This window comes from Schistocerca nitens, chromosome 7 (assembly GCF_023898315.1).
Source record: "Schistocerca nitens isolate TAMUIC-IGC-003100 chromosome 7, iqSchNite1.1, whole genome shotgun sequence".
Lineage (NCBI taxonomy): Eukaryota > Metazoa > Arthropoda > Insecta > Orthoptera > Acrididae > Schistocerca > Schistocerca nitens.
The window spans coordinates 274,476,334-274,764,691 of record NC_064620.1 but is presented as its reverse complement, the minus strand read 5'-3'; the positions used below and the strand labels follow the sequence as shown (position 1 = coordinate 274,764,691).

Genomic DNA, 288,358 nt, shown 5'->3' with positions numbered 1-288,358 from the left:
ACAATACACTTTCTTACCACCTGTAGTACTCTTTGTCTAAGGTTGGGAAACTAACAATCATTACCTATTTTGTCAGTGCACTTTGCAGTGCTATAATGGCTCCAAGTGTTGTGTGTCTATAAGATAAAAGCATCCACATATTCCTCTGGCAAACACATGCGCCATTGTTCTTGTTCGGGTTGATTCCTATGGAACAGAACACCTTTGTGAAAGGGGAAAAACTTTTTTAACTTTTCAACACCATTTTGCATAAGTTTCATGCTTACTTTACTCCAACATGTGTCTTCCTGCTGTAGTTACTCCATGTGTTTATAGATGTGGTCATAGCATGGTCGGAGCGTTTTGTCTTCCATCGACATAGCTCTTATTTCATCTTCCTGCTCTAAAAGATCATTAAATTCCTCTAAGCCTTGTGATAATCAAGAAAGAGCATGTCAGCTATTATGTTCTGGTTTCCTTTTATGTACACCATTTCAAAACCAAATTCTTGAAGGTAGATACACCACCTGGCTATTCGTCGGTGTAGCAATTTGCAAGTTAACAAAAACAAAAAGGACTGATGGTCACAGTACCCTTTTTTTGTTTACCCCAAAGGAAATATTCAAACATTTTAAAGGACCAAATAACAGCCAAACCCTCCAACTCACCCAGACCTTGAGAAGAAGCGTTGGTGCATAAACAAAAATCCTTCTTCATGTCTGGTTGAGATCAAATACACTATGTGATCAAAAGTATCTGGATACCCCGAAAAACATATGTTTTTCATATTAGATGCATTGTGCTGCCACCTGCTGCCAGGTACTCCATATCAGTGATCTCAGTAGTCATTAGACATTTTGAGAGAGAGGAATGGGGTGCTCCGCGGATCTCACAGACTTCGAACATGGTCAAGTGATTGGGTGGCAATTCTGTCATACAGCTGTATGCAAGATTTCCACACTCCTAAACATCCCTAGATCCACTGTGTTTCCAATGTGATAGTGAAGTGGACTTCCCCCATGAACCATGGACCTTGCCGTTGGTGGGGAGGCTTGCGTGCCTCAGCGATACAGATGGCCGTACCGTAGGTGCAACCTCAACAGAGGGGTATCTGTTGAGAGGCCAGACAAACATGTGGTTCCTGAAGATGGGCAGCAGCCTTTTCAATAGTTGCAGGGGCAACAGTCTGGATGATTGACTGATCTGGCCTTGTAACATTAACCAAACCGGCCTTGCTGTGCTGGTACTGCGAACGGCTGAAAGCAAGGGGAAACTACAGCCGTAATTTTTCCCGCGAACATGCAGCTTTACTATATGATTAAATGATGATGGCGTCCTCTTGGGTAAAATATTCCGGAGGTAAAATAGTCCCTCATTCGGATCTCCGGGCGGGGACTACTCAAGAGGACGTCGTTATCAGGAGAAAGAAAACTGGCATTCTACGGATCGGAGCGTGGAATGTCAGAGCCCTTAATCGGGCAGGTAGGTTAGAAAATTTAAAAAGGGAAATGGATAGGGTAAAGTTAGATATAGTGGGAATTAGTGAAGTTCGGTGGCAGGAGGAACAAGACTTTTGGTCAGGTGATTACAGGGTTATAAATACAAAATCAAATAGGGGTATTGCAGGAGTAGGTTTACTAATGAATAAAAAAATAGGAGTGTGGGTTAGCTACTACAAACAGCATAGTGAACGCATTATTGTGGCCAAGATAGACACAAAGCCCATGCCTACTACAGTAGTACAAGTTTATATGCCAACTAGCTCTGCAGATGATGAAGAAATTGATGAAATGTATGACGAGATAAAAGAAATTATTCAGGTAGTGAAGGGAGACGAAAATTTAATAGTCATGGGTGACTGGAATTCGTCAGTAGGAAAAGGGAGAGAAGGAAACATAGTAGGTGAATATGGATTGGGGGGAAGAAATGAAAGAGGAAGCCGCCTTGTAGAATTTTGCACAGAGCATAACTTAATCATAGCTAACACTTGGTTCAAGAACCATAAAAGAAGGTTGTATACCTGGAAGAATCCTGGAGATACTAATAGGCATCAGATATATTATATAATGTATTTATATTGTAGGATAGATTATAATGTATTTATATTGTAGGATATGTCAGTAATTATTTCTTGTTTTAGTTGTTTACCTAGCTCTGTCAGCTTCCTGGATAGTTCGTCAGATAATGCAGTGCGTATAGTTGTGCTCATCTCACTGAACTCTTGAGTAACATTATTCTTGAAATCATTAAGTGCCCGATTTTGCTGTGCAAACTGTTGTCCTATAACATTAAGTTGTGTTACACTACTTGAAATTCCTGTTGTTTTGTAAACTGTTGTGTTATTTGTTGCATGAGTTGTATCAAATTGTGTGTCTCACTTGTATTTACATTGTTTTTATGAACTGTTCCCTGTTCTTGTGTTTGCAATGTTGTGATCAAGTAATCAAAGGAATTTTCGCTGTCATGTCCTTCAGTTACACTATTTGAAAAAACGTTTCTCAGTGAGAACTGAGAAATTATCTGATCAAGCATCATAAAAGAGACACCATGGTTAGTTATATTACCAGTGTCATCATTTATTGATAGCAGGATGCCAACCTCGTTGTTTTGGTTTCCATTGGCAAATCACGAGTTGGCGTGTTACCTTCAACTGTTGCCAAGCTCGGATTTCTGACATCTTCACATATTGCATTTTGTAATGAGTTTTCAACAATAGCCATTTTCTTTGACTCCATTGTGAATAGTTTTTAACAAAATTATGAATAATTTTTTTTTTCAAAAATGAAATTTTGTCTGTATCAGTACTTTTCAATGGAAGCAGATGTAGATGCGTATTCACTTATGAACCTGATCATTATCTGACACAATCTTACAGGATTTGAATGACTTATCTTGCACATTAGTGATGACCTTGTACAAATTTTTATCTTTTCTGTAGAAATACGCTTTCCATAAATGATATTAATTGGAAGGAAAAGAGATTATCTGCTGCCAGAGAAATGGCACCAAGCACAGCCATATAAGCATACAGCTTAGCAGCTTCCTACCTTTACTGCTGAAATCAGCATTACGGCTCAGCTCATTTGTAGGCAAAATTTAATTTTAATTTGCTCCTTCAATGTTTTTGTCATTTCCCAACTCATGGACATGAACAAATGCAATGAAAGTTTCATTAATTTCTTGTAACAATAATATGAATCATTTATCTGAAATTTTTTTTGTCTCAGTAACTGAAAGGTCTGTTCATATTTCACTTGGCACTATCCTTTAAACTGTCACCATTGAATAATGATGTGGCATGATGGAAATTGATTAATAATTGCTTGAATAATTGGAAAATTGATTGGAAGGAATAGTTGAAAGAAATTTGTAGGTAATTTATGAATCTGTGCACAATCCTGGGTGAACTTTAACTGATACCAATATCAACAGATCTTTAATATCAATACATCCAAGGTCAATAAACATAGCTTGCATTACGTACTGCTTCACGTTAATTCCATTGTGCTTAGTCTTGATTGTGACACTGTCGATGCAGGATGCTCCTCTGTCTACCACATAAATTCTTCTTGTCTGCACCGAACCTCTTGATGCAGGATCTTGAAGGTGAGTGAAATGACGAACAGATAGGAGTTGACCTCTTAACTGTGCAAATAAATATTGCTTTTTGAATTACTTTTTATAACACTTTTAAAGAACAGTTGAAATACACATTTTTAACAATGCTGGTATGACGGTTCCAAGCATAAGTCCGTATGCTAACGTTTCTCAAAGCAAAAGGGTGAGGATACATTAATTAATAAACTGAAGAATGTATTGAAACATTATCCTTGCCACAAAACAGCTCCCTAATTTACCTATGGCGGTATCTATATCTCATTCAATTAACATATAGCTTATATATAAGAAAAGAAAAGAATGAAAAAATAATATGATTCAATACATGGACTAGCAGAGAGTGAAGACAATTTTTCATCCTTACTACAAGTTATGCAAATCCTGGGATCTTACTACAAATTATGCAAATCCTGGGATCCATAAGAAATTGGATAGGATGACAAACATCCGGTGTGGATGGCATCATATGTTAGTATGGACGAAAATATGTTGGCTAAACACAATGCTATGTTTTGCAGGATGCATGGAGCATGTAAAACACATGCACTTAGGATACATGGAAAAACTGGCAGTGGTAGTGCACAGCATCAAAGAAAGCCTTACATTTGCCCTTGACGACACCTAGGCATTGTCATGGCAGGGGAGACTGGGACTTTGTAACCAAGGAGGTAATAAGTTTAGAGTGACATGTGTTGTTTTTTCTGTGGACCATCCCCCCCCCCCCCCCCCCATTTAAATAAATAAATAAATACACCTGCCTGAGATAGGCAGTCAGACAGCTAGGTACATGCACCAGAGTTCTTGAGAACAGTAATGGATGGTATTTGACTGGATAACAATTCAGTTTTCACACTATATTTATTTCTCACTTGTTGTCATTGGAGTCCAAGACAGCAGAGGAAATGGTGATCCACCCTGTAGCAAGAGACTAATCAACAAAGGGAAGATACTTTCTCCTACATTAGCAACTGAAGGAATATCCTGATGTATTTTTAGTATTATCAAATGCCACTTAATGCAATCAAACAGTTGTTATGTACAATGATAAGTGACATTTCTAAAACAAGTACAGTGATCAGGGATTGCATGTTTCGGTTGCAGGTGTGGCAGATAGCAATTACTGTTTCAGCTACATTGACGTGGAAGGCTGTGGCCATGAAGGAGATTCATTTTTGTTCAAAGTACCTGAACTAGAGAAGAAAAAATTACATACAGACATTAAACTTGGCTTAGTCGAAACATCTTAGAAATGATCTGTAATGGAACTGATCAGCTGGCTATTTTCATAATGTTTTTTGCAAACAACCAGTGCACCAAATATATTGCATTGTAATATACATAACAAATCCATTTCTGTAATGTACATTACCAGATAATACACGAATGCCCCTGAATACAAACTGGATGTAATTACAAAAAATATGAATATGATAAATATCACACTTTGCTATGTATATTACAATGAATTGCACTGTAAGTACCCAAAATATAACAACCTCTCCATTTCATAGATTCTTCAGTACTGATAACTAAATTTCCTTCATTTTTGCCAGTAACACCACCACAGCATCTAGCTACATTTCTTTTGTGATATAACATTCCTGTAATATCTCCATCTGATGATGATGAGCCTGCAATGGCTTGAAAACTAGTTAAAGTCTCACAAATTTGCATCATACCAGTGCTGTGCTAATAACTGGAAGATTAACTGTTTTTGAATGCCAGTGCCAGTAGATGCTGATTCTTCATGAACCTATCAATGGTTCTGACAAGTGCTGCATTCTCCTGAGTGTTCAGACTACCTCTCAAGAACCACGATTTTTGCTTTTTATCTTTCATCTAGAAATTTATTCAGGCAGTAAAGGGTTAATGGTATAATAAATCATGACAATAATCCAAAAAACAACTGGTTGCACATTTATATCCAAATAAATTGCCTATTACATGTGAAATGAAGGAAATAAACCAACAGATGGATTCAACTTAACCACTTGGCACTCACATCTAAATAATCAAACCTGAAGCATACTTCCAAGATGTACAATAAGCCATGTCTTCCAGTGAGCGAAATTTTTGCCAAGTAGCTACAAGAAACAGATGAATAATATAATGCAATGTTGCACAATATTCCTTCTCAGACATTTATTAGCTACACTATAGCAGCATTCCCATTGCTAAAAAAGTGCACTTGATTTGATGATTTTTAGATTTGAACATTTTAATGGTTTTCTGGGTAAGACAGAGATTTAGAAACTAGGTTTTAAATTGTAAGACATTTCCAGGGGCAGATGTGGATTCTGACCACAATCTATTGGTTATGAACTGCAGATTGAAACTGAAGAAACTGCAAAAAGGTGGGAATTTAAGGAGATGGGACCTGGATAAACTGAAAGAACCAGAGGTTGTAGAGAGTTTCAGGGAGAGCATAAGGGAACAATTGACAGGAATGGGGGAAAGAAATACAGTAGATGAAGAATGGGTAGCTCTGAGGGATGATGTAGTGAAGGCAGCAGACGATCAAGTAGGTAAAAAGACGAGGGCTAATAGAAATCCCTGGGTAACAGAAGAAATATTGAATTTAATTGATGAAAGGAGAAAATATAAAAATGCAGTAAATGAAGCAGGCAAAAGGGAATACAAACGTCTCAAAAATGAGATCGACAGAAAGTGCAAAATGGCTAAGCAGGGATGGCTAGACGACAAATGTAAGGATGTAGAGGCTTGTCTAACTAGGGGTAAGATAGATACTGCCTACAGGAAAATTAAAGAGACCTTTGGAGAGAAGAGAACCACTTGTATGAATATCAAGAGCTCAGATGGCAACCCAGTTCTAAGCAAAGAAGGGAAGGCAGAAAGGTGGAAGGAGTATATAGAGGGTTTATACAAGGGCGATGTACTTGAGGACAGTATTATGGAAATGGAAGAGGATGTAGATGAAGATGAAATGGGAGATAAGATACTGCGTGAAGAGTTTGACAGAGCACTGAAAGACCTGAGTCGAAACAAGGCCCCGGGAGTAGACAACATTCCATTAGAAATACTGATGGCCTTGGGAGAGCCGGTCGTGACAAAACTATACCATCTGGTGAGCAAGATGTATGAGACAGGCGAAATACCCTCAGACTTCAAGAAGAATATAATAATTCCAACCCCAAAGAAAGCAGGTGCTGACAGATGTGAAAATTACCGAACTATCAGTTTAATAAGTCACAGCTGCAAAATACTAACGCGAATTCTTTACAGACGAATGGAAAAACTGGTAGAAGCGGACCTCGGGGAAGATCAGTTTTGATTCCGTAGAAATGTTGGAACACGTGAGGCAATACTAACCTTACGACTTATCTTAGAAGAAAGATTAAGAAAAGGCAAACCTACGTTTCTAGCATTTGTAGACTTAGAGAAAGCTTTTGACAACGTTAACTGGAATACTCTCTTTCAAATTCTGAAGGTGGCAGGGGTAAAATACAGGGAGCGAAAGGCTATTTACAATTTGTACAGAAACCAGATGGCAGTTATAAGAGTCGAGGGGCATGAAAGGGAAGCAGTGGTTGGGAAAGGAGTGAGACAGGGTTGTAACCTCTCCCCGATGTTATTCAATCTGTATATTGAGCAAGCAGTAAAGGAAACAAAAGAAAAATTCGGAGTAGGTATTAAAATTCATGGAGAAGAAGTAAAAACTTTGAGGTTCACCGATGGCATTGTAATTCTGTCAGACACAGCAAAGGACTTGGAAGAGCAGTTGAACGGAATGGACAGTGTCTTGAAAGGAGGATATAAGATGAACATCAACAAAAGCAAAACGAGGATAATGGAATGTAGTCAAATTAAATCGGGTGATGCTGAGGGGATTAGATTAGGAAATGAGACACTTAAAGTAGTAAAGGAGTTTTGCTATTTAGGGAGTAAAATAACTGATGATGGTCAAAGTAGAGAGGATATAAAATGTAGACTGGCAATGGCAAGGAAATCGTTTCTGAAGAAGAGAAATTTGTTAGCATCGAGTATAGATTTAAGTGCCAGGAAGTCGTTTCTGAAAGTATTTGTATGGAGTGTAGCCATTTATGGAAGTGAAACATGGACGATAACCAGTTTGGACAAGAAGAGAATAGAAGCTTTCGAAATGTGGTGCTACAGAAGAATGCTGAAGATAAGGTGGGTAGATCACGTAACTAATGAGGAGGTATTGAATAGGATTGGGGAGAAGAGAAGTTTGTGGCACAACTTGACTAGAAGAAGGGATCGGTTGGTAGGACATGTTTTGAGGCATCAAGGGATCACAAATTTAGCATTGGAGGGTAGCGTGGAGGGTAAAAATCATAGAGGGAGACCAAGAGATCAATACACTAAGCAGATTCAAAAGGATGTAGGTTGCAGTAGGTACTGGGAGATGAAGAAGCTTGCACAGGATAGAGTAGCATGGAGAGCTGCATCAAACCAGTCTCAGGACTGAAGACCACAACAACAACAATGGTTTTCTGCAATAATAGAGGGGAGGGTCATCACATGTCTTCCCATGTACCTCTTACATTTGTTTTTTGGCTGATGAGGCATTTAATGCTCATAGGTGTTTTTTTAAATGTGCATTTGGCATTTTAGCAAGTAATGGCAGATTTTACACTAGCTGACAGATATGAGTGTTGAATGTGTTAACATTATAGTTATAACATGTTATGTACTTCATAATTATGTGAGGATTGTTGAAAGTTATAACTTTTATGACACTCTGACTTGTCCATGACAAGCATGTCTGCATGAAGAACTAGGGACAACACTACCAGAAAATTTGTTGGAGACAATTTAACAGACTATTTCTGCTCTAGTCATGAATCAGTGTCACAGCAAAATTTCTTTAAGAATTAAATCTTAAATGGTTGGCCTAACTGGAATATGGAGGACAACATGCTTTAAATACTTGTGAAGTAAAAAATAAAACTTTTTATTGTTTTCCTAACTATCAATTTTATTTCTATCTTCCAATTCTATTTTCACCCACTCTCCCCCATAAGTGCTATGGTAGCAACAACTCTGTCTTCACACTCCTGTGTTTATATTTTTGTACCTCCAAATGACCCTTGCTGCATGTCAACACTGAAACATTCTGGTCAGCAGCATGCAGTAGGCTAAACACTGCATGAAAAGCTGCTCATGTGGCCACTGAGGAAGCTGAAATTGCTAAAAAATATAGGCCAAGGCATATTTTGCTGCATGCAGTCTTGAATATGCACACCCCACCTGTGCAGCAGCAGCATGAATGTCAGTGGTATATGGCCATATTCACTTAGACGTTGCAGCTGTATTTCTGCTGCATTTTTTCCGGTTTGAATCCTGTTGAAAAAACTGCACATATGGCCACAGCTTAAAAGTGAGACTCCACAAAGACTTTTCAACTTTCATCTTAGCCCCCCAATGGTGTTCTCCAGGTAGTACCTAATGACTGGCAAGAGGCTTGACATGCCACTGCCACCCACCAAAATGTTTGTATAGTTTAAGAGAGGGATCAGAAACACAGATAGTTAATTGTGAAAATGCTAGCATTCCAGATGTAAACCCACTTGGGTAAAGGAAAAAGGTAAGGAGAAGATGGTGTTTTAAAATAAATTCTTAAAGCTGGACACAAAACAATATAAAAGGAACTTGGTAAATTATTTACAGCATGCTTGTGAAAGATTTACCAAAAAAAGATACTGAATGGTGGATTACAATGATTCTTACTGTTACATAACAGACTTAAGGAGTTACACTTATCTGTGCATCCACTTAAAAACTGATCTGCTTAAATTTGTTTGTCACGAGATGGTTAGACCATCACATCCATGATGATCCATCAGTGAGCATAAGTCACTGTTCTACCTCTTCTTCTTGATTAGTACTTGCTTTCTGCCAAACAAGTGGTTATTCATTTTTATGTCCCCCCCCCCACTCTCTACTCTCTCTCCCTCCCCCCCCCCCCTCTCTCTCTCTCTCTATTATACTTGTGCTGCTTATTATACTTTGTTATGATAGATCCAGTAAATCTCAGTCTAACATACTTTTTCTGTGCTGCCTATTTATGTACAATGTGTTTCATTCGTTTATCTTTGCAACTTCTCTATATCAGCATCATTTGCAAATTGCCTTACAGAGCTTTTGCCATTATCCACTAGATCATTTATATATACTGCGAAAAAAAAAGAAAAGAAAGAGATCATCCCTTGGGGTGCACTCTAGGCTACTTTTTGCAACTAAAGATTTCTCTCCAGTAAAAGTAATGTTATATGTTATATTTGCTAGGAATTCTTCAACCCAATCACACAGATGGTCTGGTATTTTGTATGCTTGTAGTTTGTTCATTAGATGACTGTGTGAAACTGTGTCAGTGCCTTCTGGAAGTCAAAGAACATGGAATCATGGTGGACAATGGTATCTACAGCCTTCTGAGTCTTATGAATGAACAGAGTGAGCTGGGTTTCACACAAGTGTTGTTTGCTGAATCAAAGTTAATTCCTCTAGAGGAGATGTACAGTCTCCTGAAAGGTACTAATATGTAAACTTAAAATGTGTTTTCAAAAGCAACAATAGACTAATGTCAACATTATGGTCCTATAATTGTGTTTGTTTGATGCCCCTTCTTGAAAACAACAATTATGACCTATGAATTTTTCTATCACTTGGAACCATATGTTCCTTCACCGTCATATGATAATCTACTGCTTGAAGAGGATCAAGTTCTTTCACATACTCTATGTAGAATCCTATCAGTTACAGTTGTCTTTAATTTGTTGAGCAATTTTAGTTGATTTTTTCATCTTTCGGTCACTTATTTTAACAACAGTCATTTTGGTGTTTGTGTGATGATATAAAGGATATAAAGGAGTTTATTTATTTCTTTACTAGTTTTTCCTTCGGGTTTTGCCCAACTCCTCCAACCCCTCACTACAAACATATCTTCTTTCCTCTTCCGCTATCCATATAATGCTCCCCTACTCTCTGTCCATCTCCCCCTCACCCTCTTGTTCTTCCATCTGCCCACTACCCCTCTACACCTCAAGTGCCTCCAGCATTTCTCCCTCCTGTTCCCCTCTCTGCCCATTTCCTCCTCCTCTCTCTCTCTGTCCATATCATCCTCCCATCTCTGTCCATCTGCTCCTCCTCCCTATCTCTTTCTGTCCATTTCCTCTTCCCCCATCTCTCTCTGCCAATATCTTCTTCTTCCTCCTCCTCTCTCTCTGTCCTTCACCTTTCCACTCTCACCATGCCCATCTCCTCCAACCCCATCCCTCTTTTCCTTTCCTCCTGCTCACCTCTGCCTAGCCATCTCCTTCTGCCCACCTCTCTCCTCTCCTTATTCACCCACTCCTCCACACTTCTCCCTATTCATCTTCCCCTGCCCCTTTCTCCCGATCCATCCCCTTCTCTACTCATCTCAGCCTTACCCTAGCTATGCCCATCTGCACATGTAGCACCTGTAAAACAGGTCAATAAAGCACCCCAATACTATTCCAACACAACATGCCTGCACACAGAGGCAGCCTAAATGTTGGGCGTTGGAAAACCGTTACTTTCCCCTAACGTATTGGCTACCAACAATGCACTTTGATAACATGGGCTGATGCTATTCCCAAACAATGCACCTGTCATGCAGGGCAGCCTATGTGGCAGGGGCTGAAAAAAAAACAGGCATTTTTGCTCATATTTCTGCTTCTATGGAAGCTAGGAGATTGTAAGCCCCACTCATGATGAGTATGACATATGGAAGTTTGAGTTAGTCCTGGCAGCTGCTTGGATAGCTGAAGTGTTTAAGGTGATCATTCATGACCAGTGTGAAATCTGTGTTCAAGTCCCTGTCCAGCACAAATTTTCATGTGTCACCATTAGATAATATCTTAATACCTAATGGAGCTGATGTCAGAAAAATTCTGCAGTTGCAAATAAATTTCAGAAAGATGCTCATGAAGTTTGCTGTTTGTGTATCAGATTTTGTTTAAATTGATCCAGGAATTTGGGAGGAAATCCTGGACGTGGTTCTTTCCTTTCTTCTGCAGCTTTGTCCATGTATGCAGTTGACACATGTACTGCACACATCTCCACTCCTCTCTCTATGTCCATCTCTTCCTGCCCCCGTCCCTTCATCCACTTCATTCTCCCCATCTTCCTTTTCCGTCTGCCCACTAACCCTCTACACCTCCCACCTGTGCTCTATTTCTCTTCCTCCTCCCTCCTCTTTGCCCATTTCCTCCTTCCCCTCTCTTCCTCCCCCCTCTCTGTCCATCTTCTCCTCTCTCTCCCTGTCCACCTCCTCCTCCCATCTCTTTGTATGCCCAGTAACACTCTGCTGGTTGATGTCGGAGCCAACATCTTGCTGCATCAATATCCCCCATCATCCACATACTGCTTCCCACAGAATGTATCCTCCATTCCACAGATCATTCTTTGGTGCTCTTTATGGTCTTCTGTTAGGCTGGCACACACCTTTGAGTACCCCAACTCAAGGACGAGTGTGTCAGTACTACCTACAGATGTCCAGTTGAGTCACAAGGTATCTGATTGTGATCTGAAAGAGAATATCCACCCATTCCAACGCTGCAGGAGTTACAGCTTTGAGCGATCATGTGGCACATGGGAAATAGAACAGGTTTGCATGACATTGTTACCCAATGACACACCATGCTTTTGATCATTGCCAGGTCTCTATAGACATTCTGCAAGTACCTACGAATATCTGTGATGCTCTGGTTTTCCAACAAATGAAATTCAATGACAGCTCTCTGCTTGGAATGTGCCTATTTTACAGATGTCATTTTGAAGGCTATGTATAGAAATGTCACCTATCAGAATGTTGTGTACATAGTTCCGCGTAGTCAGCGCGTACACAACTTTCCCACTAGAGCGCGCCCCACTAAGCACAACAGCGCAGGCGCAGCGCTCGTCCGTCTCTGTACTACGAGATGGCGCTGTCTTAGAGACAGACCAAATTCTGCTTCCGCCGAACCGCGTATTAATATGTCACGCAGCCAATGAGATTGCTGCTAACACAGAACCTCTTCTCCTTGCGGATCACACTCGCGCAGTGATACCTGAACGCTCGAGGTATTGTAGTGTACAGACCTCCGATTAGTCAGTCTGCATTTGTCGGTACCAGTCTATAGTCATGTTTCAGTCTGCACTTAATAAGATTATCATATTCCTGTACATAGCCATGAAGAGAAATGAATAGACACTTTGTCAAGTATCAGAGATATGTGAGAATAAGATTAACGTACCAAGACCAAAGGAACTTCAGATTGTCAATTGTAAATACCATCCAGAACGAAGTTAAGTTATTTTTTATGCTTTTTATTATTTTAATAAATGTGTGTGAAAATTAATCAAGTTCTGTTCAAAGCTGGTCACCGTCAATCTGCTACTCTAAGCGTGCAAGTGGCATTTCTATCGTCTGACCTAACGGCAGAAGATAAACACGCCACAATAAGACCATGAGACATATTGCTGACACTCACCTACTTCGTTAGAGCGACAAGACAAATAATCTGATGGTGTGTGTACCGAAGGTCTTACAGTACGCACACCACACAGAACTTCATGAAACTTCTGGGGCTGAAGTGGGAATATTCCACAATGTCCCACAAGAAATTTCACATTTTTTCAACTGAAATTGGCCAAGGAAAAAATGTTGCATTACTTATTAAATGACCTTTGTATAATAGTGAAACATTGTTGACAAACATGAAAGTTGTATTTATAGCTTACTGGCTTACGATCAGAATACTACTACAGAATCTGAATAAACAAGGCTCAATGTCAAATGTGGGAGGAGGGGAAGTGGACAGAGGGGTGGAAGTAAATGAACATAAGAAGTGGTAAGGAGGAGACGGACAGAAAGAGGGGCAGGAGGAGATGGAGAGAGAGAGGGGGGGGGGGAGGAGAAGATGGACAGAAAAAAGGGGTGAGAGGGGGCAGGAGGAGATGAAGAGAGAGGGAAGAGGAGATGGACAGGAGAAGAGTGGGGAGGTGATGGATAGAGAGAGGGGGTGGCAGAGGAGTTGGACAAAGGAGGAGGGAGGAGATGGACAGAGAGAGGGGGGGGGAGGGAGATCAGGATGAATACCCAAGTCCGATACATATTAGAAATGTATGCTTTCTCTTTTCTTTCTTTTCCATTAACCAAACTGAGCCAGAGCAATGCATGGCCAGGAACAGCTTGTTATGAATATAAATTTTGGGCTAAGGACCTTTTTGCCCTTGCTAGGAGGTTGCACATGTTATGATGTGTTATAATAGCTTATATAGGTTATGTTATGTGAAGGTACTGAAAATTGTGAATATAAATGAGTTGGATTCTGAGGACTTTTTGTGTCCTGGATAGGGGACTACAACTATTAAGGTGTATTGTGATAGAGTAAGTAATTTGAAGGTTCATGAGGAATCATAGCAGTACCTGATATGTTGGTCTAGGAACTGATTTTCCTTTACCTTTTAAGGAGTGGGTACCTACACAGTGTACATTAATGTAGTGTGAAGGAGTGGGGACTGATGGAGTGTATATCAATATTTACATAATGTTAGTACTCTTTGTCCTCCATGTGAGGAGAATCCCTGTCGATCCTTGCTACAGATATAACAGTTTGTCAGTAGCAACTTAACCTGTCAATGTATCTTTATTAATAGAAGATAGTGGCTTATCATTTATTAAATCCACATTATGTGTAATCAGTCCACTATCAGAGATTTCTACAATAGCTTGTAAATCATCTAATGGTTCCATATTGTTTCTAGTTATTGTAACAGTCTCCACATTCTTTAATGTAACATGTTCTGAATATCTGATATTTCCAATAATTCTGTTTCTACCATTTGTTCTTCATTCACTGTAATATCTTGCACTGAGTTTATAGTAACAAAATGTTCAATATTACTTTCTACTGTTTCTTTTATTATATTTAAAGAATCATTAAAATCTGGTACCATTTTATCATCTATGTTTGTCATTCGTGCCCTTTCCTTTAACAGATTAGACTCATTATAAAATCATAATAACAACAATTTGCTGTTATGTGGCTTCTGCTTCAGGGAACCAAGCCATATCCTCAAAGTGTTGGAGTTTTCCTCTTTATCTTTAATGCTATTGTGAAACAGCTTTTTTAAATATTCCTTACTTTGTGTATTAAGTTTCCATTTGCATTTTGTCTTCTTATACCCTTGATTATGTTCTGCTTTTTCTGTATCATGTTCACTATCCTGGTTTGTTTCGTTTGATATTTTATTACTTGAACTATAACTGTTTTGCCATTTGTTGGATAATTTCTCTAGCATGTCAGTTTGTTCAATACCCTAATAATATTGATAGCTTTACCCAATATTTATAAAGTAGTTTATTCTTTACTCTTCATGGTAACTTACTAATAAGTACTGCTACTAAGTGATCTTCTCTCCTAGGGTCATCTAAATATATTGTTTTATTTAAATGCCACTCAACAAAATCTCTATATCTTTTCCAATTACTATTGCCAGGCTTTGAACTAAATAATTCTAAATGTAATTTATTTTGTTCACTTTCATGCCAATGCTTGAACTTAAAATTTGTAAAATCTTCCAATTGTAACCTACCCCATCATGCTGCATCACCTTCTAGCTGGCTTATTGTAAAATGGATTTTCTTTTGGTCACTGCAGATATTGGGTAACATACCCTTACATGATTTCAGAAATGAAACTGGGTACATCTCTCCTGATGGAGTAAAAGCTGGGAATCTATGGCTTAACCTTTTACGATATACAACAGAGAAATCATCACAAATGTTGTGTTGTAATATAAAAATGGTTCAAATGGCTCTGAGCACTATGGGACTTAACATCTGTGGTCATCAGTCCCCTAGAACTTAGAACTACTTAAACCTAACTAACCTAAGGACACCACACACATCCATGCCTGAGGCAGGACTCGAACCTGTGACCATAGCGGTCACGCGGTTCCAGACTGTAGCGCCTAGAATCGCAAGGCCACACTGGCCGGCCTTGTAATACATGTCTGGCTGTTGCATGTCATTCTTTTCTTATCTCATGGCTTGCACATTCAGAGTTTAGATAATCATTAATTGGTAATCCCTGTGTAGTATCTCTTTTACCCCTTTATTACTTGATACGGATCCCACATCTCCCAGTGCATTAGTAGGTGACGGCAGTAACTTATCCTTGAGTACATCTTTATAACAATTCCTACGAAAGCCACTGAGTCAATCTGCTAACAAATGCTAACATACGAGATTGAAGTACAAAGCTTACAACTACCACTATCATACCTTAGCAAAAGATCTTTTTGAGTCTCTGAGAAAATTTTGGTCTTGGGCAGGCCTAAGGCTTTTATTGGTTCACTCATTGACCAATCTGGTGTTTCAGAAGAAGATAGCTAAAGGAAAGATGAATTGCAGTTAAGAAATAGTTCAAAACAAGAATTATGTCAATAGGTGTGTTATTAATAAACTGTACACCTGTCCTGTAGTAATCATCAAACTCCCAGATAGATGAATTCTTCTTAAATCTTGATTCAACACCAATGTTTACTAGATCAGCTTTCTGACAGCTGGGGAGTTACAACTGGACTTTATTACACATTGACTACTATACATCAGGCAGATATCAGTCATTAGCATGTCTCTCTATGTTAAAGTGATAACCAGTCCACGATGTGATATTCAACCAATTAAACAAAATGCTATTTCAGAAAAAGTAGTCTGTTTGCTGCACTTCTGATGATGTTAAGCAGGAAATTACAGTTCTCATCGCCGCACAAAGCCTATAAGGAATACCTCAGCCAAAAAAATAGAACACCCACAACAGAACATGCTTTTAATAAACCTTCATACATAATAAGGATCCATCGAAATGACCTACTCTACTTTACCAAAACACACCACTATGTATGTCTGTTCTTTTTTATATCAATTTAGTTCAGGATTTTCCCATTAATAAAATGGATTCCTGATTTGAAATCTTAACCAATACAATAGTGAAGGATCTCATATCTCTCACCTGCCATCCCATATAAATGAACCAGTGTCAAATTGCTTAAGCACATTTAATAAATAACAAATTCATGGGAAAACATTTTCAGTTATTAACTTTACAACTGTTGGACTGTTGTTCAGTATATTCTTTCATTTTGACTATTGATTACACTAGTGTATAATACCTTTTTTCTCAGATCAACCTAAGTCTGTATCTCATACATACATAAAACTGTATATATATTAAGCCATTTTCGATCACATTATGTTTGCAAAAGGTGCCAGATAGATGATTAAGAAAAATGAATAAAACAGGAGCTCATTGGTTGCATAAAAAATGGCAGTTCCATGTAATATTTGATAATACTGTGGTTGAATTCACCTTTGAAAGATTAGTAGTGGTTGTTAAAGTATTTTACACCAATCTTAAAATATCTGTATTCATGACTAGTAGAGTAAATCAAAATACACCACTGTCCAAAATTAAAGCAACAAACAGAAATTTTGCAAGGTTGCATTTATTTTGTTACAGAACAGTGCAAACAGGTGACAGTAATGTAGAAACGCATATAAAGAATACAAAAAGCAACAACTGCTATGTGCATAACAGTAGACAAAAACGGTCTTCATTTTATCCAACTTAATTGATTTGCACACACACTCTGATGACTGGTTAATGTGCTCAGCATGGAGTGTGGTCATCTTTGGCAGCAGTACAGGCCTGACAACAATGAGGCATGCTGTGAATGATGTCATCAATCTCATGCTGAGGCAATAACACCCACTATTCCTGCAAAGCTGCTTGCAAGTCTTGGAGAGTGGTTGGTGGATGCTGACATGACGCAACCCATCTGCCTAGTGCATCCCAGACATGCTCTAAGAGATTACAATCAGGGCCATGCCATGAGTGCAAGACCTTCAGTTTCCAAGAAAACAACACCTCCCTGTGCTCTATGAGGTCAAGCATTGATACCCGTCAGTATAAAGTCTGCCCTTGTGACAGTTGCACATGAGGTCTCTAGATCTCATCACAATAGCACCAGATAGCAGTTAAAGCTTGCTGATTCACCCGTACAGTTTAATGAAAAGGTGTTCGATTGGTCAACATAATCTTTGCCCACACCATTAAAGATCCTTCTTGATATTGGTCTCTTTCCACAATAATTGGGTCCCAAAATCATGTTCCATGTTCCCTCCAGATGCAGATCTGTTGAGAACCACTCTCCAGATCAAATCAGGACTCATCTGTGAAAAGAACACTCGCCCACTGTTTGACCATCCAGATGACATGTTGACGACTCCACTCTAGAAGTTCCCTTCTAAAGATGCATCACAGATGCACATACAGCAGGTCTCCATCAATAAAGGTCACTCTGCTGAAGCCTTCTGTACACCATTTACCTCAATACAAAATGTTCAGCGGATGCTGTGAGGTCAAAAAAATGGCTCTGAGCACTATGGGACTTAACTTCTGAGGTCATCAGTCCCCTAGAACTTAGAACTACTTAAACCTAACTAACCTAAGGACATCACACACATCCATGCCCGAGGCAGGATTCGAACCTGCGACGGATTCGAACCTGCGACCGTAGCGGTCACGCAGTTCCAGACTGTAGCGCCTAGAACCACTCGGCACTGTGAGGCCAGATGTCAGTTTCTGTGCATTACTAAGGCAGCACAATCTTGCACTTACAACCAAATAATGGTCCTCCCTTTTTAATGTCACACATGGTCGGCCCTTTCCTGATCTTCAGGATACAGTTTTGATCTCTATAAATTGTCACCACAGCCGAGAAACAACAGAATGATTCACATAAAGTCATCGGGCCACATCAGTTTGCAACTGTCTTGCTTCCATTCTCCCTATGGCCCTCCACCATCTTCACAATAGTTTTGGTCTCTATAAATTGTCACCACAGCCGAGAAACAACAGAATGATTCATAATTAACCATCGGGCCACATCAATTTTCTTCCTATGGCCCTCCACCACAGGGAGACTGGTAGGCATCTTGTCTGCCACACTACACCATCTGTGACTGTGTACACAGAGATTGTGAATCACAGCGACTACCTGGCAAACACTCCCCCATTTGATAGTGCTCTGATGTCATTGTTGGCATGGTTGTCAGTTGACCAGAATGCTGTCTTCCTTGCTGAACATAATTGTATAGACATCTGACGACAGATGTATGGTTATCCCGTGAATCAGACACAGGAATCGGAAATAGCAGATTGTTGCTTTAATTTTTGGACGTCAGTGTAGATCTGTGGTGACTACTGAGAAGAGAAAAGCATCTTTTATCTGTGAACAACTTTCTTTGGACCAGTTAGATGCCAGCTTTCTCATGTGCTGTAACACTCTTGTTTTCAGCTGTATTGTGTCAAGTTAGTGTTTGATAAATGTATTTCCATTGAAATGCATGTTATTAGTGACATATGTTACCTTGATAGCATTAATAACTGCAGTAGCAAACCCAACAACTGTTAGTAACATTAAAAACTGTGAGCATCTATCTCCTTTGTCTCATCTGCTTTGGTTCCCATTGTTCACTGCCAATGTGGACCATACTATTCCTTCGCATTTGGACTTCTTCATGCCTACTGTAAAGGTTGACTGTGAATCTGCTATCATAACTACCTCGTCACTCACGGCTAAGGTGGACCTATCTGACTATCCGACACCAACGAGTTAGCCTCTCCCGTCACAATATGTGCCTCACCTGCCGCCTTGCATGCCAGTCACACCATACCAAGCAGCCTTACACAGCCCAATCGGTGAGTCCGCAGCTTGTTGCCTTATTCCTCTCAAACCCTCATTCTGCAGTGTTGCCACAATCTGCATCCATGATGCCTGTCAAACCCCCCCCCCTCCCCCCCACTCCTCCTGCCATGATGATCCCTGGTCACATGGTTTCGATTTCGCATGCTTACTCAGCAGTGCTGGTCACTTCTGCCATTCTGGTTCACCTGCATCCTCACCAGGCATTAGATTTCACCTCTTCCTTGTTGCTGCCAACTTTTGCAGTGATGCCAGTTGCCCCCGCTGCATCGGACACCCACACATCTGCACATGTTACCTTCCACTCGCAAGGATTTTCAGCAACACTGATCGCTTCTGCTGTTTCATATACATTCGCTCTTGCACCTTATGCACCTCTCACCTCCCATCTGCGCAGATTTCCACTTATACTGATTGCTTCTGCTGCACCGGATGCCTTTGCTCTCACAGGTTCCTGTTGCGCTGATCTACAGCACCCACACTCTGCTTGCACCCACTTCAAACGCACCAACCCATGGTGCTACAGCCTTCATGCCTGCCTCAATTGTGCCCACCACTGCTTCTATGGACCATGGCGCCCCTTCCTTGTTTGCGCCTGCATTGTTTGCGCCTGCTGCCTCTGATTATGGTGCCTCTGCCTTGTCTGCACCTGCTTGGCTCACCACTACTTCCCATGTGCTCAGTCCTGCTGTTATGAACTACACCACCCCTACTCTGACACCCTCCAATGCCCTGTTGTCGGCACAACTGTTTTGCCCATGCCCGTTCTGGACATTAGCAGACTTCAACAAGCCAGACCAGGCTTCCACTGCTTCAGTCACTGGTCTGATAACATCCTTTTGCCGCTCAATCAAAATTTCGCAACACATCCCAGTACGGCTCCCTTGCCTCAGTGCATGTTGGTTGCTTCCTCGTACACTCATAATACTACCTTCTAATGTTTCCCAAGCTGCCAGCCCTGCAAAAGACAGTCCTAAGATGTGGTTTGCCCTAGTGGACAATATCCTCGATTTCCATGGCATCTCAGATGGTAGCACAAGGTTAATTTTCTTAATCAGTCATTTGCACTACCACATCGACCTCATCAGTTTCCCAAGCTGCCAGCCCTGCAAAAGACAGTCCTAAGATGTGATTTGCTCTAGTGGACAATATCCTCGATTTCCATGGCATCTCAGATGGTAGCACAAGGTTAATTTTCTTAATCAGTCATTTGCACTACCACATCGACCTTATCAGTGATATATTGATTTCGCTGCCTAAGGATTGCAAATATATGTCAGTTAAAAATTGCCTCATCGAGTGTCTCTCCCATCCTCCCATGGAGGCAATACACCACATTATTCATAACAAACTATTAGGCGGGCGAACGCTGTCCCAGCTCTGGCAGCACCTTCAGTTCCAAATCGACAGTGAAGTTATGCCTGACATCACTCTCTGAACTCTTTGGCTTCTCAAACTTCCTTATGATCTACAGCTGCAATTGCTTTCGCACGTCCTGGTCCCTCTGGAGTCATGCTTCCATTTCACTGACCAGCATTCACTATTAATCGCCACTGCCAGTGCATGCCTTGAACGCCATCACCGACAGCAGTGGTGGGGGCAGTGACCTCCCTGCTACACCCTTCCTTGTGCAGCCACAGCGGTGTCTGCTGTTGCTACAATGCTGCCACCTGGTGGCCTCCAGCCTGCACTGCTGTGTCAACAGCCTGACGTGCACTGGCTTGAGCTGAAGCTGTGCTTGATCAGCTCGAGTGCTCAGCAATGACGCGACCTGCCCTCCCATACTGCCTCCTCGCACCACCCCCTATCTATCTCTACTGTTGATTTTACGTAATGTTTGACACTGCTGCTCGCAACTGCAGGCCTCCATGCAGTCACCCAAACTCCAATGGCAGGAACGTTAAACCTTAGAACTACTTAGACCTAACTAACCTAAAGACATCACACACATCCATGCACAAGGCAGGATTCGAACCTGCGACCGTAGCAGCAGTGTGGTTCCGGACTGAAGTGCCTAGAACCGCTCGGCCACAGCGGCCGGCGTTTAGGTGTTGTGTCCTGCCTCGATGATACATGGTGCCTACCAGCTCAGGTCACACAGCATCTGCCTCAGGCACATGCTCACCACCTCTATGTGCAGGACATCGTGTCCAGCCTCTGCTTTCTCATGGACACAGGAGGGATGTCGCCATCATCCCTACCACTGCAATGACTATTTATACCTCTCTGGCTTTGCCACTCTTCAGGTGCTTTAATCTCCTTTGACGACAGCCACTGCCGCACCTGCTGCCTGTTCCTAAATCCCTGCAACTGCAGTCCTTACAGAATGCATGTCACTGACCTCTCAGATCCTGACCATGCTCTCTGAGTTCTTGCATGAGTGACCTCAGACAGCAGGCCTCAGTGCACAAAACTCGGAGCTGCTCTCACACATCACAGGGCATTGCACAAACTGTCATGTGTCCTGGCACACTTTCAGCGGCTCTCTACTGATGCCAGGGCTTTTGACCTGACGGTTGTGACCCAAGCTGACACACTGCTCCCCCTATCCACAGCAACTGTACGAACTCCAATACTCGGGGCCCAGCAACCGCACCCACTTCCGTGTGACGTGCATACTGACTGCAACATCGTTCTTGCTGCCACACACACTGCCAGCTGTTGCAGTGCGCCTCACTAAGGGTCTCCTTACATCAGCTGCCACATCACTGGCAGGCCCCACCCCTGCCTCCCATGTGCCAATACTCTGTCCTTTGTCAACGCTATATTGCTTTGTCAATGCAATCAGTGACCCGCAGCTCTCGCCACATGACCCCCCCCCCCCCCCCACCTGCCTCACCTGCTGCTTAGGCACCATCACCAGTCTTCTTCTTAAGTTGCCAATCCTAAGATTGATTTGCAGCAGCTCTCCATTCAGTGCGATTGTCGGCCAGCCTCTTCAATTCCGTGAAACTTCCGCATCCTAGGTCCTGCATTATCTGGCTTATGTACTTTCTTCTAGGTCTGCCTTTTGCCCTCCACAAGGCCTTCCGTTATAGTGTGGAGAAGACTTTCATGTCTCAGAATGTGTCCCATCCATATATCTCTCCTCTTCTTGACCGTCTTCCAAAGAACTGGAACTTCCTCCGCTCTCTGCAGGACTTCTTCATTTGTCATCCTGGCCGTCCATGGAATTTTTAACATCCTTCGCAGACACCACATTTCGAATCCTTCAATCCTTCTTCTTTCGTCCTCTCCAAGTGTCCAGGTTTCGCTGCCGTAGAGAAGCACACTCCCAACAAAGGTCTTTATTAACTGCTTCCTTAATGACAGACTTATCATATTTGATGTGAGGAGTCCTTTCCTTTTATAGAATGCAGTCTTTGCCTGATTTATTCTACTTATTACATCTTTCCTACTACGACCATCTGATGTTATTCTGCTTCCCAAGTAGACAAAGTCTTATATTTCTTTCAGCTTCTCTCCATTCAGCCTTATATTCGTAATTGCTTGATTATTTTGTTTGCTTGCAACTAAGATTTTTGTTTTTGGCTTATTAATTTTCATGTTGTACCGTGTAGCAAGAGTGTTTTCCATTTCCTCCAACACTACTTGTAATTCTTCCTCATTTTCCGCTAGGACAGCAATGTCATCCGCAAAACGCAGCATATCAACTATTTTTCCCTGGATCCTGATTCCATTAGCTTGTCCTAACTTTTCTCTGACCTCGTCCATTGCTTTCTGTATGTACATATTAAAGAGGACAGGGCACCTGTCATAAAGTAAGTACAACAGAGGGTGCTTCGGTTTGACACAATGCTTGGTGCCTTAACACATCCAAGCTATGCTGTGCTAAAGACATTGTAAAAGACTCATTCGATATGGGTATCTTATGGCCCTTGAACACTAACTGGTCCTCACCAATACACTTCGTGTTGAAGGAAGATGGTACATTTCGCATGTGCAGCAATAACAGAACCCTATATTCTCGCATGATCTTCGATAACTACCATGTTCCCCACATCCAGCACTTCATACAGTTGCTACATGATGCCCCCGTGTTTATAGTGTTCTACTGCTGTAAGGTGTACCACCAAATTCCCATGCACAGAGCCAACATGTCTAAGACTGCTATCATTACACTGCTTGGGATTTTTGAGTATCTGTTCATGCCTTCATGCCTTAAGGCCTTAAAAATGCTACCGAAATGGGGAAACATTTTATCGACTCACTGTTGTTTAAATTTCCCTTTGCCTATGCGTACCTCAATGATATTCTTGTGTTCTCATAATCTATCAGTGTGCATCAACAGCATGTTGAACAAGTTGGCGTGGCCTTGGAATTGAATGGCATCAAAATGAATCATGAAAATTTGGATCTTAGTAGCACCACTGTCACTTTCCTGGGGCTACTGCTTTGTCTGATGTCGTGTACCCCACTTTGGACCGAGTCGACCTCATTCTCAATTTGCATCTCCCAGAAGATTATTCTGAACTAAGATGCTTTCCAGGTATGGTCAGTTTTTATCATCAACACATCCACCATGGGGCTTCCATACAGATACCTTTGACTGATGCGTTGGCTGGGAAGTACACATCAGGCAAACGGCGTCTTTCTTGGACAAATGATACAATTTATGCATTCAACAATCAGAAGACCACACTTTACACGGCTGTTACCCTTGCCCACCCAATCCTGGAAGCACACGTGTCCCTCACAGCAGACGCCAGTGACATGGCCATCGGTGCCATGCTACAACAGCATGTGGGTGACACTACGGAACCACTCTGCATCTTCTCGAAAAAACTGACAACATCTCAATACAAGTAGTAAGTGTTTGATCAAAAACTTTTAGCGGTCTATAAGGCAATGAAATACTTCCATAACAATATCAAAGGGTGTCCCTTCACTGTATACACGGACCATAAACTTCTTGTTGACACCATTCACAACCCTGTCTCAGGATCTCCCTCCCCACAGGTTTCATCATCTTGACTTCATATGCCTGTATTTCACAGACATGCAATGCATCCATGGGGCAGAGAACATGATGGTGGACTGCCTCACATGGGTCAATATCATTAATGTGCTTATCAACCTCAATGACGAGGCATGCCAGCAGGCCATTGATACGTCAATCCAACAGCTACGCACTGACTGATCGAGTGCATTTAGGCAGGGTCTAACCAATCATCCCTGTAACATTACATCTTCAACACCTTACTACCAGTGCATAAGAGCAACCACCACTATGATAACCGAATGCTACATCTGGCCAGGAGCCAGGCACAACTGCCGCACATGGGTGAGGGCATGCACCCCCTGCCAATGTAGCATGGTCATCAGATGTGCCTTGCCCCCCCAATCTCCAGCCCCGGCACCTTTGCCATCCCCCCTGGCAGGCTGAGGCACGTCCACATCAATCTCAAGGGTCCACTCCCTCCAGCCAAGGGTTTCAAATACAAAAACATACTGCCTGCGATCAACCAGGGCACCCAGTGGGTTAAGGCCATCCCCCTGAAGCTTACACTGTTGCTCGCATGTTCATAAACATGTGGATCTCTTGACTTGGCTGCCCTTGGTCCCTGATGACTGACCAGGGCCGCGAGTTGGATTCTAACCTGTTTGACTGGCTGTGTGCTCTGTACAGTGTGTTAAAGTTCCACACCAGGCCCTACCACCCGCAGAGCAACAGCCTGATCAAATACTGGCACAGGATATTTCAAGGCTGCACTCATGTGCCATAGTGGGCTGTAGTTCGAGGCACTTCCCTGGAGACTTCTAAACAAATGTGTGATGTACAAGGAGGACCTGGATGCATCACTCGCAGAAATCCTGTGCAGCGAGCCACTAATCCTGCCCACCAATTTCGTGGATGGCTTCCCACTTCCCTCTCAAGACTTACTACCTGCTCTGGTCAAGTGTGTCTGTACGCACATCTCTAACCTTTGGACATCACCACCTAACCCTCACACCACTCCACCTGTGTTCCTCCATAAGAACTTGGAAACATGCTGCTTCGTCATGTTATGAGATGATTCCATACATGCAGCTCTTCAACCCCGCTGTTTGTGACCACATAAAGTGCATCATGCTAAGTGGCAAACCTCAAACAGCATCGGTGCACCGTGTGGAACCTGTTTGGACACTGGGAGACTCTCCTAAGGCACTGGCTCCCCCATTGCTCCAAGATGACACCCGCTTGTGTCCACCCTCAGTGTACGAACACAATGACAATGCTCCCACTGAACCAATGCAAGCTGATATGCTTCCCGTCTCCAGACCCAGATGCCTTATTTCACCACCCCGCTGGCATGAAGACTACTACGTCTCTGCACTTCCAGTATAGGGGGGTGCCTCAGTGGCAACTATTGATAAGTGGAAAGCGTGTTTTATCTGTGAATGACTTTCCTTGGATCAGTCTGATGCTGCCTTTCTCAAGTGCTGTAACATTCATGTTTTCTTCTGTATTTTATCTAGTTATTCAGTGTTTAATAAATGTATTTCCATTGAAACACGTGTTATTATTGATGAATGTTACCTTAACTGCTTTAATAACCACAGATCCTTCCAGTCTTACTGCAGTACAAACTCATACCCACCAATTAAAAGTTAACACTACTAAGGTCAGAAACCTTATGGAGCTGCACTACCTTGGCTTGATTTCTGAAGAGAAACAAAAGGAAAGGAAACTTAAAACTATGGTACTAAGATTATATACCACATATTCAAAAGGTTCAGAGATATCTGCTTGTTTCTGTAGAATGGGAATCATTTCTACTTAATACCTTCCCTAAAACAATATTTATACAACCTGTGCCATTCCACTTCAATATACCAACAAAAACAGGTACAATGTCTTTTCCTACAACACTTATTCAAGCTACAGCTACCTTCCCATAGAAAGATATACACTTTGCCACCTAATGATCTTACCTGATTGGTGTCCATGGGGAAAAGACCCAAAAAACATCTCCTCATGTTCTGATCTCAACAAGTCATGTGACCAACTACTTAGTCAAACGTCTAGCTGCAGCCCACCGCATTTGATCATAATAGTCATTTACACTTAACATTTTAAATATATCCACAAAAATCATTTAGCAAAAATATTTAATTTTATTATTTTTTTAGATTGTTACATCACTGGAATCAGCACTCATTAGTCAAGGCTCTTACTTTATTTACTCCTGGTGTTTCCATGCTGCATTATTCTAATATCTTATTTTATGATAGTAATATCCAATTTTTCACATAATAAACATACAATCAAATCTTATTACAATCATCAATGCAAAGCCTTAACTGTTTTTCTGTGGATGGAATGTCTTGGCATGTAGCATCACAACTTCTTCACTTTTGAAGGCCAGACATACCAACAATTAAAGGGAACAGCCATGGGTACCAGGATGGCCCCCTCATACGCCAACCTATTCATGGGTCGCTTAGAGGAAGCCTTCTTGGTTACCCAGGCCTGCCAACCCAAAGTTTGGTACAGATTTATTGATGACATCTTCATGATCTGGACTCACAGTGAAGAAGAACTTCAGAATTTCCTCTCCAACCTCAACTCCTTTGGTTCCATCAGATTCACCTGGTCCTACTCCAAATCCCATGCCACTTTCCTTGACGTTGACCTCCACCTGTCCAATGGCCAGCTTCACACGTCCGTCCACATCAAACCCACCAACAAGCAACAGTACCTGCATTATGACAGCTGCCACCCATTCCACATCAAACGGTCCCTTCCCTACAGCCTAGGTCTTCGTGGCAAACGAATCTGCTCCAGTCCGGAATCCCTGAACCATTACATCAACAACCTGACAACAGCTTTCGCATCTCGCAACTACCCTCCCGACCTGGTACAGAAGCAAATAACCAGAGCCACTTCCTCATCCCCTCGAACCCAGAATCCCCCACAGAAGAACCACAAAAGTGCCCCACTTGTGACAGGATACTTTCCGGGACTGGACCAGACTCTGAATGTGGCTCTCCAGCAGGGATACGACTTCCTCAAATCCTGCCCTGAAATGAGATCCATCCTTCATGAAATCCTCCCCACTCCACCAAGAGTGTCTTTCCGCCGTCCACCTAACCTTCGTAACCTGTTAGTTCATCCCTATGAAATCCCCAAACCACCTTCCCTACCCTCTGGCTCCTATCCTTGTAACCGCCCGCGGTGTAAAACCTGTCCCATGCACCCTCCCACCACCACCTACTCCAGTCCTGTGACCCTGAAGGTGTACACGATCAAAGGCAGAGCCACGTGTGAAAGCACCCACGTGATCTACCAACTGACCTGCCTACACTGTGACGCATTCTATGTGGGAATGACCAGCAACAAACTGTCCATTCGCATGAACGGACAAAGGCAGACAGTGTTTGTTGGTAATGAGGATCACCCTGTGGCTAAACATGCCTTGGTGCACGGCCAGCACATCTTGGCACAGTGTTACACCATCCGGGTTATCTGGATACTTCCCACCAACACCAAGCTATCCGAACTCCGGAGATGGGAACTTGCTCTTCAATATATCCTCTCTTCCCGTTACCCACCAGGCCTCAATCTCTGCTAATTTCAAGTTGCCGCCACTCATACCTCACCTGTCATTCAACATCATCTTTGCCTCTTCACTTCCGCCTAGACTGACATCTCTGCCCAAACTCTTTGTCTTTAAATATGTCTGCTTGTGTCTGTATATGTGTGGACGGATATGTGTGTGTGTGCGAGTGTATACCTGTCCTTTTTTCCCCCTAAGGTAAGTCTTTCCGCTCCCGGGATTGGAATGACTCCTTACCCTCTCCCTTAAAACCCACATCCTTTCGTCTTTCCCTCTCCTTCCCCTCTTTCCTGATGAGGCAACAGTTTGTTGCGAAAGCTTGAATTTTGTGTGTGTGTTTGTGTGTCTATCGACCTGCCAGCGCTTTCGTTCGGTAAGTCACATCATCTTTGTTTTTAGATATACAATATTTATGTTTTTTATTTATAAAAAACTAACTTAATTTACTCTATTGTTCATACACTTATTAGTTTCCCAGTCTCACAGATTCACAGTCGTGATTTTAAGAGCATTGGCAACATATTGCTGTAGCAGTTAATGATTGTATTACCAAATGAGATTCCTCTCATTTTGTCAGAAAATTCTCGGCAAAATTCCACACAGTACACATGTTCAGCAGACAATACGATGACATAGCTGTGATATCTGTGTTATTATATAACACTGTCATCTGCTATCTTACAACACCCTCATTTCATGAAGACATCAACATTATCTCGGTAATACATGTTCTCTGTAAGGCAAAAAAGAAATGACACACCATGAAGGAATTATCTGAATGGGATGGAAATCAGTATATCTGATGTACATGTACAGACAAACAAATGATTACAATTTCAGAAATATTGGGTGATTTAATCAAGAGAATGAGATTCACAAATTGAACAAGTTATTCAGCTTGGCATTGATCGAAAGGGTTGTTGGATGTAATCCTGAGGGATATCATGGCAAATTATGTCCAACTGTCACATCAGATTGTCAAAATCCTGAGATGGATGGAAGCCCCTACCCATAATCCTCCAAAATTTTCCAATTGGGCAGAGATCTGGCAACCTTACTGTCCAAGGAATGGGTTGGCAAGCACAAAAACAAGCAGTAGAAACTCGCGCCATGTGCACAAGGTCATTACCTTGCTGAAATGTAAGCCCATAAAGGCTTTCCATGCAGGGAAATAAAATGAGCCATGTACCTGCTGTCCACCTACAGGGATCAGCAACCCCTCAGACACTGACGCATCATGGGTTTGCATATGTATGAGGCGTTGCCTCTCAGGACTGCATTGGTCTCAATAAGGACAACGGATAACAGATGGCAGGACAAGTGTCACCAGAGGTCCTGTGTGCCAGGGAATTCTTCCACACCCCAGCTGTATAGGGCAGTGCCGGTCAATATGTTGACAGTTCGCTCCACTGCAGCTCTGGGCCACGTCATGCACTGGCTCTAGCAGCCCATCAGTCAGAGTCTGGTCACAACAGAACCTGTGACATTCCACCTATACCATGAGATGTATCTGTCAGCCAACTACACTGAAAGCTCAGCATCCGTTGTTGGGCGTTAACAGTGACATAGTTTTCACATCCCGCTATGTTTATTCACTGTGTGTTCCAGGCATATGCCTGTTAGTGGCTGAGAAAATGCATTGTATCTTACTGAGAAGATTTTTCCTTTGGTGTTAAATCTTTCTACTGTAGTCATAATAAATCATTGTTCTTGTTTACCTGACATTATTTTTTACCAAGCATCTTCCCATGGGAGACATAGCAGTGGCAATGAGGTCTTTGCTCCCAGGTGGTCACATGTGTGTTTTTTTTGTTCCTTATTCTCCCAGAACACCTCATGTTCGGTTTCTTTTTCTTGCTTCACCATGGCCAAACAGTCAGTATCCGAACCCCTGAACCCCTAGACATGACACAACAAATTTTGCTCTTTCCACGACACACGCAGCAGTTCATGCAAGGACTGGTTGCAAAGGAAGCAAGCTTTACAACATCATCCGCTGATGACCACCAAAACTTTTTTTGGGCAGACATCATGGCTAAAGGCTTTCGTGCTGCACCTCCAGACAAGAAATTTGAACACTGGGTGATGAATATGCCTTGAGCAGCATTTTCTGGAACATAGTATCTCAGGCAATGCCCATCGTAAAGGGTTTCTCATCACTTATATTGGACCAGAGGTTTACCTCCTCCTTCAGAAACTGAAACCTGAATTAGAACTGCATGCCCTATGATATGAGTAAGTAAAATTGTGCCTACAAGAATATTTTGACCCACATGTTCATGACTGGACGTCTGCCAGAAACAATAGCCATGGACAGTGGGCATTATTTTACATCCACCAAGTTCAGGTCTTTCTGCTAGTCAGATGGAATTGCTCTTGTCCACGCAGCTCCTTTCCACCTGGCATCTAGTGGTCAGGTGGAGTGGTTTGCTTAGACATTTAAGGATCAGCTATCAAAGCTTCATCATCCCCACTCTCTGGACAATGAACTCTCCACCTTTTTGGCCTCCTATCGACTGACACCACAGGAGCTGACAACAGTCCAGCTGAACAACTCTTTTGATGGCTGCAGCCATCACTTCTCTCCCTCCTCCACCCACGGCAGCTGAAGGAGCTACCATTAAGGTCATACGCACCGGTTTTCCATCTGTGATGACATTTGGCTCCTGATGTCCTCCCGACAAGGCTGCCATTGGACTCCAGTAATATGACACAGCTGTTGGGATGGGAAATGGTCAAAGTACAACTACCGGATGGGTCATGCACTCACGAACATCTGAATCAAGTCCACCCCAGGTTCATCTGCACCACAGTGGAACACTGTTGCCCAGACACCATCTCCGATTGCCCCTTTGTCTTGGACTTCAACCACACTGCTTTGGACCCAAACCTGCCAGCGGACCCTGCTGACACCATGGATATTGACCCTGATGGCAAAATCAACTACCATCTCTCTCATTCTTTTTGAGGGGGGAGATACCATGTACCCGCCGTTCACCTAAAGGGGTCGGCAAGCCCTCAGCACTGAAGCATCATGCATTTGCATAAGTACAAGGTGTTGTTTCCCCAGACTGAATCGATCACAAGGATGACAGACTACAAGGCAAGCACCACCAGAGGTCCTCTGTGCCAAGGACCTATTTCCTCTGCTGTGTCACATGTGTGGAACTGGATCGGTATGAATTTCTCAGCACCCCAGCTATATAGGAAGGTGCTAGCCAACACGTCTCTCTACCTCGACCATCATCAGTTATTTTGCTCCCCAAATAGCAAAACTCATCTACTACTTTAAGTGTCTCATTTCCTAATCTAATTTCCTCAGCATCACCTGATTTAATTAGACTACATTCCATTACCCTCGTTTTGCTTTTGTTGATGTTCATCTTACATCCTCCTTTCAAGACAAAGTCCATACCTTTCAACTGCTCTTCCAGGTCCTTTGCTGTCTCTGATAGAATTACAATGTCATCAGCAAAGCTCAAAGTTTTTATTTCTTCTCCATGGGTTTTAATTCCTACTCCAAATTTTTCTTTTGTTTCCTTTACTGCTTGCTCGATATACAGATTGAATAACATCAGCGATAGGCTACATTCTCCTGTTAACGACGTCTTCTTGAGTAGTCCCCATCTGGAGATCCAAATGGGGGACTACTTTACCTCCGGAATATTTTACCCAAGAGGACTCCATCATCATTTAACAATACAGTAAAGCTACATGCCCTTGGGAAAAATTACTGCTGTAGTTTCCCCTTGCTTTCAGCCGTTCGGAGTACCAGCAAAGCAAGGCCGTTTTGGTTAGTGTTACAAGGCCAGATCAGTCAATCATCCAGACTGTTGCCCCTGCAACTACTGAATAGGCTGCTGCCCCTCTTCAGGAACCACACATTTGTCTGGCCTCTCAACAGATACCCTCCATTGTAGTTGCACCTATGGTACAGCTATCTGTATCACTGAGGCACACAAGCCTCTCCAACAATAGTAAGCTCCATGGTTCATGGGGGGGGATTCCAGTCATATCCCGAGACATACCTGTCAGCCAACCTCGCCGAATGATCAACCTCTGGCATTAGGGATTATCAGTATTAGAGTCTTCATATCCCACTATGTTTATTCCCTTGTTCCAGGTATATGCCTGTTAGTTTCTGGGAAGATGTATTGTTTTTAGGGAGAAGAATTTTCCGTTGTTATTAAATCTCTCTAATGTGGTTATAATAAACCCTTCTCTCCTTTACCTGTGACATATTATTTCTTATCAAGCATCTCGCCATGGGAGATAAAGCAAAATTGGGCATAGAATTCATCAACATACCACTGCGTATAAGCAGTAAAAGAAACAAAAGAATAATTTTGAGTATAAATTAAAATCCAAGGAGAAGGAATAAAAACCTTGAGGTTTGCTGGTGAAATTGTAATTCTGTCAGAGACAGCAAAGGCCTTGCAAGATCAGTTGAGTGGACAGTGTCTTGAAAGGAGGATATGAGATGAACATCAACAAAAACAAAACAAGGATAGTGGAATGTAGCCAAACTAAATCAGGTGATACTGAGAGAATTAGATTAGGAAATGAGACACCTTAAGTAGTAGATGAGTTTTGCTATTTGGGCAACAAAATAACTGATGGTGGCCAAAGTAGACAAGATATAAAATGTAGACTGGCAATGGCAAGAAAAGTGTTTCTGAAGAAGAAGTTATTAACATCAACTATCGATTTAAATGTTAGGAAGTGTTTTATGAAGTATTTGTATGGAGTATAGCCATGTATGGAAGTGAAACATGGACAATAAACAGTTTAGACAGGAAGAGAATAGAAGCTTCTGAAATGTGGTGCTACAGAAGAATGCTGATCAAATAATTAATGGGGAGGTACTGGATGGACTTCGAGAGAAAAGAAATTTGTGGCGCCACTGGACTAGAAGAAGGGATCCATTGATAAATACATTCTGAGAAATTGAGGGATCACTAGTTTAGTATTGGGAAGAATTGTAGGGGCTACAAATTGTTGAGGGACACCAAGAGATGAATACAGTAAGCAGATTCAAAAGGATGTAAGTTGCAGTAGTTATTCCAAGAGGAAGAGGCTTGCTCAGGCTAGAGTAGCATGGAGAGCTGCATCTAACCGCAATACAATATGACAATGAGGTTACAGGGAACTTCACACTTCTGTCTTTTAATAGAAAAATCCTGAATTTAATTGTGTACCATCACAATAGTGTACACCTTTCTGTAAAATGTTTAAGGAAGTATTGTGCAAGTGCATATTGCTTTTCTGTTTAGTATTCACTTAATGAATGTTACTGTTTCTTTTGAATTAGTGTATATTGTCAACAATGAATCCTGTGATGTGAATACATGTATAGGTATCACAGAGTTAAAATTCTAAGACACCTCAGTAAGTGTTACAAGTAACCTTATAGAATCTTAATCCATGAAACAATTTTGGAAACAGAAATTTAATATTTTGGCCTTCCCTCTGACATCCTCCACTTCAATTTTATGTCACATTGATAGAAATAATTATGCTTTAAAATTCACTGAATGCTTCACATGTGACTCTCTTTACACTTATTTTGGCTTGTGACATGTTTTGTCTTCAAGGCTTTGGCTAAATTTAAATCTGTGACGAACCTCTCATATATATGTTCACTCACGACACACATGATTTCAGAGATCACCATGCAGTGCACAGGTCCTCTTATAGAGGTTGTAACCCCAAGGTCGATTATAAATAATTTATACAATGTAATTATGTGTATGTAACTATGAAGGTGTTGGTCTTTACTGATTAAGTTCATTGAGTTGTGAAAGGGAAGTTGATATGTGTAATATACACTCCTGGAAATGGAAAAAAGAACACATTGACACCGGTGTGTCTGACCCACCATACTTGCTCCGGACACTGCGAGAGGGCTGTACAAGCAATGATCACACGCACGGCACAGCGGACACACCAGGAACCGCGGTGTTGGCCGTCGAATGGCGCTAGCTGCGCAGCATTTGTGCACCGCCGCCGTCAGTGTCAGCCAGTTTGCCGTGGCATACGGCGCTCCATCGCAGTCTTTAACACTGGTAGCATGCCGCGACAGCGTGGACGTGAACCGTATGTGCAGTTGACGGACTTTGAGCGAGGGCGTATAGTGGGCATGCGGGAGGCCAGGTGGACGTACCGCCGAATTGCTCAACACGTGGGGCGTGAGGTCTCCACAGTACATCGATGTTGTCGCCAGTGGTCGGCGGAGGGTGCACGTGCCCGTCGACCTGGGGCCGGACCGCAGCGACGCACGGATGCACGCCAAGACCGTAGGATCCTACGCAGTGCTGTAGGGGACCGCACCACCACTTCCCAGCAAATTAGGGACAGTGTTGCTCCTGGGGTATCGGCGAGGACCATTCGCAACCGTCTCCATGAAGCTGGGCTACGGTCCCGCACACCGTTAGGCCGTCTTCTGCTCACGCCCCAACATCGTGCAGCCCGCCTCCAGTGGTGTCGCGACAGGCGTGAATGGAGGGACGAATGGAGACGTGTCGTCTTCAGCGATGAGAGTCGCTTCTGCCTTGGTGCCAATGATGGTCGTATGCGTGTTTGGCACCGTGCAGGTGAGCGCCACAATCAGGACTGCATACGACCGAGGCACACAGGGCCAACACCCGGCATCATGGTGTGGGGAGCGATCTCCTACACTGGCCGTACACCACTGGTGATCGTCGAGCTGACACTGAATAGTGCACGGTACATCCAAACCGTCAACAAACCCATCGTTCTACCATTCCTAGACCGGCAAGGGAACTTGATGTTCCAACAGGACAATGCACGTCCGCATGTATCCCGTGCCACCCAACGTGCTCTAGAAGGTGTAAGTCAACTACCCTGGCCAGCAAGATCTCCGGATCTGTCCCCCATTGAGCATGTTTGGGACTGGATGAAGCGTCGTCTCACGCGGTCTGCACGTCCAGCACGAACGCTGGTCCACCTGAGGCGCCAGGTGGAAATGGCATGGCAAGCCGTTCCACAGGACTACATCCAGCATCTCTACGATCGTCTCCATGGGAGAATAGCAGCCTGCATTGCTGCGAAAGGTGGATATACACTGTACTAGTGCCAACATTGTGCATGCTCTGTTGCCTGTGTCTATGTGCCTGTGGTTCTGTCAGTGTGATCATGTGATGTATGTGACCCCAGGAATGTGTCAATAAAGTTTCCCCTTCCTGGGACAATGAATTCACGGTGTTCTTATTTCAATTTCCAGGAGTGTATATAATACAAAAACTTAAAAGATGTTTAAAAATAATGAAATTTTGTAAATTATGTCTGTTTATAAAAGAGAATTTGTAATTTGAATACTGGCTCACACTTATGGAAATTGTATGATGTAACTTAAAAGATGTTGTAATCCCCTCCGCTATGGAAGGGGTTTGGTGTGTGGGAAAAGGTGGATCTGGCGGTCAATCTGGGCAGCAAGAGAGAGAGAACACATTATGCAGTCAGTGGCTAGACATTGTACTGTTAACAACACGGCTGCCAAGTAAGGTATTTGGAAGCAAATTTATGTTGAAATTGCCTCAGATGTGGTTTAGGCTGTCATGTGGTGCTCTTGTTATCATGGAATGGCTCCAAAATGAAGGAAATATGTCACCAAGAAGAATTTATAAAGAGCATTCAACTTCAAGAGCATGGGACCACTTAATCGCCACGTGCTTGCCACCACCATTGCGCCACTGCTGCACCATCTCCAGTTCAGATATGTAGCACAGTATGGGCCAGTATATTGATGTGAGTGTTTTTCAATAATAGTTCCAGTGACATAAAACTGTGTTTGCACCTTAAAAACTGTCCTAATCACAGACCAATGCAGGGTCCTGTCCTTAATAACTGAGCATCCTGTTTCTGAAAATATAATGGTTTGTTGTTGCACTAAAGGTGCTAAAGTTCAGTGCTAAAATGTTTAAATGCTGCTATCAAAGTTACCTGCTTCACAGGTAGTGAGAAAGGCACATATATTGGACTATTATGAAAAGTAAATTGCATTGATTAGTATCATGAACTTTTTCTGAAACTGATTGAGCTTAATATTTGAATAACTTGTTTTAAAGCATTAAAACATAAACAAATTTAAGTGGGGGTTAGAAATCCACTATAGTGTAAGGTAATTTGTTTCTGAAATAGTTACAGAATTTCCAGTAGAGTAACTGTTTATGGGCCCCTACTATATTCTTTTCTGTTATGAGAAAATCAAACCAAAGATTGTTTTGCTAAAGAAATCTGAAGTATTTCCATAAATGAGAGAGAGTAAAAAAGTGTTTGTACAGTGTCATTTGTCTGCATTTGTGGTGTGTGTGTTAGTTAAACCAGGAGTCTTGTCATACTTCATTTAGTCTTGTAAGGTCTCTGATAACTTTTTGGTGCTGAATAGGTTAATGGTTGAGGTGGTTATTATTATCAATAGGAGTAAAGTGCTAATTATTTTTCTGTGATTGCCAATTTATGCAAATTATAACTGCTGCTTACCACTGGTCAGTTCATCTGGTATTTTTGTGTGTTCATTGCACTTTACAAAGAGAGGAAGAATGAAACCCCCTTTTGCTAAATTATATTTAAATTCTTTGAGAGTAATGTTCCAATTGATTATGCCTAATTAGGCTGGTGACCGTTTGTAATTTCATTTGTATGCATTTATTATGTTCTTTATTTTCAAGGTCTTTCGGCTTTCTATTATTAGCCATAGTAATGAAATTCATGTTCGATAACCTCTATCCATTAGGTAAACACACAGTCAAATACAAAATTCCTCCCTGAGGGTAACACTTATTGTGTGTTAGTGTCATATTTAGCTGCTGACGTACAGTATAGGTGTTATAAGGCCATCTGGGTTGGCCCCCTGGCAGCTCTGGTGAGTTGTCAAAGAAACAGTATATTTAAGTGATTGCAGACGAATGCTCAGCCTGTTCTCTAGCCTATATTACTGTTGTCCAGTCAACGTGTTCAGTGCTATGCACTATCTGTGATTCATTGCACCCTATGCGTTTCTCTACACAGTATTACGTCCCATAATTGCGTTTGTTCTTTGCTATAGCAAAATTGGCGATGAGTGAGGGTTACATTTTCTCCACATGTTAGTGTCAGTGCTATGTCACCCGGCAAATCTCTCAATGGGAGAAATACTCCAATGTATCATTGCCCAGCAACAAGCTTTTGCGAAACAACAGCAGGCTCTCACCATCGCTCTAAGTCGCAGCTACCTGCTCGCAGCAGGTTACTCTTCTATCAGTGCAACCATTGTCCTTTTCAGCACATGGTGAATCGGCTGAAAATTGGAACTTCTACAAGATATGGTTATGCCAACATTTCCAGGTTTTTTGCATGGACAATGCCAACCTGTGTAGTGCTTTCTTTCTTTCCTGGCTTTCACTGCACATTTACCAATTTAGCAACTAATATGCCAACTTGCACCTATGCAAGAACTGACCAGCTTATCACCTGATGAAATGTGAAAGCTTCTTTCAAACTATTACTGCGACAGAATGCATGTCATTGTGATGTGTGTAGAATTTGACCATTGTCAGAAATGCCCAAACCAATTTTACAAAAAATATATGGGTTGATCCATAATTATAATTTGTCACTAGTAACCATTATGAATCCTACACTGATAACATGGTATGTGATGTTGTTATTCATTTGGCCCTGAATAGTGAAATCCACAAAAAAGCACTTCAGTGTGGGAATCTGACACTTATGGATGCGTTCAGTATAGCACAGTCCTTTGAAGTGTCATACGCCCCAGGTGATCAGATTGCTGCGTGGGGGGAGATATCGGAAGTTGCTCAGTCAACCCCTGTTAGGCATACTGCAAGTGTTAAGGATGATGGGCGAGCCATTGCAGCAGTACAAACTTCAACTCAGGGTCACATGGGGCAGTAGGGGCCACGTGTCTCCCTTCCATCTTGCCCGTGCTGCTTCATACAAAATGAGTGTCCTGTGTGCCCTAAGGATTGGGCAGTTTGCAACAAGTGTTAAAAGAAAGGCCACATTGCAAGAGTTTGTATCTCCTCTTCAAACATGGTGGACATAGTAATACCGATAGACATAAACTTTATCTCTACAAATGGTTTATTGACTTGCAGTGCTTAATAAACCACTAAAAATGGAAGTGGACACAGAAGCTGTGGTAACTTTAGTAAATGTACAAACGTATGTGGACTTTGGCTCCCCTCCCCCTACAAAGGATTCATGGAAGTTGGTTAGCTACAATAAACAGCAGTTTCTGGTGCTAGGTCAGTTCTCCATTCCCGTCTCTGACAAATGTGTTGGGCGCACCCTCAACTTCCTTGCTGTGGATCGTTCCCAGATCACAGACCTGTTTTTGAATGCTTTCAGTTTCTCCATTGGTGATGAGGTAAATTTAGTGTCATATCAAGTTTTGTATCAGCAACTGAAGTCCCTCTGCTCTGAGTTTTTGTCTCTGTTTTCCCCTGGGCTCAATTGTGCTACCAGTTTCCAGGCCCACATTACCATGAAAGAGTCTGCCCACCCTTGTTTTTCTCAGGTGCCTCTCACATTGCACAATTTTGTCAAGGTCAAATTAAACTATTTGATATCGCTCAGTCTCATTTGGCCTTTTTCTTCCAGTGAATGGGCTACACCACTGGTCATCATTAAGAAGCCAAAGGGTATGTTTTGCCTCTGCAGCGACTTCAGTGTCACGATTAATGCCCAGTGTGTAATAGATATATATCCTTTGTCCTGCTCTGATGAGTTGCTTGCAAAATTATCAGGTGGCCACTACTTTTCCAAGATTGATTCATCGGAAGCAAAGCTCCAGCTCCCCTTGAATGAGGTCATTAGGTGCCTTCTCATTTTCAGTACATCTTTTGGCAGGCGCCTTCTCATTATCAATACATCTTTCAGCCTATACCAATACCAATGCTTGCCTTTTGGTGTCGCTAGTGCACCTGCAATTTATCAGCATTTTTTAGAACAGCTGACAGCTTCGGTACCAGGATCCATCAATTAGCTTGATGACATTATTGTTTTGTGTTCTTTCGCCAAAGATAATCTTAGTAATCTTCAATCATTGTTTTCTTCTTTGTAGTCTGTGGGTCTCAAGTGCAACTGTGCAAATCTCAAATTTTTTCAGCTGTCAGTTGAGTACCTAGGTTTTGAGGTTTCTCGCACAGGGGTGGTCAAGCTTGCGTCATGATGTTGATGCAATTGTCATTTTGCCATGGCTGACCTCCATTAAGGAACTGCAGGCATTTCTAGGTAAAGTTGCTTACTACCATAAATTATTACCGGATACATCCACCATTGTGCAGTCCTGCATGCACTTTTTTGTAACAATGAGCCTTTTTTCTGGTACCCAGCTGGTGAATGAGCATTCAATTTGCTTAAATCTAAGCTCCAATCTGCCCCACGTCTGGCCACTTTTCAGCTGGGTCAGCATCTCGTGTTAGCTACAGATGCCTCTCAAGATGGTCTTGGTGCAGTGTTGGTGGTCTGAACAACCCAATGCTTATGCTTTTAAGACTTTAACTACTGCTCAGCAGTGGTATTCTCAGATTGAAAAGAAGGCTTAAGTGATTATGCTCACCCTCAAGAAATTTCAGGTTGTCTTGTATAGTTCTAGCTTCCATTGCACCATGGATCACAAGCCATTGGTTGCTATTTTTAACCCTTCGGCTTCCATGCAAGACAAGGCAGCACGTCATTTACAGCAGTGGGCTCTCTTTCTTTCCCGTTATCATTATCAAATCCATTACTGGCAGAGAGTGCAACATGCCAATGCCAATGCCTTATTTCTGCTTCCAATCGGACTGGAGCTGGCACTCAATCAGGACAAGTTGCTTTGTTTCTATTTACATAGTAGGAACCAAAACAATGTCAATGGTTTTCCCATCACTCATGCCATGATAGCATCGGACATTGCCATGGATCCTGCACTAAGTCAGGTCCTCTCTTTTTCGCAGCGTGGTTGGCTGGAAAAACCCCTGGGCTGTGCCTGGGATCCCTTCCATAATTACTTCGTCCTCCAGCACCGACTTTCTGTGTTTGATTGGGTTCTTTTGTTAGTTACAGAGGATACTGCTCCATGGATTGTGATTCCCACTTCCTTTAATGTAATGCGGCTTCTGCATATCTGTTGTTTGGAGACCTGTCACACCAAAGCTCTGGTCCGCATGCATGTGTATTGGCCAGGCATAGATGGGGATATTGCACAGCTTATCACTGCTTGCGCTCACTGTTCAGCAACAGGCGGCCCTGCAGGTGCCTTTTTCCCCCTGGCGAATGCCACAGTGCCTGCGGGAGCATCTATGTATTGATTGTGCTGGACTCTTCCTAAATCAGTATTGGCTCATTGCAGTGGACACCTATTCCAGGTTCCCCTACATGGCACATTGTCCGTCCATGTCTGCAGTGACCACTATTTCAGCCCTGTCTAAGATTTTTACAATTGAGGAACTTCCGTATACTGTAGGTACCAAAAATGGCCCCCAGTTTGTTTCCTGAGAATTTGCATCTTTCTGTCAGGGTAGTGGTGTTTGCCATCTCATAGCTCCCCCATTTCATCCTCAATCTGATGGTGAGGCCGAACACGTGGTTCGAACATTTAAAACTCAGATGCAGAAATATTTATCCGACAGGCCCCTTGAAGCTGCTTTAAACCATTTTTTTAGTTCATACCGTTTCACTCCAGTGGGGGACAAGAGCCCGGTGGAACTGCTACATTTACACCAGCCACAGACCCTCCTTCACCTGCTGCAGCCGATACCATGTCTGCTGGCTCCATGATGGTTCCAGCTGGGTGCACCTGTCTGGCCTCCAGGCTTAAGCTGCCAGCCAAACTGGGTTACTGCCAACATCAAGCATCAGTGGGGCTGGTGCATTTGCGTCGTCCACACTCCTGACAGGTGGACATCCTGTCATTTTGACCAGCTGTGTCCGTGCACAATGGGGTCTGTTCTGAAGGCCCACTGCCTCTCCTGCCCTCACCACCTCCAATGCCTGTTCCTGTGTCGCAGATGGTCCAGTTCGTGCAGCAGTGGGGGTCGCTGCCAGACAGATTACTGTCTGTGGTTCCTGCTTCTGCCTCCACTCCTCGACTGCTGTCGCTGTTGCAGTCCCTGCTGCACCTGATACCACAACCACTACCATCTCTGGTGCTGCATTCTGTGCAGCCATCATCTCTGCAGCCTCCCCCACTGCCCCTGGTGCTGACCATTGAACTTGCTGTGGACTTCACTAAGGAGACTCCGTTCCTGGTCCTGCCCTATAACCTCTCATCACTTCCACTTCTGCTTGCCAGTGCCTGCCCATCACATGCAACAGCAGCCACCATCATCAGGCAATGGAATGGTGTTTGGTGTTTTCCATGACTTGTAATCTCAGTGCCTTGTGAGATCAGTGCTTTTTTTTCACGGTACAAGTGCTTTTTTAGTACCAGTGCTGTTTCTGTACCATGCATTTTTTATGTACCATCTATACCATGCATTTTCTCTGTACCATGTCTTTTTCTGTGCCTAGTGTTTTTATGGAAATGTTTTCCCATCCCTGGAAGGGAGGAGTGATGTACTTTCAATCAAGATGGGCATGATTTCAAAGATCGCTTGTCCATACAGTTCACAGGGGCTCTTATAGAGGCCACATGCATTACACCCTGGCCAATGAGTGCTTGGCCTAGTCTGTAACCTGTATTACTGTTGTCCAGTCAATGTGTTCAGCTGTAGCGATGCAAGGGGCACGGAATTTGTTATAAAAGTCAGTAAATTACTCAACGGACAGTATTTTTCAGTACAGGTATTTCATTCATTCCAAGCAATTGTTGATTTGTGACGACATTGTCCAGACATGAGTTGACCGTAATCTAAATCCGTTTTAGCAAACTAATAATTTCTCTCAGGCGATAAAATTTTATTGATTATGAAATACAAGTTCTTGAAGTTTATTCAGAATCGGAAATGTTTAATTACTAATTACATGCCATAATTTATTTGTTTAATATAAAGGTGTTTTGAATTTTTTATGCATAAAAAAGTGTGAATTTATGAGCGGCTTTTACTCTGAGACGAGTTATCACTTAGAGTGCTAAAAGTGCACGTGTACAGTTCGCTGATCTATGTGGTGAATTTTATTTTGTGATCTTGACCCAAATGGAGAGTAAATCCAGTTTCATTTAAACTTTACATGAGATAGACATATCACGCTATTACAAAAGAGTTGTTTGGCCCATTAGGGAAAACTGAAACCTGTGTGCTCGATTTGAAATACTTTACATGTCAGCGCGTGATCGAGCTGTCCAGTAAATCGCATACAATAGTTATAAATGCATTTGGACTTAATGCACGAAGTTGGAAATTAATTTTGAGACAAGTGCTGATTTTGACAAAAAATGAACCGAAAGTTTATTCAAAATATCGAGGTCCAGTTTTAATTGAGACACATATCACATTGTTGATTACATTGCCTAGCAACACTGTAAAGCAGCTTAATAAGTTCATTAGAATGATTTGCAACTAAGTAAGGCCCATTACACACACAAAATGTTACACGAAGTTTGCTGACCGCATGAGAGTGTTTTTCTTTCCATAAATGCCAATAAACTGGCAGTTTCAAAAGTTAATAATTTAACTGTTGTGTAACTTCATTGATTGTCCTACACTACTACGGAACTTGATGTATCGTGTCTCTTCACAAGAGATCTCAAGAAGCCGGGATAAGCAAGAATAAGAAAAAGACTAAAGAAGAGTCATTGGTATACAGTGCTATGCACAACCTGTACTTCATTGTGTCTTATGTGTTTCTCTATACAGTACTAGTTCCATAAATCATGTTTCTTCTTATTATAGCACTCTCTTTTCTTTAGGAGGAGTTATTTAATGCAGCTCTTGAACCATGGTGGGTCTTTCCCAAGCATCACTGTGTAGTGTTTCGAGAATTTCCGCGTAAATTCTAGAAGCACTCGGCCTTCTACTGTCTCGAACACATGATATTTTAGATATGAGTGCGAGAGAATGGAATCCTACCTACTGCGCGTCACATGTCTGTGTGTGCAGTTTTAAATTCAGTCGCAGGAAGAATGTAGATGCGGTGGTTGAACAGCACCGACAAGTACCTGTCGGGCAGTCCATGGATGTTTAGTGAGTGCATACAAGAGGACCATGGAGTATTTATGTAACTCTATGATAATAGTGTCAGTGGCTATTGTTAGTGAAAAAAGAACTCTTAAAAAACTCTTATTCCAAACTTGCTAGAAGCAAGAGATGTTCATGATTTTGGCGTAATAGAGTCGTTGTTATTATATCAACTCTGTTGTAAATGTAACTTAATTGTTTTTAATGTGAGACAACATGGGTGACTTACAAGAAGTTGAATGTTTATGTGAGAAGTGTGAATTTTGTTCTTTGTTGAAGTTGAAATATACAGACAGTGAACTAAAAGTATTCTTTGAGTACCTCCTTATTTCACAAATAAAGAGGGAGTCTTAGAGGTTCCTTTAACTAGCATCATCCTTCGGAGAAGTAGTTTATAGAGATTCCAGCAGCTGCCTAACCAGCGAAGAAGATCGGTTGCGCACTCCCAAGTAAGTCAACTTGTGTAAAGGAGGTGGGAAGGTGGCATACATACACTTCACACACTCTTCTGCCATCGAAAGCGTTAGAACTGACATTGCCACATACCTGTCTAAGGCATATTGTACAATACTCTTGAACTTTATCCATTTTTAGCCAACATTTTCAGTCTCGGATATGAATGGCTGATGTTGGCTGCTCAGGTAATCTGTTATCTATTTCTTGTTTGATTTGGGAAGCAGAAATATCTTTCTTTATATTCCTACTAAAACTCTAGTCAGCGATATTATAACGACCTACGGAAGACTAGCTTCCTGCCCTGGATTAACTGAGCCAAAAGCTTCAGGCCTATCTGTAACCAGGAGATCTAAGATGTTACCCACATGAGTTGATTCTCTGATATGAAAACCACTAGAGTTTACAGCTCGGTGACAGAATTGAGATACTGCAACATTTCAATGAGTTTCATATCATTATCTTCAGACAAAGTGTCAAGACAGTGCACCTGTCCCTATATATATATTAGTGGGGTGGCTGCTCCCTCCAACTGGCTGTGGCACCAGGGTCTTGTGTGGCCACAGAACAGGGAGGACCATTGCGGAAGAGAGGGGGATGGGGGAGTGGGCTGGAGCTTGCACTTTTATATCTGCATGAATATTCGTGATCCATCTTGAATCATGCCCACTGCTGGGTGCACTCTCAGTGTACAGATGCGAACATATAGGATTCCATGCCAAACACAGTTGACAACTTTTGCCCCTATTGATGAGATTCTCATGGATATTATTTTTATGGATTTCTTAATAATGCTTTCCCGACAACCACTTGCTTGGCACAGCAACCAGGTGTTTACAAAATCAAATGTGTGCTCCAGCATAACTGATTTCTCTGTGTGGCTCATATATACATACCTGATATGTTTCACGCACTGTATATTGATGGCTGAATTTTGCTGTGTACCTCTTGCCTGTTAAGTTACTCTGGGTGGAGTAAAGAATATTTTTTGTCTTGTGCTCTGGTTTGGAGGATGATTTTTATCTGAGTCACTTAAGCAGCATCCTCCATCAAAACATAACTTTCATGTTTGTAAACCTTCCCTTCAAAGGAGTAGTAGTTCAGTGTTATGATGTAGTTGGTGAAGTGTATAAGGAATGAGGAAGTTCTCCTTCGAAGGAAACATATATGAACAAATCTACAGCACAGCCATGGGCACCCACTATGGTACCCCCCCCCCCCCCCCCCCCCCCAAACACATGGTCTGGTTCAGTTTCACTGATGATATTTTCATGACCTAGAATCAGAGCCAGGACATCCTACCTTCACTACCTCAATACTTTCTCTCACATTCATTTCACTTGGCCCTCCTCAACCCAGCATGCCACCTTCAAGGACGTTCACCATCTCCTCTGATAGCTCCATCCGCACCTCTATCCACATTCAAGACAACAACGATGGACAGTACCTATATTTTTACAGCTGCCATTCCTTCCACACCAAAATATCCCCCCCCCCCCCCTCAAATACAGTCTGATCACTTGGAGATGGTGGATCTGCTGTGACAATAACTCCCATGCTCAGTATGCTTTAGGTCCCACCAAGCCCATCACCAGACCTAGTCCGCAAACATATCTCCTGTGCCGTTTCCCCATGCATTACCAATGCTCCCACAACATCCACGAACCATCTACAAAGGAGCTCCCCCTTCATCACCCAATACGGCCCCGGACTGGAACACCTGAACGACATCCTTCATCAGGGCTTCGACTATGGAACATCATACCCTGAAATTGGGGACATCCTATCCAAGAACCTTTCCACTCCTTCTAAAGTGGTGTTCCATCCCAAACCTCAACAACATCCTGGATCTATCTCTGTTGATTCATTGTAGATGCAAGACAATGGCTCACCAAATATTTAACAAGGAAAAAGGCCAAGCAGCCATGCAATTTGAAAATTTATTTTATTTTATTTTCAAAACCAGTTTTAGTGATTCGGTATACCATCTTCAGGCCCCATATGTGAGTGCCTATACATGAGGTGCACATGGGGCCTGAAGATGGCATACTGAATTGCCGAAACTGGTTGTGAAAATAAAACAAAATAACTTCTCAAATTTTATGGCTGCTTGATGATTTTCCTTGTTAAACACCTAGTTCATCCCTACGCTACTCCAAATCACAACCTATGCCTCAGAGATCATATCTGCATGGAAGACCCAAGTGCAAGACCTGCCCAATCCATTCACCCAGCACTTTCCATTTCATTCCTGTTACAGGCTTATCCTACCCCATCAGAGGCTGGTGAAAGCCACCATGTCATATGCCAACTCTATTGCAGTCATTACTCAGCTTTTCATATTGGTGTCACCACCAACCAACTGTCGACCAGGATGAATGGCCACTGCCCAACTGTGACCAAGAGCAAAGGAGTCCACCCTGTGGCACAACATGCAGCTGAACATAACATGCTTGATTTCAAAGGCTGCTACACGATCCAGGCCCTCTGTATACTTCCCTCCACCACAGCTTTTCTGAACTGTGCAGATGGGAGTTATTCTTGCAACACATTTTCCACTCCAGGAATCATCCCGGCCTCCTATGGTAACCTATTGTCCCCACACCTGTTACCCAACTCTTTCTGCCCCCTGTGACCTATCACCTCCACCCAACTCATGTCCTCTTACCCTCATTGTTCTTGTTATATCCTAGCCAGTAATGCCAACCGAGCCCGCTGCCAAAAAGGTTGGCAGCATCAAAGTCCGGACGCCGTCCGCATAAGCAGCGCCAGCGATACAGGAAATCGCCGCAAGTCTGCGCGCGCCACCGCTGGCTTCTGGCTTCTTAAGCGCTGGAGTCGCGAGCGCTAGGACAGCTCTGTATTCGCCGCTCAGTTGTATACTCGCCACCGAATTGTGTACCTGCTAGTCAGTTGTGTGTTCATCGCAGCAGAGTTGTTGTTTGTCGTCAGCCGACGCTGACCTAACCGCACCGACTCGAACTAGACAGATTTCTGTAGACCATGTTCACCACTGTGTTCTGTATCGTCGTTAATAAAGATAAGTACCGACTTTCATTTAATCCGAGTGTTTGGGTTTTCATCCTTCTGTTCACTGTTCCAGCGGACCGGTCGGCCCGCTATTAAAAGTGTGGCGGTGACTTCGTAGGCCGTTTCTACAGCGAAGTGTTGTCGCTACGAAGGCAGTCACAAAACTGGCGACGAGGACTTCCGAACTCGTGTGCAGGGCTGGTTCAACTTGTTTCTTGAGATAGAATTTTGGGGGCTGGTTTAATTTGTGTTCACTATGTCTGCCAAATTACAACAGTTGATCTTGTTACAGAGTCAGCAAATACAAAGTTTGGTGGAAGCAATCGCCAAACAAGCGGCTAATCCACCACCACACAAGGAACAAGCACAGGCAGCACCGCCTTTTCGTGCTTTTGAGGCATCACGAGAAGAATGGCAAGAATATTTCGCGCAGTTGCAGGCGCACATGTCAGTCTACAAAATCACAGGTAATGAGCGGCAGCTTTATTTAATTTCCACTGCAGGCGTGGAAGTCTATAGACTACTTTGTAAGTTGTTCCCGGAATCCAAGCCAGAAGCTTTAGACTATGACGTTGTTGTTACCAAGCTTGCTGAGTATTTCGAGTCGCGAGTTCATGTGGCAGCAGCCAGATTCAAGTTCTTCAGATTAAAGAAACTGCCACATCAATCTAATAAACAGTGGTTAACAGATTTACGGGGCCTCACCCGTCAGTGCCGATTTAATTGTGTGTGTGGAGCTTCCTACAGTGATGTCATGTTACGCGACGCTATTACTCAAAACATTGCAGATTCTCGTATTCGTGCTGCTATCTTAAAGTTGTCTGACCCATCATTAGAGACTGTGATGAACATTATTGAAGCCCAAGATACTTTTGACTATGCTGAGTGTGAGTTAGATCAGCCATGTATTTCTCAAATTGCCTGTGCTAAGCAAGTTATGTCACGCCCGCGGCCCCACCGGCAGAGTCAGACTGTAAACACTCGCCGGCCGCGTCATGTTAAAACACATTCGTCAGCCGCGTGTGCAAAATGATAGAGTTAAGTCTTGCCCTAAGTGTGTTCTTGCTCATCCTCGTGAACGTTGCCCGTTACGAAACGCGGTTTGTCACTTTTGTCAAAGGAAAGGACACATCCAGACTGTTTGTTTGCGTAAACGCAAGAACAATTCTAGTGCTGCCCAGCCCATGGATATTCATGTTCTTCAAAGCCAGCCCGCCCAGAAGGTCGCGTTTAAAGACTCTTCCACGGTTCGTGTGGGTAATAAACTTGTTCGCAATAAGCCACCCACCCGGCCCTCTGCTATGCGACCCAAGCGTAATTCAAACGCTGTAACACGTAATGTACAGACTGCAAGTGAAGCGGGAGTTGTTGTTCCACCCGCCCAACCCACGAGTTGTCGTAAGCAGCGAACACGCGCTAAACGCGCTGATTTTGTGTCTTCCGCCTCCGCTGCACTGATCCAGAGGCAGTGTAATAAACTATTTGTGAAGCTACGCATCCAGGATAAGACCTTCAATTTTCAATTAGACACTGGTGCGTCTGTGACTCTCATAAATAGTGCTACGTATGCGGCTATCGGCCGCCCTAAACTTTCAGCGGCAAAACATTCTTTGGCTACTTATAGTGGAGAACAAATTCCTGTGTTAGGTGTATGTAGCGTGCCAGCCACATTCCGGGGCAACACAAAAACAGTTTCATTCACAGTGCTCCGCACTACAGACAGTGTAAACATTTTCGGATTAGACTGTTTTGACTTGTTTGGCCTGTCTATCCAAGACAATGTGTTGCAACTTAATTCTGTTGTTCCTCAAGACAGCATAACCGATTTGTGTAAACGATACAGTGACATATTTAAAGACGAACTCGGTTGTGCTGCGAACTTTGCCGCTCATATTACGTTAAAAGATAATGCTCAGCCTCAATTTTTTCGTGCTCGTCCAGTGCCTCACGCCCTCCGGGCACCTGTAGAAGATGAACTTCGTCGTTGGCAAAACGACGGTGTTATTCAACCCGTTTCAGCGAGCCAGTGGGCTTCTACCTTAGTTATTATAAAGAAACCGTCTGGCAAGTTACGTTTGTGTGCTGATTTTAAGTCGACAGTTAATCCTCAGACTGTCATTGATTCTTTTCCTTTACCTAGACCGGACGAGCTGATGGATAAGTTAGGGGAAGCTCGTTTCTTTTCCAAAATTGATCTCCGTGAAGCATATTTGCAATTGCCCCTCGCCGGCCGAAGTGGCCGTGCGGTTAAAGGCGCTGCAGTCTGGAACCGCAAGACCGCTACGGTCGCAGGTTCGAATCCTGCCTCGGGCATGGATGTTTGTGATGTCCTTAGGTTAGTTAGGTTTAACTAGTTCTAAGTTCTAGGGGACTAATGACCTAAGCAGTTGAGTCCCATAGTGCTCAGAGCCATTTGAACCAATTGCCCCTCGACGAGCAATCACAACAGTATTTTGTCATAAACACGTCGTTGGGGTTGTTCCATTTTCTGCGTTTGCCTTTTGGTTGTGCGTCAGCTCCAGCTGTTTTTCAGCGTTTTTTGTCCCAACTTTTGGCTAATGTGCCATCGTGTTGCAACTATTTAGACGATATTGTTGTGTCCGGTCGGACGCCTGCTGAACATTTCCGTAATTTGGAGTGTTTGTTTACAGTGTTGTCTCAGGCAGGCCTACGTTGCAACATCGATAAATGTTCATTTTTCCTTACGGAGTTGGAGTATCTGGGACATGTTATTAATGCTCAAGGCATTCATCCCTCCCAGTCACATTTAGCAGCTATTCGTGATTTGCCCGCCCCTCGCAATCTGCATGAATTGCAAGCAGTTCTTGGCAAGTTGACATATTATATTAGGTTTATACCTAATGCATCACAGATTGCTGCACCGTTGCATCGTCTCCGCCGTAAGAATGTTCCGTTTGTGTGGTCAGCTGATTGCCAATCAGCCTTTCAGCAGCTTAAAGAGGCTTTATTGAATGATCGTTGTCTGGTCCATTACGACCCTAACAAGCCTCTGGTGTTAGCTTGTGATGCCTCTTCTTTCGGCCTCGGTGCTGTGTTGTCTCACCGAGTCGGTAACACCGAACGTCCTATTGCGTTCGCCTCTAAATTGCTAAACAAAGCTCAGTGTAATTATAGCCAATTGGACAAGGAAGCGTTGGCTATTGTGTTCAGTGTCACAAAATTCCATCACTACCTCTATGGTAGACCATTCTATTTAGTAACAGATCACAAGCCCCTGACGTCACTGTTTCATCCGTCTAAACCAGTTCCTCAGCGGACAGCTCAGAGACTACAATGTTGGGCTCTTTTGTTATCACAATACCAGTATGAGATACTGTATCGCCCTACAGCTCAGCATGCAAACGCTGACGCGCTTTCTAGATTGCCGATTGCTGCGGATGATGTCTTCAATTCCTCTGACGACTCTTGCCATCAGATTGACGCCGATGAGCATCAATCCCTCCGGGATTTTCCGATTGATTATCGTCAGGTGGCACGTGAGACAGCTACGGATGCTCATCTGAGTTTACTATTACGTTTTGTTCAACGTGGTTGGCCGTCCAAGGCAAAGGACATATCGGATCCTGTGGTTCGTCGCTATTATCCGCAACGTCATCTGTTGTCTGTTTCGCACGGAGTTTTGCTGTTACGCACCGAGAATGACCAGCTTCGTGTAGTGGTTCCCCAAGTGCTCCAATCCAAGGTCCTCGACTTGTTGCATCAAGGTCATTGGGGAGTGGTCCGCACCAAGCAGCTTGCCCGCTGTCATTGTACATGGATCGGCATTGATAAGCAGATTACGCAGATGTCTACAGATTGTTCGACGTGTGCTGAACACCAAGCTGCTCCGCCTCAACGCTATTTCGAGTGGGCACGCCCTGCCGGTCCCTGGCAGCGAGTACATATTGATTTCGCTGGTCCATATTGGCATTCTCGTTGGCTCATCGTGATAGATGCATTTAGTAATTTTCCGTTTGTTGTGCCCATGCAGTCTACAACGTCTGCACAAACTATACAGGCGTTGACTTCAATTTTTTGTATTGAGGGTCTTCCAGAAGTTTTAGTGTCTGACAATGGTCCACAATTTACCTCTGCTGAATTTGAAGGTTTTTGTTCTGCCAATGGCATTCGCCATGTTCTTACTCCGCCGTTCCACCCTCAATCGAATGGTGCAGCGGAACGTTTTGTACGCAGATTCAAGGATCATATGGACCGCCTTCATGCTACGCACTCTCGTCAGCAGGCCCTCATCACGTTCCTGTCGTCGTACCGGACCACGCCACACGACGGCCCTTCGCCTGCGGAGCTTCTCCACGGCCGTCGTCATCGCACCCTAGTACGGTTGTTGCACCCCCCGGATCGACCCGCCGCTTCTGAGCATCGCACGCGTTTTCAGCGCAACGACGCAGTTTTTTTCAGAGTTTATCACGGTCGCCGTCGTTGGGAACGTGGTACCGTGATAAGTGTCCAGGGTCGCGGTTTTTATACTGTTCAAGGTGCTACTGGGGTGCACAGGAGGCATCAGAACCAGTTGCGCCGCGCTGGCCGCCCGGATTCTGCCGCTCGTTCTTTGTCCACAGATTTGGTCCGCGGCGGGTTCCAGCCGCGCCTTCCGACTTCGTTGCCGCCCCCAGGGCAGCAGCAGCAGCCGTCGCCGCTACCACGCCGACAGCCCGTCCCGTTGATGCCTCCCGCGCAGCTTCATATGGGAGCGCCCCGGGTGGTCGCTCCGGCGCCTGCGGTCCCTCTTCAGTCGCCACCGCCTTCGGAGCTGATGGACGTCGACCCCTCAGCCGGGCCGCCTTCCCAAGCGGTGGCTGTGCAGCCTGTACTGCAGCCGCTTTCCTTGGGCACCCCCAAGGAGTCTGACACCGCAGCGCCTTGTCCGGCGCCCACTCAGCAGCCGTCGACGCAGCGTCAGGAGACGCTGCCTCTCTTCGTGGGTCCCGACGCCCCATCGCGTCCAGTACCAGAAGCTGCGCCCGTGGTCACAGGCGTGCACCCTGACCTCGGTTTTCAGTTAGTGTTTCCCGAGGCCCCGCGCAGCCAATGCTGGGGTGCGGACCGGGGACTGCCACCGACAACAGTCTCCGCCCCGGTCTCTTCTGCTACGTCTGCGGCCAGACCCCTCCCCCGCCGTCGACGCTCGCCACGTCATTATTCAACGACGGTGCGGCGATTTGGGGGGGGAGGAGTGTTATATCCTAGCCAGTAATGCCAACCGAGCCCGCTGCCAAAAAGGTTGGCAGCATCAATGTCCGGACGCCGTCCGCATAAGCAGCGCCAGCGATACAGGAAATCGCCGCAAGTCTGCGCGCGCCACCGCTGGCTTCTGGCTTCTTAAGCACTGGAGTCGCAAGCGCTAGGACAGTTCTGTATTCGCCGCTCAGTTGTATACTCGCCACCGAATTGTGTACCTGCTAGTCAGTTGTGTGTTCATCGCAGCAGAGTTGTTGTTTGTCGTCAGCTGATGCTGACCTAGCCGCACCGACTCGAACTAGACAGATTTCTGTAGACCATGTTCACCACTGTGTTCTGTATCGTCGTTAATAAAGATAAGTACCGACTTTCATTTAATCCGAGTGTTTGGGTTTTCATCCTTCTGTTCACTGTTCCAGCGGACCGGTCGGCCCGCTATTAAAAGTGTGGCGGTGACTTCGTAGGCCGTTTCTACAGCGAAGTGTTGTCGCTACGAAGGCAGTCACAAAAGTTCTCTACTCTCTGGCTACACACCTCCTTCCCACAGCCTCCTGATACTGTTCTTGGTAGCCCTATTCTGCCGCCTCTAGTTCCTGCACACTTGCCAGGCACCCTACCCTACCCTACCCTCCTTGTTCCCTGCCCTATTGTGGATTGTTGCTCCCATTAAACGTGTTTCAGATGCGTTCTCATTGGAGCAGCTGGAGACAGTGGTCATCTGTGTATGAGGTGTGCTTGCTTGTGTGTTTTTCTTTTCTGAAAAAGGCTTTGGAAAAAGCTTATATAAGAGTCTTTTTGTTGCTCCTGTCTGCAGCTCAATATGTCATCTTTATGATGAGTAGCAGTCTATTCTTTTCAAAATATTGTTGATGACCAACGTAGAGAAGATATGAAATGTAGACTGGCAATGGCAAGAAAATTGATTCTGAAGAATAAAAATTTCTTAACATCGAATATAGAGTTAAGTGCTAAGAAGTCTTTTCTGAAGGTATATGTCTGGAGTACAGGCTTGTATTATAGTGAAGCTTGGATGATAAACAATTCAGACAGTTAGAGGAAAGAAGCTTTCGAAATGCAGTGCTAGTGAAAAATGCTGAAGATTAGATGGGTAGAACATGCAACTAATGAGGAGATACTGAACAGAACTGGGAAGAATGAGATATGTGGCACAACTTGACTAAAAGAAGGGATCAGTTGATAGGACATCTTTTGAGATATCAAGGAATTATCAGCTTATTACTGGATAGAAGTGTGGAGGGTAAAAATTTTAGAGAAAGACCAAGACATAAATCAGTAACCAGGTTCAAAAGCTATAGGGTGCAGTAGCTGCAAACCAGTTTTTGGATGAAAGACCAGTAACAACCAGTCCACAGTTATTGTGGCAGCTTTGGTTACTACCACAGGTCCCCCAGAAACCCAAGTGGTGTTCCGAATAGCTTAATATTGCCTCCATCAGCCAATGTCTGTGGTGCAGTGCTTATTTTGAGCAGCTGTTCACCTGGATGACAGTGTGTCTGGAAAAGAAACACGATTCCTTTGATCAGGCAACATGTTTCCACTGATCCACTGTCCAATCTGAATGATCCTGTGTGCATCACAGGCATAATTTATGGTGTTCTTGGGTCAACTTGGGAATATAATGGGTTGTATGATGCGGAGCGCCATTTTCAACAATGTGTGCTGAACAGTATTCTCTGAAACACTTGTGCCTCCAGCAGCATTGTACCCTGTTGCCAGATCTGCAAAGATCACAGAATATCATGCTGTATAGAGTGAACAAGCCTCTGATCCCTACATTCTGCGATGAAGCGTGGATTTACAACTCCTTGTTGCCTATTCATGGTTTCACTTTCCATTTGTGCTCATGACAGTAGTATGCGAACAGCTGACCTTTTTAATCAGTTCCGAGATGCTAAGCCATAACGATCTGCCATTTTTCAAAGTGTTTATGTCAGTGGATTACCTCTTATGTGGTCCATATCATCTCAAGTCCACTTATATATTTTGTTTGCCACATGTGTCTGCAATACCACCAGGCCACATTAAATCTCACAATGGGGCAGCAGTCGTAATGGAAAGCACCCCAGCTTTTAGATTTCCTGAGTACAATGAATATTTTTATGGATAGAGTTGACAGTTGTCAGTAGCACAGTTTAGAGGAGATAACTTGGTATGATTTATTTGCATGAATTTAGAGTGAATAATTATCCAAGAGAATGGTTGGTTGGTTATCACACCAACATACAATGACTTAGAATACATGTCACTTCTGTACTCATAAGTTGCTGTGTCTCTAATGAGTTTCCTCCTTAGCCTAGAATGCAAACCACTCTATGGTGCTTGTAGTGTTCCAGCATCAGTGTGCCACAATCAAGTTGGTTTGTTTTATTAGTTTAAAATAGGGCAGGCCTACAATTATGTAAGACTTGACATCCAATTTAAGTGAAGAGTGCAGCACACCACATTTTAGGTGGTAGTGCTTTATTAGCTGACAAGAAAGCACTCATATAATTAGCCAGTGGCCTGGCCACCATTTAAGTAAAGTGCAGTGCAGATGTTAAAATTTTCTTAAGTGTCCCTTAGGTGTTAGGATGTAGATTGTAACCAGTATCAGAGCAGCTCGTTGTTTCCCACAGAGAATTATTTCACTTTATGACTGTTCCTGTTAACATCATCACAGAAAAGATTTTATCAGTTTTAAAGCTCATTCATCCATGAAGAATTTTTACACCTCAGCATGAGTACATCAAAACTGAGGACCATGTAATAGAGGAAATGAAAGAATTCTGCTGCTGCACAGTGAAGCATCTCACTTGAAGGGAGGAGGATATAAGAAGCAGACTGTCAAAAGCAAAGAGGGCATTTCTTGCTTAAAGAGTGTAGTGTATCAAATACAGGCCTTGAGTTGAGGAAGAAATTTCTGAGAACATTCATCTGGAGCATAGTGCTGCATGGACAGAAGATTATCAAATTTTGAAATATGGTGATGTAGAATGATGCTGAAAATTAAGTTTACTAACCAGATAAGAAATGAGTTGGTTCTCCACAGGCAAGGAATGAAAAAATATGTGGAAAACAGTGAGTAGATGAAATGGCTGCCATGTCACTAGAGGGAGCCACCGAGGGCAAAAGCTGCAGGGGAAGACCGAGATTGTTGTGTATCAAACAAATAACAGAACATTAGGTGTAAGTGAAGCTCTACAAGGGGTTGGCAAAAGAGAGGATCTCAAAGTATGGTGCCATGAGAAGGAAGAAAGGAAGGAGGGTGTGGTTATAAGAGACAGAGCATGAGCTCAGCAGACTGGAGAATGAAACCAGCCATACCCTTTCAAAGGAACTATCTGGGAATTTGCCATGAGTGATTTAGGGTAATCATAGAAAACATAGGGTAATCATAGAAAACCTAGACAGCCAAAAGGGGAATTAATTTAGCATCCTCCCAATTATGAGTCTTGTATCTTACTACTGGATCACTTAATAGGTAGTTTGTTGGAGGATCAGGAGCGGTTTATAGCAAATCATTATTGGGGGATTAGAGACCTATTTTGGGAAGGATATTATTGATTTTATGCACAGCACAAGATGATAGTTGTGTTTGTGTTTTAACATAACATTTACTCTAGCATTTATGAGCATAGTTAGCATTTCGTTTTCTCTGGAGAATGTAGTGGCTTCAAATCTGTGACACTTTGATGTTCTACAAAACACTGTAATTCTTTTTTTACATTCATTCAGAAAATGCTTTCAGAATGCTGCTTCTTAATATTTTTGATAATCTCAGGTAGTTGCACTGCTGATACAGGGACAACCTTCTTTCAAGAACTACTAGTCTGAATAGCAAAACAGTGTCTCATTTCAAAACAAACATTTTTCAGGTTTTCATAATAGAAATCACAAAACTCTGGAATTAAATAGAAAGCAAGTTTAATCAATGTTTAAACAATGTGAATATCTACAACAAATAAATATTGACGTGTACAGCATGCAAAATTGTCTGGAACTTCAGTAAATTATACATGAAATTAGAGAATGTATTAACAAAACCACAAGAATTGCAGTAATATAACATAATTTTGAATGTAGCACTCATATTATTACTCTACTAATACATAACAGGTATATCAAAGAAAAAAAAAAGACCCAAAAATATAGCATCTCTTTGCCTTTCAAATTTGTATTTTTATATACTGTCTGTCAATAATACTTCAAACATTATAGGCATTGAACAAAATTTTGTATTGTGAAGAGAATAAAAGATCTGCATTAAAGCACCACAGTATACAAAGTCTCAATACAGTCAAGTGCAGAGTAGTGAAACCAGAATGTACACAGAAAAAGTGTTTAGTGAAAGAGAAGGCACTTTTATCTCTTATTTTAAGCCTAAAGTAAATACATTTCTCTAAAAATAACACACTATTCACTGAAACAAAATAGAGTGTTCTGTATATCCACAAAAGATTCAGAACAGTATAAAAATAATGAGCACAACCTCTGATGCAATATATACACATATATATCTCTTTTTCATTGGTTGCTTCTACTTCATTCTATGAAATATTTTCCCTCCATATTTGATGAACACATGGTTAAATTACCAAGAACGAAAGTTCATACAGGTAAATCTTTACACACACACACACACACACACACACACACACACACACACACACACACACACACAAAGGGGGTGGGGTGGAGGGAGGGGGTGAGAGAGGGGGGAGGGGGAGTGAGAGGGAGGGGGAGAGGGGGAGAGAGAGGGAGAGAGAGAGAGAGAGAGAGAGAGAGAGAGAGAGAGATGACTAATATCACACGTTGGGGATTGGGTGGAAGTGAAATTTGAGAGTGTAAAGGGGGCTCCAAAATATTTTATTGGTAGAATTACCGAAGTTGTGCTTGAAGGAAAAACATATGTGGCATCATTTTTGAGACCAAACTCCAAAGACAATAGTGTTTATGTTTTCCCAGTTGTAGAAGATGTATTTGAATTTGATTCTATTCAAGTGATTCAAGTCATGAAAGAACAATTAATAAGATGAGGCAGACTTATGTTTAAATGATGTTTTAATATTTTAAAGCATTAAAGGTTAATTTGTGTTTTTAAAAATTATTTTTGTGTCCCTTTCGACCCCTGTGCCTATTGCAATAAGGTTCTGTGAGTTATATTTATCACTGTCCCTATTGACCCCTATCAAGGGGTAAATAGGGTCACTTTATAATTGCTACTTACTACAAATTATATTAAGCAATACCAAATATACCTAGTTTCAAGGTTGAATGACTATACCATCTTCCACTTTAATGATTAAAAACTCATATTCTAATTGTATTTCTGGATTTATTATTTAAAAACCTGAAATTCTGTCCCTATTCACCCAAGTTTATGGTATTAAAAAATGAGTGAAATGGTAGATTGTATCACAAAAATAATATAATTTTCCCTTTAATTTCAACTCAGAAAATAATACTCGAATCAAGTAACTAACAGACAAGTGAAATGTTTACTGTAAAATACAAACTACTGAATCAAAACCAGCATAGTATTAATTACAATTACAAAAATCAGAAACTCATTAGGAGTCTTTAAAAACTGGATGTGTAATGATCCAGACCATAAAACTTTAATGCTGAGCCTGCAACATGGACAAGGGTTGGGCAAACTTTCAGCTGTCAAATGAAAGTTACGTACATCATTTTTAAATGAAAAGAAAATAGTTACAGCCATACCTCTTTGCGGGACGATTCAAGGCAATCTAACACACGTTCGTAGTGTCATGTTATACATTTCTTTCACTTTTTGATGGGTTTGAAACATTACCACAGTTACAGACAAAAAAATGAGCAGTTTACTCATCTACACAACTTAGTCCAACAGTAAAGTGGCCAGTCCATACTGCATTCTCAACACGAGGATTTATGATTTCAAAGGTTTTCTGCAGATGGCAGAGATATTGGTACAGAAAAGAGATAATATATTTGCAGACGATGTGTGTTTGGAAGGTGTCCAAGTTTTTTGTTGTACAGTCATCATTACAAAATGCAAGTGACTCTTTATTGATCAGTAACGTGTCTATAACAAAAAAAGGTGTGTGTGAAAAGGAAGTCCTTCTCTGCAAGATGCAGTCTTTATGAAATTGTTTATAGCAAAGTGAAATGTCAAAATGCAATGATACTAATTTGGTTCTAAGTTTATGCTCCTACCTATTTGACATTCTACACTGATCTCAATGCAGAGGGAGAAGATATTCTTGCTTCTGCTTCAAGAAAAAATATTGATTGTGATATTCAAGTAACATAAAATCCAGAATGGAATAACAAATGTACCTGTCTGTCACTCAACATCACCTCTTTGTGTTGGGTAAACTCTATTCTTTATCTTAAATGTCTTTTTTAATATTTATATAATAGAGGGAAGCATTCCACATGGGAAAAATATATCTAAAAACAAAGATGATGTGACTTACCGAACGAAAGCGCTGGCAGGTCGATAGACACACAAACAAACACACACACACACACAAAATTCAAGCTTTCGCAACAAACTGTTGCCTCATCAGGAAAGAGGGAAGAAGAGGGAAAGACGAAAGGATGTGGGTTTTAGGGGAGAGGGTAAAGAGTCATTCCAATCCCGGGAGCGGAAAGACTTACCTTATGGGGAAAAAAGGACGGGTATACACTCGCACACACACACATATCTTTCCGCTCCCGGGATTGGAATGACTCCTTACCCTCTCCTCTAAAACCCACATCCTTTCGTCTTTCCCTCTCCTTCCCTCTTTCCTGATGAGGCAACAGTTTGTTGCGAAAGCTTGAATTTTGTGTGTGTGTTTGTTTGTGTGTCTATCGACCTGCCAGCGCTTTCATTCGGTAAGTCACATCATCTTTGTTTTTAGATATATTTTTTAATATTTAGAATGATATTATTTTATTCACTAAATCATAACGGATAACAGACTATCAAACAAAATTTTGTATTTGTCTGTTTGTTCTACTATGCATGAGAGAGAGAGAGAGAGAGAGAGAGAGAGAGAGAGAGAGCAGACAGGCCACAACAAATAGCAAACCACAGAAATGACTCACGTAGCCCTCCATGCAGTTAAAGTCAAAGGTGTATAGTGCATTGAAACACCATACCAAGAAAGAATATTACATGACATGTTTGTTAAAGGCTCATGTAGAGCAAATATCATCTTTTCCTGAAAATTTAGTACTCTACTAAGAATTTTATGGCTGGCATTGTCAATCACTGACTTAAATTTTGTTTGTTCTCTTTTTGCCCTGCTGTATGACAAGCATCTCTTGATAGTTCACTGGTGAAAACTACAGCAGTGATGCTGAAGCAAAAGAATCACAGCAGTTTTTGCAACACACATCCACTTTAATGGAATCATGTCTAACATTTTATGCTGGAAACATCTTTGCAGATTTAGGAGATATACCAATTAACTATGAAACAGAATTCAAAACATTCAATGCAGCATGATTCAAGAGGAAAATATAAACACTACAACTGTACTGTATTATATGCACCAGATGATACTGAGCTCTGACAAAGCTATACAAAGATCTAGTTTTTTGTGGAGATAAAGAATACAAAAAGCTATATCTAGTGTGGTAGTCTAATGACATGAACATCTGTCATAGATAAATAAATAAAACATCTGTAAAGTCTCAAACATGAATTTTAAAAAAATAAAATTAAAAAAATAAATAAATAAAAATAATTAAAAAAACACTCACCCTTTTAAAAACTGGAAGATGTGTCCAAGGTACAACAGTATGGTACTCCAAGCAGAAGGAAGGGGAAAGAATCCTAACCATTTCTTCCACGAAAAGTAGTTAATCTTATCAGATATGTGCCATATAACAGAATTATATCAAACATTTCAAATTCTTAAATTTTACATACATTATTTTTTAACAAAACCTCTTGCTCTTGAAATTTTCTCTAAAAACATCAATTTTTGCAACTTGATAATGTGCCCAACATGATTATTACCTGTGCTGAACCAGCATATTACATACATGAAATCTAACAATTACTAATCATGGTTTTAGTCATTTTCCTTTGTAGATGAGGCATACAGATCTGATCATGATACACTTTTGGAAACCCACACGTATGTTCCAATTATATAACCTATTTTCCCACAAATCACGCTAAAAAATGAGATACCTTATTAAGGTATTCACATGAAGTTCTCTTGCCTTTAAAAATGCAATAAGTAGGAAATTTCACAACACCTCGACTAGGCCATTAGAAAATGAGTTAATTAGTTAGCACTTTGATTTAACAAATACTGAGTGTCACAGTTTGGGTAGCTAATATCTCTCTCTCTCTCTCTCTCTCTCCCCAAAAAATCTATTAGTATTTGGATCCAATTCAGCTGAGACAAATAAGTGATTTTATGTTTAAGTTTTCACGTAAAAAAAAAGTGAATCAAAGAACATGAAAATATATTCATGTGTAATATATCATATCACACATTACAGAGTGTTACCTGCGAGGAAAAATGTAGTATTGTAATATTTGCCAAAAAATTACTTTCACATATCAACTTGCTTTGGAGCATCCTACAATTAGCTGTCAAGCAACACCTATATCAAATGGATATGAAAAATAAGACAATAGTCTTAGATTGGACTGTTAATACATTCAGCTGCTTGATATCCAGGTAACTGCTATTTAACAGCACAGAATAAATAATTATTACACAGTAAGTACTACAACATGGAAGCATCTTCATCTCACTTGTAAAATGAAATACTTCTCTAAAAATATATTCCACACTCTCACTCTTTCAGCGTGTCTCTGAAATAATTAAATGTATGTCCTACGAGGCTGGGTTCACATCTTCTTTTCTGACACTTGTGTTGCCACAATCCAATCTCTTTGCCATAAAAATTTACCTTATTGCCGTAACATACAGTAAAGCAGTATGTTCCTTTGTTACAAAATATATATTTACCGGCATTTATTAACATTTTCTCATCAGGGCTGAAAGATTACTCGATCATTTGTGGAAGAAAATGTTGCAAGGAAAATATAATCAATGATAGATATAAGAGCTATTCAACATAAAACTACAGCCTATCAAAATATAAAACATGCTATAATCTCTCAAATGAGAATTGCAAATCTTTCGGTGTTGCTTTTTCATATATTTCTGTGACTATATTACAAGAAAGTGCCAGAAATTTTACAAAATTGGATTTGTACAGAGCACTTATATATCAAAAGACTTTATAATTGTAAAAGAATGAGGTCAATATCTCAAAAAATAATTCATATCTTACATCCTCATCATTTACATACAAAAAATATAGTTACATGTTTCATCATATTTCTTTTTACAGATAATTAATTTTCTGCTGGTGCTCTTAGTTGCTAGATGGCTCTTAGTATCAGTCAAGATAACGAGTATTCACAAAATGTAATCTGTATTAATAAAAGTAGGATTTGATATTTCACTCTGAAAACAAACTGATAAATTTCATGATCCCTAAAGCTAACATACATTGAACTCCTTACAAATACGGCTGTTTTTTTGCAACTGTGCGAGCCTCAAAGATGTCTATACTTTGTGATTACATCTGCTTCCCCAAACCGTGGAGAAATTACGATCAGAATGATTTTACATATGGAAGGAAAATAGCAGACAAGAAAATTTCTAATCAAGAAAACTCATATAATGAAATGGAGTTTGCATAGAAATGGTGTAAATGTGAATAATTCTGATAACTGAGACATCTCCATTATTAAATGCAACAATCAACTGTTACTGAAGTCTGAAAGCAGAAAGAGAAAAAAGAATGGTTTGTAAAAGCATAACAGAAACTTCATACCTGAATCCTTTGATGATTCGGTGGTATGCAAAGAGAAATGTTCTGTACAAGAACCTACATTTGTGCTAACAAAATCACTGACTTCAGACTCTGGATGTAATGTGTTCATTGAAGAAGAATCAAAAAGAGAAACTTTAAGTTCAACACATAAGATTCCATCAAAGATATATCTGAAATGACTGAAATGAATGCAACAGGTTCTGTTGTAACAATATAAACACCATGGAGACAGGAGCTAACTAAGTGCACGTGCGCACACCCATCCACCCGCCCAGCCACACACACAATTATTTTTACGACTTGGCGAGACGAAGTACATGCAAAATAACTTCGTCCACAGTCTGATTGTTGAGCAAAGTCTTGACAGCAGAGTCATCTATGACAACAGTGAACAGCAGCTTGGCATTTTCACGCAATCTATCTGTGTACAATAGCTCCTCTGAGGTTACAGGCTGATGACCACATCGACGAATGACTGCCTCTAGTAACTGGTCAACTTGTGTTTCTGGCCATCCAAAAGCCTTTAGAGTGGCTTCGTCCACTAGCAGTGCCAGCAGCTCACGAACTGAGTCAGCGAGAGCAGCTTCACTGAGTGATGGTATGCTACTAGGGTCACCTGAACTTCCATCACTTCCACTACCATTCAGGCCCACACCAGATCCAACAGGCCCTTGAGCTGCTGCTGCAGCTAGAAGCTGCTGTTGCAGTTTTTTCTTTTCTGTTTCAGCCAATATCTCCTCCAACATGTCTCTGTGCTTGGTGCGCATGTGACGGAGTAAACAATCTTGCCGAATGAATGCTCTTCCACATTCATCACAAGAACGGGGTGGTTCCTGCAAATAATTGAATCACCTATAGTTTTCTCTTAATTTCTTATAACTATTCTACAATGATTATTATTAATGTTTCTCACAAATGAGCTACTGACAAATATTCACATTTAAATGTGCAAGCAAGGAAAATCCTTAGCGATAACATTTTACAAAATAATATACATCATTTTTTGTGAAAACTCAATAAAAGAAAAGAATTTATGTTAAACCTGCTAAGTATCATTACAGATTTCAAATTATGCGTATGTAATGTGAACTCACTGTTATTTGCAGGTCAACATTTTGACTGTCACATCAAATCAAGCACAAAACAAATGATGAAGTTGTCATCATATAATCGGAACAAACATACAAGTAAATTCATAGAATTTACTCAGGATAGAGTTCAACAGTTCACTCTGAAAGCCTGATTTCCTTGTGTCTCCTAAGAGATATTAGAACAATAACAATACTATTTGCTTACTAAAATGTAGTACTTGACCTACAAGAGGACGGCTTGGGTCCTATAGGCGATATATATTGATGGATATTGAGCAGTGAAAGTACAGATACTCACTTTATGATCACAAAATAACACTGAAACTCCCTCACTCGAAACCTCTCTGCAATGGCTACTATTGGTGGTGTTCCAACCATTGGATTCACTACACTTCAACAACATTGTATATCCCAAGAACTCATCACTCATCCATATCTCACTGTCGTATATTATATTAAGGTGGGAGGTGGGCAAAAGCAAACCAGTTCTTCTAACACTTTTCCAATGACAGTAATACGAAATACCCATGGGCCCCTCATACTCATTAATGAGTGCAGAATGTGAACTATCCATTACATGTGGTATATCTGTGGTCAGATGCTCAATGCTGATGACACTATACAACATGGTGAGAGAATCTTACAAAATAGGGAAATAAACACTATTTTCAATAATATGCAAAATAAATGAAAGTCACCTATAGCCGACTGATGCATAGAAATACACAACAGAAAACAATATTCACTCTAGCTTTTGAGTTCTTACTTTTTCTCTAGCAAAAGTACACATTTATCTATTTTGTCCACGTGATCAGATAGCACTCACTGTTACAGGTGCAGGATAAAATTTGTTAACATATATGATGGATAGATCATGGTATTATAATACACTGCAATAGTCTGATTAAATAGATTCACTGAATAATGAATCTTTTGCACTTAAAGATAACCAACAAGATTAATTTTCTAGGTATTCTATTACAGAGTAAAAAGAGTGACACAGCAAATAGGATGTCACAGCTTTACTACATCGTATGTTCTCTTCTATAGACTTGGAGCACAGTTTATGTGTACTATAATGTTACACACAAGTGATTACTATTTTGAATGATTATCTTTGGCACAGTCAGTGAGTTATGTTTTCTCTTTGTTTTATTCTGTTGCTGGATGTGCTAAAAGGAGTTGTATGAGTTGCAGTTTAGTTTTATGTCGCAATAAAATTAATTTGTCTAGCCCCACAACAGTTGGTGACACCGATGCGGTCAGCCATGTTACTAACACTACATATTGTGCCACATCACACTAAGTACAAACATTCATGTCAACTGTGTCTGGCATCTTCTGCAACCCAGTTCACCATAACTCCACAATGTCAAACATGCCACCAAGAATGGGTTGTCTGCTGCATAGTAATTAATCATGTGACAGTAAAACTGCCACTGTTTTAGTAACAGAATCCCATACTGTGGTTTGTGCAACAAGAAAGACAGTTTAGGCTAGTAGTTTAGACAAGAAGCACAGTTATATAGTTTCTGCACTCAAGGCCAAAAAGGCGCAAGACATTCTGGTGTCATCGAGTACTGATTGTTACATAACCATCAAGAATGCCCTGATTACCTGGCTCTTGCAATTCAAGGGAGAAGTTACTTTACACTGAAGAGCTAGTTGATCAATCCCCAATGCAGCTACTACACCGAATGCATACATTAGCAAGCAATACAGTCAGTGACACAATTCTGTGGAATATTTGGTTATCGCGTCTATCACCCACTGCGCAGAAGATACTGACAGTGTGCACTGGTGATCTAGATGTACTCGCGCAACCAACGAATCACATAGCATGAATGCATCTGTACACATGTGTCACAACAGTTTTCCCCCAGCCTTGGGCAGATAACAGCCTTTCTACCCTACAATCATAGGCTTACAAGCTCACTGGAAAAGTTGCTGCATTATGGATCTAGACTACTAGTCACCAATCTTGTCGTCCTCCCTCACAGGGAAAGCACAGCTGCTCACCTTCATGAGCAAAAGTCTGCTGGTACCATTGATAGTATGGTTCCAAAGTTCAGAAGTGTAGAACAGGGAAACTCAGCAGGAAGTCAAGGACGACGGCCAATGTTTCTCCAGGCAGTAGCCAACTGTTTGTAATGCAACATGGCACAAAGTTACAGTTTTTGGTAGAAGGGTGCTGACATTTCAGTCTATCCATCTGCCCACCTGTGTGTTGCAACTGTGATTACTGCCACTTTTTTCCCACCTATGGTTCTACAATTGTAATGTATGGTCATGACAAATTAGTGCTGAACTTAGGTCTATGGTGCAAATTTGAAAGGCAGTTTGTCATAATGGACATGAGCACCCTGTAAGCTAAGCAAACTTTTTATCGTTTTATGGACTCCTACCTGACCTCCATCATTGATGCCTTCTTGACACTAACACCAACCTAGCAAACTAAGGGCAAATGCACCATGTGGAAGACACAGCAATACAGATGATTACTGGTGATTCTCCATTCATAAGCTCCTCAGACAGTTTCCAGAGATCGCTTGCTAGACTCCCACACTAGCAGCTGCACAGCACTCGATGGCACACTATATTTTGACTTCACTGGACCACCACTTCGTCCTTGACCACAGCACTTGACACCCCAGGAACTGAAGATAGTTAAGCAGGAATTCTCATCCATGCTTGCACAAGGAATCTGCCACCCATCAAGCAGTAGTTGGGTGTATCTGCTGTACTTGGTCCCAAAGAAGAACAATGAATAGCAACTATGTGGTGACTATAGGCAGCTAAATGTAAGAGCCATTCCAGATCGATATACAGTAACACTGGACGACATTACTAAGACTGCTGTCTAAACACCATCTGGACGGTTTGAATTTACCCGAATGCCTTTTGGACTTATTAATGCTGTCCAAACATTTTAATGGTTCATGGATGAAGCCACATGTGCTTAGACTTTTGTTACATATATATCAACGTTATTCTGGTCATGTCAAACTAAGAGGCATAAACTAGACACACTTATGACAGATCTTCACTCATCTATGTGCATATGGCTGGCTCATCAACCCTGAAAGTACATCTTTGGAACAGCTGAAGTGCAATTCCTAAGTTATGTTATCAATGCACGAGGCATAAGGCCACTGTAAGAGAAACTATAAGCTATACTTCATTTTCTGCAGCATATGACAGTTACAGAATTATGATTATTTCTTGGCATAACCAATTTTTACCATTGTTTTGTTCCCACTCAAGGACTCTTAGCTGCACCACTGAATAATTTATTGCAGAGTGCACTTAAACCGAAGGATAAGCTCCAGTGAAATAGTGAGGCCGAGTTGGCATTTACCAAGCTGAAGAACGCCATCACAGAAGCTACACTGTTGGTGCACCCAATTCCTTGGGCACCTCTTACCCTGATGGTCAATGCGTCTGCCACTGCAATCAGTGCTTCATTGCAACAGCAAGTAGATGTGCACTGGCAGCCCTTAGTCTTTCCCAGTAAAAAGTTATCACCATCTCAACAGAACTTGCCCACCTATGATCATGAACTATATGCTGCCTGTGTTGCTATTAAGAAATTTCATCCCCTGTTGGAGGGACAGCAGTTCACTTTCATCACAGATCATAGGCCACAAACATACGCTTTCTGCCAAAACACAGAGGAAGCGTCACCATATCAGCTGTGACATCTCAGCTATATCAGACAGTTCACTACTAATAGTGTTCACATTGAAGAGGTACTGAATATGCCAGCTGATGCTCTCTCTTGGACGGAAGTGATCACTTATGCTGTTAATTCTGAAACTCTCGCCACAGCCCAGACATCAAATAGTGAGATACAAGATTTGTTGGAGCAACCATCAGGCCTACAACTCTGCCATATTGTGTTGCCACCACCAACAACGCTGCTGTATTGTGACGTTGCCACTAACAAACCATAACCATTTGTGACTATTGACTTCCACCATCAGGCAATCACCTCTTTATATAAGATGTTGCACCCAGGAGTACGATCCACTACCAGCATGGTAAGGCGAGCTTTTTCCTGGTCACGCATGGACAAAGATTGCATGCAATATGTGCGACAATGCATGGTATGTCAACAGGATAATGTTAGCCTGCATGTTAGTTTACCTCTTGACACATTTCTTCCTCCGAATGTCCATCAAGACCTTGTAGGACCTCTCCCGGCATAACAAATATATACCTACTGCCTTACAGCCATTGATCATTTTACATGCTGGCCTGAGGTGTTCCTGATTTCTGACATTACCACAGAAACAGTTTCAACTGTGTTCTTCCACGGATGGATCACCCATTTCGGTATATCTACAAATTACAACAAACTGGGAAAGATGATTTGCATCATATCTTTTTAAAGCACTAAACATCCTACTGGGTATGAAGCACATTAGATCTACAAATTATCACCTGGCAGCAAATGGTTTAATTGAGCACATGCACTGCCAACTGAAAGTGTCACTTCAATGTCACGAGTCACAGCGGTGGACAGAGATGTTGCCCATCATCCTGTTGGGTCTTCGTGCATCACTGAAAGGAGACCTGAAGTCATGATTGCAGAACTTGTTTATGGCCAGCTGATACAACTGCCCAATGAGCTCTTTGCCAAATGCAATACAACTGCACTGGCCTTTCAAATTTCATACAAAATCTGCATACACAAATCTGGTAACTATGCTCAGTTGCTCCAAGGGATCAGTGGACCGATCCTTCTTTTGCTTTTGATGAGCTACAGAGTGCCATCTTGTCTTTGTACAGCATGACACATACACTAGCCACTGCAGCCACCCTACAATGAACCTTACTGTGTCATCTGCAAGGAGGACAAGATATTCAAAGTCAATGTGATGGGTATGCCAACCATCAACAGGCTAAAACCAGCTTTTCGTGCACCCTACACTGGTACGAACTCCTCCACACAGACCACACGCTCAACAAATGATCCAGCTGCTCCACCACCTGTCACAGATCAGCTGCAACGGCTGGCAGACGCTACGTCTAATGTACCATTACCAGCCTGTGCATGACTCATTGTTACCCGGTCTGGATGACACATCTAATTCAACAGATAATATTATCTAAAAAGAAAGATGATGAGACTTACCAAACAAAAGCGCTGGCAGGTCGATAGAAACACAAACAAACACAAATATACACACAAAATTCAAGCTTTCGCAACAAACTGTTGCCTCATCAGGAAAGAGGGAAGGAGAGGGAAAGACGAAAGGATGTAGGTTTTAAGGGAGAGGGTAAGGAGTCATTCCAATCCCGGGAGCGGAAAGACTTACCTTAGGGGGAAAAAGGGACAGGTATACACTCGCACACACACACATATCCATCCATACATACATGTCCACATCAAACGGTCCCTTCCCTATAGCCTAGGTCTTCGTGGCAAACGAATCTGCTCCAGTCCGGAATCCCTGAAACATTACACCAACAACCTGACAACAGCTTTCGCATCCCGCAACTACCCTCTCGGCCTGGTACAGAAGCAAATAACCAGAGCCACTTCCTCATCCCCTCAAACCCAGAATCCCCCACAGAAGAACCACAAAAGTGCCCCACTTGTGACAGGATACTTTCCGGGACTGGACCAGACTCTGAATGTGGCTCTCCAGCAGGGATACGACTTCCTCAAATCCTGCCCTGAAATGAGATCCATCCTTCATGAAATCCTCCCCACTCCGCCAAGAGTGTCTTTCCGCCGTCCACCTAACCTTCGTAACCTGTTAGTTCATCCCTATGAAATCCCCAAACCACCTTCCCTACCCTCTGGCTCCTATCCTTGTAACCGCCCCCGGTGCAAAACCTGTCCCATGCACCCTCCCACCACCACCTACTCCAGTCCTGTAACCCGGAAGGTGTACACGATCAAAGGCAGAGCCACGTGTGAAAGCACCCACGTGATCTACCAACTGACCTGCCTACACTGTGATGCATTCTATGTGGGAATGACCAGCAACAAACTGTCCATTCGCATGAATGGACACAGGCAGACAGTGTTTGTTGGTAATGAGGATCACCCTGTGGCCAAACATGCCTTGGTGCACAGCCAGCACATCTTGGCACAGTGTTACACCGTCCGGGTTATCTGGATACTTCCCACCAACACCAACCTATCCGAACTCCGGAGATGGGAACTTGCCCTTCAGTATATCCTCTCTTCTCGTTATCTGCCAGGCCTCAATCTCCGCTAATTTCAAGTTGCCGCCACTCATACCTCACCCTTCTCTCAACAACTTCTTTGCCTCTACTCTTCCACCTCGACTGACATCTCTGCCCAAACTCTTTGTCTTTAAATATGTCTGCTTGTGTCTGTATGTGTGGATGGATATGTGTGTGTGTGCGAGTGTATACCTGTCCCTTTTTCCCCCTAAGGTAAGTCTTTCCGCTCCCGGGATTGGAATGACTCCTTACCCTCTCCCTTAAAACCTACATCCTTTCGTCTTTCCCTCTCCTTCCCTCTTTCCTGATGAGGCAACAGTTTGTTGCGAAAGCTTGAATTTTGTGTGTATATTTGTGTTTGTTTGTGTTTCTATCGACCTGCCAGCGCTTTTGTTTGGTAAGTCTCATCATCTTTCTTTTTAGATAATTTTTTCCACGTGGAATGTTTCCCTCTGTTATATTCAACAGATAATATCTTTGACAATAAGGGAGAAGGATGACGGAGTTCAATGTTATGTGCATGTAATGCTAGATGCAAGTGATTACTACTTTTAATTATTATGTTTGGTGCAGTTGCTGGCTTATGTTTTCTCTTTGTTTTATCCAGTTGATGAATGTGTTATTGAATGGGGCCATGAGTTACAGTTTAGTTTTTATGTTGCAATAAAGTTAATTCAGCTTGCCCTGCAACATACTTAATAAATTTTTGAAGCTTGTTGAACAGCTGGAGCCCCCCGTATAATGCACAGTTTTTATGATGTTAAGTGTTTGCACATAATACATGCAGATCTGAGATTAATTGCTGTTGTATTTGTGTATTTTACTATTTTCTTTCTCCAGTCTCGATTCTGTTGGCACCGTGTGGTCTTTAAAAATATTTACAGACTCTAGAAGGCCGTGTTACGTTCTCCAGCTTCCTGAAGATGGGTTTGCAGGAGTCTTTAGGTTTGCTTCCATTAATAATCTTCATGGTTCTCTTCTGTATTTTGAAAGTGCTCAGAACAGTTGAAGCATTTCCCCAGGACATCACAACACACAGACACCCAAACACGCACACCCATGGCGAGACTGTCCTCAATATGGTTGTAAGCATCTATGCCTTTGGGTAACTGTGTGGTTTGTGTAATTTTGCTAGAAAAAGAGGAAGAGCTCGAAAACTAGTGTGAATACTGTTTTCTGTTGTGTGTTTCTATACATCACACACCAGCCAGCAACAGGTGAGCCATTGCCTTTCCTTTATTTTAAGTATTATTCTATCCAGAAATTTCCATTGTTATTATACATATTCAATAATGATGATTGATTAGTTTAAACAATGGAAAATCCAGGATGGAATAATGACAATATTATGAAATGGATAGACTGCTACTCACCATACAGCAGAGATGTTGAGTCACGAACGGTATAATGTATAAGGGGCGTTCAAAAAGAAACGAGCCAGAGTCTGGTATGCGCAAACTGGTGACACGAGGGTAATATCATGGCGTGTGTAACGAGGTGTGCTTCCAACCAGAGCATGAAAGTTCACAGCCCGTCGCTAGAGGGCACACGTGCACGTCACGTGACTGAACAGAGTTAACAGCAGCATGCATCAATTGTCCAACACTGCTAGTCACATTGCAAACAGTGACATGGAGGCATCAACAGAAGAGCAAAGAGGTGTTGTTCATTTTCTGAGAGTGGAAGGTGTAGGAAGAACGGACATTCATTGACGAATGTCACAAGTGTTACGGCGAACATTGTATGTCCCTTGCAAAGGTCAAGGCGTGGCACAAACGCTTCAGGGAAGGACTGGTGTTGTTAACCAATGATGCATGGTCTGGAACACCACAATGCATTACTGATGACATCATCCAGCTGGTGGATGCACTCATTACCCAGGACCACCGAGTGACAGTGAAAGCTAAGCCCAGCGTTACCTGCAAACCTTGACCACCCTTCACCAGGCGATCAAATCAAAGCAACCAGGCACTCTCACCCATGGGGTCATTCTGCTCCACAACAGTGTGTGGATGGATATGTGTGTGTGTGAGTGTATACCTGTCCTTTTTTCCCCCTAAGGTAAGTCTTTCCGCTCCCGGGATTGGAATGACTCTTTACCCTCTCCCTTAAAACCCACATCCTTTCGTCTTTCCCTCTCCTTCCCTCTTTCCTGATGAGGCAACAGTTCGTTGCGAAAGCTTGAATTTTGTGTGTGTGTTTGTGTTTGTTTGTGTGTCTATCGACCTGCCAGCGCTTTTGTTCGGTAAGTCACATCATCTTTGTTTTTAGATATATTTTTCCCACGTGGAATGTTTCCCTCTATTATATTGATAAAGTTATAATAATATATTCATGCAGGCATTTTTGAGTTTTTAGACAAGAACAATTTAACAAGAACATATATAACACTTACAGTCATTTTGCAGCTTGCAATACAATTTCTACAAAATATTAAAAATTTATTATAGGATACATAATCTTTATTGTTTCTTTTCTTTACAAATTGCCAAACTGTCCTGCATGAATTCTTCAATTGAATAATAACATTTTTCCACTAGTCTATTAAATAACAATCTTTTTAGTGAGTCAAACTCCATATTTAACAGATTTGTGTTATATAATTTATTGTAAATTTTTAACACTGTGTACAATGGTGTTTAAGTGTAAAGTTTTAAATAATTAGATGGAAGTTAGAAACTGTGTCTGTGATGAGTACTGTAATTGTGGTTGAAATGAAAACCGTCAAGTAACTTATGATTTTTACATGTGAAAATAAAAATTTCATACATTTACAGAGAAGGAATGGTTAGTATTTTTAATTTTTTAAATAATGTGTATGATGTTCTTTTTTGGACTAAACACGTTTCGTATAATTCTCTTTTGAAGTGCAAGTAATATCAGGCTGTTTGTAGAACTTCCCCAGAAAATTATTCCATATCAAATTATAGTTTCAAAGTAGCTGTGGTAGACTATCTTCCTGATGTCCATAAGGGTGGAACCAGATAAGACATTCATCACATAAGCTAGGCTCTTTAGTTTGTTTGTTAACAAGTCTACATGTGCCTTCCAATTTAAATTTTTGTCGAGATTTAGACCTAGAAATTTTACATAACTTGCTTCAGTCATTTCCTGATTGCCGTGCACTATTTTTATGGGAGATGCTGATGATGTTTTAATGCTGAACTGCACTAATTGTGTTTTTGTGACATTGCGTTTTCAACCATTTTGCTGAAACCATAATTCTAGGTTTCCCATTATATTTTCCACAGTATGATGAATTTGTCCTAAACTGTCATTTTCAATTAAAACTGAGGTATCATCTGTGAATAAAACAGAGTGAACACCAATGCTTAAAGGTAAATTGTTTATGTACAGCAGAAAAAGATAAAGCCCTAAAACGAAGCCCTCAGGACCCCTGTACAAATCTTTTTCCAGTCTAAGAATTATTTTTTCCCATTTGAATTTAGAATAACTCTGTTTTCTTTCAGACAAATAAGATTTGAACCACTGCAATGCCCTTCCATGATCCCATATCTCTCTAACTTGTGTAGAAGGAGTAAGTGACTGACCAAGTCAAAAGCTTGGGTCCAATCACAAAAAATACCTGTGTCCTTTTTACACTTGTCTAAAGCAGAGCTTATCTTTTCAGTGAATTCCCTGATAGCATTTATTGTATTTTTCCCCTTTGAAATCCAAATTGATTTTTAACTATAATATCACTTTCTATACAAAAGTTTTCAAGATGTCTTGCAACAATCCCTTCTATCACCTTAGGAAAAACTGGTAGCAGGGAAACAGGGCAGTAATTCCCCATGTCATCTGGTGAGCCTTCCTTGAACAATGGTCTTATTTCAGCATATTTTAAAACATCCGGGAAGTATCCTTCCACAAATGACTGATTAATAATTTTAGCCAATGGATGAGAAATGATGTTAGAGACAGCCTTGACTACAGTGGTTGGAATTTCATCCCATCCATACGATTTCTTGTTTTTAAAGAAACTATTGAAACTTTTGAATGCTACGTCTGAATGAAACTTTTGAATGCTATTGAAACTTTTGAATGTTTTAAGGCGCGCATTCACAGCAAAAAGACTACTAAACACATAAGCTTTCAAGCTTTCAGCCAGAAGGCCTTCTTCTGAAATAGGCAATAAACACACACACACACACACACACACACACACACACATACATACATTCATGCGAAAGCAGCTCAAATGCACATGACCACACGAGAGACAGTGGTCTGTTTGAGCTGTGTTTGCTTTGTGTGAATATGTGTGTATTTTATCTGTTTCAGAAGAAGGCCTTCTGGCTGAAAGCTTAAGTGATTAGCAGTCTTTTTGTTGTGCCTGTCTGCAATTCATCATCCCTGCTATATGGTGATTAATTAGTTTCATGCTCATGGTGAGCATGTTGGCAATGATGGAACGCGAATTTACTTACTGTATTGGCAGTTGAGTGTACCCGCCTAAGTTTACAATGTTAATTAAATGAAGTGAAAATTAAATAATAGTAATAATAAAGCAACAGGAAGGGCTGAAAATGGTGTACTGAACAATGGGACATGAAGAATGACATGATGAGGAAGATGAAAGTCTTTTGATCCAACTGTCATTGTTGGTGGTTCATACTTGTATCTGAGTTTAGGTATGGAGATGCCTTTGATGGCTTAGCAGACCAATCTTGGCATGAAAAATGTGGCCACATGCATTACACATAACAGAGAGTGGAGGGTGTGGCTGGGCCTGGCAAAGCTTGCATTTCTGATGTTTTTCATTTTTCTGCCACTGACATTCCTGCTCAAACTGTAAGACAGAAGCTTAAGTAGTTGTGTGGCAATGCTTACATTCTGCTGCTGCAGTGGACCAGTTACTTGGGTCAATGTTTAGATTCCTTAGGTTCTTCTGTAACAGGTCCTTATAGCCCTTCAGATAAGCACCATAAAGCCTACTGCCTGTGCTCACTTCACTATGCAAAATTTGTCGAGGAGGTCTGTTGTTTCTTATCGCCTGGACATGCCAAATCCATCTCAACTGGCGACCAGTAATGGTGGCTTCTGTACTGTATATATTTGCCTGCAAGAGAATAGTAGTGTTTGATATGAAATCATCCCATTTGGTGTTCATAATGTATCTAAGCTGCTGTTTGCTTAAGTGTTCTAATTTCTTATGATCACAGTGATGAAGAGGCCAAGTTTTGTAACCATAAAGTAGGGCAGAAACAATTGCTCGATGCATTATCAGTTCGGTTCAGTGTCAGATCTTTATTTGGGGAAGACCCGATGTAAGATATGTCCAAATGCAACATGTGCAGCATGCATCCTGTTCTCCACATCATTTTCTGATAAGCAGTTACTTGATAATATTCTTCCTGGATATAGAAAGTGATTACTTGTACCAAAGGTGTGCTGAAAACAGATATACTGAAATCCAGAAAGGCCATTCCAGGAGCTGGCTGTGCTAGTATCTTTGCTTTTTGGATGTTGACAGTCAGGCCATACCATTTATATGCAGTATCAAAAAAATTTACAGCTGCAGTTTTGCAGGTGTGAGAGATGGACAATCACTGTTGGCAGCATACTGCAGTTCAGTTTCCTGAGTGAGACTTGTGAACTTTTTAGAGTGCTGCCTGGACTGACTAAAATCGGAAAGGCCATTCGAGGAGCTGGCTGTGCTAGTACCTGTATTTTTTTGATGTTGATGGTCTGACCAAACCATTTATATGCAGTACCAAAACTATTTACAGTTGCAGCTCTGTGGATGTGTGAGCTGGAGAAGTACTGTTGTCAGCATAATCCAGTTCAGTTACGTGAGTGAGACTTATGAACTTGTCTGGACTGACTAAATCGCCCTGTGTCAAACATGTATTTACGTTCTGCTCCTGCATTGTTTACAGATGATGTCTCATAAAGAACGGTGGCTAGGTACCGAGCAAAGAATGCTGGCATGAAGACACAGCCTTGTTTGAGCCCATTAGTAATAGGTGAATTGTCAGATGTTTCATTTTGGTATAGCACTTGCCCAGATATATCATCAAGAAAAGCCAAAATATTTTAAGACCCTCCACAGAGCTTCTATGGACACTGTATCAAAGGCCTTTTCTAGGTCGTAGAACACAAATAGGAAAACTTATGTTGTACCCTGCACTTCTTCTGCAGTTGTCGTTCACAGAAGATCATATCACTAGATCCTCTGAAGGGGCAAAATCTGCACTGAGATTCAGGAAGTACAGTCTTGGAAAGAGTCTAGAGGCAATTGAACAGAATTCTAGTAAACATTTTACCAGCCACAGAGAGCAAGCATATGCCACAGTAATTATCACAAGTGCTTCAGTCACCTTTTTTTTTAAAGATGTTCACAATCATGGAGTTCTTCATGTCACCTGGTAACTTATGGGTTTCTCACATTAGGGAGAAGAGTCTGGTTTTTAGAGATGAGCCACCATTCTGAATGATCTCCAGGGGAATGCTATCTGGTCTGGATGCCTTTCTTGGTTTCATAATATCTAGAACCTTGCTGAATTCATGAAATGTCAGTGAGACTGCCATATAAGGTTTTGTTGAAGGTTGTGGGTCTTGTTCGAGAACGTCATCGGTAGCAGTGGAACTACAGTTTAAGAGTAAGCTGAAATGCTCTTTCCAGCAATTCAAGATGCCCTGACTGTCAGTGAGGGTTGTCGTGCTGACTGCGGCTTCCAGGGTTCCTGATGAGGAGCAAACAGGCCCATGTATTTATTTTATTCCAGCAATCCCTACTGTAGGGGGGAGTGAACATGCTAAACTTTTACATGAATATTCTAAGCATTTTTCATTGGTCTGTCCAATGGTTTTTATACAAAATCATTGCAAATTACACAATCCATGTTTGTTGAAGGTTGTTGGAAAGAAAATAAGCCACAAGAAAAAGTACAGCTTGTGAGCTACTGTTTGAACAGTATAGGACTGATCCAAGTTTATGAATTATCGTACAGAAATATTATAAAACCAACTTCAAAGTATCCAAATAGGTAACTGGCATAGCTACATGGGTACTTAGAAAACTGATTTCTTGTTCTGAAATGACAAAGTACAAATACTTGGGGTCAATATCATCACTTGGTACCACTGGACTGTAACTTTTGCAGTAATCTTACTTAATCTTGTTTGTAATTCAAATCTGAATTTATGTACTACTTTGGTGGACAAGCCTGAATGCAACTCCAGCCAAGACACTGTGATGAAATAACACCAGGGTATATTTTGGACCGTGATGTTTCATGACACAAGAGTCATCTATCGTCCAAAAACTGGACTGGTTTCATATGAAAACAATGTGTGGACATCTAACTACCCATCTCTTGACAGGTGCTGCCCTCTGTTGTAAGTTATAGAATTACTTTGACAGAAGCAGTGGCAAAGGTAAGAGCTGCTTTGAGTCTGACTGAGTCATAGTGTGCTTGTGTTATTGTGATATCAGTGCAAATACTCATTAAGTTTTGATGTCTTCTTTAACTCTGATAAAGTTTGTTGGCTGAGTACGAACTTTTTGAGGAAGAATACAATGATTCTGAACTGAAGGGGGAAATATATGAATGGGCATGGTCTGATGAAATTTGTGAAGGACTCTTTCCTGCAGCTGAGACAATCCAGCATCCAACCTGGGTTTGCAAGATTGTTCAGAGAAGATGAAATAGTCTACTAGTAAAGCAATCAATAAAGAAAAAGCTGGTACTGCCCCAATTGCAACATACTTTTCTGCATGTCAGAAAGTTTCATGCTTTTCTATACAAAAGCCAAATGCACATGAAATTGCTCAAGAACTCACCTTGTACTTTTTTAAAGGATGGTTAGACTTTCTGTCATCATTACTGTAAAATTTGTAATGTATCACAGAACTAAAATAAATATGTTAGTGTGTATTACCCCTTTAGATACACCAAACACAATTGTGCCAGAAACATTTTAAAGAATGGCATAAATTCTGGTTTTGTAGACCTAAAATTTTGCTAACTGGCTGGGTGTCAAAAGTGTTAAGGAGTTTATACAAGGAATAAATAGGTGTACTGAAATCTCTAAACAACTTTACTTAAAGGAATAAAACCACACACTAGCTAATGCCAGTGGTAGCAATTGCTCTCCTGTAGATATGAATTCGTAGAAACTAGTAATAACTGTTAAATAAAAAAATTATCATAAATGTTTTGTTCATATGATAATAGAACAATTACACTGCTATCTCCTGTGACAGTAAGCTGCCTTGCTATTTTTTTACTTCTAGCATGATGATGAATCCACCCTTTCATTATGCAAGAGTTGGCCAATTTGAGCTTAATAATGGCTGTATTCCAAGAGTGCTATAATAGCTTACCATTATTGAAATGCCTTTATAGCAAATTAATTTTGCTCCACTGGAGTTATTCCTGGAGAAATAGTTAAAGATGAAGTATTCAGGAAAAAGGACAAAAAAATACTGAAAAGCTGAAAGAGTGCTTTGAGGAGGCCAGTGACACTTTAAATGGAAATGCTAATCATTATCTTTATTTGTGGACACTAATGTTTGTGAAAACCACTACACAAGATGAACACACGTAACAGAGACCTTTGTTACAGGAAAAAACACCATGTCACGGTTTGAGAATTCAGTATGGTGTTCTGTAGCAATCAAGAGTCTCTTAACATCATTGTATGGAATGAATGAGGATTTGAATATTCATCTGACAAATCTCCTTCTACATGATTAATATGTAAGTCACAAAGCATCAACAATGACTGCTGAAATATTGTGATGAATAAGGTGGTAATCCAACCAAATCCATGTCCAATGGCTGACAAGTCAGGTGAACACACAGGCCAGGGAAGTAGCAGTATCCTTCATTTTTTGAAGAAAGCTTGCACATTCCTTGACAGACACAGATATGCTAAAATTTGGTATGGTGATTCACTCTAATAACGGAGTAGTGCGGGGTCATGGATTTTCACCTGCCCCGAGATGACTGGGTGTTGCTATGTCGTCTTCATCATCACCATTCATCCCCATTACTGACAAAGGAAGGCAATGGAAAACCACCTCCATTAGGACCTTGCATCGTTCCCCTACACTCTGTCAAGAATCATGGGACTTCATTTCCACTCAAGCACTAAAACCTCCATGGTTTAGTGACTGCTCTTCAAATTGCTCTCAATCCACAGATATTGAGATCACATAGTGTATCTAATTGCACCCTGAACTATCTATATTTTGCCACTCAGCAGGCCAGTGATGGCATTCATATGTCAACTGCTGTCTGATGTTTTCATACTCCTAGGAGAATGGGAGTTGATGTAATAGCACGTATGTAACCAATCTAGCCAGTAAGGCATCAAATCATTGACCAACGCTGGTCCATTTACAATGTAGCATACCAACACTGACTCTACACTGCAACTGAAACCATATGGGCCAATATGACCTCCAAACAAGAAGGCCCATAGTAGTCACATTGCATGATCCCAAACAAACTTGTTACTGCACATGATGCTCTTCTATATTGTTGCCTGACACTTACATCACTGTCATCAGAGCATGCCTTTCACAATGGAAACATCATGATATGATAGAACCAATTTCCTGCACACTGACAATGCAGTTATATTAAAACTGATTCACCTGCTAACATTGTGTCCTTTTGCATATGTAAGACATAATAACAATCACCATTATACTTTAATTCTGTGTGATGGATCTTCAGTATATGGTCTTAGTTTGACACCGAATTGCCATCTTCCTGCATTCATCATCACTTATGCTATTACATTCTTCAACACATCCTCTGAATTTCAATAATTTTTTCAGGTTATTGTAAGTTTCACAATTTGTAGGTGTTAGAAAAATAAACTGCCATTCTAAAATGTGTAACCATGTATATTTACTCATATTTTGTTAAGCATGAATTTCCTTCCATGCCAAAATGCGCATACATTACAATGTCAGCAAGTGTACACTCCAAATTATATGCAAAAATGCACAATTGCATGAATGTGTTTGAACATAATATTTGAGAAATGTTAGTAAATTCATTAATGTTTCATTTTAAAAATGTAAACCCCTTCATGATTTGTTTTAAAAATGTATTACTTCTTTGGTAGCTTCTTTTCCTGCATTTTTCTTCTTCTTTAATTCTTATCATGTTACTGCTTTTTCCTGTCTGTTATAATTTTTGATTTTGAGTCTGTTTTTCCCTGCTGATCCATTTGCCACTTCTAAGTAGCAGTTGGGGATTGGAAGCTTACCAAGATGCATGGCGAGCCCAAGTGCAGCCTTAACGTCACAGAGCTGAGTGAAATGCAGCAGTGTGCAATCTAGAAAGAAGTCTGCATACCATTTTCACAAGCAATGGACTTAGATACGTATAAAACAACATAAATTGTGTGTGTGTGTGTGTGTGTTTCTGTAACGAGTTAGAACAAGTCATAGTGCTCATCTCTGAGTCATTAAGGAAAAAAAAAGTGTGAGACACATGGATTCTCTATAAGTAAGCAGACTGAGTCATGAAGCAGTACTCGTCTCTGGCAACTAGGAACCAATATTTTTAGAGTAATTAAGAGAATTTGCTATACCGCAACTGCCTCTTGAAGGAGTTATGCTGGTAAGCCTTAAAGATAAAGCCACCATAAGACACATCTCCCAATAAGGTCAATATGTGAAGTAAACTGTTTAAACTATTTATGTGTTACCTGACTGAAATTCAGAATACTTCCTAAGCTGATAACAACCCTCTCCATTTCCTTCACCTTTCCTAAGTACCTGAGGAAGGCTTTTGGTCCCTCTCACTGTCTATGACTACACAAAGGACCCAGCCCATAAGCAACTGTCACTCAAGTCCTGACAGGAACTAATGGGGATGTGACATGTCAAAGAATTTTTTGTGGCAGATGTGGGGGGTGGAGGCATTTTGGTAGCCAAGACCAGAAATTAGGTGAGGGAATGGGAAGGATATCTAGTCAAACTTACAAATGCTTACAGCAACACGATAGAAGATATTAAGTATAAAGGTAATATGGAAAGAAGAAGCAGCCCATTCTGAAGCCCAGCCAAGCTTATTGAAGGCAGAAAAATTGAAGAAAAATGAAAGAAAAGCCCAGAAGGACTTGTAAGAGCACAGAAGGCAAGACCAAAAGAAGAACAACACAGCTATCACTACTGCTATTTAATCAAAAGCCTCTGGTCCCTTCAACCCCCACAAACCAACCAACTGAACTAAAGACCACACGGGTGAGCAACAGCAGCATTAGTATTAAAATCTTATATGGCTGTATAAAATGAATCTTTTTAGAAGTAATGCAGTTAGTGGAATCAGTGCTAGAGACATACCAATATTAACAAGTAAGTCTTTTGATGGGAAAAATTTAGAGCTAAGAGCAATTACTGTGGACCTGAATGCAGCATTTGAGGACATGCAGAATGAAGATAAGATATTGTTACAATATGGAAAGCCTAAAATTACTTGGGATGGAAGGGTCATGTGAACTGTAAGTGATAAGACTAGCACCGAAAGCCAGATATGCAAAATGTTAGAAGAGAATTACTCAGATAAAAGAACTAGATGTTTGAAATCAGACAATGCCCATATGAAGCAATCATGGGGAGAATAGATGAGCTGTCCAAATCAGGCAGAGTGGCTGTATCCAGGGTGACAGATGTGGTCCAATTTAAAAGGTGCTGTACACTTCATTTATGCATTAGTATGGGCTTGTTTTATTCAGGTTTTAGCAAGTAACTGATTCAAATGATCACACAAAGTAGTAGTGAAAAGATAAGTCCCAAAGAGAAACAGGAAGAAAAAAATAATATGGGGAGAAATATTATAATTATAGACAAAAGGTCACCTAGCTATAAACTGCTGAAAACCAAAGAGAAATGCAAAAATACAATGAGTAATAACACCCACAAACACACACGGGGCTAGAAGTTTCAAAATTAATGTCATCATTGTGATAAACCAGCCATACAGATGCTAAGTGTAGAAAGAAATGCCAGAAATGTTGTAGTACCTCAAGAATTTCAATGAAAATTCTAGAGACCCTCAGCTTTCCAGCATCTTGAACACCCGATATTTTACGTACGAGTGTGAGAAACGGGAGAGTGTCTACTTCGTGCCGGTTTTGTGTGTGCACAGGGTGGACGTGTATCGGGAGAATACGGCAATAGTGATGGTTGATCGGCAGGGGCAAGTGGTTGCCGTGCTCGTCAAGGAAGTTACATAACCAGCACCAGAAGCAAGCGCGCCTCACTCTGTGACGGTGCTATGTCTATCATTATTGTGAACAATTGAACTGTGTAAAAGAAAAGAAAAGAAAAGACACTTCTTACTTACTTACTTACTTACTTACTTACTTACTGACTATCTAGAGTTGCAGGCGGCGGACTTGCGAGAACCTTGAGAGATTTTTGGAACTGTATTTATTGCAAAAGTAATTAATAGTTTCTGACAGACCACGAGTCATTGGGCTTACAAAATATGACTCATATATGTGAAAACTGTTGGAGAAGATGTTGGGAGAGATTGTCGCAGCTGGCTATCCTGAAAAAGAAGATTGGATTTGTTGTTTTGGGGAAGGAGACCAGACAGCGAGGTCATCGGTCTCATCGGATTAGGGAAGGACGGGGAAGGAAGTCGGCCATGCCCTTTGAAAGGAACCATCCCGGCATTTGCCTGGATCGATTTAGGGAAATCATGGATAACCTAAATCAGGATGGCTGGACGTGGGATTGAACCATCGTCCTCCCGAATACGCGTCCAGTGTTTAACCACTCTACCTCGCTCGGTAAGAAGATTGGAAAAGCACCTCCAAGTAAGTGCAATGATGAAGAGGACGTGTGACTCTTGCACACCAACACCACACGGCTTCCTCTAGTCGCCAGAACCCGCCAGAATGTGGGCATCAAAGGATTGTCAGACACGAAAATGCTACTGGTACATTAAGTATGGGCATATTGAGCCTCAGTGTATAGAGAAAGTGACTGGAAATTTGGTGGGAAAAAAGGGAAATGAATAACACTGAACTCAGTCATATGTTACCACAATAAAGTACACAAAAATGACAATCATAGGATGCGAAGCAAAGAATGAGATAATTACGACATAATGCTACAATTAAGCTAAAACGTTATGGTTATTAGCTGATAGGGGGCACATGTAAGTCTCTTGAAGAAAGAGTGGTTAGAAAAGAGTAATTAAGGTGAAGAAATTTGTAGGCTGAAAGGGGTCTTGCAAGATGCGATGGATACATTGGCGACCATGGATATGTGTTTGCTCATAGTAGAGAAAGTGCAAGTAGAACACAAGTTTCATGCTATGAGACAAGTGGCTGACATTCCGTATGAAGGTTTAATAGGAAGATATTTTTTGAACAAACAAGGGTCTATAATCACTTATGGTGAAAAAGTGTTCAGAATATGGAGTCGAAATAGTGTGCTGTTGATAGTGTCTGAAACAGTGACACTAATAGACAAAGTAAAGCAGCAAGTTTTTGAAATATCCATGGGTTTGGTGAAATCAGTATGTAATACAAAAAGAAGTATTACTAGTTGGATGAAAACAAAGAGTGGTATGGCAGTCAATTCTAGGGAAAGAAAATCTTGAGAGTATATGTAGATAAAAAAGCAATTTTCATGGATGGAAACACAGTGATTACTCCCAAGCAGAAAATAGTATAAGTATACTAAATGTGAACAAGGCTGAGTGTGACCTATGTTCAGTGAAAATAATGACAGCCCAAATAGTAAATATTGGGAGGATACACAAAGGAGCAGACAGAGTAGACAAATATAAGAACCAAGTGACTCGAGTAAGACTGGCAAACAACAGAGAAGAGAAATATCAATTAGGGGAACCATGTAGTGAGTACTGTGACATATTTTATTTGAAATGTGATTTATTATCCTATACCAAAACAGCGAAGAATGCTCTGCCTACAGTGCACGGGTACAAAGGAAATGTTGTAAATGTATGTCCTTACAGAACAGCAGAGGCAAAAAGAAATTGTTACAAGAACATAGTGAGAAAAAGCTAAATGAGGACACATGGTCTCAGACACAAAATGATGTTCCATGGAGTAATTATCCAAATGGGATGGAAATTGGTAGATGTGATGTACGAGGGTCATTCAATACGAAATGCCCCAATTTTAAAAAAAAAAAAGCCATTGGTGCTTCACATTTGATGTTTGTACTGTGTGGCAGTGAAGTTTTGAACCATTCTGGTAGATGGCAGAGCCGTAGTACACCATCAAAATGGTGTCTACATATGACTCGTGTTACAAGCAATGTGCTGTTATTGAATTATTGTGTGCAGAAAAAGAAACCATGGTGAACATCCATAAACATTTGTGTGCTGTTTATGGAGATGCTGCTGTTGACAGGGGTACAGTTGGGCAATGGGTGAAGAAAGTAACAGCCTCAGGAAATGTAGAAACAGTGCTGCATGATCAGCCAAGCTCATGGCGTCCTGTCACAACCCCTGCTCCAGACATGCTGAATCATGTGGATGCCATTATTCGTGCCGACAGGCACATCATAATTCGACAATTGGTTCTATAGTTGTTGGTCAGTATTGGAAGTGCATCTGCAATGATTGAGACTCTAGGATATTCAAGGAGGTGCTCACGATGGGTTCCACCAATGCTCACAGCAGACCACAAGATTCAAAGGAAGGCCATTTCATCTGAATTATTGGAGCATTTTGAGACTGACGGAGAGGCCTTTCTATCACAGATTGTTATGGGGGACGAAAGCTTGTGCACCATTTTGCGCTGGAAACAAAAAGGCAGTCCATGGAGTAGCATCATTTTAATTTACAACAAAAGAAGAAATTCAAGACACCCCGTCTGTCAGAAAAGTCATGGTTACAGTCTTCTGGGATTGTGATGGCATCATCTCATGGATCTGATGCCAAGAGGGTCAATCATCAATTCAGAGGCATACATGAAGGCTCAGAATATTGCATTGGACTGGTTCTGGCCCTTAAGCAAGCCATTATTCAGCTTATCAGTGATTGATAGAGATGTTGGGTGTCCTCCTGAGGGATACCATGCCGTATTCTCTCCAAATGGTGTGTTAGATTATCAAAACCCCAAGATGGTTGGAGCTCCCTACCCATAATGCTCCAAATGTTCTGAACTGAGGAAAGATCCAGTGACCTTGCTGCCCAAGGTTGGGTTTGGCAAGCATGAAGACAAGCACTGGAAACCCTTTTCACATTTGGGCAGGCATAATCTTTCTGAAATGTAAGCCCGGGATGGCTTGCCATGAAGGCCAACAACATGGGGCACAGAATATCATTGATGTATACTGTGAAGAAGGGAAGCTACAGATGACAACCAAAGGGGTCCTGCTATGAAAATAAATGGCACCCCAAGACCATCACTCCTGGGTGTTGGGCTATATGCTGGGTGACAATCAAGTGGTATCCCATTGCTGTCCAGGGCATCTCCAGACATGTCTTCACTGGACATAGGGGCTCAATTCAAAGCAATGCTCATCACTGAAGACAATTCTACTCTGGCTACTGAGATTCGAGGGCAAAGATGTGGCTGGAGATGCCCCGAACAGCAGTGGGATACCAGCCTGATTGTCGCCCGCCATATGTCCCAACAACTAGGAGTGATGATCTGGAGCATCACTTCTTCTCATAGCCTGACCTTTTTGGTCAGTATCCACAGCACCTTTACGGCACATGATACATCAACAATATTCTACACACCATTTTGTTGCCCTTCATGGCAAGCCATCCTCAGGTTACATTTTTGCAAGATAATGCCTGCCCCGCACTTAGTGAGAGTTTCTACTGCTTGTCTTCATGTTTGCCATATCTTTTGGGTAGCAAGGTCACCGGATCAGTCCCCAATTGAAAACATGGGGTACATTATGGGCAGAATATGGCACAATATCCTTCTGGAAGACACTGAACAACTCTATGAATCAATGCCAAGGCGAATAATTGCTTGCATAAGGACGAGAGGTGAACCAATACATTATTGTCTTGCTCAACTTGTGAAGCTCTTTCTTTTGAAAAAATCATCCTAGTTTTCTGAAATTGTAATCATTTGTTTGTCTGTACATGTGCATCACATCTACCAGTTTCATCACACCTACCAGTTTCCATTATTATCAGTAATTCTTTTATGGTGGAACTTTTTTTTCCTCTTTGAGAGCCAACATCTTTGGTCTTCAGTGGCACTGTTAGTACCAAATAAAAGAGATGCATGTGGACAGTGAAATAAAGGTCTGTGACAGATTGTAGAAAGTTGAATGAAATTTCTGGAAGGGAGGCTTTTCCATGCACAATGTAAGTGAAATATTAGATCTGTTGGGAAATGCAAAGTATTTTTGCATTTCAGACTTCACATGTGGTTACCATCAGATCTTAATGGAATGACAGAATAGCAAATTTCCTGCACTATGAATATAAAAGAATGCAAATGGCACTGAGCAATCACAGGAAGAGGACATAGGCCCTGAGATCATGCACACCAAGGTAAATAATCAGCATGTCTTGCAGAAGAACAAAAGGAAGAACTGCATGAGCTTTTAATATATTACACTCATGTTTTTGAATGATGCCCTGGCATAATCAAAGGATACAAATACTAAATGCAGATGTACCCACACAAAACCTTCTGCTTTTTGTCTTACGCCATTCCATGGGCCAAGGACGAGGCTGTGAGGAAAGAGATCAATAGAATGCTAAAATTACAAATAACACAACCATCCTTATCTTCATATTGTAGCGCTATTTTGGCCATTAGCAAATCAGATGGTAGTGTCCGGCTCATTCTCGACTCAGGATGTGGCCTAGCAACCTGAAAGAACAACTTCTAAAATTCCTTAACATTAAGTACTTCACCATAACAGATCTCCAAGCCTCGTACTGCCAAATCGCACTACATGAAGACAGCTGTAAGTACACTGCCTTTTAATGTGGGGGCAGATGCGATGAGTTCTGTTTCTACCTTTTGGTTTAAACATCAGCGCAGGCATATTTTTTTTCTGCTTTAGATCGAGTATTAGGACCTGAATTGTTAAGTAGAGTTTCTGCGTATGTAGATGATTCACTGATTGCTACCCCAACATGGTCAGAACACTTACGGCTCTTGGCTCAAGTCTTGTATAGGTTTTCAGAATACGGAGTCACAGCCAGCTTAATTAAGTCACACTTTGGTAAAAGAAGGGTCATCTCAAGGCACACCTCCAGACCCTAAGAAGCTCGATGCTATCAGACACTGCCCTGTACCTCAATATAAGAAACAGCTTAAGGGATATCTTGGATTAGTATATTTCTTCAGAAAATTTATACCACAGCAGCTTTTAAATAGTGATGCTCCACTGAATCTTCTATGGAAGAATCACCCCTGGTTATGGATCAAGCAATGACAAACTGATTTTGACAACATTACAGAAGCTCTTTCGAATGCCAACATCTTACATCATCCTGACATGACTCAAGACTTTTGTCTGTGTACAGACGTGTCCTCCCAAGGGCTGGACACTTGTTTATTTCAAGTCACAGACATGAGTGGGGAGTTTACCCCCAAGGTAATTAGTTTTGCTAGTATGACCCTATCTGAAGCTGAACATGCATATCCCATGACCAAATTGGAAGCTCTTGCAGTAATATAGGTGTTCAAAAAGTTCCAATATTACTTGAGGGCAAAGCATACCAAGGTGTATTGCAACTGTCAGTTTTTGTCCTTCCTACTCACTTGTAAACTCTTACACAGGAGGATCACTAGGTGGCATTTGTGTTTACAGGGATTTGATTTTGAAATTGTGTGTACCAAAGGTAATCAAAATGTAATTACTGATGCCTTATCAAGGCTTCCACAAGGTCTAGACAAATTCTTGGAATTCCTGGAGAACAATTCAGGAAATCAGGGTTTTGTTGATGAAAGATAAAACACAACAGACATACTACATTAGGATGTGTAAAAGCCTGGAGCAATTATAGCAGAAGGGTCCCAGATGGCAAAAGTAAGGCTAAAACGGCTGCAGAACAATTATGACAGGTTGAAAAAAATCTTTTACGATTTACCAAGGTATATTGTTTCACCAACACCACCCACAGCAGTGCGAGTGGTGTGTTTGTTTACCAGAGGATCTTGTTAACAACTTTATATCATACACTCACAATGTTTGGGGACACTGTGGTGTCTTCAAATGCCTTAGTAAGATAAGCACTTATTGTTCCTATCCAAATGTAAGACAAAACGTTCTTCAGGTAATATGGAAATGGGTTGTGAGTCAGAAGAATAAGTATGCAAATAAGTCAAAACTAATTGAACTACACCCGATATTGCCTAAAAGACCCTGGGAGATAGTTTCCTTGGACACGGCTGGACCGTATCCACAAGAGAAAGGAGGTGTAAGCTATGTTGTTGCTCTATACCATGTTTGCTCCAAGTATGCCAAATTGTATACTCTATGGTCAACAACTGCAAGCACCATCATCACAAGAATTACAACAGATTATCTACCCAAGCAGGCAAGCCAGAAATACTGATGACGGACAATGCATCGTACTTTACAGGCACCCATTGGAAAGAGTTCATCAACACTCACAACATTAAACATATACTTGTCTCCAGGTCTCACCTAGAAGCAAGTCTCATAGAGAGAACATATAAGGATTTTAACAGATTTACCCGGACTTACACCCCTCACAAACAAGCAATGTGGATTGAATATGCTACCACATTCCAGAAAGTTGTTAACCATCTCCCACATAGCTCAACTGGCTTTATAGCTAGGGAACTGCTGTTTGACAAAAGACAAATAACCAACTGGGGAAAACATCTACCCACGGTTGTTAGGAAGGAAATATTGCATGAGGAGAAAATACGCTGGGTGCTGGTTAGCACTTAAGAAAAGGTAGAATATAAAAACAAAAATTGTGTGGTAAGTAATTAGGATGCACTGTCGAGTACCACGAAGAGCAAAGAGTACTCCTCAGGCATCATCTAAAATTGACAAAGTATGGTAAGCTGAATAGCAAGTGGTGGAGTGGAATGAGGGCAGAACTGTGCACGCGCAGTAGCTAGCTTTAAGGTTGACAACCTCCACAAATGCGGAGAGCACAGTGTAAGACGATGAATCGCTGCTAGACAACTATCGTAGCCTAGCAAACAAACACCAAGCAATCTACACTTAGAGAAAACTTTATAATGTGAGTTGACTAGTAAGGAAATAAAATGTCTACACTACAGAACTAAACTAAGATTAAGAGATTAGGAATAACTAATCTAACGAATACATAACAGAGGACAAAGTAAACACCATCTACAGAACACTAGCTACACAATACGATACTATGTACAAGCTACTTATATTTATACAAGTGGGTATTTACATGCTACGTGCAAGGGAATATCTACATGAGGAATGAAGGAATATAAATTAAGTCTTGAATATACTATGAGAGATAGGATTGTGCCCCGCCTATGACAACACTTTTCTTTCCTCCTGCAAAAGGATACGTCAAAATGACAACTGCAGCACAAACATGTGCACTCTTACAACACATAAAAAAATTGATAAAGAATGAACTGCATGCTGATAGAAATTGAATATATGAATACTGAAAGTGTGACGCATCAGTTACCAGTGAGCAACTTGTAGTGCTTCTGCCTGCTTTATTTATTTCATTTGTTGTCCTCGGTGTCGACATACCAAGTTGCTACATTGGCTGAAAAATGGATTGTGGATTCTGACACCGACTACTGTAAATAATGCAGCCGACAGGAGCACAGTTGTGTTTCAAAGTACTTTAATTTCACTTTTCACAACCCCCCAATAATACACAGTTATATATGTCCAGTGCACTATTGTTCTAACTTCCTACAAGGCTCATTAAGAGTTATCAGGCGAATCATCCACATACTGCTACAATAGTTTACTATTGAACATCTACATGCAGTAAAAACATAACTACATAATTCACAATTCTTTGGAATAATCAGGTACATATAGAAGAGACACTGTCATTGCTGTAACAAATGGCCTATTGGTGTAACTTAATTTGATGCATTGTTGTCGTTCTAACCAACACAGGTTTCTCGTCTGAAACTCAGCCGTGGACTGACTGTCTCGTGACCAAAAATCGAGCCCTTATAAATCATCACAATAATAGGTGCTGAAACTACACATTGTTCGAAGTTAAATTTGCAGAAAAGTTACAATTAAAACTTAACTAATTAAATTAATTGAATGTATAAAAAATTGTTCCTTTTAGAAGTTTCTTCTACTACAAGGTTTAGGCCAAATTATTTGTTTAAATCATGAAATTAACATGTATAGTTATGCAAACAATACTTTTGACAAAAAGTGTTAATTACTTTGGAATTAATTAAGGGCTGGTTTTGCTAACATGTTTTTGAATAGAGTCAAATAGACACTTTAAGAATACTAGTATTTCATCTTCCAATTGTTCATAATTAGTACAGAATTTATATTTGTTTATAAGTCAACAACAGAATTTAATTTATGAAACAATTACTGATTTCACCCTATGATGAAAGATACTAACTAGGAATAGTCAAAATAAATTAGAAAATCAATTACATATGTAAAACTAAGCACAAAATTAGATCTGGTGTTATATTCTTTAAAACTGAGAGCAAACTTTTCCCTTTTATGAAAATACAGATTATACTCACGTATGTTAATGGTAATTAGTTCAAATTGAAAAAATGAATTTAAGGAGGCAGATGGCAATACAAGAGGGGAAGTAAAATTTATCCCAGCTTTGCTTCGGTACAAACTATGCACTTAGTGTTATGTTTGTATTTAGGTGTCCTTCCAGTAAACGATGCAGAATTACATAGTGGGTAAAACAGGAAACACAATAGTCAGGTGTTTGGTACCAAAGCATAAGAGCCACACCAAAATAAATAATTATATGTATAAAAATACGTGTGCATGTGATGTTGTGAATGTGTGTGTAAATAAGCTACAGTGTGCCAGATGTATAAAAAGTTGAACTTAGGTCTTGTGCTTCCAAATGAAAGGAATCAGACCAAGTATTACAAGCACGTGTGAGCGAGTTATTACAGTACATTTGTACATGAAGACAAGTTATCTCAACATTGTTTTACACTATTTCACTGGCATAATTCTCATAAAGCACAGCAGAATACACAAGAATGATATCATGTAGCAAAAGGAAGTGTAAGTTACCGACACTGAATTACACAGTTTGCTGTTGATGATTACACTTTTATACCACAATAGTGTACTGTCAGAATGTATCAGTAGATAGTAAACATGAAGTAAGTGGATTAATAAGAGTAGATAGTCATGAAATGATGTATTCAATAGTTTTCTAATGACGAACAAGGGCTTGCAGTAGCAGAGTAAAAATGAATGCTTCTTCCCGTCCATAGCATTTTCTGTAGACCAGTAGATACATCCTAGTAAACTTGTCAGAGGCATAGCTAAATGTAGTTACATAGGTTTCTCGCGATTTCATGTTATGAAGCTCTCTTTCCTCAGCATATGTAATGATGGATACTTCTGTCAGGTGTGATGTAAGAACACAAAATTTGTGCACAAATGGTTCAAATGGCTCTGAGCACTATGGGACTCAACTGCTGTGGTCATAAGTCCCCTAGAACTTAGAACTACTTAAACCTAACTAACCTAAGGACAGCACACAACACCCAGCCATCACGAGGCAGAGAAAATCCCTGACCCATTTGTGCACAGCATATGATAATGTTGTATGCAAATATTATGTCAATACTGGAAAATGAGATTGAAAAATATGACAACCTATGTAATGTTACGGTGAGACTATGAATACAGATTGTTCTCAAATGAACATTCAATAGGGTAATGTCAGAGAGCAAAATGGGATAAAAAAATTGATAACGCAAAAATGAAAAAATGTTACACGAGACAAAAATCACAATAAATGTATGTAATATTAACTGTCTTGTATGTATAATTTCTGTGCAGTGTTATGTAAATTTTCGTACAATATTTATGTAATGAAATGTAATGTCATATGAAAATGTATGTGTATAGAGTAAGAAATATGCAAACCCGACGTGCCCGTATATTTTAAAATTTAAGTAATTAGGTTATCATAATAATGATGAAATGTAAAAATTATGTATATGGTGAATTGTAAAGCTGAATATGTTTTTTAGGACTGCATACATGAACTAATAACTGTAAAGAGCTACAAACATTTTCTGAAGGTTTGAAAGCAAGAATTCCATATGTTCCCATGAAAAATGTGTGCCAGTGCTAGACAGTGATGAACAGTTATATTCTAGGTGGACTCTGGTATCGAAAACACATTTTATCACAGAGAGGGTATGGAAACAAATACAGGCATTGTAGACTTACGTTGAACCCATTCAAGTGTCTTTGGGATGCTGATGGTGTGAGCCTGGTTCAACGACTGTAACGTGTGGATTACAACAGGGCCATAAATGATGAACCTACTTGCTACAGCATTGATGGTTTCACTATGCACAGTACACAACATTGCAACAATGGGATGAACACTTTTATTGACTCTGGGTAAATAAGTCAAATTGTAGCACACTCATGGACAGCTCAACTTAATGACAGTGTTAACAAACTCAAGTGCGTATGCAGCATATGTCAGATAAGCTGTGTGCGCTGGACAATGTCGCAATAGCAGTGGTTGGATTCCAACAATCAAACTACAGACTCTGAATTCAAATGCAGCTGCTGATAAAACCCTTAAAAATTTTTGTAAGTAGCAGTAGTAAAGTGTACATTAAACAAAAATGGATATATATGTTACGTGATATCATGTTCCAGGACTAAATGAGGTAAACTTGGCCACAAATAGAGGTCTCAGTACCCTGACAGGCCAAGAGTTTAAAGTACAAAAAAGATGAAAAGGTGCATATAGTGTAAATGCATCGCAACTGTATATGGATGTGAAGGTTCTTTAAATGGCCTACGCATATAAAAAAAATATATTTGTAATGATTCTTATTCATGCTATCCCTGTGCAGCAAAAATATTGTAGGGAGGCATGATTATATCTGAGTAAGCTGACAGAAAATTTAAAGGTATACCATCAGTTTTTTTTGTACCTCAATTGTTTTTTTCACCCATGTTGGTGCCTGTTGGTTCTTTCAGCTGGTGCAATGAAGACATATGTACCTGCACTGATTAAAAGTTAGAATATGCAGAAGTGACAAGTTTTCATTCTCTTGCAGAGCTACATCCTAATCACCACATCCCGGTGCGATGAGGACTTGCATTTTTGAATGGACGTTTTCAGAGAAGAAGACAACATGAAAAGAGAATACCCAATGCAGCCACTCTGGCATTATTGTACATCATTGAGGAGATGAGATAAATATCAAACCGTACACCAATACTCAAAGGAATAAATCTTCAATCAGTGTTCCAGGGTTGTCACAACAATTCTTAACCCGCACACATCCATATCTGCGTGTTTCTGGACTTACAACTTGTGTGGTTGCTAAATGTGTATCAGCATAGCTACATCAGCTCTGAACAATTAACATCATCTCTCGCCCTAACCACTACAGCCTCTTGTACAGACTGGATTATGTCCAAAATAGAGATATTTGAATCTGAAACTTGATGCAGTGTTTTAACACTGGATATTTACATTTGCTTTGTGATAATAGTATAGCATTCACCAAATGAAACAGTAGTCAAAATTGTTATTTCTATACCCCGCTTTTTACTGGATGATTCTCATTCTGCACAATTAAAAAACTCAACTTCCTTTTACCGCCTACAGACCTTATTCACAATGTGTTTGAAGCTGTCAACAAATACCATAGCATGAGGAACCAGCATCCAAATGAGTAAGTTAATCTACCTCAGTTACATTGTTCGTGAAGTTCAAATATGTTTCCTACAGTTCTACAGCTATGATTGCACAGTATTCCTACCATCTACATTCTTCACCTGCAGACTAAAGCACTTACAATATGTCTGAAGTTTCCCAAATAGCATCACACACAGTATGTGAATGCAGAAGTCACTACAAGATATGAAGTAGCTCCTTCTATATCTACAACTACATCTACATCTATACTTCACAAACCACTGTCCAGAGCATGGCAGAAGCTACAACTGCTTAAATGCCTTTGTAGGTGTAGTTAATTACTTTAATCTTGTCTTCATTATCTCTATGGGAGCATTATGTAGAGGACTATAATGTATTCCCAGTTTCTTACATAATAATTATTTCTGAAACAAAGTACATAAGCTCTGATGGATCTATTGTTGTCTTTCTTCAAGTGTCTGTCACAGGTGTCTTAGCACTTCAGTTATATCCTCCCTTGGGTCAAGCAGAGGCAACGGCCTTGCCGCAGTGGATACACCGGTTCCCGTCAGATCACCGAAGTTAAGCAATGTTGGGCATGGCCGGCACTTGGATGGGTGACCATTCGGGCCGCCATGCTGTGTTACCATTTTTCGGGGCGCACTCAGCCTCGTGATGCCAATTGAGGAGCTACTCAACCAAATATTAGCGGCTCCGGTCACAAAAAACTTAACGACCGGGAGAGTGGTGTGCTGACCACATGCCCCTCCTATCTGCATCCTCAGCTGAGGATGACACGGCAGTCGGATGGTCCCGATGGGCCACTTGTGGCCTGAAGACGGAGTGCTTTTGTGTCAAGCAACATGAGTGTTGTGCTAGTAATCTCCTCTGCAGACTGACTGAATTCTTCCAGTATCCTACCAATGAACCACAGCCTGCCACCCAATTTACCTATGACCGAGGTTATGCGATCATTTCATATCATATCTCAACAAATTGTTAATCCCAGGTATTTGTATTCCCATGATATGAAATCAGCTCATAGCTACTGTGAATGCTGACACCATAGCTCTTGATGCAATTAACTAACAAGAAACAGTTATTTTTTATCAATATTATGCTGTGGATTCACTTTCCCAAGTGATGTCATAAGTTCAGATTTTATTTGTACAGCTTAGTATTTTCTCTTATAATTTTATGTTTGAAGAGTGCCTGTACAGTTGTGTAGCCACTTGTTTTATATTAAAAATTTTCTCATTACATTTGATGGGGAAACTCAGAAATTTCCAGGTTTTCACAAATCATTTTGATGATCCTAAGCATTACATAAGGACTAATCCACCAGTTTGAGAGATAAGCAAGCGGTATGAAGCAGTTTATATAGCAGCCACTGCTCTTCCACATGGCAGCAGTCTCTCAATGAATTCAGCTAATTTCCTTTGCTTTCATCAACTGTATAAGAGTTAATATTTCTGGAACTCAGGATCATATGGGAGGCCTTACATGAATTGTTGTACAAGCTCATAACAGTACTTGACAATGTATGCAAAATCATGCCATTGGATTTTTTTGTAGACTGACATTATCAGTGTATTACTGGTGACAAATTACACCAGACTTCTCAGGCAGAAGGGTTCATTTACCTGAATTCGTCATCAATTGATTTTGTTATTCTGTCCTGTTAACATAAATCTTAAATAAAATATCTTCAGAAACATCTAACATATTCTAAAGAACATAAAAAAGACAGAAACAATGTGCATTACGAATAGCAATCATGTTCACTTCATTACTCTAATTAACAACAGAATGTACTAAATGTAAACTATTTTCCAGAGCAAATAAATCTGGGTCTTTCCTTGTGTGTTAATAGCTGTTACATGTGGCCTATATGTGTCATGTCTTGTTCTCAATTTCATCATTTCATCTGTATGTACAAGGTGTGTTTTTTAAGTAAGGTCCATTTTGTTGTAGACACTAGTAGTTCGCGCGCATACTGCAACAAGTGTGTGCGTCGTGTACTGCCATGCCTCGGGAAAAACTGTGCTCAGTTTCAGCTCTGTAGCCAACATGTACGGTTCTATTCTGTGCTTTCAAAATGTTTAAGACTATCAACTCGCCCGCCGTGTGTGAGGTTCCATCAGTGATATGGTTTTCGTCAGCAAGGAACCTGTCTACTGTAGAAATTGATCAACAGATTTGCGAAGTGTACAGTGATACTGTTATGAGTGAAAGCAAAGTGCGTAAGTGGGTACAAGAACTCAAAGATTTCCGTAACAAAGTCCATGATGAGGACTGCTCCAGTTGCCCTTCTTTGATTACAGACGATTTGGTGGCTTTAGTTGAAAGGATTTGTGAGAACAGGCGCTTCACAATAACTGGTCTCTCAAATGAATTTCCAGACGTGTCGAGATCAGTGCTTTACAAAATTATTTCTGAACACCTAAAGTTTAGGAAACTACGATCCCGTTGGGTCCTGAAACTCCTAACAGGGGACCACAAAAACCAAAGATTTGAGTGTGCGATGAAGTTCTTGACACATTGTCACGAAGAAGGTGACAGCTTTTTGAGTCAGATTGTAACTGGAGACGAGACATGGGTTTCGCATATCACGCTCAAATCGAAGCAACAGAGCATGGAATGGAGACATACACACTCGCCTGTAAAGATGAAGGCCAAACAGACTCTGTCTCAGTGCAAAATCATGGCGTCGGTGTTTAAGGATAGGCATGGTGTTTTGTTGGTTGACTTCATGCAAAGAGGAACCACTATCAATGCAGAAGCGTACTGCCAAACCCTGAGAAAGCTACGCAGAGCAATTCAAAACAAAAGACGTGGCATGTAGACAAATGGAATTGTCCTTCTCCATGACAATGCAAGACCTCACACTGCAGGTCAGACCTGCAATTTATTGGACAGTTTTGGCTGGGAAGTTTTAGACCATCCACCCTACAGTCCTGATCTTGCACTGAGAGATCACCACCTGTTCCTCCACCTCAAACAGCAACTCAGTGGCAACCGTTACAATGATGACGATGACGTGAAAACAGCGATGAACTATTGGTTATCGGAGCAGGTGGCAAGTTTTTATGAAGACACTATTTGAACATTGGTTGAGAGGTACGATACGTTCTTGAACAAACTAGGCAACTATGTCGAAAAATAGAGTGAAGTATGTACTTTCTGAAAATAAATTTACTTTTTTGAAATAACTTTTCATTGTGTCCTTATGTTCAAATGGATCTCACTTCAAAAATACGCCTTGTATATCATGAAATTTACTATGAATGTTGTCATATTTACATATTACTTTTTCATTAAAGATGCAAGAAAGGTTAATGCCTATATACTTACAAATTTTTGTTTTGAATAGCATAACTTACTTCATATAATCATAAGCAAGTAGTCTGGAAACTGGTTTATGACAAACACACATTGAGGACAGTATTCAGAATGTATCAGTGAATTTCCTTACATAACAACATTAAGATAACTGATAAAATGTGATACCTTTGTATGTGTCAAAAGATGTATCTTCAATGAAGATTTCATGGCAAAGCTCTTCTGGCAAATTGGGCATTTGTGTGCTAGAAACATGAAAAGAAAGAATCACAGTTTTTGAAACAAGATTACAAGAAAGCCTACTACAATATACTACATAACGGTTTCACATACCTTTTATGCCTGAGTGTAGAATAGTGTGACGAGCCAGATCTTCCTTTCGGACAAATGTTTTTGAACATTGCTCACATTCATATGGTTTTGCACCTTCATGAATATATTTCACATGCATAAGAAGACGAGATCTGCGATTGAATGCCTTGCCGCAATGGGAACATGTGAACCCATTTTCACCTACACAATCGTAATCAGGAGTGAAAGACAATATTTACATATCTGTTTACTGTGAAAATGAACTATACTAAAAATAAGTTGTGAAATTAAAAGAAATGTTTGAATCTATTTGATGTGCATATAATTTTTTTAGTCTCCCCCACACATCATACAAACATGAAAGCCAACATCAAATATGGTTATTCAGCTTTTGGTTGCAATATGCAAGACATCATTGGTGGAGAAATCATCCTAAAACACTGACATTTGAGTTTCAAGACATTGCTTGATTAGCAAACTGAATGTACAGTGTTACTGTACATTTATTCTGGTCAGTTTATGAATTTGCTGCATGACCACTAAAGTATGGGAAAAGACACAATGTTAATATATCATTTCTGGCATCCTTTACCTGTCTTCCAGCAAAATAATGGGAACAAAACAGATATTGAGATATTTGTCTACTACATGAAAACATTGACAAAACCAAAGTTGAACAAGACATAATATTTCTATTTAAGAATTTGCACGAAAAAATCTGCAAGGACAATCTAATGTGTAAAATGAGAACTTTTGTGCTTCCATTTCAGAGAACACACAAGATAATGAGAATAAAGTAGTAAGCACAAAAGTCAAAAACAGCAGCAATCAGCACACGGATACAGTACACACTTAAATCTTTTGACGGCAGCAGTAGGCAATGACAACTTAATCACTCTACCAGGAATCAATAAGAATGCCTAGGATGAATAATCTTCGATTTTCGTATGAAGCGATACCTGTCAGGTACCAGAGACAGTCAAAGGTCATGACAAAATAAAACCAACAGAATGTCTCAAGTAAATGCATGTGCTTGTCACTGAAAAATTACTGTAACTGGGAAACATATGTGATATTGATGGTTCAGAGCAATACTATTATAACTAGCCTTTCTTAAACGTTATTGCATGATGAATTGAAAGTTCTAGTATTTCCCAGAAATCAACCTGGAAACTTAAACTTGCAAATGCTGCTTAAAATATCTTGTTGTTCCATTGTTATTAAGTACTTTGTACCAAAAAACTTTCAAGAAGTTACCGTTCTAACATATCTTTCTAAAGAATTCAAAAGGTTGGTATGAATGTAGCAGACCAATTATACTTCCATAATTTCACTTGCCTGTGCTTTTATTTACAGTTGTTTTGGCTGTTTTATCAGGGTTGTCTGCTGACTGCCCATGGACAACATTATCTACCCCATCTGAATTCTCAGTTATGAGAGCCCGCACTAATTGGCAGTCATGTGGAATAATAATAATAATAATAATAATAATAATAAGAAGAAGAAGAAGAAGAAGAAGAAGAATTCCTCATGACAATATAACTCCATTGATTTATTATAATAGGATTGCAATATTACTAAATGTATAGAGTAGTCCAATAAATTAAGCTTACGCACACATTTTCCTTCGTACCTGAAACCAATGGTTCACTACCATCACTTGCAGAATTATGTGATGGTTGATATTCTGATGAATCATCGACACTGGAATTTCTTCTACAGAAGAATCACCACTTTTCCCATCGTCAATATCTAAACAATAATAATTGTAATCATAATATTTTAGACCAATCTGTGCCAATAGTGCTTAACGTGCAGCTGTATTATTACCTTCTTGATTATTTTTTGTTTCCTACACTTTTTGGTAAGCATGTGGAATTTCTATATAATAATAATTTCTCATGACAGAATAACTCCATTGATTTACTACGACATTTTTGCAGTACTGCTGAATGTATTAGTGCAGCCCAATAAATTAAGCTTAAACTCATTTTCCTTTGTACCTGAAACCAGTGATTCACTATCATCACTCTCAGAATGATGTGATGATTGATAATCTGATGAATCGTCTGACACTGGAATTTCCTCTACAGAAGAATCACTACTTTTTCCATCATCAATATCATAATAATAATAATATAATAATAATATTTTAGACCAATCTGTGCAATAGTGTTTAGCCTAGAACCACATTACTATATTACCTTTTTGACTGTTGTTTGTTCGCTGTTTGGATGAAAGACTACTCCTATGGAGCACACCTTCAAGTTTTGCGTTTTCTGATGAAGAGTCTGGTTACTTTTTCTAAAGCCATTTGTAATATTAATCTGGAATGTCTCATTTTATGCTTTCAACCAAAAGACAGAATGTAGGCTAGGTTAGGCTATACAGTCAATTGGGATAACTATGTACCACTTTTTACCATTTTTGAAAATACTGGACATAAAATAAATTACGCTTCACAACAGACTTTCTGACATTTTACATCTATAGTTACTGAGTGCTTTGAAAAGTGAAAAAGTGTGCTAACTACACCATATTAGAGAAAATTTCATTTTTAATGCTGGTACAAAGTTACACCATCGTTAGGATAACTTTAGACCAGTCTCAAAAAACAAAGAATTTTTCCTATTTCTAGTGCTCTGAGTAAAATTAGATTGTGCTAGAAGGAAATCAGGTGTTAATAAGAGGTAAAAACAAACAGTGTGAATTCAATACTACAGGTTTACTTTGAAATATCAACCTACTTGTATCGACCTGGTATTGTTCAAATTAAATCACTGTCACCAGAAACGATGTTCATAGCCAATGCCATTAAAGCATAATCATAAGCCTAAGAGCTTGTAGGACATTGGAAATACAACTGAAATATTAACTAGAAATCATGGAGGTAGTAAAACTGTTACTTTTAGTAAAAAATAATGCAAGTAGATGAAGCAGCAGCCATCTGAAACAAATTTGATAAGTAGCACAAAGATACCATGACTGATAAAAGTTACCCTGATTGACTGTATACACCACAACACATTGTACTGTAACCTGATTCATTGGTTGTTACTACAATACCTTTAATATGATCATTCAAGTACAGTAATCATGCTTACAGCACTAATGACTGGTTGATACTACACAATAAACACAGCACAAAATGGATAAATATCTTCAAAAACAATCTGCTGCTTCAATTTACTCCTTTTCCTGTGCATTATAATGACAAAAGGGTTCAGTGATACCAAAGTAATTGTGCCGTGATATACAAACTTGGTTTTTTTGTTCAGTGAAACAAAATCATAAAAGGTAGTTATGTTAAAAGGCAACCAAGCTGCTGAAGATAAGAATGCAAAATGATTGTAAAGGCAGTTGCGATGGTATTACACTGAGAATATATGAAGTTTGTACTTAATATGTTTGGACACCTTCTTTGTATGATGAATCAGTAAGCGGGGCAGTTATGATTTTATTTCACAGACAAAACATTAGCTTGGACAACACAGTGGCACTGTAACTTCATTTTCTCCTAAAGTGTAATTATGATAGTACTGCTCTGAATCGTATATCAGGTATAAAATATATCCATTACCAAAAAATATCAGTTTCTAATCCACACTCTAAAACATTGCCATCAAAATAGAACATACATATTAATCCATTAAAGGACATTTTGAAATTATTCCTCTCAACTGTTTTTGAAAAGTATTCAGTTTATTATATATTGCATGATTGGCCTGTTTCTGTCTTACATACCATTTTCACATGCAATAGGTGTCAATGTCTTGTACAAATACCCTGTTACGAAACAGTGGATATAGCCGAAAACAAAATGAGCACATAACGTGCAAGGATCAGAACTAAAACCAGAAAGGTTCCTGCCTGAAGTAATAGTCATATTCATTACAAATTTTGCATTACAGGACACTATAAGTACTAGCTTTTGTTGTTGGACACCTTTTTGAAACAATTATTGTGATATGTTCTTACATCACAACAACGTTAGAAGTAACCATTAAAAAAAGTGTAGAGATGGGGGGGAAAATAACTTTTCGTCAAAATATTTAAACAAAACACGAAATTTACAATTTAATTGATAAATATACTGTTGTAAGGAACAGGTCAATGAATTAATCAAAATTTAAATAATAATTGAGCTGCTACTGACTACAAAAGTTTTAAAAGAAAAAAATGATAGAAGCAACAACTCATCTGCAGATAATGGATAACTGCTGCATTTCCATTTTAGAGCCACCCTGTGACGAAGCAAGCTGGGATAATTTTAAGTCCCCTTTTGTTTTGCCATGTGCCTCCTTAAATTAGTTTTTTTTTCACTTTTAACTAATTACCATTAGCATATGTGAGTACAATCTGCATTTTCATATAAGAGAAAGGTTGGCTCTCAGTTTTAAAGAATATAACACCAGATCTAACTTTGTGCTTAGCTTTATGTATGTAATTGATGTCTAATTTATTTTGACTATTCCTAGTTCGTATCTTTCATTACAGGATGAAATCAGTAATTGTTCCATAAATTAAATTCTATTGTTTACTTGTAAACAAATATAAATTCTGTACTAATTATAAACATTTGGAAGACGAAATACTAGTAATCTTAAAGTATCTTTTTAGCTCTATACGAAACCATGTTAGCAAAGCTAGCCCTTAATTAATTCCCAGGTAATTAACAGTTTTGTCAAAAGTATTGTTTACGTAACAATATCAGTTAATTTCATCATTTAAACAATTAATTCGGCCTAACTCTTGTAGTAATATCAAGAGCTCAGATGGCAACCCAGTTCTAAGCAAATAAGGGAAGGCAGAAAGGTGGAAGGAGTATATAGAGGGTTTATACAAGGGCGATGTACTTGAGGACAATATTATGGAAATGGAAGAGGATGAAGATGAAATGGGAGATAAGATACTGCGTGAAGAGTTTGACAGAGCACTGAAAGACCTGAGTCGAAACAAGGCCCTGGGAGTAGACAACATTCCATTAGAACTACTGATGGCCTTGGGAGAGCCAGTCATGACAAAACTCTACCATCTGGTGAGTAAGATGTATGAGACAGGCGAAATACCCATAGACTTCAAGAACAATATAATAATTCCAATCCCAAAGAAAGCAGGTGTTGACAGATGTGCAAAATTACCGAACTATCAGTTTAATAAGTCACAGCTGCAAAATACTAACGCGAATTCTTTACAGACGAATGGAAAAACTGGTAGAAGCGGACCTCGGGGAAGATCAGTTTGGATTCCGTAGAAATGTTGGAACACGTGAGGCAATACTAACCTTACGACTTATCTTAGAAGAAAGATTAAGAAAAGGCAAACCTACGTTTCTAGCATTTGTAGACTTAGAGAAAGCTTTTGACAACGTTAACTGGAATACTCTCTTTCAAATTCTGAAGGTGGCAGGGGTCAAATACAGGGAGCGAAAGGCTATTTACAATTTGTACAGAAACCAGATGGCAGTTATAAGAGTTGAGGGGCATGAAAGGGAAGCAGTGGTTGGGAAAGGAGTGAGACAGGGTTGTAGCCTCTCCCCGATGTTATTCAATCTGTATATTGAGCAAGCAGTAAAGAGAACAAAAGAAAAATTCGGAGTAGGTATTAAAATTCATGGAGAAGAAGCAAAAACTTTGAGGTTCGCCGATGACATTGTAATTCTGTCAGAGACAGCAAAGGACTTGGAAGAGCAGTTGAACGGAATGGACACTGTCTTGAAAGGAGGATATAAGATGAACATCAACAAAAGCAAAACGAGGACAATGGAATGTAGTCAAATTAAATCGGGTGATGCTGAGGGGATTAGATTAGGAAATGAGACACTTAAAGTAGTAAAGGAGCTTTGCTATTTAGGGAGTAAAATAACTGACGATGGTCGAAGTAGAGAGGATATAAAATGTAGACTGGCAATGGCAAGGAAATCGTTTCTGAAGAAGAGAAATTTGTTAACATCGAGTATAGATTTAAGTGTCAGGAAGTCGTTTCTGAAAGTATTTGTATGGAGTGTAGCCATGTATGGAAGTGAAACATGGACGATAACCATGTTTGGACAAGAAGAGAATAGAAGCTTTCGAAATGTGGTGCTATAGAAGAATGCTGAAGATAAGGTGGGTAGATCACGTAACTAATGAGGAGGTATTGAATAGGATTGGGGAGAAGAGAAGTTTGTGGCACAACTTGACTAGAAGAAGGGATCGGTTGGTAGGACATGTTTTGAGGCATCAAGGGATCACAAATTTAGCATTGGAGGGCAGCGTGGAGGGTAAAAATCGTAGAGGGAGACCAAGAGATGAATACACTAAGCAGATTCAGAAGGATGTAGGTTGCAGTAGGTACTGGGAGATGAAGAAGCTTGCACAGGATAGAGTAGCATGCAGAGCTGCATCAAACCAGTCTCAGGACTGAAGACCACAACAACAACAACAACTCTTGTAGTAGAAGAAACTGTTAAAATGATGGAAATTTTTTTATGTATTCAGTTAATTTAATGAGTTAAGTTTTAATTGTAATTTCTGTAAATTAAACATCGAACAATGTGTAGTTTGAGTGCCTACTATTGCGATGATATATATGGGCCCGATTTTTTGTCACGAGACAGTCAGTCCACAGCCGAGTTCCAGACAATAAAACTGTGTTGGTTAGAACAACAACAATGCTTCAATTTAACTGTGGAATAAGTGTTAAACAATTAGGCCGTGTGTAAAAACAATGACAGTGTCTGCTCTATATGTATCTAATTATTCTTCAAGAACTGTGAATTTTGTGGTTAGGTTTTACTGCTCGTAGATGTTCAGAAGGATACTATTGTAGCAGTATGTGGAGGTTTGCCTGCAAACTATCAATGAGGCTTATCAAAAGTTACACAATACTGCACTAGCCATATCACTATGTATTATTGGGGGGTTGTGAACAGCAAAAGTAAAACACTGTGGAATGTAACTGTGCTTCTGTCAGCTACATTACTTACAGTAGTCAGTGTCCAAATTACAAACCCCATTTTTCAGCCAGTGTAGCAACGCAGTATGTCAACACTGAGGATAACAAACGAAGAAATAAAGCAGGTGGAAGCGCTTCCCCCTACTTATACCTCCCGAGGAGATCACGAATGTAAAATTAGAGAGATTAGAGCGCGCACGGAGGCTTTCAGACAGTCGTTCTTCCCGCGAACCATACGCGACTGAAACAGGAAAGGGAGGTAATGACAGTGGCACGTAAAGTGCCCTCCGCCACACACCGTTGGGTGGCTTGCGGAGTATGAATGTAGATGTAGATGTAGATGTAGACATGTGGTGCCCTGCCGGGTGAGGATTATTATAGGTAGCCACAATAAAATAAGGTTTCGCAAACTTTGAAAACTGAAACCAACAGTGGTTTACAGTGAAGAGGTGACACAGCCAATCAACGCTGGAGTTACATAACCAAGAAGTATGACAGCAGCCAATCAGCGAGCTGGTTCTATGGAAGCAGCCACTGAGTACAGGAGCAGCCAATCAGCACGCAGGTGGACACACATGAATGGAGGTAAACAAGACACCTTGCCGAGAGAATTACAACTTGCCACAGCCGAGCAGACAAGGGACTGTGACTACAACCACAACAACAACCACAGCAGAGCAGCAGCTGATGAGTGATTAAAAAACAAGGTAATTAACTGCAAAAGCTGTTTTATATTAAGTGATAAATAATGAGCTGCCTTAACGAACAAGACAGTGTGACTATGGACAAATCTGTAGATGTTAAGTTGTTAAATGAATAGAAGGACCTAAGTGATTGGTTCTGTAGCTGATTATAAATCAGACATGAATGTAACTTTGAAGGTTGGGGATGAAAGTCCTATTGCAAAGAGCAAAATGGACAAAAACAGTACCGAAGTGGGTGAGATCATTAAGGTTAAGAAGGAGGAATCCAGTAGTGACAATCAGTAAGAGCCAAAGTTTATGACATATGGAGAAGTGGAAGCGATGTTAAGGTATATTATAAATAATATAAATATGAAAGAAGACATTAATAATTTGAGAGAAGACTTAGCAGGGTGGAAAATAGTATAAAGAAAGAAGTACATAATACTAATGAGAAATTAACATCGAGTAGTAAAGGTGTAGGAGAGAGAGAGAAACTTTGTGACGACGATAGTAGGAAGGTGGAGATTTTCAAGAAACAATGTGCTGAAAATAAGAGTTAAACTTGAGAACGGGATTGATCACATTAGAAATGATTCAGAAACTGAGGTAGAAAACAAGTGTGCAGTAGAGGTAGAGGAAAAACTGGAATAAGTAAATAAAACTGTAGATTCAAAATTGATTGAAATAGAGAAAACATAGGAAGAGGTACTAAATATAAATCATAGTGTAAGTGAAAGTGTGTCTGATTCTGACTGTAAGTGTAATGATGATAGCCATGACGAATCCAGTAGTGATGAGAATGGGGTATTTGAATCTGTAATTGATGATGAGGGCAATGTGTTTAGTAAAGAAAGAATTAAGGAGGATTTGTTGTATGGCGATCACACGATAAGTAACAAGCAAATGTGTCAACCTGTGTGTGCCAGAAGGTGTACAATATATACATGTTTTTTTACTGGACAGTGGTAGTGACTTGAATGGCATTTAACAGGCATTTTCTGAATCTATTAAGAACACTGGGGGCATGGTAGTGATGCAAATTTCTAGAATAAAAATTGTTGGTGCTACTGGTAAGCTATTACAGAGTGTGAAACAAGAGATACTATTAATTGTGGAATTGGCAGGATGGTTGTTGAAATGCAATTTCTTGATGATTCAAAATCTCAGCATTTATGTAATGTTTGGAACTAATTTCTTGGTCAATTAGCTGGTAGGGGGTTCAACATTCTGTGTTGGATTCATTATGTGGTGACAATGCTTATCCCAGCTGTCTGTCTCATTTTTAATGTTCCACGAGGCAGTCAAACTCTTCTCCTACCCTATCTGTAGTTTATAAGTGTATCACAAACATTTTATCTTCTACTTTCAAGTGATTTTGTGCAGTAGCATACTTTAGTATAGAAATATGTTAGAAAAATTTTCTTCAGTGTTATCTAAATATATATTTATATTATATATCTAAAAACAAAGATGATGTGACTTACCGAACGAAAGTGCTGGCAGGTCGACAGACTCGCAAACAAACAAACACAAACATCACACGAAATTCAAGCTTTCGCAACAAACTGTTGCTTCATCGGGAAAGAGGAAAGGAGAGGGAAAGACGAAAGGATGTGGGTTTTAAGGGAGGGGGTAAGGAGTCATTCCAATCCCGGGAGCGGAAAGACTTACCTTGGGGGAAAAAAGGACAGGTATACACTCGCGCACACACACACATATCCATCCGCACATACACAGACAAAAGCAGACATGTCCTTCCCCCCCCCCCCCCCCCCAATGTAAGTCTTTCCGCTCCCGGGATTGGAATGACTCCTTACCCCCTCCCTTAAAACCCACATCCTTTCGTCTTTCCCTCTCCTTTCCTCTTTCCCGATGAAACAACAGTTTGTTGCGAAAGCTTGAATTTCATGTGATGTTTGTGTTTGTTTGTTTGTGAGTCTGTCGCCCTGCCAGCACTTTCGTTCGGTAAGTCACATCATCTTTGTTTTTAGATATATTTTTCCCACGTGGAATGTTTCCCTCTATTAAATTCTATTTATATTCTGTCATATTAGTTATAAATAATGATTCACAAGAGGATGGAAGAAAAGAAAGTGATACCATGGTTAAAGATTTTCTGTCAAACAAAAAGGTAAGTTAAACTGAAAATGAAAGGTGTCAGAATGTGTGGAGGATAATTAATATCTGAAGTAATGAGCTCATTGGTGCAGCAGCAGAGACAGTGTGCAGTGTAAACCATCTTAAATATGAGGTCTTAATATTAATTTTGGTATAAAAGAAGTTTTTGTGTTCAATGCAATCAGTGTATGTGAGATAACTATTTATCTGTGTCAAGGTACAGCCTCTTCTAACATTAAGGAATTCCAACTTTAAACATAGTTGCCTGGAGTAATGCGTGTGGAAAGAGTAAACAAGGTTTGTACGTATATCGCCCTTCAGGCTAGACTACAGTGAAACAACAGTTTGTCTAAGTCTTGATTTTGTCTGATCTGTAATGAGAGTTAAGTTTGCCTTAGCATAAGGATCTGTTACTGTGGGGTGTTTTTCAGTCGAAACAATTTTGCATTAGATAAGCAGAGCAGGTGTTTATTTATTAGACAATGCAACAATAAAGAAATAATAAATAATGTTAGGGTATTAATGGTTAGGGAGCCTGTCTCTACTGTATGGATATTTTTTGAGAATGCACTCCACTAGCTAACAAGGTAAGAATAATGGAGCTGACAGGCAAGATTAATGAAAAAGGTAACTGTATACAAACAAATGTTGTGTAACTTTACTGATTATCTAATTGTGAACTAGGCAGCATTGGGTACTGTTTATATTGTGCAATTCATGACACTGCAGCTGGGAATGGGAGCTTAACATAAAGAGCAATCTTTTTGTGAGGTGCAAATAATATAATGCTGCATCATTGGACCTATATGTTATCTGAAATCTGCTTTTTGTGTTCTGAGGAATTATGAGCTTGAAGAGGTAACACTGGGGTGAAGAACAATAATTTTGCTGATTAACTGCTAACTGTGGTGCTAGACTGATGTGAATATTTGGACAGGTCCACCATTTGGTAACATTTTGTGATTTTTGTGAGGATTTAATTTTCTGTTTGATTGAGAGTATTGCTCAGAGTTGAGTGGAGAATTAGGGCGAAGATTTATTTACAACTTCCGCCCCAGTAATTTTGATTTGAATAGTAACTAAGTTTTTTAATGGTGACACTATTTTTTTTCACAGTGTATGGTATTGCACATCTTGAGTTTTTACTAGAGGTAATGCACATCTTGAGTTTTTACTGGAGGTGATGCACATCTCGAGTTTTTGATATTTTGCAAATGGGAAAGAAACCCAAATCTTTCAAGTTTAACGAGTTTCAGACAGTTATGACTTAAGAGTAATGTTATGTAGTGTAACGTGCACTTGATTTTGAATTTTTACTAGTCCACACCTTTCATACTATAGTCATTTTTTTATAATTATAGTAATATCATGAGAACTATGTAATGTATGTATATTTATGAAGTAATGACTATTATTTGTCATTACTGTTGTTTTACATTGTAACTTTAATTTCAGAGTGAACTGTTTCAATGAAGCTTTAGAGACAACATATATCTGTCTTATGGGTTGCCTGAAGAAGCTGTGAAGCCTAAAAACTATTAAGCATCTATGACACTATGGTGTACTGTAAAACTGTTCATAAGATCCTGAAATTCATTATATTGTTACAGTCTTTTTGTGACTGTAATATTGAAATTATTATTAAAATTAACAGTAATTTAAGGTTAAATTTAGAGGTATATATAATTTATGTATAAATTGTGTAAAACTCTCTGTTCTTTTAAATACCTGTATGATGGAAAATGTGAGCTCGAAGTTGGGCAGACTGTATAAAACTCTTGCCACAGAACTGGCAGATATGAGGTTTGATACCCGTGTGCGTACGTATGTGACGATTCAGTGTTTCCTTTGCTGCAAATTTGGCATAGCACTGAAAAGAAGGATACTAACTTAAGTGATTTTCATGTATACAGGTATTATTTATTTACTTAGTTACATAGTTACTTGCATGACCCAGTAAATATTCTTTAAAAAATGTAATGGCTAAGTACATTAGATTGTGCTTCTTTTTTTCTTTCTTTTTTCTTTATCTTAAATTCATGATCGCTTTAGCAGACAGAACAAGAAATCACATATGACGCACAACTACACATCCCTATGTGGAAATGATACTTTCCACAAGGGAGTTAAACTTTATAACAAATTTCCCGTAAACCTAAAACTAAATACTGAGGTCAAAACTTTTCGGAACTTAATACTGTTATATTTACAGATCCACTGCTTTTACTCCATTGAAGAAAATTTAAATTTATGAAATGTTCTATGCAAATACTTAATTATGAAGTATATAATTTGTAATTTTTAACAAGTATTGATAGAAATCACTTTCACCTCTATACTTATAAACTGACTTGCTCAATGTCTTATGCATAAGCTGCTTTTGAAGACAACAGGACCAATACAATACAATACAATCCACGGATAATAATTGCAAACTCTCACTAAGATGTAGAACAAATCAATTTTACAACTATAGTAAACATATTCAGAGAAACATACAGAAAACATGTTTCTTATTTATGTGATTTCTTAAGTTACACTTTTTTTCATGCATGGTGATTAATTTATACTGAACTATGTTCAATCTTATTCTTGAAGTTTTCCTGACATAAAGAGTGTTCCATAAAGTTTTGGTATTGCAGTTGGATGTCATCAACATCTAGCCACGATATTTTGGCTAAAAAGCATTTAGCATCTTTAGGTGAGTGTTTTAGACAGTCTAAAATACTCACCTGAAGATCACTGAACAGTTGTTAGGCAAATTATTGTGGCAAAATGTCAACATCATCTGGCTGAAATCCTGAATCTTAAATTTCTCTTCTTCTTTTCACCACAAAACCACAGATACACATATACCATGCTACTACACATTCAAAAATTCTTCTATGGAACAGAAAGCATTCTCAAGATAAAATTTCATTTTGTGTTTGAAGTTAATTTTATTAGAATATTTATTCAGTTACATTACTGATTCAGTACAACCGGTAGTTGTTGTTGTGGTCTTCAGTCCAGAGACTGGTTTGATGCAGCTCTCCATGCTACTCTATCCTGTGCAAGCTTCTTCATCTCCCAGTACCTACTGCAACTACATCCTTCTGAATCTGTTTAACATATTCATCTCTTGGTCTCCCTCTACAATTTTTACCATCCAAGCTGCCCTCCAATACTAAATTGGTGATTCCTTGATGCCTCCGAATATGCCCACCAGCCGATCCCTTCTTCTAGTCAAGTTGTGCCACAAATTTCTCTTCTCCCCAATTCTATTCAATACCTCCTCATTAGTTACGCGATCTACCCATCTAATCTTCAGCATTCTTCTATAGCACCACATTTCGAAAGCTTCTATTCTCTTCTTGTCTAAACTATTTATCGTCCATGTTTCACTTCCATACATGGCTACACTCCATACAAATACTTACTGAAACGACTTCCTGACACTTAAATCTATACTCGATGTTAACAAATTTCTCTTCTTCAGAAACGCTTTCCTTGCCATTGCCAGTCTACATTTTACATCCTCTCTACTTCGACCATCATCAGTTATTTTGCTCCCCAAATAGCAAAACTCATTTACTACTTTAAGTGTGTCATTTCCTAATCTAATTCCGGAAGCATCACCCGATTTAATTTGACTACACTCCGTTATCCTCATTTTGCTTTTGTTGATGTTCATCTTATATCCTCCTCCTTTCAAGACACTATCCATTCCGTTCAACTGCTCTTCCAGGTCCTTTGCTGTCTCTGACAGAATTACAATGTCATTGGCAAACCACAAAGTTTTAATTTCTTCTCCATGGATTTTAATTCCTACTCCGAATTTTTCTTTTGTTTCCTTTACTGGTTGCTCAATATACAGATTGAATAACATCGGGGATAGGCTACAACCCTATATCACTCCCTTCCCAACCACTGCTTCCCTTTCATGCCCCTCGACTCTTATAACTGCCATCTAGTTTCTGTAGAAATTGTAAATAGCCTTTCGCTCCCTGTATTTTACCCCTGCCACCTATAGAATTTGAAAGAGAGTATTCCAGTCAACATTGTCAAAAGCTTTCTCTAAATCTACAAATGCTATAAACGTAGATTTGTGTTTCCTTAATCTATTTTCTAAGATAAGTCGTAGGGTCAGTATTGCCTAATGTGTTCCAACATTTCTATGGAATCCAAACTGATCTTCCTGAAGTTTTTCCATTCGTCTGTAAGGAATTCATGTTAGTATTTTGCAACCATGGCTTATTAAGCTGATAGTTCGGTAATTCTGCACATCTGTCAACACCTGCTTTCTTTGGGATTGGAATTATTATATTCTTCTTGAAGTCTGAGGGTATTTCGCCTGTCTCATACATCTTGCTCACCAGATGGTAGAGTTTTGTCAGGGCTGGCTCTCCCAAGGCTGTCATTAGTTCTAATGGGATGTTGTCTACACCCGGGGCCTTGTTTCAACTCAGGTCTTTCAGTGCTCTGTCAAACTCTTCACGCAGTATCATATCTCCAATTTCATCTTCATCTACATTCTCTTCCATTTCTATAGTTTTGGCCCCAAGAGCATCGCCCTTGAATAGACCCTCTATATACTCCTTCCACCTTTCTGCTTTCCCTTCTTTGCTTAGTATTAGGTTTCCATCTGAGCTCTTGATATTCATGCAAGTGGTTCTCTTTTCTCCAAAGGTCTTTTTAATTTTCCTGTAGGCAGTGTCTACCTTACCCCTAGTGATATGCACCTCTACATCATTAAATTTGTCCTCTAGCCATCCCTGCTTAGCCATTTTGCACTTCCTGTCGATCTCATTTTTGAGACGTTTGTATGCCTTTTTTCCTGTTTCATTTACTGCATTTTTGTATTTTCTCCTTTCATCAATTAAATTCAATATCTCTTCTGTTACCCAAGGATGTCTATTTGCCCTCATCTTTTTACCTACTTGATCCTCTGCTACCTTCAATATTTCGTCTCTCAAAGCTACCCATTCTTCTTCTACTGTATTTATTTCCCCCATTCTTGTCAATCATTCCCTAATGCTCTCCCTGAAGCTCTCTACAACCTCTGGTTCTTTCAGTTTATCCAGGTCCCATCTCCTCAATTTCCCACCTTTTTGCAGTTTCTTCAGTTTTAATCTACAGTTCATAACCAATAGATTGTGGTCAGAGTCCACATCTGCCCCTGGAAATGTCTTACAATTTAAAACCTCGCTCCTGAATCTCTGTCTTACCATTATATAATCTATCTGATACCTTCCAGTATCTCCAGGCTTCTTCCACGTGTACAACCTTCTTTCATGATTCTTGAACCAAGTGTTAGCTATGATTAAGTTATGCTCTGTGTAAAATTCTACCTCTTTCATTTCTTACTCCCATTCCATATTCACTTACTACGTTTCCTCCTCTTCCTTTTCCTACTGTCGAGTTCTAGTCACCCATAACTATTAAATTTTTGTCTCCCTTCACAACCGGTAGTGTCACCACAAAAATATTACAGTGTAACACAAAAATTTAAATGTTACCTCGCAGAAGATCAGCACATGTTACACTGACGTGGAAAATGTATGATAAAATACTTGTTTCTATAAATAAAGTTTAACCCAAAAGCAGAAAGTATATGTGTTGATAAAAAACTGTTGATTAAAACTTTAATTTTGCTTACATATGTCTCCACAAGACCCTTACACGTTTCTCAAGACTAAGTTCACAGAATCAACATGCCATTATCTCCTTTCTACTTTTTTTCCAAAATTCCACAGGAGCACTTCTGCATACCCTACTAATTTAACAGTATGGGTAGAAATAATTTGGTGGTTTTGGATTCATTGTGTTGTTCAGATACTTCCTTCTGGAGGCTTTTCATGACAAATTCTATAAGGAAGTAAATATATTTGGATGTGGGCAGCAGAATTCAAGCCTTAAACAGGAGATTGCTGAACAAATTCTCAGTCTGTTCCCACTTGACATTTTTTGTTTGGTTCAGTTAAGAGTAAAATAACATAGGCCATCAAGGAGTAAAAAAAGGAGGAGGAAAGAAAGAAACAGCAAGCTCCACCATGTTAATATGAAGTAACTACAAGCTGATAACCAGTTACATGTTATTACCTACTTCATTTCTTGTCTTTATTTACAAACAATATGCTTTCATTCTCAAAAAGGGTTTCCTCCATCACTTTCCTCTGTTTTTTAACATGGGGAATCCTGTAGGCATGAAAGATAATGTTTAATCATCTTTTGTTTGAGTTTGTTGCAGCACCTATCACCATCTGATACACAAGAAGGATTCTTTTTCCTATTCATCATCATTATTATTATTATAAAGTTATGGGGTGGGGGTGTCAGAAACCTTTTGTTCAAATAATCAGAGGTCCGCAGGGGTGGACTGACTTTTTTTTAACCATCGATATGGTGGTGTAGGTTAGGGCTCCAGACATAATACCCAGCAGCTGTTCATCAAAGCGGGTCCTGGTTTGTGAGTAGTTGATGAAAAAGAATGTTGCCTAAAGTTCTAGAGTCTTAAAAATAATAATATTACTCAGAGTGGTGGTGTAGCATAATAGTTAAGACTGATTCCTGATGTGTTGAAGGTTATGGGTTCAAGTCCTGACAGGCATTTTGAAATTTCTGTTTTTCAATCATTATCAAAATATTTTTTCAAATAATTGCTTTAAATGTAAGTCTTTCTTCTAATTCTTTGTTGCATCATTTTAATCATCATACTAACTTTTTCATTTAATTTCTCCCATTTTATCACTTTACACTTTCATCCACGTTATTGTATTCATTACTTCTATTCCGCATTCTGCTTGAATTTTGTTTTGTTTATAATCCCTTCTTTCATTTCAATTTCAACTGCATTACTTTGTCCATAGAGCAATAAGAATTTATGTTTTAATACTTGTGTGACAATTACCATCTACAAAATACACATCTTGTAACAAAAATATATTTTGACTCTATTTCACAGCCACTATAAACATTATTTTGTCTTTTCTTTTAACCAATAGCTCAGAATTTTCAAACATTTCAATATTATAAATAAAAATCACATCTAGAAAGATTCAAAATGAAAAATGAATGACAGGAAGAAGAATGAGAGCAAATAAAAATGGTAATACAATGATAAAACAGTGTGGCAAAGGATTAGATATGAAAAAATTACATTGAAAGCAATTAACTGAATAAAAATAGTGACCAAAGTCATTTAGATAAAGACTTAAAAATAAAAATTTCCAAGCACTAGACAGGACTTGAACGCACAACCTTCAGAACTTCAGGAATATATCTTGACCACTACACCACCCCACCACTCTGGACAACATTATTATATTTAAGACTATAGAGCATCGTGTGAAATTCTTTTTTGTCGATTACTTTCAAACGAGAGCACACATTGATGAATGGCTGCAGTGTGTGATACATGGTACCACAATCTACACAACCATAGAGAGGGTTTCAAAACGTCAATCCAACCTCTAGGGATCTCCCGTTCTCAGTGTTGTTATCATAACTTCAAGACTGCCTGGTGATTTGTGTGCCACTTCTTTGATTCCTGCCTCTTGTAATTATTTACCATTTGTCACTGAGTCCTGTTAATCACCCTGGTGTTACAAACATCTACATCTACATCTACATACATACTCCGCAATCCACCATACGGTGCGTGGCGGAGGGTACCTCATACCACAACTAGCATCTTCTCTTCCTGTTCCATTCCCAAACAGAACGAGGGAAAAATGACTGCCTATATGCCTCTGCACAAGCCCTAATCTATCTTATCTTATCTTTGTGGTCTTTCTGTGAAATATAAGTTGGCGGCAGTAAAATTGTACCGCAGTCAGCCTCAAATGCTGGTTCTCTAAATTTCCTCAGCAGCGATTCACGAAAAGAACGCCTCCTTTCCTCTAGAGACTCCCACCCGAGTTACTGAAGCATTTCCGTAATACTCGTGTGACGATCAAACCTACCGGTAACAAATCTAGCAGCCCGCCTCTGAATTGCTTCTATGTCCCCCCTCAATCCGACCTGATAGGGATCCCAAACGCTCGAGCAGTACTCAAGAATAGGTCATATTAGTGTTTTATAAGCGGTCTCCTTTACAGATGAACCACATCTTCCCAAAATTCTACCAATGAACCGAAGATGACTATTCGCCTTCCCCACAATTGCCATTACATGCTTGTCCCACTTCATATCGCTCTGCAATGTTACGTCCAAATATTTAATCGACGTGACTGTGTCAAGTGCTACACTACTAATGGAGTATTCAAACATTACAGATTCTTTTTCCTATTCATCTGTATTAATTTACATTTATCTATATTTAGAGTTAGCTGCCATTCTTTACACCAATCATAAATCCCGTCCAAGTCATCTTGTATCCTCCTACAGTCACTCAACGACGACACCTTCCCATACACCACAGCATCATCAGCAAACAGCCGCACATTGCTATCCACCCTATCCAAAAGATCATTTATGTAGATAGAAAACAACAGCGGACCGACCACACTTCCCTGGGACACTCCAGATGATACCCTCTCCTCCGATGAACACTCACCATCAAGGACAACGTACTGGGTTCTATTACTTAAGAAGTCTTTGAGCCACTCACATACTTGGGAACCAATCCCATATGCTCGTACCTTAGTTAGGAGTCTGCAGTCAAACTTTTTCCGGAAGTCAAGGAATATGGCATCCGTCTGATACCCTTTATCCATGGTTCGCAAGATATCATGTGAATAAAGGGCGAATTGCGTTTCGCAAGAGCGATGCTTTCTAAAGCCGTGCTGATGCATGGACAGCAACTTCTCTGTCTCAAGGAAATTCATTATATTTGAACTGAGAATATGTTCATGAATCCTGCAACAAACCGATGTTAAGGATATTGGTCTGTAATTTTGAGGATCTGTCCTTCTACCATTCTTATACACAGGTGTCACCTGCGCTTTTTTCCAGTCACTCGGGACTTTACGCTGGGCAAGAGATTCGTGATAAATGCAAGCTAAGTAAGGAGCCAATGCATTAGAGTACTCTCTGCAAAACCGAATTGGAATCCCATCAGCACCTGGCGATTTATTTATTTTCAACCCATTCAGCTGCTTCACAACTCCAGGGATGTCTATCACTATGTCCTCCATACGGGAATCTGTACGAGACTCAAAGGGCGGTATGTTTGTACGATCCTCCTGCATGAAAGATTTCTCAAATGCTAAATTTAAAATTTCAGCTTTCGTTTTGCTGTCTTCTGTTGCCAGGCCAGACTGATCAGTGTGTGACTGGATGGAAGCCTTCGACCCGCTTACCGATTTTACGTAAGACCAGAATTTCCTTGGGTTTTCAGCAAGATCTTTTGCTAAGGTATGACAGTGGTAGTGGTTGAATGCTTTGCACATCGCTCTTTTTACAGCAGCACGAATCTCTACTAACTTTTGCCTGTCCTCATTCTCCCGATCTTTCTTGTACCGCGAGTGCAACTGCCTTTGCTTCCTGAGCATTCTCCGAATTGCGCTGTTAAACCATGGTGGGTCTTTTCCATCCATAACCCACTTTTTTGGCACATACTTGTCCAATGCGTGATTTACAATGTGTTTACAATTTGCCCATAATTCTTCCACGTCCATTGTACCAGAAGTAAATGAAGTCGATTCATTTACTAAGTGGGATGCTAACAACTGCTTATCTGCTCTTTCTAGTAAGAATACTCTCCTAGCCTTCTTGACCGACTTTTTAACTTTTGTAACCATAGTCGTAATGACAACATCATGCTCACTAATCCCTGTCTCAACACTGACACCGTTGATGAGGTCTGGTCTGTTGGTGGCTACCATCTACATCTACATGATTACTCACGTCAGAAACAAACTGAATTACATTTATAAAAGAGTTGGCTTAATAACCATGACTCTACTTCACATGAATCATAAAAAAGGTCTTGCCTCTAACACGGCTGGATTAAGAGGTTTTTAAGCTTACTTTTTCAACGGTTCTTCTTTCACATAACAATAGTCAATGACACAATAGGCACAGAGCTGCATAAACTCCACAGTTCTTCCTCTAAAACATCTATGGATTGCCCGAAAAGTACTTGTCGGTGCGGTTCAACCGCTGTGTCTACTTTCTTCTCGTGACTGACTTTAAACCTGCACACACAAACATGTGACGTGCAGTAGGTAGGATTTTATCATCCCACACTCATATCTAGAATATCGTGTGTTCGATACGGTAGAAGGCTGAGTGGTTCCAGAATTTACACCCAAATTCTCGAATCACTATAGTCTCTGAATTACATTTTTCTTTCTTGCCATTTATACTAAACGTTCCTGCTCTTTCACTAAACTACTATCACACAAGTTGAACTGAAATTTGTTTACACACAGGAAACCATTTATAATCTGAAATGCAATGAGGAAGACATCTGCTGCGTGGGATGGACTTTATCAGCATTATAGCTTCAGGACCATAAAACGAAAGGCATAACTGTAACATTTCCCTTCCTGCTGTTATCAGCTACAAGAAATCATCAATGTATAAGAAGAACTTCAGTCTGAACACGAGACTTACAAGAATAGCATGTATGCCATCAAAAACTGGGTGGCCTCACAAATTATGAGTTACCTAAATCCAAATAGGGCACACAGAATGGTGTGTTAAACATCAACCAACATTGCTAATTTACTGACTCAACTGTTCTTTTTTGCTGCCTAGATTACTAAAAGACTATACTGGTATCAGTTGCAGGTTGCTATGTAATGGTTGTCAGGAGCAACAAAAAGGCCCCAGAAAATGATGAAAAGGAAAAAAAATATTGCTTACAACATTTTGCTGTTCATGCAGTAAAACTTCAGCACCAGACATGATGTTTTAATTTATGAGTCTTTACTACAGTACCGACTCAATTTGCAACATAGTTTGCATATAGTTTCCACATACTGTATAACTCTAAATGTATCTGCAAACTTACATCATTGCACGACATATAGTTCAAGAAACATTATGTCATAGACACTTAGATGTGTGAAAAACTAGTTTCTGCTTAAAATGGTGCACAGCAAAACTTCAACATCAGGCATGACATTTTAATGCATTATTTCTTTACTACTGAGTCTATTTGGAATACAGTTTGAAGACAGTATCTACACATATCACTGGATGTAACTGCAAAATTACATCATTGTACAACACATATTTCAGGAATATGACATCATAAACATTGAGATACATGAAACACTTGTTTTTGTTTAAAATGAAGTGCAAGTAACTCAGACTATATTCAACCAGTATTTCACAATGCAAGTGCTTAGTGACTTAGAACAAACTTTAAGCATAGTTGCAAAACTTTTCTAAGCTTTTTCTCGCCAAACAATTAGCGGTTAAAAACAAATTTCATGTTCTTTCTGTGAGTGAAGAGGCGGATTTAGGCCTAACATCGTTAAGGGATCATGAACTTTTGAAGAAACCTTATCAACAGAATGTTGATACAGGCTCTAAGTTCAGAATGAAGGAAAACAGTGACGGTGAGAAATTGAGCATGCCATCTTTTGCACGAAGTAATGGGACGAACGATAAAGACAATATCATCAAAAATGTAGGGCTACAACAGTGCAAACACGAAAGTGGTGTATTATTTTTAATGGACAGTCACAGCAAAAACATGATGAGACTTTTTGAAGAAAACAAAAAATACGACGCAGCAGGTATTGTGAAGCCAGGAGCAACTACATAAAACATTATTGGTGTCGACTTACACGATAAAATGTCAGGAAAAAAATGACTACATCATGTGTGTAGCGAGTGCAAATGATATTGCAAAAAACAAAACAAATAACTGCCTAATGGAACTAAAAAAGTTCCTGGAATGCAATAAATAATGAAATATAATAGTTGCAACTTTACCACACAGATATGGTCTAACGTATCACTTGTATGTCAACAAAGAAATTCAAAAAACTAACATTAAAACTAAACAAATGATGTGTCGGCAGCTGGGCCAACACCTTGTAAATAGAGGTGGCTTAAAGGGCACGCGAGACTAACGCAGACGGGCGTGAAGTACTGGAACAGGATACGTAATTAATGCTATGAAGAAAAGAACGGAGTTTCTCATATACTTATCTTTAATTTCTTCTTGTACATCTCTATGGTGAACACAAGTGAGACTCTAATTACAATCACTGTAAGGCTAATGGCGCCTTGCTAGTTCGTAGCCATTAACTTAGCTGAAGGCTATTCTGTCTCTCGGCTAATGAGAGAGAAAGGCTTCGTACGTCTAGTCGCTAGCTCTGTCGTCCGTACAACTGGGCTGAGTTCGAGTCACTCTCTCGAGACCTGCCTTGTGGTGGCGCTAGGTTTGCGATCACACAGTGGCGACACGCGGGTCCGACATGTACTACAGGACCGCGGCCGATTTAAGCTACCACCTAGGACGTGTGGTGTCTGGCTGTGACACCACAACAAATGTGTTCTTTGTTTGGAAAATGTAGCATCCTTGATACACGCAAATTGGACAGATGTCAGCATACCAGAAACGGGATGCATCTAAATAACGAAGGAAAAAACTTTGTGTGTAAAATGATAAATGAAATCATTGCTAAGAGGGAGAGAACGAACAGCAAAATTCAATGGACTGGTGTGGGACCAGTCTCAGCAGTAGAAGCAGCAGCATTTTCAAAAGCAGCAGAATCATCAGTGGCAGGACCAACAGCTGAAACATCAACACATGCAGCAGAAACTGTTGCCCGTCCTGCATGCAACAGAAAGCAAACCCAGCATTTTTTATGGTGAGTAACACAAGAGAAAAGGATTCATTGTGTGAAACATCTCTCTCGTGTGTTCAGTATTTGTCTTCCACATCTCAAGCAATACTATCAACCAGTGTACTGGAAAAAGCCACTCCTAACAAACAACATGCAAATGCGGCGGTGAGCAAAAATCAAATATTGTCTTTATTCCACCAAACTATATGTAGTCTCAAGAATAAAACAGACCAGTTACTAATATATTTAAAAGACGAGTGTGAAAGTGAGCCTGCTATACTGTATTTCTCAGAACATCATGTTATGAGTGGAATTCACATGCTACAAATTGAGAACTTTAATTTAGCTGCACATTACTGTAGATCTATTATGAGAAAAGGTGGAGTTGTAATATTTGTAAAAAACAATGTAGTGTATAAATCTCTAGACTTAAGCAAATACTGTGATGAACAGCATTTTGAGGTGTGTGATATTGAGTTAACACAAATAGTGCAACAGTTATTGTACTGGCTATTTACAGGGCAACTGCTGGAAATCTGAATGTATTTCTGAGACAAATAGAATCACTTCTGTCCCACCTATGTAGGTAAACTAAATCAACCATTGTTATGGGTGACTTCAATGTGGACTTCTTAACAGAAAATAGAAACAAAACACGAGATGTACTGTTACAACTTAGTACCAATGGTGGGCACTCCAACTAGAGTAACAGCCAGTTCTAGCACTTTAATAGATAATGTATTTGTAGATAGGGATATTTACAATAATTTAACTGTGAAAAATATTATAAATGGCCTCTCTGATCATGAGCGGCAATTCCTCACTCTAAACCAAATAAATGTACAAAGGAAAGAAAATTTCATTTGGATAAACTTTAGGACAATAAACGAACACACCATTGAAAGCTTTAATCAGCAATCATAGCTAGTGGACTGGTCTCCTGTGTATGCCGCAACTGATGTTAACTCAAAATTTAATATATTTATCAATGAAGTTACAAGTCTCTTTGAAGAAGCCTTTCCAAAAAAGTCAGTGAGAGAAACCCTGTTAAAATCGGGAAACAAGCCTTGGATTACTAAAGGCATCAAAATGTCTTGTAAAACTAGAAGAGAACTATATGCATTAGCCAAGAGATCAAATGATCCCAGTACGAGTATGTACTATAAACTCTACAATAAACTTCTGAATAAGATCATACAAGCAGCAAAGAACATGTACCTGAAGACAGAAATTGATTACTTGAGCAATAAAGTAAAACTATTTGGAATTTTGTAAAGAAGGAAACAAGGAAAAATGCAGTTTGTAGTGAAAGTATCCAAATAAAAAGTGAGGGTCATCTTGTTAGCAATCCAAAAATAGTTGCAGTCACATTAAATAAACATTTTTTAACAGTAACAAAAAAAATAGGTTTACAATGCTCCATGAACCAAGCCATCAATCTTTTGAAAGCCAGAGTACCTAGCTCAGTACAACACATGAAGGTAACAACAGTCACTGTTCAAGAAATTGAAAGAGTTATTAAATCTCTGAAAAGCAAAAACTCTACCGGGATTGACACTGTTTCTAACAAATTATTAAAATACTGCTGCAGCCATGTAAGTAAAGTCCTTTGTCACATTTTTGATGCATCACTTAATCAAGGAATAGTTCCTGAGAGGCTTAATTATGCAGTTGTAAAACCGCTGTATAAGAAGAGAGATAAGACAGATGCTGCTAACTATCAGCCAATATCACTACTGACAAGTTTTTCAAAGGTTTTTGAGAAACTAATGCATGCCAGGATAGTTAAGCATCTCAGGGATCAAAATATCCTCAGTGAAAGTCAGTTTGGATTTCAGAAGGGTTTGTCCACAGAAGATGAAATATTTGCATTTGCTGGCAAAGTCTTGGAATCTATCAACAAAAATCTAAAGGTGGTAGGGATTTTTTGTGACCTAACAAAAGCATTTGACTGTGTCAGTCACCAGATTCTTTTACAAAAAAGCTGCACATCTTGGTATAAGTGGTTCATCAGGGAAATGGCTAGACTCGTACCTGTCAAACAGGAAACAAAGTTCTAGTGGATAGTCAAAATGGAGTCCCATTATCTTCAGAATGGGGTACCATCACATGTGGAGTGCCCCAAGGCTTAGTTCAGGGCCCCCAACTTTTTTTATTATCTTTATAAACGATCTGCCTCTCTGCACGGAATATTGTAGATTCACCATTTTTGCTGATGACACTACACTACTTATTGCTAATTCAGTATATAAACTCGAGGAAACAGCAAAAAATGTTTTAAGTGAAACAGTGAACTGGTTTAATATCAATGGTCTTTCTTTAAACTCAGTTCTTTTTCTTTAAATTCAGTTCCACACAACATTCAAAGATGAAGAAATAGTAGTAAAAAAGGATGAGCAGGTGATAACCAGAGTAGATACCTCAAAATACCTAGGCTTGCATATCGACAGCAAACTGAACTGGTCAAGCTACATCCTGGATCTATGCAAAAGATTGAGTTCAACAACTTACGCATTACACATTGTTTCTTCTTATAGAAGTATGGAAACCATGAAGTCAGCCTATTCTGGTTATTTTCATGCCATTATGGCATACGAAATTATATTTTAGGGTAATCAGTCACTGGCTAAAACAGTATTGTGTGCACAAAAAAGAGCCATAAGAATCATGTGTGGAGTTCATCCTAGAGCCACATGCAGAAATATTTTCAAGAAACTTGCAATCCTTACATCCACTGCACAATATATATTCTCTTTGATGTGCTTCATAAAGAAAGAAAAATCAATTTTTAAACTGAATAGTGAGTATCACAGTCATGAGACAAGAAGAAAACATGATATCCACTATGAACAGGCAAATCTAAGTATGGTACAGAAAGGAGTCCAGTTCACTAGCTGTAAGATTTTTAATGCCCTCCCTTCAAGAATTAAGTGTTTGGTATAAGATGAGCTCTTGTTCAAAACAACTTTAAGGCAGTTCCTATTAGAAGGATGATTTTATACGATAGAAGAGTTTCTGAACTACAGTGTTTAGCATTTCTTGTATTGTTAAATGCAAATATGTGCCCAAATTTACATTTGTAGTCCTGATATCCTGACTATTGTTTATTGTAAACACATATTTTGCAATATTTATTTTCTGTAACACATATTGTTTTGTAGTATTTATCTCTCAAAATTGATGTTCTGTAGTAGAACCTAATTTACTGTTTACTGTAACATGAAATCTTTTTTTTATTTTTTATTATGTGCTACTATAGATTTCTGACACGTTCCTCATCCTGTGATATTGTGACAACATTTATCACCGGAACAAGTAATAAATAAATAAATAAATAAAAATTACATGGCTAATTTCAAATATTTAACACATTAACTAATTTGTAAAGTAATCAGACTTCTGAAGTTGTTTTATATACGGAAGTTCGATTCCTTACAGAGTTAGGGTTCTACTGGTTTCAAATGAAACATAATACACCTCCCTTAATTACTACTTAAGAATGACATCACACCAACAGCTAAATAGTCCAAATATCTAGATTTGTCCATTTATATACAATGTCATTTGTACTCTCTTTGTTTTGCGACTTATTTACTGTAATGCTATCATTAACACACCTATTATTTTCGTTGTTGTTGTTTTTAAAGTTTGGACAACTGAAAACACCAGAAAAGCTTCAGTACTAGTTAATTAATGTGTTTTTAACATTGCATTCATTTCACTATCTCTTACAACACTTAATACAGCTTTACTTACTGTCATATATTAAAAGTGATTTAGTGCTTTTTTGTGTTTTACATCTCCATACTAATAGCTATGCTTTAAAACATATTAATTATGGCTAAATTAATGTTTCTGATTGAAACATAAGCCTGTCTGGAATTGTAGTTCTGGACTACAGTACTACACGTACTCATAGACACAAAAAAGTGTAATGTTGCTTTGTTACCTGAACTAATAATCTCAAATTTGGCCACTTCGCATCAAAATAAAATAATCAACAATACATAACCAACCAGAGTAATGCTTATAAGGATATTAACAATTCTTGAATATTTTATATGACTAAATTGTGAATGGGACCAAAAGCACGCAAAGAGATGCACAATCTTTAATGTGCCTAAGCACAAATAATACCTTATTTAAAAAGAAACCAGAGATTATTTACAAATGGAATGCAAAATGCAGAGCCCCCACAACATTCAATCTCTCCACATTTTGTTTTTTCCTTAACATGAGACAAAGAAAACAATGACTATGCCACTACAGATATGTGACCGTAGGGGGTCACATTAGTGTTTTTTCCCATAAAATACTAATAAAAAATCATGAAAGCATAGAAAAATACAAACAAATCACTTGCAGGTGCAAATGATATGATATGGTATGTAGCTAACTGCTGCTTCCAACAGTGAGGAATTATTATTCAGAGTGACAAACTGCTGAAACAGATTTGCTGGGAGACTTTACAATGCAACTATTGTACTGCAAAAATGAAAATCTTGTGTATTTTTGTGGGCAGATTTCAATAGGTTAAGAAATATTCTATGGCGAATGGGGGTGGGGATGGAGGATGCTCATCAGCTTCTGTAAATCTACATCTACATCTACATCCATACTCCGCAAGCCACCTGACGGTGTGTGGCAGAGGGTACCCTGAGTACCTCTATCGGTTCTCCCTTCTATTCCAATCTCGTATTGTTCGTGGAAAGAAGGATTGTCGGTATGCTTCTGTGTGGGCTCTAATCTCTCTGATTTTATCCTCATGGTCTCTTTGCAAGATATGCGTAGGAGGGAGCAATATACTGCTTGACTCTTCAGTGAAGGTATGTTCTCGAAACTTTAACAAAAGCCCGTACCGAGCTACTGAGCGTCTCTCCTGCAGTCTTCCACTGGAGTTTATCTATCATCTCCATAACGCTTTCGCGATTACTAAATGATCCTGTAACGAAGCGCGCTGCTCTCCGTTAGGTCTTCTCTATCTCTTCTATCAACCCTATCTGGTAGGGATCCCACACTGCTGAGCAGTATTCAAGCAGTGGGCGAACAAGTATACTGTAACCTACTTTCGGATTGCATTTCCTTAGGATTCTTCCAATGAATCTCAGTCTGGCATCTGTTTTACCGACGATCAACTTTATATGATCATTCCATTTTAAATCACTCCTAATGCGCACTCCCAGATAATTTATGGAATTAACTGCTTCCAGTTGCTGACCTGCTATTTTGTAGCTAAATGATAAGGGATCTATCTTTCTATGTATTTACAGCACATTACACTTGTCTACATTAAGATTCAACTGCCATTCCCTGCACCATGCGTCAATTCGCTGCAGATCCTCCTGCATTTCAGTACAATTTTCCATTGTTACAACCTCTTGATACACCACAGCATCATCTGCAAAAAGCCTCAGTGAACTTCCGATGTCATCCACCAGGTCATTTATGTATATTGTGAACAGCAACGGTCCCATGACACTCCCCTGTGGCACACCTGAAATCACTCTTACTTCGGAAGACTTCTCTCCATTGAGAATGACATGCTGTGTTCTGTTATCTAGGAACTCCTCAATCCAATCACACAATTGGTCTGATAGTCCATATGCTCTTACTTTGTTCATTAAACGACTGTGGGGAACTGTATCGAACGCCTTGCGGAAGTCAAGAAACACGGCATCTACCTGTGAACCCGTGTCTATGGCCCTCTGAGTCTCGTGGACGAATAGTGGAACATAATACGTGTTCCAAAATTCTACAACTGATCGACGTTAGAGATATAGGTTTATAGTTCTGCACATTTGTTTGACGTCCCTTCTTGAAAACGGGGATGACCTGTGCCCTTTTCCAATCCTTTGGAACGCTACGCTCTTCTAGAGACCTACGGTATACCGCTGCAAGAAGGGGGACAAGTTCCTTCACGTACTCTGTGTAAAATCGAACTGGTATCCCATCAGGTCCAGCGGCCTTTCCTCTTTTGAGCGATTTTAATTGTTTCTCTATCCCTCTGTCGTCTATTTCGATATCTACCATTTTGTCATCTGTGCGACCATCTAGAGAAGGAACTACATTGCAGTCTTCCTCTGTGAAACAGCTTTGGAAAAAGACATTTAGTATTTCGGCCTTTAGTCTGTCATCCTCTGTTTCAGTACCATTTTGGTCACAGAGTGTCTGGACATTTTGTTTTGATCCACCTACCGCTTTGACATAAGACCAAAATTTCTTAGGATTTTCTGCCAAGTCAGTACATAGAACTTTACTTTCGAATTCATTGAACGCCTTCTACAAGAAGTGGCTAGCAATCGCAGTTTAGTCAATAATCAGCCGCCTTTAGTGAAGTAGCAGTCTAGTTAAAAGTTGATTAACTCTCTTCAGTAAATTGATTCCTTAGGCTGGATAGGATGTGTGACTGCTGTGCACGGACGCAGGCTGGACAATGTAGATTTTGTAGATAACAGTATTACAGACAGCAAGCTCAATTGCAGGACTTCCTTAAAGGGTAGCAGTGTCTGTGTGTGTGTGTGTGTGTGTGTGTGTGTGTGTGTGTGTGTGTGTGTGTGAGAGAGAGAGAGAGAGAGAGAGAGAGAGAGAGTGAGAGTGTTTGGGGGGGGGAATGTTACATACTGACTGAAACAAAAACTCACAAACCCAGAAAAATATTAATATTTAGCAATGAAATTTTGGGATTACGTTGGTCTAGGTAGTGATTAACAGTGCAATATCAAATGCTAATGTGAGTGCGAGATAAGCCATTGCAAATGTGAAATGTTGGTACATTAATGATCAGCGTAACTGCCAGAATGTTGAATGCTAGCATGCAAATGTGCATGCATTGTGTTGTACAGGTGGCAGTTGTCAGGTTGTGGGATGGAGTTCCATGCCTGTTCCACTTGGTTGGACAGTACAGGATGGTTAATGGTGTTTGTGATGACACTGGAGTCGATGTCTGATGATGTCCCATATGTGTTCAATTGGAGATAGATCTGGTGACCAAGCAGACCAAGACTACATGTCAACTGTCTGTAGAGTATATTGGGTTAGAACAGCAGCATGTGGACAACTGTTATCCTGTTGGAAAATGCCACCTGGAATGCTGTTCATGAATGACAGCACAACAGGTCGAATTGCCAAACTAATGTACAAATTTGCAGTCAGTGTGTGTGGGATAACCATGAGAGTGTGCCTGCTGTCATACAAAATCGTAACCCAGACCATAACTCCAAGTGTAGGTCCAATGTGTCTTGTTCGTGCAGTGCGTCTAGCATGCAGACAGGTTTCTTGCAGGCTCTCAACTGGCCTCCTCCTAACTGACACATGGCCATCACTCACACCAAGGCAGAATCAGCTTTCATTGGAAAACAAAACAGACCTCTACCCCGCCCTCCAATGAGCTCGATTGACATCACTGAAGTCGCAAATGGCAGTGAGGTAGGGTCAGTGGAATGGATGCTATGGGACATCTGGCTCAGAACTGTCCTTGAAGTAGCCAACTTGTATCAGTTCATTGTGTTACCGTGGTGCCAATTGCTGCTCAAAGTGGTGCTGCAGATGCAGTACAATGTGTCAGAGCCGTAAGCTGAACATGAAGTTCTCCCCTCTCTATAGTACCATGTGGCCTCCACAGCCTGGTCTTCTTTCGGCCATACATTTTCATAACCACCGCTGCTAGCAGTCATGTACAGTAGCTAAATTCTTGCCAGCTTTTCCTGCAAATATCGCAGAAAGAACAGCTAGCCTCTCGTAACACAATTATCTAACCTTATTCAAATTCAGGGAGGTGTTAATAAAGGCATCTTCATCGCCTTCAAAGCATTCTTGGCTAACATCAACTCACCACATCCAATCTCCAAAGGTAACTAATGCTTACAGCATTTACTTAAAACAAACCTAATTTGCATTTTAATAGTGGTGCTACTAGTGTCAGTGTTATGCACCAGGTGTGAAATTCGAATATACATCATCTTTCAGATGCAGAAACACGCCCACCAACTTTTATTTATGTCATGTCGCAACCTTTCTTAATAAATTACGGATTCTGGACAAATGTTCAGTGCTCAAGAACAAGATAATCTTATTTCGAAACACGAATATCTTAGATGAAACCAGTAGCAGTCTCTGTGGTGTCACCACCAGACACCACACTTGCTAGGTGGTAGCCTTTAAGTCGGCCGCGGTCCGTTAGTATACGTCGGACCCGCGTGTCGCCAGTATCAGTGATTGCAGACCGAGCGCTGCCACATGGCAGGTCTAGAGAGACTTCCTAGCACTCGCCCCAGTTGTACAGCCAACTTTGCTGACAAAATACGCTCTCATTTGCCGAGACGATAATTAGCATAGCCTTCAGCTACGTCATTTGCTACGACCTAGCAAGGTGCCATTACCAGTTACTATTGATGCTGTAAAACATGTACCGTCAAGAGCGATGTTCACCAATTACGGATTAAAGTTAAGTATTCCAGCAGCTACGCATGTTTTATGTTAGTCTCATTTCCTTGACCTGTTCCAGACCTCACGCCAGCCTGCGTGAGCTAAAACTCGTGCCTTTCGGCTTCCTCTCATAGTGGGTTGGCTGTCTTGCCAATCCACAACAGTCTCATAAACATTTTTTGCAGTTTTAGCATATCAAAGCTGCTCAATAGTGCAACAAGGGTAAGAAAGTCTCAGCAGCAGTCACAAGCGCGTGACTGCGTGTGAGATCGCTCTCTAAGTTTTCATCTATTTTTAGGTTTCAGATATATATTTTAACTGTTTTTGTGATAATATTTACTATATAAGTGACTTATTAGTGGTTTCTTCATTCACCTTTGCATTTCTTGTGTTGTGGCCTGATATTTGTGAGTGTTTCGTATCGAGCAACTTAACCTCTTACCCGTGTTTACATTCCGCGCTGACCAGTTGCAGCTGTAGCGGCGCATCGAAAGCTAAGTACTAATTAATTGTTTGTGTATAGTAGTTTATTTAGGAACTTTAGTAGTCTTCAACCGCTGTTCTTGGTGTTTTCCGGTGAAATAACTTCAGAAGAAATTTTTGCGAACTGCTTTCAGTTTCGTTACTGTCATTAGACGTTTGATTTTCTTTCTGTGTTAGTATTTTGTTATATTCTCATTTGTTGTTGATTAATACTGTCAATAATAGTAGTTACTTCCCTTGTAGAGCAAGTTTGTGATTATTGTAGTCAGTTTTTAACATCTTCTTATTGTAGTAGCGGAACTTAGATAAAGTTGTTTTCTTGTTTCAATACTTGTAAAATTTTACCATGAGTGAGAAGTGTGGGCAAACCGTAGGTTCATGAGTAGTGGATTGTGGTGTGAGACTTGTTCGAAGTTTTTTCACTGGGGGGAATGCAGTGGGGAAGCCAGTGGGCATTCTGGTGAGATCCTCTCCTGGAACTGCAGGTTATGTAGCAAGAGTAAGTTGATAGAGGAGCAGGAGCGTAATATCTGTGCCCTTCAGGTGCAGCTGAAAAACGCACAGGAGGAGCTAGATAGGATGAGGAGGGAGAAGGGGGTTGGGGAATGGGAGCTGGCTGTTGGCAAGAGATCTGCTAGGAGAAGGAGATTTTCAGATAGTTTTACTATTGGTGTTTGTAATAGATATGACCAACTGTCAGAGTCTAGTGGAGAGGAATCTCTAGTAGCTGTAGATGTAGGAAGTATGCAGCAGACCTCAGCAGTTACGGTGGCTAGGACAGTTGCAAAGTCTAAGAGAAAGAAGAAGGTTCTGCTGTTAGGTAGTTCTCATGGTAGAGGTGTAGGCCAGCAGTTGCAGGAAGTTTTGGGGAGTGAGTACCAGGTCACCAGCATTGTGAAGCCTAATGCAGGATTGGCTCAGGTGACTTTTAACATAGGGGGGCTATGTAGGGATTTTACTAAAGAGGATCAGGTAGTGATTGTGGGTGGGGCTGGTAATAGTATTGATAGGGATGGGGAGTATGACATAGATGGTGACCTGGAAAAGATAGCCACTCAGACTGGCAACACGAATGTGCATTTCGTGGGACTGTTTCAGCGTCACGATCGGCCTCATCTTAATACAGCCATCAGGCGTAATAACATGAGACTTGGGGGTGCGCTGATGACAGAAGGCATGGGTCACATTTCAGTGGTGTCGGTGGAGTCTATCAGCAGGACAGGTTTCACTAGACATGGCCTGCACCTCAACAGGTATGGGAAGGGGAGGTTGGCAAAACTTATAGGTGACAGCATAGGTGGGGGTGGTGGGATCACTCATGGGAAAATTCCGGTAGTTGTGGGTGTTAGAGCTGTACCTTTTTTAGATTGAAGTCAGCTGATAGGTATTCCTGCTTAAGGGAAGTCTCTCTAATAAAGAAACCACTTTCTACAAAGCTTGGGTATCCGATTAATGAGGGAATTAGTATATTTCATCAAAATATACAAGGTATTAGAGATAAAGTTAGTGAACTGCTTATAGATGTTGACTCTGAAATTATTGGTATATCTGAACACTTCTTAAATAAGGAGATAATTCAGAGGCTTCCTTTACCAGGATACAGGTTGGCTGGCAGCTTTTCTAGGAGCTCTTTGCGGTGTGGGGGAGTAGCCATGTATGTGAAAAACGGTATCCCATTTGAGTCAATTGATGTTTCAAAGTACTGCACTGAAAAGGTGTTTGAATGTTGTGCAGGTGTGGTTAAATTTAGTGGAGCTAAACTTCTTACTGTTGTTATTTATAGATCCCCAGACTCCGATTTCACAACATTTTTGCTAAAGCTAGAGGAGGTTCTTGGTTCACTTTATAGGAAATACAAAAAGTTAGTTATATGTGGTGACTTCAATATTAATTGTATAAGTGATTGTGCAAGGAAAAGGATGCTGGTAGACCTCCTTAATTCATATAATCTTATGCAAACCGTATTCTTTCCAACGAGAGTGCAAGGAAACAGTAGAACAACCATGGACAATATTTTTGTTCATTCGTCATTATTAGAAGGGCATTCTGTTAGCAAAAAGGTGAATGGCCTTTCAGATCATGATGCACAAATTTTAAGTCTAAAAGATTTTTGTGCTGCAACACATGTTAAATATAGTTACCAACTTTTTAGGAAAGCCGATCCAGTTGCTGTACAGACTTTTGTAAACCTTATCAAGGAACAAGAGTGGCAAGATGTTTATAGTGCTGATACAGTAGACGATAAATATAATGCTTTCCTCAAGACTTTTCTCGTGCTCTTTGAAAGTTGCTTTCCGTTAGAACGTTCAAAACAGGGTACTAGCACAAACAGGCAGCCTGGGTGGCTGACTAATGGGATAAGAATATCTTGTAGAACAAAGTGGCAATTATATCAAAACGTTAGAAACAGTCAAAATCTAAATGCAGCAGCCCATTACAAACAGTATTGTAAGGTGCTTAAAAAAGTTATTAGGAAGGCAAAAAGTATGTGGTATGCAGATAGAATAGCTAAGTCTCAGGATAAAATTAAAACCATATGGTCAGTCGTAAAGGAAGTGGCTGGTTTGCAGAGACAGGTCGAGGATATAGAATCAGTGCATAGTGGGGATGTCCGTGTTACTGATAAGTCGCATATATGTACAGTACTTAATAATCACTTTCTGAATATAGCAGGTGAACTAAATAGAAACCTAGTCCCAACAGGGAATCATATAGCGCTCTTAGAAAAAAGTGTTCCGAGACTGTTATCTGAAATGCTCCTCCATGATACTGACAAGAGGGAGATTGAGTTAATAATTAAATCACTAAAGACCAAGAACTCTCATGGATATGACGGGGTATCTAGCAGAATACTGAAGTATTTTTCCACATATGTTAGCTCAGTACTTAGCCATATCTGTAACTTTTCCTTTAGGAGTGGTCGGTTTCCTGACCGATTAAAGTACTCGGTAGTGAAGCCACTTTATAAAAAGGGAGACAGGGATAATGTTGACAATTATATACCTATTTCTATGCCATCGGTGTTTGCTAAAGTTATCGAGAGGGTTGTATATACAAGGTTACTGCAGCATTTAAATTCACATAATTTGCTGTCAAATGTTCAGTTTGGTTTTAGAAATGGCTTAACAACTGAAAATGCTATAGTCTCTTTTCTCTGTGAGGTTTTGGACGGATTAAATAAAAGGTTTGCGAACGTTAGGTGTTTTCTTTGATTTAACGAAGGCTTTTGACTGTGTTGACCACAAAATATTACTGCAGAAGTTGGAACATTATGGAGTAAGGGGAGTAGCTTACAATTGGTTCGCCTCCTACTTTAAGAACAGAAAGCAGAAGGTAATCCTCCGCAATATTGAGAGTGGTAATGATGTTCAGTCCCAATGGGGCACTGTTAAATGGGGCGTTCCCCAGGGGTCGGTGCTGGGGCCACTGCTGTTTCTTGTTTATATAAATGATATGCCTTCTAGTATTACAGGTGATTCAAAAATATTTCTGTTTGCTGATGACACCACCTTGGTAGTGAAGGATCTTGTGTGTAATCGGCATGTTATAAGCGAGACGGAACAGTTCAAGTTCCTAGGCGTACGGATAGATAGTAAGCTGTTGTGGAAAGCCCATGTTCAGGATCTTGTTCAGAAACTAAATGCCGCTTTATTTACCATTAGAACAGTATCTGAAATAAGCGACATTTCAACACGAAAAGTAGTATACTTCGCATATTTTCATACGCTTATGTCATATGGTATTATTTTTTGGGGTAATTCTTCTGATTCAAAAAGGGTATTTTTGGCTCAAAAATGGGCTGTTCGAGCTATGTATGGTGTAAGTTCGAAAACCTCTTGTCGACCCCTATTCAATAGTCTGGGAATTTTGACATTGCCCTCACAGTATGTATTTTCTTGAATGTCGTTTGTTGTTAGCAATATTAGCTTATTCCCAAGAGTTAGCAGCTTTCACTCAGTTAATACTAGGCAGAAATCAAATCTGCATGTGGAATGCACTTCCTTGACTCTTGTGCAGAAAGGAGTGCAGTATTCTGCTGCATCCATTTTCAATAAGCTACCACAAGAACTCAAAAATCTTAGCAGTAGCTCAAACACTTTTAAGTCTAAACTGAAGAGTTTCCTCATGGCTCACTCCTTCTATTCTGTCGGGGAGCTCCTGGAAGAGCTAAAAAATTAAGCAAATTCCAGTGTTACATTCTTGATTTTCTTATTTAAACTAACGACTTGTCACCTAAATATGTTTCTTATATTTCATATTATCTGTTTCTACAATCGTGTTATAATTTCATGTATTGACTCGTTCCATGACCATGGAGACTTCTCCTAAATGTGGTCCCACGGAACAATAAATAAATAAATAAATAAATAAAATCAGTCAAGTTGTTACACATACAGACAGGGAACACTTTGTTATTGCCAATTAATGAAAATAAAACTTGCAATAGATAAGCCCACCAAAGGGTATTGTCACAGCACAGAGAAATACAGGTTCCAAATTATAAAATTTGTAATGGGGTTCAACGACCTAGATGTATGATAGGTTGGTTATGCCATTATTAGCGGTGGACCAGGAGGCACGGTGAGGCAAGACCGATGGGCAGCACAGTCTGTACTCTGCAGTAGCTGAGCGAGAGAGAGCACATGCAGCAGGTAAACAGAGGACAGAGACTAAGCAAAATAGCACACACACGTTTGTGCAGCAGAATGCCGCAAGAAGTGATAGCTACAGCTAGGAAAAACATTCATAGACTAATTTAAGTGAATTACAGCACTTGTAGCAGAATAACATCATTAATAACCTGCATGTCACAGAACTACGGAGAGCTCTTTAAATACTGGAGTAGGAAAGAACGGTTCAGGACAATGGGAATGACGGTCTCAATGACATTCCATTCCATGACCATGTTGTTTTAGTAAGTCTTGTCTGAGATCAACCAGCGCAGTACCAGCCAACCGTGGAGTGCCTCTGAGCTGAACTCCACTGATGAACATCATGCCGTGTCACACCACCCACTACTGATGGGAGAGCTGATGAACTACCAGCAGCAGTGCTGTACCAGGTGCTGTACTCTCTGAGTGTGGGATGGAAGATGACGACCGGGCTGGCAGTACTGGGTTCAACACCTTCCGCCTACACCACACCGCAGATGAGTGGTTCAGGGAAGAAGAGGCACGGAGTGGGATCATACACTCCCTCAGTTGATAGCTGCTATCCATGCTGCACCAGGATGGACTAAGCATCCATATTGATGCAAGAGGAACAACACCTCGCTAGGATGCAGGCGCAAGGACAGAGCAGTGTCCAACACCGAGAGTCTGTCGAAAACGAGGGAAGGAGGCAGCTACGACCAACAGTGCACCACCCTTTTTAAAGTTGTTACAATAAATGATTCACTGAATAAGCATGTTTTTTTAGTGCCAGGAGTGCTACTATCATTGTGCCAAGGCATCATCTGCTTGGCCCCTCTGAAGTATTATTACACCAAAGCTGGGCTGAAGTAAATACAGAAAACAATGTAGATGCAGAACTGTGTACAATATTTAAAATAAACTTTGAGCAGTCCATTTCCAAAATGTCTGTACCAACAGCTTTGCTCAATAAGAACAAACGGGTAACAGCAGGTACAACAAAGTCCTCCTCGACCATGAAATACCCCAGTTTCACGAGAAAAACCCACAGTGAGCCAGAGTTCCTAAACTATTATTAAATGTACAAAAATATTTACACAAAGAAAATGACAAAACAATACCAGATGCTGATAATAAAATCAAAAGAGTTTGTAATGTTGTAAAACAAGAAATAGGAAAACAGAAACAAAATCACAATAATTTACAGATAAAAGAAAGGGTTAGGTTGATAAAGGATCCACAAAACTAGCAAATTTTGTGAATATTTGTCAGGTACAGCAGAGAAACTACCACAAAAATTTCCAGTATCGAGTATTGTACCATTCAAAATTCATACAACAAATTCTTTTCTACCACAGACTATGAATGCAGGAAAACCATGTAAATTAAAAAATAGGAAGTCAGAAGGCACAGATGAAGTGCAGAGTCTCTGCACTTGAAAGAATGCATAGGCAGTATACAAGCCCCATTAATTGTCATAATAAATTAGTCCTTCAGCAAATAGATAAATTTCCAGAATATCTTAAATAGACAACAGTTGTGCCCGTACTTACGAAAGGTGACGCAAAAAGACACAGAAAACTACAGGCCCATTTCTCTGCTATCATCTTCTCAAAAAGAATATAATCATTTATAAAAGACAGACTAAAGAATTGATTGAAAAAAATATAACTTTGTTAGTGAAGTACAATTTAGTTTCCCAGAGTAGCAGATGAACACAATTGGCCACAGCAGAATTTACAAAAGTGGAACTTGGTGCACTAGACAAGGATGAAAATGTCAAAAACCTAGAGTCATTAGGTTGGTTCATAACTGGAAAACAGTGTATAAAGGGTAGAGAGAGCATAGGCTTTAAATGAAACAAAAACTGTAGTGAAACATTTTATCATATCCCAAACATATTAACATAGGAATCCCTGAAGGCAATATCTTAGCAACAATATTGTTTTTGATATACATCAATGATTTTCCAGACATTGTTAAATATGGACAAAAATTCTTTTGCTGATTACAGCAACATTGTACTCACAACTAAAACACAAGAACTCCTAGTACAGAAAGCAAATGAAACCCTAAAGGATGTTTATAACTGGTCACCATGTGATAAACTTACATTTATCATAAATGAAACAAGCATCATGGACTCCTACTTAAAGGCTGAAAACAATTTTGTACATTAAATGCGGATGAAAATTTCATAGATTGTGTAATAAATACAGGATTTTTAGGAACTGATAGTGATGTCACATAAAGTGGAATGAACACATTAACTAGCAAACAAAATGTCATCCGCATGATAGAATCCTGTGAACAGTGTGTCTCAGATGATGCCTTAAAGTTACATACTATTCATGTATGGGATTCATTTTAAATGGAATCATTTTTTGATGGTACCATGCACAAAATATGGACACAGTCTTCAAACTACGGAAAAGAACCGTTACAATAACAACTACAAACAGATATCGACCTCTCTGTAAAGATCTGTTTTAAACAGCTGGGGATTCCAGCAGCACTATGTGAGTACATTTACCAATCTGATAAGCATATCAAGAAGAATATCAGCAATTATCCCACAAACAGCAGAGTTCAGGAGATCATGGAACATCAACCAGGTTAAATTTACACAAAACACCATTTTGTACAAGGGATTACAACTTCATAATAAATGGCAAGGGAGATTAAGAGACAATTATAATCAAATTATTTAATAAGCTGGTTAATGCATACCTTTTAGATAATCCATACTACAAAGTCAACAATTATTCAGATAACAAGAGCATTGAATAGTAAAAAATTAGCATTATTTAATAATAAACAGCTGTCATTCTACAGTAACATGTCATGCTTTAATGATTCTTACAGCAAAATCCTACGCCAGGACCTGAGATAGATTATTCTAATCTTTTTCCATTTTCTTGAGCTCAATATCTCATTCATTGTGATGAGGTGCTGACTCAGCTTTTTCAAATGGGTCACCACACAAGAATTCAACCATCCTTACATACTGGTTTCCTTATAAACAACAATTACAGCACTTTTGCAATTTGGAAGTGTATTGCCCGTATAGTGAAAAGTATAGAGCCACATCTTTCATTAATAAATGTAAATATTAATTTTATGGAGATCAGAATGTTAAAGTTTGTCAACTTAAGTTCACAAATGTGTTTGTCGTATGAGATTCCTGTAAACACGATAGTTGCGTTTTTGATGCATCATTAAATGTAATTTTTTATTTGCTTGACTTTCCTTTTTTATTTTATTATCTGGCTTTCTTGCATCTCAACAGCAACATTAAGGGCACAAGACAATGGGGCGTTATTTTGATAATTTCCCGCTTCTTCTTTTTAAACTGTTCCCTGTTCCACTGTTACTTCATTCAAATGAATTTTTTTTTTTTTGAGCAAGCTATCCAGTAACTACACCATCACCATAATTAATTATTATATTCGCGTAACTGTCCATCAATGTATGGTGAGAAAAAAATCTCACTCTGGCCTGACCAAATTTCGTATTAAACCAGTAACATTGTAACACTTTTGAGTAAAATATATAAAATCAATCCCATTTGATTTATAAAGTCATAGTACAAAATTATTCAAGATTGTTTCCATATCTTATAAGAGAGACCGCTCAGTCCAAATATCAACAATGGAGGAAAAGACTGGAGGAAAAGACAAATTGGTGCTTAACATAAAGACGAGAAGAGAAGAGAAGAGAAGAGAAGAGAGAGAGAAAATAATTAAACCCACAAGGTATTTTATATTTGATGGATGGATCTTTCTTTTTTTAAAATGATGAAGCTGGGAATCAGTCAGGGAAGCTTGAATGGATACTGCAGTCGCTAATGCACAGTCTGCCAAAGGTAAGGATTTGCATTTGAATACTAATCTGGTACAAAGGTTAATTGTGTCACTTACAAGTAGTGCAGTGCATACTCAGCTCAGAGTAGGAGAATTCACTCTCCTAAAGAATTAATGGACATCAGACACAGCTAAACAAAATAGATGAGAAAAGGACAATTGGGTGTAAAATGAAAAGGGAAGCAAAAATAAGTAGACAACTTTCAAAAGTGGAGAAAGAGCTAAAAGAAAGGTGAAAGGGGAAAAAATGAAGTCTAAAATAAAAGATGGTAAAGCAGTAAGGGTATGGAACTAATATGGTTCAAGTGGCTGCTGAGAGCCATTTTCATCTCCATAATCTGGAAGTAGTTATGCTGGAATTGGCATTAGTCAACCATTTGATAGCTCTCCTCTTGATTGGATATGTTTTATCTATGTGCTGGATGAAATATGGCATACTGTTCATTGTTTTCAGCCAGAGGACTTTCATCATGACAGACTACATTATACCAGATGGCCAGCTGAAGGCTCTGAATATTGCTTATAAATCTTTGGACTGAACAGATGAAACTCCAGGTAGGAATATCAACAATGTAGGAAAAAGACAGATTGCTACTTACCATAAAGAAGATGTTAAGTTGCAGAAGGCACAATTAAAAGACACTTATACAAAGCTTTCAGCAACAGCCTTCATCACACACACACACACACACACACACACACACACCATTCATACACACGTCATGCACACACGACCGCCAACTCCAGCATCTCGGGCCAGAATGCAACTATTGCGTGGGATGCAAACAGCATTCTGGAAGGGGAGGGGGTAGTAGTGTGTGGGTAGGGAGAGATGAATCCTCTCTGGTGCAGTTGATGGAGTGTGCAGGGACTGGAGTATGCAGGGACTAGAATGCCAACAGGTGCAGCATCAGAAGGTTGTGAGGCAGGGAGTGGGGAGAAAATGAGAGGAGTGGGGAAAGACGGGCGGATGTGTTGGCAGAGGGTGGCGAATAAACAGGGTGGGGGATGAGAATTGGGTGGAGATGATGGGACAGAGGGGGTGGAAACTTGGGTGGAAGGTGTGGGGACAGTGTGATACCATAGGTTGGGGCCGGGATAATTACGGGAGTGAAGATTGTGTAGTAAGGATAACTTCCATCTGAACAGTTCAAAAAGCAGTTAGTTGAGGGAAGCATCCAGATGGCTCAGGTAGTGAAGCAGCCATTGAAACGAAGTGTGTTATGTCCAGCTGCATGTTGACCTCTCGGCCACAGTTTGGTGGTAGCCATTCATCCTGGTGGACAGCTGGTTGGTAGTTATACCTATATAAAAAGCTATGCGATGATTGCAACAGAGCTGGTAAACGACCTAACTGCTTTAACAGGCAGCCCGCCCCTGATAGGGTAGGATAAACCTGTGACAGGATTGGAATAGGAAGTGTTGGGTGGGTGGACTGTGCAGGTTTTGCACTTAGGTCTTCCACAGGGATACAATCCTTGTGGCAAGGAGTTGGATATGGAGTAGTATAGGGATGGACTAGGATGTTGTGGAGGTTGGGTGGGTGATGGAACACCACTTTAGGAGGAGTGAAACGTATCTTGGGTAGCATGTCCCTCATTTCAGGGCACAATGATAAGTAATCAAAGCCCTTGCGAAGGATGTGGTTCAGTTGTTTCAGTCCGGGGTGGTACTGGGTGATGAAGCGGACACTCCTTTGTGGCTGGTTCTTGGGGGCAGTGGAAGGATTAGGGGTGTGAGGGTAAATAGCATGGGAGATCTGTTTGCAGATTAAGTCTGGGAGATAGTGCCTGTCTGTGAGGGCCTTGATGAAATCCTCAGCATACTAAGCAAGGGAATTTTTGTCACTGCAGATACACTGTCCCCATGTGGCCAGACTGTATGGGATGGTTTTTTTGGTGTGAAAGGGATGACATCAAAATACAGGTACTGTTGGTGGTTGGTGGGTTTAATGTGAACAGAGGTGTGGATGGAGCCATCAGAGAGGAGTAGATCAACACCTAGGAAGGTGGCATACTGGGTTGAGGAGGAGCATTTGAAGTGGATGGGAGAGAAGATGAGGTATTGAAGGAAAGAAGGAAGGGTGTCTTGGCCTCGAGTCCAGATCGTGGGGATATCATCAGTGAACCTGAACCAGACTAGGGGTATGGTGTTTGGGAGGATAGGAAGGTCAGACCATGGGCAAGAGGGATGTTGGAGTTAGGGAGGTGACATCAACAGTGACAAGTAGGGACGCAGGAGGTAAAGGGGTGGGGATAGGGGAGAGTCAGTGAAGGAAGCAGTGTCTTTGGCATGGGAGGCTAGATTACAGGCAACTGGTTGGAGGTATTGGTCAATTTGGATTCAGGGGAGATATTCTGGGAAGGGCCTGTGGCTTCTCCTTTGAAGGGAGGATATATAAACAAGCCTGCAGCACAGCCATGGGCATCTGCATGGCACCTTCCTATGCCAACCATTTTATGGGCATTCTAGAGGAGACCTTCCTAGCATCCAAAAACCCCAAATCCCAAGTCTGGATCAGGTTCACTGATGATAGCTTCATGAACTGGGCTCAACACCAAGACACCCTGAAATCTTTCCTTCAAAATCTCAACACCTTCTCTCCCATCCACTTCAAGTGGTTCTCCTCAACACTGTGCGTCACCTTCCTAGATATTGACCTCTTCTTCTCTGATGGCGCCTTCAGTACCTCTGTGCAGAGTAAACACACCAACCACAAACAGTACCTGTATTTTGATAGTTGTCATCTCTTTCACACAAAAAAATCCCTCCCATACAGCCTGGCCACACGGGGACGGCATATCTGCAGTGACAAAATCGCCCTTCCTCAGTATGCTATCTCCCAGACCTAATCTGCAAATGGATCTCACATGTCATTTCCTGTCACACCCATAATCCTTTCAGCATCCCCAAGAACCAGCCACAAAGGAGTGTCCCCTTCATCACCCAGTACCACCCCTGACTGGAACTACTGAACCACACCCTTTGCCAGGGCTTTGGTAACCTATCATCGTATGGGACATCATACCCAAGATACTTCTCACCACTCTTAAAGTGGTGTTCCATCACCCACCCAACCTCCACAACATCCTAATCCATCCCTAGGCCAGTCCTATTCCCAACCTTTTGGCACAAGGATCATATCCTGTGGAAGACCCAAGTGCAAATCCTGCACAATCTGCTCACCCAGCACTTCTTATTCCATCAGGGACCATGCCACCTGTGAAAGCAGCAATGTCATTTACCAGCTCTGTTGCAATCACTGGACAGCTTTTTATATAGGTGTGACTACCAACCAGCTGTCCACGAGGATGAACGGCCAGCACCAAACTGTGGCAAAGAGCACAAAATGCAGCTAAACATAACACACTTGATTTCAATGGCTGCTTCACTACCCAAGCCATCTCGATCCTTCCCTCCACTACTTGCTTTTCTGAACTGCGCAGACGGGAGTTATCCTTACTGTATATTCTCCACTCCCGTAATTATTCTGGCCTCAACTTATGGTAACATACTGTCCCCACACCCTCCATCCAACAGTTTCCAGCCCCACTGTCCTTTCATCTCATCTCCCACCCTGTTTATTTGCCACTCTCTGCCAACACATCCGCCTGTCTTTCCATGCTTCTCTCTTTTTTTGCTCCTCTACACCACTCCAGATTGTTGTTTGCATCCCACACAATAGTTGCATTCCAGCCCAAGATGCTGGAGCTAGCACTCGTATGTGCATGACGTTCAATTGCTTGTGTGTATGAATTGTGTGTGTGTTTGTGTGTGTGTGTTTCACTGATGAAGGCTGTGGCTGTAAGCTTTGTATAGGTGTCTTTTAATTGTGCCTTCTGCAACTTAATGTGTCTTCTTTATGATAAGCAGCAATCTGTCTTTCCCTACATTGTTGATATTCCTACCTGGAGTTGCCTCTGTTCAGTCCAAAGATTTATATGCAATATTCAGGGCCTTCAGATGGCCATCCATTATAATGTAGTCTGTCATGATGAACAGTACACCTTATTTCATCCTGCACATAAATGAAACATATACAATCAAGAAGAGAGATATCAAATGGTTTACTAATGCCAATTCCAGCATAACTATTTCCAGATTATGGAGATGAGAATGGATCTCAGCAGCCACTTGAACCATATTAGTTTCATACCCTTACTGCTTTGCCATCTTTTAAGCTTCATTTTCCCCCCTTTTACCTTTCTTTCAGCTCTTGCTCCACTTTTGAAAGTTATCTAGTTATTTTTGCTTCCTTTTCATTTCACACCCAATTGTCTTTTTCTCATCTACTTTGTTTAGCTGTCTCTGATGTCCATTAATTCTTTATGAGAAAGAATTCTCCTACTCTTAGCTGAAAATGCACTGCTCTACTTGTAAGTGACACAGTTAAGCTTTGATCCAGATTAGTACTCAAATGCAGATCCTTAGCTTCGGCAGGCTGTGTGTTACCAACTGCAGTACCCATTCAAGCTTCCTGATTCAAAACTTCAGCATTTTTTAAAAAGAAAGATTCATGCCATTAAATATAATATCCCTCGTGGCTTTCATTATTTGCTCTCTTTCCCTCAACATTTTTTCAACTTTATTTCATTTTCCTTTTGTATCTAGCTGTGGTGTGGTATAGTGTTCTGACTGAATTGTAGGATGCCATAATAAATGACTGGATCAGTTAGTTCAACGGTTGGAGAAAGGCAAGTGTATACTGCCTCCGACAAGATAATGTCTAACGAAGCACTGAGATGCTGAAACCAAACCTTGTGTTGATGGTAACTTTATCTTTTATTTTTCATTCTATTTGAAGTATTTTTCTTCTTACTTGACTGGTTTGTAGTACACATTTTATCGGCAAACTGTCTGCCACTCGATTATTATGCAATAACTTAAATATCCACCAACACATTATACTGGGACTTATTACTCCTATAACACATTTTTTGTATCTCACTCTAGACTTTGTCTTCAAGGTGTGTTTTCCACTTTTCTGTTAATAACAGCACTTTCTTATCAATTTATTTGTTTCTAATGTGTTCCACCTTTCACAGCATAGAAACTCGTAATTTCAACTACGAATATTGCTAATTATACATTTTCACTTACCTCCTTGCATTCATAAGGTCGCTCGCCAGTGTGCATCCTTCGATGTTTCTTCATCGCACCACTTGAAGGAAATCTCTTTGGACAGAAATCACAAGGATATGGTCTCTCACCTTGAACAAAAATAATCATTTTTTGAATTCAAAATTTCCATATGAAAATTCACTATTTCAGGAGGGAAGGTTCACAATTTTCTTCACAAAAAACAGTGACAGTGACGTTTATGGCATAACTAAGCAGCTGTCGAGAAACATTGGTACAGCAACAATTAAACTTCTATTCATGGAGAGCCGTGAGAAAACAAAAAACACCCAATTGGACAAGTGGCTGAACCTCAGACCACTGCAGCAGCTACTTACCAGCAATTATCATTTCACTGTTCTATAACACTTATAATCACTGATACGGCAACTGATTGAATAAACTGAACAGTAAAATGAGTATGTTAAATTAGTTCTACTCTCTGTGTCATGCTTTATGATAAAGGGAGAGGCAAGGATGTGGGAGCCTAACAATAAAAAGTAAAAAACATACAAAACTTCCTAGTTTTTCTGACATTACTAACAGTTCATTCATCAGCTAAAATGGAAATATATAAAAACGAAAAGAAATACAGAGAATTGGGAATCACCAGATATTTCAAAATAAAGTAAGAGAGTATCTTACTAGTCATTACTCCTATAATTTATCAGAATATCTGGACTGAAGTATGTAGCAAATTAACACTAATATTCAAATTAAACACATTTTAACTTTTCCTGTATGTACTCATAAGCAGATAACAGCAGGCTGTAAAATCTTATAAAGTTACATTAATGCAGTGTATGAAGTAGTAAACAAAATTAGGGGCTGAGCAATGTAAGAGGAAGAACAGTGGATTTTTGAAATATGCTTTTTCAGTTAATATAAGCAATATCCTGATTTACAGTATACTAAAAAAAGCAATCAAGAAATGATTCTTGAAATAAACAGTGTGAGTGGGTTATTTCGCCCACAATGCTCCCCCCTTCATGATGAGATTTGTAGAAAAGAATGTGGAAATTAATCAATCAAAAGTCTACAGGTACACAAGGAAAATGTATTTCAAATCTTCCATATCCTTTACAGTCCTACAAGTGACAAAAGCATACAGTATCGACATCATGGCAGACTGCAGTAGAATGTATATGATCCCTCAACTGATACTTTGTCCAGCTTTTAACATTGGCATGTCTATTATAGCCGGCCTTTGTGGCTGAGTGGTTCTAGGCGCTGCTGTCTGGAACCGTGCGACCGCTATGGTCGCAGGTTTGAATCCTGCCTTGGGCATAGATGTGTGTGATGTCCTTAGGTTAGTTAGGTTTAAGTAGTTCTAAGTTCTAGGGGACTGATGACCTCAGAAGTCCCATAGTGCTCAGAGCCATTTGAACCATTTTGTCTACTATAGTCCACAAAGCATAGCTACAGCTGCGAGCTGTGTTTGGTGGAATGCTAACTAGAGGGAGGATGTATACCCCTACTACTAGCAATCTCAAAAATATGGGGGAGTAAAACAGCACACGCCTATAACTGTGAGACTAAGGTCACACATGTAAGAGATGCTGCTGTTAAAAGTTGTTGTCATTGTCCTATGAGATATCACTGCTGCTTACAATGTTAGTCTCACTGCCAATTTTACATTAGCAATGAATGAAGACAAACAAATTATTAGTTGTTTGAAACTGACTGTTAGAAAAAGTGCTGATTGGGAACTTTTTTACTGGAATGTTTGCTTTTGCAAAAACTTCAACACTTTTTCTCTGAAATGGCCTTTGTTTTTTTTGTTTGGCTGTACTTAAGCTTTCAAAAATGATTGTTCTCTTGAAAAGCAGCAGCATTTTCCTGCCAGTTAAGTGAATGCATCTCCGATATAATGTGTTTCTGGACATTACTTGTATTTTCCTGCCAAATTAGAAGATTACAAAATCTGCAGACTACTAACTTTGACTTTTCATGGGCAATCATAGCCCTACAACCTATGCTTGACAATGTTACAGATGGAACTGGAAAAGCACTTAGCGTAGGAGTAGAACTGAATGTACAGCAAATTGTTTTTAATATTAGGGGAAGAATCTCAGTGACATCGAAAAAAGTTACAGATTTTGTTTTGGAATTGCTACAGCCTGAGCACGGGCACTAGGCTATAGCCACAGTGGACTTATTTGGGACCCGGTATAGCCAGGCACATAAAATTTCACTTCAAAAATGAATTTGTTTGTTATGGGAAACAAACCAACACCTACTTTCTATGCTGGACATTGCATGAAAAATGTGATGATCAATATTTGTTCAAGCTGATACCAGCTACACATTGCAAAAACAAAATCATAAATATCTTAAATATCTGCCAGGAAATGCATCAGACTACTCTTAGGAGGGATGTCCAAAGTGTGTGTGTGTGTGTGTGTGTGTCCACTGCTAACTAATCAGTCACTGTATCAGTAAATAATAATTGTCATGTCCAATGGCTGCTAATATAGTGTAAACATTACACGTCCTCAGTTATAATTGCAAACTTGTGGACTCACTCTCGTTTCCACACTGGTGGTCCACTTGTTATACACAACAAGCCTTGAGCCACCAGCTTACGAGTAAATGGGCAGTGGCTGAGACTTGCAAATCTAGTCTCTGAGTGAATGGAGATGGGAAGTTCAGAAATGATGACATAAGACCAGCTGGTGAGTTTAAAATGAGTATACAGAAGGCATGGCTGATTTTGTCTGATTTCTTCTGGGCATGTGAGCTGAAACAGCCTGATCTAGTAGATAAGCCTCTCATAGGCAGAAGAAATAATGACAGATAACCTGTGTGTATTTGATGACTACTTCAGGAGATGGAAACTAAAACAAAACCCACTGAAGACAGAAGTTGTTGTATTCCATCTGGGCAACTAGCACGCACATTAACATCTGTAGGTAACACTCACAGACAATGTATTGCAATACACCATCAATCCAAAATACTGGGTATAATCTTGAATCTTCAGAAAACAACTGCAAATGTGAAGAGCCTCAAAATTTCTTTCAAAAGTTAACAAGAACTTCTTGGAAAAGTGTCACAAACACTTTGACAACAACAGCACTGACATTAGTTTATTTATGAGCTGAGTACTGTCAAGCTGTATATCTCAACAGTTCCTTCACTCACCTAGTGAATGTTCATCTTTGACAGGCAATACCCACTGTATCTAGTACAATTCTGCCAATACCTATTTAGTGGTTTCCAGTGCTAAGCAACATCACTTCACCACACATGCTCTTGTTGTATTACACACAAGAGTACAAAACAATCAGCGGAATTATGATTTATTTAAATCATGATATTCATTTGCAATCCATTTGGCTCATGTGCAGCAGACATGTCAAAAATTTATAATACAGTTACCAATAATTTTTACGCTAATAAACAACACTATTAAAATACATAAAAACACTAAAATGATATTTCTCGGGATGTATAAAACATTTATCCAACTCAAATTTCCAGTCTGTCCTGCATGAATTCATCCATGAGTAATAACATTACACATTGAGTAATGATATTTCAGGGTCAGAGCATCATATAACTTTCTTTTAAGTGGACTTAAACTCATCTGCACTCACATGTTCCATTTTAATTTAATGCAAAGCTGCTCAATTTGTTTTCTAGGTACTCAATGTTGCCTGTCAGGTCAAATTTTTATCCAAATGTAATCCTAAGAGTTTGACTGAGTCAACTTCTTCTATGCCTTAATCTGCTCACATTTTGACTGTTTGGTTTTGAATTTATCATGTGAGTCTTAGATATACTTAGATTTAACACACTTAGCTCAAATAAAATTTCTTAAGTGCTGAGGGTACTGATCAAAGATTTGGAAATTTTTTCCAAATGCTGGTTTTCTTTTAACAAGTATAATCCAAACAGAACTGACAGGGAGCTGATTCTTAATCGTAAGAAGAGAAGCAGGACTGTACCTAGTATGGAGCCTTTTGGAACACCATGAGATACCTTTTCCCAGTCAGAATAATAATGTGCTCCACTTACGTAAATACTAACTCTCTGGTTTCTGTTTGATAAGTAGTATTTAAGCCATTAATGCAACACTTTTCAAATTTGTAATAAGCAATGCATGGTTTATGGAATCAAACACCTCTGTGAGGTTGCAGAAAATTCCTGCAACCTTACTGCCATTGTCCAATGATGTACTCATTTTCTCATTGAAACTGTTCACTGCATCTGTGGTGTTTTTGCCTTGCTGAAAAGTAAACTTACTGTTTAGAATAATACAATAATTTCAATAAAGTTTCTGATTTGGGCAAATATATTATTTTAGAATTGTCTGGGGGAAACGAGACAGGATGATAATTTCCCATTACTTCTCTTGATCCCTTTTTGAAAAGTGGTTTGACTTTGGCATATTTCAAACCTCTGGGAAACAGTCCTCTTCAAACCAGTGATTTATTATTTGAGCCAATGGGTTTGCAATTTTGTTGTGTTGTTTTTTAGTGCTAGGATTGCATTTTCTACATTCTTCATAGAACGTTTTCAAAATTTTTGTATGGTGTTTACAGTTTTCAATAAGGCCAAAGGGATGTATATGAATGTGTGGTGTCTGTTCTTTCAGACATATCTGAAAGAACATACACCATTCATTCATATAATTGATTTGCCTCATGGGCAATGAATCCACCATCTTCAGTGTGGAGGCACAATGGCATTCGATCACTTGTGAGAATCTCAAAGTAGCACCCATTGAAGACATGGATGGGACTGCAGATAGGTGGTGCTGGTGGGAGTGTGGGTCAGCTGAAAAGTGTGCTGAGATAGTCCATGTAACTGCAATAAACACTGTTCCCGGGTGGTGCAGTGGTTAACGCAACTGTGTAGTAAGCAGGAGAACCTGAGTCCGAATTCCAGTCTGGCATATGTTTTCACTCATTTCCACAGATTCTGGATAAAGTCCCAATGCAGCTGACATCTACAGTTCCTTCCCTCTCCTTTCCTTTCTCCCCTGCACCTTCAATTTACATAACAAAGGGATTTAGTTTGTTGCGAAATCTGTTACATTTACTTCAGACTTTGCTACATTTATAAAAGATCCACTGAAGTACTTTGGTATTTAAGTTGGACTTACAATAGCATTTCCTTCAATGTTAATTTTTAAAACATCTTCCTTACATGCTAACTCAGATTTAATGACTGACCACACAGCCTTTGTGCTACAATCTGGAACGGCGCGACCACTACGGTCGCAGGTTCGAATCCTGCCTCGGGCGTGGATGTGTGTGATGTCCTTAGGTTAGTTAGGTTTAAGTAGTTCTAAGTTCTAGGGGACTGATGACCTCAGAAGTTAAGTCCCATAGTGCTCAGAGCCATTTGAACACAGCCTCTGTCTTATATGTCTGTTATCTGCCAGGTTTTTTGCTGCTTTGACAACTCTTTTAAATGTAATTTTATAGAGTCTAACATATTCAGTGAAATCAGTGTCTTTTTTATATTTTAATTATCTGAGCAGTTTCTTTTTCTTTGCAGACATGTTGTAATTCAATAACATTCTTCAATCTGATTGAAATTAATCAGTTGGCTTGGGCAATCACTATTAGCCTATTAACCAGGGTTTCAATCCTGTGGCTGCCCCAAAGTTGGAGTGGTCACCTCCAGCCCAGCAAGACTTCATGCAATTCAAGAACCAACTATCAAACTTCTGGGCTTCAGTCTTCCTCAGTCACCTGGAGAAAACTGAATCAAATCACACGTGGGGCAGGCAGAACAGTTGCTACTCTCTACAATTGGGAATGGTGAAACTACTCAAGCTGTGACTGTAGCAAATGGTGCCGACAATGTCGTATACATACAAAACCTACATCAGTGTAGCTCTTAAGTAATTGAGTGGTTGGAAAACATGAACACTGATCTTTCATTTTCTTCCTTTTATTTATTTGACAGATTTCTTACAATTTCTTTATTTATAATTGTTTATAGCACCAAATGCTAAATAAATTACAACGAAGATTCAACCACAAAAGAAAAAAAGGAAGATTTTGGTGTGTTTCTGCTCCTCTATAGTTTTTCACAGGCTGCAGACACACTGACACTGACACTGGAGATGTCCACTGACTACCAAAATCAGTCGATTTTTTCAAATCAGGATGTCAGTAGGTGTGTTGTCTCAGTGCAGCAGACCTCACTGCCCAAACATATAAACTTCAGATGATAATCAGAGAAATTCAAATCAGTCTGTTTTCTTCAATCAAATTGCTTGACATATCCCCACACAAAACACAGAGTGAGAAATGTAACAGATTAGATTAGAGATTAGATTAGATTAATACTTGTTCCATAGATCATGAATACGACACTTCGTAATGATGTGGAACGTGTCAGGTTAATAAAAGATGTCTGTACAAGATATTACATGACACTAATGTTTAAGTTGTTTTTTTCCCCTCCCTTAATTTATATCTAAAAATTCAGCCAATGAGTAGGAGTTGTCATCTAGAAATTCTTTTAATTTATTTTTAAATGTTGGTTGGCTATCTGTCAGGCTTTTGATGCTGTTTGGTAGGTGACCAAAGACTTTTGTAGCAGCATAATTTACCCCTTTCTGTGCCAAAGTCAGATTTAACCCTGCATAGTGAAGATCATCCTTTCTCCTGGTGTTATAGCTATGCACACTGCTATTACTTTTGAACTGGGTTGGAGTGTTAACAACAAATTTCATAAGTGAATATATATACTGTGAGGTTACTGTGAGGATCCCTAGATCCTTAAATAGATGTCTGCAGGATGACCGTGGGTGGGTTCCAGCAATTATTCTGATTACACGTTTTTGAGCAATGAATACTTTTCTACTCAATGATGAATTACCCCAGAATATGATGCCATACGAAAGCAATGAATGAAAGTAGGCATAGTAAGCTAATTTACTGAGATTCTTATCACCAAAATTTGCAATAACCCTAATAGCATACATAGCTAAACTCAGACGTTTCAGCAGACCATCAATGTGTTGCTTCCAGTTTAACCTCTCATCAATGGACACACCTAAAAATTTTGAAAATTCTACCTTAGCTACAGACTTCTGTTCAAAGTCTATATTTATTACTGGAGTTGTGCCATTTACTGTACGGAACTGTATATACTGTGTTCTATCAAAATTTAAAGAGAGTCCGTTTGCTGAGAACCACTTAATAATTTTGTGAAAAACATCATTTACAATTACATCACTTAGTTCTTGGTTTTTGGATGTTATTACTATACTTGTATCATCAGCAAAAAGAACTAACTTTGCAACTTCATCAATGTGGAATGGTAAGTCATTAATGTATATCAAGAACAGTAAAGGACCTAAGACCGAACCCTGTGGGACCCCGTACTTGATTTAGCCCCCCCCCCCCCAGTTTGAGGAATCAGCTGTTGTTTTAACATTACATGAACCACTTATTTCAACTTTCTGCATTCTTCCAGTTAAGTATGAATTAAACCACTTGTGCACTGCCCCCCCCTCAAACCATAATGATTTAGCTTAATCTAAAAGAATTCCAGGGATACATCTTGGAATCTACAGTCTGGAATTGCTGCATAATAGAAACAAGTTTTGAACAACTTAAAAATTTAATAATAATTAATTGATCATTATCTTATATTACATTATGTATGCTTTGTGGCTGTCTAGCCATTTCAGCCTCATGTCTGTCCTTAATGCAGCATGTCATCCACAACACAGGTAATATCTGTATCCAAAAATTTAGGCCCACATTATATCCTCAAAAAGTTAGGTCTTTAAGTGAGAAATATGGTGTATGTCAATTTTGATGCTTAAAGTTACTGTAGTGGATCTTTTTGGGGTTGTGGTTGGTTGACATTCACTATCTAAGAATTATTACTATTCCTTTCTGGTGTTTTTATGCCAGCAGGGTGGTGATTCTGTTATATGAGGTAGTTTGCAAATGTGTTTCCACTTTTCAGTGCTTTGGAACAGAGTATCTTATTTTAAAAGGCATGTTGGTCTTGCACCCATATGCTGAATGACAGTCATTGAAGACTAACTGACATAAATGCGTTTTGCTGAATTTGTTTGAAGTTATGCAGAGTGTAATGTTGCTTTTCAATGTCCATGAATCATCTCACATATGTAATAGAATGTCTCTCATGTATTCACAAAACTTCTCTGGTTATTACAATAACTTCAGGAGAGAGTTTAGAGTACTTGCAACACTTACTTCTGCACACACAGAAGTGTCATGCCATCCATCCTGCCCAAGTAGGTTAAAACAGATTCTAACTTCTTTGATACAATAGATTCTAAGCTAACCTATCCTAACTAAACCTAATCTCCTTGATCCCACCAAAAACTGATGAAGGAAATTGGATGTACTGTAACCAAGCTGTTGGAGAATGTAATCAGACCATGTTAGGTGACAGAATCTGATGGCTACTGTCAGTGTCATATGACTGCAGCTTTATTACATTGATTGGCAAGGACATTACTTTTTTGCTCAAATTATAATTTTTCTTGCATCATTACTCCCATCTGAGAAATAAACATGGACTTCATGAGTTAAAGTATTTCCTCTCTCTTCTCATCACAAGTTTTTATTAAATTATTCTATCAATGTTTTCTTAGATTTGATACATTGTTTCTCCATTTCTAATTTAATTCCGTCCCATATAATATCCTCGCTGATGTCAGTTCATCTCCTGCAACTTCATGTAGTCAGCTGTTCATAAATTGCAACACAAGGGCAAAGATGAGAATTGTTTTGGTCAGAAATGATATGTTCTTTCAGATATAGTCACAAAATTTTCAGTTACCTGTTACTAAAAATGTTATTTTTTAAATCAGAATATTGATTTAAGGCATGAAACTTTCTTTTCTTTCATATTCATTCTACGTAAAAGGACGGATGACTGGAGATTAGTCCCTGTCAACATTGAAGACACTAAATATGGAGCACAAGCTTAGATGCAGGATGTATGAGAATGAAATCAACTGTGTTCATTCTCCACAACACCTAGATTTGGATGACTGGACAAAGATCTGAACCCCAATCCTGCCAAATGCAATATAAATCCCCATCTACTCAGTAATCTGATGCAGGCCTACTTGAATTTTTCTGTTAAGGTTTCTATTTCTAGCTCTTTACACTTGCTTCCAGTAATCAACTTACTGATCTGTATATGACATCATACATAAGTAGTATATCTGCTTTGCATTTCATGAAATCTTTTTTGTAATACAAACAGTTTTTTGCAATTTATACATTCTGTCACTACTAGTTTTGTGATTTAATTCTGTGGGTTGGATAATTTTTTTCCAAGCTGTTTCAATTCAGGATTTTTCTGCTAAAAGTGAGTTACCATTCTAATACCGGTTCCCAACAGATCACCAAAGTTAAGCACTGTCGGGCTGGGCTAGCACTTGGATGGGTCACCATCCAGTCTGCTGAGCGCTGTTGGCTAGCAGGGTGCAGTCAGCCCTTGTGAGGCAAAATGAGGAGCTACTTGATTGAGTTGTAGCACCTCCTGTCTCATAAACTGACATACGGCTGGGAGAGACGTGTGCTGACCACATGCCCCTCCATATCCGCATCCAGTGTCGCCTGTGGGCTGAGGATGACATGGTGGCCAGTCAGTACTGTTGGGCCTTCCTAGGCCTGTTCGGATGGAGTTCAGTTTCAGAGTTACTATTCACTAGTCATCAACACAATGTAGAGATTCCATTTGGTTCTCTGCCTGCAGTGCAGCAGTGTTCAGTATAACTGTTTATCCAGCTGATCATAAGAAAGTTGCAAAGCAAGCTTCGTTAGAGATTTGATCACAGTCAAAGATAACTTTAGTTCACTAATCTAAGAAAAAATTCTAAGTTTTGGTATTAGGTAAATCCAGCACACACATCAAAATTATCTACATAGTTGCACTGTGCTCATACTTGTAAGATTATTGACCTTAATGTCTCACGATTTTTTTTTTTTTTTTTTTTTGTACAGTTGATTACCAAGATGACAATGACATTGTTTGGATTTCAACAATGCACATTTATATTCATAAAAGATACTCATACTGATCAGCTTGCAATTATTGAAATCCATCACCTTTACAAAACACATCAGTTATCTATAAGGACTTCAAAGAATCTAACTTAAATAAATAACGGGAAATCCAGGATGGAATGTAATATACTTGTCCATCCTTACACAACCCCTGCTCCAACCCTTACCTCATGACTCATATCCCTGTAATAACCTAGATGCAAGACCTGTCCCATACATCCTGCTACCACCACCTACTACAATCCGGTCACTAACATTACCTATCACATCAAAGGCAGGACTATCTGTGAAACCAGTCATGTGAATACAAGCTAAGCTGCAACCACTGTGTTGCATTCTATGTAGGCATGACTACTAACAAGCTGTCTGTCCGCATGAATAGCCACCGACAAACTGTGGCCAAAAAACAAGTGGACCACCGTGTAGCTGAACATGCTGCCAAACATAATACCCCTCATCTCAATGACTGCTTCACAGCCTGTGCCATATGAATCCTTCCCACCAACACCAGCTTTTCTGAATTGCGCAGGTGGGAACTTTCCCTGCAATACATCCTACGTTCCTGTAACCTTCCTGGCCTCAACCTTCATTAGTCACTGTCCTCACCCATCCAGCCCCCTCCCTGTTCCCATTCCAGCACTACACAGCCGTCATTTCACCACCACCCCCAGTCTTTTAATTTCTTTTATTTTTATTTCTCTCCTTTCCACTACTTGCCCCCTCCTCCCTCAACACTTTCTCTCCTACCCTCCGTCTAAACTGCAACACTTCACTGTCCACCACTCCCACCATACTACCCCTCCCCCTCCCCGCCCTAGCCTCCTCCTTACCCCCACCCACTCGCCACTCCGATCATGCACTGGTGCTGCTGCTCACAGTGTAGTTTCAGCTCTCTGAGACTGCAGATGTGTGTGCAAGTTGCGCTTGCGTGAGTGTATGTGTGCGTGTGTCTATGTGTGTCTACTGCTGACAAAGGCCTTGATGGCCGAAAGCTATGATTGTGTGAATCTTTTTATTGTGCCTATCGCAGCTCAGCATCTCCACTATATTGTTAAATAGATAATGGGCATTTTATAATAACTATTCCACTGATCTGAATGCAGACAACTGACCTCACAGGCAACACTTTTTCATTTGGTACTGAAGTTATTTTGTATTAGTTACTGACTGAATATTCTTAAAGCAGCATCAATGGTAGGTTCTATTTCCTGGAGTGGAGTTTTAGGTATACACTTTTCTCCATACAGTAAAGTTGTGTTTTAATGTCACTTTAACCAGTTTCATCCTGACACACTGAGATACAAAATGATGGTATATTCAACTGTTATTTTTCTGATCAGAAGTAATATGAAAATTTTTTAACTACATGTGTAGTAAAACTTGTTTATTTATAATGCTTCATCTAAAAAAACTAAGGAAGAACAATCTTTGCAGAAGAATGAGGGTGAATGAATGGCAGCAAGTGGACCAGGGAAGGTGGACAGTTGATATGCCATGTGATACACACCAAGTAAATGCAAAGAGCATGGCTGTAGCAGCATATAGGAGGAAAAACACCTCAGAAAATTATCAAAATACATTTGAAAGGTTCCCCTCGGTGTTGTTAACAAGTACTCAATTAAAGCTCACATGACTGGCAAATTTCAGTCCTACAGAAAATTTTCAAGTGCAATTGATGACAATATATTGTAATGTTATCAGATTATTAAATGGCAGGCATAGTGGATTGGAAAGCAAGCATGTAACATGCAAATTAAAACCAGAAAGTTTACTGTTAAATAATTATCAATTTTGCAGTACAACTGTAATGGGAATAATAATTATTCATTCCATTTTGAGTACGACGGAGACAGAGATCTGTGAGAAAGATCACTTTCATCGCAAAGAAATGAAGCCTGCTGCTTTTGCGAATCCTGCTGCTTTAGCTATACAACCAGAAGGCTTCTGTAATGTGAATACAGTGGAAGTAAAATATACAGTTATTACTGATTAGGTACAGAGTATTTCAATGAGCTGGGAGATTAATTAGTTTTGCAAAGGTATAGATTAATAAGCAGCAGTGCAGGCCTGAGCTCGGTAAAAGATATTTTGTTTGGTAGTTAAAGTGGCAGACACAAGTACAATTTATTTTTTGTCTTTTAAACTGGATGTCAAGTTGGGGGTACAACCAGATGGCTTATGTGATTTCTTTGCTGTAATCAGAAATAGAATGTCCAGTGAGACATAAAATGGAATCTACAACTCTTGTTATTTAGTAGCATGAGGTGTTTACTGAACTGAAACTAATTTTTGTGTAAATTTATGGTGCACAGCACTGCACTGAAGTAGTAACTCTAACTAGAGTGTATTTTTTGCTGTCAAAGCAAAAACAAAAATGAATATCACTATTGTGTAGCAGTTGGCATGTAATAATAATTTATTCTTTCACACAGTCAAATTTAAAAGCAGTAATAGTCAAAGAGTTCCTATGGAAAAGAACAGGGAATGAAAACTTTGATCATACTAAAACATAAATCAATATATTTTACTGTCAGATTATTTCTGTTGTTTGCAGTGCATCCAATGGCAACAGTATTGTATACTTCCAACTTGGACAAAGCACAAGAAAAATAATTTCTGTGCTTACATGCATGCATGTCTGCCTGCCTGCCTGCACACATGAATGCATGCGCGCGCGCGCGCCCACACCCACCCACCCACCCACCCACACACACACACACACACAACTACTACTACTACTACTACTACTACTACTACTTCTTCTTCTTCTTCTTCTTCTTCTTCTTAAATGAAGCAATGTTTAGAAAAATGAATTCCTTAGTTTAAGATGATTAACTCTTGCACATAAATGAAATACTGGATAATGTACTGAGGTAAATAGTATTGCATCCTATGATGAAGTTTATTTCTGTGCATACAGACTAGCTGGATGTTATTTCCATCAGAAGCATGATTTTTGCCTGTACATTTTGTGTTACTATTAGAGTAGTGAGAGACTCTAATAACCACACTGAACTACTGATGGGTTTCAGAGTAACAAACATGTATTTAAACCAAGCATCTTTGGTTGCTCAGTAGTGCATTGATTAAACCACAGTACTTGTTGAAATTACATAACACACCTCATGTAATTATCAGCTTTTCTTAAAAGGGCTGTTAGCAGAAGAACATGGGATTTTACAGTATTTTCTAGTAAAGCCCATCAAGAATTTTATAGAAACAAAAATTTTATATTTGAGAGCCTTTCACAATAAAAGTATACAGTTTTGGACACAGATAATGTAGGACTAGGAGACAGTATCAATAAATTTTTGAAAGGTTTGCACTCTCAAATTTGAGAAACAATGCAACTACATGTTTGAGAATTAATATTTCCTGAATTATGAAATTTGGAAAGATGACAAGACATTCTTAACTTGGGAGAGAACCAGGGCTTATGAATGAGGTATGTCAACCTAAAACAAACTGTTATTATTAATGGGGTTGAATTTTTTTTATAGATGGCTTCAATGACTCTTAAATTTTTAATGTAATTCCAGGATCACCATATGTTTTATGTATTTATAACATAGACTTAATATTTCAAATTTTTTTCTGCATGTGAATCAGCTTTCTTGAATTCTGCAAGATGTTCTTTAATTAGATGACCTGTCTATTCGTCAGTTCTCTTCAGTAATACTTTTGGAAGGCAATGCGAATGGGGAGAATCTTACGCAGATTTTATTCTCCACACACTTTTGCAGTGGGTGGATCAGAACATACAATAAGTCTTCCAGTATTATATCTCTGATCTTCTGTCTCACATATTAATAATATCACACAGAACTTAATTTTAAATGAACATAGGTTAGCTGTTTCCAAACCAATGGCTGAAATTTACTGGAAATTAAACATGTCTCTGCCACCTAGTAATTTGGCACTTGACTATAAGTATTGTTTGTGCAAATATATAGGACATAGTTTAATATTTAAATACAAATGAGGGACTGTCACTGTACAGGCATACACATACATTCTAATTCAGAACAGAGTCTGACAAAAATGATAAATTAATTGTAAATACCATAATGTCACAATTATGATTTATGTGCAGCATACCTAAAGAGTTAGTTGCAGATTCATAAATTTTAAGAATCCGTCTGCACAGCCAACACATCTGGATGGAATACTTATCCATATATTGTTACCTCATACAGGAATGAAGATATGGACATGATCATTACATAATTTTTTAACACATGAGCTTTTATTACTTGACTGACCTGTATGTGTCCTCAAATGCACCTGCAAAAGTGTAGCACCCTGAAACTCATGATGACAATGTTCACATGTGTAAGTCTTCTTGCGTATCACCTGACCTGCATGAGCACGTAAATGCTGCCTCAAATTATCTTTCCGACTGAACATTCGCCCACACACCTAAGTAAAAGGCACAGAAATGGGGTAAAGAAACATATTACATGATCCGATAGTGTGAATTTAAAGCTAGGTCAGCAACAGTTACCTGACATGGAAAACTTGGCCTCGACTTCCCATCACAGCCTGTTTGTGCAACATGTCGCTCCAAATGATATTTTCTGCTAAAGGTTTTCTGGCAACGTGAGCATGAATAGGGTTTCAGACCTATCAAAGAAAAGAAGTATACATCAGGGTTACTTTTCCTCAGTACATTTTCCTGATAAAGGTTCTGTACTATAAATAATGTTAGCTGTAAACACTTGGTCACATGTGAAATTGTTGGCAGTTAATGTCACAATGACACTGCTGTTATTTGGCAGGTATTTTTTTTTCTCCATATGTGAATCTGAATTACTTTATCAAGTGTGATTTGCAGTAATAATACTCCATGCCTAATCCTTAACTATTTGCCTTAGTTATTCCATAGCAAGTGACACAGCTAAAAACCATAACGATTTCCAAATTTAGCCCACCAAATGCACCAGCAGGGATTACTAGGAACTGCAATTTTATGTGCACTCTTATGTTTTAAGTTTGTAAAAGGATTACTCTGTGTATTTTATTGTAGCTTGTAATAGGATTACTCTGAAAGATAGCAACTTTCTTTCTTTTTTGAGCTTTTTGTAGGTAACTATTTATGGCTGTCAAGTATTTGAATAAAAATTGATTTGCCTGCCATGTTGTGGCTTTATGATTTAACACCTGTTAAATATACCATCTGATTCACATAACATTTTTTAAACCACATTTTAAAAATCTTGAATCTATTAAATATTTTATCATAACCAAACAAAATGTTACTAGAGACTTCTACAATACACTGATCATATGGATTCGACTGGTTGACAATCTTGATGTTTATTGTCAACCTTGACTAGAGCATATATCCTATACTCTTTGGCTGTATATCACTGTATGTTTTTGTAATCTTTGACAGTGTTGTCTTGGACAGTTAGTCTGTAACATATACCCCTGTAAGCCTGCTTACTAGCTCTTAACAGCCAAGAGTCATCTACTTTACACTACTACGTTTTTATGGTCTGTAGTGTTCCGGGTGTTACTGAGTTTATGCATGCTATTACAGAGCAAGATTTTACTGGTCATGCAGGTACATGCTGTTTGAATTTAATGTATTTTTGATCCATCAATGTACAGCTTTGTAAGTACTTTACACAGGATCATTCTTTGCACGTATGTTTCCTTTTTTTAAAAAGCTTGTCTGTATATACTACATATGTTTTGTGTTTCTTCATTTTTTAGTCCTCTGTGATGATGGTTGGTAAAACTCAAACCAATTGAGAATAAAGGTGTATATGTACAGCTGGTAGCTCAAAACTCTTTTCTTCTTTCTTTTTGTGTTGGCCTATCGACAACTCAATGCTTCCACTTTTCTATGAGTGTCTCCTTTAATCCAAAAGTATTTACAATCTAACTGAACTTTCCTACAATGTTTCTATCACATATGTAAAACAAGCATGAATGCTAATATTAATTAGTGTAACTTTGACTATTAGGTTCACAAAAAACCACATTGTCAATTTTTGAAAAATACAGCATGACTCAAGGGATTTAAGTGTCTGCATACCACATGGGCTATTTGGATCTTCCACCCTGCACTAGTTTATCTGAACTCTGGAGATGGGAAATTGCCTCCAGTACATCATGGCACCCTGACACTCTCCTAACCATTGTTAATGTCAACATGTCACCCTCACTCTTCCCACATGTTCTCTTTTTTCATTATGATCATCTTTATTCATTATTTATTTTTATACTGCTTCTGCTTCCTCTTTCTTTAAGTGTTAGATATTTGCTCAGAGCATCTATTGTCTGTGGTTGGTTTCTATGTGATCTCTCAACCTTCTTCTTGGTCTGCCTGTTGACCTCCTCATTCTTAATTGCAATATCTCTTTCTCATCCTCTTAATCTATCTTTACCTCTCACTCTGTCCTAATAATCTTTATAGTGAAGCTGGCATGTTGTTGTTGTTGTGGTCCTCAGTCCTGAGACTGGTTTGATGCAGCTCTCCATGCTACTCTATCCTGTGCAAGCTTCTTCATCTCCCAGTACCTACTGCAACTTACATCCTTCTGAATCTGCTTAGTGTATTGATCTCTTGGTCTCCCTCTACGATTTTTACCCTCCACGCTGCCCTCCAATGCTAAATTTGTGATCCCTCGATGCCTCAAAACATGTCCTACCAACCGATCCCTTCTTCTAGTCAAGTTGTGCCACAAACTTCTCTTCTCCCCAATCCTATTCAATACCTCCTCATTAGTTACGTGATCTACCCACCTTATCTTCAGCATTCTTCTGTAGCACCACATTTCGAAAGCTTCTATTCTCTTCTTGTCCAAACTGGTTATCGTCCATGTTTCACTTCCATACATGGCTACACTCCATACACATACTTTCAGAAACGACTTCCTGACACTTAAATCTATACTCGAAGTTAACAAATTTCTCTTCTTCAGAAAAGATTTCCTTGCCATTGCCAGTCTACATTTTATATCCTCTCTACTTCGACCATCATCAGTTCTTTTACTCCCTAAATAAGAAAACTCCTTTACTACTTTAAGTGTCTCATTTCCTAATCTAATCCCCTCAGCATCACCGGATTTAATTTGACTACATTCCATTATCCTCGTTTTGCTTTTGTTGATGTTCATCTTATATCCTCCTTTCAAGACACTGTCCATTCCGTTCAACTGCTCTTCCAAGTCCTTTGCTGTCTCTGACAGAATTACAATGTCATCGGCGAACCTCAAAGTTTTTACTTCTTGTCCATGAATTTTAATACCTACTCCAAATTTTTCTTTTGTTTCCTTTACTGCTTGCTCAATATACAGATTGAATAACATCGCGGAGAGGCTACAACCCTGTCTCACTTCTTTCCCAACCACTGCTTCCCTTTCATGCCCCTCGACTCTTATAACTGCCATCTGGTTTCTGTACAAATTGTAAATAGCCTTTCGCTCCTTGTATTTTACCCCTGCCACCTTCAGAATTTGAATGAGAGTATTCCAGTCAACATTGTCAAAAGATTTCTCTAAGTCTACAAATGCCAGAAACGTAGGTTTGCCTTTTCTTAATCTTTCTTCTAAGATAAGTCGTAAGGTTAGTATTGCCTCACGTGTTCCAACATTTCTACGGAATCCAAACTGATCTTCCCCGAGGTCCGCTTCTACCAGTTTTTCCATTCGTCTGTAAAGAATTCGCGTTAGTATTTTGCAGCTGTGACTTATTAAACTGATAGTTCGGTAATTTTCACATCTGTCAACACCTGCTTTCTTTGGGATTGGAATTATTATATTCTTCTTGAAGTCTGTGGGTACTTCGCCTGTCTCATACATCTTGCTCACCAGATGGTAGAGTTTTGTCATGAATGCCTCTCCCAAGGCCATCAGTAGTTCTAATGGAATGTTGTCTACTCCCGGGGCCTTGTTTCGACTCAGGTCTTTCAGTGCCCTGTCAAACTCTTCACGCAGTATCTTATCTCCCATTTCATCTTCATCTACATCTTCTTCCATTTTCATAATATTGTCCTCAAGTACATCGCCATTGTATAAACCCTCTATATACTCCTACCTTTCTGCCTTCCCTTTTTTGGTTAGAACTGGGTTGCCATGTGAGCTCTTGATATTCATACAAGTGGTTCTCTTCTCTCCAGAGGTCTCTTTAATTTTCCTGTAGGCAGTATCTATCTTACCCCAAGTGAGACAAGCCTCTACATCCTTACATTTGTCCTCTAGCCATCCCTGCTTAGCCATTTTGCACTTCCTGTCGATCTCATTTTTGAGACGTTTGTATTCCTTTTTGCCTGCTTCATTTACTGCATTTTTATATTTTCTCCTTTCATCAATTAAATTCAATATTTCTTCTGTTACCCAAGGATTTCTATTAGCCCTCGTCTTTTTACCTACTTGATCCTCTGCTGCCTTCACTACTTCATCCCTCAGAGCTACCCATTCTTCTTCTACTGTATTTCTTTCCCCCATTCCTGTCAATTGTTCCCTTATGCTCTCCCTGAAACTCTCTACAACCTCTGGTTCTTTCAGTTTATCCAGGTCCCATCTCCTTAAATTCTCACCTTTTTGCAGTTTCTTCAGTTTCAATCTGCAGTTCATAACCAATAGATTGTGGTCAGAATCCACATCTGCCCCTGGAAATGTCTTACAATTTGAAACCTGGTTCCTAAATCTCTGTCTTACCATTATATAATCTATCTGATACCTTTTAGTATCTCCAGGATTCTTCCAGGTATACAACCTTCTTTTATGATTCTTGAACCAAGTGTTAGCTATGATTAGGTCATGCTCTGTGCAAAATTCTACAAGGCGGCTTCCTCTTTCATTTCTTCCCTCCAATCCATATTCACCTACTATGTTTCCTTCTCTCCCTTTTCCTACTGATGAATTCCAGTCACCCATGACTATTAAATTTTCGTCTCCCTTCACTACCTGAATAATTTCTTTTATCTCGTCATACATTTCATCAATTTCTTCATCATCTGCAGAGCTAGTTGGCATATAAACTTGAACTACTGTAGTAGGCATGGGCTTTGTGTCTATCTTGGCCACAATAATGCGTTCACTATGCTGTTTGTAGTAGCTAACCCGCACTCCTATTTTTTTATTCATTATTAAACCTACTCCTGCATTACCCCTATTTGATTTTGTATTTATAACCCTGTAATCACCTGACCAAAAGTCTTGTTCCTCCTGCCACCGAACTTCACTAATTCCCACTATATCTAACTTTAACCTATCCATTTCCCTTTTTAAATTTTCTAACCTACCTGCCCGATTAAGGGATCTGACATTCCACGCTCCGATCCGTAGAATGCCAGTTTTCTTTCTCCTGATAATGACGTCCTCCTGAGTAGTCCCCGCCCGGAGATCCGAATGGGGGACTATTTTACCTCCGGAATATTTTACCCAAGAGGACGCCATCATCATTTAATCATACAGTAAAGCTGCATGTCCTCGGGAAAAATTACGGCTGTAGTTTCCACTTGCTTTCAGCCGTTCGCAGTACCAGCACAGCAAGGCCGTTTTGGTTAATGTTACAAGGCCAGATCAGTCAATCATCCAGACTGTTGCCCCTGCAACTACTGAAAAGGCTGCTGCCGCTCTTCAGGAACCACATGTTTGTCTGGCCTCTCAACAGATACCCCTCCGTTGTGGTTGCACCTACGGTACGGCCATCTGTATCGCTGAGGCACGCAAGCCTCCCCACCAACGGCATGGTTCATGGGGGAAGGAAGCTGGCATAGAGCTTAGCAATGTCCTATCTCTGACATCCTCTTCTACCTGTAATCCTCTCCCCCTTCATCTTTGTCTACCTCATCCTCACTACAGGTGGGTTTTTGTACTCTGAATGACCTGCCCTTCATTTTTACATTCCGAAATCTATTCCTCCTCTCCTCCCTGAGAAAGGAATGAATGGTTCCAATATCAAGGATAATGTAATGTACTTTTATCTGTCTTCATCTGCACTACTAAATATTTTGCCTCCTGAATGTACGCACTGTCCAACAGATCTGGAAAACATCATGGTAACAACTCAGCATTGATTGGTAGACAGGCATAAAAAGAAGACTGAGCTTGTCTAAGCTTTTGGACACAACCATATTAATTTGGAGAAAATGCCATCTGCGCATCCAAATTTATATTTCTGTAATTCCCTAAATCAACTGAGGCAAATTCCAAGGTGGTTCCTCTGAAAAAGACATCACCAATTCCCTTCTCCAACCTCTTTCAGTCTGAGCTTCTGTTCCATCTCTGATTATGTCACTGACAAGATGTTAAACCCTACTATACCTTTTTATCACTCCTGACATTTGTCCTGCCCTATTGTGCTGATGTAAGTTCCTGCTTTTGCCTAAGTATGCTTTCATTTGGCAGGCAGAAATGTTTTACTCTCAGTCTTCATGGAATGGCTGCATTCTTGCAAACAAACTCAACATACAAGAGCCATGAACACATGTTTAAAATGTTCATTCTTGTCTTAACCAAATGAAAATTTTTTCACAGGATGGTGAGGTAAGAAAACTGCAAAAATGTCTGCTGTTAACAGAAATGAGATATTGCTTACCCGTATGAGTGTACATGTGCCTTGCAAGAGTTCCTTTGTCTGGACATCTTGCATTACACTCTGGGCATGTATATGTCTCTCCTTCCATGTGAATCACTCTTCTGTGCCTCTCCAGACTGGACTTCAACTTGAAGCTTTTAGAGCAATCAACACATTCAAAGTCACCCCCCTGCAAAATACAGTGTACTCAATATATTAAACATAAAATATAATTTATGTAGGCCATCATGAAGAGGGATGAGAAAGCAGAAACCACGTGACTTGATTCACGACAGAGCCTAACATTCACAAAAAGATAATATGTTAATATTAACAAAACAACCATATTGTTGTTGTTGTTGTTTTTAGTCCTAAGATTCAATTCATGCAGCTCTACATGCCAATCTATTCTGTGCAAGCCTCTTCATCTCTGCGTAACTATTGTCAGCTACACAAATTTGACCTGCTTATTTTAATCGAGGCTCAGTATCTCTGTAATTTCTGCCCTACAACTTCCCTCTATTATCAAACTGATCAGTCCTTCACACCACAAGATGTGTCTTATCAACCAATCCCTTCTTTTAGTCACGCTGTGTCTTAATTTCTTTTATTGCAGTTTGATTCAGCATGTCCTTATTAATAATCCGACTTATCCATCAGCAATCTCTGGTAAAACAATACTTCAAAACCTTCTATTCCATTCTTGTCTAAATCATATATCTTACAAGTTTCACTACCATATAAGGCTATACTCCGGACTTCAATAAAGGCAAACTAACATTTAAATTTATATTTAGTGTTAACAAATTTATCTTTTTCAGATATGATTTTCTTGCCATGGCTATTCTGTATATTATATTCTCACTACTTCAACCATCATCAGTTATTTTGCTACTCAAATAAGAAAACTCATCTACTACATTTAGTGTATCATTTTTTAATTTAATGTCCTCTGCATCACTAGATTTGACTCAACAACATCCCGTTACCCTTAATTTATTTTTTGTGGAAGTTCATCTTAAAAACCTCTTTTCAAGGCACTCTCCTTTCTGTTAAACTGCTCATCCAATCCCTTCGTCATCCCTGAAATAATTAGTGTCACTGGAAAATCTCAAAATTTTAATTTCTTCTCCATCAATTTTAGTCCTCTGTCTAACTTAACCTATGTCTTCGTCACAGCGTGCTTAATGTACAAACTGAATAACATTAGGGATAGGTTACAGCCCCACTTCACTCCCTTCTCAACTACTACTTCCCTTTAATGTCCTTAGACTCTTGCCACAGGAGTTTGGTTTCTGTAAAAGTTATAGATAACCTTTCACTCCCAATATTTTATCCATGTTATCTTCACAATTTTGAAGAATGTATTTCAGTCAAAATCCTTTCTCTAAATCTACCAATGTTTCTTTAATGTATCTTCTAGAGTATTCAAGGGGTCAGTGTTGTCTCAAGTCTGCCTATATTTCTCCAGTATCTGTACTGTTGTCTCAAGTCTGCCTATATTTCTCCAGTATCTGTACTGGTCTTCTCCACCGAGGTTAGCTTCTATCGCTTCTCTCATCCATTCTTCGCTAAATAATTAAATAATCTGTCAGTATTCTGTAACCATGATTTATTAATTGAGAGTTCAATATATATCTATCAGCACCAACTTTCTATGGAACTGGAATTGTTATATCGGTCTTGAAGACTGAAGGTACTTCATTTGTCTCATATATCTAGCATACCAGGTGACAGTTTCATTGTGGTATGTTTTCTCAAGGCTCTCAATAATTCTTAGGGACTGTCTACAGCTAATGATTCAACTTAGGTCTATTACGGCTCTGTCAAATACTTCTCTATTCCCTTTTGTCTGCTTCATTTCCCATATTCTCTTTTCATGAATTAAAATCAGTATCTTCTATGCTATCTGAGAATTTCTACCAGGCCTTCTGTTTTTGCATACTTGGACCTCTGCTGCCTTCACTATTTCATCACCCATTCTTCTATAGTATTTCTTTCCCGTTTCAGTCAACTGTTGCCTATTATTCCCTTTGAAACTCACAACAACTTTTGGTTCTTTTAGTTTATGCAGGTGTAGTACCTTGATTTCCTAAACTTCTGCAATTTCTTTAATCTGAAGTTCATAATGAATAAATTAAGACCAGAGCCCATAATTGGACCCAGAAATGTTTTTCAGTTTAAAATCTGGTTTCAAATTCTCTCTCTCACCATTATACTGTTATTATCTATTTGAAATCTTCCAGTACCTCCAGGTCTTTTCCTCATGTACAACCTTCTTTCAAGATTCCTAAACCAAGTGTTGGCAATTATTAAAACATTTCTGTAAACTTCTACTAGGTAGCTTCCCGTTTCATTCCTTTCCTGCAGTCCATGTTTTTCTGTTACTTTTTTCTTTCTCTTCATTTTCCTTTTATCAAATTCTATTTTTGAGTCCCCAACCGCAACTAAATCTTCACCTCCCTAACTGATCTGAATACTTTTTCATATCATCACACACTCTTTCAATCTCTTTATCATCTGTGAAAGAGAATAGGCATATAAAATTATACTATTGTGCTGGGTGTTCTATTTGTATCCATCTTTGCTACAATAATGTATTCACTATACTGTTCATCGTAGCTTATCAACATTCTTATTAGTTACTAGACCTAATCCCGCATTAACCCTCTTTGCTTTTTTGTTGATACCCTTGTAGGCACCTGACCAGAAGTTCTATTCTTCCCATCACCATCTGTCATTAATTTTTACTGCATCTAACTTCAACCCAGACATTATTCTTTTTAAATTCTCTAACCTGCCTACCTAATTAAACAGTCTAACATTCTATGCTTCAACCTGAACAGTACCTGCAAAAGTCAGCTGTAATGAGCATAATTTATTTCGAGTATTATACTGACACAACAGAAACACACAGTAAAGACAATAAAGTATAAGCCTTGATGTCACACAAACAGAAGATAACCAGCCAACATTATAGTCAATACATAGTTCAAGATCAAAGCAAAAGTTATCAACAGACAACAGTGAACATTCCATCAAGTGAGTGCACAAGGGAATGAGTCCTCTGCATGGCAGGTGCACGGTTATAGCCGATCAGAGGTAAAGGGGTCCTGATAGGTGATGTGACATGAGCTCCAGGGGCATGGCATCTTCCCACAGAGCACTTCTTGAGGAAACAGCTTCTAGATTGCAGTACCACCATTGGTGAGGGCTGGAGGCAGGGACTGGTCTCTGACAATTGTGACAGCTTCATGTGCTGTCTGAGTATGTTATTACAATACCAGTTTTCTTCTTCCTGATGACGAACATCCTCCTCAGTAACCCCCACCTGGTGATGCAAATGGGCGACTATTTTACCTCCCGAATATTTTATCTGTGAGGATGCCATCCTCATTAAGTCATACTGTAGAGCTGTAGATCCTCCTAGCTTTTCGCTGTTCACAGTACTGGAGGGTTCTGTTGACTAATATTATAAAACTAGCTCAGTCAGTCATCCACATTGTTGTTCTTGCAACAATTGAAAAAGCCATTACCAGTCTTCAGGAACATTTGTCTATGTTAATGATTTTTGTGGTTACATATACGTTCAGCTGAAAAAATGCAATTTACATCTTGCCATAAGTGTTTCACCTGAATTTATTTGACAAAACATGAATGGTAAGACATATATTTTATTTAGTGACTGTAGTTGGTAGCAACTGAGGGCTGAGGCAACAAAAACTTCAACAATACTATTTATTCCATAATCCAAAGCACAAGACCCTGGTTCATAAATATGAAAGGCTTAAAACAAGGCATATCAAGCACCTAGTCAGTAGTGATACTTGGAATGCTACCCTTATACCAACACAGATGGAGAGGACATATGACTCACATCTTGGTGAAATGACAAAGTTGTGAATGCTGTTACTATCAGATTGTGTGAAATGCCCCTTCAGTTGTGAGACGTGCATAGTTTTACTCACTCTTTAGGTGAAAATGATCAAGATTGGAAACACAAGTTATGAGAAGAGTACAGAGATTATCAACAAGCAAATAGAAGACGATGAAGCTAATTCATGACAACATAGTCTGTATTACAAAGAGACTAGTGGCCAGCCTGTATTGAATATTGTCTCATAATCAACTGCTACATAAATATCCTTCTATTTTCATAGCGGTTTTTTCCAAGCCTCATAGGACTTCTGGACAGTGCTGCATAAAATCATCATTTAGAGGTTTAGTTTTCACAAAATATATATAAAGTAGTTACATGAGCTGAAAACTGAGGACAAAATGAAATGGCAGGCAGTAGTACTGAATCTTTTCCACAAGTATTACAAAGAGGGTGGTCAGCTAGCAACAAAAAGGTGGTGTCACATGTCCTATTGGAAACCAAGCCAAAATAAATGAGCTGATGACTTACTTTTACTTTTGAGGCACACACCGTCTGAGTATCATTTTCTAACATTGAACATTTTTTGGCTATGAGAGCTGACTCTCAATGCCATCACTAATGTGAGAAATCAAGACTGAGATGATTCCATATTTCATATCCTTAATATTAATTTTTTTACATAAAATTTCAATAACAGTATAAAGTAAAAAGGTTTACATACCGAGTGTGCAGTGTCGAGGTCTTCACCACAACAATGACATTTACCTGGACCCAAAGCTGAAGTTTCGTCTATAAGCTCATTTACTGTATTCAAAACTGTGCCTGTGAACATAGTTTTGGACATCAGAAGGATATATTTTTAACATATTAGAAACAGTACACTTGATAATATGTAGTTACATGATGTATCACTTTTTATATTTGTTAAAATGCTGGCTAATGTGAAGTATACAATGAACCCATGCCAGCTCTAAAGTTAACACACAAGGGCTACTCCCCCCCCCCTCCCCCCAAGGTCCAATTGTCACAAAATTAAAACTACAGTGAAAACCCAATGAAGCTCTGCTTAGCTTTATTACATAATATCTCTAGTATGCCTGTCAATCGTATCACTTGCACTTGTCAGTCCTGCGCATTCAATGAGCACACAAACATGCCTTGAACAATAGTTCCACATAAAATGAGAAATGCGTGCCGGCAGTAAATTTCTTCATGCTGAGGGATGCAATGCAGCCAAAATTCATAGACAAATGAGTAATGTGTAAAGTGAAACTTTCATGAGTGACAGCAAAGTGTGGCAATGGTGCAGGAACTTTGAAGCAGGACGTACATCTATTCATGATCCAGACAATCAGGGAAGGAAGCGAGTATCGACTGATGATCTCATTCAGTGAGTGGATTGGGCAATTTGAGACAACTGTCGGTTCACAATTTCTATAGTGAGTGATTCGTTTCCTGAAATTTCAAAGATGACTCTCTATACCAGAGTGTTGCAAGACTCAGTACCACAAACTCTGTGCGAGATGGGTTCCCAAGATGCTGTCCAACAATCACAAACCAACGTGAATGGGCACTGCCTTAACATTTCTCTAAAACTATCCTTGTGAAGCATAATTTTTTTGAATAAAATTGTGGCAGGGAACGAAACATGGGTCCATTTCAAAAGTGAAGAAACACAAGAGCAGTCCAAACAGTAATGCATTCTCATTTCCAGAACAAACCAAAAATGTGCATATGAACTTTCTCAATCAGCAAAAAAGCAGTTTTGGTGGTGAAATTTATGGAAGACTGCACAGTTATCACTGCAGCTCTGTGCAGCATGACTCTTCAATGTCTACAAAAGGCAGTTCAGAACAAGCGAAGAGGAATGTTGTAATTAGGCATTGTCCTTCTACATGACAGTGCCCAGGCATAGACTGTAGCTGCAACAAAGATGTTTCTGCAGCATTTTTGATGTGAAGTGTTTGATTACCCACCACACAGCCAGATCTTGGCTCCCTCTGATTTTCATCTCTTTGCTCAGATGTAATGCTGGCTAGGAGGATGGCAGTTTTGCACAGTAAACGAGCTGCAGACCAGTGTAGACGACTGGCTGAAAACACAGGCATCTGCCATCTATGACAAGGGTATCAGAAAGTTGGTACCATGCTATGACTAGTGCCTAAGTTGGAGTGGCAACTATGTACAGAAATGCCAGAAATAGTAACTAAATGTTGCAAACTGAATGAACCTTGTGTGTGTGTGTGTGTGTATGTGTGAGTGGGGGGAGGGATGAAGATTTCGTATTTCTTAATAATTTTGCATCTACTTTTGATAGCAGATTCTTTAAAAACAAAAATAACTACATATCTATAAGTCATCAAAGAAATTTTGGATCATTACAGGAATCAAATAATTTAAAAACAAAAAATGGACATCTATAAAACAGTCAGAACAAGTAATTAATACGCATATATACACTGATAAGTTTTTGAATGGTGTATGTTTTCAGCACTAAGTAGTTCAAAATACACACACATAAGCACACAAATTCCTGCATAGCTATGTTATCTCAGCTGGCTACATTGTCTCTGCTACCTACATTGTTGCACCACTGCAGCTTGACTGTGGTGAGGGGCTGTATCGCATGGAATGGGCAAGGGGAGAAAGGAGACAGGCACATGGAGGAGGGAAAGATGTTTGATGGATGAGAGGGAAAGTCAGAAAGAGCACAGGATAAGAATGTGGCACATGTGACCTACTCACACCTTCCTCTCTGCAGTCTCCCTCTCTCTCTGATTTAGTCTCCTTCTTTATCTATTTTTGTCGTTCTCCCAGTTCACTCTTCCCATCACTGTCCCCCACAAGCAATTCCCCCCTGCCTGCTCCAGAGCAAAGAGTCAAACTCCACAACATATGGACACTACACAGACAACAGACCCACAGCGACAGGCTGAATTAGTTCTGAGAAAATAAGAACAATGAAAAGAGTAAAGCTAAACTAGTAGTTATATGTGCTCCTTAAAGGGCTAAATGAAATAATGATAATAAAATAATAATAATAATATAAAAATCAAGAGCTTTAATAATCACAACATTTTTTGTAATACTGAAAGTTCTTCAGAAGCGCGTACGTTAGACTTGCAGCTTATCACAACTATTGCTTAACTTTCCAATCAAAGATGTATTAATTATGCAAAACAAAATTTCAGAGAAACAAAAATGCAAGGGGAACAAATACAATGCTATAGTCCACAGATAACATAGCCCTCTTGGTCAAAAGTAAGCAATATGTAGAAGACGTGGAGATACTAAAAAAAATTAATGAGGAAAGAAACTCACATAAAACCATTAAGAGAAAGAGGGAGGGGTTAGTGAGACATCTGCTGTGGCAGCCAGGAATAACTAACTTGGGTCTATTTGTTCCCATCACTACTCAAAAGATTTCTGTGTAGCATTTACCTCTAACAGGGGTCTCCTGTTTCTGCATTCCAGTGGAGCACGAGAACCCAAGTGTAGCAAACTGCTCACCCATTGCCTTTGTGTTAACTGATTGGGCAAAACTTTTCACAGTGTAAGGATACAGTTAAAGGTTGAAAAACTGTTGTTCTCTAATATACCATGATGAATTATTCCTTATTAACAGATTCTCCCCCACTCCCTGCACCTCAACCCAAGACCTATTTGACTGCTCTTTCTCTGAGCAACTTCACAATATCATGCACTAAACTATCATAAAAACTGCCTTTCACACTATGTGGAAAGTTACTCTGAACTGATGCTTTATTGCATATGTGGGTAAGAACAATAGGTCATATAGACACAATTTTGTAATAGTTACATGTCTGACAGAACAGATACCACTCGTGATCTCTTGAATCCCTTGAATCTTGTGGACAACATTAATAGTAAGCCCACAGTTATCTATAATGAAATACTGTCTGAAGTAAGCTTCATAAATATTCAGCCAGCTCTGATTTCAAAGTGGTGCAAAGATTGGCAACTTACTTTAAATGTCCAGAAATGTAAAACTGTGCACTTCACAAAATGAAAAATGCAGCACCTCATGACTATAATCTCAATGAGTCACAGTTGAAATTGGTGAACTTGTATAAATACCAGGGTGTGACAATTTATAGGGATATGAAATGGAATGATCACGTAATCTCAGTCATAGGTAAAGCAGGTGGCAGATTGCACTCCAATAGCAGAATACTAGTGAAATTCAACCAGTCTACAAAGGAGAAAGAATATAAAACACTTGTACAACCAGTTCTTGAATATTGCTAGAGTATATCCCTTCCCCCATGAACCATGGACCTCGCCCTTGGTGGGGAGGCTTGCGTGCCTCAGCGATACAGATGGCCGTACCGTAGGTGCAACCACAACGGAGGGGTGTCTGTTGAGAGGCCAGACAAACATGTGGTTCCTGAAGAGAGGCAGCAGCCTTTTCCGTAGTTGCAAGGGCAACAGTCTGGATGATTGACTGATCTGGCCTTGTAACATTAACCAAAACGGCCTTGCTGTGCTGGTACTGCAAACGGCTGAAACCAAGGGGAAACTACAGCCGTAATTTTTCCCGAGGACATGCAGCTTTACTGTATGATTAAATGATGATGGCGTCCTCTTGGGTAAAATATTCCAGAGATAAAATAGTCCCCCATTCGGATCTCCGGGCGGGGACTACTCAAGAGGACGTCGTTATCAGGAGAAAGAAAACTGGCATTCTACGGATCGGAGCGTGGAATGTCAGATCCCTTAATCGGGCAGGTAGGTTAGAAAATTTAAAAAGGGAAATGGATAGGTTAAAGTTAGATATAGTGGGAATTAGTGAAGTTCGGTGGCAGGAGGAACAAGACTTTTGGTCAGGTGATTACAGGGTTATAAATACAAAATCAAATAGGGGTAATGCAGGAGTAGGTTTAATAATGAATAAAAAAATAGGAGTGCGGGTTAGCTACTACAAACAGCATAGTGAACGCATTATTGTGGCCAAGATAGACACAAAGCCCATGCCTGCTACAGTAGTACAAGTTTATATGCCAACTAGCTCTGCAGATGATGAAGAAATTGATGAAATGTATGACGAGATAAAAGAAATTATTCAGGTAGTGAAGGGAGACGAAAATTTAATAGTCATGGGTGACTGGAATTCATCAGTAGGAAAAGGGAGAGAAGGAAACATAGTAGGTGAATATGGATTGGGGGGGGGGGGGGGGGGGGGGGAAGAAATGAAAGAGGAAGCCGCCTTGTAGAATTTTGCACAGAGCATAACTTAATCATAGCTAACACTTGGTTCAAGAATCATAAAAGAAGGTTGTATACCTGGAAGAATCCTGGAGATACTAAAAGGTATCAGATAGATTATATAATGGTAAGACAGAGATTTAGGAACCAGGTTTCAAATTGTAAGACATTTCCAGGGGCAGATGTGGATTCTGACCACAATCTATTGGTTATGAACTGCAGATTGAAACTGAAGAAACTGCAAAAAGGTGGGAATTTAAGGAGATGGGACCTGGATAAACTGAAAGAACCAGAGGTTGTAGAGAGTTTCAGGGAGAGCATAAGGGAACAATTGACAGGAATGGGGGAAAGAAATACAGTAGAAGAAGAATGGGTAGCTCTTAGGGATGAAGTAGTGAAGGCAGCAGAGATCAAGTAGGTAAAAAGACGAGGGCTAATAGAAATCCTTAGGTAACAGAAGAAATATTGAATTTAATTGATGAAAGGAGAAAATATAAAAATGCAGTAAATGAAGCAGGAAAAAACGAATACAAATGTCTCAAAAATGAGATCGACAGGAAGTGCAAAATGGCTAAGCAGGAATGGCTAGAGGACACATGTAAGGATGTAGAGGCTTGTCTCACTTGGGGTAAGATAGATACTGCCTACAGGAAAATTAAAAGAGACCTTTGGAGAGAAGAGAACCACTTGAATTGAATTGAATTGAATTTTATTTGATCCTGTAAGATTACAATGTGTACAGTAAATGTACGTGTAATATAGGACATGTCAAAGTATTAAAATTCTTTATCACTTATTTTCCTACACCTTTAGCTTATATTTTTACATCACTGATAATGAGTAACAATATATACAAATTTAATGGCATAAGTATTCTGCAACACTGTAAAACTCTTTTTCAATGAGATAGTCTTTAAGTTTCTTTGCAAAGTCATTGTGAAGTACACTATCTTGCAGGGTTTTGGGCAGACTTCTTAGTAGTCTTATACCAGAGTACTGGGGTCCTTTTTCTAGCATTGCCAGTCGGTGGGGTATGCTCCGTACTTCATTCTTCTTTCTTGTATTGTGGGTGTGTACACTTGCATTTGTAATCCAGTCCTCACTACCTTTTGTGATGTACATTATTGTTTTGTATATATACAACGATGAAAAAGTTAAGATACCTAAATTCTTGAAACAGTTTCTGCATGTTTCAGAGGTCTTTCTTCTTCAAATGGTCCTAATTGCTTTTTTTTGTAATGTGAACACTCGTTTTGTCTCTTGTTTGTTTGAGTTTCCCCACACAGTCACTCCATACTGTAAGTATGGTTCGAAAAGTCCATGATACACTGTACACAGAAGGTTCTTGTCTGAATACTGTGATAGTTGCATCATTAAGAATATGACAGAGCTCAGTTTCTTACAGACATTATTAATATGTTTTTTCCATTTCAGTTCATTATCCACAAGAATACCTAAGAATCTAGCAGATTCTACTTCTTCCAGCCTTGTTCCATCAACTTCTAAATCCATATCTACAGCCTTTTCCTTGTTTTTAAACACTGCATACATAGTCTTTTTTAGATTTATAACCAGTTCATTTTCCAACAGCCATTGAGCTGTGACATTTGCAGATATGTATGCTCTTCTCTCAAGCTGTTCCATATTTTGGTCACTATTTAGTATTGTCATGTCGTCAGCATACAATATTTTCTTTTCTTCCTCCTCAACACCTATATCATTAACAAATACATTAAATAACAATGGCCCCATTACCGAACCCTGCGGCACTCCATATTTGATGGATTTGGTTTCTGATTGGTACGAGTTTCCTAATGATACATACTGCTTGTGGTTGCACAAGTATGATTTTATCCATTCACCTGGTTGCCCCCGAATGCCATAGTTGCTTAATTTTTGTATCAGCATTTCATGGTCAATGGTGTCAAAAGCCTTTGAAAGATCCAGAAACATTGCAGAGACAACCTTTTTCTCATCTAAGGACTGTAAAATGTATTCTGTTAGACTGACAATTGCTGATTCTGTAGATTTACCCTTTCTGAAACCATGTTGTGAGGTCATGAGAATGTTATGTTTGTCCAAATAGTTAACTAATCTGGTATACATAAGCATTTCTAGGATTTTTGAGAAACCTGATATCAGTGAAACTGGTCTGTAGTTGTTCCATAAAAACACGGGAGAACTGCCGGATATCAGTAACTTCCTGCCACGATATTTCGGCGCAGAGTCTTCTGGCCATCTTCAGGTGAATGCCACTGTAGTAGTACTGGCGAGTACGCGCTGAGCTCCGCTATTTAAAGCCTTCTGAGGTGACATTGCGCATGCGCCGCTCAGTGCGCGCGTTCATAACGGCTCCGTGCGCTGCGCCTCGCGCCCTCCACTGTGAAAGCCTGGCGTATCGGTGTCAGGTCGATTTCCATCTTTATGCAGATAACTACGTCGACTACGAAGTTTCTCTATAACAGGATTCCAAGCAGAGTTCAGCTGATAACCGCTATCTCGATTGATGAGAGTCTCGTCGTCAGACAATCTTATTTCCACAGCTTCATTGATAATCGAGCTCCAAAAGTTGGATGTATGGGCTAAAATTTTGCGGCAAATCATATATAGGGCAAACAACACGAACTGTGCAGGAACGCATTGTGGAACACCAACGGCATACTCGCCTTCTCCAACCCACCAAGTCCGCAATCGCCGAACATTGTATTTCCACAGACCATTCCATGAATTACAACGACACAAAAATTTTAGCCCATACATCCAACTTTTGGAGCTCGATTATCAATGACGCTGTGGAAATAAGATTGTCTGACAACGAGACTCTCATCAATCGAGATAGCGGTTATCAGCTGAACTCTGCTTGGAATCCTGTTATAGAGAAACTTCGTAGTCGACGTAGTTATCTGCATAAAGATGGAAATCGACCTGACACCGATACGCCAGGCTTTCACAGTGGAGGGCGCGAGGCGCAGCGCACGGAGCCGTTATGAACGCGCGCACTGAGCGGCGCATGCGCAATGTCACCTCAGAAGGCTTTAAATAGCGGAGCTCAGCGCGTACTCGCCAGTACTACTACAGTGGCATTCACCTGAAGATGGCCAGAAGACTCTGCGCCGAAATATCGTGGCAGGAAGTTACTGATATCCGGCAGTTCTCCCGTGTTTTTATGGAACAATCAGTACGCCGGGAAAGCTTTAAACATGGTCTGTAGTTGTTGGGATCATCCTTACACCCTTTCTTGTACACTGGCACTACCTTCGTTATCTTCAGTTTTTCTGGAAAAATTGCATCTCTGAAAGAACAGTTTGCTATGTTCAGCAGTGGTGTTATTATCTCCTCACATACCAGCTTTATTACATGATTTGATATTTCATCATCACCAGCTGATTTCTTGGACTTCAGTTTCTGTATAGTTTTCCGCAATTCATCTCCCGTGACTGGTCTTAAGAACATAGTACTGCATGATCTTTTTGGTACCTTAATACCCTTCTGTTTTTGACTATTTCTTTCCAATTTTAGGTTTTCTACTACACTGATATAGTTATTATTCAGTATGTTTGCTATTTCCATACCATCTGTGACCACTGTGTTGTCTACTTTAATTGACCTAATACCTTCTTCTTTGTTTGACCCATCTTTTTCCTTTCTTTCAGCATTGATTGCATTCCAAGCTGCCTTTGCCTTGTTTTTTGAGTTCGCTATAGTGGTGTCAATTGCTCTTGCTTTCGCTTCTCTTATTGTTTTTCTATACTTTTTTTTTAACACTTTATAGTTTTCAGCTTCGCCCATCCGTCTCACGTCCTGAAGCTTCCTTCGCTGTTCTAGTATTTCACTCGTAATCCACTGTGCTTGATCTTGATGCCTTTCTTGTCTCTTTACTTTGGGAAATGCTACATTAAAATGGTACTTAATTGTTGAAATAAATGCATCATATTTTTCATTTACACTCTGGGCCTGTAGGGTTTCATTCCAGGTTTCCTTACTTAACATTGTTCTAAAGATGTTGATATTTTGTTCACTGATGATCCTAATTTCTTTGGTTGTTTGTTTTGGTTCTGATACTGTGTCATTACTTCTGCAAAAGCTGATTAGTTGTCCATGATGATCAGATATTTCTGTCTGAACTACATGTGACTCATAGTTACACATATTAGTAATTATGTTGTCAATAATTGTCTCACTTTGTGAAGTCACTCTTGTTGGTGCAGTTATTGTCACTTTCATGTTATGCTGTATTAACAATTCTTCAAAATCCTGTCTTATTTTTGTGTCTTTTCCCATGTCAATGTTGAAGTCTCCACATATAATAAGATTTCTCTTCATATTCATTCTCAATAAGCTAGCAACTTTTTTTAGAAAGATGCTAATATTGCCACATGGTGACCTGTACACACAAAACACTCTAAAATCCTCTGCCACTATACCAGTAACTTCAAAGTCTTTTTCTCTAGCTATGGGAAATTTAGCAGCTTCACTGTTTACATTTTTTGATAGAGTACCTGTTTTAATATATATACAAACGCCACCACCCTTATATTTAGATCTGCAGAAGTAACTAGCTAGTTTGTAGTCCTTTATTGCCGCATTATGTATTTTACTTTCAGTTAGTCCATGTTCACTTATGCATAATATGTCTGGTCTTACTTCACTCAGGAGTACTTCTGCTTCTAATTTTTTGTTACCAAAGTACTGAATATTTTGATGAAGTACTTTTATGTAATTTTTCTTTTGTTGGTTTACATGTTGTGAGCTGTATTCTGGGGCAAATTCTTTAGTATCGTCTTTTTTTGTATGGTGCTTATATTTTTCTTTTCCAGCTGGAGTGTATGATTTTTCATCCCCTTCAGGCCATATTAGTTTCCCTTGCATCTAATGATTTTGCAGACATCTGCAAACATTCTGCTGAACGTTACAGACCCCAGTCTATTTAAATGCAAGCCATCCTTCGCTAGTGAGTTTTCACATAGGAATTTGTTTGGGTCTATAAAAATTGCCCCAAGACGATCACATTGTTCTTTAAGAGCACAGTTTATTTTGGCGATATATTTTTCACTCACCGACCTTCTGTTTATGATTCTGCTAAGTATCAGACGAGATCCTGCATACATATTTCTTGCAGAACGAATCATGTTTCTTGTTTCGCTTGCCATTTCTTCCTCACTGCTGCTCCTTAACGAATTCGTCCCCATCATAGTTATGTCTGGTTTCAGAATCTGGTTCTGTAGTATGTTGTCTTGCATTTACCATATTTTTAAAATGTTTACCGAGTTGATGCGTTCTAATACCAGGTCGTACGTCGATCTTGCAATTGGGGACAGCGATATTCTTCAGCAGCAAATCGCCAATTATTAAAAAGTCATTTTCCTTTTGTTGCGTATCTGGCGCTTTGTTTTTCCTTTTGCTGTATGTCACCACCTTCCATTTATATTTATCTTCCGGTTTTTGGCTTACTGAGTTTACCGAGACATCAACGGGAACACTTGAAATGTTGTTTTTAAACTACGGTCGGTCATTCGTATTTTCGCGATCTTCTTGCTTTTCCGTTTGATGGCTTTTACACACACAGGACTTCTTTTCTTGTATTAATGTATCGTTTTCTTTCTTGATGGTTGAAAGTTCGGTTTTTAATGCCTCAATGTCACTTCGTAGTAACTTTATAATTTCGTTTTTTGTATCAACTGCACTTACAAGATCGGCCGTTTCGTCACGTAAACAACCGTGACATGTCCACGGAAAATCATCGCTGACGAACTTTAGATTTACTTTCGCACACTTTTCGTGTAACCAGAAGTTGCATTTGATACACAGAATACCCTTCATCACACGCTTTTTACATTCTCTACACGAAGAACTGTTCATTTTTTGCCTTTTTAACGAGAGAGAAGCGTCACTACACTTTCCTATCGGCGCCATGAATATCAAGAGCTCACATGGCAACCCAGTTCTAAGCAAAAAAGGGAAGGCAGAAAGGTGGAAGGAGTATATAGAGGGTTTATACAAGGGCGATGTACTTGAGGACAATATTATGGAAATGGAAGAGGATGTAGATGAAGATGAAATGGGAGATAAGATACTGCACTAAGAGTTTGACAGAGCACTGAAAGACCTGAGTCGAAACAAGGCCCCGGGAGTAGACAACATTCCATTAGAACTACTGATGGCCTTGGGAGAGCCAGTCATGACAAAACTCTACCATCTGGTGAGCAAGATTTATGAGACAGGCGAAATACCCACAGACTTCAAGAAGAATATAATAATTCCAATCCCAAAGAAAGCAGGTGTTGACAGATGTGAAAATTACCGAACTATCAGTTTAATAAGTCACAGCTGCAAAATACTAACGCGAATTCTTTACAGACGAATGGAAAAACTGGTAGAAGCGGACCTCGGGGAAGATCAGTTTGGATTCGGTAGAAATGTTGGAACACGTGAGGCAATACTAACCTTACGACTTATCTTAGAAGAAAGATTAAGAAAAGGCAAACCTACGTTTCTAGCATTTGTAGACTTAGAGAAAGCTTTTGACAACGTTAACTGGAATACTCTCTTTCAAATTCTGAAGGTGGCAGGGGTAAAATACAGGGAGAGAAAGGCTATTTACAATTTGTACAGAAACCAGATGGCAGTTATAAGAGTCGAGGGGCATGAAAGGGAAGCAGTGGTTGGGAAAGGAGTGAGACAGGGTTGTAGCCTCTCCCTGATGTTATTCAATCTGTATATTGAGCAAGCAGTAAAGGAAACAAAAGAAAAATTTGGAGTAGGTATTAAAATTCATGGACAAGAAGTAAAAACTTTGAGGTTCGCCGATGACATTGTAATTCTGTCAGAGACAGCAAAGGACTTGGAAGAGCAGTTGAACGGAATGGACAGTGTCTTGAAAGGAGGATATAAGATGAACATCAACAAAAGCAAAACGAGGATAATGGAATGTAGTCAAATTAAATCCGGTGATGCTGAGGGGATTAGATTAGGAAATGAGACACTTAAAGTAGTAAAGGAGTTTTCCTATTTAGGGAGTAAAAGAACTGATGATGGTCGAAGTAGAGAGGATATAAAATGTAGACTGGCAATGGCAAGGAAATCTTTTCTGAAGAAGAGAAATTTGTTAACTTCGAGTATAGATTTAAGTGTCAGGAAGTCGTTTCTGAAAGTATGTGTATGGAGTGTAGCCATGTATGGAAGTGAAACATGGACGATAACCAGTTTGGACAAGAAGAGAATAGAAGCTTTCGAAATGTGGTGCTACAGAAGAATGCTGAAGATAAGGTGGGTAGATCACGTAACTAATGAGGAGGTATTGAATAGGATTGGGGAGAAGAGAAGTTTGTGGCACAACTTGACTAGAAGAAGGGATCGGTTGGTAGGACATGTTTTGAGGCATCAAGGGATCACAAATTTAGCATTGGAGGGCAGCGTGGAGGGTAAAAATCGTAGAGGGAGACCAAGAGATGAATACACTAAGCAGATTCAGAAGGATGTAGGTTGCAGTAGGTACTGGGAGATGAAGAAGCTTGCACAGGGTAGAGTAGCATGGAGAGCTGCATCAAACCAGTCTCAGGACTGAGGACCACAACAAACAACAACAACATGGGACCCATACCAAATAGGACTAACTGGGGATATTGAATGGATACAAAGAAAGGCAGCACAAATAGTAACGGCTTGTATGACTCATGAGACCCAGACTGTCACAAAGATGCTGAAAGAACTTAACTGGCAGATGCCTGAATATGGATGTAAACTATCCTGCAAAACTCTACTTAGAAAGTTCTAGAATCAAGTTTAAGTGATGAACCTAATAATATATTTCAACCTCCTACATATCCCTCCCATAGAGATCATGAAGACAAAATTAGACAAATTACTGTGTGCACAAAGATAGTTAAGCAATCATTCTTCCTGCCCCATATGTGAATGAAATGGGGAAAAATATCTCAATAACTTATACAGAGGGATGTACCTTTGCCGCACACTTCACATTGATTTGCAGAGTATGGAGGTAGATGTCGATCAATCAGGTAATTTGCAGAAGGAGTAACTAGTGAGATATGTGTTAGTTTTCTTCCGGACTGATCAGAATGGCCAGTTTCTTTCTTTATGTTAGATAGGAGCTCGCTGAACTCCTTTGCACCAGAGTACATAACTCTATGATGGACTGTAGACAAGAAGACAAAGCCTACATGAAAGCTGCTTTTATGTGATGTATGATGACTGTGTAGATGACAGTTCAGCTGAAACTGATTTTCATTATTAGCTATAAATGTTCTGTTGAATGAATACTTTATTTACTTTAGATGCTAAGCCCAAAAGACAAATCCATAAGAGAATAGTGGCTGAAAAATATACAAAATAAGGCAACATCCTTATATTTAGGTCAAACAAATTGTACACCCAATGTTTTATTTAGTGGGTGACCATAATGTCTACTTCTGGTGTCACATAATATGAGTCTTTGCAAGATTAAGTCATGAACTGTTCGCAGTGAACCAGTTGTATCTCCATTTGCCTATGATCTGAATTGTGCCTGGTAAGAGTTTGGACCTGTGCTAGCAAGTGTTTGGTTGTAGGTGTAACTGTGTGGGTGTGTGTGTGTGAATGGTATAAGAAGAGCCAGACTGCTCAAAAGCTAGTGAACAGCATTTTCTGTTACATATGTCTATGTTGGTTGGTTGGTTGTTTCGGGGAAGGAGACCAGACAGCGAGGTCATTGGTCTCATCGGATTAGGGAAGGACGGGGAAGGAAGTCGGCCATGCCCTTTCAAAGGAACCATCCCGGCATTTGCCTGGAGCGATTTAGGGAAATCACGGAAAACCTAAATCAGGATGGCCGGACGCGGGATTGAACCGTCGTCCTCCCGAATGCGAGTCCAGTGTCTAACCACTGCGCCACCTCGCTCGGTTATGTCTATGTGCCGCACATCAGTCTGCTATAGGTGAGTTATTGCTTTTCCCTTATTTTATGTATTATTCCATTATTACTTTAATATAGTTTTGTTTTGTCATTTATCACTTCTTGCATCTTTGGCTATGATTTGTGAATGCGAAAAATCCCAAGCTGCACTGTGGTGCACAGTCCATAAAATCCACATGTCCCCTTACAATTGTCTGAGCAAGTCTGTTAAAAGGTTGAGGACAGCTTCAGACATGTATTTATAAAATACTTCTGCTATTTTGCTGTCCTCTTCATTGAATGTATACTTTATGCTGTAAGCAGAAACAGTAACATCATTTATGAATTAATAGCTGATCATACTTCCATTTAGTGACTTAAAACAGCCCTGTTTAGAATAAAATAATCATGGATGGATTCAAACAACTTTTGAAACTAAATCCTTTGCCTTTGTTTCCTTCCCCAAACATATATGATCATCAGCAAGATTTGCCTTTCATTATGTACCTGAACAATTTTTAATTGTTTCATCACAACCATGGTGAGGGAAAATTTGGCTTAAACATTTTTGTTGTTGCTACTGCAATACTGTTTTACTTTAATTAGTAGTTTATGTGGTTTTCAGCACAATAATGCCTTCTGAATTAATAATCCATCATCTGTAACAACATGACTGTTTAGGAAGATGGCTAAAAGTTTTTGAAAATCACTTTAACTGTACGTACTATAAGAACTGTTTATTTTTTTATTATTCTCTAGGAGATGGTCTGATGGGTTTTTCCTGATAAACTTAAAATATCTCTCCATTCTGAGAAGCACATTTTCAGGAAAGTCATGACCTGAATGTATATCCGAATGACACAGTGGCTCGATACTCTGAAGTTTATTTTTACTGCCATGCTCCTCAGTGCATAGACAAGGTGTCACTTGTTTCTCAGTTTCAAGTGCAATTTGACTATTGTCATTTTTTGTTAACACCGTTCATGTCACCCACCATTGTGTGACAAATCAAGCTGAGATAATTTTAATTCCCCTCTTCTTTTGCCATCTGCCTCCTGAAATTCGTTTTTTCACTTTTAAATAATTACCATTAACATACAAGAATAGACTATGCATTTTCATAAAAGAGAAAGGTTGGCCCTCAGTTTTAATGAACATAACACCAGATCTAATCTTGTGCTTAGTTTATGTATGTAACTGATTCTATAATTTATTTCGACTATTACTAGTTAGTATCTTTCATTACAGGGTGAAATCAGTAATTGTTTTGTAACTTAAATTCTATTGTTGATGTATAAACAAATATAAATTCTGTACTAATTATAAACATTTGGAGGAACAACTACTAGTAATCTTAAAGTATCTATTTGGCTCGATTCAAAAACATGTTAGCAAATCCAGCCATTAATTACTTCCAAAGAATTAACAGTTTTGTCCAAAGTGTTGTTTACATAACTATATATGTTAATTTCATGATTTAAACAAATAATTTGGCTTAACCCTTGTAGTAGAAGAAACTGTTAAAGAGAACCAATTATCAATGTGTTCAGCTAATTTAATGAGTTAAGTTTTAATTGTAATTTCTGTAAATTGAACTTCGAACAATGTGTGGTTTTCAGTACCTATAATTGTAAGGATATATAAGAGCCCGATTTTTGGTCCTGAGACAGTCAGTGCATGACTGAGCTTCAGACCAGGAATCTATGTTCGTTAGAACAACAACAATGCATCAACTTAACAGTGAAATAAGTGTTACACCAATGTTTTTGTTGTTGTTGTGGTCTTCAGTCCTGAGACTGGTTTGATGCAGCTTTCCATGCTACTCTATCCTGTGCAAGCTTCTTCATCTCCCAGTACTTACTGCAACCTACATCCTTCTGAATCTGCTTAGTGTATTCATCTCTTGGTCTCCCTCTACAACTTTTACCCTCCACGCTGCCCTCCAATGCTAAATTTGTGATCCCTTGATGCCTCAGAACATCATATCTCCTCATTAGTTTTGTGATCTACCCATCGCCGGCCGCGGTGGTCTCGTGGTTCTAGGCGCGCAGTCCGGAACCGTGCGACTGCTACGGTCGCAGGTTCGAATCCTGCCTCGGGCATGGATGTGTGTGATGTCCTTAGGTTAGTTAGGTTTAAGTAGTTCTAAAGTTCTAGGGGACTGATAACCACAGCAGTTGAGTCCCATAGTGCTCAGAGCCATTTGATCTACCCATCTAATCTTCAGCATTCTTCTGTAGCACCACATTTCGAAAACTTCTATTATCTTCTTGTCCAAACTGTTTATCGTCCATGTTTCACTTCCATACATAGCTACACACCATACAAATACTTTCAGGAACGACTTCCTCACACTTAAATCTATACTTGATGTTAACAAATTTCTCTTCTTCAGAAACGCTTTCCTTGCCATTGCCAGTCTACATTTTATATCCTCTCTACTTCGACCATCATCAGTTATTTTGCTCCCCAAATAGCAAAACTCATTTACTACTTTAAGGCTCTCATTTCCTAATCTAAAACCCTCAGCATCACCCGATTTAATTCGACTACATTCCATTATCCTCGTTTTGCTTTGTCAATGTTCATCTTATATCCTCCTTTCAAGACACTGTCCATTCAATTCAACTGCTCTTCCAAGTCCTTTTAGATTAGATTAGATAAGATTTACTTTCATTCCAATTGATCCGTAGTGAAGAGGTCCTCAGGATGTGGAACATGTCAGAAAAACAACAATACATGACAAATATTTACAACTAAAACAAATAAGCTAATGTACCATTCCACAGGTCCCAAGTGGAATGATTGTCATTTTTTAATGAACACTAAGAGTCATTTTACAAAAACTAATGCACTGAATTTAAAATAAAAAAGTTTTTTATTTATTTATAAGGTAATAAACATGTAATACAACTACTGTAATACTTATTTACAATGAACACATTACTGCACTGAAATGGTGCAGAAGTTAGATTATACTTACACACACACACACACACACACACACACACACACAAATTTTCAATGAACACATTACTGCACTGAAATTGTGCAGAAGTTATGTTGTACTTATATACAAATCAGTTGGTTTTACTAAGAAATTCATCAATGGAGTAGAAGGAGTTGGTAACCAATAAATCCTTTAGGCTTCTCTTAAACTGAATTTCATTGGTTGTTAAGCTTTTTATGGCTGCTGGCAAGTTATTGAAAATGTGTGTTCCTGAATAATGCACACCTTTTTGTACAAGACTAAGTGACTTTAAATCCTTGTGAAGATTATTCTTATTCCTAGTATTGATTCCATGAATTGAGCTGTTGGTTTGAAAAAGTGATATATTTTTAATGACAAATTTCATTAAGGAATAAATATATTGGGAAGCAGTAGTTAGTATCCCTAGTTCCCTAAACAGGCTTCTGCAGGATGTTCTTGAGTTCACACCACATATAATTCTTACTGCACGTTTTTGTGCCCTGAAAACTTTAGCTTGGCTTGATGAATTACCCCAAAAAATAATCCCATATGACATTATGGAATGAAAGTAAGCATAGTATGCCAGTTTTTTCATTTTTATATCCCCTATGTCTGACAAAATTCGCATTGCAAACAGAGATTTGTTAAGACGCTTCAGCAGTTCTGTGGTGTGCTCCTCCCAGTTGAATTTATTATCAAGCTGTCTCTGAGAGAATTACAATGTCATCAGCGAACCTCAAAGTTTTTATTTCTTCTCCATGGATTTTAATACCCACTCCGAATTTTTCTTTTGTTTCCTTTACTGCTTGCTCAATATACAGATTGAATAACATCAGGGAGAGGCTACAAACCTGTCTCACTCCCTTCCCAACCACTGCTTCCCTTTCATACCCCTCGACTCTTATAACTGCCATCCAGTTTCTGTAGAAATTGTAAATAGCCTTTCGCTCCCTGTATTTTACCCCTGCCACCTATAGAATTTGAAAGAGAGTATTCCAGTCAACAATGTCAAAAGCTTTCTCTAAGCCTACAAATGCCAGAAACGTAGGTTTGCCTTTCCTTAATCTTTCTTCTAAGATAAGTCATAGAGTCAGTATTGCCTCACGTGTTCCAACATTTCTACGGAATCAAAACTGATTTTCCCCGAGATTGGCTTCTACCAGTTTTTCCATTCGTTTGTAAAGAATTCACGTTAGTATTTTGCAGCTGTGACTTGTTAAACTGATAGTTCGGTAATTTTCACATCTGTCAACACCTGCTTTCTTTGGGATTGAAATTATTATATTCTTCTTGAAGTCTGTGGGTATTTCGCCTATCTCATACATCTTCCTCACCAGATGGTAGAGTTTTGTCAGGACTGGCTCTCCCAAGGCCATCAGTAGTTCTAATGGAATGTTGTCTACTCCCGGGGCCTTGTTTCGACTCAGGTCTTTCAGTGCTCTGTCAAACTCTTCACGCAGTATCGTATCTCCCATTTCATCTTCATCTACATCCTCTTCCATTTCCGTGATATTGTCCTCAAGTACATCGCCCTTGTATAGACCCTGTATATACTCCTTCCACCTTTCTGCTTTCCCCTCTTTCCTTAGAACTGAGCTCTTGATATTCATACAAGTGGTTCTCTTTTCTCCAAAGATCTCTTTAATTTTCCTGTAAGCAGTATCTATCTTACCCCTAGTGAGATAAGCCTCTACATCCTTACATTTGTCCTCTAGCCATCCCTGCTTAGCCATTTTGCACTTCCTGTCGATCTCATTTTTGAGACGTTTGTATTCCTTTTTGCCTGCTTCATTTACTGCATTTTTATATTTTCTTCTTTCATCAATTAAATTCAATATTTCTTCTGTTACCCAGGGATTTCTACTAGCCCTCGTCTTTTTACCTACTTGAACGTCTGCTGCCTTCACTACTTCATCCCTCAGAGCTACCCATTCTTCTTCTACTGTATTTCTTTCCCCCATTTGTGACAATTGCTCCCTTATGCTCTCCCTGAAACTCTCTACAACCTCTGGTGTAGTCAGTTTATCCAGGTCCCATCTCCTTATATTCCCACCTTTTTGCAGTTTCTTCAGTTTTAACCAATAGATTCTAGTCAGAGTCCACATCTGCCTCTGGAAATGTCTTACAATTTAAAACCTGGTTCCTAAATCTCTGTCTTACCATTATATAATCTTTCTGATACCTTCTAGTATCTCCAGGATTCTTCCATGTATACAATCTTCTTTTATGATTCTTGAACCAAGTGTTAGCTATGATTAGGTCATGCTCTGTGCAAAATTCTACAAGGCGGCTTCCTCTTTCATTTCTTCCCTCCAATCCATATTCACCTACTATGTTTCCTTCTCTCCCTTTTCCTACTGATGAATTCCAGTCACCCATGACTATTAAATTTTCGTCTCCCTTCACTACCTGAATAATTTCTTTTATCTCGTCATACATTTCATCAATTTCTTCATCATCTGCAGAGCTAGTTGGCATATAAACTTGAACTACTGTAGTAGGCATGGGCTTTGTGTCTATCTTGGCCACAATAATGCGTTCACTATGCTGTTTGTAGTAGCTAACCCGCACTCCTATTTTTTTATTCATTATTAAACCTACTCCTGCATTACCCCTATTTGATTTTGTATTTATAACCCTGTAATCACCTGACCAAAAGTCTTGTTCCTCCTGCCACCGAACTTCACTAATTCCCACTATATCTAACTTTAACCTATCCATTTCCCTTTTTAAATTTTCTAACCTACCTGCCCGATTAAGGGATCTGACATTCCACGCTCCGATCTGTAGAACGCCAGTTTTCTTTCTCCTGATAATGATGTCCTCTTGAGTAGTCCCTGCCCGGAGATCCGAATGGGGGACTATTTTACCTCCTGAATATTTTACCCAAGAGGACGCCATCATCATTTAACAACACAGTAAAGCTGCATGCCCTCGGGAAAAATTACGGCTATAGTTTCCCCTTGCTTTCAGCCGTTCGCAGTACCAGCACAGAACAGCAATAGGATGTGTGTTAAAGCAATGACAGTGTCTGGTCAATTTATTAGAAAGACTGTGAACTGTGTGGTTAGGTTTTTACTGCTCCCAGATGTTCAACAGTAAAGTATTGTAGCAGTATGTGGATGTTGGCCTGCAAACTATTAATGAGGCTTCTGGAAAGTTAAAACAATAGTGCACTGGCTATATAACTGTGTAACATTTTGGGCGGGGAGCGAGGGGGGGGGAGGGGGGGGGGCTGTTATGTACAGTGAAAGTAAAAGACTGTGAAATGCACTGTGCTTCTGTCGGTTACATCATTTACAGTAGTTGCACATCCACACCCCATTTTTCAGCCAGTATGTTGATACCAAGGACAATCAACAAACAAAGAAATAAAGCAGGCAGAACCATCACAATTGGAAGGTTGGTTGCTGTTGCAAATCCTATTCACTGTCAAGAAACAGAATCACAACTGAAAAATGATGTGTACAGTATTTTCTATTATCCCACTTTTCAGTTTCCTTTTTTATCATGGCTATCAAACTTTAGTAATGTCAGGAGACACTGTGCGTGTAACATATGTTCGGCAGAAAGCAGAGTTGACCATTTGCAGCATAGCCAGGGGCTCAGACAGTTCTGTGACCATGTAGGCTGCAGATTCCTCGACTTGCGCCAAAGGGTAGTTGGGTTTTGGATTTCAATGAATAGGTCAGGTGTCCACATATGCAGGTCAGGTGTCCACATATGCAGGTGGAGGCTACATGGGTAGCAGGGGCTGTGTGGCGTGGACTGGGCAGTTTATTAGGTTAGAGAGTCTGTAGAAAACACAAGAAGGGTTTCAGTCACAAAGGGTGCAGGTTGAACACAGGAAGAATGTAGATGCAGAAACCATTAACAGTTGTAAATTGTTGTAGCTGTGTTGGGAAAATACCAGAGTTCCAAGCATTAATAGAAAGCACTGATGCTCAAATCATTATAGGCACTGAAAGCTGGCTAAAGCCAGATATAAGTTCAACCGAAATTTTTTTGTGAAGAACCTAACGGCGTTCCGAAAAGATAGGTGAAACACGGTTGGCGGTGGCGTGTTTGTTGCTGTTAGAAGTAGCTTAACTTGTCGCGAAATTGAAGTAGATACTTCCTGTGATTTAGTATGGGCAGAGGTAATTGTTGGCAACCGGAATAAAATAATAATTGGATCCTTTTACCGACGTCCCAATTCAGATGACACAGCTGCTAAAAGGTTCAAAGAAAACTTGAGTTTGATTTCAAACATTTACATGACTCATATGATAATAGTTGATGTTACTTTAATTTACCCTCGATATGTTGGCAAAAATACATGTTTAATTCCAGAGTTATGTATAAAATATCGTCCGAAATTGTGCTAAATGCATTCTCTGAAAATTATTTCGACCAGTTAGTTCATGAGCCCATGCGGATAGCAAACGGTTGTGGGAACACACTTGACCTCTTAGCAACAAATAATCCTGAGCTAATAATGAGCATCAAAACCGATACAGGGATTAGTGAACACAGGGTTGTCATAGCGAGATTGAATATTGTAATCCCCAAATCCTCCAAAAATAAGCAAAAAATATACCTATTCAAATAAGCAGATAAAAATTCACTTGGCGCCTTCCTGAGAGACACTCTCCACTCATTCCAAATTAATAATATAAATGTAGACCAGATGTGGCTTAAATTCAAAGAAATAGTATCGGCAGCAATTGAGAGGTTTATACCAAATAAACTTAACAAACGACGGAGCTGATCCTCCTTGGTACACAAAATGGGTTAGAACACTGTTGCAGATACAACAAAACTAACACACCAAATTTAAACAGACGTAAAATCCACAAGATTGGCGATCTTTTACAGAAGCTCGAAATTAAGCATGGACTTCAATGCGAGATGGTTATAACAGTTTCCACAATGAAACTTTGTCTCGAAACCTGGAAGAAAATCCAAAGAGATTCTGGTCATATGTGAAGTATGTTACTGGCAAGAAAATCAATGCCTTCTCTGTGTGACAGCAATGGAGATACTATCGAAGACAGTGCTGCCTAAACACAGCCTTCTGAAATGCCTTCACAAAAGAAGACAAAGTAAATATTCCAGAATTCGAATTGAGAACAGCTGCCAACATCAGTAACGTAGAAGTAATATCCTCGGAGTAGTGAAGCAACTTAAATCACATAATAAAAGCACGTCTTCTGGTCCAGACTGTATACCAATTAGGTTCCTTTCAGAGTATGCTCATGCATTAGCTCCATACTTAACAATGATATACAACCATTCGCTCGATGAAAGATCCATACCCAAAGACTGGAAAGTTGCACAGGTCAGACCAATATTCAAGAAAGGTAGTAGGAGTAATCCAGTAAATTACATGTCCATATCATTAACGTCAATATGCAGCAGGATTTTGGAACATATATTGTGTTTAAACATTATGAATTACCTCAAAGAAAACCGTATTTTGACACACAGTCAACATGGTTTTAGAAAACATCGTTCCTGTGAAACACAACTAGCTCTTTATTCACATGAAGTGTTGAGTGCTATTGACAAGGGATTTCAGATTGATTCCATATTTCTGGATTTCTGGAAGGCTTTTGACATGGTACCACACAATGGATTTGTGATTTCCCCTCAGAGAGGTCACAGTTCATAGTAACTGACGGAAAGTCATCAACTATAACAGAAGTGATTTCTGGCATTCCCCAAGGTAGTGTTATAGGCCCTTTGTTGTTCCTTATCTATATAAATGATTTGGGATACAATCTGAGCAGCTGTATTAGGTTGTTTGCAGATGCCGCTGTCATTTATCGACTAATAAAGTCATCAGAAGATCAAAACAAATTGCAAAATGATTTAGAAAAGATATCTGAATGGTGCAAAAATTGTCAGTTGACCCCAAATAATGAAAAGTATGAGGTCATCCACATGAGTGCTAAAAGTAATTCGTTAAACTTCGGTTACACAATAAATCAGTCTAATCTAAAAGCCGTAAATTCAACTAAATACCTAGGTATTACAATTATGAACAACTTACATTGGAAGGAACACATAGAAAATGTTGTGGGGAAGGCTAACCAAAGACTGCATTTTATTGGCAGGACACTTAGAAAATGTAACAGATCTACTAAGGAGATTGCCTACAATATGCTTACCCATCCTCTTTTAGAATACTGCTGTGCTGAGTGGTATCCTTACCAGATAGGACTGATGGAGTACATCGAGAAAGTTCAAAGAAGGGCAGCACGTTTTGTATTATCGTGAAATATGGGAGAGAGTGTCACGGAAATGATACAGGGTTTGGGCTGGACACCATTAAAAGAAAGGTGTTTTTCGTTGTGATGGAATCTTCTCACGAAATTCCAATCACCAACTTTCTCCTCCAAATACGAAAATATTTTGTTGACACCGACCTACATAGGGAGAAGCGATCACCTAGATAAAATATGGAAAATCAGAGCTTGTATGGAAAGATATAGGTGTTTCTGTGCATTATATGAGATTGGAATAATAGAGAATTGTGAAGGTGGTTCGATGCACCCTCTTCCAGGTACTTAAATGTGATTTGCAGAGTATCCATGTAGATGTTGATGAATAACATATACATATGCAGCTAAAGTCTTTCATAAATGAGAAGTCCAGAGAAAGCCTTTATCCAACAGTGGATAATGAGGAAGCCTAGAGACGTCCTTTATCCAAGAGTGGATGTCATTTTGTATGCACAGGTGGCTGAAGGGGACAATACACCAACAATAAGGATCATGATGACCATGCAGCTTGTATACATTTCAGATGATGCTGATACTACAGTCTGAACTGCCACCATTGGCCCACTTGCCACACTAAGACTGAGATGGCCGACATTTACCATCAACACTTAGCTATTTATGTTGCACATGTACACTGACTACTTTTCTCCTGCTATGCCCCTTGGACAGCCAAATTCTTGTGGCACAGCTACTGTATAACAGGAAGGTCACCATTCCTATGCAGCACTGTCATTCCAGCCAGTCACAAGATAGACACTACAGTGTCATTAAAACACTAGAACGTCTAGAACTGGTAGTGTGACAAAAGAGAACAGTGTGCTTTATGCCCTTGAGCATACACTTAGCACAGCTGTGTCAGCATGTTTATTTTGGTGAAGTTATGTGGAATGAGAAGAATGTAACACTAAAGTCAGCAAAAAGCTTTTTTTCTTTCTGGACTACTACTAATATACAGGAACATTATAACTAGACCTAAATTATGTAATTCTATATGATACATTTGGGCATATAACACTAATGATTTTAAAAATGTATGTGAACTTTGATGTAATCTTTATAATTGCAATGTTTTAAAGTATATGAGCTTTAGGAACAATCATATGCATTTTGCAGCAAATAACTTTAATGGTTGCATAAGTCTTTTGCCATTGTTTTATAAAAAATCAGCCATTTACTGATTTAACATTTTCCCTCTTGCATTAATGTTAGTGTTGTTTTTATTGTGTTCGTCAGTCTGAAGACTAGTTTGATGCAACTCTAAATGTTAGTCTATCCTGTACAAACCTCTTCATCTCTGCACAACTACCACAACCTACATCCAGTTGAAGCTACTTACTGTATCCTTCCTCAACAATTTTTACAACCCACTCCCCCCCCCCCCCCTCTCTCTCTCTCTCTCTGTCTCTCTCTCTCTCTCTCTCTCTCTCTCTCTCTCTCTCTCTCTCTCTCACACACACACACACACACACACACACACACTTACTTCCAATTACCAAATTGACAATTCCTTGATGCCTAAGGATGTGTTTCAACAACCAATCTCTTCTTTTAGTAAAGCTGTGACACAAATTTCTTTTTTCTCCATTGTCAATACATACAAGAGGTATGAATATCTTGATTCTTTCCTTGCAACGTCATGCAATTAGATCCATTAACCTAATCGTTATGAAATTCATAGAAGTATAGAGTATTTTTTTCTAATTAGTCAGGTTAAAGATGCAGGAGCTTATAATGTTATTTGGTATGAATGAGGAAACATGCCACATGGATACTGGTAGTCTGCTACTTTAATGTTTTAAAATTTTGACAGATATACATGATAAGAGATGTGTGAGGATAATTTGTACCCTAAAAAAAAATTATGAAACAGAACCATAGTGTGATTAAAAACCCCATACTTCTATTTTTCTATTTCATAATTTTTATTTACTTATTTGTCACATTTTATACACTTTGTTGCTGCTCTCAAATACTCTTAAACAATAATGGCAGGCTGGGTAGTACTGCAGTCAAAGCTGAATAATACATAAAGACAAACTGTGAACGAGAACTGTTACGCCAGCATTATGGAAGTGTCTCTTACAGTATGAAACTTGAAAAAATTAATGAGTGTAGTGTAGTGAGGAAACATGTTTTCGTCTAAAAAAGACAAATGAACTGTGTGAAACTGAATTTAACTTCAATGACTTCTCATTTCAATAATTTATAATTTAATAGCAAGTAGTCAAAGTGATGGGGGATTGATGGGGGGAGGAGGGAGGGGGGTGGGGGTGGGGGTGAATGAAAGCAATTAGTCTTCAGCTTACTGTCTTGAAATTATCCAGTTTTCAGACAGCTGAGAGAATATCTGGAAAATAAATAAGATTAAGGTTTAGGATGATGAAATCATTAGAAAGGTCATAATGAAAAATGTTCAAATAATTTGCACTTTAATTATCAGTCTAGTGACCCTGGAGGGTAGCAGTAATGTTATAAGTACTGAAAGACAGATGGGAGTAGTTTTACTAGAATCAAAACCAAATTACAACCCTTAGACTGTGTTTTCCTGATGTGCAAGCCACTTACCACCTCTAAACTCGACTCACATCATACGAGAAAAATGTACAGTTATCTCGCTGCATGTCACTTGACAGGTGCTGCCTTCTGTTGTCAATTCTAAAATTACTTTGAAAGAAACAGTAGCAAGTGACTTGCTGTAATGGCTGATTGAGTCAATGTGAGCTCGCACTATTGTGAGTTTAATGTGTGAAATCTTCAGGTTTTGCAGTTTGCTGTAATTCTGCTACAAATATGTCATGTTACTAGAGTGAGCAAGAAATTCTGGAAGCTCAAGAGGAATACTTTAATGGGTCTGGATTGGAGAGAGAAATATCTCTGCGATAATAGGCTGAAGAGAATTCATGTTCAGCTAAGCTGCATTCTGCTACAATTTTTCATCACTTGGGACCAGAAAATGTAGCACGTATTTTTGGCAAAATTCATGTCTATTTTTTTGCAAAATAAGCATCTATTTTTGTAGAAATCTGTAACTATTTTCTTTGTTTGTAAATGATTAGACATGCAAATTTAAAAGGTTGTCATGTTACATGAGTGAAGACAAATAAATTATTAGTTCTTTGAAACTGACTGTTAAAAAAAGTGCTCATTGGGAACTTTTTGACTGGAATGTTCACTTATACAAAAACTTCAACACCAAATGGCCTTAGTTTTCTTTGTTTGGCAGTATTTAAGCTTTCAAAAATGATTGTTCTGTTGAAAAGAAGCAGCATTTTCCCGCCAGTTAATGTTTCTGGACATTCTCTTTTGCCACAGAATTTGAAGATTAAAACATCTTCAGACTACTAATTGTGACCTATCATGGGCATTCATAGCCCTACGATCCATGCTTGACACCGCTACAAAAAGAACTAATGAAGCACTTAGCGTAGAAGTAGAACTGAACGTACGGCAACTCGATTTTAACGTTAGGGAAATTTCGGCGCCATGAAAAAATGTTACAGATTTTGTTTTACAATCCCTATAGCACAGTGGGCAGGCACTATAGGTTATAGTTGCAGATGGCCGCGAATGTAAAGAGACTAGAATTTTGACTGCCACAGGGGATGGAGCGATGTGTGGAAACAATTCCTGCTTCCATTTCACTGGGCAGCAGCCTACAGCAGAACTGACACATTTTCATATGGATCACCTATCTCTTCTGGTGTTGCAAGGGTCGTAAACAAAATCGGTGCTGGACCAGGATTAGCCACTTCAATTATTTCAAAGTAAGAAAAGAAAATGCATAAGACACAACACAAAGCGTTTGGGGATGGCTACGCACAATTGCTTGTTGAAGTAAGCAGAGTATTGTTAATGACATAGTTCAGGCCCGACCTCAGGCAGTATTCAATGCAACTACAGTTCAAAACATCTGCCACCTAAATTGCAATGTTAAAACTGTCTGCTTTATCCTGTCTTTTGAGCTTTAGTTAACAAATAAACATACGTGTTTCTTTCTTATAAAACGCTAGGTTCCATGGCTGAGTACTACGTTGCATTATGCAACATGTGTCTTAAACAGACCATTCAACTGTCCACAATTGGCATGGCACCAGATCATTGAGCACATTGATACATTGTTGCGTTCGTACACTTTATTTCGCAAGTAGGTTCTTGGCATGTTATCTTTCCAAACTGGGTTTATCCAGATGATGTACAATGCCAGTAACGGCTTACATTTTTGATATTGTATGCAGAAAAAAAGCTATTTAAAACTCTCTCTGATAACCGGCTCACATGGATGCAATTCGCTATGAAACAAAGCTATTAAGTAATTTCACATTTGAGGCAGGATTCGCATCTATTTTGCATTTATTGCAAAATGCAAATTTTTCCAGTCCCTTTTCATCACTAATATTGTTGGTACAGACACTACCATTGTAATTACATTTCAGTTCTGTTTTATTTATCTTAATCTCAACTCTTTTATACATGAAGCTCATGATGAGGCAGCATATAACATGAGTCCTCAAGATTCATTTGCAGAAAACAAGGCAGTTCACTAGTAAAACAAGCAGGAAAGAAACAAAATGATATTGCTCTGAATTTGACACACCACTCTATATATACAGATTATTTTAGACTTTGGCATACAAAAGACATTTTCATATGAAACTACTCAAGAAATTTTCTTTCTGGAAAGATAATTACACTTTTGGCTATCATTATAGTAAAATTTGTACTCTAAAAAAAAATTCAAATAAATATGAAAAATAAACCTTAAAGCTTGGTCTTTTTGTGTGTGTCACCCTTTACGATATATCAAAACAAAATTACCAGTAATGTTTCAATGATGGCAAAAAGGGGTCAAAATTTTTCTGTGTAGCATGTTCTCAAAATCTTAGTATACATGTACGCTGATCAGTATCCCCATTTATAACTATTGTTTGCCAGCTATGATGATTACAATGAAATGAGAAAAAAAAAATAGTGTACCTTTTATCTGTTGCTGAGGGCTACCATTAGCTTGTGCTTCTGCTGGGTTAGCTGCTTCACTATTCCCTGAATTTTGCCTGCCTCGTAAACTATTCTCAGGCCCACTGGCGTTGTCCATGCTACTCTTGTCTACCACTAATAATGATCCATCAGCTAACGCACAGTAACGCATATGCCTTTTGCAACCCTGAAAAATAAACGTGTTAATGAAATCTAATTACAGAATACAAATGATAATTGGCAACAATGTGAGAAATGACAAACACTATCACTTAAAAGCTTATTTCTTAAAAGCAAGTTATTGCAGATACAACTCATTTTCCTCAAAGTGTTATGGATATGATTTTGGGGGGTGGCGGGGATGAAAGCAACTAGTGTTCAGTTTATTGTCTTGACATTATCCAGTTCTCAGACAGCTGCGAAGACATCTGACAAAAATGTAAAATTACGGTTTAGGATGATGAAATCATTAGAGATTGAGCACACACTTGGAATGAAAAAGGATGAGGAAATCTCCCATGACATCTTCAAGGGAACCATCCTGCCATCAAACAGCTGGGCAGGGATTAGAAAGCCCCTTACTCTAAATGTAACTCCAGTGCCTTAACCAATGTGTCACTTAACGTGCATACAAAACTTTATCAATGGGCCAACAATTATGGTGCTGATTATTATTCTGGTCAGCGGATTAACAGAAGCATCAGAGAATCAGTGAAGTGGTAAATCAATGGAACAATCATATAATGGTTCCAAAAATTCTATGGCTTACTTGATCCACACTGTAATATCATCATTACAAACAAAAACTTGTTGATCAGGGATAAAAAGTGTAAATTACATATTGATACTTCAAGGTGGTGTCTGTTGTGGCTTGTAAGAAACTCCTAGTAGATGCTGCTTTCCCTTAAGGATGTGATTTCTTTTATAACAAAATGAACATCACTTATGCCTTATTTTAACTCTATGTGAAAATGAACACATACAACAAAGAAGTTGTGTATTTTCTTGAAAATGAGAATGTGTACTGGTGCAGTAATTTTAATACTTAAATCAGTGGTTCTAGAGGTTTTGGCAGCAGTTAATCTCACTTTAAAAACTAACGCTGGATAGGCAAGGTACTCTGAATAAATATGCAAAACAGCAGATACTCAAATTTTCTGGTGCTGGGCTGAATTTATGCTTGTGAGTGAAAATGAGCCAAACTGCTTTCATAATGATGAAGTGGGAAATTTTTTCCATCATAAAAAAACTGTCATTTACAAAAGGAAAACCAATATCTGGCCACAGTCATGAGAGTAGTTGTTTTTATTAAACATTGTTAAATAAGTCAGACGGGGAAGCTGATACTGATTTACATCACATACATATTGTATGGGAGGTGTAATGAAATATATAATATGGGGCTACTTGCAAATGAGAGAAATCAAAGAATTTAAGCAAATGCCTCAAAACAACAAATTCTATAATTTTACAATGTATGTGGAACATATGAGATTTTCTTAATATACAGATATTTCAAAAGTGAAAGAAAGACCCAACCAGTACTATACACTTATACACAAAGTATTTAAGTTTCAACCAGTTAGAACTGAAATTGTTCTGAGTAAGAGCCTGGAGATAGGTCATGAAAAATGAAACACAGCACAACAAAAAACACAGCACCCAATGGTTATGCTTTAGCTGTACAATCAGTTTTGCATGGAGAGAACTGAAGAATGGACTATGACAAAATTTTGCACAATACAAATTCATGCTAACAACGATCACAAAGTTAAATGCTGTTTTCACATAAAACAAAACAACTGTTAATTCTAAAGACTAACATCACTTATTTTAATAGCAGTCAGAAAATAGGAAAAGAACCAACTTATTAGAAGAAATAAAAAAAAATGCAGTATGAAATGTTACTAAAGACTGACATACTGCTGGAGTGCTAAATGTTCTGTTACAGCCACAGCAGGCGAATGGTTCTGCACATTCATTTGGTTTATTATTTTGTTGCTCATTTTGTTCTTCCTTAGTTTTCCTCTCATTCAGCATTGTCTGTCTTCTTGTCCCCATTCTTGTAGCAACTGTAAAAGTAGTCATTTTTGTAATTAAAATGTTATAAACAATATAAGTTGTAAAACAAAGTACATTAATGTTCATAAACAGAATGCTAATAAAAATATGACGCTAATTTCTGGTATCTATCAAATACTATTCTAATATGGAAGTGTAATACACACATCTCCTACCTGACAGATGTTAAGATGCAAGAATGTGAGCATAACAATAGAATGAAATTTAACATAATGTTGACTGCAACTCGTTGAGAGAGGTATCATAAATTTGGATAATACAATGATGTGAATGAGATCAGTTATAGAGGCTTGTCAACTTTCCAGTTCCGGGCATCCACAGAAGGTAGAATATTGTTAATTGGGAGCTCATGATGGACACATGATGGAGCCACTTGTGGATATGGCTGCATATGAGGGAAAAAAAGTCCAGTGAGCACCCCATGTGCATACAGAGGAGAGTCATCCCAAACACATAATGGGTTCTTCCAGATGACATGAAAGCACAGGCTGTAACCAACTTCAGGTGGTCGCTCATATTGGTACTAACAATGTGTATCACTTTGGACCGGAAAAGATTGTCTCTGGTTCTGGTGGTTGGTTGGTTAGTTAATTACATGTTCCATACATCATTTGAACAATTATTTTATTGAAATGAAGTGGAATGAGTCAGTTTACAGAATATATATACATTATTAGTTTTAACATCAACACATTATCATTTTATTTCTATTTATGCAACTTCATTTAATTAATTAATTAATTAACTTTTTGCAGTTGGCAAGACAACCATCTTGCTTGTGAGATGAAGGCCAAGCCCATCACTTGTAGCATCATTGTCAGGACCAATTGTGAGCATTTGCTACTGCTGAGTTGACGGGCAGACACTCAGACAGTTTTGCAATGTTGTAGGCTACAGATTATAGGACATGTGCTGTAGAGTGGTGAGGTATGGCGATCCACTTAATAGATCAGGGGTCCATTACAGAATGGAGGCAGCTACACAGGTACTGGTGGCTGTATGGAATGGACTGGGAGTTTTTTTTAGGTTAGAGGGTCTTGGAGAAGTCCAAAACGAAGCTCAGTGTCCAAGAGTGAAGGTGAAACACAGGATTATAACTGTAAATAGTCACAGCTGTTTTGGGAAAGAACTGGAGATCCAAGTGCTCATAGAAAGCAGAATTTTTATAGGTATTAAAAGCTAACCAAAATTGGAGATAAGTGCAGCTGGAGTTTTTACCGAGAATCTGAAGTGTTCAAGAAAGAATAAATTAAATTCAGTTGAAGTTGGTATGTGTGTTGCTGTTAGAGATAGTTTATCTAGTAATGAAATAGAAGAAGACCACCACCACCACCACCACCACCACCACCGCCACCACCACTGATTCTTTAAAAACTTGATCTCCCATGTATAAAACAGCTTCAAACATCTGATTACTTTACAGAAGAATTAATATGTAAAATATTTGACAGGGCACGATTATGCAATTTTGTAGGTATCTTCAGTGGTATATGTGGATACTGTCTGCAAATTGGAAAGCGAATGGAGATAGTAGGAAAGAAATAATAAATAAAAAGTCATTCTTGATGCTGAAGCTTTACCGCATGAACAATAAACACTTACTAAGTGATAAACTGTTTTATTTCATTATTTTGTGGGACATTAAGCAACACGGAGTTTATGAAAGGTTTGAAATCACGTGTGAAGGTCACTGGAAGTCTGTACATGTTTTCATTGGGTGGAAATACTATGGTAATTTACGTGCCATGAGGTAAGCTGCGTCAAGACATATGCAGTTTCTAACTTTAATACTTGACATATTGTGTTAAATTTTGGTGTAAAACTACAGATCCTAATATGCATATTATGACAGCATTTTAAAATTCTGAATTTGGTCAATAATTATATGAAATACTGAGAATCAAATATCAGTTGTACCTGGAAACCACTGGACAGACAACCTGCAGCTGTAATTGGGTGACTGTTTTAGCCATTTAGTAATGGAATAATTGGTTCCTTTTACCCCATCTCTCTCAACTCAGATGATGCAGTTGCTGAAAGGCTGATGGAAAACTAAAGTCTCATTTCAAATAGGCACACAGCCACACAATTATAATTGGTGGTGGCTTCAATCTAACCTCAATTGATGATGAAAATACATGTTGAAGGTCAGTGGTAAGCATAAAACATTGTCAGAAATTATACTAAATGCTTCCTACCAAAATTATTTTGAGCGATTTGGTTAGGAGTCCACACCACATGTAAATGGGTGCGATGATATGCTAGACACTGTTGCAGAAGCTATGAAAAAGGCATTTAAAAGAACAAAAAACCTCCAAAATTGGTAATGTTTTACAGATGCTTGAAACACACTGTGGACTTCAATGCTAGATGCTTTTAACAGTTTCCACAATGAAACTCTCTTCTCAAAAATCTGGTAGAAAATCTAAAGAGATTCTGATCATATGTAAAGTATATCAGTGGCAAGACACAATCAATACCTTCACTGTGCAATAGCAATGGTAATGGTAATGTTACCTATAACAGTGCCACTCAAGAGGAATTACAAAACCCAAGTTTTCCAATATTCCTTCACCAGATATGATGAAGTTGTTGTGGCTCGCCGATCTTTCAAAGTGCCGCTGCGCAGTTACGCGCGTCCTCTACATGCGGCGCTGTCTCCCAGCCATGCAGCAGCAGCGTCACCTAAGTGGCCAGCCAGCCAGCGACCGCTAGACTTGGACTCAGTTATGATTTGACTGTTAAAGTGTACACGTCTTACCCTGTTTACCTGATCTGTGACTTTCATGTATTGCATCTTCCTTGAAATAATTTGTTCAACTTGAAGTTATAACAATTGGCGACGAGGTAGTGATTTTTCTTTTCCATCGTCGACCCACACGTTTCCATGGCTACTTTAGAGCAACTATTGCAAGGTCTCATAGAACAGCAAACGCTTCTCACAAATGTGATTCGTGATTTCGTCGCGGCATCAAATGCGGGGCGTCTCTCGTCGTTGTCTCTACCTCCTTTTCCTCCTTACGACGAGACGGTGGAAGACTGGTCTGATTAAGGAAAACGTCTTCGACAGCACCTCTTGGCATTTCATGTCGCGGACGAACAAACATGTAAGTCTCTGTTCTTTTCATGGATTTCACCTCAAACGTATCGGTTGTTGTCACAATTGGATCATTTGAAAGATCCTGCGTCTTTGTCCTTTGCTGAAATGTGCTCACTTCTGTCCGTCTATTTTCAAAAGCAAATGCATGTGGTAGCCTCTCGTGTTGTCTTTTATCGTTGTCAAAAACAACTGAATCAATCCTATCACACCTGGGCTGCTGAACTTCATGGCCTCAGTAGAAAGTGTCAATTTGTTACTGAAGTTTATGAAGAATCCTACCGACTCTAGATGAAGTCCTATCCATTGCTCAGTCTTTTGAAATTTCTAGCGCTGCTGGAGTGCAAATAGAGGCATGGGGTGACGTTGGGGAAATACAACCTCTGTGCGATGTTGACAAAGCGTGTGGCATGTCCCCGCCGACCAACGTGGCCGCAGTACGCGCCTAACCGTAAACAAACCTCTAAGAAACTGCAGCAAAGCCCACGGCAACTTCCTTCATGTCTGCGGTGTTTTACGAAACATTCACGAGAAGATTGTCCACAAGGTTGGGCCGTGTGTCACAAATGCAAAAGTAGGGTCATGTGTCATCCGTTTGCAAATCCGACCACATACATGATGTTCATGAATGTGACACTGATTCTGTGTTGTCTGTCAATTGAACTTCTTCCCTTTCAGGGAAATTATTCCTCACTGTCCAAATACTGGGTCGAGATGTCTGCATGGAGGTGGATACTGGTTCTGCTGCCACTATCATCAATTCTCAGGCGTATCTTCAGTTGGGTTCTCCAATCCTGTCACCTGTCACTAGGCAATTACAGACTTACAATAAACAGAAGATTTATCTACTGGGACAATTTGATGGTGAGGTATCTTACAAATCTGTCATTTACACTGTTCCCATATTTGTGGTCGACCATAGTAACGCGGAGAATCTTTTTGGTTTCGATGCCTTTTGCATTTTTGGGTTCTACATAGATGACTCCGTCAATATCGTCTCTGATGCTATTCTTTATGCTCAATTGGATTCCTTGTCGATGACATTTTCATCCCTCTTTTCTCCTGGGTTAGGCCATGCAAACAACTTTGAAGCTCATATCACGCTCAAACCCACTGCTCGGCCTAAGTTTTTTCGGGCTCGGCCCATTCCTGTGGCCCTTCGTGATCAGGTCAAACGGGAGCTGGATTGTCTCACTGCTTCAGGGGTCTTGCTTCCTGTCACTTCCAGCGAGTGGTCCTCTCCTGTCGTTGTCGTTGCTAAGCCAAATGGTGATATTTGTCTCTGTGGCGATTTCAAAGCCATTGTAAATGCTCAATGCCATATCGACACTTATCCTATGCCTCGACCTGAAGAATTGTTCACTAAACTTGCTGGAAGCCAGTATTTTTCTAAACTTGACCCGTCAGAAGCTTATCATCAACTTCCTCTCGACGCTGCTTCCCGGCAGTTTCTGGTCCTTAACATGCCTTTCAGCCTCTATCGATACCAACGATTGCCATTCGGGGTCGCCAACAATTATTGCTCACTGTCCCTGGGTGTATAAATTACCAGGACGACATTGTTGTCACTGGCTCCACCACTGACTAACATCTTCAAAATCTCTGCACACTTTTTCATGTCTTACAAACTGCCGGTCTTAAGTGTAATCTTCAGAAATCAAAATTTTTTCAGGCATCTATCACGTACTTGACGTTTCAACTCTCTATGGATGGTATTCGTCTGCTTCAGCAAACTGACACTGCAATCGATGCCCTTCCTCGCCCTACATCTGTTAAGGAACTGCAGGCCTTCTTGGGGAAAATAGCATACTATCGCAAGTTTTTACCATCTGCTGCTTCGGTGGCTCAACCGTTGCATCGCCTTTTCACTGGTCTGCGTCATGCGATGACCCTTTCCAGAAATTGAAGACTATGCTGAAACAGGCCCTGTGCCTGGCTACTTATCAACCTGGCCAACATCTTATTCTTGCCACAGACGCCACTCAATACGGGGTTGGTGCAGTTTTTCTGACGGTTCTGAACAACCCATTGCTTATGCCTCCAAAATGCTCACGGATGCCCAACAAAAGTATTTTCAAATTGAAAAAGAAGCTTTGGCCATTATTTATGCTCTTCATAAGTTTGGTGTTTTTCTGTATGGATCCAAATTTAATCTTGCTATGGATCAGAAACCACTTGTTTCCTTGTTTCATCCATCAACGTCACTTCCCGACAAGGCTGCACACCGCCTCCAGCGTTGGGCTCTTTACTTGTCTCGTTTCAATTATGAGATTCGTTTCTGGCCGACAGCTCAACATGCGAATGCTGATGCACTGTCCGCCTTCCCATGGGTCCTGATCTGGCATTCAATAGGGACGAACTTTTGTGTTTCCACCTGGATGTTGCCGAGCAGCGGGTTGCGGAAGAGTTCCCCATCACCGGGGACCGGCTGGCAGCTGCTACGGGTTGTGACCCTACCCTCTCCCGGGTTTTACGCTGTATTCAGAAGGGTTGGTCAGATAGTCCATCCGTTAACACTTCTGATCCGTTGCGGAACTACTACGCTTTGCGTTACTGGCGCACGGCTAGGGATGGTGTTATCCTCCTTTCCACCGAAAATGCTTCGCCGCGTGTTGTGGTACCTGCGTCTTTGCGTGCTTCGGTCTTGCGCCTCCTTCACCAAGGGCACTGGGGTGTCTCTCGCACAAAATCTCTGGTGCGCTGTCATGTGTACTGGCCCGGCATCGACTCTGAAATCGCACACATGGTCGCTGCTGCGGCCCTTGTGCGTCGCAGGCCACTGCCCCGAAGTCATCTTTGTCACCGTGGCCTTTGCCTGAGAAGCCCTGGGAGCGTATTCATCCTGACTTCGCGGGACCTTTTTTAGGTACTTATTGGCTTCTCATTGCTGATGCCTACTCTAACTATCCTTTCATTCTTTGTTGCACGTTGCCTACCACCGCGGCAACCACCAATGCTCTGGCTCACAATTTCTCTTTGGAATGCCTTCCCTCTACTCTTGTTACTGATAATGGTCTGCAATTTGCCTCTTCCAATTTTGCGGTTTTTTGTGTCCATCACGGCGTCATGCATGTCACGGCCCCTCGGTTCCATCCACAGTCAAACGGTGAGGCTGAATGACTGGTCTGCACATTTAAGGCTCAGATGAGGAAACTCCTGAATTCTTCTGCTGATGATGCGCTTCTCCAATTTCTGGCTTCTTACTGTTTCACCCCCATGGGTGACCACAGCTTGGCTGAGCTCTTACATGGCCGACAGTCCCGCACGCTACTTCATCTTCTGTGGCCTTCCACCTCATGGCCGCGGGTGCCTTCGCTTGGCCGGTTCACCGCCGACAACCTTGTGTGGGTACGGGGATATGGCAGGCGGCCAAAATGGAGTGCTGGCCGCATCTTACGACACCGTGGCCAACGCCTGTACGAAATCCAGACGGAAATGGGTGCTGCAGTGTGTCATTCGGACCAGCTTCAGCCTCGTGTGCCGGCAACGTCTGTTCCGGATGCCTCTACACCACCTTCGGCTCTACCTGACGCTCGGGATACTGGAATCTCTCATTACTCACAATGCAGTCCTCTCACCATCATATCGGTGCCAGCACAAGAACTGACGCCACCAGGAGACGTGCCCATGCAGGAACCAGATGACCATCATCTGTCGGAGCAACTCTACTCACCTCCTTCTCCTACGGACGCGGACACATCACCCATGTTTCCTGTTATAACAACTGGACTTGCCGCAACGGGCAGATTGGTACACGGGGCCCCAGCAGATTCGACCCCCACGTCTCCTGTCATCTTGACCCGTTTTCATCGGGGACACTTCCGTCCGTACGGGAAGCCTCCTCCTCGAGACTTTACGGCCAGTCAAACAACACCTATGGACGTTAGCAATCTACAGGCCACCTCCATCAAGACCTGTGCAAAAAATTCAATTGGGGGGTGGGGGGGTGGGGGGGAAGTGTTGTGGCTCGCCGATCTTTCAAAGTGCCGCCACGCAGTTACGCGCGTCCTCTACATGCGGCGCTGTCTGCCAGCCATGCAGCAGCAGTGCCACCTAAGCGGCCAGCCAGCGGCCGCTAGACTTGGACTCAGTTATGATTTGACTGTTAAAGTGTACACACGTCTTACTCTGTTTACTTTATCTGTGACTTTCATGTATTGCGTCTTCCTTGAAATGTATTTGTTCAACTTGAAGTTATTACAGAAGTAAATGTCCAAAATTCAAATCACAAACAGCCACAATCATAAGTAATTTAGAAGTAAATACCCTTGTTGTACTGGAGCAAATGAAGTCACTTAATAAAGGAGAGTCTTCCACTCCAAATTATACTGCAACTAGGTTCCTTTCAGAGTATGCGGATGAAACAGCTTCATTTTCAGCAATCCTTTACAACTGCACACTCCATTAAAGAACCACATCTAAAGACTATAAAGTTGCACATGATACTCCAACAGACAAGAAATGAAATAGAAGTAATCTGCTGAATTATAGACCCATATTATTGACATAATATTCAGAAGGGTTTTGAAACAAGTGCTATGCCCAAATATTATGGATTATCTTGAAGAAAGCAATATATTGAAACATAAACAGTATTGATTCAGAAAATATTGTTCTTGTGGAACAATACTGGCTCTTTGTTCTCACGAAGTAATGAGTGTTACCAACAGGGGCTCTGAAGTTGATTCCATGTTCCTAGGTTTCCAGAAGGTTGAATTTTCTTATTTTGTGATCTGTTTAATTGTTAAAAACCATTCAACAGCCAAGATTGCATAAAATATTTCTTTATTTTAGACAACCACTTTCAACAGACTATGCTCTCATCTTCACATCTTAAAATCTTCTGTTGTAAAACATGTTCATTTTATGTTGATCTCACACAGAAGATGTCTAGCAGATATCCACTTGACACCTTGTGTGTGATGACAGAAAAAATAAATGTGTTTTACAACAAAAGATGTTAAGATCTGAAGATGACAGCATAGTCTGTTGAAACCGGTTGTCTTAAATAAAGAAATATTTTAGGCAGTCTTGGATGCTGAATGGTTTTTAACAATTTCTGGAACGCTTTTGAAGCCTTTCTTCACATGCGGCTTCTAATCAAACTGTGTGTCTATGGAGTATTATCTCAACTGTATCAATGGATCTGTATCAAATTGATCACAGTTTGTAGTAACCGATAGGAAGGCATCAAGTGGAAGAGAGCTGATAACGGGGGTTACCCAAGGAAGTGTTACAGATCCTCTGTTGTTCCTAATCTACGTACATGATTTAGGAGATGATATGAGCAACCCTCTTGGATCAACTGCAAATGATACTGTCATTTATGGTCTAATAAAGTCACCAGAATATCAACATTGAATTTCAAAATGATTTAGACAAGGTGTCAGTATGATGCAAAAAGTTCCAACTGACCCTATGCAATAAAAAGTGTGGGTTCCTGCACACTAGTACTAAAAAAAATTCCATTAAATTTTAGCTACAAAATAAATCACACAAATTTAAAGGATGACAATTCAACTAAATATCTAGGGATTACACTTACATGCAATCTGAATTGGACCCATCACAAAGGAAACATTGTGGGGCGATGCACCAAAGACTGTGTTTTATTAGCAGAACACACAGACGATGCAACAAATTTACTAAACAGACTGCCTAAACTGTGCTTGCCTGTCCTTTTCTGGAGTACCACTGTGTGGTATTGATACTTATGAGACAGAAATGGAGGAGGATATCGCTTTTGTATTATCATGAAATAGCGGAGAGAGTGTCATGAATATGATAAGTGAGTTGAGATGACGAACATTAAAACAAAGGCATTTCTCCTGTGGCGAGATCTCTTCTTGAAATTTTAATTATCAGTTTTCTCCTGCAGATATGAAAATATTTTGTTTATACTACCTACAAAGAGAGACATGGTCATCATAATAAAATAAGAGAATCTGTGCTTCTACAGAAGGATTTAGGTGTTCATTTTTCCCATGTGCTATTCAAAAGTTGGACAATCAAGAAACAGTCTGAAAGTGGTTCTATAAATCGTCTGCCAAGCACTTAAGTGTGAATTGGGGAGTATCCAATGGAAAGTCCAGGATGGTATAACAGTAGTATGGAAATGACAGATTGCTAAACAAAGGACTAAGTCACAGACATGCTCAATGAAAAAGAACACTATAAATATTTTCAGTTTTTGGACAAAGACCTTCAGAAGCAGAAATCTCAGATAACAACTGGTACACAAATAGCCACTGTCTCCAGGCACTACGGACCTTGGTTGTGCCTGTCTGTGACTCCATATTGTTGGAGAGTATCACATGTAGATGTTGATCCAAGTGTTCACCTGAGTTATTAAGGGACCACAGAAAACATAACTAATCGATTTTAATTCTGTTCCTCCTAAATACATGTCCAGTTTCTCTATCTTGGAGCTACTTTATTCTTTCCAAAAGCATGTTGATAAAGTTTCATACTTAAAGAGTGGTAATATTGTGTTTAACAATTTCAGATACTTGCTTGCCTGATGTGGTACACCGGCAACCATAACAATTCATATTAAAATGGTCTTGGATACACAGTATTGGTGTTCCACAACAACATTTATTTTATAATTTGTTATGCACCAGCTTTTGGCTTTCTGGGCCATCCTCAGATAACTTACGACTAAACAGGTAGTCTACACAACATCAGTGAGCATTTGGTTCTCCGAAGATATGTGACCTTCTCCAATCATATATCGATACAAAAACACAAGCATAATAAAATTCAGAAAGAAGCTTGACACAAATATTATATTACTTTACACTCAATGGTTAAAAGTATAAGGGTGTATACACAAAAAACAATATTATGAAAAAAGTAGTTTCTACTCACCATATAGTGGAGATGCTGAGTTGCTAATAGGCACAACAAAAAGACTGTCACAAAATAATCTTTTGGCCAACAAGGCCTTTGTCAAAAATAGATGACAGACACACATGCACGCGTGCCCACACACACACACACACACACACACACACATCTGACCACAGCCTCTGGCAGCTGAAGCCACTGGCAGTGTGTGTGTGTGTGTGTGTGTGTGTGTGTGTGTGAGAGAGAGAGAGAGAGAGAGAGAGAGAGAGAGAGAGAGAGAGAGAGAGTTCTGTCTATTTTCGACAAAGGCCTTTGTTGGCTGAAAGCTTATTTTGTGACAGTCTTTTTGTTGTGCCTATCTGCAACTCAGCATCTCCACTATACAGTGAGTAGCAACTATCCTTTTCATAATATTGTTACATTCCATTCTGGATTTTCCATTGTGTACATGTGAGGATTGGCACAAACTATTATTTGGCATAGAACAACAAACTGGAGTGCAATCGTATGATGTCATAATTTTTTATTTAATTGTCTTGATTGCACATATTTTTTAACTGAATTACTGGTTTTGGCTACACTATAGTCATCTTCAGAATCTCTCATTCTGCAGCACTACAACAAGTCATAACCACATGACTCATGTTATTTTAAGTGGTTATTAGTTGTTGCTGTGCAGCAGAATGAGAGGTTCTGAAGGCAGCCAAAACTAGTAAGTCTGTTCTAAAAGCTTTGCAATAAAAAATTATGTACAAATCACTATGTTATATGGACAAAGAAACTGGTGAATATGACGAACAAGCCGACAAAAGGGGGCAGAGGGGAGAAGCAGTCAATGGAACAGGGGTGGGGAACAGTTACACTATTTACAACAAGCATATTATCTAATGGTGAGGAAAAAAAATTAACTGGCTGCAGCTACTTTAGTAAGGGTGACCAATGGACCTGTGTTTGATCATTAAGGATCAGGTCAGAATTCTTTGATAGGAGTTTACTTGCAGTCAGAATCAGTTCATACTGAATTATAAAATAAATATTATTGTGGAATCCCAGCAAAAAATTATGCTAACTAAATGTATTGCAAAATACATGAACAGGCATTGTAGGACGCACACACCTAAAGGAAAAAAGCTTCTTGAATACAACTATGACCCTTCAATGTGAGTCTTTTCTAGTAACACAACATATTAACAAATCGGAAGTACTAGAACTTGTAGCACTTCACAACTACTTCATCTCTTCAATTCTATCACAAGTGAGTATTTCTAATTTTTCTAAGCTTCTCCAAGTACACCAGAAAAATTTCTCTCAAACTGTTTCACTCTTCCTAAATCTACCAATTCACAACAGCAACTGCAGATTAACTCACATTAGTAGATCTTCCAAGCTGTCATTTGTGAAACACCAACAACCACACAATGTACCATCTTCAAGTTCATGTCTCAGGGGATATTGTCTCTGCCATTCTTGAGATCATGACCTCGACGCTACAATCCTTTGCTCACACCTACTTGTAACTAGTCTCTGCCAACCTCGGCTCATGCCTAGCTGTACTATGTCTCTGCAACCCTTAGCTCATATATAGCTGGATCTCGACTCTGGCAAGCTTGGCTCATACCAAGCTGGACCTCGGTTCTGGTGTCCTTGGCTCATGCCTAGCTGGACATCATATCTGACATTCTTGGCTCATACCTAGTTGGAGCTCGTCTCTGCCGTTTTTCAGCTCACCTCTTGCAGAACCTCATCTCACCCATCCTTGAATTCACATCCCACAGGATGTCATCTCCGCCATCCTTGATCTCTCATCTCATTGGAACTAGTTTCTGCCACCCTTGAGTTCATGTCTCGCAGAATCATGTCTCTGCCATCCATGAGCTCATAATCTTAAATAAACCATCCTCGGCTCATGCCCAGCTGGATCTCATCTCCACCATCCTCAGCTTATGCCTTGCTGAACCTCGTCTCTGCTACCCTTGGCTCACACCTAGCTGCACTTCACCTCTGCTGCCCCTGAGTTCACGTCTCACAAAAATTCATCTCTGCCATCCTTGAGCTCATGACCTTGACTCTGACACCTTCGGCTCACACCTAGCTCGACCTCATCTCTGCCATCCTTGGCACATTCATAGCTCTCTCTGCCGTCATCAGCTTGTGCTAGCTGGACCTCGTCTCTCCCATCCTGGGTCACACATAGCTGGACCTCATCTCTGCTGTCCTCAGCTCATGCCTAGCTGGACCTTGTCTTTACCATCCTCAGCACACACCTAGCTGGATATCACCACTGGTTTCTTCAGCTCACGCCTCGCTGTACTCTGTCTTTGCCGTCTGAAGCTCATGTATTGCTCGGCCTTCTCTCTGTCATCCTCAGCAGATGCCTAACTGGACTTCATCTCTGCCATCCTTAGCTCACAACTAGCACCTAGCCGGACCTCGTCTCTGCCATTCTCGACTCACACCTAGCACCTAACTTGACCTCATCTCTGCCATCCTCGGCTCATGCCTAGCTGGACCTCATCTTTGCTGTCCTGAGCTTACACCTCCCTGGACCTCATCTCCGCTGTCCTCGGCTCATGCCTACGTGGACCTTGTCTCTGCTGTTATTGGCTCCTGCCAAGTTGGACCTTGCCTTTGCCATACTCATTTCATGCATAGATGGATCTTGTCTGTCATCCTCAGCTCACACCTAGCATCTAACTTGACCTCGTCTCTGCCATTTTTGGTTCATGCCTAGCTGGAACTCACCTCTGCCATCTTCGTTCGTGCCTAGCTGGACCTCATCACTGCCATCCTCTGCTCTTGCCTAGCTGACCCTCATCTCTGCTGCCCTTGGCTCACACCTAACTGGACCTCATCTCTGCTGATCTTAGTCGGGCCTAGCTGGACCTTGCCTCTGCCATCCTCAGCTCACGTCTACTTGGACTTTCTCTTGCCATCCTTGGCTCACTCCTAACACCTAGTTGGACCTTGTCTCTGCCATCCTTGGATCACAACTAGCTGGACCTCGTCTCTGCCATCCGTGGAGCACGCCTAGATGGACCTCATCTCTGCCATCCTGGTGTCATGTCCAGCTGAACAATGCCTTAGCTATCCTCAGCTCACACCTAGCTGGACCTCGTCTCTGTTGTCCATGAGCTCACACTTCGCTGGACCTCATCTTCAACTGACCATGAGCTCATTGTCTTGCTGGATTTTAATGTCGCTGATATACTATCAGTCAAGAACATTCCACTGAAAAGTCAAGTGTTGACTTTCAGCTGTTAAAAGGAACTGTGTTGTTGTATTTTGTTCACTAACCCTAATAAATATGTCATTCTTCCTGGATACCTGGGTAAATTCACTGTAGTGTGTTGCTCCCCTTGGTTGCAAATACAAAACACGATGTATTGCCCAACAGATTTTTGGGATATTTTATCTATCTATATCCGAATCCCGCTCCAGCTACTGCCAGGTCTGGGTGCTGACGAGTCCTCTCCATTTGGCTCGGTCCTCCCACCATTTTTCTTCCTCCACTTGCTGCCAGGTCACATCTCTCCTTTCAACAGATATTCTCACTCCCATTTTCCACCGTGTTCTTGGGCACCCTCGAGGTCTTTTCCCATCCATCTTTAGTTCTTCCATAATTTTGGGGAGTCTCTGCCCATGCATCCTCTTAACATGCCCATACCATCTTAATCTCTTTCTTTCAATTTCTTCTCTCATACTTTCTTGTTTGAGGTCCTTTCTAATCTCTACATTCCTTACTCTGTCCATTCTTGTTTTTCCCTTAACTGCTCTGAGAAATTTCATTTCCCCTTCTTGCAGTCTGCTCCAGTCCCTTTCTGTCATTGTCCATGTTTCTCCACTATAGGTGACAATAGGGATGTAATAATTCTTATACATAAGGAGTTTTGCTCTTTCTGAAACTTAATTATTCCAAATCAGATGTTTTATTGTTTGGTAGAAATTGCCTCCCTTCTGTAACCTCCTATTAATTTCGTTAGTTATTCTTCCATCCCTAGATATTTCACTCCCTAAATAAGTGAAACTTTCTACAACTTTGAGGGGTTCTCCATTCAAGGTAATATTTCCGTTGACTCCTTTCTCTCTTCCAAATACCATTACTTCACTCTTATCTTTATTTATTTTTAATCCATACCTTTTCATTATTTCCTTCCACGCATCAAGCTGTAACTGTACATCTACCTCTTTATCACCCCATATTACCATATAATCTGCAAAAATCATCTTTTTGTCTTTTTCTTTTACTATATCTTTAACTGCCCTATTCATTCCCTCCATCACAACATTAAAAAGTGCAAGAGATAGAATACTTCCTTGCTTAGGTCCTTGTCTTATTTCGAAGTATTCAGAGTTCCCCAATGGTGTTCTAATTCTACAATTGTGGCCTCTGTACATTGTCTTTATAACATTAATGTATCCATCTTCTATATCTATCTTCTTCAGTTCTTCCCAGAGTCTTTCCCTGTCAACTGAGTCATATGCCTTTTCTATGTCTATAAAAACCATTATCACCCTTTTGTTATACTCCCAACTTTTTTCCATCAGTTGACGGATAGAAAATATCAGGTCGATCGTGCTCCTTCCTTTCCTAAACCCATGCTGTTCTTCACTCAGCTCCTTTTCTATCTTTTCACTTATTCGATTTAGTAAAATTCTTTCGAAAATCTTGGCTTTATGACTCATGAGGGTTATTCCTCTGTAGTTTTTACAAAGTCTTTTATTGCCTTTCTTGAAAATGGGAACAATGTCTCCTGTTCTCCAGTCGTCAGGTATTTTACTATTTCTCCACACGCTTGATAGTACTCTATATAGCCACTGCATTCCCACTGGACCTGCTGCTCTTATCATGTCCACTGATACTTCATCAGGTCCTGAGGCTTTCCCCCCGTTCATCTTCTTCACAGCTTTTTCCATTTCTTCCCGTGTAATTTGTCCTAATTCTGCTTCCCAACTTCTCTCAATTTCTCCATTATTTGTTGTTTCCTCATGTAACTGCTCCTCAGCTTTTAATAGCTTCTTAAAATGTGATTCCCAGAGATCTTTTATATTCCCTGGATCTTCCATAATGGTACCGTCCTCTGTTTCCATCTTTACTGGTACTTCAGAAGCCTTCCTTTTATTTTTCATCATTTTATACAACATTTTCTTATTGCTCTTCACATCTTCTTCAAGTTTTTTTGTAAACGCTTCCCATGCCCTTTTCTTTGCTGTTTCCACTATTTCTTTGCACTTCTTCTTTTCCTCTATATATCTTTTATGGTCTTCGTCATTTTTAGTTTTCCACCATTTTCTCCATGCTCCATTTTTTCTTCTAACTGCTTTTATGCGTGTCTTAAATCATGAATTACTTTGACAAAATAAATCTCGGGTGAACAGCCTGGTATGACTGCGCATAGGACACAATATTTTGGCAGTCGACCTCGTTGTCACATCAGGTGCGCTGATGATGGCAATGTGGTAGATTGCCAAAATATTGTGTCCTATGCACACTCATACCAGGCTGTTCACCCGAGATTTATTTCGTCATAAAATACACCTGGAGAAATTGAAGAATCACATGAATTACTTTATCTGATGCTCTGGATGCCCATTACAACATATTTTTTGTTAAATTCATATTTTATTAATGGTTTTTCCATGTGCAAAAAGCTCTATGCTGTATTATTCCAAGAAAATAGTGAAAAGTTTCTTCTTATCCTGAATTCTACATCTACATCTACATGATTACTCTGGTATTCACAATAAAATGCCTGGCAGAGGGCTCAATGAACCACCTTCATGCTATCTCTCTACCGTTCCACTCTCGAATGGCACGCGGGAAAAACGAGCACTTAAATTTTTCCATCAAGCCCTAATTTCTCTTATTTTATCATGATGATCATTTCTCCATATGTAGGTGGGTGCCAACAGAATGTTTTTGCAATCAGAGGAGAAAACTGGTGACTGAAATTTCATGAGAAGATCCAGTCGCAACAAAAAAAGCCTTTGTTTTAATGATTGCCACTCCAATTCACGTATCATGTCTGTGACACTATCTCCCCTATTTCGTGATAATACAAAACAAGCTGCCCTTCTTTGTACTTTTTCGAAGTCATCTGTCAGTCCCACCTGATGCGGATCCCACACCGCACAGCAGTACTCCAGAATACGGCGGACAAGCGTAGTGTAAGCAGTCTCTTTGGTAGACCTGTTGCACCTTCTAAATGTTTTGCCAATGAATCACAGTCTTTGGTTTGCTCTACCCACAATATTATCTATGTGATCACTCCAATTTAGGTTATTTGCAATTGTAATCCCTAAGTATTTAGTTGAATTTACAGCCCTCAGATTTGTGACTTATCGCATAATCGAAATTTAGCTGATTTCTTTTAGTACTCATGTGAATAACTTCGCACTTTTCTTTATTCATGGTCAACTGCCACTTTTCACACCATACAGATATCTTATCTAAATCATTTTGCAAGTCATTTTGATCATCTGATGACTTTACAAGACGGTAAATGACAGCATCATCTGCAAACAATCTAAGATGGCTACTCAGACTGTCTCCTATGTCGTTAATATAGATCAGGAACAATAGAGGGCCTATAACACTTCTGTTTTACTCGATGACTTTCCGTCTATTACTACGAAGTGTGACCTTTCTGACAGGAAATCACAAATCCAGACGCACAACTGAGGCGATACTCTGTAGGTACGCAGTTTGATTAGAAGACGCTTTTGAGAAACGGTGTCGAAAGCCTTCTGGAAATCTAAAAATATGGAATCAACTTGACATTCCCTGTCGATAGCACTTATTACTTCATGAGTATAAGGAGCTAGTTGTGTTTCACAAGAACGATATTTCCTGAATCCGTGCTAACTATATGTCAATAAATCGTTTTCTTCGAGGTACTTCATAGTGTTCGAATACAGTATATGTTCTAAAACCCTACTGCAAGTCGACATTAGTGATATAGGTCTGTAATTCAGCGGATTACTCCTACTTGCCTTTGTGGGTATTGGTGTGACTTGAGCAATTTTCCAGTCTTTAGGTTCATATCTTTCTGTGAGCGAGTGGTTGTACATAATTGCTAAATATGGAGCTATTTTATCAGCATACTCTGAGAGGAACCTGACTGGTATACAATCTGGACCAGAGGCCTTGCCTTTATTAAGTGTGATTTAAGCTGCTTTGTTACACCGAGGATATCTACTTCCATGTATCTCATCTTGGCAGTTGATCTTGATTGGAATTCGGGAATATTTACTTTGTCTTCTTTGGTGAAGGAGTTTCAGGAAACCATGTTTAATAACTCTGCTTTACTGGCACTGTCATCAGTGACTTGACCGTTGTTATCGCGCAGTGAAGGAATTGATTGTGTCTTGCCACTGGTGTGCTTTATGTATGACCAGAATCTCTTTGGGTTTTCTGCCAGATTTCGAGACAGAATTTCGTTGTGGAAATTATTAAAAGCATCTTGCATTGAAGTACACGCCACATTTCAAACTTCTGTAAAACTTTGCCAATCTTGGGGATTTTGCGTTCTTTTAAATTTGGCATGCTTTTTTCATTGCTTCTGCAACAACGATCTGACCCGTTTTGTGTTCCATGCGGGATCAGTAGCATCACTTATTAGTTTATGTGGTATACATCTCTCAATTGCTGTTGATACTATCTCTTTGAAAACATTCCACAATTTTTCTACACTTACATGATCAGATCGGAAGGAGTGAAGACTGTCTCTTAAAAAGGCATTAAGAGCATTTTTATCAGCTTTTTTAAACAGATACACTTTGCATTTCTTTTTGAAGGTTGTAGGTGTTACGGTATTCATCCTAGCAGCAACTGCTTTGTGGTCGCTAATCCCTGTGTTTGTCACAACACTCACTATTTGTCCAGGATTATTTGTTGCTAATAGGTCAAGTATGCTTTCACAACCACTTACGCTTCGAGTAGGCTCATGAACTAATTGTTCAAAATAATTTTCTGAGAAAACATTCAGTACAATTTCAGATGATGTTTTATGCCTGCCGCCGGCTTTAAATGTATAATTTCTCCAGCATATCGAGGGTAGATTGAAGTAACCACTGACTATAATTGTATGAGCGGGGTACTTATTTGAAACGAGACTCAAATTTTCTTTGAACTGTTCAGCAACTATGTCTTCTGAGTCGGGGGGTTGGTAACACGATCCAATTAATAGTTTACTCCGATTGTCAGGTATAACATCAACCCATACTATTTCACATGAACTATCTACTTCAATTTCGCTACAGGGCAAACTACCTCTGACAGCAATAAATACTCCACCACAAACTGTATTTAATCCATCCTTCTGAACACTGTTAGATCGTTCGAAAAAATTTTGGCTGAACTTATTTCCAGCTTTAGCCAGCTCTCTGTACTTACAACTATTTGGGCTTCAGTGCTTTCTATTAGGGCTTGGAGCCCTGGTTCTTTCCCAACACAGCTACGACAATTTACAATTACAATACCAATCGTTTCTACAACTACCTTACTGTGTTTTACCTGCCCACTTTCTGACGGACGCCCCTTCTGTGGTTCCCCGGGACCCTCTAACCTAGAAAACCGCCCAGTCCCTTCCACAAAGCCCCCGCTACCCGTGTAGCTGCCTCCTGTGTGTAATGGACTCCTGACCTATTAAGCGGAACCCGGAAATCCACCACCCGATGGTGCAAGTCAAGGAATCTGCAGCCTAAACAGTCACAGAACCACCTGAGCCTCTGATTCAGACCCTCCACTCGGCTCTGCACCAAAGAACCACAGTCGGTTCTATCGACGATGCTGCAGATAGTGAGCTCCGCCTTAATCTCGGAAGCAAGACTGGCAGTCTTTACCATTTCCACTAGCTGCCCAAAACCAGACAGAATCTGCTCTGATCCAAAGAGACACACATCATTGGTACCGACATGAGCCACCATCTGCAGTTGGCTGCACCCTGTACTCTTCATGGCATCCGGAAGCACCCTTTCCACATCCGGAATGACTCCCCCCCCGGAATGCACACAGAGTGCACACTGGCTTCCTTCCCCTCCTTGGCAGCCATGTTCCTAAGGGGCCCCATTATGCGCCTAACGTTGGAGCTCGCAACTACCAGCAAACCCACCCTCTGTGAATGCCCAGACTTTGCGGGCCGAGAAGCTTCCTCTGGAATGGGGTGGACGACTGCATCCGGCTCAGAGACATCATCAGCCACAGATAACGCCCGAAACCTGTTCGTCAAACGAACTGGGGAGGCCCTACGATCGGCCCCACGGAAAGTTTTTCGCTGCCTGCCAGACTTTGGAATGATCTCCCCCTTGACCATGGGTGAGGGGTCAACCTCAGTGCAAGCAGTACCCGGGGAGGTCACAGCAGTGGACTGGTCGGAGGACACGTGGGACGCGCTCGATGTCCTTCACATCCCCGCGTCCGATCCCCCACAGTGACGCCCCTTGGCAGCAGCCTCAAGCTGTGTGACAGAAGCCAACGCAGCCTGAAGCTGTGAGCGAAGGGTCGCCAGCTGTAGCGGGACTTTGAATTTCGCCGCGCTACACTCGTTTCCTCAGATAAAAATTATACTGTCGCAGCGGTATGAGCGCTCGACGGCAGAGAAAATATGAAAATTGTAACTTTTTTTTGTTTTTCTATTCGTTTCTCTATTGTCTCTCGAGAGCGGAAGCTTAAGGCAGACGTGATCTGATGAAGACGTAAAAAACTTATTAGCTAGTCTTGATGTGATTTTAATGTGTAGACGTGGAAGTTATGAAATTCGGAGCTTGGAAGTAGCAAAGTAAATTAAATTGCATTCAGTATCAAGATGATTTTCATTTGTATAAATTAGTGATTCCTGGACGATTGCAAGATTTCGGAGCAGACTTTTCACGCAGAAATGAAGGAGAGTTTTGAAGACCTGGACGCCGTACGAAAGAAGACATGTTAACCTGGTAAAGGATGAACTCTTATCTACGCCATTTCCCCCTGTCAGTTACATTTTGTTATTCTCTGTTCTTTTTCAATAATTTTTGTAGTGGAAATTGGTTTAACTTTTGCTCAAAAACGCCCCAAGGACCACCCCAACAATAGCTTTTCCCAATCACGAAGTCCGATAGCTTCTCTATAATACGAAGTCCGATTTGCTTTTCATTCTTTCCCTTTTTCACGGTCATTTAGGATTATAAAACCCCTTTTTTATTCACCATTTCTCCCCACATTTTCAACCTTTTCCTTTTCTTTTCTTCTCATTTTCTTTTTTATTAAACACTACACAGCTCAGCTCGCATCTGTACACAACAATCACAGTTCCTATCCATTACTGCACTCCTCCTGTTTGAAGCTCGTAAAAATATGTAAAAAGCGAACAGTGTATTCGCCTTAGTAGTAGCAGGAAATAGCGATGCACTCTCTCTGACGGTCTAACTGACACTGAGCTGTTCAAACCAAACAAACAAAAGCCTGCACGATACGAGAGTCAATACAACCGTCGATAGTAATGGTGATACTGTACACTACACTGTCATTGAAATAAAATGTTGTCCATAGTAAGCACTCGAACATGCAAAATTACAAAAATAAACTAGTAACTACACAGATAACTGAAAATAAGTTGCTCCTGTTTGAAGCTCATAAAAATATGTAAAAAGCGAACGGTGTACTCACCTTAGTAGTAGCAAGAACTAGCTATGCACTCTCTCTGACGGTCTGATACTTTCTTTTTAAAAGCAGGTGTGGTGGCACTGTTTGGAGCTATGGGATGGGCAGGGTTAGCTAATCTACCATTTGCAAGATATTACCTTAGGGCAGAATGCAGGAGGAGCCAACGGCTTTGTCACAGTGGTAAAACTGGTTCCTGTCAAATCACCGAAGTTAACCGCTGCGTGTCTCGGCTAGCACTTGGATGGGTGACCATCTGGTCTACCGAGTGCTTTTGGCAAGCGGGGTGTACTCAGCCCTTGTGAGGCAAACTGAGGAGCTACTTGACTGAGAACTAGTGGTCTCGTAAACTGACATAGGTTGGGAGAGCAGTGTGCTGATCACATGCCCCTCCACATTCACATCCAATGACACCTGTGAGCTGAGGATGACGGCCGGTCGGTACCACTGGACCTTCCAAGGCCTGTTCCTATGGAGTTTAGCTTAGTTTTAGAATGCAGGATGAAAGCAATGGGCATTCACAGTTTTCTGGAATTTACAAAATCATACCTGGGTTGTCTAATAGTTCCTCTGCCTCATCTGTTATTAGTCAGAACAGCAAATATGGTACTATTAGCTGTCACCTTCCATTTTCAAAGCTCGTGTATTGAGTAACAATGTTCCTACTGCAGCCAATAGCTTTTTCTGTACCTTTTGCTTCATGTTTGCACAGAACAATATAATGAAAGAGGGTCGGTATTCCTGACAGTTTTGCATTTGCATTCTTCTTCATCACATCTGATTCACTGACCTCTGTAATCCTAATAGAAACTTCCATTTTCAGAGGCAGTAAAGTGCACTACATGTAATAGTCAATAAAAATGTTTACAGTTCTGTGCAGCTTAACAATTTCACAAATTTATGTGAAGGAAGAAATTTTATTACTTTTTAGTGATGGAAGAGTTCATTGCAGCTTGTCAACAGCCAGAAGCACCACTGGCAACTACTGATCTGTTTCATATTGCCACTCTGTTAAATAGTTACATGATCCATAGACATTTGATTGATTCTTTTATCGATAGTATGTGGAATGAGTCAGTTGACAGGATATGTAAATGTGTTTAGTGTTAACATTAATGAACACATCATTTTTTTGTCTTACTCCTGCAACTATACTATTAAATACTATTTCTTTACCACCTACCATTTTCTATTAAAAAGTGAATGAATTTTTATTAAAATCCATGGAATGGAAAAAGTTGTACAGGAGAAATGATTTTAGGCAAACTGCGGCAATAGTACAATAGTAGAGCAGTCTCCTCCATCATGTTCATTTCACTTGTGTTAGTGTTCTGCTGGTTGTTCGTCTTTTAGAGAAACACCAAAGAAAGTTCTCATCATCTCTGCTTCAGTTCTAGCAGTCTGGTATCTTTGCTACTGTAGTGAACCTCAGTCCTGCAATATGAGTCACTCAGTGATAGTGGGTGGATCATGCCCTGATCTGAAGGTGGTTCATGTGAAATGGCAAAAAGACAAGCCCCTTACACAAGCGAATGAGCATCAGTGAACAAAAGCGAATGAGCATCAGTGAACAAGAATTATCTCTGGTGTATGCATTACATGAGTGCTAGTGAACTGCTTTCCATCATGTCCAGTTCACTTGCATTAGTGTTCTGCTGGTTGTTGGTCTTTTAGAGAAACATCAAAGAAAGTTCTCATCATCTCTGCTTCAGTTCTAGCTGTCTGGTATCTTTGCTACTTTTCTTGTAGACATTAGTTGTAAGCATGACAGAGTGATTTGAGGAGGATGTTGCTGACTAGAATATAGATATCATATACACTTCTGTGGTCAACGAGATCAACAAAACAAGTGCCTAAGGAAAAGAAATATAATCAATGGAAAATTGCTGAAGTACTCAGAGGTTCAAATGATGAGGTGAGAAAAATAATCAACTCATTAGACACTTGCATCAAGTGGAACAGAGTGAATAAGCACAAGCTTTTTTTTTTTCTATGAAAAAGAAAATCTTTACATGGTTGACATTTCAGTCTTTGTTGTTGTTGTTGTTTTTGTCGCCGTCATCGTTTTGTGATATTTAGTCCGAAGCCTGGTTTGATGCAGATCTCCATGTTATCCTACCCTGTGCAAGTCTCTTCATCTCCAAGTAACTACTGCAACCTACAGCCCAAAACCGTCATTGAGCAATATCAGAACAAAATAAAGCAGAACTAAGGATTCAAAGGATGAGAGATGACTTCATTATTCAACAAGTTATTCATAAGAAGAACTGAAAATTAAGGATCTTTACAGTTACATAGGGCACTCTTGTAACCTTCTCTGTCACAGGTGGTTAAAAAGCTGAGAAAGCCTTTTAGTTCCTCTTACTTTCGGTAGTCAGTTCCAACAAAACTCTATTACTTTGAATTCTCCTGAGATAACAGTATCTACACTACAGAAGAATATCGGCAGCAATTTCTATTGATAGGACAGCATTTAATAAATTATTTTGATAAGTTCACCATATTTCCAAAATTATTTTGTTATCATTAGTTACATGTACGCTAGCATCCATTTGATAATACCACATGCATAATCAAAAACTTCTTAATGGCTCCAAAAGTGTTACATTTTAACTTTGAACATGCACATATACATGTTGGGTCCTCAGTTTTATTATTTATGCTAATCACATTTTTATCACTTATTTCCAGGTCTGTAGTTTTGATCCTATTTCTGTTGCTAGTTCAGTCAACAATATTGAGCAGGTCATTTATTATGCCAAAATGACACACTTGTAACTTTAGAAAAGAAAAGATAAAAGAACTTGGTTCACAGAGTTAGCTCATTTGTCTCCATTACAGTACAAAAATCTTTCTGCTCATAAACTTCCTCTTCATTAGTAATATTAAAAAAAACATACATAGTCTAATTAAACATTGATATTAATGAGTTCAGTCTCATGAAAAACAATGAAAAGTCTGATATTTAATTAGTACATGTCCATTATAACTTTGAGTACTTAACAATGAGGCCATTAGGGCCTGGTTTCTTAGTGAAAATTGGAAGACTGTCCATAGTATGTTGCTTATAAAATATTAAACAAATCAGTGAGGTTTCCCATTTCTTTATAAAACGAAAACAATTGTACACTGACATAACATCTGCAATTTAATACAAGTCGAGTCCTGGGTACGTAGTAAAAAGTAAAGCTGTCACAACCAAAAGGTAGCTTTGTACTCTGCAGTGTTTCATTAGGTATGGTCCTAGTGTAGCTGGTAAAGCCTTCTTCCAACCTTTGAACCTTTGAACTGACTTACTCTAGTTACTGGAGGGTGTCGCTTGACATTTTTCACACTAATAAATATTATAACAGGTGAAAGAAGTGGTAAGTGTCAGATAAGTAAACTAGTGCAACTACAGTAAATATCAGACCCAAATACATATCTGCAATACTAGTATTTTAGTGTGAGGTGCTCTTCTGCATCTTCATTTACTCTCTGCAATTCATATTATGGTGTTTGGCAAAGTGTACTTTTTGCACCATCACCATTTTCCCCCAAATGACACTTAGTTTGTTAAAAGGGAGGAGTACGCCAGCATTTCCTCTTCCAGCTGCAACAGAGGGTTGGTATCTACACTGCCAGAGTTGGTTGTGGAGTAGACAATCAGCCATCTCATTTCCCGAGATCGGTTACGATTTACGGTTCAGGGTAAGACAACAGAGCAGCAAATGTGGCATGTAAAAGACCATAGATAGTCGACAGTACCAGGTAGTGAGGAGAGTATCAGCTAATAGCCTGCATATCTCTCACTGAGTCAGAACATATCAGTAAATGGTCATGGTCTTTCTTCTCAGTAAAACAGAGGATTCCAGCAACAGCCAAAAGTTCTGATTTGAAGACGTTGTAGGTCTCGCAAAGAATATAGCTCCTTGTTGTTAGCAACTTAATTTGAGCTGATGGATGTGGGGCAGCCATATCAGTTTATTGTCAAGCAGGATTTTACAACTACTTAGAGACGCTTTGATCCTAGGAAAAGTTCTGCAACCAAGTACATGACCCATGCCATGGCAGAGGAGAAATAAAAGTCATGGCTTTCGGCCCGAGACAATGCCCTTCACATGACTCCTTTGAGTCGACACTTAGTGAGGTTCATGAACTGAGAGCTGTACCAAACATAAACAGAGAGTTATGCGTGTTAAAATCCCCAAGAAGGAGGAAATGTATGTGTGTGTGTGATGGGGGAAGTTGCCTTATCAGGTCAATGAGGGTACTGCATTTTCCCATCTGGTGGCAGGTAAGTATCTTGAATCTGCACAGTGACCACCTCTTAACTATTTTGGAGGGGCACCCATTCACTGCAGACATTTGTGTGAATTACCACACACAATCTTTCAGACTCCCTCTCAGGTTTGGTATGGCTACTACAGTTAGTGCAGTGGAAACTGGCCTTAGACTAGTGTTTACCAGAAAGATGACTTCCTTGCTGAGAAATAGGGATTGCAGGACAGAATGACTGTAACTGTCATAGTTCAGGCAGGTGGCAATTATAATTCTACTGCATAACTGCCATTGGGGTTAATTTGGGGTTGGGTGGGGGGCAAGAGGGTGGGGGAAGAAGTACTGGGTAACGAATCACCACCTGGTACAATGTTCAGGAACGTAGGGTCTTTGTCATGTACAGTAAAGAGTTTAGTGGCCACTGGAATCACTTTTGAAGATCTGGAAAGGTTTTTCCCCTTTAACACTGGAATACAAGAAGGGTGGGGCTTACAGCCTGCAGTTCCTGCAGCTGCTGGCCACTGTCAGGCTGAGAGTTCACATGGCTCTGAGAGAAGTGTTGCCTAGATCAGGTTCCTCTATTATGGGACACCAGGGGAGAGGACTCCTTCTTTGGATGAAGATGGGAGATCAAGGTCACTGATGATAAAAGTGTGGAGATAATAAAATGATCATATTTACCTCATACTGAGGGTATTTCTTTCCAATGTGACGAGGGGTTCGTGTTGTCTGAATGGGTCGCAACATGTTTTCAACTGTTCATTGTAATAACAGGATGAAAATGTTTGTAATTATTTTTAGTCACAAAATATGGTAATTAATCAAAGGCCTTGTAATACTGGATTGTCTGTTCTATCTAGTAACTAGGACACATTGGCAAGCAGGAGGGGTGCTGGTCCTGATAGTTGACACAAGTTGTAGGGCAAACAAAAGGTATTCTGTCATGCTTAGTAGGTCCACAATTGTGACAGGTGGGCACACTGGAACAATAACATGACTTAGCTCTGAAATGGATGCACTTCAATTGGTGCATTGGTGGTAGTACAAAGGGCTTGAAATCCCAGTGGTAAATCATGCTCTTCAACCTTTCCTGGGAGCATGGTCCCCTTGGACAATAGAGTAAATGCTCCTATGTCAATTCTCAAACAATTGAAAATCCAGGATGGAATGTAACAATGCGAGAGAAGGAAAGTTGCTACTCACCATATAGCGGAGATGCTGAGCCGCGAGAGGCACAATAAAAAGTTCACACAATCATGGCTATCAGCCATTAACGCCTTTGTCAGCAGCAGACACACATACACGCGCGCGCGCGCGCGCCCGCCCACACACACACACACACACACACACACACACACACAACTTGCACACACATCTGCAGTCTCAGAGAGCAGTCTCAGTGTAGTTTCAGCTCTCTGAGACTGCAGATGTGTGTGCAAGTTGCATTTGCGTGTATGTGTGTGTGTGTGTGTGTGTGTGTGTGTGTGTGTGTACTGCTGACAAAGGCCTTAATGGCCGAAAGCCATGATTGTGTGAACTTTTTATTGTGCCTATCGCAGCTCAGCATCTCCGCTATATGGTGAGTAGCAACTTTCCTTCTCTCCTATGTTAATTCTGTTATCCCTCAGCCCCTTCTGGATACCACAGATGCACTCATTGTTCCAGGTTGGGACAGATGTGTTCATCTGATTGTAACATCAAGTGCAAGTGAAAGATAATACCCTATGTTTTGTTTAAACTTCTATGGGTAGTAAAAGAAACTGAAATGGTGCCCACAGAAGAGTACAAAAGTGGACTGAGTGGAGTCAGCTGTCTTGATCAGAGGGTAGCCTCTCCACGTCTTTCACAGTACTGTTATCTCTCTAAATTTACGATCAATATGTTCTATAAAGAACAGAGGTTTGGTCGTTAAAAAGGTCTTGACATCTGTTCCTGTACAGACCATGTACTGTGGTGAAAAGGGTTCAGCCAATTAACATTACTGCCCCACCTAATATGGTATATCCAGCGATTGGAAATCTTTATGATTGTTTAGGCAAGCATCACAGTGAGAGTTCTAATTTGAAAAGACTGTTGGAATCTTGCAATCACCAGCTCGAGTTAAGTGGACTGTCCACTCTGGTGTTACCCATTCCAACCAAGGGTGCTATCCGTTGTGTGCCACCCAGACATGGAAAAAGCCACCTGGCATGCAGAGGTTGCTCAGAGTCCCTACACCCCAATGGGGGTGTGGATCTACTCTTTGGCATACACTGAAGACACCAGCAGTGGTGTTTCACAGGGCCAATAACTGCTTAAAGGAATGCAAGTCGATTACTGGGGGAAGGGGAACACGGAGGAGGAGGAGGAGGAGGAGGAGGAGGAGGAGGAGGAGGAGGCAGTCAAAATACTCAGATTTTCAATTTTTGGATTTCATTTGATTCCTTTTGATCCTCAAGATATAGTTCTTGTTTCCTTGAAGTTCTCATTTTTCGCCAGTTTTATGTGACAGTGTTTCTGCAAGATTGCCAAGTTTTAAGCCATAATGTTTCAGCAAGACATATCATCTCTTCATTCCATATTACAAAGAAAGGAGTTTCATGATACCCGATTCCCAGATAGCTGGACTGGCCATGAACCTTCTTCGAGTTTGTCCTCTTGGTTTCCAAATGGAAGAGTGCTTGTTAAGCATACATCTACTAATCTCTCACAGAATTATGGACACTGGTATCATGCAGCAGTTGCAGAAGTGGCATCCAACCTACTGACATCCAACCTACTGACTAAACTCAGGGACAAAACTGACTTAAGTTAGGGTGTGTCTGTCATATCAAAATCACGAAACAAATTACACAATAACATGTTTGATAAAACAAGCAGTTTATCTTTTTCGCTTTAAAATAATACTTGTTGTTGTTGTTGTTGTTGTTGTGGTCTTCAGTCCTGAGACTGGTTTGATGCAGCTCTCCATGCTACTCTATCCTGTGCAAGCTTCTTCATCTCCCAGTACCTACTGCAACCTACAACCTCCTGAATCTGCTTAGTGTATTCATCTCTTGGTCTCCCTCTACGATTTTTCATCCATGCAGCCCTCCAATACTAAATTGGTGATCCCTTGATGCCTCAGAACATGTCCTACCAACCGATCCCTTCTTCTAGTCAAGTTGTGCCACAAACTCCTCTTCTCCCCAATTCTACTCAATACCTCCTCATTAGTTATGTGATCTACCCATCTAATCTTCAGCATTTGCTGTAGCACCACATTTCGAAAGCTTCTATTTTCTTCTTGTCTAAACTATTTATCGTCCATGTTTCACTTCCATACATGGCTACACTCCATACAAATACTTTCAGAAACGACTTCCTGACACTTAAATCTATACTCGATGTTAACAAATTTCTCTTCTTCAGAAACGCTTTCCTTGCCATTGCCAGTCTACATTTTATATCCTCTCTACTTCTACCATCATCAGTTATTTTGCTCCCCAAATAGCAAAACTCCTTTACTACTTTAAGTGTCTCATTTCCTAATTTATTCCCTCAGCATCACCCGATTTAATTCGACTACATTCCATTATCCTCGTTTTGCTTTTGTTGATGTTCATCTTATAGCCTCCTTTCAAGACACTGTCCATTCCGTTCAACTGTTCTTCCAAGTCCTGTGCTGTCTCTGACAGAATTACAATGTCATAGGCGAAACTCAAAGTTTTTATTTCTTCTCCATGGATTTTAATACCTACTCCGTTTCTTTTGTTTCCTTTACTGCTTGCTCAATATACAGATTGAATAGCATTGGGGAAAGGCTACAACCCTGTCTCACTCCCTTCCCAACCACTGCTTCCCTTTCATACCCCTCGACTCTTATAACTGCCATCTGCTTTCTGTACAAATTGTAAATAGCTTTTGGCTCCCTGTATTTTACCCCCGCCACCTTCAGAATTTGAAAGAGAGTATTCCAGTCAACATTGTCAAAAGCTTTCTCTAAGTCTACAAATGCTAGAAACGTAGGTTTGCCTTTCCTTAATCTTTCTTCTAAGATAAGTCGTAGGGTCAGTATTGCCTCACGTGTTCCAACATTTCTACGGAATCCAAACTGATCTTCCCCGAGGTCAGCTTCTACCAGTTTTTCCATTCGACTGTAAAGAATTCACGTTAGTATTTTGCAGCTGTGACTTATTAAACTGATAGTTCAGTAATTTTCACATCTGTCAACACCTGCTTTCTGTGGGACTGGAATTATTATATTCTTCTTGAAATCTGAGGGAATTTCGCCTGTCTCATACATCTTGCTCACCAGATGGTAAAGTTTTGTCAGGACTGGCTCTCCCAAGGCTGTAAGTAGTTCTCATGGAATGTTGTCTACTCCCAGGGCCTTGGTTCAACTTAGGTCTTTCAGTGCTCTGTCAAACTCTTCACACAGTATCATATCTCCCATTTCATCTTCATCTACCTCCTCTTCCATTTCCATAATATTGTCCTTAAGAAAATCGCCCCTGTATAGACCCTCTATATACTTAACCCGTTCTATATACAATGTGCATCAATTAGTGCCATACTTGAAGTTGTGAAGTGCTTTCTGTATCACACTGTATTATCAACTTTGGTGCACATAATGATGAAGACAATAAAATTTAACAAAATTAGGGCAATATACATTGATGCATAACACACCTTTCAGTTCACATTGAGCAATGGCTTACAGAGTATAAATGTAGTAGATTTTATTTTCTGACTCATGTCACTGCCTCTGAAATATATTCTATGTTTAAAAGCTTTAATTATTCTTGTGGATTGTTTTCACTATTCAGGACATTGTCCTCGATTTGTGTGGTAATATTATCTTTTACTAGTTGTTTATCAGGATTTTTTCTTGAAATGTCTGTATTACGAGTTTAGCTGCCGCAGCTGCAAGATTATTATTTTAAGTAAAAATTAATTAAGCTTCACAAGATCTATCCATGAAACTTAAAACTAAATTTAGGAATAGTTTTTAGAATAAAGGGACTATATTTAGGAATAGTTTTGAGAACAAAGAGATCAACACATACTGTTGTCATTGTTGTTGTTATGGTCTCTGGTCCTAATAATGGTTTAAAGCAGATCCCATCCAAGCCTCTTCGTCGCAGACTGCAATCTACATCTTTCTGAATTGGCTTCCTGTATTCATCTCTTGGTCTCCCTCTACGTTTTTTACCCCACGCTGCCCTCCAGTACTAAACTGGTGATCCCTTGATGCCTCAGAATATGTCCTACCAATCAACCCCTTCTTCTAGTCAGGTTGTACCACAAATTTCTCTTTTCACCAATTTTATTCAGTACCACATCATTAGTTACATGATCTACCCATCTAATCTTCACCATTGTGCTGTAGTATCGCATTTCAAAAGCCTCTATTCTCTTCTTGTCCAAACTGTTTATCATCCATGTTTCACTTCCATACATGGCTCCAATCCATACAAATACTTTCAGAAACAACTTCCTGACACTTAAATCTATTCACGATGTTAACAAATTTCTCTTCTTCAGAAACGCTTTCCTTGCCATTGCCAGTCTACATTTTATATCCTCTCTACTTCTACCATCATCAGTTATTTTGCTCCCCAAACAGCAAAACTCATCTACTTCTTTAAGTGTCTCATTTCCTAATCTAATTCCCTCAGCATCACCCGATTTAATTCGACTACATTCCATTATCCTCATTTTGCTTTTGTTGTTGTTCATCTTATATCCTTCTCTCAAGGCACTATCCATTCCATTCAACTGCTCTTCCAAGTCCTTTGCTGTCTCTGACAAAATGACAATGTCATCGGCAAACCTCAAAGTTTTTATTTCTTCTCCCTGGATTTTTATTCTTACTCCAAATTTTTCTTTAGTTTCCTTTGCTGCTTACTCAGTTTACAGATTGAATAACATCAGGGATAAGCTACAACCCTGGCTCACTCTCTTCTCAACCACTGCTAGCCATTTCATACCCTTCAACACTTGTAACTGCCATCTGATCTCTGTACGAATTGTAAATAGCCTTTCGCTCCCTATATTTCATCTCTGCCACCTTCAGAATTTGAAAGAGAGTGTTCCAGTGAACATTGTCAAAAACTTCCTCTAAGTCTACAAATGCTACAAACATAGGTATATATTTCCTTAACCTATCTCCTGTGAAAAGTTGTATGGTGAGTATTGTCTCGCATGTTCCCACATTTCTTCAGAATCCAAACTGATATTCCCTGAGGTTCACTTCTACCAGTTTTTCCATTCTTCTGTGAAGGATTCATGTTAGTATTTTGCAATCATAACTTATTAAACTGATATTCGGTAATTTTCCCACCTGTCAGCAGCTGCTTTCTTTGGAACTGGAATTACTGTATTCTTCTTGAAGTCCTGAAGTCTCATACATCTTCCTCACTAGGCGGAAGAGTTTTCTCGCGGCTAGCTCTCCCGAGGCTATCAGTACCTCTAACAGAATGCTGTCTACTCCTGGGGCCTTGTTTCGACTTAGGTCTTTCAGTGCTTTGTCAAATTCTTCACGCAGTATCGTATCTCCCTTCTCATCTTTATCTACATTCTCTTTCATTTCCATAATATTGCCCTCAAGTATATCTCCCTTGTATAGACCCTCTGTACACTCCTTCCCCCTTTCTGCTTCCCCTTCTTTGCTTAGGACTGGTTTTCCATCTGAGTTCATGATATTCATACAGGTGGTTCTCTTTCCTCCAAAGGTCTCTTTAATTTTCATATAGGTAGTATTTATCTTACTCCTAGTGATATATGCTTCTACAGCTTTACATTTGTCTTCTAGCCATTCCTACAGTTGCTAGACATCCCGGCTTTCCGGGACAGTCCCGGTTTTGGATAAAAAAAAAACGAGTGTCCCGAAAATTGCTTTCGGGATGCCAGTTTAGTCCGGGTTTTGTGATGCCAAAGAAATACTATCATACCATCTATTTCTTCCCAAATGTAGGTGTGGATTTGTATTTTAACTGTCACTGTTAAGCAAAATAATGATTTTTCTTTCATTGTTGCAACTGACAGCATCTATCAAGGGCCTTTATCGTGTGTAATGCTTCTTTCTATTATTAACTCTTGCCTTGGGATTCAGTTCAATTTAGACATTGCAGCTACTTGGTTCTCTGCCCGAGGCTTATTGTGCTTAATTCATATTTGCATGTGTGTCAAGTGAGCTCCAAATGCCAAAGCAAAAGTGATCCTTTCAAGACAAATATACAGAAAAATAGTCTTTCATCAAACGAGGAAGACATGCCCATGAAGTGGAACGTGGAATATGTAAGCCATATGTTTCCATTTCACATGGAGGAAGGGCCAACATTACAGATCATTTAGGCAGCCAAAAGCATAAACCAAACATGTGCTCTGCTAGCACTTAAAAAAACAAAACAATATATATATACAGCTTTTTTATTTCTAGTCATCAAAACAGAGCCAATCAGTATCAGCAGCGGAATCAACAATGTGTTACCATACTGTTAAGACTGTACTTTTAGGCTAAGCTCCAATCTTTTTAATGATTCTGTGACAGCGAGGAGTGTGACATTGGGCAGAACCAAAACAACAGCACTTTTGAAAGCAGTTTTGGCACCTGATACTGTCAAACAAAAATGCTACGACCTTTCACTGTTCCGCTATTATTCAATAGATGCGAGTAATCCCAAGGCTGGAAAAATATTTCCATTTATTGTTCAATATTTTACACCTCAGAATGACATTCAAGTGAAATTGTTTAAATTAGTTTCGCTCCCAAATGAAACGGCCTCTGCAATAAGTACGTACTGCAGTAGAAGAAAACAGAATTGATAACAGTAAGTGTATCACATTTTGTGGTGACAGTGCTAACACTGATTCTGGAGGAGTGTGATGAGAAGGTACAAACAATGTATTTCCTAGACTGAAAAGTGGAGTAAATGAAAATCTTTTAGGAATTAGCTGCCCTGCTCGCATACTACACAATGCTACCAAGACAGCCACTGACGTCATGAGTGTTGATGTAGAAACCTTTATAATTAAACTTTTCAACTACTTCTCTGTATACACAATATGAGCGGAGTGTCTAAAAGAGTTTTGTGAGTTTGTGGACATAGAGTATAGTGCATTGTTGTCCCATACAAAAACGAGGTGGTTATCTTTGTTTGTTGCTGTAAAGCGAGTACTGGAGTTGTATGATGCTCTTAAATCATTCTTCCTCTAAGAAGAAACTCCGTCCAAACAGGCCTTGGAAAGCCCGACGGTACCAGCTGGCCACCGTGTCATCCTCAGCCCACAGGTGTCACTGGATGTGGATATGTAGGGGCATGTGGTCAGCACACCTCTCTCCTGGCCATATGTCAGTTTATGAGACTGGAACCACTATTTCTCAGTCAAGTAGCTCCTCAGTTTGCCTCACAACGGCTGAGTGCACCCTGCTTGCCAACAGCGCTCGGCAGACCGGATGGTCACCCATCCAAGTGCTAGCCCAGCCCGACAGTGCTTAACTTTGGTGATCTGATGGGAACCGGTGTTACCACTGTGGCAAGGCCATTGGCCTTAGAAGGAAAGACACCAAAGTTTCTGAGAAATCTCTTCCAGAATCCGTTAATGGAAGCATATCTGTGGTTCTTGCATAGTCAGTTGAGCGTGTTTCAATGACAAATACTTAAACTTGAGAAAGCAGACAGCAGTGTTATAGAAGTAGCTGCAATTTTGGAAAATATTAGCAGAATCATATAACGTCATAAAGAAGCAAGTTTTATTCCACTCAAAGTGACATCTTTCTTGGAGAACAGTGAGGTTGCATTAACTAGTGAAATTCAAAAACTTCATGTTGATATAGAACAGTTTTATGAAACGTGTACAGCTTATTTAGAAAAATCGTCAACAAATCTCAATGAGTTTTCCATTTTTAAACAGATGTTGCTGGATGCAGAACCTGAGTGGAGCAATGTGACAAGGACAATAACATTTGTACAAGGTAGAGGATTGTCAGTAGACGATAGTTTATTGTTTGACCAGTTTTCTTTACTTAATCAGAAACCAACAAAAATAGCGATAACTGAGGTAGTACTCATGTCGGGAGAAATGGGCTTATTTCTTTCAGCAGACTGCATGTGGAGAACAGTATTCTCAGATGCTGGATCTGTGTAAATTCATCTTCAGTATTCCATGGTATCATGCAAACATGCAACGAGTATTTTTCTCTCATGAACGTGCAATGGACTGAGGATCGAAACAGATTACATGTACCAATGGTCGAAGCAATAATTAAATGTGTTTTTAACTATCAAATGAGTTGTTCTAAGTTTTATGAATACATCGTACAGCAGAAAGACCTTCTCTCCAAAGCTCAGAATTCAGATAAATATGAGGTGCAGGATAACAAGTTATGTGAACTTTGCACTTCCACATACAGCATTTGAGTAGACAATTTTGTATCTCATCTTAATGTTCTTGTGTTACCAGTACTAATATTGTAAAATGTTATTACCATTTGAATGCCTCTCTTGGGTTTTATTAAAATAATTACAATATAAAGTGTTTATTTATTTTACTAAATCAACTGAATCCAGCAGTAACTGGTACATATATTTCACTTTTTTAACATTAAGAAAAGTGTCCCGAAATGTCCCGGTTTATGACTCACAAATTATGGCCATTTTTATTTAATTTTAAAGAAACATCCCAGTTTGCTAGCAACAAATTCTGGCAACCCTAGCCATTCCTGCTTAGCCATTTTGCACTTCCCCTGTTGATCTCATTTTTTTAGACATTTGTATTCTCTTTCACCTGCCTCATTTATTGAATTTTTATATTTTCTCCTTTCATTGATTAAATTCAATATCTCTTGTGTTACTCAAGGATTTCTATTAGCCCTCATCTTTTTACCTACTTGGTCCTCTGCTGCCTTCACTATTTCGTCTCTCAAAGCTGTCCATTCTTCTTCTGCTGTATTACTTTCCCCCCGGTCTTGTCAGTCGTTCCCTAAAGCTCCCTCTGAAACTCTCTGCAACCTCTGTTTCTTTCAGTTTATCCAGGCTCCATCTCCGTAAATTACCACCTTCTTGCAGTTTCTTCAGATCATAACCAATAAATTGTGGTCAGCATCCACGTCTGCTCCTGGAAATGTCTTACAATTTAAAATCTGGTTCTTAAATCTCTGTCTTACAATCATATAATCAATTTGAAGCCTTCTGGTGTGTCCAGGTCTCTTCCATACATACAGCCTTCTTTCAAGATTCTTAAACCCAGTGTTAGCTATGATTAAATTATGCTCTTTGCAAAATTCTATCAGACAGCTTCCTCTTTTGTACCTTTCCCCCAATCCACATTCATATACTACTTTTCCCTCGCCACCTTTTCCTACTATTAAATTCCAGTTCCCTGTAACAATTAAATTTTCATCTCCATTAACTATCTGAATAATTTCTTCTATTTCATCATACATTTCCTCAATCTACTCATTATCTGCCGACTAGTCGAGATATAAGCTCGTACTGCTGTGGTGGGTGTGGGCTGCGTGTCTATCTTGGCTACAATAATGCGTTCACCACGCAGTTCATAGTAACCTACTAGTGTTCCTATTTGTGATATATTATGATATGAAATATGAGCAACTAAAAAAAAAATTACCAATGATTTTTCCCACAGAAGAGCATGTGTGTGTGTGTGTGTGTGTGTGTGTGTGTGTGTGTGTGTGTGTGTAATGAGGAGAGGTAAGGGAAACAGTCATACACACAATACAATATGGCTATGGAACATGACAACTGATGTCTCACACTTGGAAGGGGCAACTGCTTAAAATGAGTAGTTCTGAGCTGTGAGAATAGAAGCATGCAATAAATAAAAATATAAATGTATGAAAAACAAACTAATTCAAATCAAATTACAGAATCAGGAACATATGAAGAACCATATATAAAACAAAATTTTAAGTGGCAGGATTTTAGTTCATGATCTCAGTAAGTAAGACATACAAAATTATTACTTGTTGTTCTATCAATGACAATAATATTAAATATGAGATATTGACATATATTTTTAGGTTACAAAAAATGCAATAACTTGCACTTATGGTGACAAAAACAGACATTGCAGCAAAATGCATATTTACCTTCAGTTCTCTGTTCCTCAGCCATTCTGAAACTTTGCTGGTTACTACTCCTGTAAAAAGGAGGTACTTGATGAGGGAAAAAAAGAAAGAAAGAAAGGTAGGAGAGACAAATACTTGATGCAAGTTAATATAAGTTACAAAGCACGATTAAAAATACTTAATACTTGTTTCTGAGTGCTGCACATTTCTAAATTTCTTTGAATGCTATCACAAACATGTGAATGGAATCTGTATATATGGTTTTCACCAAGTGAGTTAGTACAGTAGTTAACACAATGGACTTAAATTCAGGAGAAAAGTGGATCAAATCCCCATACAGCCATCCAGATTTAGGTTTCCCATCATTTCCCTAAACAGCTGAAAAGAGGATGGCCAATTTATCACCTATCCTTCCCCAACACAAACCAATATCCTGTCTCTAATGACCTTACAGTGTATAGTATGTGCCTGATCTACGATGATGATGATGATGATGATGATGATGTGTGGTTTGTGGGGCACTCAACTGTATGGTTATCAACGCCCATACAAATTCCCTACCTTTGCTTAGTCCAATCTGCCACTTTCATGAATGATGATGGAATGATGAGAACAACACAAACACCCAGTCATCTTGAGGCAGGTGAAAATCCCTGACCCCACCTGGAATCGAACCCGGGACCCCATGCTTGGGAAGCAAGAACGTGACCGTGAGACCACGAGCTGCGGACTGCCTGATCTATCGAGAGTGACTTAACAAGTGCCCACCCTCTAGCACAAGTCATAGAATCTACAACCAAGCTTATCATGGAACCATAGGAAATGTCTGATATAGAACTTCCACTTGATTTAGAGCAAAATGAGGTCAATGTAACACCTTCTCCCCCATTCAGTTCATTGGTCTTCCTCAGCTCAACAAGCCACCTTCCTCAATGTCAACTTCACTTCAAGGATGGCTACATCAGTAGTTCCATCCACATCAAAGCTACCAACCACCAATAAAACCTCCGCATCAACAGCTGCCACCCATTCCATACCACGAAGTCCCTGCCATACAGACTACCCACCTGTTGTTATCACATCTGTTGTGACGAGCAGTCATCATCATCTTGGACAGTTTCCAGCCTCTTGTCAGGTCTGTATGGAACACAGGCCTCTCCACTGTCTTCTGTCTTGCCACCATCTCTCCATCTTCACCTTGGTCCAGTCTTCTCATTTCTTCTGGACGCATTCCTCTACTCCTTTCAGCCATCTGTCTCTCGGTCTTCCTCTTGGTCTCTTTCCTTCCAGTTACATCGTGTGTAACCTCCTGGGTATCCTCTTCTCCTCCATTTTCTTAATGTGTCCATACTATATCAGCATTGATTTCTCTATCTCCTCCTGTAATGGTTCCACCTTCATTAACTCTCTGATCCTCTCATTTCTTAACCAGTCTATCTTTGTCACTCCAATCCTGTTTCTCAAGAATTTCATCTCACTAGCTTGTACTTTGCCTTTCTCTCTTCCTTTCATAACCCAGGTTTCTGATGCGTATGTCAGGATTGGGACATAGTATGACCGGTATATAACCTTTCTGCTGATTTGGGGTACATCCTTACTCCATATCAGGCTTCTGACACTCTTCCAAAATGCTTCTGCTTTTCTCCCCCACTCATTTATTTCTCTGTCATTTTTTCCATCTTCCTGTGTCAGGCTTCCTAGGTACTTCAAATTCTCCACCAATTGTTATTCCAGTTGTTGCTCCCTCCTCCTTTCTTGTTGTGATTATCATCTCACTCTTACTTATACTAAATTTCATCCCATATCCTTGTACTGTTCGTTCCCATATGTCCAACTGCTCTTGTACTTCCTCCTCCTTATTTACCCAAATCATCAGATCACTGCAAACACCATAGCTTTCACCTTCCTTTCACCAATTACTTGTGCTACTGTACTCATTATATCATCCATCACTACAATGAAGAGTAATGGTGAAAGTGCACTTCCCTGCCTCAAGCCATTTTTCTGTTCAATCCAACCTGATCCCTCTCCTCCCCCTTTCACACGGCTCACATTCCCACGGTACATTTCCCTTATCCTCCAAATAATCTGTTCTGCTATTCCTCTGTTCTCCAGGGCTTTCTACACTTTGCTCCTACGTACACCATCATACACTTTTTGAATGTCCAGGAAGGCCATTAGTAGATCTATTCCATATTCATAGTGCTGTTCTGAAGCCATGTTGCTCTTCTCTCATTCTTCCTTCTAATTTTTCCCGAATTCGTACTTTCAAAATTTTCTCAAAAATCTTTGCACAATGAGTCATCAATGTTATCTCCCGACAGTTCTTGCACTCTTTTCTATTTCCCTTCTTAAAGCTCAGGACAATTATTCTCTTCTTCCAGTTTTCTGGGATCATCTTCTGTCTCCACACAATTGTCATTACTCAATATAGCCATTGTATCCCCAACTCTCCTGCTGCTCTCACCATCTCTACATTCAGCTCATCCAGATCTGGTGACTTCCCTCCCTTCATCTTGCCCTATGCCTCTTCCACTTCTCCCCATGTAAGGTCTTTTTCTATTTGCCGTTTCTCCTCTTTTTTTCTCCTCGGCTTGTTCGTCCTCATCCAGGGCCCCATTCGAGTTCAGGAGGACTTCAAAATACTCCTTTCACGTATTCTTGAGTTCTTACTTATTCCCTACCTCTTATCCACTTTTGTTCACCATTCGAGCATAATCTGTGGTACTGTTCTTCCTCTTACTTTTAATCATCCCATATTACGCCGTTTTTTAACCTCTCCATATATGCCAAGGGTCTCACTGAGGCCTTCACAGATAAGTAATTATTCAGCCAACACAAGAAATAGATCTCCTGTGCCTCGTCTCACCAGTCACCTACTATACACCATACACCTACAATCTGGCCATAAAGAAGCACTGCTCACATGACTCAGTTACACTCAAGACTAGAGCAACTGAATCACATTCTCCAACAGCATTTCCATTATCTTTCATCCTGCCCTGAAATTAGAAACATCCTTGGCACTCCTTCCACAGTGGTATTCTATCACCCACTCCACCTACACAATATCCTTGTCCATCCCTACTCTATCCCTGTTCTCAACCCCTTGCCTCCCAGCTCATATCTATGCAGCAGACCTAGATGCAAAACCTGTCTCATACATCTTCCCACTAACACTTACTCCAGTACTGCAACAGGCATCTCCTACCCCTTCAAAGGCAGACCTGCCTGTAAAATCTGGCATGTGATCTACAAACTAAGATGCAGTCACTTTGCCACTTTCTACGGGGGCCTGACTACTGACAAGCTCTCTGTCTGCATGACTATCCACTGCGAAACTGTGGCCAAGAAACAGCTGCACCAACCTGTTACTGAACATGCTGCTCAACTTGATCTGCTTCACGTTAATGACTAACAAAGAGATAGAGGGGCTGGCCAGTACTAAGCTCAGTACAGCCGATAGATACACAAAACAGAACAGAAAATTTACGTATCCTAGCTTTCAGAACTTTGTTCCTTTGTCAGGGAGGAGAGAGGGGAAAAAAGGGGAAGAAGGGAAAGTGGATTCAGTTACTCACAACCCAGGTTATGAAGCAACAGGGGAAAGGTAAACAGGGAGGGTAGCAAAGATGGAGGCATTGGTGTCAGAGGGAAGCCAAAGATATTCTACTGTACGTACTGTGCCAGCTTCAAACCAAAGAGGATGCATACAGAAGTAAAGACGTATATAGTATAAAGATAAACACAACTATGTAGGATGAAAAGATGCGTGAATGGCTAAAGAGGAAAGGGAAAGAGGAGAAGACTGAAGAGTAAATGGGACTGAGGTTGGTTAACGTAGGTTCAGTCCAGGGGGATGGCGGGATGAAAGGATGTGTAGGAGTGCAAGTTCCCATCTCCGCAGTTCCGAGGGACTGGTGTTGGGTGGCAGAAGCCAAATGGCACATACAGTGTAGCAGGTTACTAGGTCCCTAGAATTATGCTGGAGGGTATGCTCCGCTACTGGGTATTGGACATATAGGTGGACAGTTCGTCTGTGGCTGTTCATGCCCTCAGCCAGTTTTGTTGTCATCATACCAATGTAAAAGGCTGTGCAGTGCATGCATGTCAACTGATAAATGACATGTGTTGTTTCACATGTGGCCCTGCCTTGAACTGTGTATGTTTTACCAGTAGCGGGGCTGTAGCAGTTGGTTGTGGGGGGCTGCATGGGGCAGGTTTTGCAGCGGGGTCGGTTACAGGGTAGGAACCGCTGGGTAGAGAAGGTGGTCTGGGAATATTGTAGAGTTTAACAAGGATGTTACAGGGGTTAGGGGGGCGATGAAAGGCAACTCTGGGTGTTGTGGGGAGAATATTGTCAAGGGATGATCTCATATCAGGGCTTGACTTGAGAAAGTCATATCCCTGGCGGAGTAATTTGTTGATGTATTCGAGGCCAGGATAATATTGGGTGACAAGGGGGATGCTTCTGTGTGGTCTGGGGGTAGGAACATTGTTGTTGGACAGGGAGGAATGTATTCCTCGGGAGTTCTGTTTGTGGACACGGTCTGTAGGATAGTTGCAGGAGAGGAAAGCACTGGTCAAGTTATTGGTGTAATTGTTGAGTGATTCGTTACTGGAGAAGATACGTAGCCATGATTCCTAGGCTGTAGGAGTGTTTGATGTGGAATAGATGGCAGCTATCAAAGTGAAGGTACTGTTGTTTGTTTGTGGGTTTGATGTGGACAGAGGTGTGGATGTGAGCTTCAACAAGATGAAGGTCAACATCCAGGAAGGTGGCTTGGGTTTTGGAGAAGTAGCAGGTGAAATTCAGATTCAAAAAGGAGTTGAGGTTATGGAGGAAATTAAGGTGTGTTTCTTCACCATGAGTCCAGACCACAAAGATGTCATCTATAAACCTATACTAGGCCAGGGGAAGCAGCTGTTGGGTCTTCAGGAAAGCCTCTTCCATGCGGCCCATGAAGAGGCTGGCATAGGATGGAGCCATCCTGGTTCCCATGGCCGTTCCCCTGATTTGTCTGTAGGTCTGGCCTTCAAAAGTGAAGTAATTATGGGTGAGGATGAAGTTGGTAAGTGTGATAAGGAATGAGGTTTTTGGAAGATCTTCGGGTGGGCATTGGGAGAGGTAGTGTTCAAGGGCAGAGAGACCATGGGTATGTGGGATGTTTGTGTAAGGGATGTAGCATCTATGGTGACAAGAAAGGTTTCAGGGGGAGAGGAGTGGGAATGGATTTGAGGCGTTCTAGGAAGTGGTTTGTGTCTTTGATGTAGGATGGGAGTCTGCGGGTGATAGGTTGGAGGTGTTGGTCTACCAGAGCTGAGATACATTCTGTTGGGGCTTTGAAGCCTGCTACAATGGGATGGCCAGGATGGTTCTCTTTATGGATTTTGGGTAATAGGTAGAAGGTAGGGGTACATGGCTCAGGTGGAGTGAGTAGGTCTATGGAAGCCGTTGTGAAGCCTTGTGAGGGACCTTGGATTTTTAGGATTTTCTGCAGCACAGTCTGGATGGAGGGAATGGGATCCTGGGTAACAGCTTTGTAGGTTGAGGTGTCGGAGAGTTGACGCAGTCCTTCTGCCACATACTCCACACGGTCAAGTACCACAGTTCTTGTTGAAGCTCACATCCACACCTCTGTCCACATCAAACCCACAAACAAACAACAGTATATTCACTTTGATAGCTGCCATCCATTTCACATCAAACACTCCCTTACCTACAGCCTAGGTATTCGTGGCAAACGTATCTGCTCCAGTAACGAATCACTCAACAATTACACCAATAGCCTCAACAGTGCTTTCCTCTCCCACAACTATCCTACAGACCGTGTCCACAAACAGATCTCCCGAGCAATACATTCCTCCCCATCCAACAACAATGTTCCTACCCCCAGACCACACAGAAGCATCCCCCTTGTCACCCAATATTATCCTGGCCTCGAAAACATCAACAAATTACTCCACCAGGGATATGACTTTCTCAAGTCAAGCCCTGATATGAGATCATCCCTTGACAATATTCTCCCCACATCGCCCAGAGTTGCCTTTCATCGCCCCCCAACCCCTGTAACATCCTTGTCAAACTCTACAATATTTCCAGACCACCTTCTCTACCCAGCGGTTCCTACCGCTGTAACTGACCCCACTGTAAAACTTGCCCCATGCATCCCCCATAACCACCTACTACAGCCCTGCTACTGGTAAAACATACACAGTACAAGGCAGGGCCACATGTGAAACAACACGTCATTTATCAGCTGACATGCATGCACTGCATAGCCTTTTACATTGGTATGACGACAACTAAACTGGCTGAGCGCATGAATGGGCACAGACGAACTGTCCACCTAGGAGATGTCCAATACCCAGTAGCAGAGCATGCCCTCCAGCATAATTCTAGGGACCTAGGAACCTGCTACACTGGACTGAACCTACGTTAACAAACCTCAGTCCCGTTTACTCTTCAGTATTCTCCTCTTTCCCTTTCCTCCTTAGCCATTCACGCATCTTTTCATCCTACATAGTTGTGTTTATCTTTATACTATATACGTCTTTACTTCTGTTTGCATCCTCTTTGGTTTGAAGCTGGCACAGTACTTACAGTAGAATATCTTTGGCTTCCCTCTGACACCCATGGCTCCATCTTTGCTACCCTCCCTGTTTACCTTTCCCCTGTTGCTTCATAACCTGGGTTGTGAGTAACTGAATCCACTTTCCCTTCTTCCCCTTTTTTCCCCTCTCTCCTCCCTGACAAAGGAACAAAGTTCTGAAAGCTAGGATATGTAAATTTTCTGTTCTGTTTTGTGTATCTATCGGCTGTACTGAGCTGAGGTAAGTACTGGCCAGCCCCTCTATCTCTTTGTTAGTATTTGTTTCACATCTTTATATGAGATTTTCCATTAATCATTTAGATCATGTTAATGACTGTTTCACAACATTTGACATCAGGATTCTTCATAACAACACCAGTCTCCCTGCAACATAGCCTTCATTCCCATAACGCCTCTGGCATCAACCTTCACTAGTCTCTGCCCTACACCCAGCTATCCCTTTCCTTCAGAGCTATACACACCTCCTATCCCCCAACATCCCACTACTCTTTTCCTCCTCTCTATTTCTCTTCTGCTTCCCCCCCCCCCCCCCCCCACCCACATGCACAAGCTCCTGACTCTGCATCTAGTAGTTCTATTTTGTCCCCGGCATTTACACAGGCAGTGCAGAATCTTGCTCCACCCCTATGCTGCTACCACCCCCTCCATAACCCATGTCTCCTCCTTGCCCCCACCACCCACCACTCACCCCAGCAGATTTCTAGTTAGTCGCAGTCGGGATTCAGCACCAGGAGCCATTGGCTGTGTGTGTGTGTGTGTGTGTGTGTGTGTGTGTGTGTGTGTGTGTGTGTGTGTGTGTGAGAGAGAGAGAGAGAGAGAGAGAGAGAGAGAGGATATACTGCTACTCACAACATAGCACAGACATTGAGTCACAAACAGGCAGAACAAAAAGACTACTAAACATATAAGCTTTGGGCCAGAAGGCCTTCTTCTTAAATACACAAATCACACACACACACATTCATGCAAATGCAACTCACACACACATAACCACTTTCTCTGGCTGCCAAGGCCAGACTACAAGCAACTGCACATGATGGGAGAAGAAATCTGGGTGGAGGGGGTAAGGAGGAGACTTGGAGGGGGAGAGATAGCAAGAGTAGTGGTGGGGGACAGTAAAGTGCTGCTTGTGGGAGCACACAGGAACAAGGTGGAGAGAGAGAGTAGGGCACCTGGGTGCAGACGCAAGGTTAGACGGAGGGTGGAAGGGGGGCACGGGGGGGGGGGGCAGAAAAGAAGAGAAGTAAGTTGTCTGTTGGTGCATTTGTGGAACAGAAGGCTGTTTAGTACTGGAGCGGTAACAAGGAAGTGAGAAAGTGGGTGAAGGACAATTTCATGAAGGTTGAGGGCAAGAGGGTTACAGGAAAGTAATAATTGCAGAGAGAGTTTCATCCTGCACAGCTCAGAAAAGCTCGTATTGGTAGGAAGGATCCAGACGGCACAAGCTGTGAAGCAGTCATTAAAATGAAGAATGTTATATTGGGCAGCATGCTCAGCAACTGGATGGTGGTCCAGCTGTTTCTTGGCCACAGTTTGTCATGTGTGTAGACAGCTTGTTGGTTGTCATGCCTGTATAGAACAAACCAAAATGGTTGAAGCTTAGCTTGTAGATCACACAACTGGTTTCAAAGGTAGCCCTGCCTTTGATGGGATAAGTGATATTTGTGATCGGCCTGGGTTAGGTGGTAGTGGGAGGATGTACAGGACAGGCGGCACATCTATGTCTCTTACAGGCATAAGAACCATGAGGCAAAGGGTTGGGATCAGGGGTGGACAAGGATACTGTGTAGTTTTAGTGGGCGGTGGGATACCACTGTGGGAAGGGTGGGGAAGATAGTGGGTAGGACAGTTGTCATTTCAGGAGACAATAAGAGGTGTTTCCACTCCAGCACTATACAGCCTTCTATTCCGCAAGCGCACTCACAGTCTTTTTATTTCTCTCTTTTTCCACTCCCCCCTTCACCCTCCCCCCCTTCCATTTAACCCCCCAACTCCACCTAGCTGCCCTACCCTCTCTCCACCTCATGCCTGTATCCTCCCATAAGCAGCACTCACTTGACTGTCCCCCACCCTTACCTTGCTCTCTCTCCCCCTCCCAGTCTCCTCCTTAACCCCACTAGCCAGATTGTTTCTCCCATCATAGGCAGCTGCTTGCAGTTTGACCTCAGCAGCCAGAGATGGTCGTTATTGTGTGTGAGCTGCATATGCATGACTCTGTGTGTGTGTGTGTGTGTGTGTTGTGTGTGGGTAGTGGGTGGGTGGGCACATGCACATGCATGTGCAAGAGAGAATGAGAGAGAGAGAGAGAGAGAGAGAGAGAGAGAGAGAGAGAGAGAGAGAAGAAGAAGAAGAAGAAGAAGAAGAAAAAGAGGGCCTTCATGCTGAAAGCTTATGTGTTTAGTAGCCATTTTGTTGTGCATGTCTCGACTTTTCCGCTATATGGTGAGTAGCAATCTATCATTTTCATATTTTCATTATTCCATACTGGAATTTCCATTATTTATTGCCACACTCTAGATCAGTATCTATACTTTGCAAACCACTGTGAGATTCATGGCATAGCATACGTCCCATTGTACCAGTTATTAGGGTTTCTTCCTGTTTCACTCACATGTAGAGCATGGGAAGAATGTTTGTATGGCTCTGTGCATGCAGTAATTATTCTAAGCTTATCTTCATGATCCCTATGTGAGTGATATGTAGGGGGTTATAGTATATCCCTGGAGTAATTATTTAAAGCCAGTTCTTGAAACTTTGTTAGTTTATGTCTGTCTTCAGGAGCCTGCCAGTTCAGATACTTCAGTATCTATGACACACCACCATGGATTAAACAAATCTGTGACCATTCATGCTACCCTTCTCTGTACACTTTCAATATCCCCTGTTAGTCCTGTTTGGTACAACTCCCGCACACCTGAACAGTATTCTAGGACCGGTCACATGAATGATTTGTTTACAATCTCTTTTGTAGACTTCCCAGTATTCTAGCAATAAAGCAAAGTCTACCACCTGCTTTACCCATGACTGAAACTATGTGATCATTCCATTTCATATCCCTACAAAGTGTTACACCCAGGTATTTGTATGAGTTGGTCGATTCAAACAGTGACTCATTGATATTATAGTCATAGGATACTATGTTTTTTACATTTCTGAACATTTAGAGCAAGTTGCCAATCTCTGCACCATGTTGAAATCTAATCAATTCTGAATTTATGCAGCTTCTCTCCAATAGTACCTCATTATAGATAACTGTGTCATCTGCAAAAAGCCTGATTTTGCTATTAATATTGTCTGCATGGTCATTAACATACAACAGGTACAGCAAGGGCCCCAGCACTCTTCCCTGGGGTGAACCCAAACTTACTTATACATCTGACGATAACTGTATGTCCGTCTGCTTAGCTGGGTGGTAACATGCTTACCTCCCATGCAAGTGGGCACGGGTTCGATTCCCAGCCGGGTTGGAGATTTTCTCCGCACGTGGACTAGGTGTTGTGTTGTCCTCATCATCATTTCATCCCCTACACTGGTGCGCAAGTTGCCCAATGTGGCATCAAATGTAATAAGACTTGCACTTTGCGGCCAAACTTCCCCAAATAGGGGCCTCCAGGCCAACAATGCCATACACTCATTTCCATTTCATTTCTCCATCCATGATAATATGCTGCGTCCTCCCTACCAAAAAGTCCTCAATCCAGTCACAAATTTCACTTGACACCTCATGTGATCATACTTTTGACAATAGACGTAGGTGTGGTACTGAATCAAATGCTTTCCAGAAATCAAGAAACACTGCATCTACCTGACTGTCTAACCTAAAGCTCGAAGTATGTCCTGTGAGAAAGGTGCGAGTTGGGTTTTACGTGATCAATGTTTCCGAAATCCATGCTGGTTGGCATTGAGGAGATCATTCTGTTCAAGATACCTCATTATGTTTGAGCTCAGAATATGTTCTAAGGATATTGGATGGTAGTTTTGTGGATCACTTCTACTACCCTACTTGTACACAGGTGTGACCTGTGCCCTTTTCCAAGAACTGGGCATGGTGTTTTGTTTTGGGGATCTACAATAGATTATAGTTAGAAAAGGGGCTAACTCAGCCACAAATTTGGTATAGACTCTCACAGGAATTCCATTGAGGCCTGGAGCTTTGTTCAATTTTAATGATTTCAGCTGTTTCTCAACACCACTGACACAAAAACTTTTTTCATTTGTCTTTTCAGTGGCACAAGGATTAAATTGGGGCAATTATCCTAAAAGAACATTTAAAATGAAGTTAAGCATTTCAGCTTTTGCTTTGCTACCCTTAATTTCAGCTCCTGTCTCATTCGCTAGGGGCTGGACACTACCTTTGGTGCCACTAACAGCCTTTACATATGACCAAATTTTCTTTGGGTTCTGTAAAAGACCACTTGACAAGATTCTGCTATGGTATTCACTGAAGGCATTACATATTGCCCTCTTCCAAACATGTTTCATTCAGCATCTACGTATCTATAGTCCTAGGCTTTTTTTACACCTATTATGCAGTAATCTCTGTTTCTTTAGAAGTTCCTGTACAGTGTCTGTATAGCATGGAGGTTCCGTCCCATTGTAAACTGTTCTACAAGGTACATATCTATCCAGTGCATGGTCAACTATTCTTTTCAACTTGAGCCAGAGTTCTTCTCCATGCTCCTGACCTGTGCTGAAAGTTTCAAGTTCCTCACTGAGATATGATACTACTGACTTTTTAGCTAGTTTACTGAACACCACAATACTGTTGTTATTCTATCCATGACTTTTCACTTTTTAGTTGAAATTATGATGTACATTAATGGCATCTACTAAATTATGTAGTAAACTCATAACAATGTAATAAAAAGTAGTATTTTAGTGAGGTAATCTGACACAGCTGTCAGGAATTTGAAGAACTGCATTTTAGCAAACAGTTGCACAAATTATTCTTTACTCTTTACCGGATTTATTCATGCGACTTATCATTTTCCTGTGATGATGGTCACTATGACTGAAATGGTAAAGAATGAAGAATAATTTACACAGCTGACGGCTAATATGTAGCTCTTAAAGATCATAGAAATTAGAAGCTGAACAGGTATGGAAGAGAAAATACTATTTGTCAAATTCTGTGTCGTCTATAACAGTACAAGATGAAGGCAGTAAATGACTGAAGCTATATCCAGCACTATAATGGTCCTAGGGAGAAGAGCAGTAACAAACTCCAATGTTCTCACACCAGTGCCACTGCATAAGTGCTTTGTGCCCTGTATCAAGCAATTACAAGAGAAGAAATGACACGTAAAAGTAACTAATGCAAAAAGTATATACAGATACACAGACTAAAGTGATGAATGAAAATCTGTATCAAGGTTGGGATTCAAACCTGAATCTCCTGGTAACCATTACGCCATCCTGGCACAGTGGTTTCACACTGCTGCACAGACTACCCTAGCACATCATCCTCCTCAATCAAAACTTCCATCACGCCCCAGCCTACTTGGTATTCGCCCTAAACTCAAACAACTTTGCAGAGGCTCTCCAACTGTATTTGAATATAACATCAGCATCAAATCAAACACAGGATCTTGCATTAAACTCAGGCACATGTGCTTTAATTAAATGAAACTATATGGTTTCAGGCACGACCCCCTGTTTCATTTGATGCTGGGGTTCTATTTCAATACAATACTGTTCAAGTTTAGGGGGAATACCAAGTGGGCTGAGGCACGAGTGGGAAATTGGATTGAGGAGAGAAGTGTGCTAGAGTAGTCCACGCAGTTGTGCAAAGCCACTACGGCAGGGTGGCATAGTGGTTAGCACATCTACCTAGTGAGCAGGAGACCCAGTTTTGAATCCCAGCCTCAGTACAAATTTTCATTCGTCCCTTCAGTCTGCATATATACATCATTCATGTTTGAGACTTGAACATGTCTCTAAAACCATGTAGCTTCATTTGATTAAAGCTTAAAGGTTTCGTTAACATCAGGATTAATAATGTGGTATCCACGATGGGATCACAACTACTACATCGCTTATTTCCATGAAAACCAACATAACTGCACCTCACTGACTATGTTTTGGTTACTACCATGAACACAATATTGTTAATGTACATCTGTAAGATCAGCACAGGCTTTACCCAAAACACTAGCAGCCCAAAGTCTTCAGACTTCCATCGATTCCAAACTACAGAGCTCACGATCAATGTGAGTTCAACAAATTGCAAATCCTGTTTCCATTTTACAAATACACTATCAACCACTGCAGCCAACACTGAAGATTTTACATTAAATGTGGGAACTCATTTATCAGGGAAGCTGACAAGTTTCTGCAGATATATGAAAAAAGTAATATTGCCCTAAATCAAAGTTTGGTTTAGACAGCTTAGTGCTCTCCGTCTGGCATTTGCACCCAGAGATGGTGGTCACCTTTGTGTAAGTTGTATTTGCATGAATGTGTGTGTGTATGTTGTCTACTTCGGTAGATGGCTTTTTGGCCAAAAGCCTACCTGTTTAGCAGTCTTTTCATTATGCCTGTCCGCGACTCAACAACTCTGCTATATGGTGAGTAGCAAATTATCCTTTTTTATCCTTTTCATAATATTGTCATTCTTCCATCCTGGATTTTCCATTGTTTGATAGAGACAAGAAATCACAACATCTTTTCTCTCTCCATGATCTAATTTTGATGAACTAAAGAATACATGGTGCCCCAAACTATGCTCAAGTTACCTGCAATGTCCTACGAAAATTTGTATAGTAGTTTTGGAAATTACCATGTTCAAAGACAAACAGAGAGACATGACAGTTTTACAGATTTATTGTCCATATTGAGTAGGGAAGCTACATCAGATTAAATAAGTAATAAGTTAATCAAACAATGGAAAATCCAGGATGGAATTTATTATCCAGTTAAGCATCTTAAAAAGGGAGGTTATAAAGAGAAAAATGAAAGGGACAACTACTTAACAAAAGTAATTAGACAATCAGCAGATGATCCAGGTATGAAGAAAGCAAAAGAAAAGAAAACTTCATGTATAACATGGTAACTACTAAATAGATTATAGTGGGAACTTTATAGAATGTGCTGGAATAAACAAAATTATTTATAATTGTGTTTGGCAGTATGTAACAAGATACAATAAGAATAAAATATGAGAAACAACAGAAGACATCAAGGGTGTTAAGAAGACAAACATAAACTTTTGCTGATTGAACATCACACTTCACTGATTCAGATTACGCAGTAACTAACAACAGAGAGAAAAATGGTGCAAACATTCCAACGTTTGTGTAATTCAAGAGATGAGTCAGAAATACAGAACAATGCCAATGAAAGAGTATAAAACCAAAAAATTAAACCTATAAAATTAATTTGTAAAATTGTTGTAGAATGTCAGTAGATGAAGACAATTCACCAAAAACACAAGGATGACTTACAGGCCTAACCCTATCAGCCTCCTCCTCTTAACGTGTAAGACATGCACCAAAATCATTTGCAATTATCCAGAAAAAGCATTAAAATCTAAACAAGCAAATGAATAAGCTGAATGTACACAGATAAGCAGAAACATTATGACCACTGCCCACTGCAACATTGGGTGCTGCATGGTGGGGTCGCGGGAATGTGATGTGGTAACAAAAGAATGTAAGCGGAGCAGACATGGATGGGGGATCACCCTAGCAAAGGTATGTGCTGCAAATGGGGGAATTCATTGAGATTAGCAACTTTGACAATGGGTAGATTATTATTATACAGAGCCTATGAGTGAGTATTTCGAATATAGTGAAGCTGGTCGAATGTTCACGTGTGGTGATACGGGATCTCAGCTGAATGAGCACAATTCTGGTGCACGTAAAAGTGTTTCAGAGCACACCGTTCAATGTACATTGTTGTGCATGGAGGTCCGCAGCAGACCACCCCTGTAGGTTCACATGTTGACCTGAGATGGTGAGTTACAATTTCAGTGGGCATGGGACCATTAGGATTCGACCACTGATCAATGGAACATGTTGGATCTTAGGATGAATCACATTTTTGTTACACAAGTCAATGGTCATCTCCACAAATGCAATAATCGAGGTGAATGGCACCTCAAAACATGGAGGATGCCACGGACACAGGTTGTTGGGAGCAGTATTATGCTATGGAAGACATTCCCCTGTGTTTGCATGGGATCTGTGATAGTAATCAAAGACACTCTGCTGCTGCATCTCTTGATGTCTTCTGTGACGGCGATGTCAGTTTTCAGCAGTATAACTGTCCTTGTATCAGAGCCAGAACCCCTCTGCAGTGGTTTGAGGGGCATTATAGTGAACTCATATTGATGTCTCGGTGACCACATTCACCTGATGTAAATCCTATGGAACCCATCTGGGTTGCTATCGGGTACCATCACTGCTTATGCAAATCAGTGGCCTACTATTCACGTGAATTACATGACCTGCGTGTGGACATCTAATGCCACATACCTCCACAAACCTACGAACAAACTGTCAGATCCCTGATATGCAGAATCACCTGAGAGTTGCTCAGTGATCAATGGAGAGATGCATATTAGGAATTACGAGGATAGACATCAAACCAAACAAATGACTCAGGGAAGAGACTGGAGTGAATGATGTAATAATTCCGAAATGAAATGAAGATAGGCAGGACACTTAGTCAGGTGAACAGGTGGTAGAAGCTCCAAGGAAATTCTCTACCAGATTACTGGAGATAAGAAAAGATGATGACCTGTTGGAAGTTGGCTATATGATATTTGAAAAACACGTAGGAGCTTCATGGATCACACGGCTGACGACTGTGATACATAGAAAAGTCTGTTGGAGGTCTTTATCCAGCAGTGAATGTCAAATTGCTGATGACGATCACATTTAAAATAATCTAGAAGTAATTCCAATAATTAGCAATTTGAGTAGATTAATGAAAAATGGAAGTTCTGATAGAATAACAACAGTATGAAATGGATAGATTGTTATTCACCACATAGAGGAGGTGTCAGCAATCATGTACGAGCAGCTATATACAGTAGTCCTGGGAGTGAGAGACATACTTGTGTGTTTTCTGCTAATGAAGGACCTATTTTGTGCAAAAGCAATGAGTTTAGCAGTCTTTTCATTGTGTTTGCCTGGGACTCAACGGTCCCTCTATGTGGTGAGTAGCAATCTATTCTTTTCATATTGATGAGTGGATTAACACGTTTTCTTGCTTTGGCCTACATGCTTAACATCAAATATTTGACACATTAACTCATTTGTAAAGTAATCAGAAGTTTGAAGCTGTTTTAGGCATGGGAGTTCAATCAGGGCTATCTTCTGAAGAGGCTTCCTAAAATTAAAATTTATATTCTATGTTAAAGAGTTTTTCTTCTTCTGCTATTGGCAGTCTGTCTTCTATATCCTCTCTACTTTAGCTAAGGTCAGTCATTTTGATGTCCAAATAGCAAATCTTATGTACTGCTTCTAGTGTCTCATTTCCTGATCTACTCTCTCACAATTATCTGATTTTATTCAACTGTGCTCTATTAGCATTGCTTTACTTTTGTTGATGTCCATCTTATAATCTTCTGTCAAGACATTATTCATTCTTCATCTTATACACCCTTTACCATCTATGAAAGGCTATCAATGTCACTGAAAAACCTCAATGTTTTTATTTCTTCTCCCTGAACTTTAATTTCCTTTCCAAATTTTGCCTTTCCTTTCCCTTATTGTATAGAATGAATAACATTGGTCTCGCTCCCCTCTTAACTTCTACTTCCCTTAAATGCAGTCTGATTTCTGTACAAGTTTTAAATAGCCTTCCACTCCCTGTATTTCAGCCCTGCTACCATAACAATTTCAAAGAGTGTATTCCAGTAAGCAAAGTTAGAAGCTTTCTCAAAGTCTACACATGCTGTAAATATAACTCTGACATTGACATGTGGAACAATCGGGTCTACTGCCGGATGTTTGTGTCGCTCTGGCACAATATTTCGGCCACGTAACTCGTTGCCTTCTTCAGGTGCTACCTGAGACTGCCGTATTGGAGGATCTTGTCCAGTATTTATGCCCAGAGAGGGCTGGGTGCTCTCTCTGCCGCCCGTGCCCACCTGGCGCTGCTTGTATTGTGCTGATTTCCTAAGGAGACTTTCGTCACTGCGTGCCTTTTGCCTACCCAGGCTGACATACCTCTACACTCACCAAGGTGCTGACAAAGCTTCATAACTACTGCTTCTTGCTCAGCTTGGCAACTACAAGAGCTGGCTCCCCCTTGTGGCCACATGCTGAGCTAAGCAGACATCACCTTCCAGAGCCAGCCTGCACCACTGGATGTTGACCACAGCAAGACGATGTTTCAAATGCTGTACTGAATAAACTGGCTACTGTTTTCTCACTGCTTCTATGATTCTGCAATGGCTGTCTGCCTAGCACCATTTAACTGCTGCCCCACCAAACATTCGGCAACATCTCTGAAACCACAATGAGGTCAATAAACACTCAAGCTACCCTGACCTCATTTCAGTTTGTTCAGCAGGAGTGAGAAGTAAGACTAAAAATAAGTTTCAGCTTAATTGTAATCTGTGCACTTGCAATACAAGATGCAAAAATAATTTTCTTGTAGGCACCTTTGTCTAAGATTCAGAGTGGATGTATATACTCTGTCACAAAACCATTCAAGGTTTCATCCAACATAAAACAAGAAATTTGGAATCCGTACCATAATGAAAGAAAGGTAAAAGCATATCTCTTAGCCACTATTTTTACAAATTATGTATCTAGTCTCTTTCTTCTTCTTCTTCTTCTTCTACTACTACTACTTTAAGTGAGTTTTCTACACCATGTGGTGTGTCTCGCATGCAAGTTTCCATCTTCCTCTATTCTGCCAGTCCTCTTCTTGCATGGTCCTGTCCTGCATCACATGCCTTACTCCATCATTTGAATGAAGCAGGGGTCTTCCTCTTTTTCTGTACCATGGAGATCCACAGTGCCACATTTTAGAGGGCCATCTTTCCTCTGGTATTCTTCTGAGATGTCCATGGCATATTAGCCATTTATTTTCAACTGTGTCTACTATAGCTTTTGTATTCCATTGTTTTTAATTTCTTCTCATTGACCCTGAAGACTCCCCACACTTCAGCACCATACAGAGCAATGCTCTCAACTCTAGTTTTGTTTATCCTCCTCTTCAAATTTTTTGTAGCCATTTTATTCCAAATAATGGAGTGCAATTGTTTAATTGCCATCTTTCCCTTTCCTATTCTGTGCCTTATTTCCTCACTGTTTCCACCTTTGTCTGAAATGATTGTCCCTAAACATTTGTATGAACAGTTACACATTATTATAGATCCATCATCTATTACAAAATCCCTTCCTATACCACTGAAAACCAAGTATTCTGTCTTTGTAAAGTTAATTTTCATTCCCCACTGCTCATGTTCTTCTTTAAGCTTCCTTAAAATGTAAGATACATTCTCTTCTTCCTTAACAAAGATGACCTGACCATCGGCGAAATTTGGGGAGAACAGTAGGTTATCACCTACTCTAATACCCATGTTCTTGCACTCCCTTTTCCAATTTTTTGGTGTTTTGTTCAAAAATATTTTGAAGAGGGTAGGTGCTAAACAGCATTTTTGTCTCAGTCCTTTGTTAACATTAAGTTTCTGTGATAGTAACTTCCCAACATTAACATGATAAGTATTATTTGAATACAGCTTACCATAAAAGCTAAGTATATGGCTCTCTTACAAGCAATTCAAGAAGCATTGCAGATCAGGACTCTAATAAGTGATATGGAGCCTAAAATCAGTATGGAATCCACCAAGATATTCTGTGACAACAAGGGAGCTATAAATTTAGCAAAAATAATGTTACTAGTGCCAGAATCAAACACATCAATATAATGCACCATTTTGTAAGGGATCATGTAGAGCAAGGGAATACTGAAGTGGACTATTTACACACAGAAGAGATATTGGCTGATCTACTAACCAAACTTTTGAACAAGGAGTAATTTCAAAAGACAGTGAGACAATATGATTGACTTGTGAAAGAGACATCCAAAATATCTGTTCAAAGGGGGATGTTGGAGATATATGAACAATATATTTTGTATGTAAATGTGTGTACAGCAAAAATGCACTGCATGGAGGGTAATAGGCCTCTATGACTGTGTGTTGTGTACTCTGTGGCATTATCTTAACGACATACTGAAATGCACAGGTCTATGTAGCTATGGCTGTTAAAATATAGCTTGCCTTATTCCTGCATTTTTCGTATCCAGAATTATTTATTTCATTGTGCTAGTTCCAGCAAAAACTAGCAGAAGTGAGATTTCTGGGGAAAATTTTAGAGTATATTGAAAGGATAAGCTAATGAGAAATGGAGGTCATACATTTGTGGTGCTAGACGAAAAATTCAAATCCCTCAAGACAGAAATTGAAGCAAGATTATTTGGGTAAGACTCAGTATCAGGGCTACGCATAAAATTATAATTGGATCCTTCTATCAACCACCAGACTCACATCATGATGTAACTGAAAACTTTAGAGAAAAATCTCCATTCAGTAGTGTGTAAGTTTACCAATGGACTCATCAGAGAAGATTTTAACCATCCAACAATCAACTGGGATACTTACAGTTTTTATTAAAGGTGGTCATGACAATACATCCTGTGAAACATCACTAAATATCTTCTCTCAAAACTACTGTACCTAGAACAGATAGTTTAGAATTCCACTCATGAGGAAAATATATTGGATCTATAGGCAAGAAACATATCTGACCACTTTGAGGATGTCCATGCTAAACATAGTACCATTGATGATGAGGTACTTGTAGCAACAATGATTTCCAAAGCATAAACAGTAACTAGAACAAACAAAAAGATTTATATGTTCAGTAAACTAGACAAAGAAGCAGTAGTGCCATCCCTCAATGAGCAACTTGAAAATTTTGGTTCAGGACAGGAACATGCAGAGGAAGAGGAGGGAGATTAGTGTTTGATGTGCTGTCAACAGCGAGATCATTAGAGGTGGAGCACAAGCTCAGATTAGGGAAGAATGGAGAAAGAAAGCTGCCATGCCTTTTTGAAGGAATGATCCTGACATTTGCATCAAGTGATTTAGGAAAATCATGAAAAACATAAATCAGGATGGCCAGATGCGAGTTTCAACTTTAACATGCAGAGGAACTACGGCTCAAGTTTAAAACAATAAAAATAATAGCTGACCATGCACTGGATAGTTAAGCATCTAATAGAACGTGGAAGGTGAGAGAGACCCGGGCATGCTGAATGAAACATATTTGGCTGGGATGTCAAAAGGGCACTGCATGAAACTTTTAGTAACTGCTACGGAAAAATATTATCAAAAGATCCTTCATAAAAACCAAGGCAATATGAGTTTTATATAAAGGTTTATAGTGGCACCAAAGTTAGTATCCAGACACTAACAGTGAAATAGGAACTAAAATTACAGGTAGGAGATTAAAGGCAAAAATGCTTCACTCTGTTTCCATATGTTCTTTTACAAAGGAAAACCCAGGAGTAATGTCCCAATTTCATTCTTGTTTGTTGTTGTTGTATTCAGTCCACACTACTCTATTCTGTGCAAGCCTCTTCATCTACAAGTAACTACTGCAACTTACAGCCTTCTGAATCTGCTTAGTGTATTCATCTCTTGGCCAGTCTCTATGATTTTTACCCTCAAAGCTGCCCTCCAATACTAAATTAGTGATCCCTTGATGCCTCAGAATGTGTCACCAACCAATAACTTCTTCTAGTCAAGTTGTGCCACAAATTCCTATTCTCCCCAATTCTGTTTAGTACCTCCTCATTGGTTATCTACCCATCTAACCTTCAGCATTCTACTGTAGCACCACAGTTCAAAAGTTTCTGTTCTCTCCTTGTCTAAACTGTTTATCATCCACGTTTCACTTCCATACATGGCTACATGCCACACAAATACTTCCAGAAAAAGACTTCCTGACAATTAAATCTAAACTCGATGTTAACAAATTTCTCTTCTTCAGAAACTCTTTCCTTGCCATCACCAGTCTACATTTTATATCCTCTCCACCTCGACCATCATCAGTTATTTTGTTGCCCAAACAGCAAAACTCATCTAAGTGTCTCATTTCCTAATTTAATTCCCTGAGCATCACCTGATTTAATTTGACTGCATTCCATTATCCTCGTTTTGCTTTTGTTGATGTTCATCTTATATCCTCCTTTCAAGACACTGTCCATTTGTTCAACTGTTATTCCAAGTCCTTTGCTGTCTCTGAACAATACAATGTCATTGGCAAACCTTTTATTTCTTCCCCCTCAATTTTAATTCCTACTCCAAATTTTTCTTTCATTTCCTATATACAGATTGAATAACACTGGAGATAGGCTACAGTCCTGTCTCACTCCCTTCTCAACCACGCTTCCCTTCCGTAACCTTCGACACTTATAACTGCCATCTAATTTCTGTGCAAACTGTAAATAAGCTTTTGCTCCCTGTATTTTATCCCTCCTACCTTCAGAATTTGAAAGAGAGTGTTGCAGTCAACACTATCAAAGTCTACCCCCGATAGCTGAGTGGTCAGTGCGACAGACTGTCAATCCTAAGGGCCCGAGTTCGATTCCCAGGTGGGTCGGAGATTTTCTCAGCTCAGGGACTGGGTGTTGTGTTGTCCTCATCATCATCATTTCATCCCCATCGACATGCAAGTCGCTGAAGTGGCGCCAAATCGGAAGACTTTCACCAGGTGAATGGTCTATCCGACGGGAGGCCCTAGTCACATGACATTTACATTTGAACACTGTCAAAAGCTTCCTCTAATTCTACAAATGCTATAAACGTAGGTTTGCCTTACCTTAACCTATCTTCTAAGATAAGTCTTAGGGTCAGTACTGCCTCGTGTGTTAATACATTTCTATGGAATGCAAACTGATTTTCCCCAGAATCATCTGCTACCAGATTTTCCATTAGTCTCTAAAGAATTCATGTTATTATTTTGCAACCGTGACTTAGTAAACTGATGGTTCGCTAACTTTCACACCTGTCAGCACCTGCTTTCTATGGAATTGGAATTATTATATTCTTCTTGAAGTCTGAAGGTATTTTGCCTGTCTCATACATCTTGCTCACCAGATGGAAGATTTTTGTCATGGCTGGCTCTCCCAAGACTATCAGTAGTTATAACGGAATGTTGTCTACTTCCAGGGTCTTGTTTCACCTTAGGTCTTTCAGTGTTCTGTCGAATGCTTCATGCAGTATCATACCTCCTACCTCATCTTCATCTACGTCATCTTCCATTTCCATAATATTGCCCTCATGAACATCGCCCTTGCACAGACCCTCTATATACTTCTTCCATCTTTCTGCTTTCCCTTCTTTGCTTAGGACTGGTCCATATTCATACATGTGGTTCTCTTTTCTCCGGAGGTCTCTTTAATTTCCCTACGTGCCGGCATCTGTCTTACCCCTAGTGAAATATGCTTCTATATCCTTACATTTGTACTCTAGCCATCAGGAATCTTGTGTTAGCCAAGGATTTCTACTTGCCCTCATCTTTTTACCTACTTGATCTTCTGCTATCTTCACTATTTCATCTAGCAAAGCTACCCATTCTTCTTCTACCGTATTCCTTTCTCCTGTTCTTGTCAGTTATTCCCTAATGCTCTCTCTAAAACTCTCTACAATCTCTAAGACAATCAATTACTGATAAAATTATTTAATCAGATACATAAAAAATCTACTCACCAAGCAGGGGCAGGACACACACATAAAGGACTGTTGTGATTGGCAAGCTTTCGGAACCAGTGGCTCCTACTCCAGGCAGAAGGTTTGAAGGAGAAGGAAGAAGAGTCAAGGAAAAGGACTGGAGAGGTCTAGGAAAATGATAAGATTTTGGGAAAGGGAGATTTACTGTACAGGATGAGAAGGAAGGACTGATTGTTGGGGACTGCATCGGACGAGATTTGAAAACCTGATAGCTTAATGGTGGAAGACAGGATGATATGCAAGACGGAGATTACTACTAAAACATTGTGCACAAGCTAATAAGTGTGAGAAGCTATGTGCACAATATGTGACAGACGTGAGAGGGGACGATGAAAAATAGACGGGAAAGACAATGAAAGATGTAGAAAACTAAAATGGGGTGAAGTAAAGAGTAGTTACAGTGAAGAACAGCTGAGACGGAAGAAACTAACGCAGGCAAGAACCAAGGAGGAGTTCTGAGAAACTGGTGTCTGGGGGTTAGAATCAAGATGGCATGTGTGGTGAAACATGCACCAAGGTTACGTATGTCATGTTGTAGAGCATGCTCTGCAACACAATATTGCGAGTTGCCAGTATATACTCTCAGCCTACGTCCATTCATCCTAGTTGATAATTTGGTGGTAGTCATGCCAATGTGGAAGGCTGAACAGTGTTTACATAATAGCTGGTATATGACATGTAATTTCATAGGTGGCTCTTGTTTTTAAAGTATATGTTTTGCCAGTTACAGGGGTATTGTAGGTGCTGGTAGGAGGGTGCATAGGGCAAGTCTTGCAGTGGGGACCGTCACAGGAATAGGAGTCACAGGGTAGGGAGATGGGTGCAGAAGGAGCATAGGGTCTGACAAGAATATTGCGGAGATTGGGAGGGCAACGGATAGCTATTGCTTTACAGCAATACACCAACATTCTCACTTCAGCCTTCACTGCACATAATTATCCCTCCAGCCTAGTTAAAAAGAAAATTTCCTGAGCCATCACATCTAATCCTGGTACTGCCGATTCCTCCACAAAACAGCTTAGGAGCACACCATTGGTGATTCAGTGTTATCCTGGTCTGGAATGTGTTAATCAGCTACTTCGACAGGGCCATTGACTTCCTAAAAACATGCCCTGAAATGAGATCCATTCTGTCGGAAATTTTGTCCGCCACACCTAGAATAGCTTTCTGTCACCCTCCCAATCTCTGTAATATTCTTGTCACACCCCATTCTCCTGCACCCATCTCCCTACCCTATGGCTCCTACCCCTGTGACCATCCCCACTGCAAGACTTGACCTATGCACCCTCCCTACCACCACCTATAATAGCCTTGTAACTGCAAAACATATACTATCAAGGCGAGAGCCACCTGTAAAATCACATCATATACCAGCTATTATGTGAACACTGTTCAGCCTTCTACATCGGCATGACTAGCACCAAATTATCAATGAGGATGAGTGGGCATAGGCAGAGTGTATATACTGGCAACTCGCAATATTGTGTTGCAGAGCATGCTCTACATGACATTCGTGACCTTGGTGCCTATTTCACCACACGCGCCATCTGGATTCTAGCCTCCAGACACCAGTTTCTCAGAACTCTGCAGGTGAGAACTAGCACTACATGTCCTTAGTTCTCGCCACCCTCTTGGCATTAATTTACGTTAATTTCTTCTGTCTCAGCTTTTCTTCACTGTAACTACTCTTTGCTGCACTCCGTTATAGTTTTCTACAGCTTTCATTGTCTTTCCCATCTATTTTTCACTGCAATTTAATTCTTATACCATTGCAAAGAAACTGATATTAGTGTCTGTGTATCTGAGACAGAGCTGAAATCATTAAAACTGAAAACAGATCCAGGGCCTGGTGGAATACCTATCAGCTACTATAGTGAATTTGCAGTTGAATTAATCCCCCCTTTAACCATTATATGCTGGATATCTCAGAATTTTGCACAGAGCATAACTTAATCATAGCTAACACTTGGTTCAAGAATCATGAGAGAAGGTTGTATGCATGGAAGAAGCCTGGAGATACTGACAGGTTTCAGATACACTCCTGGAAATGGAAAAAAGAACACATTGACACCGGTGTGTCAGACCCACCATACTTGCTCCGGACACTGCGAGAGGGCTGTACAAGCAATGATCACACGCACGGCACAGCGGACACACCAGGAACCGCGGTGTTGGCCGTCGAATGGCGCTAGCTGCGCAGCATTTGTGCACCGCCGCCGTCAGTGTCAGCCAGTTTGCCGTGGCATACGGAGCTCCATCGCAGTCTTTAACACTGGTAGCATGCCGCGACAGCGTGGACGTGAACCGTATGTGCAGTTGACGGACTTTGAGCGAGGGCGTATAGTGGGCATGCGGGAGGCCGGGTGGACGTACCGCCGAATTGCTCAACACGTGGGGCGTGAGGTCTCCACAGTACATCGATGTTGTCGCCAGTGGTCGGCGGAAGGTGCACGTGCCCGTCGACCTGGGACCGGACCGCAGCGACGCACGGATGCACGCCAAGACCGTAGGATCCTACGCAGTGCCGTAGGGGACCGCACCGCCACTTCCCAGCAAATTAGGGACGCTGTTGCTCCTGGGGTATCGGCGAGGACCATTCGCAACTGTCTCCATGAAGCTGGGCTACGGTCCCGCACACCATTAGGCCGTCTTCCGCTCACGCCCCAACATCGTGCAGCCCGCCTCCAGTGGTGTCGCGACAGGCGTGAATGGAGGGACGAATGGAGACGTGTCGTCTTCAGCGATGAGAGTCGCTTCTGCCTTGGTGCCAATGATGGTCGTATGCGTGTTTGGCGCCGTGCAGGTGAGCGCCACAATCAGGACTGCATACGACCGAGGCACACAGGGCCAACACCCGGCATCATGGTGTGGGGAGCGATCTCCTACACTGGCCGTACACCACTGGTGATCGTCGAGGGGACACTGAATAGTGCACGGTACATCCAAACCGTCATCGAACCCATCGTTCTACCATTCCGAGACCGGCAAGGGAACTTGCTGTACCAACAGGACAATGCACGTCCGCATGTATCCCGTGCCACCCAAAGTGCTCTAGAAGGTGTAAGTCAACTACCCTGGCCAGAAAGATCTCCGGATCTGTCCCCCATAGAGCATGTTTGGGACTGGATGAAGCGTCGTCTCACGCGGTCTGCACGTCCGGCACGAACTGAGGCGCCAGGTGGAAATGGCATGGCAAGCCGTTCCACAGGACTACATCCAGCATCTCTACGATCGTCTCCATGGGAGAATAGCAGCCTGCATTGCTGCGAAAGGTGGATATACACTGTACTAGTGCCGACATTGTGCATGCTCTGTTGCCTGTGCCTATGTGCCTGTGGTTCTGTCAGTGTGATCATGTGATGTATCTGACCCCAGGAATGTGTCAATAAAGTTTCCCCTTCCTGGGACAATGAATTCACGGTGTTCTTATTTCAATTTCCAGGAGTGTAGATTATATAATGGTAAGACAGAATTTAGGAACCAGGTTTTAAATTGTAAGACATTTCCAGGGGCAGATGTCGACTCTGACCACAATCTATTGGTTATGAACTGTGCGTTAAAACTGAAGAAACTGCAAAAAGGTTGGAATTTAAGGAGATGGGACCTAGATAAATTGAAAGAACCAGAGGTTGTATAGAATTTCAGGGAGAACATCAGGGAACGATTGACAAGAATGGGGGAAAGAAATACAGTAGAAGAAAAATGGGTAGCTCTGAGGGATGAAATAGTGAAGGCAGCAGAGGATCAAGTAGGTAAAAAGACGAGGGCTAATAGAAATCCTTGGGTAACAGAAGAGATATTGAATTTAATTGACGAAAGGAGAAAATAAAAAAATGCAGTAAATGAAGCAGGCAAAAAGGAATACAAATGTCTCAAAAATGAGATCGACAGGAAGTGCAAAATGGCTAAGCAGGGTTGGCTAGTGGACGAACGTAAGGATGTAGAAGCATGTATCACTAGGGGTAAGATAGATACTGCCTACAGAAAAATTAGAGACCTTTGGCGAAAAGAGAACCACTTGCATAAATATCAAGAGCTCAGATGGAAACCCAGTTCTAAGCAAAGAAGGGAAAGCAGAAAGGTGGAAGGAGTATACAGAGGATCTGTACAAGGGCACTGTTCTTGAGGAAAATATTATAGAAATGGAAGAGGAGGTAGAAGAAGATGTAATGGGAGGTATGATACTGCGTGAAGAGTTTGACAGAGCACTGAAAGACCTAACTTGAAACAAGGCCGCGGGAGTAGACAACATTCCATTAGAACCACTGACAGCCTTGGGAGAGCCAGTCCTGACAAAACACTACCGTCTAGTGAGCAAGATGTATGGCACAGGCGAAATATCCTCAGACTTCAGGAAGAATATAATAATTCCAATCCCAAAGAAAGCAGGTTTTGACAGATGTGAAAATTACCGAACTATCAGCTTAATAAGTCACAGCTGCAAAATACTAATGCGAATTCTTTACAGACGAATGGAAAAGCTGGTAGAAGGAGAGGCAAACCTACATTTCTGGCATTCGTAGACTTAGAGAAAGCTTTCGACAATGTTGACTGGAATACTCTCTTTCAAATTCTAAAGGTGGCAGGGGTAAAATACAGGGAGCGAAAGGCTATTTACAATTTGTACAGAAACCAGATGGCAGTTATAAGAGTCGAGGGGGCATGAAAGGGAAGCAGTGGTTGGGAAAGGAGTGAGACAGGGTTGTAGCCTCTCCCCAATGTTATTCAATCTGTATATTGAGCAAGCAGTAAAGGTAACAAAAGAAAAATTCAGAGTAGGTATTAAAATTCATGGAGAAGAAGTAAAAACTTTGAGGTTCGCCGATGACATTGTAATTCTGTCAGAGACAGCAAAGGACTTGGAAGAGCAGTTGAACAGAATGGACAGTGTCTTGAAAGGAGGATATAAGATGAACATCAACAAAATTAAAACTAGGATAATGGAATGTAATTGAACTCAGTCAGGTGATGCTGAGGGAATTAAATTAGGAAATTAGACACTTAAAGTAGTAAAGGAGTTTTGCTATTTGGGGAGGAAAATAACTGACGATGGTCGAAGTAGAGAGGATGTAAAATGTAGACTGGCAACGGCAAGGAAAGCGTTTCTGAAAAATAGAAATTTGTTAACATCGAGTATAGATTTAAGTGTCAGGAAGTCGTTTCTGAAAGTATTTGTATGGAGTGTAGCCATGTATGGAAGTGAAACATGGGCGATAAATAGTTTGGACAAGAAGAGAATACAAGCTTTCGAAATGTGGTGCTACAGAAGAATGCTGAAGATTAGATGGGTAGATCACATAACTAATGAGGAGGTATTGAATAGAATTGGGGAGAAGAGGAGTTTGTGGCACAACTTGACTAGAAGAAGGGATCGGTTGGTAGGACATGTTCTGAGGCATCAAGGGATCACCAATTTAGTATTGGAGGGCAGCATGGAGGGTAAAAATCATAGAGGGAGACCAAGAGATGAATACACTAAGCAGATACAGAAGGATGTAGGTTGCAGTAGGTACTGGGAGATGAAGCAGCTGGCACAGGATAGAGTAGCATGGAGAGCTGCCACATCAAACCAGTCTCAGGGCTGAAGACCACAACAACAACAATCTCATTAACAAAGCACTGTGCTCAGAGGTTGGAAGAGTGTGTGGGCCACACCCATCTACAAGTAGGGCAGCAGAACTGATCCAAAAAACTACCATCCAGTATCATTGACAGGTATTTGTTGTAGACTGTCAGAACACACTCTAAGCCCAGATCTAATGAAATGCTTTGAACTAAATGACCTCCTCCTTGACAAACGACAATGAATTCTGCAAATATTGAATATGTGAGAGCTAATATGAGCTTTTGTAGCGTGATGCATCCTAAAAGCCATGGACCAATACAGGCAGATATAAAATGCTTCTTCAGTTTCTAAATGCATCTGACTCAGTAATCATGCATAAACTTATCAAAAGTACAATGATCACGCGGAGTATAAAGTGAGACTTGTTACGGGACTGAGGATGTATTGATGGGTGGACACAGTATGTTATCTTGGATGGACTGTCATCGACAGACGGGAAAATAACTTCAGATGTGCCTCAGGGAAGTGTGCTGGGAACATTAAGAAGTCACAGCTGGAATCAATCATACAAATACCTTCGTGAAACAATCTGTAAGGATATGAAATGGAACAATCACATGGTTTCAGTTGTAGGTGAAGCAGGTGCCAGACTGCAATTGACTGGTAGAATACTAGGGAAATGCAATCAGTCTACAAAGGAAACTGGATACAAAACACTTGTGCAATACAGCGTAAGTGTGAAGAGACTCATACCATATAGGACTAACAAAGGCTATTGAATGGACACAAAGAAGGGCAGCACAATTGCCACATGTTTGACACACGAGTGTCACGGAGATGCTGAAAGAGCAGAACTGGCACATGCTTGGAAGTAGATGCAAACTAATCTGTGAAAAGCTACTTTATGTAATCTCTGCCATGCCCTAATAAGTGATTGTCATTAAACAGCAGTTTTTTTTCCACATTGGCAGGCCTCATTCAAATTTACTTAATTAACTTAGTTCATAAGGTTTTCATTTCCATTACCTGTTAATTCCTTTTATTTCTCTGTATAGCAGTGTCATTGTCAAAATGCCTGTTAATCATTTTTTTTGTTGTTGTTCTACAAGTCATCACTGTGTAGGTCCGACTATGTGCATGTAATGAGATTTCCATAGTACAAAAGTAAACTATCTAGCATTTTCATTTTGTTATGATTATCAGAATCTTCCTTGCGTTGCTGTATTCACATTTTGAATTTTTATAATACTCCAAAACATTTCAACAAAATGCAAAGATCGCTCTAAATGACAAACAATAGAAAATCCAGGATTGAATGTAACAATATTATGAAAAGGGAAGTTGCTACTCACCATATAGCGGACGTGCTGAGTCGCAGATAAGACACAACAAAAAGAATGTCTCAAAGCTTTCGGGCTTTGTCAACAATACACACACTATTGTTAGCTAAGGTCTTACATGCCGAAAGCTTTATTGTGACATTCTTTTTGTTGTGCCTATCTGTAACTCAGCATGTCCGCTATATAGTGAGTAGCACCTTTCCTTATCGTTACCTATTGTCAGGTATTTAGAAATAAACACTAACGTTAGTGATCTTTAATATCAAAATGTATGATTCTTTATTAAACATAAATTAGAATATACAAGCACACTATGAGAAATCACACTGGACATCATTTAAATCTGTTGCCATACTGTTTTTCACAAACTAATCTGAGGTTTATTTCCGAAGCTAAACATATTCTTAAGAGAAATATCAATTCTGAACTATTAAAATTGAAAGCACACGAACAGTAGATGATAAATTCATTTTCAAGCATTTTCACATCATGATCATTAAATTCTGAAACAAGGCAATTTGTTCGGTAATGTTAAAAATGCAATCCTTTCTTCACCTTCTAGAGGTACCTAGCGCCATGTATTTCACTGCAAGAAAACGGGCCTTTATTTCCATTTAACTTCCTACTACGGTACTGTACAGAATGTGAACAATTACAAATGAACTTATCCATAAATCGAATAAAAGATATTTTTGGAAAGAGTGGGTTTATTTCACGTTCTCTCTGTTACGGCAAGAAAGCATGATACAAATAATCGTTCTATAAGTATTTGAAATAAGTTTTACGCGAGTACAACGACATTACATCTTTAGAAAGTACGTTTACTATTTAGCAAAGCTCTCCACATAACAGTTAATAGCCCTTCATGTTGCACCCGCGAATGGATTGAAATAGGTTCTCAAATACACAAATTCATAAGTTTCTCTGGGTCACACAAGAGAAAAACCCGTTGTATGAGAAACTTTTATCAAACGCAACACATCTTTCGTTTCAAAATAAACACCGCTTGTCTGCTAGCATCACAACTCAAACTGTCTTGAATATTGTATAACTTAAAGGCGCTGAAGGTAGGTATTATTTCTTTGGACTGGAGTTCGTTTGCTACAACCCATTTCTTTCGCGAAATGTAACTAAATGAAATTGTATAAAAATTACAACGGATGGAAATGGGCAGCACAAACATTTATTTGTTTTGCAATATACTTACAGTTCATTGTAGATGTCAAATCTTAAATTCTAAGTGAAAATTGAAAACTCAGTTTCCACGCCCCTGATAAGTCGTCAACCTCAGCGTCACCATTACAACACAAGAAAGCTACATTTCAGGGGCGAAGATATGCATAGCTGGGAGCGTGGGGAGCTCACTGTGACACTAGATTTTTCTTTTTTGTAGACAACTGTGGATCTAAAAATTGGCTTGCAGTTTTAGCAATGAAACATTAATTTAGTTTGTTCCAACATGCATTATAAGTGCGAGGTACTGTGATGTTCCTCATTTAAAGACGCTGTCATTCATAGAGATTATTTGTTACAGTTCCCTTGAATGATTGCAGATGATTCAGTGATGAGCAAGTACAACAAAAATATTTGAACTGAAAATTTTCCTGATCCGGAATATACGTTATAAGTGATGAAGGGAACGGAATAAGCCTTGATGATTACGTGACATGAAAATTGCTACAATTTGAAGAGTGAGTGTTATTTATAGACTGTCAAGTTAGCGAGACGATAGACTACAGTAAACAGGTGTCAAATAATGTGAGAATAAAAAGTTTTTAGACACACACATTTACCTACACAGCTAGTCTGTAGAAATTCTTATGCTAGTAGACACGAATCTCTGAGAAGTCCAGTTTTGTGTGTTCGTAAGAACAGTCCGCCAGAAGCATTGTGGCCTTATATATGAAATGCTGAATTGTGTATGATACACAAAAGTTCCTTACGATGCATTCATTTATCTATTTTCAAATATATAACTTCGTTGTCAGCGCTCACAAATATAATTCTTAGATGATCATCGTTCCAGTACTCAACCCGATGTACCGTTGAGTAATATGAAGATATTAGAAAATGCATTCAGAAGTATAGCTATGTATGTGTTAAGACAATTTTCCCGGAGAAAAGAGTAAAACGCTTCCCAAAATTTGCCAATCTGTGCGCCACACAGCAGCGGTCAGAACGAAAATCCATAATAATCTAATCAAGACAGTATTCAATATTCTTTGTATTACTTGTAGAAACAGGTCATCACCAAAACCTTTCAGTATAATTTAATACCAGAAAATTCAGCAATAAATGTAAAGAGTATTGATGTAATTTGTCCAATTTTTCCAACTTAAGGTATTTTATCATATTCCTAGGCTCCTCACTTAAAGCTTATTTTTGAAACTTTGTAAGTGAACTTGTATTGAATAGTTTGTGTCTGTATAAAAGCATCTGGTATTTGTTCTTTCAGTGTCCCTGTGACGCTCTCCTATGGGTGGAACTGTCCTGTGACAAGTCATGTTCTTTCTATACGTGCAATATCCCTTGTAAATCCTATTTTGCTTAGGCCCCATACACTTGAGCAGTATTCTGTGATCGGTTGCAGATTGCTTTGTAGACAATCTCCTTTGTAGACTTAATTGCATTTACCCAATATTCTACCAATAAATCAAAGTGTGCTACCTGTTTTACCCATAACAGGCTATATAAATATTTATTTTCTGTCACTGCCAGGTACACATATGAGTTGCTTAATGAAGAAGAACCCTCAAGATAGTTGACTGTGTCAAAGCTGAAACAAACACAGAGAGAATGAACTGTCAGAAGCTGCTTCTGTAGATTGTACCAACACTTAAATATCACCAATCTGCTGTATTTTATTTGGCCATCAAAGACTATGAATGTGCACTCTACATAACCACAAGAAATTTACTGCTTTATAAGCTGCTTCTGCTTTCTCAGTCTTCAGTGTTTCTCTTGTTTACCTACACCTGCTTGGATAATATTCTTATATACAGAAGTTATTTTAATCTTTTCCTGGAATATCAGCAACAAACTTCTTTTACTAATATGTTTTAAGCTCCAGTCTTCAATAAGTTATAGATTCATTAAGTAAAAATACATTTTTGTTTCATTTTTAATTTGAGTGAGCCGTAACATCCAGCAGTTTGCCTAAAACCAGACTATTAGAGACCTGTATACTGGATTACACGTTCAGTTTTTAATTGTCAGACAATCTGGATAGATTGCTAGCCACTAAACAGAAGAGGTGCCGAGAGAAAGACTGACAGAATAGAAAAGGATGATTACTTCTTGTACTCAGCTATGTATAGCCCTTTTCTACATTTTTCTCTACTGCTCACCATCTCTTCTACTTTCTGAATAATGACAATCCTCAAATAGATTCTCTCTCTGTTGGAAATTTCATCTTTGATTCTTGTTGCATAAACCCCAGATCATGTTAAACCAAGTTTTATGATTTATTTATACATTTGTGTCATTTAACAGGTATACAACTGATGTAATGTAATGGGCATGTTTGTAAACTTTTTGTCCCTTCTGAGAAAATAGTGTGTATTACATTGTATATTATATTTGCTTACTTTGTTAATGTTTCTGCTGTTGAATATATCAGATAAGCTAGACTCATATTTAAGAAGAATGCAGCTGTAATCCCTAACTAACACTTCTGGTATAGGTCTACAATTTCCTGAAAACCCCATAACAAAATCCAGGTTGGTTCGTCATTCTTTTCACCATTATTGCCAAGTTAATAGATTGCTCTGTCTCTAACACCAACAGAATGCTAACTCGTAACTATGCTCCTGCTCCTCCTCCTCCTCCTCCTCCTCCTCCTCCTCCTCCTCCTCATCATCATCATCATCATTTTTCTCCTCCCTGGAAAGTAACTTCAACCACTTATCAATACATTTTAAATGTTAAACTGTCGATGTAACAATGCTAATGTGACTAAAAGTCTGGCTATGTATAATTAATTAATTAATGAAACACAGGAAGAACATAGATTTATTATTGTTTTTTAGTTTGTTATAGAACACCTTAAAATATGGTGTCTTGGGCAGGAAACATTCAGGATGATCCAGTTCGACGCACGGTTTTGGAAGGGCATGCAGCACTGGAACGAACAGCGGACAGTTTGGCACGTTCCCAGGTGAATGATTGTAAACTCATGTCTGGTACTTAATTGAAGTTAAAAGATTAATACACCCATTCCATGTATGGAGTTTCCAATGTAATAGGAGGCACACTAGGCTGGATTTCTGATAGGTGGTGCAATATTGTCTAATTATAATATAACATATATACATTATGGTTCCGACCTTGGTTATCCGCTGTCGTGCCATTCCTGTGTTTTGAAATAGATGCCTTAAAATTGATCCTTATCTGTAGCCATACTATAGGCATACTTTACTCTGAAAGCTAGCAACTCTTCTTTCTCTTTTTGTGTATGCCTGTGGACAACTCAGTGCTTCAGCTGTTTGATGAGTGATCTGCTTTACTCCTGAAGTATTTACATACCCCAGAACTTCTCTCTCTCTCTCTCTCTCTCTCTCTCTCTCTCTCTCTCTGTCTCTCTCCCCCCTCTCTCTCCCTCCCCCTCCCCTGTCTCCCCTCCCTGTTTCTTCCTCCTCATCCCCCTCCCTCTCCCACCTTCCTTCCTCTCCCCCCTTCCCCCTCTCTCCTGCCCCCTCCCTCAAATTTATAGTAAAAAGTAATGTGCTCACTGATGCTCCCAGTGAATAAAATGGCAAATATGAACTTGACATGATGGCAGCTGTTCTTTCATATCAATGAAAGTTACTGGGACAGGCAATGAATCACTCATTTTTTTGTAGGTGGATGTATTATTCCTCAAAAAAAAAAAAAAAAATGAGAATGTTCAGTAAAAAGAGAAAAGTAACTAACTAACAAAGTAACTGAGACACTGGTGTTAAGGGTAGATGCTGGGAATGATATAGGATGGGAATTTCATGGTCATGTCACTTGTCCATCCGAAACATTGAAAATGTGCAAAAAAGTAGGTCACCAGCTGATTATCACCACAGATGGCAAATTTCCATGGCAGGGTTGTACAATGTAATTGCATCCTGCACCAATTGTTCAGCAATGGACATAATATTGTAGAAAAGTAATGGAAGGTACGTACTTGCATGTACGATAAACACTATTATTACATTATTAGTTTTACTCTTTTTTTTGTCACATCAGGGCTTACTTTCTGGATGAGCCTCATATAAACTATTTGTGTACTTGACAGTTGTATTACATGCTTTACTGCAAATTCTTTTGAATCAGAAGTGAGAGTACTTCATTGCATCCATTTGTGACTGTGTATAACCTTCAGATCTTTTTCTGCCTGTAAACAATCTGATGCTAAGAGATATGTACCAATCGGTGCATGAATTTACCTACTCACAGAATAATTATGGCTGTCTATTAATTCAACACTAGCAGCATTATTAGAAGTAGATAATTAAGTTCTGTACGGTGAGCTCACAAGCTTTGCAAAAATGCTCTTGAACAAGTGAAATTTGTGTAAGCTTAGTTGAATTGAAGTTGTAGAGAAATGCATTATTTGTTTGTAGATAAGTGGCACAATAACAGTTATTCACTTCTACTCCCTGTGTTCTGAAAGAGCTGCAGTTGTGTGCTGGTTTTGTTAAAGAACTATGAATTAAAGTCTTTCTCGCGCAAAAAACAAATGTAATAATTCATCCAATACCGCTTAGACATGATGCACAAGGTCTAAATGGAAAAATCAAAGCTGCAAACAGCATTATGTTAGGAAAAATCAACACTGCCACAGACATGTGTAGGAAAAGATTATCTGTGAATTTTGAAATAAAATGCCTGAAAAGAAATGAATATACAACTCATCTCATGGTTTACATCTAAACAAACAAAGAAAGATTCGCATTTATAATAGGCTTGCTTCTTTCATACACATGGCAAAAACTTAAAAACCAAGTATCGGTACAAGAAAAAAGCATACACAAACGGACAATCTGATAGAAAGTGCCAGTCTCAAAGTGAAAGTGCCACTCATGATAAAACAGACAGTTATGGACCATTTTATAACAAAAAATAAGCCCAATGAAAGTCATAACAACACGTTTACTAGGTCGAACTTCAAGCCATCAAATGCAGCTGCAAGGCAGTTGTTAAAGGACAGATGGGTGAAAAAGGACAGAAAAAAGTGAAAATTGGGAGCATTTCGACAGAAGAAAGGCAGGAACCCACAAACGGTGAACCAGCAAGTCACACGGTAAACGCCATGAATACCATCCCTGGAAAACATGAGGATTTTTTACCACTAAGTACACTAGCTCAAATAGTGAGGTAAGTGGTCAAGCAAGAAATGATACCCTCCCTATCCCTAATTTTAAATTACTCCATCAAAATGTTCAGTCACTCCCAAATAATCTAAATGAAATAGAAATAATATTAAATGATCTAAATGATATTTATGTGCTATGCTTTACAGAACACTGGCTCAAGCAAGATATGTTAGAGCAAACATACCTTCCTCAGTTCAAACTTGCAAGCATGTTTTGTAGGAAAATATTGAGTCATGGGGGTACTTGTGTGTGTGTGTATATATATATATATATATCTAAAAAGAAAGATGATGAGACTTACCAAACAAAAGCGCTGGCAGGTCGATAGACACACAAACAAACACAAATATACACACAAAATTCAAGCTTTCGCAACAAACTGTTGCCTCATCAGGAAAGAGGGAAGGAGAGGGAAAGACGAAAGGATGTGGGTTTTAAGAGAGAGGGTAAGGAGTCATTCCAATCCCGGGAGCGGAAAGACTTACCTTAGGGGGAAAAAAGGACAGGTATACACTCGCACACACACACTTATCCATCCACACATACAGACACAAGCAGACATATTTAAAGACCCGAAATAAAGCAAAAGTTATTAAAACTAGCCGAAAAAGGTTGTTTAATAGCTGAAAGGAACTGTTTGTGAACTGGAAACGGTGGATTTTATAGCAGTAGCGGAAGGAAAAATTTTTGTTATGGTTTGGAAGTGGGTTACGTATTATTACGTATTGTTGAGTATATATCGGCGGGATAAAATTGTATAGTGGATTAAGGTAAAAAGGAGAAGGTGAATACAAAGGGAAACTACTGGCAAAAACAGAAGGAGGAAATAAGACGACAGAAAAGACTTCGAAATGTAACAGTGACAATAACAAACGTCATTGTTGGGTTCAAATTAATGATATGAATATAACAGAGGGAAACATTCCACGTGGAAAAAATATATCTAAAAAGAAAGATGATGAGACTTACCAAACAAAAGCGCTGGCAGGTCGATAGACACACAAACAAACACAAATATACACACAAAATTCAAGCTTTCGCAACAAACTGTTGCCTCATCAGGAAAGAGGGAAGGAGAGGGAAAGACGAAAGGATGTGGGTTTTAAGAGAGAGGGTAAGGAGTCATTCCAATCCCGGGAGCGGAAAGACTTACCTTAGGGGGAAAAAAGGACAGGTATACACTCGCACACACACACTTATCCATCCACACATACAGACACAAGCAGACATATTGTGTCTGTATGTGTGGATGGATAAGTGTGTGTGTGCGAGTGTATACCTGTCCTTTTTTCCCCCTAAGGTAAGTCTTTCCGCTCCCGGGATTGGAATGACTCCTTACCCTCTCTCTTAAAACCCACATCCTTTCGTCTTTCCCTCTCCTTCCCTCTTTCCTGATGAGGCAACAGTTTGTTGCGAAAGCTTGAATTTTGTGTGTATATTTGTGTTTGTTTGTGTGTCTATCGACCTGCCAGCGCTTTTGTTTGGTAAGTCTCATCATCTTTCTTTTTAGATATATTTTTTCCACGTGGAATGTTTCCCTCTGTTATATATATATATATATATATATATATATATATAACAGAGGGAAACATTCCACATGGAAAAATATATCTAAAAAGAAAGATGATGAGACTTACCAAACAAAAGCGCTGGCAGGTCGATAGACACACAAACAAACACAAATATACACACAAAATTCAAGCTTTCGCAGCAAACTGTTGCCTCATCAGGAAAGAGGGGAAGGAGAGGGAAAGACGAAAGGATGTGGGTTTTAAGGGAGAGGATAAGGAGTCATTCCAATCCCGGGAGCGGAAAGACTTACCTTAGGGGGAAAAAAGGACAGGTATACACTCGCACACACACACACATATCCATCCACACATACAGACACAAGCAGACATATTTAAAGACCAAGAATATGTCTGCTTGTGTCTGTATGTGTGGATGGATATGTGTGTGTGTGCGAGTGTATACCTGTCCTTTTTTCCCCCTAAGGTAAGTCTTTCCGCTCCCGGGATTGGAATGACTCCTTATCCTCTCCCTTAAAACCCACATCCTTTCGTCTTTCCCTCTCATTCCCCTCTTTCCTGATGAGGCAACAGTTTGTTGCGAAAGCTTGAATTTTGTGTGTATATTTGTGTTTGTTTGTGTGTCTATCGACCTGCCAGCGCTTTTGTTTGGTAAGTCTCATCATCTTTCTTTTTATATATATATATATATATATATATATATATATATATATATATATATATATATATATATATATAACAGAGGGAAACATTCCACGTGGAAAAATATATCTAAAAAGAAAGATGATGAGACTTACCAAACAAAAGCGCTGGCAGGTCGATAGACACACAAACAAACACAAATATACACACAAAATTCAAGCTTTCGCAACAAACTGTTGCCTCATCAGGAAAGAGGGAAGGAGAGGGAAAGACGAAAGGATGTGGGTTTTAAGGGAGAGGGTAAGGAGTCATTCCAATCCCGGGAGCGGAAAGACTTACCTTAGGGGGAAAAAAGGACAGGTATACACTCGCACACACACCCATATCCATCCACACATACAGACACAAGCAGACATATAAATATGTCTGCTTGTGTCTGTATGTGTGGATGGATATGGGTGTGTGTGCGAGTGTATACCTGTCCTTTTTTCCCCCTAAGGTAAGTCTTTCCGCTCCCGGGATTGGAATGACTCCTTACCCTCTCCCTTAAAACCCACATCCTTTCGTCTTTCCCTCTCCTTCCCTCTTTCCTGATGAGGCAACAGTTTGTTGCGAAAGCTTGAATTTTGTGTGTATATTTGTGTTTGTTTGTGTGTCTATCGACCTGCCAGCGCTTTTGTTTGGTAAGTCTCATCATCTTTCTTTATATATATATATATATATATATATATATATATATATATATATATATATATATATATATATATATATATATATAACAGAGGGAAACATTCCACGTGGAAAAAATATATCTAAAAAGAAAGATGATGGGACTTACCAAACAAAAGCACTGGCAGGTCGATAGACACACAAAAAAACACAAATATACACACAAAATTCTAGCTTTCGCAACCAACGGTTGCTTCGTCAGGAAAGAGGGAAGGAGAGGGAAAGATGAAAGGATGTGGGTTTTAAGGGAGAGGGTAAGGAGTCATTCCAATCCCGGGAGCGGAAAGACTTACCTTAGGGGGAAAAAAGGACAGGTATACACTCGCACACACACACATATATATATATATATAGTTATTATTTGTGTATACAGGTCACCAGATGGAGATAAAAAAGTGTTTTACAATAACATGGAGGAACTCTTGGAAGAAATTCACTCTCCCAAGAAAAATATAATTATATTTCTCAACATCCAATAAATTCAGAGATGACATTATAAATTTACTGCAGTCAATGAACATCAGTCCAACAGTAACTGAACCAACTCGAGAAACACCTACCTCTGCATCTATTATTGATCAAACTTTATAAATACGTGCATATATGCCTATAACACACAAGCTGTAAACATGGGTTTTAGCGATCACTATGCTCAAATTCTTGCAATGAATGTTTCAGGACACCAAATTCCCAGTCGAATACAACACACTGTAAGGAATTTCAGTGTAAAAAATGTGGAATATTTTTGTTCTCTCCTAGAGGGTGAAAGTGGGAAAGATGTATATGACTGTAATGAGACCAATGAGAAATATGGTAAGTTTATGGCTACATTCAAACATTTTTTTGAAATAGTTTTTCCCAGGAAAACAACTATGTTGAACTCTACTCAAAAAACAAACAAGTGGATTACAAAAGGGATAAGGATATCATGTCAAAATAAAAGGAGATTGCATGAGTACTCCAAGCATAATACCAGCCCTGACTTTATTGCATATTTCAAAAGATACAAAAGAATACTGAGTTATTTTAAAAAAAAACTAGAAAATGACAAAATATTGTGTGATTCCAAGAATAAAACTAAAGCAACCTGGCAAATTATAAGGAAAGAAATGGGTACCAGGCCAGTTAATCACAGTAATATAGAGCTGATTATGAATAAAAATAAACTTACTGACCCCAGACATGTTGCTAGTGCTTTCAACAATTATTTCTCAAATTTTGCACAGCAGTTAATAAATACACACCATGACAAACAGCCAACCAGTCACTCAGATCAAAAAATTCATTCAAACACATTCTTCTTGTATCCAGCAACACATGAGAAACTGTCAAGAATCCTCACAGAATTACCTAATAAATATTCAGTGCGTGTTGATGAGATACCAGATGCTATTATCAAAGCTAGTGCAACATTTATTGTGGAAACACTAACAGAAATAGTAAATTCATCGTTTGAGAATGGGGAAAAGAAGGGTGCAAAAAGTGATATTGCTAATTATAGACCAGTTTCAGTTTTGTCAGGCCTCAGCAAAATTATGGAAAAAATGTTCCTTAGAAGATTAACAGTTTTCTTAAATAAAGAGAGGCTCATAAGTGACTCCCAACATGGGTTCAGAGCTGGAAAATCAACTCAGTCAGCAATTTTTGCCTTCTTAAATGAAGTATAAAAAGCAGTGGATCATAAACAACGTGTATCTGGGATATTTCTGGATCTAAATAAAGCCTTTGATGTAATTGATCATGGCATTCTCGTGTGTAAATTAAGTAATTATGGAATTAGAGGCCAGTCTTAAAAGTGGATCCAGTCATACCTCAGTTATCGTCAGTAGATTAGAGAAATAACACACAAAAATAGTGAAAAACAAAAAATTTCTAGTTTTTACAGTGATGAGCAGAAAATGAAGTATGGAGTCCCACAAGGGTTGGTTCTAGGACATGTCCTTTTTCTGCTGTATGTAAATGACTTGGCTAGTAAAATACATGATGGAACCACTGTACTATTCGCAGATGACACTAATATTCCAATTAAATCACAGAATGGGGAAAATTTGCAGGAGGCTGCATTATCAGTTATGCGTACCTTAACACACTGGTTCAAGACCAATAGGCTCATCATAAATTCTGAAAAAACTGTGGCAGTCAACTTCCATACCACACAAAACCTCCATCCTGCAAACCCTGTTTTCACTATTGAAGGAAAAAATGCGTTGAAGGTCAGTCAAACAAAATTCCTAGGTGCACATGTTCAGGCAGATCTGAAGTGGGAGGTACACCTAAACAATTTAAAAAAGAGACTGCATTCATTTGCATATGCTGTTAGCATCCTCACTCAAAATACAAGCTGCTCATCAGTGCTGACAATGTATCATTGCAGTATACAGTCGCTACTTATGTATGGAATAATTTTTTGAGGGAATTCCACAAATACTACAAAAACATTTAAAATACAGAAAAAGAGGATTCCTGTAGACCCCTTTCTAAAACTCTGAAAATATTGCCACTGCCTTGCTTGTATATATATGAAATACTAATTTTCACAAAAGGGAGCATCTTAAAAAAGGAAAATCTCTTCAAACACAACTAAGATATGCACACATATGAAACTAGACAGAAGATGAACCTACACAGAAACACAGTAAATACAAACTTATGCGAAAGAGGAGTGTATCATTCTGGAGCTATGTTATATAACCATATGCCTTCTTACCTAAAATGCATACCAACATTAAATGCATTTAAAATAAAGTTAAAATAGTTCTTGCTTGACCAAAACCTCATTTACCAAATTTCACTAATTGTCAATTCATAATATAGTTTATATTGTACTTATCATGTCATCTCACTTAATAACTGCTATTATCACATGTAGAAGCAATGTAGTACACCAACCTACATTATTGTGCATTTTTATATTGTTAACAATGTAGTCAAAATGACTACTGTATTGTAAACTAACTAGGTTTACCACTGTCCTATATCACATGTACAAACAATGTACAAAACTGATTCTTGGTCCAATAAATAAACAAATATGAAAGGGGCAATAGTGGTCATCTTTGCATCTAAGTTGCTTGATGTCTGTGATTGTAGATATAAGAGTTGCTGATCCTGATTTACAAACTTACGCACGCACGCTTGCGTGCGTGCGTGCGTGCGTGTGTGTGTGTGTGTGTGTAATGGAAACCATTGAACCGTTTGCGTATGCTTTTTTTCTTGTACCGATACTTGGTTTTTAAGTTTTTGCCATGTGTATGAAAGAAGCAAACCTATTATAAATGCAAATCTTTCCTTGTTTGTTTAGATGTAAACCATGAGTTGTATATTCATTTCAAACTAACACTAGGAACATGATTAGATAACAGTATATATAAGGCATGGCCCCACTAGTAAATACTCCTCTCTGACGGAGGCCCCTTCCAGCAGTGGCCGGAATTTAGTCTATTCGGCATCATGACACTGTGGTCACATACCCAGAAGTGTTCTATCATTAACAGTGATAATGTGAGTGAACAAAATTAGTCTTGCTACAGTGTAACTCACACATGGAAACATCTGAAAATGCCATTTTCTGGTCTGTGTGTCTTGTAAATTGTTCACAGAAGCCTAGAATACCATTTACTCCCATGAAGAAAGTTGCCTTTGAATAATCTGGATTCACTGAGAAGATCACCAATAATGACGTGGTGATTTTATGACATTCTTAGGCGTTGTGAGAACAGGAATTGACATGCAGAACTTGTCACTCCTTTCATCACCATGTACACTTGAATGCCCTATGACATCAACACCTCAGTGCTCTTGAACTGGGGAGTTTTCTAGATTGTGTGATATTTCGGACACTGATATGTTACCATCTTCAGGCAGTACCAATGACCAAATATTTTCCTATAACCACTGGCCTGTACATCTACTCTCTCCTGCAGTTGTGGGCACAATCCTTGGGCACTAACCCATTTGAAACAGTACTCTGGCAGGGAAGCATGACTTGGTGGCGGGCATGATGCGAAATTATCTTCCCCACTTGCTGACACTGACATGTGCATTGCGTAAGCTCAAAGCTGACTTCTTTATGCAACTATCAAATGGTCTCCTTATTTATAAGCCCACAGTGTAGCCCAATCCAGGCCAATTTCTTTGGACCACATTACTAAAATGTAAATAACTGTTTTAATACCTTTGTTCCATTATAATTCATACTTTGATTTTTGGAGACTCTGTCTTCAACGACAACTGACTTTGATGGTTAATGTTTATCCATGTGGTGCTTGCCCAGCGTTCTTGTACACTGCAGACTATCTCGCATTTACACATTTTCTAATACTAGAACAGACTGCAATAGACTCCCAGTCCTGTGTTGCTCCATTTCACAGAACCCACGAAAGCTTTGATATTGGGTGACAGGTGGACTTAAGACATGATATTGTGTTTCCAGAGAATTCTTCAAATTTTAGGTGAAGTGTTTCTGACAAAAGGGACAAACAGTTGCACAATAGGTTTTTCTTCTTCCTCTCCTGGATCCTGTGTCATTGGCTCCTTTGCACATTTGATTTACAGCTCTTGTCAAAGTTTTTCCTATCTGTAGTTGTTTAGCTCTGTTGGTAGACTGTCTTCCCTGTAGATTTCACAGCCCCTCTGTGCAATTGTGCTTAGGACACATTTACTTTGTGAGGGCAGATTATAGCTGGAGAACGTTAGTGTAAATCTGTGTTGGCTTTTGTTGAATGTTTTGTTTTAGTGTCATCTGGTCTTCACTTAATAAGCCACTATCTTGGTTGCAGTTTCAGAGGTAGCAAATGGTCTTGCAGGTAATCGTCCACATGGGTATATGAAAGGTGTATCGTGCATGTATTGGAAAAGCCTAGAAAGCTTGCATGGCACTAACTCAAGGAATTCCTCATCAAACATGTATTAAATGCACTGGCTGCTATTGATGGTGGTTGGGCAGTCCATCGGTATTTCATCAGTCTGTTCGTAATAATTTCTATGAAATGGGAAGTGGGTTAGCCTGATGATGAATTCAGAGTTGTCATTGACGGCCGAAAGTTCTTTCCAAAGATCCACTTAGAGGTTCTGTCGAAACAAACCCATGATAAATCTTGTGCTGAGTCAGTGGTTTTGAGGCAGCTAGAGAAAATGCACTAAATAGTTGTGCTGAATTTTTCCAGCAAATAATTAATTGTGGCTTTAGTTTTGCAAGCCCATTCTCTGCTTTCCCTACATTATGCACAATGGAATGAAGTGGAATATCTTTTTTATGGACTTATGATAGTTGTGTAGAAGAGGCAGCTGCTCATGCGTATTGATGTAAAATGCCTGGGCAGATGCCCAAAATTCAAAAATACTCGGGCATTTATGCATTTTAAAGATCAATTAATAATCAGTGCTTATAAAAAATTTTAAACTGATATTTTGAATTGGAATAGGTGTTTTGCAATACTGTTTCTGCAGTGGTTGGATAACCATGTTGAAAAAGCTGCTTGAGAGTTCGGGAAGAGTTATTAGGGGAAATAAACTGGACAATAAATAAAACTAAAGTTTAAAAGAAATTCTTGAAATAAAGCATAATTTATATTAAGTAGGTAGCTGTAGTTAGTACTTATACTACTGCAAAAAAAAAAAAAAAAAAAAAAAAAATAAAAAAATAATAGAGGAAAAAATAATTTATCTGTAATGATTTTAATTAGGGATGAATCATGTGCTGATTCCGATTCCACAAGTCCAAAAATTGCCAGTTCTGTAGGAACTGACTAGTATCAGAATCAAATGATTCTAGCATTTTTGGGATCAATTCTTTGTTATTAAATATTTTCTATGTTGATGTTCTCATTTTATTGTCATAGCAAGGGCATTTATACAAAAGTAGATAAAGGAGCAGAATAGAAAACTAGACCTGTCTCAAATGTCACTACATCTGTCAATAAAACACTCTTTTTTTCACTGGAAACAATTTAACATTTAAGAATATATTTATTATCAAGAAACACATGCCAGTTGTTTAATACATTCAGAAATGATTTTGCTATCAATAACCATTCTTCAAAATATTCGGAGAGTTTACAAGGATTATAAAATGTGTTACATTACAAAGTGATGACTTAAGGACTAGATGACTTAAGGACTACACAGCTGTGTGTGTGTGTGTGTGTGTGTGTGTGTGTGTGTGTGTGTGTGTGTGTGTGTGTGTGTGGGAGGGGAGGGGAGGGGAGGGGACTGGTAAAAATAAAAAGAACAATATAAATGCTGAGCAACGATCAGTAACATGAGTCCTTTCTTCGTACAGCAAGTAATACAGCAATGAATGACATATGTGTGTTTAAATGTAAACATTTACTAACTCCTGATATTGGGAGTATCGTGCCATCCCTTATTTTAATTGGTAAATTATACATTCTAGCAGTAAAATTTTAAAAAGTATTTTTGTTGTAAATGCTCGGATTTTTGACATTTAAAACTGCTTTGGACAAATACCCACTTATAAATGTCCTGCCTACTGGGCACTAGGCCAGCCCACATCAGTACCCATGAGTTATATATTTTCATAGTATTGTCATTGGAAGTATTCCAGACAAGTTAAGTGATCTTCCTCTTTGGTTGTTAAGCACTGTAGGAACAGTTTGTGTATTTTCTGCTCAAATTCTTGTAGTGGTAACAGTACTGTTCGATTCTCTTTGTCTGCTGGGAGGATGATTGTCTCGAAGGCATAGAAGCACTTTCCTCTCCACCTTGGAAACTGTTTCGTGCAGTATTGCTTCTCCCATGTCATGTGGAAGAGTGAGGGCAATTATAAGTTTTCCTTCACTCATTATGACAGGATTGCCTGTTCCACACAGCTCACGATCCTTTCATATTGAGAAATATTACTTACCAGATTTTACAGCGAGACAGTTGTTTAATTACAGACTTAATTTTATACACTGGTATATGAAAGCAATCAAAGCGTAGGTTAATGTCATTGACAAAGAGCATTCCTGACAGTCATTGCATTGGGTTATCTGGTATAATTGCTGTGGCAGTTAATCTTTACAGCAAGATTCCGCTTAACATTTTGTAAGTGCTCAGTAACTTTGTCATGTGAGTCACATAATCTGCTCTTTTCTATCTCATCCTGTACCTCTCTATTGTATCGCTATAATACATCACTGCAACCAGTTTTGAACCTGACAGTCACTGGGATTGTGTAGTGCTGTTGAAACCAAATTTTCATTAATTGACCTTCTGTTCCTGCAGTATTTTTACACAGTCTCTTTATGGTGAAGAAGTGCTTTATAAGCCAGTCGAAGTGTCTTTGAGAGAGAGAGAGAGAGAGAGAGAGAGAGAGAGAGAGAGAGAGAGAGAGAGAGATTGATTTCTAGGAGAACAGATGTAACTACAATTTTGATGACTAATGCATTCAGGCCCATATATCATAATTATACAAGAAAATACAGTTTCACTGCCAAATTTCAGCTGCAGAATTTGTTGATTATCACAGCAACCTGTCTTTATCAAAATCTGAAAGTTAATGTTCTGGTAACATTCTTGTCATTGATTATCATTGTAATTATCACACACTGGGTGGGGTAGCACAGTTATTAGCACCCTGGGCTCACATTCAGCAGGACGGCTGTTCAAAAACCCTCCGGCCAGCCTGATTTCGGTTTTCCATGATTTCCCTAAATTGCTTAAGGCAAAGGCGGGGGTGGTTCCTTCAAAAGGGGCACAGCTGCTTTCCTTCTCTATCCTTCACTAAGCCGAGCCTGTGGTCCCCCTCTAATGGGCTCGTTGTTGATGAGACATTAAACACTAATCACATTAATCTCCTCCTCCATGTTTATTACAACTTAATGCTGATGAACACTGAGAAGTGAGTGTTACAGTTGTATTTGTGTATGTTGATTTCATTGCATGAGATGCAGAGCCTTGGAAATAATTTGTGATATGGCTGGAAACTTGTGGCTTTAATTTGGCTTATGTTATAGAGAAGTTGTGGGATTTTTTTTCAATTAGATTCTGAGATTGTATGTTTTTGAGACGTGTTTTAATATCTGACTGACACTGTACTTATATTTATGCAGGCAATTGCAGCTGAAACTGAGACACTAGGAGGAGAAGTGATCGCTGAGCTGGGGGAGCAGAGGGAGAGTTTGTTGAGAAGTAAGAGGAGATTGGCAGAAACAGATGATGAACTGACACGGTCTAGATCATTAATGCACAAAATAGCATGTCATGCTATAAAAAATAAGGCAATTCTTATCATACTGATTGTGCTTGAAGTTGCCATTCTTTCTAGTATTGTATATATGAAATGGTTTAGGAAGTAGTTCCTGATCATTTGGTCTCTGCCACCAAGAACGTGAATGCAGTTTTGTATAAGATTTTGATATGAATAATAATCAATTTTTTCCATTTTCATGCAGTTTCCATGTATTGTATTTGTATAAATAAGTGAAACCCATAAGTTTCACTACTTTTATTTTTAATAAGCTCAGTGAAGCAATGGAACTGTGAGATATTGAAGTAAAAATTATTTATTTAAAAGTACCCTCTCTCTTCATGTACATTATTGTTCCAGACCTATTTTGTATGGTGAATTGTGTTAGGTAAAATTTCGATTTCGTATGTACATATTACTAACTTTTTCCCTTGACTGCTGTTGAGTGGCATCTCTATTAACTATTGTGCTTGCATATTAATTCTGCTGTTCAATATATGTGTATGGAAAGTAGAATTGATAATCACACTCTTATTATGGATAACTGCAAACAAGCTTATTGCATTCAGAAAATGAAATTAAATATCAAGTAACCGGAATCTGACAGGACCAGGAACGACTCGAGAAACTGTAGAACTGGCTGACTGAGCAAGGCCATTGGCAGGGAAAATTTTGAGTGTAACGGGTAACAGCTGCGAAATAGACAACAAAGATGGCATGCGAGAATTACAAGTCCACTGAATAATCATAGAGTGTAAACCTAAGTATAGTGAATCCTATGATTAAGACAACAATGTGTAGTGATAGTAATAACATGAGCACAGTGGAATCATGACTGAAGAGTGACTTGCTGCACTGCTAGGTTTACATGGTGACCATTGGCACTGATAGGCCGCCAAGACGGGTGTGGCCCTGGAGCCAGCACTTTTGATGGGAGCACCAGTGCCCGCATGTGTAGCAGTTCTATCTTGTGGCTGTCATTGCGGGCCATGTCTTCCACCTGCCTTCAAACTCACTGGACTGGGATACCAGACCCCTTCCCCCAAAATGGGCACATACGGCTGGAAGCGTAGTGGATGATTCTTTGGAAAACAATGTGGCATGGCTGGTGGGATGAACCTGTGGCATCTGGCAATGCACTGGGCATGGTGGCATGGATAAGGATGGTGAAGAGGCCAAAGCTGCAGCAGACCTCTACCTCCATGTCCACACCCATGGGAACCACTGCTGATGCTCTGGAGTGCAAGTTATAATTGTGTGGGTGTAGGATCCGCATAGGTGGCTATTCCTGGTCTGCAGGGCTATGGTTGCACGGATGGGAGGTACTGTATGTGCTCAGAAACATTGTGAGTGCAGCTGTGGTGGTGGTGGTGGTGGTGGTGGTGGTGGTGGTGGTGGTGGTCACTGGTTTTAATGTATGGTGTTTAAATGTCTGCACCATACACTGTGATTTGCCATTGGAGGATGGGTGAAATGGCAGACTAAACAGGTGTTTGATGCTGTTTGAGATCCAGAATTGTTCAAACACATCATTGGGAATTTGGGCCAATTGTCTGATATAATGATTTCGGAAAGCCCTTTGATGGCTAGAATCTAGAAGAATGCATTAAGTATGAGTAGTCGGAGTAAGTGACCATGACAGTGAGCCACCTAGAGCCCAAAAAGGGGCCAGCAAAATCCAAATGAATGTGGTCCTATGGACAGTGGGGGAATAAAACAGATGGCAAAAACCTGGGGTGGAGCAGCCTACTGTAAGGCGCACCATGGTCTCCACTCCTTAATTCAGTCCTGTTGGCATGTTGCCTCATGAGGGCTTTCATCTGTGACATATTCCAGTGCACACAGTAGAGGAGTCGCAAAACTAGAGGGTGCAGGGTAGGCAGGATGAAGGTACTGAGTATCTGCCCCTGTGCTGAGTGGCAGACATTGGTGGCAACTGACAAACTGTAGGGAAGGTAAACCCAGGCCCGGGCATTGCCATTTTCTTTGAAAAGTAACTGGGCCAGCCAAGGAACACTTAGTGAATGACACACTGTAAGATAGGATTGCAGCTATTTGAGTAGCTGTAATGGGAAACCGATCTAAGATGTGCCACTGTTCCATGATAATGTGGAAACATGAGATTTCCTGTTGGTCAAAGCCCCCACAGGTAGACAAGAGAGAGTGTCTACGTTTGCATGGTGTGCCATGGGCTCGTATTTAATGGTATAATTGTAGGAGCTGTGGAAAGCAGGAGTGCAGCCCAAAGAGTGACACCAGTGGTTTGGGGCCTGTAATGAGTCTAAACTTGCTCCAGAACAGGTAAACACAGAACTTTTTAATGGAAAAGATAATCGCTGAAGCTTCCTTTTCTATCTGTGAGTAATTATTGTGAGTGGGTGTTAGCATCTTTGATGCAGAGTTAATTGGTTGCTCAGCACTGCAGTAATGCAACGAGAAGCATCTGCAGCCAAAACCAGAGGATATTGAAGGGGAAAAGGGCATAAGGCAGTGCTCTGAGTACAGACACACTTCAGCTGCCTGAAAGCATGCTCACAGACAGCTGTCTACCTGTACTGAAAGCCCTCCTTCCACAGCTGGTTGAGTGCATGCATAATATGGATCACATGTAGGAGGAACATCGAATAATTATTCAATGTTCCCAGAAAAAGCCTGCAGCTCTTTTAAGTTTTGGGAGTGGATTAGAGTGTCTGTAGCTGCAGTGTTGTGGTCCGTGGACTGGATCTCTTCTTTGTTGAGCAAGTATCTGTGGTATTTGACTTGCTCTTCAAAAAACTGGCACTTGTGTAAGTGGCACTTAATTCTGTGCCACACAGTGTAGTAAAGAGGGTGCACAGTGATGGACGTGTTTAACTGTTTCAGGTATCTGTGGAAGATTGCTGGAGAGGGAGAGATTCCAAATGGCAAGCACATGTATTAGTGTAAGCTGAAGGAAATATTAGTGACCATGATGTGTTGTGACTCCTCATCCAGAGGAATCTCTAATATTTATCAGCAAGATCTATCGTAGAAAAATACTTCCTCTGACAAGCTTTGTGAGGAGGTCCTCTGAACGTGGCGTCAGGTAGGTTTCAACTTGCGCCTGGGTATTGATTGTTGAAAATTGTCGACTAGCAGAAGGCAGCCATTGGCTGTCTTGACCACTACCAGGAGTGTGGCCAAACTGGTTTCAACAGCTTCAATCGCCTCTTGTGGAGGCAATCAGGTTCTTGATTACCGGTGGTCCATAAGGAGATAGGGATCGGTTGTGTCCAGCAGAAATGGGGCACCATGTCTAGATGTAAGAAGATACGAGCCTGGAAATCTGTGGCGTACAGCAGGCCAGGTTTTGGTAGAGTTACAAAGACACCACAAAAGTCGTCGAGTTCCTGAAGGGAATCACATCCGTGACGACCTGATGCTCATCAATGATGGTGATTCCAGACAGCATTAGCAACCCATGTGAACTTGTTGTAGGCAGTTTTAATTGTGAATTGACCTCTGAGGGGCATCAGACTGTCCCCAAACAGCAGCCCCTGTGTCTGCCTGGAAACAGATGTCCCAGTCCGCAGTTGTGAGGTTCATAAAAGACTTGGTAGTGGAAGGATCACCCTGGGGAACAGTCACCTGAAGTTCATGCACTGCCTCTTGATGCATGTGGGAATGGAGTCTGATTGTCCTGATGGTTTATGGCATACAGTTCAGAGAAATCCATACCTCCCACAACAAGTGCAATGATCTAGATGACTCGCACATGGGTGTGCTGTGAGTAGTCAGTACTGAAGAAAAGACTCCACTTCCCACACTGATGGGGCTTGACCAACTATTCAGAGGCCATTGCTACATCAGAAATCGACAAATCACAATACTGCCATCTGTAATGTTGGTTACGAGAGTTCCACCGCTCTGGCATGTGATATGGCGACTGAGCTGTCATTGCTTGTGGCTGAACCATGAGCTGTGCCAATTTGAAAGAGTGCCTGATTTTCAAAATCTCATCCAAGTATGGTTTCCCAGCTTGAGAGCAGCAGTGCATACTTCTGGATCAGGAGCCAACTGGACTACCACGCCTTTAATCAAGGTGTCGGCGTAACAGGTTTTGCAAGCTGAGTTTGCACAAATGAAGTTGCAATGGCAATTCAAACCTTGCTGATCAGTCACCTGTGAATGAGACAACTGGCCCAACTACTTGTGATACTGCTGAAACACTTGTTGAAATGTGTCCACATTCAGTCATTGTGAATAATAATTCAAAGCAACTAGCACATCTCCATGAATGTGAGTACAACAGGATTTTAGAGGGGAGCTAACTTCTTCATTAAGAAAAACATCTCCAGGAAAGCCCAAGAAAGGAAGAGGAACCATTGTAAAGTGCCTTCAGAGACCCAAAAGGCAGTGAAGTGCTTTTTCAGCTGCTGTTAATGTGTGTCCCAGTTCTGTTTGGCATCATTAAAATGTAGAAACGTGGGTGGGCGGCTGTCTGCCTGGAAAGTGACCACTCCCTGTATGGGGTTGGTACCCTGAGACTGCAGTTGGTCTTTCAAAAGCTGAATTTGTTGCTGGTGTTGTTTAAATTGTTGCAATTACTGTTGGAACTGTTTTTACAGTTGCTGCTGCAAGAGCAGCTCTGTGCTGTTGCACAAGCTTTACATACACAGGACACTGCTAATGTTTTACCTCGGTGCCATATATAGTGAGCGGATTCAACAAGATTATGGACGACTTGAGAAGTCATAGAGCTGGCCACTTGGCCAAGGCCATCAACGGCAAAATTGCTGACTGAAGATACAGTAACAAGTCCAAGGCTTAATCAAAGAGTGAAAACCTAAGGGGTAGCAAATCCTATGACCAAGACAATGATGTGAAGTGAAATCAATATCAGACTGCAGAGCAATGATGACTGAAGAGTGAGCTGCTGCCCTACTAGCTGTAAATGGCGACTGCGAGTGCTGATACGGCAGCAAGATGGTCGTGGCCCCGCAGTTGTAGCAGTGCTGTCTGTTTGCTATGATTGAGGTCAATGCCTTCAGGAAATCTTTAAGCTCCCCAAAAATATGTTCAACTGTTCTTTCAAGCATGCTGTTTGTGTTGCTTGCTGATGGAAAAAAACCATCTAGATTCAGGTTTTCCACAGTTTCCCTAAATCACTTAACATGAATGCTGAGATCCTTCATTTGAAAAGCCACAGCCACTTTGTACCCATCTTTCTCCAGTCCCAGCTTGTAATATGATAATTGTTGATGTAGCAATAAAAAAGTCTTATTTTCCTTCTTTCCATTCTCTTGTGATACTTGGCACAGTAGCTGCCATTCATACTTACAGCAGAGTTCTGGCCCCAGGTTTTTGGTGCTGATACAGGATATTCTTTACAAATCACCATAAAAATAAATAACCTGACAGTTGTGGTGGCCAGTGCAATACTGCTTGACTGTCAGCCACGAAACATCCGTTCTGTCACTAGGAGGGTGTGATATCCACTTGCACGTAAAAATATAGTGGTATGATTCACAAATACAAGACATTTCAGTTTCCCATGTGGCAACTTTTCTTCATCTACACCTATACTGCGCAAGCCACTTGACAGTTTAGCAGAGGCTGCTTATGGTACTACTATCTTCCTGCTCCCACCCCTTCCCTTCTCTTCTCTTCCCTGTTCCATTTGTGAATGGCATTTGGGAAGGATGATTGTTAGTAAACCTCTGAATTAGCTCCAATTTCTTGCATTTTCTCATTGGTGATTTTGGGAGATGTATGTTGGAAGACTTAATAGGTTGCCCAACCCTTCCCTGACCACTCCCGGGATGTCAATAGTAAACTTTCCTGTGATGCAAAACTCCTCCCTTGTAGTGTCTGTCTGTCACTGGAGTGCTCTTGTGCTGGCTAAATGATTTCAGGATGAATACTGCCACTCTTCATTGGTTTCGTGCTCTCTCTCTCTCTCTCTCTCTCTCTCTCTGTCTCTGTCTCTGTCTCCCCCCCCCCCCCCCCCTCTCTATTAATCCAGTTTGTTAATGGGTCCGGGCAGATGAGTGGTGCTCTACAATTAGCCAAACAAGTGCTTTTGTAAACCACTTCTTTTGTGGCTGAATTACATTTCCTTTAAGTTCTTCCAGTGAATCTCAGCCTTGCATCTGCTTCTACTAAGATTTGTTTTATACAGTCATTCCACTTTACATCACTCCTGAAGATTCCCCATAGGTATTTCATGGTAGGTGCTGTTTACAGTGACTTCTTGCCAATATGGTAATCATACAGCAGTGAATTTTTTTGCATATTTAAGCACAGTTTGTTACATTTACTTAAATTTAGGGTAAACTGCCAGTCCCCGCACCATTCATGCATCCTCTGCAGGTATCCTGCAATTTGTTAAATTCTTCTGGTGTTGCCACCTCCTTATAGACAACTGTATCATCTACAAACAGCCTTCTGGAACTTCCAGTGTTATCAAATGGCTCTGAGCACTATGGGCCTTAACTTCTGAGGTCATCAGTCCCCTAGAACTTTATATATATATATAAACACGGGAAAGCGCTGGTAGATAGGCACAATAAAAAACACACACACACAAACACACACAAAATTTCAAGCTTTCGCAACCCATGGTTGCTTCGTCAGGAAAGAGGGAAGGAGAGGGAAAGATGAAAGGATGTGGGTTTTAAGGGAGAGGGTAAGGAGTCATTCCAATCCGGGGAGCGGAAAGACTTACCTTAGGGGGAAAAAAGGACAGGTATACACTCGCGCGCACACACACACACATCCATCCACACATACACAGACACAAGCAGACACACAGTCTGTGTTTGTGTTTGTTTGTGTGTGTGTGTGTGTGGGGGGGGGGGGGGGTCGCGTGCGTGCGAGCGAATATATACCTGTCCTTTTTTCCCCCCTAAGGTAAGTCTTTCCGCTCCCGGGATTGGAATGACTCCTTACCCTCTCCCTTAAAACCCACATCCTTTCATCGTTCCCTCTCCTTCCCTCTTTCCTGACGAAGCAACCATGGGTTGCGAAAGCTTGAAATTTTGTGTGTGTGTTTTTTATTGTGCCTATCTACCAGCACTTTCCCGTTTGGTAAGTAAATGGAAATTTTGTTTTTAAAAATTTTTCCCATGTGGAATGTTTCTTTCCTACCTCTTCCAGAATACATGGGCTATGAACTGTCAAGATTTTATTATCATCATAAAAAAGTTCCTAAAAATGCCACATCCAGAATTACTGTAAATGGTAAGTCCAGCAGTCCATTCAAAATCGGCAGCTCAGTAAGGCATGGATGCCTATGTCCATGGCACTCTTTACCACTGCAGTAGTAGAGTTTCACATTTTTGGCCTAAATCATAACATCCAAGGGTTAACAATACGAGCTTAGAGTATTATATTTTGACGACATTGGGTTTCTGGTAATGGGTGCCAGTGAAATACAAAAATGCTGCAGATAATAAACAAGTAAGAACTAGCATCAAGTGCTAAATTAACAGAAATAAGTCTGGAATAATGAATACTGGTTGAGAATTAGAAGCTCTCACCCAAAGACAAAATTCAGGATATTATGAATATGAAAATTACAGAAAAATATGAGCCAATATGCACCAGCACACTTAAAGGACTCTTGATGAAGTACAGAGAGTGGATTTGGGAAAACATCTACATGACATCCGAAATAAATTGACAACAAGTCCTGCCACTGCCAAAAGTTTATCATCTGCTCTGGGTCCCTTCACCAGCTGCAGACATATCTTTAAAGTGAAATCTGAAATGCTGAAATTGACTGCAAGCAATGGCAGTTTTAAATCTTACAGATGTGTACAATAAAGTGGACACATTGTACATTTGTAAAACATTCAGACAGTGGAAGAAGTCACCAAATAATATAGTGGCTTGTCTGTTAAATGAAATCGTGCAGCCTCCCAGTAATGTCCAAAATATCCCAAATGAATTATACCATCTGAAACATTTCCTCATACAGTATACTTATGATCAAATTGAAAAATGTGCACAAAAGCTTGATGCAAAGTAGAAGCAGGAATGACAAAAGACAACTGGCACAAAATCTGTAAGAATATTCGCAACCTGCTGTTACCGACCAGCATAAGGGTTCAGTGGTACTACAGTGTCAATAAAGAAATCACAACAAACTCAGGACTGTACTCCATTCAAACTTTTAGATTCTCCACTGTGTACCACCTGCAGTCTTACTGACACCAAAGCACATAAAATTGTTTGCAGTAATGCAAACAATGTATGGTTGTCCATGAGAAAAAATTACCAATTAACGAAAGGACATCGTCCAACACAACAACACTGATATGCCTTCTACATCCAGATGAAGAACCTTACTGAAAATGAAAAAGGCTGTCAATTAATAAAAAGGACATACAGTGTTTTACATATTCTCAAAATGGGATATGAGTGCACGAACTACAACAGATTAATAATTATGAGAAATATGTATTCTTCCTCAAAAGAACTGTAATGTGAATTCTACCCAAATGTAAACTAAAAAATTACTCAATTGCCAATTTCTTACAGATTTTTGTACGAAGACTGAAATGTGAATGTGTTGTAGAGTACATGATTATTTATAAACTGAATTTGTTTGCTGTTATGTTCTTTGATTATGTGAATGTGTTAACTATAAAATAAAATTTTGGAAAAAAGTTGAATTCTTTCTAACCACTCAGAATCCCAAACCTCATGCCTGGTACAGATCACTGATGACATATTAATGATTATTCCTCCCCCATTCACTTCACCTGTTGTTCCTCAACGTCGATTTCCACTTCAAGGATGGTTACATCAGTACCTCAGTCATCATCAAATCTATTAACCACCAACAGTACCTCACTTCAACAGCTGCCACCTGTTCCACACCAAGATGTCCCTTCCTTACAGCCTAGTGACCCGTGTTGCATCTGTACTTACAAGCAGTCCTCCTCCCAATACCCCAAGGATCTCACTGAGGCTTTCACAGATCACAATTACCTTCCCAGTCCAACCAAAAAGCAGCACTCCTCTTGTTACTCAGGACTGGAGCAACTATATCACATTCTCCGTCAGTGTTTCGACTGTTTCTCATCGTGGCCTGAAACGAATATCCTTTCCACTATTTTCACCAGCCCTCCCACAGCAGTAGTCCACCATCCACCCAACCTACAAAATATTCTTTTTCATCCATACTCCACCCCTGCTCCCAACCCTTTGCGTCATATCCCGCAATTGACTTAGATGTAAGACCTGTCTACATCCATACTCCACAGAACACTGTATGTTGCATGATGGAGAGTATCTTGTGCCACTATGTCTATATGCCTCCATATGAGCCCTAATTCCTTACACAAAATGTATGTTAGAGGCAGTAGAATAATTCTGCACTCAGTTGCAAATGCCAGTTATCTAAACTTGCTCAATAGTATTTAGCAAAAAGAATATCTTTGATTGAGGGATTGCCATTTGAGTTCATGAAGCATCTCCATATGTATGGTGATATATGTAAGATCATACTTAATAAGGGAAACTAGTATGCAGAGACGGGGGGGGGGGGGGGGGGGGGGGCCTTAAAAACTGATATGATAATGAAGTTTAAATGAAAATACACAAACAGCGTTTCAAACCAGATGCCATTAGGAATATTCAAAAAGTAACAATACGTTCATAATAGACTTT

General features: G+C 40.0%; 1 protein-coding gene, 1 long non-coding RNA gene and 1 pseudogene across 5 annotated transcripts; 1 reads left to right on the top strand and 2 right to left on the bottom strand.

Moving 5' to 3' along the window:
* Positions 1-60,893: 60,893 nt before the first annotated feature.
* LOC126195408 (gastrula zinc finger protein XlCGF57.1-like) lies at positions 60,894-262,590 on the bottom strand. Of its 3 annotated transcripts, none has more exons than XM_049934004.1 (13): positions 262,495-262,590; positions 232,032-232,081; positions 195,957-196,105; positions 194,034-194,220; positions 166,428-166,528; positions 161,848-162,016; positions 155,798-155,916; positions 155,556-155,712; positions 141,248-141,357; positions 107,744-107,885; positions 96,297-96,476; positions 96,132-96,208; positions 60,894-62,376 (listed from the first exon to the last, which is right to left on the bottom strand). In XM_049934004.1, the coding sequence occupies exons 2-13, from the start codon at positions 232,054-232,056 to the stop codon at positions 61,837-61,839; spliced, it is 1,956 nt and encodes a 651-aa protein (XP_049789961.1). In that variant the 5' UTR covers positions 232,057-232,081; positions 262,495-262,590; the 3' UTR covers positions 60,894-61,836. The 3 variants fall into 3 exon arrangements, with proteins under 3 accessions (XP_049789961.1, XP_049789960.1, XP_049789962.1); XM_049934003.1 differs by lacking the exon at positions 262,495-262,590 and adding an exon at positions 260,974-261,077; XM_049934005.1 differs by lacking the exon at positions 232,032-232,081 and having other exon boundaries at positions 262,495-262,584.
* LOC126197061 (5S ribosomal RNA) lies at positions 229,353-229,470 on the bottom strand (annotated as a pseudogene).
* On the top strand, positions 262,399-271,223 carry LOC126195413 (uncharacterized). 2 transcript variants are annotated; one of them, XR_007538602.1, is made up of 4 exons: positions 262,399-262,764; positions 262,841-262,978; positions 265,326-265,443; positions 271,210-271,223. It is a non-coding gene; the product is annotated as an uncharacterized LOC126195413 (long non-coding RNA). The 2 variants fall into 2 exon arrangements; XR_007538603.1 differs by lacking the exon at positions 271,210-271,223 and having other exon boundaries at positions 262,431-262,764; positions 265,316-265,326.
* The last annotated feature ends 17,135 nt before the right edge of the window (positions 271,224-288,358 follow it).

Bases quoted from the DNA above. Each gene is read 5' to 3' on its own strand.
- LOC126195408 (XM_049934003.1), bottom strand. From the start codon at position 261,011: ATGACACTGCTATACAGAGAAATAAAAGGAATTAACAG. The intron at 194,221-195,956 runs GTATGTCAGTCT...TTTATTTTTCAG, and splicing joins GAACATTTAGCACTCCAGCA to GGTTGCAAAAGGCATATGCG. The intron at 62,377-96,131 runs GTATCACATTTT...AATTATTTGCAG, and splicing joins ATCTTTTGACACATACAAAG to GAACCACCCCGTTCTTGTGA.